The sequence below is a fragment of the Geotrypetes seraphini genome, chromosome 14 (genome assembly GCF_902459505.1).
Source record: "Geotrypetes seraphini chromosome 14, aGeoSer1.1, whole genome shotgun sequence".
Lineage (NCBI taxonomy): Eukaryota > Metazoa > Chordata > Amphibia > Gymnophiona > Dermophiidae > Geotrypetes > Geotrypetes seraphini.
Window position 1 is genome coordinate 72,918,019 of NC_047097.1, and position 243,793 is coordinate 73,161,811.

Genomic DNA, 243,793 nt, shown 5'->3' on the forward strand with positions numbered 1-243,793 from the left:
ATGGGCACCTGAGGAAAGAAGGAAGGCAATCAGCAGCTTAAGACTGTTCCTGTCCCCAGATTCTGATTTGAAATACTAGTATAGGAGCTCCCTCTTACGCCGTGTCAATGGCAAGTCACATAGTAAATGTCAGCAGATAAAGACCTGAACGGCCCATCCAGTATGCTCAATGTAGAAGTCTGTCTTTAAATTCCAACTACTGGAGTTGCTGTTGAAACTGACCCCAGCCCATCCTAAACTGAATCATCATATACGGGACACAGCCCATGCAAGTCTGCCTTAGTCCTTCAATTTATACCATTCATTTTCTAATTAGGAGAACCTCGGGGGCAAATTCTATAAACTGTGTCCTGATTGTAGGCAGCAGTCGACATCCTACCACTGTCTAACCAGCCAATCGGGATACACGTCTTCTAAAAAAAACCCCCCACAAAAACACCCCATGGCAGGCTGCCTACACTGTGGGCGTCTGTCATAGGTGCAGGGAGACGCATCAGGACACTTAAACTCATCCAAGGCTGAGTGTGGGTGTGGTTTCACCTTAGGTTGCCTTAGGCATCTCCCTAGGGCTGCAATAGAAGCCTGAAATGTAGGCCAGCAAAATTCTGGTCTATATTTCAAATAGACCCAGCCGCTGAGCTGATCGCAGCAAGGAAATCTCCCTGCCGTGAACCTCCCCCCCCCCGTGAAGTCGGTTGGCAGGAGGGATGCTCACACCCTCCTGCCGCCACCCCCGAACCCCATGACAAATCCCCCGGCAGGAGGGATGCCCACTCCCTCCTGCCACCCCTGCCTCAGAATTTCCCCCCACCTGGCAACACCCCCCTCCAGAGCCCCCCCCCACCTGTAGGCCCTGCCTTAAGAGGGGCCTTAGGCATCTGGGCTAATCAGAGTCTTAGGCCCTTTCCCAGTGCATCCCATAATGCACCAGGAAGGGGAAGACCCATCATTTTGGAGTGGTGGGCCTACCAGCTGGAAAGTGTTTGCATCCCTATGACCAGACATTTACCTTAAAAGGTATGGGGTGTGTGTGGGGTGGCTGATGGGGGCTGGGGGGTTGTACTGGTTAGGGGGGGTGTAAGTTTTGGGGGGGGGTGGAAGAAGGGAGTAGGCACTCCTCCTGCTGGTGGGTTTGTGAGGGGGGTCGGGGTGGCAGTAGGAGGGAGTGGGCATTCTTCCTGATGTGGACATTCATGTGGGGGGGTTCAGGGGTGTTTTCTCTGAATACCTACATGAACAGATATCACACCTCTCGGCCCTTACAGGTATCACACCTCTCAGCCCTTACTTTCAACTGAGTTTTAATGCCAAAAAGTGTAAGATTATGCATCTTGGTAGTGGAAACCCATGCAAAACTTACACCCTAAATGGTGAGACCTTAATAAGAACTGTGGCAGAACGGGACTTAGGAGTAATCATTAGTGAAGATATGAAGACTGCCAATCAGGTGGAGAAAGCTTCATCCAAGGCTAGACAAATGCTGGGTCACATTCGAAGAAGTTTTGTCAGCCGAAAGCCTGAAGTCGTGATGCTGTTGTACAGGTCCATGGTGAGACCTCATCTGGAATATTGTGTTCAATTTTGGAGGCCACATTATCAAAAGGATAAGCTGAGAATAGAGTCGGTTCAGCGAATGGCCACTAGGATGGTCTCAGGGCTCAAGGATCTCTCCTATGAAGAACGTCTAGGTAAGTTGCAGCTATACTCTCTCAAGGAACGCAGGGAGAGGGGAGACATGATAGAGACTTAAAATATGTTACTGGCCATATTGAGGTGGAAGAAGACAACTTTTTCCTTACAGGACCTACGGTAACAAGAGGGCATCTGTTAAAAATCAAGGGTGGGAGATTTCATGGTGATATTAGGAAGTATTTCTTCACTGAAAGGGTGGTTGATCATTGGAATGATCTTCCATTTCAGGTAGTTGAGGCCAGCAACGTGCTCGATTTTAAGAAAAGATGGGATAAACATGTGGGTTCACTTCGAGGAAGTGCTTAAGGGGGAGGGTTCTTGAGTGGGCAAACTTGTTGGGCCGATGGCCCTTTTCTGCCGTCATATTCTATGTTTCTATATTTTTATCTCTGGAGGAGTCCAAGGAAATAATTATCAGACACCAAAATTATAGTTTAATGGGAGTTCTTGGTATTCTACTAACTGGTAGGATACCAACGAAGAATCTCCCCAAATTACAAGTGACTGGCCATTTTATTGGATTTTTGACATCACTTAATTCATTATTAAACATATGTGGTTAAAAAACATCTTCCAATTAAATTACAATTACTTCATTAAGGGCCAATGGTAAATTGCATGATTTCTTCCCAATCTTATTTTATGAGTAATTTTCCCTAGCAACAATAATGGCTTAGTTATCACATGCTAGGGAGTGTTCTATTTCAGTGTATTGCACATCTTGTAACAACGTGTTCATTTCGGGCACATTGACCTTGTTCATATGCTTTAGGATTTAAACACTTCCTCTATTCTGTTAATGGTACAGGATGTAGCTGGGTCAAACATCTAACCAAGCAATATTCTTTTTACTGTAACTCTGAAGCATTTCAATATCCTTCAACTTCATCTTTTATTTATATATACTGTGTGTACACACGTGTCTTTTCAGATTTCCCAGACAAGGGGCGTTTCATACATACTGGGTCATGGGCCCCCCCCTTATAGTCTGCTTAATACAATTATTGCCATCAGCGGCGGGAGGGAGTAGGCATCCCTCCATCCAACCGACTTTGGTGGGGGGGGGGGGTCAGGGGTTCCCTACGCAGCTGCTCAGCTGATCGCAGCAGGGAGATTTCTTTGCCGCAGTCAGCTGATGGCAAACGATCAGGCGCAATTCTCTAACCAGCACCTGGGTACCTGTTAGAAAATCGGGGTGGTTAGGCATCCTGTCCGTTAGGGAAGACACGATTCTGTATAAGATGCCAGTCTACGATTCTCAGCCGCTTCTTAGGCATCCTGTACAGAATTTCCCCCTCTGTGTTCATCCCACGCTTTTTTGAATTCCAATACCATTTTCATCTCTACCACCTCCTTCGGGAGGTCACTCCAGGCATAAATACCAAGTGACGCACATAATGTATAATGTTCCTTAAACTAGGCTCATAATTGGGAGATGCTACTCTTCCTTGCAATTAGGCACTTCCTTATGGAAGCTGCCTTTCAATTAATAAGTGCAAGTTTATAACACCAAAATTCGCCCCGTCTTCTCTGAGCACGCTCTCGTAACCTCACGCTTACATTACTGCAATCTACTCCTAACTGGTCTCCCTCAGTGTCGCCTCTCCCCCTTGCAATCTGTGCAAAACTCATGTCTCCTCTCTCCTTAAGTCACTTCACTGGCTCCCTCTCCGCCTTCACATACAGTTCAAACTATTGCTCACCTCCAAGTGTGTTCATTCTGCTGCCCCTCAATATCTCTCCTCGCTTCTCTCTCCTTAGACACCTCCCAGAGAACTCCGTTCTTCGGTTAAGTCACTCTTAGCGCTACCCTTCTCCTCCACTGCAAATTCCAGACTCCGTTCCTTTCATCTAGCCGCCCCCTATGCCTGGAATAAATTACCCAAGTTTGTCCCTCAAGCCCCTTCCCTCACCCTTGTTTAAAAGCAGACTGAAAACCCACCTTTTTGATATACGAGCCTTCAATTTTATTTTTATATACCGCCAAAGCCATAGTAGTTCGAGGCGGTTTACAACAAGAAGAGCTGGACAGTCAGCGAAAAAGAATAACAATGAAGTCTTTGGTTACATAAAGTCGCAATGTAGGGATATCGAGTACATGTGATAAGAGTGCCCTGCAACCCAGATAGGGATAAAGAAGCAGATTAACCGTTCCCCTTAACTGTATCCATGCCAACCTGTTTGTCTTGTCTGTTTAGACTGTAAGCTCTTTGGAGCAGGGACTGTCTTCTTTGTGACTCTGTGCAGCGCTGCGTATGTCTGGTAGCGCTATAGAAATAATTCATAGTAGTAGTGTGACGAGTTTGAGTCTTTGGGAAGCAGAGCTGAGACTGTGATGTCATAATGCCTCATTCCACCAATAAGAGCCAACCTCATCAGTGATGTCACAATGGCTTATTGTCCTGTACTCCCCTCTGCCCTCCAACCCAGCCAGCAGATTAACCCTTCCCCTAAACTCTATCCATGACATCCTGTTTGTCTGTCTTGACTGTTTAGATTGTAAGCTCTTTGGAGCAGGGACTGTTTTCTTACTCTTTGTGACTCTGTGCAGCGCTGCGTATGTCTGGTAGCGCTATTGAAATAATTCCTAGTAGTAGTAGTTTATAGAATTATCCCATTGGTGATTTTGACACATATGTGATAGAATAAGGCCCAGCAGTGCCAATACATGATGCCGTTCACACGGGAGAATGTTATTATTCTATAACTCATGAGCCTAACTTGTAGAATTATCCTTTTAACTTCTGGCCATCATGTGAGTTGAATGGTCAGGACTGAAATTTACTGGGATGGGGACCTGATGGCTTGGCAGAAAATCTCCACCAACCTGTTTGATTCGGTGCATCGGCTCCATCTCTGGCAATATTCAAGTCCAGGCTGAAGGCCCTCTTTTTTGAAAGTGCATTTAAGTCTTAACCCCTACTGATTTGTAAAGCACCACATTTGTATTCCCTCTGTGGTCCTTTATCCTCTTATGCCTCTGACTTTTTTTTTTCATCTCAGAATAATACAACCAATTTATTGGATCTTTTTAAAGGCCATTAAAGAGTTCACAGTATATTCTGGGATCTGCAAGCTCTGCCACAATAATGGCTGAAGGATGATACAGCAAGGGATTTCTAAAGCTCTTTGCCTGAAATGCACAAAAAACCCTAAACTTTAGCCCTTATGCCTGCAGGCATCACCTACATGTGGGTTCAGTAGGTATTTTGTGGGTTTTGAGTAACTTGTCCAAACCTTTCTTAAACCCAGCTGTGCTAACTGCTATTACCACATCCTCTTGGAATGAGTTCCAGAGCTTATCTTTTCACCGAGCAAAAAACCATTTCCTCCTATTCATTCTACCTCCATCTCCTTTATGTGCTGGTTCATGATCAGTCACGAAACATTGTACATTTTCAACCTTGTGTGAACAATCTTTACAATGTGAATTATTTTCCATTTCAAATTAGATTTATGTTACAACATTCTAATCCTCAAGAGACCTTGAAGTCAGTCCCACATACTGTATAATGTTGGAAATGAACACTGAACTGGTAGAAAAACATATAAATATTTCTTACTATCAACTGGATTAATGAATTCTTTAATTTGTAAAGTATTATCACAAACACTACGTGCTTCATATTTAAAATGACCCACAGGTCAATGCCTTCTACACCCTAGACTTCACACATCCCAATGAAAGCAGAGCAGTGCTCAAAATAGCCTTCAAATTTTGTCACGTGAAAAGCAATTCTCAAATCAGTATCTTTGAACACAGGGTGAGGTTGCATATGCTGTTAATAAAACTGGAAGCTTTATGTTGAATTATACTTGCTGTTCACCGCATTGGGCGAATCATTTCATAAAGGCTGTTAATAAATCCAAATAAATAAATAATCCCCCTTTTACAAAGCTGTGTTAGGCTTTTTTATCACTGGCCCTGGTGGTATTAGCTCCAATGCTCATAGAATTCCTATGAACATCAAGAAATAGTCAAGGAAGATGACAATGGTTTTAGTAAAGATTTTCTAGATGACTTCATGGGTCTCCCAGTGATCTTTTGAGTATTTTATGAATTTATGACAAAATGAATGTATTGCAAGAGCTGCTTCTTCCTGGTCTAACCCTCCCTATCTTTTCCTAGCTAAACTGCGCCCTCTTGGCCAAGCTTCCTAGGCCTTGACCTGTTATTGTGATCCTGTGAGGGAGTGATCCTATGTCCTCTGTCACAGGTGGGGAATTATGGGAGGGGGGGGGGGATTTAGTGCACGCAATCACTAACCGCTAAAGACACCCTTTATGTTCTTATGGGTATCTTTAACAATATGCACACTAACGCTCTTAGGGGGAAATTCTATAAACATCGCCTTAACGTAGCATCAGTAGGTTCCCTACTGGCACCTAAGTGAAGAGAGAAAGGCAGTTTCAAATGGTACTTAAATAAAATTTCAAGGCGCTGGAATTGAGCCTCTGTAGGTACGACTAATGTTGGAAGTGGCATTAGGAGCCAATAGACTCTATTCATGTCAAAGGTAGCTGCTAGAAATGTAGGCCTTGAAAACCATGGCCTAGATTGTGGCGCCTACCTTTGCTGGAGGTGCAGTTCTCTAAATGGCGCCGTCACATGATTGACATGCAGTCAGCCGTTTAGAGAATCTGGGCCTTAATGCCCTTTCATGAATTCCCCCCTAAATCTCAAATCCAAATCCATGACTAGATTTGGATTGTGAATTCTTTGGGACAAGGGACAAAAGCAGAGTTTGAATCCCGACAACCTGTGATGTGTCTCAGGCCCAGAGTGCGCAGATGGAAAGTAGCTATCTGAGGTGATGTTTCGATGTGTTCACTCTCACCCAGGGCCCTACTCGGAAATGTCTGAACAATTATTGGCCTGATCAACAGAAACACTTAACTGTCCTCCCATCTTCTAATCTGACATCACATTTAATGAAACCCTGTGAAAGGGTTTTATAATGAGATAACTAAATAAAAAGTTAGCATCTGGACCGTAAGATTGAAGAGATTAATTTATTCCAGAGACCTGGAGCTGGATGGTCGCTGCTGTTCTTCTTCAGGACAGGAGTAATTTATTCAAGTAGTGGAAGCCGTGGGGCAAAAATAAACTCAATTATGTGCCAATGTTTTCAATCATGTATTTGTTTAATGTTTTTATATATTCTGACGGTTTTATAGTGTATTCCATTAATGATATTAGGTTTAAGCTCTGAGCATTTTTACGGCAGAGCAATTTATAAATCTAAAATAACAAATAAATATAAAAATGTCACCTTCGGTATCTGATGGAGGAATAGCGAATGTTATGGAAGAAAAATAATTGTGTTCAATTTGATTTTACCAAAGTCACGCATAATTTAAAGTGCTCAGTGAGTTTGAGAGAGTACGGATAGCCCTTAGGTAGTTTCAATGCTTTGGGGGCATCTACAAAGAAGAGAAATTGATCTACAGGGACTCATGTGTTGATGAGAGGAAGATGGAGTTTACAAAGGTATCTCACCGCCACTGGGAGGCATGGTGGACAGGGCTCCAGGTTGGAGCTGGAAGGGCAAATTGTGTCTCAGCGATGTCGTAGTGTAAGACAGTTTCAAAGTTAGGCTCCCAGTTATGGTTTTAGTCGCAGGGGGGCAATGTCTGTAGCATGGTAGAGTCAAGGTGAGACCATATTTTGTCTACTTTGTCAACGAAATAGTCTGAGAACATTTCACTGTCAAGTTCGGTGTTAAGGTACTGGTTGTCTCCTTGTGATGTTGTTTAAAAAGGTTTTTTGATCTATTGGGGGGTCCTTCATTTTAGCCTCTAAGGTGGCTATTTGATATTCTTCATGCAGTTCCTTCCTTTTGGACCTGTCATTATTAAGCCTGGATTTGTACCATTTCCTTTTGGCTCTTAGTTCTTAAGTCATCGGTAAACCAGGAGGAGGAATATTTGTGGGGGTAGCCCATCATATAGGGCTTTTATCTCAGTGTGCCAGCCCACGGCAGCTTTGTCAACAGATTGAGAATTTGGTTTTGATGTAGAGAATGACATGGGGACAAATTTTTCCTTGTCCTCGCAGGAACTCATTTTCCCATCCAGTCCCCGCAAGTTCTTTTCCTGTCTCTGCCCCGTTCCTGCAAGCTTCATCCTCATCTGCACAAGCCTCAAACACTTTAATATCATAAGTGTTTGAGGCTTGTGCAGTTAATGCTGAGCTTACAGGAATGGGGCAGGGGCAGGGGCAGGGACAGCAACAAAACTCGCAGGGAAAGAACAGGGAAATTGAGTTCCTGCGGGAACTATTTAGAAAGGCCTGTGGCGAGATTTTCTAGGTTGATTGCGTCGTTCTTGTATATGTTGGTGTTGCTTCCTGGTTGATGGTTGCTTTGTTGTGTAGCTGTGGTTGAATGTGATCAAATGGTGATCGGACCAGGGTATTGGTTTGGGGTTTGTGTGGTGAACGAAGTGTCTTTTTGAATAAAGATTAGGTCTAGGATGTGGCCCGCAAAGTGAGTCGGCGAGGGGACCATTTGTTAGAAGCCTTGATCAGATAGTGAAGTGTTGAAGTCTGCCAGGGCTCCAGTCTCATATGGGTAGTTGAAGTCTCCAAGTATGATGATTTGGTTGTATGTGATGACCAGTTTGCTAAGGATGGCTAGTAGGCCATCTAAGACGGTCATTGGAGAGTGCAGTGCTCTGTATATCAAGGCGAAGGTTAGGTCTCTGTTATGACCCACCAAGAAGGTGAGGCACTCTAGCATGTCTCAGTCTTGGTTTGAGGTGGACAATGATGGTTTCCTAAGGAGAAGGTGGCAGAGGTCACCATATCTAAGCTGGCCTGTGATTACTGGGATGGGAAAATACATGTTGGCAAGGAGAGCAAATGGTATTAAATAGGCAAACACAGCTTGTGGCATTGGTGTTATGAAGGTAACACAATTTTGAGTGGCTGTGGTGGCTAGGTTAGGAGTATAGAGCTTTCATAGGATTTTGGTGGGGTGTGTTGCGGTTGATTGGTGGATGGGTCTATGTATGTAATATGTGCCTAGGGCTGGGTGGGAGAGCATCTCGAAGGCCTCGTATGTCAAGGGTGCAGTTTTATGGAAGTAAAGAGTCTCCGTTACAGACAGTTAAGAGAGACTTGTAGAGCAGCTTCTAGTGTGAGTAAATGACTGCCTTCAAAGTTGAAGCAGCCTGTTTTAGGAAGAGGGGACAGAGAGGTAGCCATCTTGGGCTTGGTTGATTAGAGCAGAAGTCTCGGTTAAAGGCAGAGTTTGGAGACAACTGTAGTGCAGCTTATTTCTAGGATAGGCAGCATAAAATCAGTTTTACTCTTTTGGGATCTTGCCAGGTACTTCTGACCTTGGTTGGCCACTGTTAGAAACAGGTTACTGGGCTTTTGGTCTATCCCAGTATGGGGACTCTTAAGTTCTTAATTTTCATTAGGTACATTAGATAGTTTGTGAGCCCACCAGGATAGACAGGGAGAATTTGTACAATATACCAGAAGCCCCAATCCCTTTCCCTTTCTTTAGATCTGTCCTCTCTCGGCACACAATAGCACAGTTCCTTAGCTCCAGTGCTCCCTCTGCTGGCCTTCTCCTTACTGCTTCCATTCATTGCTAGAGGAGTATAAAGAAAGAAATTAAGGTGGACTAACTCAATGCATTTTATGATGAGCTTTCGAAGGTAACCCTTCTTCTTCAGATCAGAAATAAGCAAATATCAGTATATAGGAAGAGGGAGGGGGGTGGGGTGGGCAGGAGACAGCCAGGTGGCAGAGCAGTTTGACGAGTCTTTATAGTGGGAAAGAAAGTCCAGATCTCTGTTAAGACCTGTCTGGTAGGTGTCAATAGGGGCTAATGTGGTCTTTTTTTCTCAGTCCGAAGATTAAGCGAACCGCAGTGTTCTGTACTAATCTCAATTTTTTTACTGTTTTTTGTGGGATACCCAGGTAGACGATGTTGCAGCTTGGAAAAAAGACGGCTGAGGGGAGATATGATTGAAGTCTACAAAATCCTGAGTGGAGTAGAACCGGTACAAGTGGATCGATTTTTCACTCTGTCAAAAATTACACCCGAAGTTACAGGGAAATGCTTTTAAAACCAATAGGAGGAAATTTTTTTTCACTCGGAGAATAGTTAAGCTCTGGAATGTGTTGCAAGAGTTTGTAGTAGGAGCGAAGAACCTAGCTGGTTTTAAGAGAGGTTTGGACAAGTTCCTGGAAAAAAAGTCCATAGTCTGTTATTAAGACATGGAGGAAGCCTCTGTTTCCCCTGGATCGGCAGCATGGAATGTTGTTACTCCTTGGGTTTTGGCCAGGTACTAGTGACCTGGATTGGCTACCGTAAGAATGGGCTACTGGACTTGATGGACTTTTGGTCTGACCCAGTAAGGCTATCCTTATGTTCTTATGACAGACGGCGCCATTTTTGTGACTGCTGCCCGATGTAGGCACAGTTTACAGAATCTGGCCCTAACTGTATATTGTGTTAGGGGGCAGGAACTAGGCAGAGACTACATAATGCAGTAAGCACACAATAATTAAAGTGCATTAATTTCTATTGGTGTAGTTAGGGTGGTTTCACTTAGCCTCTCCTCCATAGGAAGCTGTTGTGCAGCTGTGCTAATGCACACGTCATTTCAGAGGAGATGCTGGACACTGCCCCATACATTAGTGCACAGCCTTTGCACCTAATGTGTGCCAATTTTTCTGTTAGGTGCACCCTGAAATTCCTCTTTTAAAGTCAGTTAAAAATTCATGTACTGTGTGGAACAACACACTGAGGAAAGGAAATCTGTAGTAATTCGAATTGCTGTTCATGCTTTGACAAATTGCCTCATTGGAGAACAGTTTTCATGGCCATTTACATGGATACAAAGTGATTTCCCAGGCTGAAAACAACTGTTTTGGGAACTTCTGAACAGAAGAGGGAGTTTTTCCTCCCCTCACCTGATAAGCTGTAAGAAAACCATCCAAACCTATTACAATGGAGCTTGTTTTGCTCTCTGTAACGACTTCTGTGGAGAGTTAGCACAAAATATTCCTCCTTAACAGACCTACATCATGTCTGTAAGCAATAATGTCTCTTGTTCCTCGATCTTTTCTGAAACCAGCCTAAACTTCAGGTAGTTCTTGCTCAACGTATGATTGTAGCCTTCCTTGTATTATTTTCAGCAACATTTTGTTGGCGTGTGGAATTAATGCAATCATTCTGTAATTGTTCCAGTCCTTGGCATCACCTTTCTTCGGTATAGGTGTGAAAGTGATCTTAATAGGTTTCTACTTTTCTTTTATTATGGAATGTTACCAATGGGCTGAGCTTTTCTGTACATGATGGTTTCTTAATTGTATTATATGAGATTTCTAGAAATAAATTAAAAAATTACCCCGCCCCCTTTTTGACAAAACCTTAGTGCACTTTTTAGGGCTCCTTTTACTAAGGTGTGCTAGCGGTTTTAGCTCACGCTTTGCACGCGCTACAATGCCGCAAAGCTAACACCTCCATAGAGCTTGTGTTAGTATTTTTCGTTTAGCTTGTAATTTACGCGTGCTAATCTTTAGCATATCCAAGCATTACCAGCTGTAAATACAAAACCTTTCTGGTTAGAACTTTTATGTTGTACAACTAGCAATTTTTCTGGAATACAATCGTAGTAATCAGTATATGTAAATTTATACGTATTGTTAAATATAGTTATTAGCAGGGGCTCATTCAAACTACATTCAACAGAAGCATTGACGTCATTAAGAACAAAAATAGAAAATCATAACAATAATAATGAAAATAACACGGAGAAAAATAAACCTCAATTGTGAGAGGTTGGGACTACACAAGTACCCAGCCCTCAACACATCATCACAGGTTTATAAAAAAACTCCGTCTACAATTATATAGATGAGATTTTCAATCATTCAAAATCACTTTTTTTCAAACACTTTTTTTTAAAAAATTCTATAAATAGAGCTACTGTAGATGTATCAATATTTCCTGATATGAACCCCTAGCTTAACTAAATTAATGATGAAGGCTACAGCTCGATTTCATTTGTGCAAGAATTATCAGAGGCACAGAATGCAAAAAAAACACCACAATTAAAGGGGGAAAAACCACTCATCTGAAGAGGTGAAAAATTCCAGAGAGACTTTCAGCTCCTAATCCCGACAGAAAAGACTTTCTGTTTCGCCTATGCTGGCTACTTCAGGGGATATCTGCCATCTTCAGGTGTCTCCTTGTTTCTTGCAATCCATTAAACAAACCGCTGGCTCTTCTCAAGCAAACAAACAACATTGGCTGGACAACTGCATTAAGGGAGCTAGACTGACCTACCTCGCCTTTAGAAAAGTCATAAAAACTGCCTTATTCGACAGATGTATCACCTAAACATTAACTACACCAAACACTAATTTCCATTTCTTTTTCCTAATGTGTTCCCCCTGAAATTCTAAACAAACTGTATATTGTAATTTGTTGCAATTTTAAGATTCTGTATACTGTAATTTCACTATCTGCATATTGTAACTCGCTGATTGTCCAGCTCTGTTCAGTTGTGAACCGCCTAGAAGTTGCACGATTATGGCAGTATAGAAGAATAAAGTTATTATTATTATTAGCGTGCGCTAAAAACACTAGCGCACTTTAGTAAAAGGAGCCCTTAGAATAAGATAAGGAACAGATTTTACTCAGTGACACCCTGCTACTGTGTGTGTTTAGGGAAAAGAGACAAGGAAGGACTATCTTACAAGGTCCCTTGGTTATAGCTTGGTTGGTGTGGGCAAAAGACCTTCCAATACTATCCTATCTGACCCAGTGATGCCACAAAGTGCCACCACTGCCATAACTTTCACAAGCAGAGACTGGCATGGCTGGCCCTCAAGTTGGGCTAATGTTCACACGATAGTGGTGCTGTATGTGCAAGTGGGGTGACTTGCTGACTGTGAGGCTGATTAAAGTGTCTCACTGCTGTTCAGCACCACACCCTGGACAGCTCCTGTGGCAGATAGGACAGACACCCACAAATGCACCCTCTAAAAACAGTTTGAAAAGACACAAAAATAGAGATCTTGGAATTGCCAGCAGAATAATTTATGGTTTTAATTTATGTATTGTTTATGGTCTGATATCTGTATGTTGTGGTTTTTTTTTTTTAAAATAATCTGCTTTGAAGTAAGGCAGAGTAGAAATGAGAATTTAGGGCCTCTTTTACGGTAACTGTCTCGAAGTCCAAAGGGATTTAAAGGGCTTTGGGGCCATCGCCACACAGCTTTGTAAAAAAATAAATAAATAAAATAGGAGGGGGGTAATGAGAATTTTTATTCTGCTTAAATACATTATGAATAGATCAGGGATTGGAATCATTGAAGGCTTGTGGTATATTGGGTTTTTTGAATCCTGTCCTCCCAGGAGAGCTCAGAACGGGTTACAAGTTTACAAACATATTCAAGTGTATTTCTCCAAGGTGATGGCAGGACATTGTCTGTAGAGATGGCAAAAACATAGTTAACAAAGCCATGGTAAAACAGAACATGACGCGCATTGAATGACAAGACATAGAAACATAGGGCTCCTTTGACGAAGGTGCGCTAAGCGTTTTAGTGCACGCACCGGATTAGCGCTAGCTAGCTGAAAATCTACCGCCTGCTCAAAAGGAGATGGTAGCAGCTAGCATGCACGGCAATTTAGCGTGCGCTATTCCGCGCGTTAGGCCCTAACGCAGATTTGCAAAAGGAGCCCAAAGTATTACAAGCGTGGCTAACATAGCTTGGCAACCTGACTATTATATATATAGCTGTTGGGATTTAATTTTATTGCACTCGTGTGTAATTTTTTTTTTAATTTATGAAAGATGTGGCTATTAGAATTGTAATACAACCTCTCAAGACTAGGCGTTCAAAATCGTTACAACCTATGTATAAACTTAATCACTCAAAATATCTAAAATTATATAGGTTACATTTCAAAAACATCTGTTAACTCAAATAAAGTACAAAAAACACACACATTACAAACAATGGGGTCCTTTTATTAAGATGTGCTAACCGATTTAGTGCACGATAATCATTAGCACGTGCTAAATTGGTTAGCGCGCCTTAGTAAAAAGACCTCACTATATATGTAAAGTGTTCAGAACCAGGGCAGGATTAACCAATAGGCCCAGGAGGCACGTGCCTAGGGCCCGAAATGGTCACGGGGGCCCGATGAAAGAGGGCATCAACATTGTTTTTTCCAAACTCCGATGGGCCCCTCCAGCAATGATCGGCAACGTGGCTCCCCCCTCCCCATCGACGGAAAGTAAGACAAGCAAGCAACGCGGTAAGAAAGGCAACAGGAACTGTAATTGTGCAAGCAGTGCTGCTTGCCCAAAGCTTCCCTCTGACGTAGCTTCCTGTTTCCGCCTGGGCGCATGGTGGGGTGAGGCGGGGCAGGGGGCCCAGTGTGCTTGTGTGCCTAGGGGCCCGCAACGAATTAATCCTGCCCTGTTCAGAACCAAAACCTCCTGCATTTGAGCCGCTACATAGATTTTAAGGGGACCTTTGTAACACTTCTATGTTCCCTTCCAAAAGCATACAATCGTAGATTGAAGCTGGAACACGGCACATCAGTTCAGATGTCGGCACTAAGGGCTCCTTTTATCAAGCTGCGCTAACGGCTTAACGCACTTAATAGCGCACACTAAACCACCGGCCGTGCTAGCCGCTACCGCCTCCTCTTGAGCAGGTGGTAGTTTTTGGCCAGCGCAGGGGTTAATGCGTGATGAAAAATCGCGCGTGTTAACCCCGCTAGCGTGGCTTGATAAAAGGAGCCCTAAAGGGCCCCAGCTGAAAACTAAAGATGTACTCTCATGGCGGCTCGCTAAGCACATCCAGTGTTCATAATATCAAAAGCATACTGATCTTCTACCCAGATCTGAGTTTCGCCAAAAAGGCGTCTTCAGGAGGGGCAGCATAAGCTGTGTGTGACTAAAACAAAAATCAACAACATAAATATGACATTCACAACAAAGTTGTTAAATTGCAAGAGGATTGTGAAAAATTGCAAGAAGACCTTGTGAGACTGGAAGACTGGGCAGCAAAATGGCAGATGACGTTTAATGTGAGGAAGTGCAAAGTGATGCATGTGGGAAAGAGGAACCCAAACTATAGCTATGTGAAGTTGGGTTCTGTGTTATGAGTCACTGCCCAGGAAAAGGATCTAGGTGTCATCATTGAGGATGCGTTGAAACCCTCAGCTCAATGGGCGGCTAAGAAAGCAAATAGAATGTTAGGAATTCTCAGGAAAGGAATGGAAAACAAAAATGAAAAAATGTTATAATGCCCTTGTATCGCTCTATGATACGGCCGCACTTTGAATACTGTGTGCAGTTCTGGTTGCTGTATCTCAAAAAAGATATAGCGGAATGAGAAAAGGTACAGAGAAGGGTGACAAAAATGATAAAAGGGATGTGATGACTTCCCTATGAGGAGAGGCTAAAGCAGCTAGGGCTCTTCAGCTTGGAGAAGAGATAGCTCAGGGGTGATATGATAGAGGTCTATAAAATACTGAGTGGAGAGGAAAGGGTAGATGCCTAGGGGGCATGCGATGAAGCTACTAAGTAGTAGATTTAAAACAAACCAGGGAAAATATTTCTTCACACAACGTGTAATTAAACTCTGGAATTTGTTGCCAGAGAACATGGTGAAATCAGTTAGCTTAGCGGGGTTTAAACAAGGCTTGGATAATTTCCTAAAAGAGAAGCCCATAGCCCATTAATGAGATGGCTTGGGGAAATCTTAAGAACATAAGCATCGCCTCTACTGAGTCAGACCACAGGTCCATCATGCCCAGCAGTCTACTCCCACTGCGGCCCCCCAGGTCAATGACCTGTAAGTTATCTATTACTCTAAAGCATTTTGTATTGCATAGTACCCCTCTATTTGTACCCCTCAATCCCTTTTCCTTCAGGAACTTGTCCAGTCCCATTTTGAAACCCACAATCGCACTTTGTTCTACCACTTCCTCTGGAAGCGCATTCCAGGTGTCCACCACCCTCTGAGTGAAGAACTTCCTGGCATTGCTTATTCCTAGGATAAGCAGTATAAAATCTGTCTACTACTTGGGATCTAGCTGGTATTTGACACCTGGGCTGGCCCCTGTTGGGACCAGGATACTGGGCTTGATGGACCTTTGATCTTCCCAGCATGGCAATTTTTATGTTCTTATGGCTTTTCACAAAAGCTAAAAAAAGAACCTGAGCTAATGAAAAAGTAGAATCCTATTGTGGGATAAAAAGATGAGTGTTTTGGGGTTGTTTTTTCAAGTCTCCAACATTTTGCTTTGGTTACTCGATTCCGATGCCCCAGGGACGCAGAATAGCAGAGTATGAGCTCCATGAAGGTCACATTTCCTGGGCCCCAACTATGCTACTAGCGTGACTCTTGTACGTCTGTCCAGATTTGAACTAATAACCTATTTTGTTTGCCTCAAGTGACGGATGAGGACATTTTTTTTATTTCCCGGCCTTTCCTTTTGCAATTCAGCGCCTGCAAACGTCTCGTCAGCCACTTCCCCCTCCCCCTCCCTTGCTTTCTCATTTCTCCCTCAACCGGTCCTTCCCGCTTCCCGCGCTCGCCTCAAGCGCAGGGCGCTCGCGCGCATCATCCGGAACACTGTGTGCCGAGGCCAGAGGCTTCGCGCAGGCGCAGCCGTCGCATCGCGAGCCGGTGGCGGTCGCGAGAGAACGCGCTTGCGCAGATCCTCCTTGCGAGCCGGGGCCGCGGGGGGACGGTGGCGCGCGGCGGAAGCGGGAGCAGCTGGGCTCGGCCTGTCAGGGAAGCCGCGAGCGCTTCGGAAACCGACTCCGCTCTCGAAATGCAGAACCAGAGCCTGACTCCGCAGGTCCACTGGGCGCAGCGACACCGCGAGATCTACCTGCGCGTGGGGCTGAGCGATGTGAAGGTAAAGGGGTCACTTTGGGGGGGGGGGGGGTTACGTGCAGGGAAAGGGAGTTCCGGGGGGGGGATTAAGGTGAAGGTAAAGGAGTCACTTGGGGGGAGGGGTTTACATGCAGGGAAAGGGGTCACTGGGGGGAGGATTTACCTGTGCATGGGGCTGAGCGATGTAAAGGGGTCACTTTGGGGGGTTACATGCAGGGAAAGGGGTCACTGGGGGGGATTTACCTGTGCATGGGGCTGAGCGATGTAAAGGGGTCACTTTGGGGGGTTACATGCAAGGAAAGGGGTCACTGTGGGGTGATTTACCTGTGTATGAGGCTGAGTGATGTAAAGGGGTCACTTTGGGGGGGGTTACATGCAAGGAAAGGGGTCACTGGGGGGGGGATTTACCTATGCATGAGGCTGAGCGATGTAAAGGGGTCACTTTGGGGGGTTACATGCAGGGAAAGGGGTCACTGGGGGGGATTTACCTGTGCATGGGGCTGAGCGATGTAAAGGGGTCACTTTGGGGGGTTACATGCAGGGAAAGAGGTCACTGGGGGGGATTTACCTGTGCATGGGGCTGAGCGATGTAAAGGGGTCACTTTGGGGGGTTACATGCAAGGAAAGGGGTCACTGGGGGGTGATTTACCTGTGTATGAGGCTGAGCGATGTAAAGGGGTCACTTTGGGGGGGTTACATGCAGGGAAAGGGGTCACTGGGGGGGGGGGATTTACCTTTGCATGGGGCTGAGCGATGTAAAGGGGTCACTTTGGGGGGGGGTTACATGCAGGGAAAGGGGTCACGGGGGAATTTACCTGTGTATGAGGCTGAGTGATGTAAAGGGGTCACTTTGGGGGGGTTACATGCAAGGAAAGGGGTCACTGGGGGGGGGGGGATTTACCTATGCATGAGGCTGAGTGATGTAAAGGGGTCACTTTGGGGGGTTACATGCAGGGAAAGGGGTCACTGGGGGGATTTACCTATGCATGAGGCTGAACGATGTAAAGGGGTCACTTTGGGGGGTTACATGCAAGGAAAGGGGTCACTGGGGGGTGATTTACCTGTGTATGAGGCTGAGCGATGTAAAGGGGTCACTTTGGGGGGGTTACATGCAGGGAAAGGGGTCACTGGGGGGGGGATTTACCTATGCATGGGGCTGAGCGATGTAAAGGGGTCACTTTGGGGGGGTTACATGCAGGGAAAGGGGTCACTGAGGGGAATTTACCTGTGTATGAGGCTGAGTGATGTAAAGGGGTCACTTTGGGGGGGTTACATGCAAGGAAAGGGGTTACTGGGGGGGGGATTTACCTATGCATGAGGCTGAGCGATGTAAAGGGGTCACTTTGGGGGGTTACATGCAAGGAAAGGGGTCACTGGGGGGTGATTTACCTGTGTATAAGGCTGAGCGATGTAAAGGGGTCACTTTGGGGGGGGTTACATGCAGGGAAAGGGGTCACTGGGGGGGGATTTACCTATGCATGAGGCTGAGTGATGTAAAGGGGTCACTTTGGGGGGTTACATGCAAGGAAAGGGGTCACTGGGGGGTGATTTACCTGTGTATGAGGCTGAGCGATGTAAAGGGGTCACTTTGGGGGGTTACATGCAAGGAAAGGGGTCACTGGGGTGGGGATTTATCTGTGCATGGGGATGAGCAATGTGCAAGTAAAGGGGTCATATGGGGGGGGGGGATTAATGTGCAGGGAATAGGGTCCTGAGGGTGATTTACGTGCAGGGAAAGGGATCCCAAAGGAGGAGGGGGCTTACCTGCAATTGGGGTTGATCAATACAAGTAAAAGGGTCACTGGGATAATTTTCCTGCAGTTGAGGTTGAGGGATGTACAGGTAAAGGGGTGACTGGGGGGAGGGTCCACAGACAGACATGGGGGAATGTACCGCTTGCCCTGGATCGGTAGCACATAGATTGTTGCTACTATTTGGTTTTTGCCAAGTACTTGTGACCTTGACTGGCCACCATACAGATGATGGGAAACTGGGCTAGATGAACCATTGGTCTGAGCCAGTAAGGCTAGTCTTATGTATAACAAAGAGCAGACCTACCATATGGAGCAAAAAGAAATTTCAGGTAACATGTGCTCGACATGGCCACGTTTCGCCTGAGGGCTGCGTCAGAGGCAAACTGCAAATTAATTCATATAAATCATTTAATAGTTTAAAAACATATGAATGTTTACATAAAACAGAATAGACAATATATAAAGATAAATAGTTCATGAATAAGGAAAGTGTGGCACAGTAGTTAGTGCTACAGTTTTGGCACCCTGAAGTTGTGGGTTCAAACCATGTGCTCTGGGCAAGTTACTTAATCCTCCAGTGCCCAAGCAATGGGCACATGCAAATGTAAGAAATCTTTGCTGCTGTCTGCCGATCTTATTTGCACGTGTGATTTTTAAAGAATGTCTCGGGTTTTTAGATTCAGTATCAAAACGGCTGCGGTAGCAGACCGTCGCTTTTTAACTCGGGTTTTTGAAAATCCTGGCCTTAGTCATCCTGCAGCGATAATCAAACGTTTGACAAGCTTGCTTGGACAGAACTTATTATTATACCTGTTTTGACATCGTCTGTGTCAAAATGTATAACAGTTTATCTACCGCAGGACCGTGAAGTTCTATGCGGTTTAGAATGATTAAAAGGTGTTACAAATTGATTAGAGATAACAAAGTTAAAAGCTAGTTTGACAAAGTATAAGTTCTGATCAGGTTGTCGCTGAGCTGATCGCGGCTGCTGCAATCAGTTTAGTGGCCCAGGCAACCCATTGTGTTGTCCCCCGTCCCCCCCCCCCCCCTGCGAAGACAGGCAGGAGAGATGCCCAGTCCCTACTGCCAGACCCCCCCACCCCCCAAAGGTAGTCCACCCAGACCCCCCCAGCCCACCCCCACCCACTTTAATTTACTTCTATTTTAAATACAAAGAATACATTTCTCACTACAGTAATACAAAAATCACAAGTTAAATGCCATTAGCACTCATCTGTCTTGTACGAGAAAAACAACAGCAGAATAAAAGTCTCAAAACCAGGGTAAATCGCATTTAAACAAAACTCACGTTTGACCTCAAATTGGAAGTACAATCAAGGGTTTAAGAGTTAAAAAATCTTTTTTATTATAACTTACCCCCTCCTTTACTATCGGGTAGCGCAGGTTTTAGTTCTGGCAGTGGCGGTAACTGCTCCGACGCTCATAGCAATTCTATGAGCGTCAGAGCCATTACTGTTGCTGCCGGCGCTAAAACCTGGTAAGATAGGGAAAAAGGCAACCGTTCCTAAAAATCTAAACAAAAATTTTTTCCATTTGGAAATACCCTAACTCCTTGCATTTTTTAGCAATTTCCTGACCACCTTAAAAGCATGAAACTAGAATAAAAATCAATACAACATATCTTACCCTTATAAAAATGCTAAAAATCGTTATTAAAATCATTCCATTTTGATCTTAAAAGTTTAATAATAGGGAAAAACCACTGTGCATACCAGCGGCCATCGTATGCATTCCAATGACATCAAAATGACGTAATCAGAATTATGATCTTTAACACAACAGTATAGAATAGTGGACGCTTACATATACTTAATCCTTTGATAAACCATAAGTATCTTTAAATGCTGGGATTTGACTAAAATAATTGGCTTAAAAGGAACCACATATTCTTACATGGAAACCATTCAAAACACATACTAAAAATATAAAATAACTTAAAATAAAAATGTCAATGCAAAAACAGTATGTACAAGGGACGTTCAATGATTTATTTACCTCGGTAGGAAAGAAAAGAGTTTTCAAAAAACTGTTTTATTTTTCAATAGAGTCCCCTGGTAGTTCCATACACTTCATCCACTTTTTCTACAATGATTTTAACCCCTTTGAAAAGAATTCTTCTTTTTGACCTTCAAACAGGGACGTCGCAGCTTCTTTGACGTCTTCATCACTTGATAACTGCTGTCCACAGAGAGATTTCTTCAAAACTCGGAACAGGAAATAATCCGAGGGAGACAGGTCAGGACTTTAGGGTGGATGGTTCAGCTGCTGAAACCCACATTCTCCGATGGCAGCCTGAGATTGTCATGATATGTGCACCAGCACATGGTCATGAAGAAGCAGCATGCCTGCTGTGAGTTTTCTTCATCTTTTCTCCTTAATTGACTCCCACAAAGCGATCATTGGGTTGTTGTAATTCTCCACAGTTATGGTTGTCTTGTGTGGCATGAACTCCAGTAGCAAAAGTCCTTCATCGTCCCAGAAGACAGTTGCCTTGACTTTGCAGATTTTTCTGTCTTGAACATTTTTTGGGGTAGGGGATGATGACTTGTGCTTCCACTGCATTGACTCTTCCATTGCATTTTAGACTCAAGAGCTCTGTGATAGATCCAAATCTCATCTCCAGTCACCAAATGATGAAAAAAATTCACTTCGTCTTCATGGAGCAACTCCAAGTTCTCCTGACAACACTGGAGCACTGTGGCCTTCTGACATGGCGTCAGCATTCTTAGAACCCATCTTGCACTAACCTTGGATATGCCCAACTTTTCATGAATTATTTTTCAACCTGTACCTGCTGAGATGCCCATTTCTTCAGCTATTCAGGAAATCTTAATTCATCTGTCTGACAAAATTAAATCCTCTACTTTCTTGCACATTTCTGTGAAAGTTGCTTCCAGTGTGAGAGTCATCTTCAATGGACTCTCCACCCCACTTAAACTGCTTGCTCCAAAATTTAACTTTGTAGGATTATGGGCCAGACTCACCATAAACTGCAATTATGCATTCAGGGATCTCCTTTGGCCTTTTCCCTTCTTTTGTGAGAAATTTTATCGCTGAACTGTGCTCCAAATCTAGCAGTTTCTAACTTGATTTGCAAGAGGACTCTCCTGACATCCTGTTTCTAGGAATGTTAGACTCACACTTGAGTTGCAACTATGCATGAGTAACCTTGAGAAATTCCACAACATGCACAGACTTGTTTCAACATTGAATCAGTCTCGGATGAGTCCAAAATATCAGATACATGTAGAACATGAGTCCTGAGTATCTGTCTCCTGCACTAGGCCTGTTTTGTTCTTTTTTTTTCCAAAACTGTTTATTGAATTGACAAAATACAAACCAGCAAAGCAGCTTATATAGCATTTGCAATATACAGAGCACGAAACAATGAACCACCAGAACAGGCGGGGACCTTCAGAGTGCAGGTTGGGTTCTTATACTCGGACTCGGCTACCCCCCACCTGTCCCATCCCTAACCCACTGGCAACATGGATACCACTGGCTTCAGGCCTCTTTTGTTCTTTTAAGGTTTCTTTTTTTTTCTAGTTGGCAAAATAGTAAATTCGAGACACAGGCGGAAAAGATTGATCAGGTACTAAGCACCTCCTTTAGATATCGATGAAACATTTCTGTGGGTGAAGTATACAGCAATTTAGGGAAATTAATTATGCAGAGATTTGAAAATCTCAGTTCATTTTCCAAATTTTTTACTTTTCACCACAAAATTGTATTATCCCAGGACAAGCAGGCAGCATATTCTTTACGCATGGGTGACGTCACCGACGGAGCCCACGGTACGGACCTTTTTACTAGAAAGTTCTAGTTGGCCGCACCGCGCGTGCGCGAGTGCCTTCCCGCCCGACGGAGGAGTGCGTGGTCCCCAGTTTCTTCGTTTCCGCGGAGCGAAGATTAACCAACATTGAATTCATCAACTGAGAGCTTTTAATTGATTGATTACATTCCTTTAAAGTCTGAGAAGTTTGTTCCATTTGCATGTGAATGAGAGATACTGTATATTATTTGCGTTTTGAACATTACTGTTCACTGACACAAACTGAAGCGACAGTGCTTTGCCCAGGTCAGGTCCAAATAGTTTCAAGAGAAAAAACAGAGGGTCTCTGGTCTCTATTTCAAATGGCTTTGCCATTGAAGAAACATTCCTTTTATCAAGTTGCAGTGTAGCTTCCCTGCCAAGGATAGCTGTGTCTTCTCCCAATGCCAACTTCCTAGATAGCTGCCCTGGATGGAGTACCAACACTTCCTCCTATGCCCCAGGGACTTTGCCTCGTGCTACAGAAAAGTCCAGCATCCTGTTTTGAACCTCCATAACAGAAACCTCAGGGCTTACCAGGAATGGTTGAAGCAGAGGCGTCCTCATGTCAGGGGTCAAAGATAAATCCAGGTTGAGGCTTAACACTGTTTCCCCTGGCAGCAGCCATCGTATTGTAAACTGTGTGCTATGGCATACTAGTATGCTGCAGTGAGATTCAGGGTGTGTCACAAAATGCCGGTGAGGTGGAGAGGCGTCAGCACTGGTTCACTACCTGCAGAACATGCCTCTTGCGGTGAGAGGCACGTCCTATAAGCAGCCGGTGCAGGCGCCTGTCCTCGCTGATGCCTCTCCTCACAGGGCTAGCAAGCTCAGGGCCCTCTCTGGAGGGCCTCTGCACATGTGTGGACGTCAACATGATATGCATATGATATCATATCAATGCCTGCACATGTCTGGATGGCCTCCAGCTGCAGCCCCGAGTTTAGGGCCGGATATAGGAATTCATTGGACTAGAAACGAGTAGAGAAGGCTGGGATTGAGGTTCTGAAGAAAAGGGTCTCACCTTTCCCTTCTTCCATATAGCAGCACTGTAGTGCTGCCGCTTTCTTGTCTCCTCCCCTCATCTAGAGGCATTTGTCACCCGTTTGCACTGCTACGAAGAAGCCTAGGTGGCTACACAAATCAGACGTGTTCTTGGTGAGGGGAAATGGTCTGGGCATGATCTAAGAGGGATTAAGGTGGGCCTAAAAATTAAACATGTATTCCTCATTTCAGGAGGGGACTGCTCTTCTGTGTCTAAAATGTTCAACACGGGGGTTGGGGTGTCTGTGTTTCAGAAAAGTGTTTGTATCGAGCAGAGCTCCACCGGAGGGATTAGGGAATATCGTCCCCCCTTAATCTCTCAATGTCTCTCCTTCCTTTCAGACTCCTGAGATCAGTATTACAAGAAATGCTCTTCATTTCAGAGGTGAGTCCAGGCACCTGAACACTGACCTGTTTCCCTGTTAGGGAGTCGCTAGAGCAGTGGCCAGGTTACTGTTAGGAATTTTGCAATGCAGGGCTACTACTATTTAATACTTCTGTAGCATTGAACGGTGTACACAGTGCTGTACATTTTGACATCAAATAGACAGTCCCTGCTTGGAAGAGCTTACAATCTAGTTTGGACAGACAGACATGACGTAGAGGGCTGGGGATGCAGAACCCAAGAAGGAGAGTTGAAAGCAGTCTCGAAGACTTGGACTTGAACTCTGCCAGAGACTGAGCCTGCTGTAGGGATTCGGTGCAGCAAGACAGAGATGTGTAAGACTAGATAGACTTATTTGTGGGCAGGAGCTGGGGAATAGTTTTCTTAGAAGGAAACAGAAGTAAGCACCTTGCAAACTGGAAACGGAACAATAAAATTCTGTGATTTGGTTTCATATCTGTGATCTTCTGCTAACTGTGGGAGAGTCACCAAAGAAGCCCCTTTTCTAATCCAGACGTGTCTTTAAGAACTAAACTCTCATAAGTGTGCATGAAGGGGCTGGTTTCACAATAGACATGTCGACATCGCTTACAGTCTTATTAGCATAATGCCCAATGATTTTCAATTTTCTGGTGATTTTAAATAACTCGGCCCTAGTATTGAGAGCATTATAAGGTGAGGCTGGGACAAAGGCTGATCCTTTCCTAAGTACTGAGATCTCATCTCGCTCGGAAATGTGGAAGACTTTCTCTGATCTCGGAAACCTCTTCTGGGCTCCGTTCTGTCCACACTTAATGAGAGTTTAGTTATTAAAGATGTGTGAATTAGAAAAGGGGCTTCTTTTGCTCGACTCTCCTACAGTTAAAACAATAACATTCTTTTAAGTTGTGATTCATTTTTGGATTTGCGATCTGGTGCTCTTTCCAGATTTCTAATTCATGTGGGGTGTCGCTAAAACACCAGGATAAACATGCATCAAATTCAGGAAAATCCCACCTGTTGCTCCTCTGTAAAAGTCGTCTTAAGCTTCTTATTCCAGTGACATCATCTTTTACTAGTACGAATATTCAACATCAAGATTCAAATATGTATTTTTGAACCCTCAGAAATGGCATATTTCAAGCAAGTAGTTATTTAATTTGCTGCTCACCCACATCGTCGTCGGACCCTGTTTTTTAATTTTTTTTATTTATAAGTTTATTCATTATTACAACAAATAAAAATGGGAATACACACCAATGTAAAACAAAATTATTATAAAAGAAAATAAATCTTTCAAATCCAAGTCCACATTATTGGGACTGTAACTGGACCCTGTATTTTTAAAGAGTATTATGCACTTTTTTGAAACCATCATTTATATTAAAATATAAAAAAGAACTTAGCTTGTTTAGCTGATTTGATCAGTCCAAAACCTTGGACCTGCTGCTTTTCCTTCATCCCTCTGAAGTGTGTCTTATTGAAAACTTATCATTTTGGTTTAGCTGTCTCTTAAATTGATTCTTGTTTCTTAGGGGATTCCAAATCTTTTGAACTGGAACCTAGGGAAGGATTCCCGAATGTAGCATTTATATTATTTTTAATTTTTATATTTATTTTCTTTTCTCCTATGACAATGGAGTTCTTTTCCTTCTGCTTTTAATTTTTGTAAACCGCTTTGTTGTTGTAGCAAAGGGCGGTCTCTAAATACAAATAAACATTTCCTATCATGTTTCTTGTCCGGTTCCACTGAGCAAGTGGTCAACTGCCTCCATTTGTCCAACTGCACAAGTACAAAAGTGGAGGTCAGGCCCTCTTTCAGTGTTCCTTTTCTGTTTTTTTATAGCCCAGGGTCATGGCGCCAAAGGCGACAACGTCTATGAGTTCCACCTGGAGTTCCTAGAGCAGGTGAAGTCACAGGTAAGGATTTCGCTGGTTGGTGCTTAACCCCTTTTTCACTTCCCTTCTCTGTGTCTTCCTTGTTATGCTCTTGTCACTCAGGCCTGGATTCTATAAACGGTGCCGGTATTAACAGCCACCTAAAGGCAGTCACGCGTATCAGTCATGCATCGTGCCATTTTATAGAATTGCAGCTGGTTTTAAAACAAGCGCCTTGAATGTAAGCCAGCATTGTACAGGCTTACATTTACGTCTTGCGCCTAGGGTTGCCTAAGGCCACTTCCGGCATAAACCATGCTCGCATCGGCCTCGGGCATCCTTAGGTGTGCCCAGGCGCTTCATTTGGCATGTGAACAATGCCTTCAACGTAGGAGCCGTTCGCCACATCAATTTTTTTTTTTTAAAGCGTGCGTCCTGATTGGTTAGACGGCGGTAGGACATGTACTGCCTCCTAACTTCAGGACACAGTTACTAGACTCCAGGCCTTGGTGTCCTCTCATGTTCACCCTGTGCCTTATTTGTTACATCACTGAATTTTCCTTTCTAAATCTAATTACCGTATTTTTTTGGTCTATAAGACACACCTGACCATAAGACGCACCTATGTGTAGAGGAGGAAAAACCAAGAAAAAAAAATTTGGTTCATAATTTTTTTTTTCTTGGTCTTTCCTCCTCTACATGTAGGTGCATCTGGTGCTGGGAAGCCCGAAGCAGCCGCCCCCAGTACCTTTTTTTAACTAGCGGTGGTCCAGCGTGTTCTCCTGCTGGACGGCTGCCTTTCTCGTGACAGAGCGGCACATAACAGTCCCGTGACGCTCCGTGATTGGCTGTAGTCAGTTCTGACTGCAGCCAATCACAGAGCGGCGCACGACCAGGCAGGAAGCGCAAAGGTCACGCTCCTGCTTAATGTACCGCTCTGCAACGAGAAAGGCAGCCATCCAGCAGGAGACCACGCTGGACCACCGCCAATTAAAAAAAAGGTTGCCGGGGTGGTGTATTTGCTCCATAAGATGCACCCACTTTTCCACCCCCTTTTTGGAGTTGTAAAAAGTGCGTCTTATCGAGCGAAAAATACAGTACATACAACTGGCCTGATACACAGAAGCACTTTTCCCATACAGTGGTAGCCCTATTGTGAAATAGCACCATCCGTTAATTTTCCACAGCATTATTTGGATAGTGCCACTGAAAGTCGTAGACTACCTTAGAGTGAATGTGTGCTGCCTAACTTCACAGATTAACGGAGAACAGCAAATTTAACCGCATAGGAATCCGGATAGCAGCTGTTTGTTGCTAGTGTCCACAAAACCAGTGGTGATTCGCTGTTCAAATAATGGTGCTGAGTCTATGAAATATATTTAAATACAATGGCTAGTATTTAAAGAATAAAACTGCTGAGTACTGGGTATGAACGCTGACACGAATGTTTCCACCTTCTTTAATATCCCTCGTGGAGATGGAGCATAAGGACAGCTGTTTTCGCAGATCATGGGACATTTGAAAAGATAGCTGGTCCCTGAGTAAACTCGCAGAAACCCGTGGTGTGATGGCTTTTCCATCCACATGCCACAGATTTGCAACCATTTTACCCAACAGAGCTGGGACTGGAACTTCTGTCTATCAGGAGGTGACAGAATCACCTACCTAACCAGAGCTAAAGCATCCATTTATTCCTTTGATTTCATAGACTGTCTGACATCAAAGCTTTGGAGCCTGTCAAAGGAATGCTGTTAAATAACTAAAAAAAAAAAAAAAACCCAAATTCTTCCCCTGATAAAAAGGAAATTCTCTGTGAAGCTCAAAGTATGCTGAGCTGTTTTTGTTTAATTCCTGGCTCCGCCACGGGGGGGGTGAGGGGGGGTGGAGAGGAGAGGGGAACAGGGCATGGCCTGGTTTTGTCTCCAGCATTGTCCCTGCAAGGTAACCTTGTAATAGAACTGTGTCTACCGATGTGGATGATGTCTGGAAATGGCGGAAGCCTTGTGTGTGTTTTTCAGCCGGTGTACAAAGTGACAGAAAGGCAGGTCTGCATTACAGTGCAGAAGGAGGTGAGCAGGTGGTGGGACAGACTGACCAAACAAGAGAAGCGACCTGTCTTTCTAGCGCCAGACTTTGATCGCTGGCTGGATGAATCTGATGCTGAAATGGAGCTCAATGCAAAGGTTAGTTAATGGGACAAAGGTTGGGGGCAGGCAAGCAGGCACAAGGATCCCGATCCTTTGCAGTAGAAAGAGAGATGGCTCCAGTAGTTTCCACTGTTCTGCATGGGTTTTCATCTGCAAATTTCACTGCAGTTTAGTAAAACAGCTCCATAGTTTGAGAAAGCGAAACTAGCAGGCTAACTAAACCACAATTTCATGACTCTAATATTCATACACACAAGGGGGGTGGGGTAGCAGGGTAATAACTCCCTCAGGCAAAGTACCGTCTCGCCTATTCAAATATCAGCCTCTCATGTGTAATATTAACCAAACATGTAAACAGGAGAGATAAATCTCATACATTATAAAATGTTTTAATATTAAGCACAGTCAGCTGTGATTGATAACTATCTAACCTTCAAGCTTTCCATTTCAGACCAAGGAAACAGTATTAAAGTTTTATAATTGAAAAAGTATTATTGTTTCATCCCAAATGAGGATTACCATGGCTTAATGTGGGATTTTACCATACCATAGCTGACCATTTAACTGTCGGGGCATTCCCTGCATTTGTCATTTTAGGTGGCGTCTTAAATTTGCAGCTACTGTGTGAAACCTTTGCTTGGAGTTAGCATGGAAGTATTTAGCCCTTCTAATCTAGGAGGCGTTAAGTCGTCCTCCACTAAGTGTAAAAGTGCCGGTTAGCGTGCAAACCACCAAGCACTTCCCACACTCATTCACCACCCACGACACTCCCTCTAACACAAAAAGCACTTGGTACATAAATGCATTAAGGGACCTTAGAGTAGTTTTGCAGTTCCATGTATTAACAGTTACCATGTGATAAGCCATATGCTAAATGCTTAGGCCTGGATTCTCTAACTGGCGCCAAATTTTATTTTATTTTTTTTTTAGACACCCAAGCTCAGTAAAAAAAAAAACCCCAAGGTTTAAACAACATTTTTAACTGAGTTTCAAGGTGCCTACTGGTGCCTAAAAAATCATCTCCAGAATCACGCCTACTTTAGGCTGCCTAACGTCTGTGGACGTGGCTAACACTAGACGTTTCACGACACTGTTAAAATGCACCAGTTCTGTAAACATTCAACTTATCAAAAAACTTTAGTCACTACTCGAGAATCTCCTACGTGGGTTATTAAGTCACCCTATCACCAAGTTCCTCAGTATGCCACACTAAATCGATTGATGTATATGATTTCTTGGTGTGGTAGCAATCCTCATAGGAACTTATAAACAGTGATATTTTTATGATTGAATTTTTTATAAATTATTAACTGTTTTTGTCACTGAATATCAACTCAGCTTTGGAGTGTATAGTATGGATTTAGTCAGATGCTAATGAACTGAACATTTCTGTAATTCTCATCCCTGACCCTGAGGAAGAATGAAACGCGTCGGAGGGGAATGAGGCAGATACGTTCTAAGCTAAGTAGCACTGATTTTGTGATTTAACACACTATCAATGAATTCAAGCTCCATATCATCATGAATTTATAATGAATTTATATTTAATTAACTTATAAATAAGCACTGGCACTTTACTATAAATTGAGTTGATATTCAATGACAAAAACAGTTAATAATTTATAAAAAAATTCAATCATAAAAAATATCACCGTTTATAAATTCCTATGAGGATTGCTACCACACCAAGAAATCATATACATCAATCGATTTAGTGTGGCATACTGAGGAACTTGGTGATAGGGTGACTTAATAACCCACGTAGGAGATTCTCGAGTGGTGACTAAAGTTTTTTGATAACACCAGACGTGGCATTAGGCGGCCTAAAGCACCTACAGGTAGGCGCATTCTCAATGTAGGCCTCAAAAACCCTGGCCCTGTCTTCCCGGCACCCATCTTTTCCCAGAGGCGTGATTCTCTAAATGGCGCCATCGCATGATTGAGAGAATCCGGGCTTTAGTGTGGTTTAGTAATAGGGCAGCTAAGATGGCTGAATATTTGAGACATAATCTGGGAAGTAGGTTTTGGCTACTGAAACTCCTTTTACTTAAATGCTGCCGAGAAGACCATGGCCTAAAATAGGTTTTGTGGCAGGTAACGTTTAGTAGCAGCATTATCACACACTAAGTGTTAGTAAATAGAGGCCTGAATATTCTAACACTGCCATTTTGACTTGAAGGGACCTTTTTCTGCCCTAGACCTGTCTGGCACTGCCTTGTATTTAACAAGCTGGCGTTTATGTCCACAGCAGTTACATAAGAACAAAAGAATTGCCGCTGCTGGGTCAGACCAGTGGTCCATCATGCCCAGCAGTCCACTCCCGCAGCGGCCCTTAGGTCAAAGACCAGCACCCTAACTGAGTCTAACCTTACCTGCATACATTCTGGTTTAGCAGGAAATTGTTTAACTTTGTCTTGAATCCCTGGAGGATGTTTTCCCCTATAACCATATATAGTATACTCGAATATAGGTCAAGATTTTTGAGCCAAAAAAATGGCCCAAAAATGGGGGTCTCATCCTATATTCAGGTCATCACCAAGTGACCACCCGACCCCCTCCTGGACTTGTTGTAGGCTTCTGCCTCCCTGCTGTATGACCTGGTAGGCCAAGACAGGAGGGATCCCAGCTGATTCTGTACTTTTTTTCGCCTTTTCGAATCCCTGGTGGTCCAGTGGAGTATGGGCAGGACTCTCAAGAACTGGCGGCAGCCATTCAGGGAGCTGTGCAGGGCTGGGCAGGGGCTCAAAAAGCTTGCTCCTGCGTGATGGGTGTGCCGCTGGCTGCAAGATCTAAGGCAGCCATCCAGGGAGGGGGAAGGGCTCAGCGCGGGGCAGGAGTGTGGAAAGCTCGTTCCTCCCCATACACCGCTGGACCACCAGGGATTCGAAAAAGCAATAAAAGGTATGTTGGGGGGGGGACAGGGTGCAGGGAGGGAGTGAGGGGGGCTGGGTACAGAGCCTGGCAGGGAGTGAGGGGGTCTGGGTTCATAGCCTGGTAGGGATGGGGCTGGCTGTAAAGCCTTGTAGGGTAGGAAGGGAAGGGGGCTGAGTGTAGAGCCTGGTAGGGAAGGGGGATGGGTTCAGAGCCTTCTTGCAGGGCAGAGAGGGAAGGGGGCTGGGTGCAGAACCTGGCAGGGAGGGTGCCTGAGTGCAGAGCCTGGCAGGGGAGGGCGTGAGAGAGGGGACACTGGGTACAGATCCTGGCAGGGAATGGCACTTGAATATTAAGCTCGTCTTATATTCGAGTCAACCATTTTTCCTCCTTTTGGAGGGGAATGGGGGTCTTGACTTATATTTGGATCGACTTATATTCAAGTATATACAATCATTTTGTTGAGTCCATTTTTACCAGATTACAGAATGAATATTTAAATGCTTGAAAAGTGTTCCATATTGCTTGATGACAAAGTGGAAAAGCACTGGATTTGATTCCAGGGCTGAGCGCTGCAGAGGTGGTACTCACGGCCTACTCTCTTTGGACCTTGTTGCTGGAGTGAAAGGAGGGAGTCCGAGCAGTGTCACGCAGAGGTACTTTCTGTCCCAGCTCAGGACGCAACGTGTGTGGAGTTTGTAGTATGTGCAAAGGCCGAAGCCAAGAGGGGAAGGAGTTCATAAAGTAACAGCATATTCAGTAAAATAACTTTTCAGATGCTGTTTACATTTAAGACATATTAAAGATCTCTCAGACTGCTGCATGTACGTTAAGAGATTAAGGGCTCAGTTCACTTAGAAACAATGGAAATTTGGAAATATTTGTGGTAAATTTTGATCTTCGAAACACTATTTGGTCCATACGATAGAAGGAAGCAGCATGGATGCTGCATTTCTGCTCTCCAGAAATACCCACAAACTCTGGCGTAGTGACTCAAGTGCATTAGGAAGGTCCGCAGTTTGATGCCCTTGGAGGAGTAGAGGGAGGGAGGGAGCTGAGGTCTAAACCTGTGGCTGAGCTTCAGAAGAAGCACTCCTTCATGGCCTCTGGTCCAGGAGCCTGTCGGCAATGGCATACTAGGGTATGTAAAAGAAGGGAAAGGAAACGCTCCCTTATGGTACCAGACCCAACCCTGACTGAGCTGAAAGTATAAAGGAGAAGGAGAAACTGTTGGCTTAAGCTGCTGACTCTCCTTTTCCAATCCCCTGTCCTTTCTGTACCAGGTTTTCCTGTGCACTCTGTTGTGAACTGGACTGGAGTGGAGCCTGAAGTTTTCTCTCTATGGGGGAGATTAGTCCTGGGAGGATTTTGAGCATATTATTTTCTCATAATGGGGTGTAAGGAAACTTGTGCGGAATGGTGATTTTTATTTCTTTCCTGCACAAAATCCAAGCTTGACATAATCATTGAACTTTGCCACCTTTTGAAGGGCAACAGTTAATTTGAAATTTAGTTGTGTAATCTTGATTAAACAGACAGACATTTGTTTTTTCATTTTCCAGATGTGCAAGTTTGGTGAAGCAAAAGACTGTGTGGGAAAGGGTTCAAATCTCCGATACTTCTATTTTTAGAGAACTCTTTTTTTTTGGGGGGGGGGGGAAATACGTGAAAATAGAATTGTTTTACAAAACATGACATACCTTTCTGGAGATATGGAATTTTGCCTTAAATATCTCATGGTGATTTATTGATCTATAGTTTACCCCATGGGTGGGCGTTACAGTGGAGGAAGCAGTTTGATTGCATGGCTTGGTTTTACATTTTAATGTTATTTTAAATAAGAAATTGACAGCTTCCATTCCAGAGTCTACCTGTATAGGCAAGGTACACAGGTACGATAGAAATACACCCATATATGAAACCGAAGAATACCAACTGTATATTTGCATGGAAAAATTATTAGTTGGAGGAGAGGCACAGACATAGCGATCTCAGAAAGTGGGATAAAAATTGGAATAGGGGTTTTTAAATCTTTGTGTGAGAGTTGAACAGAGTAAGAAATGCTGAAAATGTGAAACCGTAAGGTAGGCTTTCTCTTGTGGTTCTCTTACCCTTGAAGCTCATGGTTTACAACTGATTTCCTAAGCATTGCGTTGCTTGTCGGCGTGCAGGTTTAATGGCACTTCTGTGCTGTCTTAGCCACACCAGCATCTGTTAACACTGGTTTTCCCATGTTTCAGGAGGACAAGAGGATAAATTCTGTCAGGATGGAGTCCCGAATTGCAAAAGATCGTAAGTGTTTGAAACCACTTAAATATATATATATTTTTTTTACTCCCCTTTCCTTATGTGTTTACCTTACTTGTTTCTTCAATTTCTACACAAATTGTAACTTTTTCCCATCTCTTCCCTAGTCTTGTTAAATTTGTCAATAGTCTTGTTAGTCTTATTTACTGTATTACCCCCCCTTATATTGTAATTTTATCAGTATGTACATCGCTTAGAATTTAGATTAAGCGATTAATCAAATTATTATGAAACTTGAAACTTGACTGCAGGGGAATTGCAGAATTGTGCCACAAAATCATGCTCCTAAAAAGTGTATTACTAGCACCAGCCGGGCCGCTTGGCAGAAAGCACAGTGAAAAGTAACATCGGCGGGACGCTACTGGAAGTACACGGTGACCTTGGAGTTAAGGACTGGGGGAGGGAGTGTTATTATCAAGCGCTCACTTCAGTTTAGCGTTGTGATTTTGAAGTCCGAGTCCAACCAAACCCAGAATTTTTTTGTTTCTTCTGAAGCCGAATCTGTGACTGAAATTGGCCACTCAGTTTCAGCAGAAAGCAAAACCAGGAATGAAAATGCCCTGTCCCTGCTCAACACCGGTAGACCCTCCCCAGGCCTACCCTAGGAAGCCCTGGTGGTCTAGTAGTCTCTTTGGTGGCCTGTGGTTCCTACTCCAGTGGAAAATATATTACATTACATTAGTGACTTCTATTCCGCCTGTACCTTGCAGTTCTAGGCGGATAACTGGACATTTCCAGGAAAATTACACTCTAGGGGGCTGGTTACATAATAGAGTCTTAGAGGAAAAATTACAAGAAGAGTAGAAATCAGAAGAGAACTGGACATTTACAGGGAAATTACAGTTTAGGGGACTGGTTTCATAGTTGGGTCTTTGAGGAGAAAGTGCAAGAAGAGGAGCAATTTGAGGGGGAAGGACAAGGGGAGAGTTAAGATAACTGGATAAATTTTTTGAACAGCAGGGTTTTGATTTCTTTTCGAAAAGATTTGAAGTTGCTTGTTGCAAGTTAGAGATGGGGGGGTCTAGTTTCGCTGCCTGCGTCGCTAGCAGCTAGTCATACATCTTGCGCCACATACCTTTGAATGGGGGGTAGGAAAATGGGGTCAGAGTTCTCCTTTGTCTGGTTGTTAAGGTTCCGATTTAGGCGATTATTTAGGTAGGTGAGGGCAGTACCGTTTATTGCTTTGAATAATAGACAGTATAATTTGAATTGAACAGTGTGAATCTAGGTAGGCATTGGTGATGGGCTCAAATTTTCCAAGTGAATAGATCAATCTGAAGGGCATGGTAGGTAGAGGATATTACAGGATACATGTCTGCAGAGACTGCCATGGGGAGGTCCCAGCAACCCATTTGCACAGGCTGCCCTTGCTGCTTCCAACCACAAAATAGCTGCTGGTGGGGGGGGGGGGGCTAAGTTTCAGTCAAAAATCACAGGCATTTTCGGCCAAAACCCAGATTTCCTGTTGGCTTTGGTGCCAATTCTGAAACCGAAATTCAGTCGACCTCTCTTTGAAGTTTGTAATTGTTTTAAGTACATGTACCAGGGTTCTCACTTTTAGAAGGTGGTGCATCCATTTTAGGATATAATGCATGAGCAACCTTTACATTTTTGCAGTTTTTTTACCTGATTTTTTTAATTTGATTTGATTTTAACAATTTATATACCACATAAAACTATGCAGTTAACACATTGTTTACATACATATTATCCTGCTCACCCTTTAGTCGCACACATATGACACAAACAATACCAATGCAGACATTATCAAATCCGTATTTCAACAATAAAACTGGAGAAGCACATTGAATATTAAGTTCAAGACAAAATATTCTTTAACACTGTATCATAAAACTTAAGCAGCTGTGTTTTCAACATTTTCTTGAAGTTAATCTTCCCAGCACAAAATCGCAAAATACCAGGCAGGGCATTCCAAAGTTTTGGACCCGCCACCGACATCATTGATGCTCCAATCCTACCCTCTAGACTCAGTTTCATTGTATTTCCAGATCTTACATTTCAAACAACTCTTGTAATACCCTTGGAGAGACATGGTAAAATATCTGATGAATAATTGCAAGAATCTTAAACTGCACTCTTTGCTGAATGGGCAGCCAGTGCAACTGTTTCAAAACAGGAGATATATGTGAACTCCTAGGAACCTCAATTTCCCTTTAGCAACTCCCAGGTAAAGTGAATTACAATAGTCCACTCAGGATTTTTGGGGGGCCATCACCTTGTTTTCCTTTCCTTTCTATAACGGCACTACTCAATGTCCCTCCCCAGAGATTCCTTGTTTTTCTCGTACATCTGCCCTCCTGCTTTGTCATCCTGAGAAGGGGCTGAGTTTTCAGTCCCAGTATCTGGCTTCCTCGTGATTTGGTGGCTCTTCTCATTACAGTTCCCACTTGCGTTGAATGTGATCATGTCCGTTAGTCTGGTTAAACTTGTTTGCTTTTGCTAAAACATCTGACTGCTTAGTGCATGTGTAAATCCTTTTTCAAATCCTGCACTGTTCTCGCTTTGTTGGCACAAATTAAATAATCTTACCCTAGAATACACAGATGCTTTTTTTTTTTTTTTCCCGTTTTCTGTTTTAAATTCTTTATTCATTTTTGCATGTTACAACAAGTGTAGCAGTTAAACTCATATGAACTTAAAGATACACACTTGATTAACTCTCATATATGCTTTAAATATAACACACAGATGCTTTGCTATGTCATTCATAAGTCTGAGCCTATTTTTAAACTCCCTCTATGGTATTGTGTACGTTCTTATGTACCCCACCCAGGTGGGCCATAACTCTAGTAAATATTTTTTTAAATGTATATATTAACTTTCAGCTTTTGCAAACTTGAAGCGGGGCTACTTGTTCATGTACAACCTGGTTCAGTTTTTGGGCTTCTCCTGGATCTTTGTGAACATGACAATCAGACTGCTTGTCTTAGGAGAAGGTAAGTTACTGGTTCAGCACGACACTGGGGAGGATTGGAGGGGGCCATGCAATGCAGACTTGACCCGTGAAGTTACTGGGATGTCCTGGGCTGGCCTTTCCTCAGGTACAACTGCCAAAGAGACCACTTAGCAGAGAAGCTTTAGCCCTCCCTATTCTCAATAAAATAGGCAGTTGCATGGAGAAGGTAGCTTTGTGGGTCCTGGAGCAGGATTACTCCCTGTTTTACAGCAAAAAATCAGGGATCTTGAATAGGACTGTTATTTATGGCTTCAATTTTCAGCATATTTTTTGTGGATTCTGAGGCTTTTTTTTCCTTCCAAGAACTGTGTTTCCACTTCTTATGTTTTGTTCCCGTCTCTTATGAGCTGCCACTTAAGAGATCCCACATGCCTGACCCACTCTTTCTTGAACTCGGACACAGTCTCTGTCTCCACCACCTCTACCACCCTTTCTGTAAAAAAGTATATCCTTACATTACTCCTGAGCCTATCACCTCTTAAGTTCATCCTATGCCTTCTCATTCAGGAACTTTATTTCAATTGAAAGAGACTCACCTCATGCCCATTTATGCCATGTATTTGGATGTCTCTATCATATCTCCCCTCTCCCGCCTTTCCTTCATACAGATTGAGATCTTTGTCTGTCCCCATATGCCTTATGACGAAGACCAAGCACCATTTTAGTAGCCTTCCTCTGGACCGACTCCATCCTTTTTATATCTTTTTGACAATGCAGCCTCTAAATGTGGTCTCACCAGACTCTTATACAGGGACATCAATACCTCCATTTTCCTACTGGCCATACCTCTCCCTATGCAATCTGGCATCCTTTTAGCTTTCACCGTCACCTTTTCAACCTGTTTAGCCACCTTAACATCATCACATACAATCACACCCAAGTCCCGCTCCTCTTTCATGCACAAAAGTTCCTCACCCCCTAAACTCTACTGTTTCTTACATGGCATAAATGTGCATGAGGCGAGTCTCTTGTAATTGAAAAGAAGCTCTGATATGAGGGACATCAGATGGTGAATGGCAATAAGACTTGGAAGTAACCTCGGACAGTATTGTTTCTCAGGAAGGGTGGTGAATGCGTGGAAAGGAAATGAAAAATGTATCTGAATTCAAGAAAGCTTGGGACAAATACATTGGATCTTGAAGAGAGGAAAATGAAGGCAGATAAAGACTATCTGGCCTGTCTAGTCTGCCTAACTATGCCATCCACTCTGTGTATTTGCATAATACAATGAAACATCTTAATAAGCAGCAGTTGGGGACACAAGGATAGGACAGGTAAGACCAAGGCGCTGGAATAAAAAAAAAGGAGAATAATGTACAGTTGAATTAGTCTGTGCAGCAGTGTAGTTGACATGTGGTGTGAGTTTATTTATTAGACGCCATAGCCAATATGCATTGGGAGGGGGAAGCCCCATCATTTGCAGCACGCAGCCCTGTAGGCAGGAGAGAGGGAGCTTCTCCTGCTGTTTTCTCATCCGAAGGTACCGGGGGGGGGGGGATGTCAGGAGGGGGGTGTAGGGCTCAGCTGATCCTGCCTGGGGGAATCCCTGAAACTGGCCGCATTCAGACAAGGTAGTTGGTGGGTACGTCTGCAAAACTTGCTTTTGTACATTTTTCACGTGGATGTTTTTATTTCTGAAAATGGGCAAAAAAGGTAGATGTCCTAAGTTCCAAAACTTATACCTAGCTCATTTTCAAAAATAAAAGGTAAATATTTGGCAGCTTTGAAAATGGACTTTTTTCCTACTTGGTTTGTGGATGTCTTGCACAAAATGTCCAACCTCAGACTTAGGCACACTTTCAATTATGCCCCTCTATTTCTGTAGCACTTGCAGATGCATGCAGCGCTGTACATTAAACACACAAGATACAGTCCCTGCTCAAAAGAGCTTACAATCTAATTAAGTGTATCACAAACTGTGTTCCTCCTGAGATTTCAGGTGTGCTGCAGTACACTGGGGAAGAGGAGAAGTGCAGGCACCAGCTGACTGTCTACAGGACTTGCCTCTCACGTAGAGAGGCGCATCCTGTAAGCAATCTCCCGACGCTGGCCCTTCTTTCCAGTGCACAAGACCCTTTTGAAGGGCCTTTGCGCATGTGCTGACAGCATCACGCTGACGCCAGTGCACTTCTGGGTATCTCGAGCCGGGGACACTAGGTTTAGTGTGCCCTGGCTCAAAAAGGTTTGCGAGACACTGCACTAGACCAAAATGGTGAATCAATAATATCCTGGTCTTGTAGGGAAATACACAGGGATGAAGGAGTAGAGGGTAGAGGACTACAGGGGGAACGGCAAACAAATGTGGTCTTCTCAAATTGGTCAGATTAAGACTTAACCCAAAAAGAAACAAAGTTCTTGACTCTCCTTTATTTCTTCAAAATATGTTCAAGCAATGATAGGGCTTTGTCCACATCAAACGTGCTATGAAAATATATAGGGTGAAAGTGAGTGATGTGAAAATTAAGGTCTAAGGTGAGGCTCTTTGAAAGATTGTGAAACGAACCAGCTAAGAATGATGGAGAAATAAAAAAAATAACGGTGGAGAAATTTTGTATCTTATTTTGGTCTTTGTTTATTCTATACCTTAGGACCCTCGAGAAAGGCTTCTGAGCCGAAACACAGCCCGTGTCGGGTCCGCTACTTTCTATTACGTTTGACGTGGACATATCCCTATCATTGTTTGAAGAAATAAAGCAAAGTCAAGAACATTGTGTTTCCTCCATAGTTTGTTTCTTTTTGGGTCTTCTTGTTTTGCTTCTCACAGATTAAGACTTAAAGACAAAAGTGGGCCTTGGGTTTGATACAACAACCAAAGCAGTTTACAATTTATTATATATAGGTACTTTCTATCTCCCTAGTGGGCTCCCAATTTAACGGGTCTTTTTAAAGTTTCCAAGTTTATTAATGTCTTGATATACCATCCATCAAAACATATCTAGACGGTTTACAGTAAATAATACATTTAAAAACAGATATTATAAAGGGAATTAAAAAAAAGAAAACCCTAAGGGCAACTTGGCATTTAGTGTGTGCTTTGCCAAAGTCCACCTAAGTTTTTGTACCTGGAGAAGATCCAGGCTAGAGGCATCTATTCATTTTACACAATACTGATATGTCTTTTGATTTACTTCTGTATTGAATTTGTACATGTATAACATGCAAATTACATAACTAGGCAAAAAATAAGCGGGTATAATATGCGCTGTATTAGATTTACTTTTTTGAAAGGGTGCTTCTTTTTTGATTCTCGCAGGCATTAGTGCACGAATTCCCATCCCCCTCCAAAAAAAACCCAAAAAGTGCTGTAAATCCTCTTATTCTGTATTTTTTGCATATTGCTAACAACAAAGGGCTCCTCTTACAAAGCCATGGTAGCGGGCTGGCAAGGTGAAGTCTCTGATGCTATTAGGAATTCTCTGTCGGAGCATTTACCTCGCCAGCCCACGGTAGAAACCTCAACCGCAGCTTCGTAAAAGCCAGCGAAAGTTTTAAAAAATAAAACCACCACCACCTTCCACTTTATTAGCTGCAACATGTGCCGAGAGATCCAGAGAGTGAAAAAGAGTCTGGTCTAAAGAGACTTTGTTCTTCTCCCTTTCCCCCCCTAGATTCTTTTTATGATACTTTTCACACCATGGCTGACGTGATGTATTTTTGTCAGATGCTGGCTGTGCTGGAAATCATCCATCCATTAATAGGATTAGTCAAAACAGGAATTTTTGGATCAGTAATTCAGGTGAGTGTGTTTTGGGGATTCTCTAAGCTTCCCCAAGAGCCTATGTTGCCTTGTTTCGACCTGGCTTTGCCCCATCCTTTCCCAGTTAGCATGACCTGTGCTCCTAGGTGTCACCTGACTTCTAGGACAGTCCACTTACAGGCCTTTAGTGAAAAGCAATGCCATTCCAGACATGTGCATCAGGAGAGGAGGAAGTCAGCTAATCTAAGAGTACTTGGGGTTGGGTGGGGGAGCTTATTCTTGGCACATAATCATTCCTAGAAATAAATGATTGCATTTGCTGTGGGAGAGTGTGGTGCCGTTCTTGGAGCTAGAGCCCCAGCACCCTGGGGTTGTGGGTTCAAATCCTGTACTGCTCCTTGTGACCCTGGGCAAGTCACTTAATCCCCCAGTGCCCCAGGTACATTAGATAAGAGTGTGAGCCTGCCGGGACAGATAGGGAAAAATGCTTGAGTACCTGAATAATTTGTAATCTGCATAAATTTTGCAGCCCAAATGCATGACCTTGCATTTCTTAGCATTAAATCTTAGCTGTCAAATTTTAGACCATTTCTCAAGCTTCACTAAGTCCTTCCGCATGTTATCCACACCATCAGGTGTGTCTACTCTATTGAAGATTTTGGTATCATCCCACAAAGAGGCAAATCTTAGCAGTCAACCCTTCAGCAATATCACTTACAAAAATGTTTAAAAAGTATTGAGGCACACCACTGGTAACATCACTTTGCTCACAGTGATTTCCATTGACCACTACCCTCTGTCACCTTCCACTCAATCAGTTCCTGACCCAGTCTGTCACTCTCGGGCCCATCCCAAAGGCACTCAGTTTCTTTATTAGATGCCTGTGTGGAACAGTCAAAGGCTTTGCTAAAATCTAAATACACCACATCTAGCGTTCTCCCTCCATCCAATTCTTTGATCATGCAGTCAAAGAAAGTGATCAGATTTGTCTGACAAGGCCTGTCTCTAGTGAACCCATGTTGCTTCAGGTCTGGTAATCTACTGGATTCCAGAAACATCACTATTTTCTGTTTTACAAGCATTTTCAGACTGGCCCCAACCATACCCCTAGACCAGTGATTCCCAACCCTGTCCTGGAGGAACACCAGGCCAATCGGGTTTTCAGGCTAGCCCTAATGAATATGCATGAGAGAGATTTGCATATGATGGAAGTGATAGGCATGCAAATTTGCTTCATGCATATTCATTAGGGCTAGCCTGAAACCCCACTTGGCCTGGTGTTCCTCCAGGACAGGGTTGGGAACCACTGCCCTAGACCACCAGGGATTGAAAGATAAGACTTGGGAAGGCTTGAAGATGGGGGTGAGGGGGTTAAGGTGGAGGGGCAACTCAGGGTAGGGAGAAAAATGGGACAAAGCACAAATTTTCAGCCAAAAATTTAAAGTAACCTTTTGGCTGATATCAAAACTGAGCAGAAAAAGGATTTTAGTCTGAAATATGGTCGGCCTCTATTTTAGAGGAAAATCCCCTCCCATATCTGACTCTAAATCCTTCCTAGCCAGAGCTTTCTGCTGTTACACTGTTAAAATGTGTTGTTTCTTTCCTTCCGCCAGGTCTTTGGGAGGAATTTCATTTTGTTTGTTGTGCTTGGATGTTTGGAGGAAATGCAGAATAAAGCTGTGGTCTTCTTCATTTTTTACTCCTGGAGTATGATTGAAATTATCAGGTATGACAATGACTTTAACAAGACTCATGCTAGTTAATCTGGATAAAGTTCAAGTTACTGTTAAAAACAGGATCCTGGGCTTGACAGACCTTCAGTCTGTCCCGTGTTGGAATCGTTGCTAGGCCAAGGCCTTCCCATCTCTACATACTCATCACCCCACACACCAGACCCTGTAATGTCAAGACTACAACAATCAGATATGGCCAAAGGGGGAAAGAGAAAGGGACTTGTATATTGCCACACTCAAAGCGGTTTATGTACATCTTGGTTTGTGTCTGTCTGGGTATGTGGTTAGGGCTACAGCCTGAGCACCCTCATGTTGCTCCCTGTGACCCTGGGCAGGTCATTTAATCCTCCACTGCCCCAGATTGAGTCCACTGGGACAGATAGGGAAAATGAAGTACCAGTACATAAACCGCTTTGAGTGTGGCAATATACATCTTTGTCATGAACTCTAATGTAATAAAGTAAATCCTGGATATGGTCAGATCGCATTGAACTCCTTCTGGGGCAGATTAGCAATCCATAAATACTAATGTAATTTAATAGCAACAAAGAAAAAAGTCAGCTTTTGAAAGAAGACACAGGGAGCAGGGGCCTACTTCATGCCGTAAACCTTTGCTGATTGCAGTTCTTAGGGAGTTTCAGCCTATGGTATCTCTCTGGCACTTTTTAACTGGAAACTGTCACTTATGTTGAGGGCTTGCAAACAAGTTTTTCTTTAGGAGGCGAGGAATAGCTTTGAAAGGACTCGTGATAGAAACTAATGACATCTTTCTCATTCCCTCAGGTATCCTTTCTATATGCTTGCTTCCATGGACACAGAATGGAGATTACTAACATGGCTCAGATATACCATATGGATTCCCCTTTATCCTATTGGAACAGGTGCAGAAGGTACGGACTAGTTAAAGCCCTCTGGGCTGCTTTATCACTGCCACAGCTCATATGTGCCCAGTGCAGTACTTAAAATGACTTATTTCAGAATGACCTAACAGACTGCTAGGAATTATTAGGAATAGGGATGGTAAATAAGACCAAGAATATTATAATGCCTCACCTTGAGTACTGCATTCATTTCTGGTCATTATATCTAAAAAAATATATAGTGGGCTTGGAAGAGTTTCAAAGAAGAATGACCAAAACGATTAAGGGGATGGAACTCCTCTCATATGAGGAAAAGCTAAAGAGGTTAGAGCCGGCGGGGGAAGGGGTTATGATAGAGGTCTACAAAATACTGAGTGGAGTAGAATGTGTAAAAGTAAATTGATTTTTTTACTCTTTCAAAAATTACAAAGACCGGGAGACGTGGTAGTCATTTTTAAACAACTCGTTACCAAAGGCTGTGGTAACAGCAGTAAGAGTATCTGGGTTTGGACAAGTTCCAAGAGGAAATGTCCATAGTCTTGTTATTCTGATAGAAAAGGGACTGGTAGCTTGGAATTAGGATTCTTAGAAAAACAGCAAATGGGATTTCATGAAGAAAAACATTATAGAAACAGGATTGATGTGCACCTTAACTTTCAACATTAATGCAATGAAGTTGCAAGCTTAAGCGTTATTCCACCTCAAGATTATGTTATGTATAAATACTACACTAATGTTTTCAAAACATATTAAACTAGGCGGAGCGTGTATGTATCATAGAGCTGAATAGGCTCGGGTCATAAGACCTCTTACTGTATGTTATTCCAGGACCCTATCCTGACAATTTGGCTTTAATCATCTATACACACCTCCATCCTCCTCTTACAATATGAACAAATGGACCCACAGCTCAATCTTATAACGTGTGAAATGTTGCTGGGACCGCTTCTGTTCAATGTATTTATTGATGACCTGGAGGCGGGAACAAATTGTGAGGTTGTTAAATTTGCAGATGACACCAAACTCTACCGCAGGGTAGAAACCATGGAAGACTGCGAAGATCTGCAAAGGGACCTAACGACACTAGAAGAATGGGCCAAAAAGTGGCAAATGAGCTTTAACGTAGGGAAATGTAAGGTCATGCATGTAGGGAAAAAGAACCGATCTTCAGCTACAAAATGGGGGGATCACTGCTAGGGGTAAGTAACCTTGAAAGAGACCTGGGAGTGATGGTAGACACAACCTTGAAGGCGTCGGCGCAGTGCGCCACAGCCTCAAGAAAAGCAAACAAAATGTTGGGCATCATTAAGAAGGATATCACGGCCAGGACGAAGGAGGTCATCCTGCCACTGTATCGTGCAATGGTGCGCCCGCATCTGGAATACTGTGTCCAGTCCTGGTCGCCGTACCTCAAGAAGGAGGTACTTGAGGGAGTCCAGAGAAGAGCAACTAAACTGATAACGGGTATGGAAAACCTCCCATATACTGACAGACTGAAAAAGCTGGGACTGTTCTCCCTGGAAAAGCGGAGACTTAAGAGACATGATAGAAACCTTCAAGATCCTGAAGGGTATAGAAAAGGTAGACAGGGACAGATTTTTCAGATTATGGGGAACCACAAGTACAAGGGGGCACTCGGAGAAATTAAAAGGGGACAGGTTTAGAACAAATGCCAGAAAGTTCTTTTTCACCCAGAGGGTGGTGGACACATGGAACGCGCTTCCGGAGGCTGTGATAGGCCGGAGCACGTTACAAGGCTTCAAAGAAGGTTTGGATAGGTTCCTGGAGGATAAAGGAATTGAGGGGTACAGATAGGAGTAGAGGTAGGTTAAGGGATAGTCTGAGACCACTGCTCAGGCAATGGGCCTGATGGGCCGCCGCGGGAGCGGACTGCTGGGCGAGATGGACCTCTGGTCTGCCTCAGCGGAGGCAATTTCTTATGTTCTTATATGAGTTGGTTGTGCCCTCCCCTCCTTTAATATTAGCAAGAACATTTCACACCCCATTAACGTTAAGGAAAATTACTCGACGAAAGGGTCTAGAAATCTCAGATACATAGTTCATACCTGAGAACATTTCCATCCATTATGAGAAAATAGCAAACGTATGGGGGGGTTTTCCCATATGGACAGAGAAATTGCCTCTGAATGAATGCTGAGAGCTTGGGGTGTATAAGATGTGCTTGCCTAACCATCTTTTCTGCCTCCAGCTGTCGCTGTGATTCAGGCCATACCAGTTGTGAATGAAACGGGAAAGTTCAGCGTTACACTGCCGTATCTGGGCCTCTCTATTTCATTCTCACTCTTCCTTCAGATTTATCTCATTCTCTCCTTTATAGGTAAGTTTTTGGTTGATTTGCTTTTATTTTGATTCCTATTACATAAAAGTCAGATGAGTGAACAAGACAATCAAAATTAACAGCAGTTCTTTTTAGTCTTGTTTTCTGCAGGAAAATTGTCCTTGTAAATTCATCAGGCCTCTGTATCTATCTTTCAACTTCCCTCACAACCCCAACTTAGCAACCTTGGAACTACCAGCTGAGAAAGGGAAGTGGGTTTAGGGATTTAGAGCAGATTTACATAACGAAAATTCATGAAGGAAAAATTTGGTCTTACCTGTAAATTTTCTTTCCTTGAGTCCTCCAGATCAGCCCATAACCAGTGAGTTATGACTGCCAGCCAGCAGATGGAGACAAAAAGGCATGATGAATCTTGTTTGCACTAGTAAATTTTTATAGCAAGATATACAAACTTCCAACCTTCTGAAAAGAAAAAAATAGGGTAACCAATTGGACAAGCACAAGCTCATGAGAACCATAGAAAGGGGATGGGACTTGATCTACTGCCTTTCTGTAGTTTACAATCAAAGCAGTTATAGCTACTTATTTTGTACCTGGGGCGATGGAGGGTTAAGTGACTTGCCCAGAGTCACAAGGAGCTGCAGTGTAGATCAAATCGGGTTGCCCAAGTTCTCTGGCTGCTGCACTAAACATCAGGTGACTCCCTCCACTCTGAACTTTGACTAAGTGACCAGGCAGGCAGCACCCCTGGAAAGGTAAAGAGGGACCTAGACTTTTCCAACTGTTCCCTAAACTGGTGAAGAGCTCTGATAGGATCCTGGCTTTTTCTGCCCACCAGAACAAGCTGGAAAGCTAGTTGCATTGTATATCTGTCCTTCTAGAAACAGATGATCAGGTGCAAATAGACTCCATAGTGCACACAAGAAATTGTTCTGTCGCCATTTGCTGGTTGTTAACATCGTCCACTATGTCTGGACTGGTCTGCAGGGCAATAAGGAAGGAGAAATTAAGTTCTTACCTGCTAATTTTCTTTCTTTTAGTCCTTCCAGACCAGCAAAGAAACTGATGGGTTATAATGAACCTCGACCAGCAAGTGGAGACTGAAGGCACAAATGTTTGGCTGTGGTATAAGTGGGACTGCACAGCCCACAGTTTGTGTCTCAGTCTCCACCTGCTGGTCGAGGTGCATTATAACCCAGTCTGGAGGAACAATTAAATAATTTTGTGTTTGTTGAGCTTCCAAGACATTTAGATATTTGTGAAAGATATCCTGTAAGGATGAGTGACAGTTGCAGTACAGGCCTAATATTGTGGCTTTTAAGATTTCCCTAAAATGTCTATTTGTGTAGGGCCGAATGCTTTCATTTTTCTTACTGGTTCTCCCACTAGAATTTTGGATTGCCCATCTCTTCTCTATAAAGTAGTTCAGACCAGAATTAAAACGTGGCATCTGCTGTTTCTTTTCAGGGCTAGCGATAAATTTCCGGTATCTTTACAAACAAAGATTGCGCCACCTTGGAAAGAAGAAACAAAAAGTGCGCTGAGTAGTGCTGCATCTGGCCCGAGACCGTTTGCCTCATCCTGCTCTTTGCTTTACAAAAGGAAATGCATTCTTGTAAAGTCAAGATAGCAGTTCAGTATTTCTGGGTAATTACTGTATGATAACGATTCTCACTGCTGCTGCCTCCATTCCCTCTACACCAGACTTTTTCAAGCTGATTTTGCATTCCCCCCCCCCCTCTCCCACCTAAGTCAGTTTGTCAGGATAGCGAATAAATTGCGTGCATGTTCATTATGGCGATCCTGAAAACTAGCTGGGGGGGGGGGTTTACTCCAGGACCAGCTTGAGAAACTCAGCCCATATAGAAATAATATCCAGCTGCTTGCCCTGGCGTTAAGGATCCTCAATGCTTGTTCCAGGTTTTCTTGCTTTTGCCCCTCCCCTTGTTGAAGATTATTCAATGCATCCGATACCCTTTTCTGAAACCATTTCCCTAGCTTTGCTGACGCTGATCTTCTTAAACTAGATTTTATTTTTCCAGCTGGAAGAACACTTGCTGTGCATGGATGCTACCCAGACTCTGTACAGAATGGTTGTAAAGTATTTATTAAATACGTACTTTCAGTACATTCTCTCTGTTCAGCTGGAGTTGCCCTTTGCCCCCAGTAGGGCACTACCTCCTGCATCTTTCCAGTAATCTTGATTGGGTCCTGGTGTGATTAAATTTGATATGTATGACTGGATTTTATTAATACTAATATTTTCTATATTTCTGGCATATTATGTATTCATATTTACACTATAATAATTAAAACAACCTGGACAGGCTGCTGCTGTTATATAGATATGAGTTGTCCTGTGTGTATGTTAAAGACATATAGACCATCTGTTACCAATCTCTTATAGGATTAGAAGCAAACCACTAACCTTTCCTTCATCCTGGTCTAGAGAAGCCAGATCAAGATCTCGACTAGCTAAGGGGCAAAAGAGACTTCACCCAAGATAAGCATAGAAGAGAAAACACAACTGCAAAGTCTTTTGTAGTTGTGGTGTACAGTACTCCCCGGATATATTCACAGGGGTTCCATTCCAGGAACTCCCGCGAATGTTGAAAAACCACAAATACGTTTTTTAGCAGGGGAGGCAGGAGAAAGCAGCCGGAGCGCTGGTGAGTGAAGGAAATCACTCGTGATATGCTCAGACCACCTCTTCCTGCACTAAAATCAGGCCTCACCAATCAGGAGTTGCGTGTCAAAGCAGCTCCTCACGAGAATTGCTACCTTATCCCTGAAAGTGTTTAATCATTGCGATTATAGAGGTGACTGCTTTCAGCTACATCAAGGGGGCTTTTCTTCTTGCCCTGCTGGCGGGGAAAGAGCTCCATGTCTATCACAGCTCTGTCTGATGGTGCTTTAGAATGAGAATGAAGTCTGACCCCAATTTAGACAAACATCACCAGAAGGCAGTTTTATCACACAGAACCATGCAAAGTAATACAACCAGAAAGCATCTTCCATCTGTAACTAGAGAAACAAGCTTCTTTGTTTAATAAAAATTGTTATAATAATAATTACACCTGTCCACATAAAAAAGAGAGATAGTTACAGAAGGTCAGAGACTAACTGTGCATACAGTTCCATTCCCAGAAAAGAAGCTCACAGCTGGGACTCTAGCTTTCCAAACAGGTGCGCTCCATGGGACATTCAGAGGAAAAAAAGCTCCATGCAATGTCTCCTTTGCTGAACACCCACATTATATGAAAGCTGTGGTACCTTCTAGCAATCTTTCCCAACAGTCTGGAGGTATAATGACTTCCTGCTCCCCAAGATAATGTTCCAAACATTTTTTATGCTTTGGAGACCTGCAGATGGTACAACCTAAAACAAGGTTGAGATGCAGATATACTCATTTCAGGAGCTCCTCGGAGGAATTCTGGTACTAATATGGTTGGGAGATAAGGGGGTGAAATTCTGGAAATATCGATTAGCAGACACTGCAAGGGAAACCATGTAGGACTCCTTGGCTCTAGCCATGAAAACAATCATTTTTCTACACTGCCTTTATCTTTGCCAATGAGGTTTTGACCCATCAGTTTCCTCCTGCTCAATCAGATCTAGGATCTGCTGCTATGAGCTCCTAAATCCAATCAATAGGTGTCACTGTTTTACAACAAGTGGGATCCACAAACACTACCTGCTCCAGGCAGGCCCTTTTCATGGGGAGCTGGTGCTGTTGGGACCTACCTATAGGTCTCTTCAACCAAATGAGGTAGATGGAGGGGAGAAGTGCTTCAGTTAGGAATGAAAATTTAAAGCAGCCAGTGAAGTGTCAAATCCTCTCAGAACCACTGCCTGAAAAGTCTGTCTGCAGCGGGGTGATGTTGTGGTCATATGAAGCATATTCAGAGGAACCACTACTTGCCAGCTTCAGCTGCTGTGCAGCGTGGGTGAGCTGAAAGGCAGCATCCGGATGAGCTGTGTCTGGCAGAAGGGTGCACTCTCTCTCCAGCATGTTTGCCACACCCTTTAAGAGGTCCAGAAACCCAAAAGCCATTGCTGCCTTCCGTAAGCGGTTCAGCTCCTGAAAGGGAAGAAGATGAAGGGTTTTTTTTCCTTTGGGTGGCTGCTCATGACTAGCTAAGCAGAAACAGTTGTACCTTTACACAATCTAATAACTTACTATCATGGGTAAAAAATAAAGAAACCACACTAGCAGTGCGAACTAGGGTGGATGGTGGGGCTGAGTTTACCCAATCTAAGGTGGCATAAGGCAACACCCTCATACTGCATGCATCCGTAAGGAGTATTTGCATGAAGATAGAAATATGATTGCCCATCCGCAGCATCCACTATCTCCTATGCTTTCTTGAATTCAGACAAGTCTCTGTCTCCACCACCTCTACCGGGAGACTGTTCCACACTTCTACTACCCTTTTTGTAAAAAAGTATTTCCTTAGATTACTCCTCAGCCTATCACCTAACTTCATTCCAGAGCTTCCTTTCAAATGAAAGAGATTCGCCTCATGAGCATTTATGCCACGTAGGTATTGAAACATCTATCATATCTCCCCTCTTTCCTCCAAAAACATAAAGATGCGTAAATGGTTCTAGTGTTCTTGTAGAGTCCACTGGTTCTTCCATTTAGACATAATATGAATTTTGAACATGGGATTCAACATCAAAATACAGAATAATAATGGCTAAAGGCAATCTCTAAGTAAGGAGAGAGCAAAGTCACCCATTCCATGAGTAACAGAGTTCTTTAATCATTACATAGGTACAAGACACATGGCTTTAATACATTCACTGAACAAATGGACAAAAAGGAAACTGGTAAGGCAGCTATCAGCTCAGGAATGCAAATTACACTAATGCCCGCAGCTAAAAACAGACTTGGTAGATGGGAAATAGGGTTGAGAGAGAGAGAGCAAAATATCAAAATGCTGGCGGTGGTACAAGTCTGCCATGCTGATGCAATAGCCCAACTCAGGGTTAGGTTGCTAGGCAGGGTAACAATGCCCAAAAGGGTGAAAATGAAGAAAAGTTGACATTTCCTGGCAATGGATGAAACTGGTATTGTACTGTGAAAATGTTTGAATAACAAAAGATGTACCTTTAGCATGGCGTATTACTTTTCATTTTCCCACAAGTATAACAAAAACACTCCTTAAGCGCAGCACATTACACAGCATGAGAAAATCAAAAGTAACACACCGCGCTAACGGAGTACAAAGAAGTCCAAATGTATCTGCATTTCAAAGTGCTCAAGAAGTAGAAGGGGGCCCCAATGTTTCTTTTGAACATCCCTAGTTAAGCCAACACATTGTGGAGGAGTGGTCAGAGCAGCTGCGAGTTCAGTTCCCACTCTGGGCAAGACCTTAACACTTCAGTGCCCAAAATAAGGACCTGCCTAAAATATGTCAAGCACACAGAACAGTGCCATCCCCTTCACCGTCAGCATGCAAACTCACTGACTTGAGAATTGTTCTCTCTTGGTGTGGATGTTTACTTTCCCTTTAACACTGAATCTTTCTTCAGCGTGGGATGGAATTAAAGATCCTACACAGGAGCAGCATGGTACAGCACTTCACCTCAACGAACTCGTGGTCCAAGTGGCCTAGCAGCCACTCCTCCTCAGAGAATATCTGCTCCAGGACACCCCCCGGCTCAGGGGGATAATCCTTGGACCAATAATACCCATCAGTCCAGGGAGGGATCACCAGATTCCTTGGTCCCCAGTTCTAAGGGGCAAGGCCAAAACTCCTACCAGATTACGAGGAACATGAATTCGGCTGCACACCTCTAAACCACAACTTGGCTATAAAAATTAGATGAGAAAACAAGGTGGGAAATGTCCCTGTTACTCACTTTATAGAAAGTTTGAGTCTTTTCAGGCAGTTTTCTTGCATTCCTCAAAATCTTCTGTACGTCAGTCTACAGAGAAAGAAAATAAGAATAATATGCAGACCATCTTTCTGTCCCCACCCTGCAAAAGTCAAACATCACTGATTACACAAGAAAAAGTTCTAATGTGCCTCCGTTAACAAGCTGGTGTTTCAGAAGGACTACAGCTAATTCATCAGGAGTTACATTAAGCAACATAAATCCGATTTTCAGATTGACTACTTTGAGGACTATGAAACCCGATGGGCACTAACGGAAGGTACACAAGCAAATAGTTCACTTCCACCTGTAGATGGCTTTGAAAATGATCTTCCAAGTGACAGCTAATTCAGAAAGGGTAACTGTGACTAATGTCTGTCTGGATGTCCCAAGTGGGTTCATTCTGCAGCCCCTCAATCTCTCTCCTCTTTCCTAATACACCTCCCAGAGAACTCCACTCCTCCACTGCCAATTCTAGACTTTGTTCCTTTCATCTAGCTGACTCCTATGCCAGGAATAAAAGTTTGTCCACCAAGCCCCTTCCCTTGCTTAAAAGCAGACTGAAAACCCACCTTTTTGATATAGCCTTCAATCCATAACCCTACTCCCCTCTGCCCTCCAGCCCAGCCAGCTGATTAACCGTTTCCCTTAACTGTATCCATAACATAGCATAACATTGAACTTATAAACCGCTTAACCGTAAGTTCAACACAGTTAACAGAAGATTAATAATAAAATGACATAAGAAACATATATATTAATTCACCAGGTACTTTGAAAAAAGGTAAGTTTTCAATTGAGTTCTAAAATGTTTGTAAGAACAAGCGCTACTCAACAAAGGTCGAAATTCCTTATTGTAGGAAGCAGCCTGGAATGCTAATGTTTGATCCAAAGATTTCTTGCTTTCACAACCCTGAACAGATGGAAAAAGAAACAAAGCATGTGATCCTCTACTTACTAGGTCTATAAGGAATCTGTCAGTTATATAAATCGGAGCAATACCATACACGACTTTATAACAAAGACAACGCGAGCCTCCACCGGAAGCCAGTGCAACTCGCGATAGAAGGGTCATATTTCTTCAAACCATAAATCAATTTAACTGCCGTGTTCTGAATTAATCTACGTCTAGCCATTTCTTTCTTGGTGCATGTTAAGTAGACTATATTATAACAACAATAATTGAACTAGAAGTTTGAAAGCAGAAAACTCAAAATATGGTTTTATGGTTCGCAACTTCCATAATGTATAATAACCCTTTTGTAGCACAGCATCAATTTGCTTGATCAATAACAACTCCCAGTATTTTAATTGTCAGATTAATTGTATATGGTATTGAGTTTATAGTAATTGATGGTTCATGTAAAATCTTATGTGGAGACGTAACAAAGAACTTGGTCTTATCATGATTTAATTTAAGCTTAAATTCCTGCATCCATGAATCCATCACTTTCAATATAGACTCAATCGTTTGAGTGATATGGGACAAAGCTGTATTACAGGGAATAACGATCGTGATGTCATCGGCATAGCTAAACAGTCTTGAAAGAGGAGAGATACACATTAAATAATGTAGGTGAAAGTGGGGAGCTCTGAGGGACTCCACATGGGGTTTTCCAGACTGCAGAGAGCTGATTATTAAACCATGAGAGAACGTTACCTTGTAATCCTAAAGCATCTAAGCAGGCCAGAGAGTGGTAGAAAACTAGAACGCTCTTCCGGAGGTTGTTATAGGGGGAAACACCCTGCAGGGATTCAAGACAAAGTTAGACAAGTTCCTGCTGAACCAGAATGTACGCAGGTAAGGCTAGATTCAGTTAGGGCACTGGTCTTTGACCTAAGGGCCACCGCGGGAGCGGACTGCTGGGCACGATGGACCACTAGTCTGACCCAGCAGCGGTGATTCTTATGTCTGTTTAGATTCTAAGGTCTTTTGAGCAGGGACTGTCTTCTTTGTGACTCTGCACAGTGCTGCGTACGTCTGTAGTGCTATAGAAATAATTCTTAGTAGTAGAAGGTGAGACATAGATTGCCTGCGCAGAGCAGCTTACCAGTTCCAGACATCTTCCCGGGTGAGTGTGGCCCCGTGATTAAAGCATGCTGAGGTTGTGGGTTCAAACCCACGCTGCTCCTTGTGACCCTGGGCAAGCCACTTAATCGCCCCAGGGACATTAGATAGACTGAGAGCCCACCAGGACAGACAGGGAAAAATGCTACAGTTCTGAGCTCCCCTGGGAAAAGTGAATACATAAAAAAATATACATTTTGGGCTTTCCAACCTCCTCTTTTTCTGCTAATTTCATAAGCTTTTTGGAGGTCCTAATATGTACACACACTGCAACGTCAAGAACCTCCTCCCAGAAGGCCATTCTGCAACTCTCCACACAGGGACCAGAAAGAGGAGCCTTTAAATGCTTTAGCCACTAAAATTTCTCAAGAGAATAAAACGTAAATCAGAATGAAACTTTTGTACTTTTTCTTATCTGCCAAGTAAAACAACTTAAGCAGGATTTTGATGCCATGTGATGTCTAGTTCCTGGATAATAAAACACTAAAGTCCGTCATTCTTAGATATAATCAGATCCTTGCCAGAACCTTAATGGAACAACTTATAACCATTAAATCTCTTTAAAGACAGCACTTCAGAAAGCAAAATGTGCCATTTTCAGTCACAAGAATAATGATTATGTGACATAACAAGAAAAAAAAATCAGCAATCTCCACATTGCTCTCCCCATGTACACACCATTGCCAAGGTCCTGACTGAAGAGCTTACAATCAACTCACTAGACAACCTTAACATAAGGCTGTAATTTTAGCCTGGATGATTGAACTGAGGAGAAATCCCTTTATACATCTGATTCTTAACACTTCCAATTTCTTAACCAGGTTAACTAGGCTCCTCCTAGGCAAAGCACACAAAGATGCACACACTCACCTGAAGGCCACTGGGCTTGATCCATACAGTAACGTTCTGGGCATAACTGCGCTTTGTCTTGGGCTGCAGAGGGAAAGGGCTCTTGTTGTCATCCTCGCCGTACGGATTATCTTTTGCATCTTAAAAGAAAAGAAAGCTGATTTTTCAAAACATTGCTGCCGGAACAATTTGTGTCATGCTTCTCGATTTCCTCTATCCTCCTGGGTAAGTGGGTAATCCCTGACAAAAGGACTTGTATACTGTCAGGATGAAATCCAGAGAAAAATCCTCTCTAGGCTGCTCCCGGGATGGACCTGCACAAGATTCAGCTGTGGGGAGAGCAACCGGGATACAATCGGCAAAATGGTGCCGGTTGCCACCAAAATCGGGGCCACCATGAGTTCCTTGGCTGAGGAGCACAACACTGGCTCAGTAGGTGCCCGGGCTGACACAGGCCCTCATGCCACCAAGACATCCATAGCGGACCGTTCCCCGTCTGTGCAAAATGTACAAACCCTGGACAAAAACAGAGCAGCGCTTTAACCTGGTAGCGCAAATACTCCAACCACTAAGTAAGGAGGCAAAACAAAAAAGGCTTCTACAGAACCCTGGAGTCAACCCAAACACCCAAGAATAACTGTGAGGGAGGCTGCTGAAAAGATGGTAACCCACAAACAAAAACCAAGCAGAGCCCCCAAACACTACAAACTGACTGAGCAAAATACAGCAGGTCAGCTAAGGAATCCGGACAGCAAGAGGGGAAAGGAGGAGAGACCTGGCCACCCGAGTTTTTCCTCTCAAGGCAAGGAGACCCCCAAAGGCCTCTGCCTCTGTCTAGCAGAAGAAAAATGAAACCACCCTCACAAGGTCTAAAGCCAAAACCCCAGGACTGCAAAGACTTACCACCTCTACCATCTGCTAGAGACTGAGAACACTTTGACTCAAGGAGGACTGCACAGCTCACTTATAGGTTACATAGAAGCCAGTGGTTCTTAGTCTCCATCTGCTGATAGAGGAGAAATGGGAAAACAGGCTCCAAATCCCCCTGTTACTCCTTGGGGCCTTGGGCAAATCACTTAACCTTCAGGTACAAACTTAGATTGTAAGCCCTCCTGGGACAGGGAAATACCTAATATAATCTGAATGTAACTCAACTGAAAAAGGTGTGAGCTAAATCCAAATAAACAGCTGTGAAGAAGTGGCAGAGATTCCCTGGGGTGTTTAGCATGCCTCAAGACAGGAAACTGGGCAGGCTGGACAGGCCTCCTACCTGAGATAGGCCCCAGCTGTGCTGTTTTCCCTAACCAGGGGAGAGGCTCTATACCGGGCTCAAAGAGAGACATCATGAGATTAGACTTCTTCTTGCTGTCTGCCTGGGAGTAGAGCATTCCATGCCACTCCGAACTGAAAAAAAGAGAGAGAGGGAAGGCTATAAAACACCACACCATTCACTGGATCCTACAAAGGTCACTCGAAGTCGGGCACAGATCCCAGATGCGTGCACAAAATAGGCAACTGATTGCTATCAATTATTGGAGTTGTGCACACATCTGCCCTAGTTGCCACACCTAAATCTCATAGTATACAACTTAAAAGGGGGAGAGGCCCAGGTGTTAATTATAATCCACCCAATTATTACACTGAAAAAACTGTAAAAAAATATTAAATATAAAAGTTATTAATCATGAATAATCTTATAAATATGGAGATGATTCGGTATACAAACTTAAGGTTTAGTTTGGTTTACCTCAGAACCCCATCGAGAATTGTTACACTTTTCATAGACACCGTGGATTAACTCTCGTAGGCATAAAAAGCTCCCACATATAATATCGTATCTCAGAAAAATCTAATTTCTCAGTGCTCCAATCAAGTGGCCTTTAAACTTAAATGTTACAAAACCATTTATCTTTTAGTTATAAGGCAATATTCTTCAAAACTAGTTTAGCAGTGAAGTCTCTTCCAAAGACTGTTCTCAAAAGAAGGCCCCAGTGATGGTGGCCAGTATTTCGCAAAAAAAAAAAAAAAAAAAGGTGCTTCATGGCAGAGAATGACACGGTGACAGAATTTGTCCCTGGTCCCAGATAACCACGGGAAACCATCCTGTGTCATTCTTTAGCATCCATCTCAACCTCAGTCCTTCTACACCTACATTCTTCAAGGCAAGGCTTGAGGGTCAGTGGTTGTGCCCATTCATACTCTGATTATCAGCGGAAACGGAGACAAATTCTGTCACCAGGTCATTCTCTAGGGCATTGAAGGACCAAACAATCTACAAACAAAAAGTCTCTGAAAATCTTTACTATCACATTTATCTAAGAATATCACTTTAATCTGTAATTCTACTTGCTGTTATGGTGGCTTCATTACTCACCCTTTGGCACTACCGATTATGTAGTGTACATCATTTCATGTCTGTGTCCTAAATTGTACGTCAATTGAAGTTGAGAATGAGTGGTCTTAAACCAAGGAACCAATTGTGCAGCACTGTTGTGATGGACCGTATATTGTCCTCTTGGCCTGGCATCGGCATCAGCGAAGAAAAAGATGTTGCTTAAGTGTCAGCAGCAGAGGATTTATAAATTGCAATCAGAAGAGCCTTTGGGTCTTAATGTTACAATTGAGTGGCAGCATTTTTTGAAGAGCTATGATTGGCAGGTTGATGATTATGTTTTATTTATTTAAGTATTTATAGACCACTTATAGCATAAGTGGTTTACATTCAGGTACTCAAGCATCTGTCCCTGTCTGTCCCGGTGGGCTCACACTCTACCTAATGTACGGCTCACACTCTACCTAATGTACCTGGGGCAATGGGGGATTAAGTGACTTGCTGAGGGTCACAAGGAGCAGTGTGCGATTTGAACCCACAACCTCAGGTTGCCGAGGCTGTAGCTCTAACCACTGTGCCACACACTATGTTTAAAAATTAAAGTAATTGTGTGGCAGCCATGTTTGGGAGCCTGAGAAAGGGGTGAGAAGTGTAACAATTCTGAAGCTTTTCCTCCCACTTTTTGTATTTAATTTTTGAACTCTTTTTTAAGTGTAATAATTGGGTGGAAGTTGTTGAGTCGTTGATTCCAATGTTTCTTTGACAGAGAGCCACAAGTGTTTCCAGAAATTAGGGACAATGTAATGAAATACCTGGATTTGTGCACCCAACTGCCATCAGTTATTCCAGGTTTCAATAAGGAATCTGCTCTAAGCGCTATTCTTTAAAGGTCACTTAGCACTAAGCGACTTTCATAGAATTAAGCCTAACTTTGGACACTATTTACTGAATCTGGCCTTATGTGCATGCAACACGAAAGAGATAGCCCATTTTCACATTATCCTAAGAATCCAATATTTACCAAGCATACCCTCCAAGAACATCTACACTCCCCAACACTTAAGCTTACAGCAAGACACGTGACAACTCAAAGGCTGTACCCCAACTGCACAATGGCCACCATCCCTTCCACTTTCAGGCTGCCGTGTAATAGCACACAGAAGTTGGGGATCTTGCCAGCTATCTGACTAGCTGAGTTTTCATCCTCTGTGTCTTCAGTCACACCTGGGCCCAATTCATCACCATCTGTGCAAAAAAAGAAAGAAAAAAATGTAGTTATCACTTATAACTTTAGAACATAAATGCTAGCTGGATTAGACTAGTGGGTCTTTCTTGATTAGGATCTGTTTTCCATTTTTTTGAAAATAAATGCTCCTTTGACTTTCAGAACCTCTTCCACCTCACTATGAAATCACACTGGCTGCTGCTTGACTTTTTTGATGTGTGGAATATAGTTTTATCTGGACTTCTAAAATGGCCTTTTAAAATAATGTCCATGCCTCATGTAGACTTTTGACTCTGGCAATTTTATTTTTAGTTTTATATATATACAGTATATATACATTTCCTCATTCTGTTAGTCTTCCTTTTTAAAATGAAATGAGTCTGCAGAAGATTTTATTTTGCACCTTCGTTCCAGTGATGAAGAATTTGATCATACTGTGATCACTATTTTATTTATTTAAAAAGATTTAAACCCCACCTATCCCCAGGCAGCTTACATAGTAAAAACATACAAAAAGTTACAAATTAACCACCACACAATTTACCAAAAAAGAATCAAAACAATTACGGCCCAGCACCTCAACCACTATTAACTCCTGATCCATGTCCTGTAGGTTTAACAAGCCATCTAACTTGTGCAGCAGGACTGTTAAAAGTATGCATGTTTTCCATTTTTTTTTTTTAAATGACCCCACATCTTTAAACCCACTCTACAGCATAAGCACCTTTGGTATAGAGTGACCTCCTCTGTTGACTGATCATACTTCTGAAACACTGCTGGAAACTCACCATGAACTGGTAAGGGTATCGTATGAATTCTAAAGCGTTTCAGACCTTTAAAGACCCAGGAAATCCTGAGGAAATACCACCTGTGGACGTGGTCCTGGCTTACCTCTGTTGAGTGCAATGGGTAAAACTAAATGTCTAGACAGGACTGGAGGGCTAGATATATCAGCTATGTCAATAAATCCAACTATTTCCAAATCTGAAATAGGAAACGAAAACAAAAGAGAGAAGGAAAGAAATAGTAAATCTTCCAATCATCATTAAAAATAAATGCCTGTATAAATAACATCAGTTCTTTAGCACTCTCCAGACCAGTAGAGGTTAACTTTACGATTGGGTATATATCTAATCATGACCAGCAGGTGGAGACTGAAAACAAAACTTTGGGACAGTATATCCTAGCCCCTCCTCTCTATTTCCCTCAGTCTTCTTTCAGTCTCCAGCAGGTGTTGAGTGATCTGTACCCATCTCCCTTGGTAGGGCTGTTGGAATTTGTTTGGAGGTTTATTGTCCCTGTTTTTAGCCGGACGGAGCTTGGACGGACTCTGTTTGGGGGTTCGTCCGACCTCGGGGGTGTCAAACCCGGCGGGTCACGAGCGGGGTCCCTCCCCCCACTTCCTCCACCTCCCCATATTTTTTTAGAGGAGCCTCAGCAGTAAGCCTTGCCCCCTAAATCAAGCAAGGCATATTGCTTCGAGAGCCTGTGGAGTCTGTTCTGTGTAAAAAAAAAAAAAAAAAAAAATTCCTGAGGTAGTGCTGGTCTGGAGGGTTGTATCCCTTTAAGAAAACTGTATTTTACTGTATTTTTTCAACTAACCGGCACTTTTTTACAGCTAGGTCGCGTATGGAGCAATGAGCACTTCTAAAGGGAAAAAGTGCTCATTGTGCTCCAGACGCGAGGCACTCGCGGCCGGCCTGTGCAAGCGGTGTTCAGGCCGGTGCGGTGGAGGAGCTCCGTCGGCAGCGGCTGCAGGCGCCCAGAGCTCCCCGCCGATGGTGCCTCGCGAGTCGGCAGGGAACGGTGGAGAAGCCCGGTCTTCTCCGTCCGCCCACGGAGGGATTCCCCGAGCCGCCGACGGTCGGGTTTTAGAGGATTCCCTCTCAGCTGATATTTTGACAGCTGATGCCGGCTTGCCTGTTTTAGCGGCTGAGACTATTCAGGTCTCTCAGCCGCTGCAGGCTATGGAGGGAGCTGTTTTGGCGGGAAAGACGCCATCTTCTCTGTCTGGCCCCTCCATTTTGTCTTCCACCTCAGGTGACCTTCCCCCTGTTTTGGCTAAGCAGGGGCAGGTTTCTGCTGGGTCCCCTGCTGTGGCAGGGAGTCCCTTGGGACCCTCGGGGGGTTTTTCCCCTGATTTTTTCTTTTCCTTATGCAAAGCCTATTTTCAGGCGGCTGGGGGTCCCGGTTGCGCCCAGGGGGTCTCGGGGGGTGGGGTTTCCTCCGCGCTCCCTGCGGCTTTGCCTCTCTCGTCTGACGTGACGTCCCCTCCGCCGCCTCTCTTGTCCAAGCGTCCGCGGGTGTCGTGGGACGAGGATTTGTGGTCGGAGGAACGTGTCGGTCTGGAGGAGGACCTGGACCCTTCTGAGGAATTCCAGGACCCTCTGGAGGGGACGGAAGCTGGCGGCGGGTTGTCGGGTTTCCCGTTCTCCAGTGACGAGGCGTCCGTGGTGCGCCTTTTTCAGAGAGATGAGCTGCCTGACCTTATTCAACAGGTTTCTTCGGCTTTGCGTTTTGAGGACGCGCCGCCGGAGACTCCGCGTGTGGGGGACCCTCTGTTACGAGGGATCCGTTCCGTTTCCCGCTCTTTTCCTATGCATCAGGATATTCGGGATATTATTCTTGAGCAGTGGAAAACGCCGGAGACGCCGTTTCGGCTGGCGCGCAGCATGGCTCGCCTGTATCCCATTCCTGAAGGGGATCGGGCTACGTTAGCTTCGCCAGTCGTGGATGCGGTGGTCTCGGCTATTTCCAAGCGGCATACCGTGCCTGTTGAGGGCGGTTCTGCCTTGCGGGACTCTGAGGAGCGCAAATTGGAGACCATCCTTAAGCAAAATTTTCAAGTCTCTGCCTTTGGGGTCCAGGCGGCTATTTGTGGGGGACTGGTCGCTCGCGCCGTGTTTCGGTGGGCGGAGCGGGTCTTGGATCGAGAGTCTGACGACTGGTCTCTGGTGGATCAGGAGGTAGCGAAGATTGAGATGGCTGCCTCATTCCTCTCGGATGCTCTGTATGACTTGGTGCGGATCTCGGCTAAGTCCATGGCTTTTGGCGTGGCCGCAAGGCGTGTGTTGTGGCTGCGCGCTTGGGCGGCGGATGCTGCGTCCAAAGCTAAGCTTACTAAATTTCCCTTTCGGGGGTCGTTTTTATTTGGAGAGGACTTGGATAAGTTGATTCAGACTCTGTCGGACTCGAAAGTTCCCCGTTTGCCGGAGGACCGTGCCCGCCCGGCGTCTCGGGGTGGTGCGGCCCGGGGGCGTTTGCGGGAATTTCGCAAGTATCGCCCTGGGCGTGGGGCTGCTTCTTTCCAGTCTCCGGGGTTTTCCCGGGGTCGGTTCTTCCAGCGCATGCAGCCCTTTCGGGGGGCCCGTCGGGGGGCAGGGAACCCCTCCGCCGGTTCCCCCGCTTCCCGTCCTGCACAATGACGCCTTGCCGGCGCCCCCCTTGGTTCCGGTGGGGGCCCGGCTGCGCGACTTTTTTTCCCAGATGGGCCGAGATCACGTCCGATCAGTGGGTCCTGGAGGTGGTGCGGGACGGTTATGCCCTGGAGTTCGCCCGCTCTCTGCCGGATTTTTTCCTCGCTTCTCCGTGTCAGACTCCGGGGAAGACGCAGGCTTTTCGCCAGACCCTTCAGCGCTTGCTAGATCTCAGGGCAGTAGTTCCAGTGCCCCCCCCGGAGTGGGGCACGGGCAGGTACTCCATTTACTTTGTGGTGCCCAAGAAGGAGGGGACTTTTCGGCCCATCCTCGATTTGAAAGGGGTCAACAGGGCTCTCAAGGTTCCCTCTTTCCGTATGGAAACGCTGCGGTCGGTCATTCTGGCGGTTCAGCCGGGGGAGTTTCTCACTTCTCTCGATCTGACGGAGGCCTACTTGCATGTTCCTATTCGGACCTCTCATCAGCGTTTCCTGCGCTTTGCGATCTTGGGTCGGCACTATCAGTTCTGTGCGCTTCCCTTTGGGCTGGCCACGGCTCCCCGGACGTTCACCAAGGTGATGGTGGTCGTTGCGGCAGCCTTGCGGTCGGAGGGCATTCTGGTACACCCCTACCTGGACGACTGGTTAATTCGGGCCAAGTCGTTGCAGGAAAGCTCCCGGGTTACGGCTCGGGTGGTGGAGTTTCTCCGGTCGCTGGGCTGGGTGGTCAACCTTTCCAAGAGTCGGTTGGTTCCGGCTCAGCGTCTGGAGTACCTCGGGGTGCTGTTCGACACCTCCTTGGGGAAGGTCTTCCTCCCAGAGGCCCGGGTGAGCAAATTGCAGTCTCAGATTCGCCTGCTTTTGGCGTCCCGGTGTCCTCGGGCGCGAGATTTCCTCCAGGTCCTGGGGTCGATGGCGGCGTCCCTGGACGTGGTGAGGTGGGCGCGGGCCCACATGCGTCCTCTCCAGTATGCTCTGCTCCGGAGGTGGTCTCCCCAGAGGCACGGGATGGATGTTCCAGTTCCCCTGCGAGGCTTGGCGCGCTGCAGTCTGCGTTGGTGGCTCCGGACCCCTCACCTAGTTCAGGGGGTGGGTCTGGATCTTCCGCAGTGGACGGTGCTCCTTACGGATGCGAGTCTCCTGGGTTGGGGGGCCCAGTGTCTGGGTCACTCAGCTCAGGGAACCTGGTCCACGGAGGAGGCCTCCTGGTCGATCAACGTGTTGGAGACCAGGGCGGTCCGGCTGGCGCTGTTGGCTTTCCACTCCCTTTTGTTGGGCAAGTCGGTCAGAGTCCTGTCGGACAATGCCACGGCGGTGGCTTATGTCAATCGTCAGGGGGGCACCAAGAGCACTCTGGTGGCGCAGGAGGCGGCTCGGCTCATGGTTTGGGCGGAGTCGCATCTTCTGGACCTCTCGGCCTCTCACATTGCCGGGGTAGAAAACGTTCAGGCGGACTTCCTCAGTCGTCACTTCTTGGATCCGGGAGAGTGGTGTCTCGGCGCCGAGGCGTTTCAGTTGCTAGTGCGTGCTTGGGGGCAGCCCCTGATGGATCTGATGGCTACAAGTGGCAACGCCAAAGTACCCCGCTTCTTCAGTCGTCGCAGGGACGGTCTGGCCGAGGGTCTGGATGCTCTGGTCCAACCGTGGCCAACGGAGGGGCTGTTGTATGTGTTCCCTCCTTGGCCATTAGTGGGCAGAGTACTGCTTCGCATTGTTCGCCATCCGGGGCTGGTGGTCTTGGTGGCTCCGGATTGGCCTCGTCGTCCGTGGTATGCGGATCTGGTGAGGCATCTGGTGGCGGATCCTCTTCCTCTGCCTCTCGAGTGCGATCTTCTGACGCAGGGTCCCATTCCCATGTTCGACCCGTCTCCCTTTTGTCTTACGGCTTGGCTCTTGAAAGGGGCCGCCTGAGTAAGAAGGGATATTCCGACAAGGTGATCTCTACACTTTTGGGGTCCCGGAGGCTTTCTACCTCTCGGGCTTATGTACGGGTTTGGCGTCTTTTTGAGGAATGGTGCCGAGCGCGGGGAGTGGTCTCCTTTCGCGCTTCTCTGCCTAACATTCTAGAGTTTTTGCAGGATGGCCTGGATAGGGGCCTGGCCTGGTCTTCTCTTCGGGTTCATCTGGCGGCCCTGTCGGCTTTTCGGGGGCTGGTGACAGGTCAGCGTTTGTCAGCCATTCCTGATGTGATTCGCTTTCTTAGGGCGGCCAAGTTGATCAGGCCTCCCATAAGGCCCTCGATTCCCTCTTGGGATCTCAATCTGGTTCTCTCTGTTCTAGTGCGCCCTCCTTTCGAGCCGTTGGATGGCTGTTCGTTGAAGGACCTTACGCTGAAGTCGGTCTTTTTGGTGGCCATTACTTCCGCTAGACGGGTGTCTGAGCTACAGGCTTTCTCTTGTAGGGCTCCCTTCCTGGAGTTTTCGAAGGAGCGGGTTGTTTTGCGGCCTGTTCCTTCCTTTCTGCCGAAGGTAGTTTCTCCTTTTCATGTCAATCAATCGGTGGTCCTCCCGGTCTTGGGTAGTCGGGAGGGTTCTTCTGAGCAACGACAGCTGCGCAAGTTGGATGTCGGTCGGGTCCTCCATGCTTATGTGCAGCGGACCCGGGATTTTCGGAGCTCCGATCATCTCTTTGTGCTTCTGGCGGGTCCTCGTCGGGGGGCTGGCGCTTCTAAGGCTACTATTGCGCGTTGGATCAAGGAGATGATTGCTTCCGCTTATCTTCTGAGTCAGAAGCCGGTTCCGGAGTTTCTCAAGGCTCATTCCACTAGGGGTCAGGCGGCTTCTTGGGCTGAGTCGTCGCTCGTGCCTCCGGTGGATATTTGTAAGGCTGCGGTTTGGTCCTCCTTGCATTCATTTGTTCGGCATTATCGGGTAGATGTTCAGGCGCGTCGGGACGCGGTGTTCGGTGAGCGTGTTCTGGTATCGGCCCTTCGGGGGTCCCGCCCGTGAGAGGGACTGCTTTGGTACGTCCCAATCGTAAAGTTAACCTCTACTGGTCTGGAGAGTGCTAAAGAAGGAGAAATTAGGTTCTTACCTGCTAATTTACTTTCTTTTAGCTTCTCCAGACCAGTAGAGGTCCCCACCCTGTCTGTTGTTGTTGTTGTTGGGGCTGTTGCGCGGGCAGTTTTTGGTTTTTGCTGCGGGTTCTAGTATTTTTCTAGGGCCGGGGAGAATTGAAGAACAGCGGCTGTGGCTCGGCTGGCTTAGCTGGCGAGCTGTGGGGACCTTATTCCTTCGGGAATTTCTCCTCTGCATTTTCCAACAGCATTTTTGGGTATGTTATTTGTTACTCCTTTCGGAGTATTGTTTTTTCTCTCTGTTGTTTTCCAGTTCTTGGTTCTGCTTGGCTATTCGGCAGACTGAGGGAAATAGAGAGGAGGGGCTAGGATATACTGTCCCAAAGTTTTGTTTTCAGTCTCCACCTGCTGGTCATGATTAGATATATACCCAATCGTAAAGTTAACCTCTACTGGTCTGGAGAAGCTAAAAGAAAGTAAATTAGCAGGTAAGAACCTAATTTCTCCTTTCTATCCAACAGGAATCTCTCAAATTGATCAGGTTCAAAAAAACAAAACCATAAGATACCTTTAAATGAATAATCATTCATTTGGCTGGAAATTTCAGGAAAAAAGTAGCACTTAACGCCAATAGCCAAGATTTATACTAAAGAAACGGTTTTCTCCTGGCCTGGGTCGCTCTAGAAACATCAGGAAACATTTGCAATTTCTGGCCACAAAACATGAAATCTTTTTTTTAGGAAATATTTCTTCAAAACTAAACTCATCATTCTCAGAGGAGAAAGTGACCAGGAGTTGTTTCCAGGAAAACAGTTAAATTGGTTCAGAGTCAGTGGCGCGCAAGACACCAGCGCGCTGACAATCCAGCACTGACAATTCAGCGCAAGAAAAAAGCGAGCTGCCGAAAAACTTATTTTTAAAGAGCTCCAACGGTGGGTGTGGGGGGGAACTTTAATGCACAGTGTTCGCACAGCCGTTGGGGGTAGGGGTGCTGTTGGGGGTAGAGAAAATGGAACTTTTTCAGGAAAAGTTCCGTTTTTTCTACAATGTGGGGGATTGCACCCCCCACCCCCCAACGGCAGTGCGAACACTATGCATTAAAGTGGGGGGGGTTAAAGAGTCGGAGCTTTTTAAAAATAAGTTTTTCGGCGGCGCGCTTTTTTCTTGCGCTGAATTGTCAGCGTGCTGGTGTCTGGGGCACAATTATCCCGTCACCGTCAAATTAGCCAAAGGATCCTTCATGTCTATCTGACGCCCCACCCTCCTGGTCTCTCTTCCTACCTGGAAGATAGAAGCACCTAGTAAATACAATAGTTTCAGCATTGTTCAAAATTAGAACCTCTAAAATATTTTCTACGCAATATCTCTGCTGACAATAATGGGCACATGGGAAAATTCAAAGATTAAATGATTTTCCATTATCTCAAACTGTCTACGCAACCAAAGACCATCCTTTTTTTAAAAAAAAATTCTTTATTCATTTTAAATCTTACAAGTGCACAAAATTACATCATTGAAAACTTTTACAAAACATTTGAAATTCTTTCTATTATCATCATAAATGCATAAAATTTAATCCCTTCCCTCCCAACGATCGTGGGGGGGGGAGGGTGCCGGATCACGGAGGGAGGCGCTCGTAAATTGAGCCATGCTCGATTTCCGAGGCGCCGATTTTGCGAATGTTTTGCTCGTCTTGCAAAACACTCGCAAACCGGTGCACTCGTAAACCGAGGTACCACTGTATATGGTTTGGTAAACTCATAGTTGAAGCTGCCTCTTATGCTGATTTCAGAAAACAATTAAAGACACATCTGTTCGATAAGTTTCAATCCTAAATCATGTCTATGGCCATAACTTACTTGAATCTCATGATTTTATCAATGGCCCTTCCTTAATTACCACTGTTTCATTTAAACTATGTTATTATCTTAACTTTTGATTTTAAAAGATGTATTTTTATAGACTTTATTACACTTAAGATTGTAAACGTCTTTATTCATTTTAAATCATAAACAAGTGTACAATAATATATCCATTAAATTTCAATGTAATACTTGAAAATCTTAATCATATCATCAAGAACAAAAGAATATATCCCCAACCCCCACCCTACTGAAATTAAAATTCATGAATCATTTTCAAACAGACAATAAGTGTACAGAAATACAATCATTATACTTTCAATACAACACTTGAACATCTTTCCAAATCATCTAAATCAAAATATTAATCCCCTCCCTCCCGCCCTACCTAAAGAAATAAAAACAAACTCTCAATGGAAAATATACCACCCCCCACCCCCCAATGTGTAAAATATAATCTCCCATAAAAAGTGATGTCTACTCATTACAATATTTTAGTTTGTATTTTAAATTGTTGGAAACCGCTTCGAACTTCTGGTATAGCGGAATAAAAGAAATAAAGGATTATTATTACTTAAGAGTATATACTCAAATATAAATATCAGAATATAAACCAAGGTAACTCCTCCCCCTCCCAAAAAAGGTCGACTGGAATATAAATGGAACTCAAGGTTACTGTGGGAGCGAGTGGCCTAGTGGTTAGGGCTGTTGCCTCAGGACTACCTCAAAAAGAACTACGCCGTTTGCAGATCATACAAAACACCGCCATTAAACTCATCTACAAAATAGGTAAATTCGAACACGTTACTCCGCTTCTTAAGGAGGCTCATTGGCTCCCAGTCACACACCGTATAATCTATAAAATCCTACTACTCGTCTTCAAAATCAAATTTTCTCGCCTGCCACTATTCTTAGACAAACTGTTAATCCCTCAAAGCTCTCCCCGTACTCTACGATCTACAGACCAAAAACTCCTTTTTATCCCCTCCCTAAAAGAATCATACTATACAAGAAAGACTAACTTTGCCGTAACAGCACCTACGCTATGGAATTCTCTCCCCCAACTCTTACGGGATGAAACCCATTTAGCTAAATTCAAAACTAATCTTAAAACTTTTCTATTCCAAGATGCCTTTAATAAATCCTAATCTCTTCTAACCATCTACTTATCTACCTTTATACCAAAAGTCCTACTTCTTGCTTTTCACATTTCAGTTATTCCTGAGCATACCACTCATACCAAGCACCCCTGTCCTTATGTTCATCCCTCCCCTCTTCCCCATTTCTTTTTATCTTATGTAACTTTTCCCTCCCTTTTCTTTTAACCCCACAGTCATGTCTGTCTGTATATGTCTAATATGTTTCACCAATATATTTCAACACACCTATAACTAGTTTTTACTTTATTTTAAAAAAATTACTTTTTATTGTTAACCGGTCAGATATTTGTTTTATGATCGGGATATCAAAAACCAATAAACTTGAAACTTGAACTTGAAACATTGTGCGTTTAATCCCAGCCTGCCCGTTGTGACTCTGGGCAAGTTACTTAATCCCTCCATAAGTTAGACTGTGAGCCTGCAGACAGAAAGGGAATACACTTACTTAAAGAGTACCTTTGGGTGAATCTTCATTTTGAGAAGTGAGATTACACGGGGCAGGAGTATAGGAGGATTGGTCTAGCCCTGGCTCACTCCTGGACCAGCAGGGCTTAAGGTAGGCAAAGGGAGAGGCCCACGATGGATCGGAGAGGGGGAAAGACTTGAATATTAACCGAGACCCCCATTTTTGGGCCCCAAATCTAGGTTTATATTCGAGCATATACGTAAAATGAACTGAAAGGTTCCTTAAAACAAACAAGACAACCTCTTACCTGTATTAATATGCTTGGGGACGGGTTCAATTTCCTCATCTATGATGACCGGTTCTGGCCGAGGAAAGACTTGCACATCTGAGTTTAAGTGACCGCATTTCAGAACAGCATGGAAGGGGGTATATGCCAGATCAATTAATTTTCTAGGACCAATAACAAAGAGGAACTCATTCACACTGCATTTCTTCCCTCTTTTCAAGAGCTTTTTTCCTAACAAACTTCTCTTTCTGCAAGTATAATGCATGAAAATGTAACTGGCTGTGCATTAAAGACTGAACTAAGACTGCACCACACAGAATTATAACAATCTCAGTTAGTGCAATAAAAAAATATTACTTTATTGCCAGAGAAGATGGTAAAATCCATTAGCTTAGGAGGATTTTTTTAAAGTTTGGCTAATTTTCTTTTTTTTTTGCAATTCTTTATTCTCTTTTAAAAACGTACAGTAAGTGTAACAGTAAATACAACATTTTGTACTCCATATCACACTTAATACTCTAATAATGCCCATGTCAGAATTAAACCCCCCTCCCCCCTAATCATTCACATTTTCCAATACTTAACATATTTATCACGGACCCCATATCTACACACTAAAATTCATTATCATCATCCTCTCCCTCCCGGATGTGCATTTTTAAAGGGAAAAAACAATAATTAAACATTCACATATTTTGTTAATGGTTCCCAAATCTCCTGAAATTTCTTGAAATTCCCTTTCTGTGCGGCTAACGTTCTTTCCATTTTAAACATATGACATAAGGAATTCTACCAAAAACTATAGTTAAGCCTCTTCCAATTTTTCCAATTGCTTGTAATTTGTTGGATAGCAACACCTGTCATAATAAGTAATAGCCTATTGTTCTTAGATGAAGTTTGGCCTTTAGCCCTCATTGACATGCCAAATAAAACAGTATCATAGGATAATGCCAAGGGATTTTCCAACAAACAATTTATTTGGCCCTATATTGATTTCCAAAAAGCCAAAATTAATGGACAAGCCTATAAACCATTATTAAAATAGACTTAGGAAATCCACTGCCTATTTCTAGGATAAGCTTCATAAAATCTGTTTTACTTCTTGGAATCTAGCTAGGTGCTTGGGACCCAGTAAGGCAACTCTTATCTACTTTTCTTGGAAGAAAAATGTAATAAAAATCCTCCACTGATTCACATGGCAAGTGGCATCTGCCAGAATTTCCACCTCTGTTCCCTCTGCTTTCTAAGTCAGTGATTATGGCAGGATTTCAGTCCTGTGGTCCTAGCGGTGATAAGGTATGAGCTTAGAGGTTACTGTCTCAGTACTCCTGTGTCCATACCCCAAGCTCTCTGCACCCTGTCAGTCCCATGCTATGAAAGGCTCTGTTTAATGAGGTCATTCAGTTTTCATTTTTTAGACTTCAATCCTATCTCCCCTCAGCCGTCTCTTTTCCAAACTGAAGAGCCCTGACCGTTTTAGTCTTTCCTCATACGAGAGGAGTTCCATCCCCTTTACCATCTTGGTTGCTCTTCTTTGAACCTTTCCTAGTGCCGCTATATCTTTTTCGAGATAAGGAGACCAGAACTGAATGCAATACTCCAGATGAGGTCGCACCATGGAGCGATACAGGGGCATTATGACATTCTTAACCATCCCTTTTTTAATAATTCCTAGCATATTGTTTGCTTTTTTAGACACCGCTGCACATTGGGCGGAAGGTTTCAGCGTATTGTCTACAATGATATCCAGATCTTTTGGGGGGCACTAACCCCAAGATGGACCCTAGCATCCGGTAACTGTAGTGTGTACACTTTGCATTTGTCCACATTAAATTTCATCTGCCACTTGGATGCCCACTCTTCCAATTTCCTAAGGTCCGTCTGCAATTTTTCACAATCTGCATGCGTTTTAACAGTTTAGTGGCATCTGCAATTTAATCACCTCACTCGTCATTCCAATTTCCAGATTATTTATAAATAAGTTAAATAGCACCAGTCCCAGTACAGACCCCTGCGGCACTCCACTGTTTACTCTCCTCCATTGAGAAAAATGACCATTTAACCCTACCCTCTGTTTTCTATCTGATATCTTAATTCCTAATCCACAACTGAACTTTGTCACCTAACCCATAACTCTTTAATTTTCTCAGGAGCTTCTCGTGAGGAACTTTATCAAAAGCTTTCTGAAAATCTAGATACACTATATCAACCGGCTCACCTTTATCCACATGTTTATTCACACCTTCAAAGAAGTCAAGCAAATTGGTGAGGCAAGATCTCCCTCGGCTGACAAAGAGAGCAACCTGCAATCAGATGGCTGGACACGTTGAAAACAACTATGGGAATGACCTTTTCAGACTAACACAAAACCGATTTCTTTTTAGATCTGCAATTCATCAAGTCACTAGCACTCGAACACGAGTCAATGGCACCTACCAACAACAACCACCTGTACCGTGACGGGGAATTATAATAATTATGAAAAAGAGGGCAAATTGCTTTGAGCTTCAGTATAAAAGGTAGCAGTATAGAAACACAGTAAGTTAACAAAATTTGTTTGCACACTAGCGAAAGGAAGTGAGTGAACTTACCCAAACATGGACTGCACGTTTTTGAGGCAGAGGGGTCCATCAATAGTGAAGATCTGGCCTTCCCCGTTGTTTAAATCAATCAGACGTTCCAGGTAGTCTAAGGATTCAGAGTTCTGCAGCTGTACACAGAGCAAACACACCAAGACCCCATTATAAACACAAAGGGACAATTATGGTATTCATATTCTCTCTCTCTCTCTCTGTGTGTGTATATATATATATATATATATATACATACATACATACACACACAGACTGTACTTTTATAAACACAATTTGCAAATAAAAAACCAAAAACTATTTCTTTTTGCACACTTTTTCCTCTCATTGCTAGTTCCCCCAAAGACCTATTTTTCTAAATTTTAATCTTTATTTTTAAATAGCTGAAATCATGCTGTCTTGCCAGCTGCAGCTCGAATCCTGTAATTGACAGGATTTATGGCTCCTTTTACAAAGGTGCATTAGCATTTTTAGCGCACGCTGAAAAACTACCGCCTTCTCAAGAGGAGGCGGTACCAGCTAGCGCGCGTGCTATTCCGTGCATTAAGGCCCTAACGCACCTTTGTAAAAGATCCCTTAGTGTTGATACTTCATTTAGGCTTCATCTGCAAAGAATCAGATCACACCACCTGTTGCTATAACAGACACCAGCCTCCTCCGTGGACCAGGTGCCCTGAGCTGAGTGACCTAGACACTGAGCTCTCCAACCGAGAAGGCTGGCATCCGTGAGCAGCACCGTCCACTGCGGCTGATCCAGACTCCCCCCTTGTACAAGGTGGGGGGTCTGGAGCCACCATCGAAGACTGCCCTGAGCTAAGCCCAGAAGCAGAACAGAGTGGTCCAAACCGTGCCTGAGGTGACTATCTCTGAAGAAGCGCATACTGAAGAGGACGCATGTGGGCCCACAACCGCCATCGTCCCCAAGACTTAGAGGGGGCAAATCCGCCGCTGTGGGGGGCCACACAGGGGAAGATGTCGAGGGTAAAGCCCCCCCCCAAGACCCCCAGAGTGGACACAGAACCTCCTGCGGTCAGCACATAAGCTTTACAAAGTGCTAACATAAATTCAGGGGAAAAGACCCCTGGCGGCCCAAGGGACTCCTTGCCCCAGTAGGGGACCCTGACATACCTTGCCCCTGTATTTCCAGAACAGGGGGAAGGTCACCTGAGGTAACTGAAATGAATGAGGAGGTTCCCACCGAAATTGGACCTGAAACTGCCACAATAGGAGCTCCTGCGGCCTGTCGTGTCTGAAAAGCCTGGGACTTTCCTGATGCTGACGCCAAGGAACCGGCCGACACGAAAAGGGAATCCTCAGCCGAATCGGTAGTAAGTGAATCCTGTGCTCCCTGACCGTCGGCAGCTGGGTAACCCCCTGTGTGGGCGCCAGAGGAAACTCAGGCTTCACCACGATCCAAAGCCGAACCGCAAGGCACATGCGGCGGGGTACCTTGGCCACCGGCATCCACTGCCGACGAGGCTTCCCCACCACTCCGGCTTGCACTGGCCGGCCACGAGTACCTCGCGCCTGGAGCACAAGGAGCACTTTTTCCCTTTAAAAGATCTCATTGTGCTGAAAACCACCCTAGCTGTAAAGAAAGTGCCGGTTAGTTGAGAAAAAACACAGAAAAAAAGAAAGTTATAAAGGGAAATGAGCCCTTTAGACTGGCACACCTCAGGATTTTTTTTGTTATATCTTTTTACTTGGTCAGAACAGACTCCACAGCTCACAAAGCTGGAGGGATGACCAACCAGGGGGCCAGGTTGCCTGCTGAGGCCCACTACAAAAATATGTGGGGGTGAAGGAAGGTAGGGGGAGGGACCCAGCACAAGACCCGCCGGGTTTAATATCCCCAAACAGAACCCGCCCAAGTTCTATCTGGCACAAAAAGGGGAACCAGGAGTCCACAAACAAAGTTCCAACAGTGCTTCGAGGGGAGCTGAAAAGCCTTACCACTGGAGTAGCAAGAGGGGATGCTCTACTGATATACAAGTTATCTCACTGGTAGCAGTGAGGCATATTACCCATTCGTAAGAACTAGACCAGTCTATCAAGCCACCGAGTGTATGCAGCTTAAACCTCCAGTGTAGAAAAATATCAATGGATTCAAAGCCAGAACATAACTGGTTATCTTTGCAATCGTAACACTTAGCTACAGGATGTTTCTGCCCCAGTTTCCCCTGCCAGTCTGGGAGATTAAGGGGGGGTGCGACCCCTTCTCTAATCCCTCCAGTGGAGTACTGCTCAGTAGAAGCTATTTTCCACATCCTCATGTGGTAACTCCCGACAGCAATTTTTTAGGACACAGACGTTTTGACCCCTTCTGAAACAGGGAACAGACATCTTTAAACTTGTCATTGACATGGGCATATCTTGGCTTAATGGCACCGAGATGTTTGTGTGAACAGGGCTTATGAGGGCACAGTAGATTATATACACAGGCCCAAATTCAATAAACAGAGCTTCTAACTAGCCGCCAGTAGGCGTCCTAATCGTGCAAGCTTTAATTGCCTTTAACTGATGCAATAAATGATTGAATCATTTATAAGCAATTAAAATGTCATAAAAAAATTTAAACGGTGCCTCCACACACTGCGCCGGAACCACAATTACAGAGGCACCGAAGGGTAACGCCAGAAGTACCTTTCAACGTCAGTAGGCACCTCTGTAGTGGCGATTCTCTTCACAGGTATGTAGGCCTTGAAAACCCTGGACTACATTTCCAGCCGAATTCTGTAAATGGCGCCATTGCGTGACTGACATACAAATCGGTGCAGATCATGATGCCATTTATAGAATCCGGACCATTGTGCTGCACATGGAAAGCCTCAGACATATTTATATTTCATTTTCTGCAGCCCAGCAGGGTTCAGAGCAGTTGAGGTAATCACCTCCTCCAGATTAGCCATACACATGATGTAGAGCTTGGAAGGGAAGGCGAAAGGCAGTGGAAACCGGTTACTGTCATTTCGTTGACTAAGCGTTGCTAAGGAATGGCGCAGGGATCCTCGACCAATACCCAAACATCCATCTGTTACCAGCACAACCTGGAAAAAAGCAAACTGTTTTAGAAACCAACCCAGGAAATGCAAACTCTGTATTGTAACACCATTATAAAGCTCATAAACCTCTCTGAATTGACTCCCCCAGCCATTAGCAGCATTATAGAAGCTCTCATTAAACAATATATCAGATTGCCAGGAAATTGCACTAGGATACTATTATGAAAAGAGTTCCACTGCGGATAAGGTCTGGATACCTCTCTTCAATCTAAATTTCAAGGGATCGCCATTAAGGACTTAGGAAAAGCTCTCATGAGATTCAATGAACATTATTACATCTCAGATCTGCTCCAGTTTTCTGTACTCATCATACTTCCGACACTAGCTTCCTGTAAGAATCAAGAGCGCTGAGTCATCCCGTTTCTTTTAAACTCATCACAGAAATCCAGACCTAACTCCCAGGGATGGCGACTGGTTACACAAGTAAGGAATGACGATTGCCATTTACAGTTTCTGGCTGCCAATTGATAGGGTCTTGAATGAATGGATTGCTCATTGCTCCATTCTTACCAACTGACATAGTCACAAAGTTCTGCTGATAAACGATTACTTTTCATTAGGTTGGTCTGCAGACGCCGAGAGCGCTCTTTCTACAGTGGCTGATGTAATACTGTGAAATTCTTTTATCATTGGAGTTTAAAAAAAAAAAAAAAAAGATGATTTCATATTTACAGCTTATCTATTTGCAAAAGCCTCTGAGCATGGATTCTATCCTTAGGGTTTCGTATCCTTGAGATTATATGATGAAAAGCTTCTGTTTAATGAGAATATTACAAGTATTTCCTGTTTGCATTTTATTAGGACTGTAACTTGGAAACCACTCAGAATGGTAGATAATGCAGGATATAAATCTTTTCAATAAAAGAAAAGGTTTCAAAGAAGGTTTGGATAGATTCCTAGAAGAAAAAGGGATTGGGGGTATAGATAGGTATAGACCATTGCTCAGACAATGGGCCTGATGGGCCGCCGCGGGAGCGGACCGCTGAGCAGGATGGACCTATGGTCTGCCTCAGCGGAGGCAACTTCTTATGTTCTTATGTTCCCATTTCACATCGGAGGTTAAAAAAAAAAGAAAAAATAGCAACCCTTAGGACCTGTTTTACAAAGCTGTGCTAGCATCTGCCGTACGGCAACAGTCCTGAAGCCCCCAAACCCTTTAAATCTCTATGGGCTTCGGGGCCACTAGCGCGGCTTTGCAAAACAGGCCCAAAATGTTTTGGATTTTTTTTTTCTTTACTGTTTTCTCAGCAACTGCTTGGAATTTCAAAATGACATTTTACAGCTTTATTTCTTGTTACTATCTATGTTTATGTGGTGAATGGATTGAGATTATCTTTAAAAGGTAAAATTATAGACTTTTTTGTGTGACTGCTCAGTGATTTTCGCATGTTTAAAAATATTCTTATCATCCTAGTATAAATCTTGCTTATCGCAGGGGGAGGAGGGAAAGATCTTATAGAGGAACTTAGGAAGTAACATGACATGTGTGAGACTTTACGGCAGACTGGATGGACTCTGCATTGTAAGACTGCTATTATTTGAAAAAAACAACTGTTAATGATGTCACAGTAAGGTAGACTTTTTTTGTCTGTGGAGTAATACTGAAGAGCTATCAGAAGCTCCACCCAAAGTCACAAACAAGGAAATGCTGCCGATGATCTGGGACCAATTGACAAGGTCGCAGAATACCAGGACTTGAATAGCGACTGAAGGCCTGTGGTTAAAGCTGGGGGTAGACAGGGAGCATTCCTAGAGACTTTGTTCATTGTATCACACGAATGATGATATTTTACTGTGTTTCAGCTTGAACATTTTTAATAAGCAAAATCGCTAACTAGTAACATCAACATACTGTAGTTTAAGGAAATTAGGCTAGGTTTAATAGTAATCTGCAAATATGACTAAATAGGCACATCAAATTTCTCGTTGAGAGTCAAAGTGGTTGCTGAGAAAATGGCAAAACTCTCTAAGGGGTTTCTCTTTTTGCCTCACCTATAGTTACTGTCAGTTTTTACCACCGATTATCACTGCTTTCAAACATTTCTGAGTAAATACCTCCCACTCTGTACTAAGTCACGTGATAACTAGAAGCTGAACTAGAATGTACATAAGAACACAATTGCTGCCATACTGGGACAAACCAAAGAACCATCAAGTCCAGTATCCTGTTTCTAACAGTGGCCAATAAGTACCTGACAGATATGTAAGAGAGATTTTATGCTGCTTATCCTAGAAATATGCTTGGATTTTCTCAAGACCATCTTAAAGATGGCTTATGAACTTTTATACTAGGAAATTATGCAAACCTTTTTTAAACTCTGCTAAGCTAACTACTTTTACTAGCAATGAATTCCAGAGCTTAATTACACATTGATTTTCTCAGGTTTACTATTTAGTAGCTTGATTGCATGCCCCCTTGTCCTTATATTTTTGGAAAGAATAAACAGTGATTCACGTCTACCTGTTCACTCCATTCAATAATTTATAGACCTCAATCATATCTCCCCTCAGTCATCGCCAAGCTGAAGATCTCTAGCCTCTTTAGCCTTTTCTCACAGAAAAAGCTGTGCTTTTTACCTTTAAGAACACAAGAACTACTCTTTGGCATTTGCCAGATTCTTCTAGGGACTTTTATTGGCTGTTGTCTGAGACAAAATGCTGGATTTGGTTGACTTGTGACCTTAACTAGCATGGCATGTCTTAAGGGCTGGATCAATTTCTTACTGCTTACTGTGTAATAATGATTTATGGACTTTTCCTCCAGGAATCTGTACAAACTTCTTTTAAATCTACCTCACTAGATGCTCTGGGAGCAACTTTCACAGTTTGTGTTGCTGAGTGTTGGAAAAAAAGCACACACAACACTTTCTCCAATTTGTTTTATATCTTTCACCCAGTAGATTCACAGATTATTCCCTAGTCCTAATACTATAGTATCTGAAAGAATAAATAACCGCTCCTCCCCATTTCTATCACAGCCTCTCTGTGTCGTCTGTTCTCCAAGCTGAAGAGCCCTAACCTTAAGGGAAGTGCTCTGTCTCCCTTTATCTTTTTTGCTGCCCTTCTCCGACCTTTTTTCTAGTTGCACTTTATCCTTTCTGAGATGGGATCACCAGAACCGCACAGAGGCATCATGAGAGGCTCAGGAATTATTTTGACTGCCACATATTCTCCAAGCCAACTTTGGTTATCAAGGAAAGCTAAATGACAGAAAATCTTTCTGGGCACAGGGAAGGGCAGATATTCACCCAAGGCACCCAAGGATTTCATACTGTATGTGTTTTACTGGTGCAGCCAATCTACTTTTGCTCACTGCTTTCTAGGAAAGCATATGCAAAAGTGTGCCATAAATAAACCGATGGAGACTTTACCTGGCAAGGAATAGCACAGCCCCACTCCTGCTGCACAATATTGCAAACTCCCTGCAGAGCCGACTCCAGACTAGTTTTATCATAATCATCCATATTGCTTAATGCCTCCTGGACAAAGACAAAGATGGCAAGACAGAAGAGAGTTACCGAGGATTCATTCAACTCCAGTGTTGCAGAGCGCTTTATAAAGGAGTGCTGTCAGGGTTACAGAAAAGGTAAAGCCAAAATAGGGGAAACAATATTTGAAAATGATCAAACCGAAAATTACAGTGGGATCCAAAAATAGTATCTTGAAACACAATACTGAACAGCTTCATTATATTTAAATATAAAGAGAAATAAAGGGGCTCAGGGTCAACTATTATTGGTCATATGACCTACTGAAATATGCACGTCACACGGTCAGAACACATATACTGTATACTGGACATATCCAGTCGTATGCCCTTCAATATATTATTATTGCAAATGTGAACAAATGGTACTTTAAAACAAATGCTTTTAAGGTTCTAAAAAATTCACAGATACCAAACATAGTTGCAATATCCAAATGTTGAAAAATAAATGAACTCTCACATTATCTTGTAGCAGGACTGCTCAGCACTCACAAGTTATTTAGCCCAACACCAACACTATACAGAGTGTAACATTCTTCAGCTTCTCACTCAGCCCTGTTTCTGGGGCTCATTTATTGATGCCAAAATGACTCTCCCCCCACTCTTCAGAGGCATTCCACCACATTTCCAAAATGCTGGCCAGTTCTGCTACAAGAAAGTGGGGGTGATCTGGTTTCTTTGAGCTCCTTTCCTTCCTCACATAAGAGCATAATAGCCTTACTGGGTCAGACCGATGGTCCATCAAGCCCATGGTCTTCACAGAGGCCAATTCAAGTCACAAGTACTGGGCAAAAACCCAAAGAGTAGCAGCATTCCATGCCACCGATTCAGGGCAAGCAGTGGCTTCTCTCATGAAATAGGAATATGTGCTGGGGTACCTGACCATCTCTCAGTTTCCTGTGGATTTGAACCCGCCACCTTGGGAAGATGAAAGAAGTGCCTTTAACCACTGAGCCACATCATTTTCTACTCATTTCACCTCCCTCCCAGATACATCTAGACTGCAGTAGGGGATTCTTGCTTCAAGGTGTTAACCCCTACCCTCTGAACATCTGTCTAGAGGCCTCACGAAAACCTACTGTTTTGGCCTGGCTTCATTTAATTTTTGATTGTCTTCATTCTGGTTATAATCTGCTCTATGACTTCTAGCAAGATGGCTCATCTTATACTACCTATACTTAAATTTACTTTTATATTACATTAAATTAATATTTATAAATTGCTACTATACTCCAACAGGAGTTCAGAAAAATGTCCATTAATAAGAAGCTAGCCATCACCAGCAATTACAATCTAACACATAGAAGATCTGCTCATCTGTTAGTGAATGAGATATCTTGCAAACAAATAGGTTTTTAAACTTTTAAAGATAGTTATTTGTGAGTGTGGAGTTGGACAGCAGCGCAAGTGTTAAGACTTGGTTTTTTATTGTATGTGTTTTGGAATGTTTTTAATCATGTTGAATGTTTGTAAACCGCTTAGGTTTTTAGGCGGTGTATACATTTTGAAATAAATAAATAAATAAACCTTTACAAACCCATGCTAGCATTTTTAGCACTGGCCGCTGCGTCTAAGCTGTTACCGCCATGGCTGGCGCTAAAAATGCTAACACGGCGTTGTAAAGGAGGAGGAAAATGAGATATCCTGCAAACAAATAGGTTGTCAGGCCTTTAAGGAAACTCTCCTAAGAGGGGATATTTCTCAATTGCACTGGAAGAAGGTTCCACTATTTTGCCACCCTATTTTTTCTTATTATTATTATAGGCCAACCAAATCTGGTTCCAAAACTGGGCTGAAAGGTTTCTGGCATTCTTTTTGTTTCAATTGAAAATATACCTGTGTTTTCAGTGGAAACTGAAACGTTGAGCACCATCCTGTAGCTCAACTCTCTGTCCCTCCTCCCCTCCCCCCCCCTCGCCTATCTTACAAACACTGGTTGTCTAGTGGCGTAAATGGGGCAAAAACAATTCACAGTTTGGCCTGCCCAAGCTGGCTCCGCTCTCAAAATGGCTGCCACAATTAAATCTACTTTTGATTCCACTTGGGGAAATGAGGCTGATGGCTTCTGCTAATTCTATGCACATATGCACTAAGATTTCTTTTACCAGAGTCTTAGCAAACTAGGCCCCAACAGCAGACCTCAGATAAAATGCCTCTCCCTTTCCCGCTCAAGCTCTGTTTGAGACAATGGGGGTTGGAGGAAGAAGTGAGAGGTCTCAGCCACTGGCTTCTAAATCTTTTGGGCTTACTCCTAGAATGAAAGAAAATTTGTCAAGGCATGACCTTAAAGCAGGGCTTCCCCAACCTGTCCAAAACGTTGATCATTTTGTCATGGCTCACTTCCAGGGATGATCAATGGTTCTCCTAATAATTTGATGGACTAATTAAAAAAAATAAGGCCATGTCACCCCACTTTTAAAGAAAGCCCATTGGCTACTGATCCCATAGTGAATATTATACAAAATTGTCATCTTAGTATTCAAAACCCAGGATCCGGCCTTTATAGATAAACTTCTCATACCGCATGACCTGCCAAGAGTGTTAAGATATGCTACTCACTAAAGATCATCAGCACCCACCTTTTCAGTCACTGCCCCTATGATTTGGAACTCACTGCCAATTCATATTAGAGTTAAATTTAAAGGAGCGTTAAAAGGTTTCCTTTTTAAAGACGCCTTCGAACACTGACTTTATCTCTGTGAGCCCGCCGGGACAGACAGGGAAAAATGCTTGATACCTGAATAAATTAATGTAAAACCGTTCTGAGCTCACTTGGGAGAACGGTATAGAAAATTGAATAAATAAAAAAGCAGAAAAAGAAAAGAAGGTTCTCCTACCCTTTCCTATTGTTTTTTTCCTTGAATGTCTCTTTCCTTTGCTTTATTGTAGTTCTCCCCTCTTCCCTTTTGTTTAACTATATGTCGAGTCTGTGTATTTTGTTTGTACATGTCTATTATCATTGTAAATCGCCTAGAATCTAAGATAGGCATTTAATTTTAAATAAACTTGAACTTGACACTTTTCCTCCAGAAACATATTCATACCTGAAGTGTGTTATAATCTCGTGTAAAAGGGACCATCAGTTCCCACAGAGATGAAAACACTACCAGTGCTGTAAACTCAAGTTTGTAATTAGTGGCCATGTGCTCAAAAAGCATGGTGAGTCCATGAGCTGCTAGATGCTTCCGCTGATACTCCTCAGAGCCCTCCACAGACACAGGCCGAGTCATAGACAAGGACACGTCCATCACAATCACCGTAGGCATGGTGGTGGTGGGGAGGCCAAATCTTGCCTTCTTGCAATAAAGAGAAAACTAAACAACTGCAAAATAAAAAGGAAAAAGAGCCCATTAACATCATCTTCCTGTAGCTTCTGCAGCTAGAACCCTGATTGTTACATCACATCCGAGTAGGTGGAACTGACACGTCAGCCACTGTGCTATGGATTTCTTTAGGATGTGCACACCCTAAAGAAAGCCGCTACACAATGGCCAAAACTTTGGTTCCACTTACTTGGATATGGCATGAATAAAACAGCTGTAACAATCCCCATCTTCCTGGTTCAGACGAGTGGCTAAAAGCAGGAGAATTGCAAAGTGCTGTTAAGGCTCACTACGGCATAATTCCCAAATCCGGGTCTTCTCTCAAGTCACCAAATGAGCAACTTTTGACGACAGGCTTCAAAATTGAATTTACACATGCCGAGTACAGATATTACATATATGCAAGATATTGTGCAAGCCCTTGTTGAAAAGGGCAAAAAACATTGCAACCGAGCGATGTTAACGGTAGCCGAAGCTCGAGCACAATGAGCAAGGTTTTCAGGATTTCCCCAATGAATATGCATGAGCTCTATTTGCATACAATGGAAGGGAACTCCTAACATCAGGCTCTCCCACTTAGCTTTGCAGGTAGGGTTACCAGAAGGCTGATCCGGATTTTACTCCCATTACTTTCCATGGAAGTAAAACCCGGATCCGTCCTCTTTTGTCTCGAGCCATTTTGGAGGGGGGGGGGGAAGCATCCTGACCGTGCCGGTGCCCCTCCATCACAACCCAACCCAACCCAACCCGTCGCCCCCTCAGCCAGGCGCTAACCGAGCAACCGCCGAAACGCCTCGCTAGCAAGCGGGGCTTCCGCCGGAAGTGCGCCGCCGAACTCCTTCCCCCGCCGCACGCAGAGCGTCAGGCCCCGGCCTTTTCCGTTCCGAAGGGCTGGAGCGCGCGGGCGCTTCCTCTGTCGCGTGAAGGTCACACAAACAGACCGTGCCCATATTTGTGGCTCCGCCCACGCCCCGCCCCTTCCCAGCCTCTGGACCCTTTTAGTGCTTCTCTCCCTGCCTCCAGCCCTCCTGTGGATGCTTCTCTCTCATAGTGGTGCAGAAAGGGGGGGCAATGTCTTTGTAAGGGGCACAGGCACCCGTCCTCTTCGCCCCCACCCCGGGATACCTCTTTAATTTTCCCTGCGCAAGCAGCATTACAAACCGTTGCCTCTCTTTGACGTCACTTCTGGGTCCCCCACGCCTAGGAAGTGACGTCAGAGGGAGAGCCGACACGACGCGGGCAGCAAGCTGGTGCTGTTGCTCTCACCTGGAAAATTAAAAAGGGAAGGGGGAATCGGGAAGGAACTGGGGTGGAGAAGAGGGCGGGGAGAGGCACCACACGCCCTCGCTACACCACTGCTCTCCCCAACCCTCCTCTCCCCCAGCAGGGTCCAGGGCACTAAGTCAACAGAACTCCAGGACTTTCTGCCTTCATATGTGGGGTTGTTTGGCATAGAAACAGCCTTACACCTTGCTCTTAACCTGAGGGCTAGAGTTGTGATTTTGAGCCTCTCCCCTGTTCCCCGCCTACCTCCTCTGGCAGCATCAGCGAGGTGAGCCCGCTGCCGTTGGCCTGCCCAGAAGCCTTCATTCTGCAGCCTATATACGCCGTTTCCTCTGACAGATTTCCAAAGCAGCAGAGCCAGCAGCAGCCTGACCTGTAGCTCCTCTTTTTCCTTCCTTCTTTTATTTTTTAGTGCTCCCAGAAAGAAGCATCAACAAGGGTGCTGAGAAAAGATATGAACCAATTGGGGGGTTTTTTTGGGGGGGAGTGTTTCAAAAAACACAAATATTAGGGGACGCTCCATGAAGTTACATGGAAACACTTTTTAAAACAAATAGGAGAAATCGGATTCAGATATCATATGGAAGATGCCACTTCCTGCAGCAAGGAGCAGTGGCTTTCCTCCAGGTCTAACTTTTCCTACAGTTAACTTATTAAAGAAACAAAATAAAACCTTTTTTAAATATAGTTGCACTACCTGCTTTTACCACATGCTCTGGCAGTGCTTGATTGTGTAGGTGGAGCAGTGTTCCAGCTGAGATGGTGGGCTAAAACAGTAGGAAAATTCAAGAAGATAAAGCCATTCCTTAGCGTTCCTACCAGACCAGTCCAGACACCTGAGTTATGCCAGAGCTTCCCAAACCTGTATCCACAATCACTATGCATGAGATAGATTTGCATACCAAGGAGGCACTATATGTAGTGTTACCGTAATTGTGAAGACAAAAAAAGAGGACACATGGCCCTGCCCTCACCCCACCCCCTTGTCCAACATAAGTTGAGCCATAGATCAAGGGACCACAATAGCATACCTAGTATATTTGACACCCAAGGCTGATCATTTTTTAACACCCCCACTCCTCTAGATGAAAAAACACTCAAGCATTCAGGGCCAGATTCTATAAACAGTGCTTAAATCAGCAAGTGCATTGAAAAAAGGTGCTGGCCCCTTGTCAGTCATGTGTAGGCGCCATTTACAGAATTATGCTTTACGGCACCTATCACAAAATGTAGGCCAGGATTTTATTGGCCTACATTGCAGACACCTAAGCAGTGGCGTGGTAAGGGGGGGTGGAGGGAGGGTGGTCTGCCCCAGGCATGGTGTTCCTTGGGGTGCTGGCACTCATCGTGCTCTCCGCCCCCTTCTCAGTCCTCCCTGCTGCGTGCACGCCCCTCCCTTTCCCCTGTACCATTTTAATTTCAGCATGAGCAGCCACAAACTTGCTGTTTGCGTAGGCTTTGGCGCGCTCTCTGACGTCACTTCCGGGACCCGCATCAATGCAAACAGCAAGTTCATGGCTATTTGTATTTATATTCAAAATCTTCAATAAAATGTTTTGAAAAAAAAAAAAAGAAAAGGTTCATCTAATGCTTCAAGGTTATTGAGTTAAGCTGGAAGATGCCAATAGGCACCGGATTCTGAGGTTTCTTGATTTTTTCCCCCTTAACAAACTAAACTGATATGGCCAGGGGTGATGTTCAGGATCGGGTTTCTTTTTTAGCCTAGATCCTGTGCCTTCCATTTATAAGGCTTATTAGATCAGTGGTCCAATTTGGCATGATGACTTGAGTGGTAGGGCTATGGATGTCGCAGGCTGTGTTCTTTCGGCCTTAGTAGGTAACAGAATTCTATAATTACAAATAAAAGAAAAAAAAAAGAAGTAAAACATTCTTTCCCTGATGTTTGGAGCATCTGTTTCAGATACAATTTGTTCTTAGATACAGTAAGGAAAGTAGAAAATGCGCTTTAATCTTCTTATAGGTTGCAGGTATTAAGCTGGATTGGATATCGCTCCAGAAATGTGTCCTTCACACCTGACCCTACCACTTGCTACAGTTTAGCTGGGAGAGATTTGATTGTGATGGAAATAGCAGGATGTTTTCTGCCATCTCTGACCAGGACTGTCTCTTCTCACTGAGTTCCAGGTGTCAGGCTTTCCAAACTAAACAAACACAGGACCCCGACTACGCTCTTGAAAAGGTAAGACTTGCAGATGGGTAGATATTGTATAGATGATGAATAGAGAGAGGTGACCAAAGAGACTAGCTAGTCATAGATGATAAAATGCATGTATGGATAGCTCAATTAAATAATTCAGATTATAGTAAACAAGATGGTCCAAAGGCAGCAAGGAGAGGATGTGCTAAGATGAAGACTGGAAAATGAATAAAGTTTACTTGATTGCAGGCAGGAGGCCAAAACGTTGAATTTGCCTGTTGAGATAGCTCTACAAGATGAACGGACACTGTGACAATAATTCTGAAATAAAATTACAGTTGCTCAATTCCATTTTAATTAACAGTGTCAGCATCTGCTGCTTTTGCATGTTTATTCTACCCCTTCCAGAAGCACTGAATAAATTACTGAACTCCCCCTTTTCTGAAGCCGCACTGGGCTTTTTTTATCACTGGATGCTGAGGTATTGGCTCCGATGCTCATGGGAATTCTATGAGTGTCAGAGCTAATACAAAAAAACTAACACGGCTTCGTAAAAGAGGGGGTTAATCTGTATAAGTATTTTTCTGTTTAGAGCTATAGAAAAGACAATGCAATCTCCACTTGACTTTTCTGCAAAGGTGCTAAAAGAAAAAATCACAGATAAAATTCTTACCTTTGGTTCAGTCTAGATTGTTTTGGTTTAAATTGCGAGGCTAGAGATATAATGAATTTTCCTGAGAATTGGATTTTTTAAATTTAAGAATACAGTTGTAGGCCATTTCATTCAACCACATTGAAAGCAGATAAGAGTAAATTAGGGCCCCTTTTACAAAGCCACGGTAGCAAGTCCCGGGTGGCAAATGCAACACAGCCCATTGAATTCCTATGGGCTGCGTCACATTTGTCGCACCAGAATGCACCTCTGCGGCTTTGTCCAGCAAAGATAGTACAACAAGCAAGCATAGATCTTAGTGAATGGGCCCCTAAATTTGTTAACTCCTCGCTTGTGGAAGAGCAACTGCCAAGAACGCTAAAACGAGCTGTGGTGCGGCCCCTACGGAAAAACAGCTCCCTTGATGAAGACAAGCTTGAAAACTACAAGCTCTAACATTCCTTTCCTGGCCAAATGTATAGAACGGAAAGTCCAATGATAGGATGGGGGGAGGGGGAGCCGTTGAGAATCATTTGCTCTCCTTCATAGCTCCAGTGCAACGATTTGCCCCTTGGCTTCTGAGGCCTTTCCCCTACTCATAAAGTGCTAAAGTTCATTAGGATAAAGTTGTGTATTGGCAAATATACCCAGTGAATTAACTGGAGTTATACTATTTGGTTGCTTATTTTACTCCAACACCTCTATTATTTGGGGTTTTTTGTTATACCTAGAACAGAAAGTCTGCATTCAATTTAATGACTGGATAACTGAAAATAATTGCCTAGACCCATGACAACCTAGGCTTCAGACTAGAGAATGACACGGGTACAAATGTTTCCCTGTCCCCAAGGGAACTCATTTTCCCATCCCGTCCCCATGAGTTCTTGTCCTGTCCCTGCCCCATTCCTGCAAGCTCTGTTCTCATCTACACAAGCCTCCAACACTTTAAAATCATAAGTTAAGGCAGAGTTTACATGAATGGGACAGGGACAGAGACAGTGACAAAACTCACAGGGACGGGGAAAAATTTGTCCCCGTGTCATTCTCTAATTTAGGCCAGAGTTCATATGTCCCTTTGTGATAATCTGCAAAGAAACCATGACAAGGGATGTCCCTCTATATTAGTGTTGCTGGATTTCTCAGCAGCCTTCAACATTGTAGATCTTAATATCAGGCTTACAAGACTGGCAGAAACAGGTGTCTGTGGCACAGTATTTACATGGCTCAAATCCTATTTGTCAGACAGACCATAAGGTCTGCTCAACAACAGCACATAATTTCCTTGGCCACTGAACCGTGGGGTGCCACAAGGCTCCATGCTGTCTTCCATTTTAAGCCTCTGGCTGAGCTACTTCGGTCAATGGACACAAAATTCTCTATCATGCCAATGATATGCAACGATGTATACTCACTGAACCAGATCTACCCACAGCTTTGAGTAAACTGCCTGCCTGTCTAATCACAACTCAAGAATAGGCAAATAAAAACAAACTCTGCCTGAACACAAGCAAAACAGAGATTTTGCAGGTATAGTCCGTTCTTGTTATTCGTGGTAGTAAGGTTCCTGGGAAAGTCTGCAACCTGTGAAATCATGCTGTGTCTATGGGAAAATATAGGTTAGGTTCCGGCAGCACACCTTGTGCCTCAAAACCGAGTAATGTGAACTACTGGGAGAATAGGGTTAGGTTGTGCTCCCCCACCTCCCTCTTGCACCTGTTGCAGATCTCTCCTGGAAAGTAGCATCCAGTTCAGACATTCAATGCACATTCTCAAGGACTGCCTTTGGCAAGAGACGAGTTAGTGGCCCTGATTTCTCAGGAAAACTCTGGAATGAAGTGTCAGCAGTACCTAATGAGTTCAAAAAAGGCTTCCACCTGCTTCTTGGACTGCGGTGCTGGTACTTGTTGATTGCTTCCACCTTCCCTAGGTTAGATTCTTCCTCTCAGGTTTCTCGGAATATGTCCAGGATTCCTCAAGGTCTTCAATTCTGCCCAGCTCTGAGGTACCTCCCAGACAGCAAACAAGATGTATGAGAGTAGAGTATCCCAGTTCTTCCTATCTTCAGCTATAAATTTCCTCAGCATTTGCTAAAGACTCTTGTTGAAACACTCCACCAAACCATCTGTCTGTGGATGATACATTGATGTCTGCAAAGTCTTTACTTTTATCAGGGCACACATCTGCTTCTTGACTAAAGACAGAATTTGTCCAAACCTTTCTTAAAACCAGCTACGCTCTTACCACAACCTCTGGCAATGCATTCCAGAGCTTAACTATTCGCTGAGTGGAAAAAAATTTCCTCCAATTGGTTTTAAAAGTATTTCCCTGTAACTTCGAGTGTCCCCTTGTCTTTGTAATTTTTGACGGAGCGAAAAATCAATCCACTTGTACGCGTTCTACTCCACTCAGGATTTTATAGACTTCAATTATATCTCCCCTCAGCCATCTCTTTTCCAAGCTGAAGAGCCTTAACCATTTTAGTCTTTCCTCATAGGAGAGGAGTTCCATGCCCTTTATCATCTTGGTTGCTCTTCTTTGAACCTTTTCCAATGCCGCTATATCTTTTTTGAGATAAGGAGACCAGAGCTGAACGCAATACTCCAGGTGAGGTCACACCGTGGAGTGATACAGGGGCATTATAACATTCTTAGTCTTGTTAACCATCCCTTTTTTAATAATTCCTAGCATCCTGTTTGCTTTTTTGGCTGCTGCCGCACATTGGGTGGAAGGTTTCATCGTATTGTCTACAATGACATCTCTACCCCGTTACTACACCATTGATTCCAATAAAACTTTATATATTTGTGTTTTGTTTCCACATCATGCAGTGACTCAGTCATTCCTCTGTCCATAGTTTGGAGGAATGAAAACCCTCTTGAAATAAACTAATCTGGGTCAAATACATGATGGAAGAGTAAGATTGGGTAGGTTACAATAATAACAAACGGTTGAGGATGGAGAGAAATGAAACAATATATGGGAAACAAAGAGAGTTAATTTCAGCCCAAATAAATAAAAATAAATCTTGAGGATAGAGAGAAAAAAAGATGATTTACGGTTGGACTAGGGGCTAGGAGTAGAAAGCCAAAGAAAAGTGGTATGATTTGTATAGTCCCTGAACCATTCCCTCCTGGCTCTACCCCTCCAGTGTTACTGTCGTGAGCCTGTGAGGGAGTGTCCTTAAGGGGAATTGGCAGTGTTCTATAGATTTCCTAGCAGGCTACTTCAATGAGGCCTTTGCTTGCCAGCTGTGGCTATCTTTGCTGGGCAGATGTCAGCTGGCTCTAAGCCTTTCAAGAATATTTGAATGAATCTCAGATTAGTGTGCATGAGGTAGGGAAATGTTCTTTGGATTAGCTGGTGGGAGGCATGATAGGATTGTCAGTAGGTCTTGATGGAGACCTTTAATTTTAAAGTAAGTGGCAAAGTCATTGCTGGTTCGATGTGGGTGTTGCAGGAGATTGTTTACTGTTTTGAATTTATTTATTTATATTCCACATATCCTACAATTCTATATGGATTACAAATTGTTCAGGTACTCAAGCATTTTTCCCTCTGTCCCGGTGGGCTCACACTCTGTCTAATGTACCTGGGGCACTGGGGGATTAAGTGACTTGCCCAGGGTCACAAGGAGTACTGTGGGATTTGAACCCACAACCCCAGGGTGCTGAGGCTGTAGCTCTAACCACTGCACCACACACTCCCACTCCCTTGTTAAATTTGCAGTTTGTTCAAAGTGTTGAGAGAAATATTGTGGGGTTATTGGGTTGTTGTTTTTTAAATAATGGACTGTTTATTGTAGAATATTCCACTGAATAAATATAAAATGCTTAGCTTCATGAAATAAGGAATAATGGCAGAAAGGAATGGGATGTAGGTAGACTGAATATCCATTTCATGATGAAGCTCATTTGTTTTGATAGATCACTAGGATTTCTGCCATGGATTGCCTCTCCTAAACTGGAATGATGAAGTCTGAGCATCTGGGAGTAATGCATGCAAGCAGCTTTTCACGCTCTTTCTATCCTTTGCAAACAGCAAGATTCTTTTGGGAACTAGATTAATCTGCAAATGGAAATAATGCAGTTATTCCAGAGAAAAAGACTCCAGTGGAACCGAGTTCTCTTTGTGGCCAGTGCGCTGTTTGTTTGCTTCAAGTATCAGCATCTGTCTAGCCATGCTTCCAGTTCAGCACCATGGACAGGGGGCTCTAGGGTGCCCAACACAGAGGACGTGCAGACACTGGCCCCAGCCTGGGAATTTGCCAATCTGACTCAGACTTTCACTGAGGCTCCTGCAGAGAACCTGACCAAAAGAATAAAGATCAGACAGTGCATCTTTGTAGATCCCGATCCTTTATTAACAACCTCCAAACCTACTGCCATCACCACAGGAGCAGCCCCCTCGCAAGACATCAAAGGGGAATATCCAGCTGACGTCTTTAGTGTAGAGCAGCGCCAGCAAGGATGGGTGTTGCTTCACATCTTTGGCATGATATATGTCTTTGTGGCCTTGGCCATAGTGTGTGATGAATTTTTTGTTCCTGCCTTGAGTGTGATCACAGATACATTGCAAATATCAGAGGACGTCGCTGGTGCCACCTTCATGGCCGCCGGTGGATCAGCACCAGAACTTTTTACCTCTCTCATTGGGGTTTTCATCTCACACAGCAACGTGGGCATTGGCACCATCGTGGGGTCGGCAGTGTTCAACATTTTATTTGTCATCGGCACCTGTGCCCTCTTTTCAAGGCAGGTCCTGAAGTTGACTTGGTGGCCATTGTTCAGAGATGTCTCCTTCTATATGCTAGACTTAATCATGTTGATCCTGTTCTTCTTGGACAATGTCATTGTTTGGTGGGAGAGCGTTCTTCTGCTGAGTGCTTATGCTCTCTACGTTCTTTTCATGAAGTGGAATGTACAGGTGGAAGTGTGGGTGAAGAGACGCATCTGCAAGAAAAGGGGCAAGGTGGTGACTGCAGAAGATTCCATTCAGGTTTGTGCTGTCGCCATTTTGTTTATTAGTGCTATGTATAATTATCTCTTGTTATATAGTTCCATTCCAATCAATGGCATAGCAAGGATTTATATCCAAGTACAATAATGTTCTATCTTCTTTCTCCCCCCCTCCCCCCAATAATTGTACTTTTTCTGAAGTGTCCTGTCCCGTTCCAGCCTGGCAGTCTGAGCCCCAGCCTCAGCCCAACAGCCCCAGCTGCAGCCTGGCAGCCACAGCCATTTAGGGCCTCTCTAGGCCTCTCAGGTGCTCTAGCGGTGAGCTGGGACAGAAGGGTTCCTCCCGCATCCTGTCCCAGCTGGCTCTGCTCCACCCTGCCTCCCTCCCACAGCCTCCCTTTTACATCCTGGTAGTCCAGGGATGAACTAGGACAGGAGCGATGCTCCCACGCTCCTGCCCCATGCAGACTCATTGTTCAAAATGGCTGCCGCAAGTTCCCGTGGCAACCTTGCATCTACCCTTTCCACTCCACTCACTATTTTATAAACCTCTATCAGAAAATTGGGGTTTTTACAGCTACTGTAAAAGTGGCCTTGGTGTGTGGGAATGACCTGCATAGCTTTGCACTAAACACCTATTTTTACTGTAGCTTAGTGAAATTAGCCACAAAGATCATAAGCTCTTCTGAGCAGGGATTGTCTTGGATGTTTTAATGTACAGTGTTGCATATATCTAGCACCACTAGAGAAATGATAAGAAGTAAGTCATGAATACATTAATAATAAAATAAAAAAGTGGAGCTAAAGACCTTTGCTAAAAACAAACCCAACATATACATATAAATGACTCAGTATAATTATGTCATGGAGGGGGCATTTCTGCACTGATTCTTTACTTGCAAGCTTGTTTGTTGACTCTTATTTCCACATATTCAAGTGAACTAACACAGCAGTCGCAATTCTCTGCTCCAGTATCGCCAGGAATACCTTCTCCCACCCCCACCCGGCCCTGTTACCCCTTTAGACCTGCTGAACTTACATGGATCAGAAAGGTCTGGGTCTACGGCAGGGGTGTCAAAGTCTCTCCTTGAGGGCCGCAAACCAGTCGGGTTTTCAGGATTTCCCCATGAGATCTATGTGCATGCACTGCTTTCAATGCATATTTATTGGGGAAATCCTGAAAACCCGACTGGATTTGGCCCTCAAGGAGGGCCATCCATTCTCAACTGTCCCTGAGTCAGTATTAATGATGTTTGTTTCCTCTGTACCCTGTGCTGCTCCCTGTGACCCTGGGCAAGTCACTTAATCCTCCACTGCCCCAGGTACATTAGACCAGTGGTTCCCAACCCTGTCCTGGAGGAACACCAGGCCAATTGGGTTTTCAGGCTAGCCCTAATGAATATGCATGAAGCAAATTTGCATGCCTATCACTTCCATCATATGCAAATCTCTCTCATGCATATTCATTAGGGCTAGCCTGAAAACCCGATTGGCCTGGTGTTCCTCCAGGACAGGGTTGGGAATCACTGCATTAGACAGATCGTGAGCCCACCAGGACAGACAGGGAAAATGCTTGAAGTACCTGTATGGAAACCACTTTGAATGTGGTTGTATATCTACAAAAGGGCAGAAATCAAGTCCCCATCCCTTCCCTTTCCCTTACCATGTGACTCCGTGCATCTGCTAATTCTGTCACGTAACTGCTTCATCCTCTGAACCAGCATGAGTTTGAGATACTCGTCTATTAGGACATTTCATAACTGATTTCAAAATATTAATTTATGAGAACACATGAATTTGTATCATTAAGCTGCAGAAGATAATATGAAAAAGTTTCTGTCCTGCTAATAAAAGGTTTACTGTTATTTAAAGGGCCACCATTTAATTACAGATCAAAGCAACTGGGGAGGATGTGACTTATCCAGCTAAAAACCATACGTGCATTCACCCAACTACTGTACGCTTTTGTACTATCTCGCTTAGACTATTGCAACACACTACTAGTGGGCCTGCCTACCAAAACTCTCTCCCGCCTCCAAAGGGTGCAAAATGCTACAATCCCGCCTCCTGAAAAACCTTGGCATTCGCGACCACGTTACTCCTGCATTAGCTTCCATGCACTGGCTGCCCATTCAAAAATGCTGCGCCTTCAAGGCCCTGATTCTCGCTTTCAAAACCTTCCACGAAACGATTCCACATTACATGACAACTGAACTACAAATCTACTTCCCAAAGCGACCACTGAGGTCCCAAGGAGAAAAACGACTGACCATACCCACTGGCCGCTCCCTCAAAACTTAAACAGCCCGCAAATGCTCCTACTCACATTTCATACCCAGACTATGGCACACTATCCCCCCATCTGCTAGAACACTAGATGGACTCTGGAGCTTCAGGAAGGCCGTGAAAACCTTCCTCTTCACAAACCCAGTGCCTTAAGGACAGGCACCCAGAAATGCCATCAGAGTCAACGCACCTACATCACCTTCTTTCACCAGAGCTGCTTAGTGGATATGTTTTATTGTCATGTCTATATTGTAAATTATGTCATCTCTGTCCTGTCTCAATTATATTGTGGATGTACTTTGTAACCCCTTCTGGGCTTCTTTGGGAGCTAAATAATTGAGCAAATAAAAATAATATGTTCTGTAATGTCATTCTATTCCTCTGGTTCAAATGTGCATTATACAGTTTGTCTCTGGCTTTCTACAGCATAGCACTTTATAATGTATATATTGCAATGGAGAGGAGTCCAGGACATTTCTTCCTTGCGAAGGCGGGCCTTCCAACGTATTTGGGAGCCCTTTTGGACAACGTTGTCCCCGGTGGCTCGTAGCCGCCTTCTGAACTGCTAGGCCCCTGGTGTTTGCCCCTTTCTCTTTTGTTTCTTTTCATTTCGTTTGACCTCAGTGAGAATGGGTGGGAGAAGAGGGGGGGGGGGTTGTGGGTTGGGTTGGTGGGGTGGGTTTGCTGGATTTTTTTGTGTAAAATGTGGAGCTACCTTATCGTTCTTTGTTCTTGTTTCTGCTGTTGTTTTATTGGTGCCCAATAAAATATATTTGACGATTTGATTGCAACATCACTCTGACCCAGGTGTCTCTGCTTTATCTCGGATTGTATCTTTGCACTATGCTAAGCATTTTCTCTTCTCTCTAGCCCAAGCCAGTTTTCCAGCGGGAGAGCAGCTCCGCCTCTCTTCACAACAGCTCAATGCGTACTACCATCTTCCAGCTCATGATCCACACCCTAGACGCCCTGGGTGAAGGTAAGAAGCACCCAGTCGGGGCCCCTTCCTCACCTGTGCATCTCTGTAGAAGCGTGGCATTGTTTCTCACAGGTCAGCTCAGCTCTCTGTCCCTCCCCACACACTTGCCTGACTAAAGCTTATGAGATCGGGGGCCAGATTTATCAGATGCATTCTAATCTCAACCAGTCATTGCCTAGCCACTCAGGTTCTCAAGATTTCACAATGAATATGAACGAGAGAGATTTGTAGATAGTGGAAGAAGTGCGTGCAAATTTATCTTGTGGATATCCTCAAAACCTGACTGGCCAGGTGTGTCCCAAAGACTGAGTTGAGAACCCCCGAAGCAGCAGTCTAACAGCACCATTATTTTACTGGAGACTTCATTATATTAAAAGGAATTAAGGAAAAGGTCCTCCTATGTAAGTGGTGCGATTACTCACTGAGAAACTACTGATCACTCTGATACACTCAAAAGAAAGGCTTGCTCTTTTCCCCAGCAGGTCTATCCCATGCTGGATTTCCTTCACTAAAATCCAGTTATCAAAAGGGGGAAAAAATCCTAGCAGGCAGTCAGTATTTTCATTTCAAGGACATTTGGATCAGCCCCACATTATTTTACATATCAGTTCTGAGAGCCAGGCCCACCCACCCATCAGTTTTTCTGTTGCATTCTCAACTCATTTCTGCATTTCTGATGGAGAATCCTGTTCCTAGTTCATTAGAAGGAGGAGTCCTTTGTTTTATACATTTGAATTTGCAGATCAAAGACCTCATATCAAAAATGATATAGTGGAATTAGAAAAGGTTCAAAGAAGAATGACCACTGGTCTGAGCCATCCCAGGATGCCGATAGAATTAAAAAATGAACTTGCAGAGCTAGGGTTAGTAATTTGTCATTTTTCTTTAAAATCCAGCTTAGTTCCAGAAGGCTGGAGGGTGGCCAACATGATGCCAATTTTTAAAAAGGGTTTCAGAGGTGGTCCAGGAAATTTATAGACCAGCGAGTCTGATGTCGGTTCTGGGCAAACTGGTAGAGACTATTATAAAGAACAAAATGACAGAACATATACATAAGCATGGATTAATGAGAGAAAGCCAACATGGATTTAGTCAAGGGAAATCTTGCCTCACCAATCTACTGCATTTCTTTGAAGGGGTGAATGAATATGTGGATAAACGTAAACTGGTTGATAGTGTATATGGATTTTCAAAAGGCATTTGACAAAGTACCTCATGAAAGACTTCTGAGGAAATTAGAAAGTCATGTGATAGGAGGTAATGTCCTTCTATGGATTAAGAACTGGTTGAAAGACAGAAAACAGTAGGTTTAAATGGTCAATATGCTCAGTGGAGAAGGGTAAATAGTGGGATTTCCCAGGGGTTTGTGCTGGGACCACTGATTTGGAATGGGAATAACTGGTGAGATAATTAAATTTGTTGATGACACAAAGTTGTTAATCACCTGCTAGGGTTACCATATGGCTCCAGAAAAAGGAGGCCGGATTGAGACATCCAGGTTTTACTTTCATTGCTTTCAATAGAAGTAAAGCCCAGATGCCCCTTTCTGTCCTACTTACTTCCATTGCTTTCAGTAGAAGTAAAACCCGGATGTCTCAATTCGTCCTCTTTTTTCTGGAGCCATATGGTAACCCTAAACATAACCTCAATATGTCCCCCCTGTGCTTTGCCACTGCAATCGGCTGCTATTATTTGAGGCTGATGTATAAGGATCTTTTCTCATTTACAGCACAGTTTAAAAACCAGCCTGAATTAATGAATCACATCCAGTCTGAGAGCGGAAAAGAAGGAAGAATACAAGGTGAGCCAAAGAGAAGCTACAACCGCTATTTACCCTTGGAGGTCCTTCTAACTTGCGGTGCTAATGCCACTAGAATAGATGGTCACTAAATCAGCAAGAAATAATTATGATTTCAAGTGTTGCCTTTACTAGTTAAGGCCTTGGTACCCATTCTTAGTCTTTTGAAGGCTGCCAATGGAATTAATAGATACCCAGATCTCTCTTCTGAACGTCCTTGAGGACTAAGTAAATACCAAGGAACTAAGGTAACTCGAAGTCCCCATACAATTCAGAGCTTTTCTTTCCTGAGTTCTCTCAGACTTGATACCAGTTCCAAATGTTTGAGCAACAACAAAACAAGCCCAGAAAGACAATGAGGTAAAACCAGGACTAACTCAAACTCTGATTGGGCACCATCTGGTCACCTATAGGATGTTTTTTCATCTCTCCTTCTGACCACCTCTGTTTCTGTGCTTCACTTGTGGTTTTCCCTGTGTTTCTCTCACCATCAACTTTAAAACAATATTTGCCATGTACCACCAAAGTCCAAGGTAAGGAGGAAAAAAGAGCTGTCTGGATTGCAGGTGAGCATGAGGGGTAAGGGGGTGGGAGGGCTGCGAGCTCTCCATGTGCTGCTTTTCCTCAGTCACAACAGCAGAGGCTGAGAACTGGCAACTTCCTTCTTTCTTCCCTACTGACCTGTGAGATGTTTCCTGGACATGGGCAGTCTGTCTCTGGAGACACCTAGGAAAGCTACAGGTGCTGATCATTCTCTTCCCAGTGGTTCTCAGGTCAGCCAAGAATATCCCAACCATATCCTCTGATTGTTCAGTATGTAATATCAGCACCCATGAGGCAGTAGCTTCTTTTCAGCAGCTGGCTTGCACCCAAAAGTTATACCTTGTAGGCCTCAGGATCATGCCTTGGAAAGTTTTCAGTTAGTCACCATGAGATTTTGTGTTGCGTGGTAACCCACATACTCACACACATTTTATTTCCCTGTTTCCCTTCCAAGGATGATCTCAACACTCTCTTGACCTTAAGGCTTTCCCCCTTGCTTCCTGCTCTAGGCAAAAGAGATGATGTTGAGGCCTAGAGTAATAACCACACCTCTTCCAGGGTTCTGGTTCACTCAGTCTGCTGGCAACTAAGTCAGTAAACAATTACTATGGTCCAGTAGCAGCTACATTATAGAGTGTTATCTTCTCAAAACTAATACATTTTTTCTTATATAGGCCAAGACCAAAGTACCAATGTCTGACCCATGCTTTCCAATAATAATAACTTTATTTTGTATACCACAATACCAGAAGCAGTTCAGAGCGGTTTACAGAGGAAGAGACTGTACACAGACAGTGATGTTACAGAGAATATTGTCAATTACATTGGTAGAGTAGTCGGATATGCAATAAGTAGATCAGAGATACAATAATCTCCCCCCAAAGATTCCTAACTATCCTCAATGCTAGAAGAATTATAACAACCTTACAACCTTTGGTGACAGACAAAATCTGATTGCTTCTTTCATATTGTTTTCTGGATTTTTTTTTTCTAAACTATATATATATACAGTATATATATTTTTTTTTAATAAGAATATAAATCACCTTTACTTGCATTGCAAAAAAAAGGCAGTATTGCAAAACAAAAATTAAACAAAAATGATAATCCAACTCTGAGTCTGGTCAAAGAAAATAGCAGCTGCTCCGCAGTAGTATTTATTGTTCCAATCACAGCTCAGCTCTCTTAGACACCTGTAAGCCAAATTGACAAGTTAAAGAATAATAAATCACCTGGACTGGATGGTATACATCCCAGGATACTGAAAAAAACTCAAACATGAAATTGCTGATCTGCTGTTAGTGATATATAACCTATCACTAAAATCATCTGTAGTACCTGAAAATTGGAGGGTAGCCAATGTTAATGTCAATTTTTTAAAAAGGGTTCCAAGGGTGATCCTAGAAATTATAGATCATAAGCCTGACTTCAGTGCCAGGAAAATAGTAGAAATAGTGGTTTTAAGAAAGGTTTGGACAAATTCCTGGAGGAAAAGTCTATAGTCCATTATTGAGAAAGACATGGGGGAAGCCACTATTTGCCCTGGATCGATAGCATGGAATGTTGCTTCTCTTTGGATTTTTGCCAGGTACTAGTGACCAGGATTGGCCACCATAAGGATGGGCTACTGGGCTTGTTGGACCCAAAAAGGCTATTCTTATGTTCTTATAAAAAATAAAATGATGGAACACTTAGACAAACATGGTTTAATAGGACTGGGTCAGCATGGGTTCCGCCAATGGAGGTCTTGCCTCACCAATTTGCTTCCATTTCTTTGAAGGTATGAATAAGTATGTGGATAAAGGTCAGGTGGCTAATATAATGTATCTAGATTTTCAGAAAGCTTTCGACAAAGTTCCTTATGAGAAACTCCTAAGAAAGTTAAAGAGTCATGGGATAGGTAGCAAAATTCTGTTGTGGATTAGGAATTGGTTATTGGACTGAAAGCAGAGGGTAGAGTTAAATGGCCATTTTTTTCAACAGAGGAGGGTAAATAGTGGAGTGCTACAGGGATCTGTATTGGGACTGGTGCTATTTAACATACTTATAAATAATCTGGAAATTGGAATGACAAGTGAGGTGATTACATTTGCAGAGGACACAAAGCTATTCAAAAGTTGTCAAAACACATGAGCACTGTGAAAAATTGCAGGAAGACCTTAAGGAAATGGAAGTCTGGGTTTCCAAATGCCAGGGATTCAAGACAAAGTTAGACAAGTTCCTGCTGAACTTACGCAGGTAAGGCTAATCTCAGTTAGGGCACTGGTCTTTGACCCAAGGGCCGCCGTGGGAGTGGACCGCTAGGCACGATGGACCACTGGTCTGACCCAGCAGCGGCAATTCTTATGTTGTTAGATGAAATTTAATGTGGGTAAATGCAAAATGATGCACATCAGGAAGAATAATCCAAATCATAGTTACTTAATGATAGGGTCCACCTTAGGAGTCAGCACCAAAGAAAAAGTTTCAATTAATCGCTTACTCAAATATCTAAGCGATGAACAAATCATTCAATTTACAGATAATACAGGGCTGATAAAAGACAGATAGACACTAAATAAAACATATTAAATTAACGACTAACAGAATAAACAGAAAAGGAAAACAAAGGGAAAGGCAGGGTAATGAAATACAATAATAATGATAGAAAGAAGGACGATTATGGTAAAAAACAATAGGAGGGAAATAAAAGAAGTAGCCTTAGGAAAATAAGCAAAAATAGGCCGGGACTCCTAAATATCAGAAGCGTCTTTGAAAAGAAAGCTCTTAAGATCTGGGTGTCATTGTAGACACTACCCTGAAATCCTCTGCCCAGTGTGTGGCTGCGGCAAAAAAAAGCAAACAGGATGCTAGGAATTATTAGGAAATATAGAATGAGACGGGGCTGGACTGCGCTGCCTGGACAGAACATATACAGTGCAGAGTGATACCATCTAGTGTTAATTTATAGCACTAGGCCACAACCCAGGATGCAAATTTGGATTTCATGTTTGCTGCTGACTTCCTGTGTCTCCTGGGAAAGGCTCAGATCTATTTCCACTTTGTCACAATACCTGGAAGGTCCACAGATATGAGGAATGAGGGAGTGGGCAGCATATAGCCCTTGGATGGTGTTGTGTCATTCACCGTTAAAACCAAAAATTCTTTGCCTCCTTCTCTTGCATGGGTGTGATAGAAAACAAAATTTGTGTGCTTTGTGAATGGTAGTGATTTTTGCAGCATGGAAGCTATTTACCAAATCCACCTGTTCTCCCCCCCTCCATTTAGAAGAAAAGGATGAATCTAACGAGTCCAGCTCTGTGAGCGTCCAAGTGACATCTCCAGCTAACTCCGAGACATTGAGGAATGAGGAAGAAACAACCGTAGATGATGCATCAAGCATTCAGGTATGATGATGCCGATAGAGCCTTGGGTTCTTGGGTTTAATACTGCTCCTTCAGATCTTGATCGCAGAGTACTTGTCAAATTTTTAAGTCACATTGGTAGTCATGGCTAGGAACAGGGTTCGTGCAGGTAGAGGATGCCTGGTTTGCCAGAAATGGAACTTGGAGGTGAAGCTGGAGCTGCAGTTGGAGCCACAAGGAGAAGAACTTTGCTGCCGAGAAGAGCATTTGCCTCTCTTAAGAGCTCACATAGCCTTCTGGCATCGGTGAAAACTTGCACTTGAACTGAATCGTGGCTTATCCAAAAAAAACAGGTAATAGATGTTTGACTGTAAGAGAGGAAAAAAGGTCTCAGAAACCTGCTCAGATACAGATAGAAATCCAAAATGATTTAAGTCTGAGACTTATCAGTTGCAGCTTTCACTCACGGACCCTCAAAAAAAAAAACCAACCCAACCTAATAAGTTAATATGTGAACCTTAAATAAATAATCAGATAGAGTTGGGTTTCTTATAGATACTCTTTCATTCTTTTCTAATATTCATTTTAATATAGTATTTTACTTTTTTATTTTTATTTTTCTTTCAATCTTTTCCTCACTAAAAGTGCCAATAATGATGTGTGTTTATCACAATATGCAACACTTCAACAACATCTGAATGCATATAGCAGTAAAAAGCAATTCCCCCCCCCCCCCCGCAGTGGGAGAGATGCTCACTCTCTTCTGCCACAAACATCTCCCCTGCAGCAGCAACCCCCACCCCCACCCCCTAGCAGCGGAAGAGATGCCCATTCTCTCCTGCTGCAACATAACAACCCCCCAGCCTCCGACCCCTCTCCCCCTTACCTTGAATTAGTTGGCTGACTAGAGGGATTCTTACGCACTATGGTCAGCTAGCCTGTTTCTTCAAATGGGCCTTCCCTTCCCCAGTGTATCCTGGAATGCACCGGGGAGGGGCCTGGGGCTTTGATTGGCCCAGGTTGTTTAAGGCCCTTCTTATGAATTGGTGCAGCAGGTAATACTTCTGGGTCCACTTGATACCAGTGATCATAACATGAACAGATTCAATATAATCCCTGGAATAAGTTCACATAGAAAATACAATAAACAGCACTTAACTTCAAAAAAAGGAGACTATGATAACATGAAGAAAATGGTAAAAAATAAACTTAGAGAAGCAATAAAGGTCACAAATTTACATTAGGCATGGATGCTGTTCAAAAATACCATGCAAAATGGAGAAAGGAAGACCAAACGACAGCTGGCGTGGTTGACAAGTGAGACAAAGGAAGCTATTAGAGCTAAAAGATAATCTTTCAGAAAGTGGAAGAAGGATCCCACCGAAAGTAATTATAAACAGCACAAGGAATGGCAAGTCCAATGTGAGGTGCTAATAAGGAAGGCAAAGAGAGACCTTGAAAAGAAGATTGCACTGGAAGCAAAAACAAAGTAAAATCTTTTTAGGTATATAAGAAGAAGCCAGGAAGAAAATCAGTTGAGCACTAGATGGCCGAGGGGTGAAAAGGGTGCTCAGGGAAGACAAGGCTATAGCAGAAAACTTAAATGAATTATTTGTTTTGGTCTTCAGCGAGGAAGACGTGGGGGAGATACCAGTGCCAGAAGTGGAATTCAATGCTGATGAGCAAGTGAAACGGAAACAAATCTCTGTACGACTAGAAGATATAACGGAGCAGTTTGACATTGAACAGTAATAAATTGCTTGGACCTACAAATACGAATGAAGATTGAAGTGAATCTTACCACAAAAAAACTTTTGCCCTGTCGCAATGTTTGATAAAACATGTGTATCAATTTGAGATAAGTTTTCATAATGTTTTTTTTTTTAACTACAAAAGTTTGATATTAGACTTTGAAAAAATGTTTTTATGTGCAAGTTGAATATTGAGCTTTTGAGGAAGCTAGCGGTTGAGATCAGGTCTTAGTGGTTAAAAATCTAAACTGCCAAGTTGCTGCTTCTGAAGGCTCTTTATTTAATTGATAAATGGTTAAGAGTTGGTTGTGTGATATAGTATTGGGTATATCCTTCCACAGCACCTTGACAGAGCATGAGTAGGGACTGGAGTTGCTTTGTCGAGAAGGGCAGCCATGCAATAACATGTAATTGGCTTCACAGAGTTCTGTGGCAGGCGAGGACTCTGAAGGGGACAGCTCAAGTGGTGAAGATGACAACAGTGAGGAGGAGGAGGAAGGAGAAACTGACAAACCGTTAAACCTGAAGTGGCCTGAAACAAGGAGAGAGCAAGCCACTTATCTGTTTCTGCTCCCCATTGTTGCTCCTCTGTGGTTTACCATACCTGATGTTAGGAATCGGGTAAGATTTCGTCAGCCTATACGAGGGCCAGTCCCAGGTTCCAGTTATGTGCTGGTACACTCTCCTGCCTCCATGCAAGTGCTATTCCAAAAACAACTTTCTTGTGAACCAGCTCTCAGTCCCAACTGTTCAGCCATTCTTTACACCCATCTAAACCCTCTTCCCCCCCCCCACCATTTCAGTAGACATGCGCGCAAATTAATTAGCTAATGAGCTGTTAACAATAAATTGTGTGGGGTTGGCAATCATATCTGTCTGTATGCTCTAACTCTGCCCCCCCCCCCCAAATTGACTCACTTGGAACACAAAGGAGGTGTGGCCATGGGAGGGGGCCCATGGGAGAGATATAGGCAGGTCAGAGTATTCTAAAAATTTAAGTATGCTGCTCATAAAATTCATGAGTTGCATGTCCAACTTCCATGGCAGGATTTACACCAGGTTTGAGCAGCCCACAGTCGGATGTCAGCAGTGGTGCTTAGGGGCACTTGGCACAGTGTGCCCTTTATAACATACTAGTCTAGTGCATATCTTTCTGGCATCTAATCAATAAATGGTTGCATGAAAGCCCTTGAGATCAAGAAAGCAACGTCTATACGCTGGGTACCCCAATCCATCACTAGTAAAACGGGAGAAGACGGCACCTCACCGCTGTAGTATCACATCCTTAGACCTCAAATCACTGCTATTTACCAAATTTGTTGTATATGTTATATACATATATATTATAACAGTTTTATCAAACTATCACGAATTGCTTAAAACAGAACTGACCTGGTAGCTATCCACATGGCAATCCTCCAGTGCTTCTGACAAAGAAAACAGAGCACTTTTAGGTTGGGCAAATAAAATAATCTGGCATCCCCAGAGACAATTCCAGTTTCCAGTGTATTTCATATATTGATATACAACCATCTGACCAGTTCACAATCTAATCAGGTACTCTTAAGCATTTGTATATGGAAAAGTGGAATCATGGGAATAGCTGCTCATGAAGAAGCGATATGTGAAACGGGCAGTCCTGTCAAGCCAAGTTTAGCTACAGCGCTTCTCCACTAGAGGGCGGCTCTAATCACTTAGTGGGGTCGGAGTGTCATCACCATCAATTGTACTTGATTGTCTATGGAGAAAAAATAATTATTTATTGATGCAAACTGAAAGCAAAAAGACCCTAGTTTAATAAACAGTCTTTGTCTTTGTTATCTACAGAAATCTAGAAAATACTTTGTTCTCACATTCCTGAATGCCATCACATGGATTGCAATACTCTCCTACCTTATGGTATGGTGGGCACATCAGGTAAGAGGGAATTTTGGCATGGGATAGAGCAATTGTTATTATGAGATGTTCCTCTTATGTCCCATAGTATTATTATCATCCAGAAAAGACTAAAAATCAGGAGATGGCATGAAGAACAGAACTGCTGGATGGAGTCTTCCAAAGGCTTGAAGGACATGCATTAGAGACACAACATGTAAATGTGTGGCATGCTCCAATCTGTCTGACCCTTCCAGTTCCCTCTAGTCATGCTTCATGTTCTTACATGGGGTAGTAATGTTCCTAGGAAACTGGTCGCTTTGACCCGTCATTAATCAGTCTCTCCCAGATCCACTGCTGATATTCCTTCAACGACTGCTCCTGGCTCTAAAGTCCTTTCCTTTTCACCAACTCTCTTGCTGGTTTTATCATTTTCTCCCAGTAAGAGTCTTTCATATACTCAGCTATCCATAAGTCCCTGTAAAGTCCAGCAGAAACCACAAATGCTTAAGCCTGCTTGCCGTGGTCCCAATCACTTTTCCAGTGCCTGTACCATAATCACAGAATGTCTCGTTTCTTTTCTTTTACATCTTTCCTTCAGGTTGGTGAAACAATAGGAATCTCAGAGGAGATTATGGGCTTGACCATTTTGGCAGCTGGCACATCCATTCCTGACCTCATTACCAGTGTCATTGTGGCACGCAAAGGCCTTGGTGATATGGCTGTTTCAAGCTCTGTTGGCAGCAATATTTTTGATATCACAATGGGGTAGGTTTTGTATTTCTAAATAGGATTAAAAATGCTAAGGGAAAATGATATTACAACAGTCAGCGTGGTACAGGTGTACAAGAAGGAATTTGTACTCCAGGCAAATATGGAAGAGCAGGTAGGAAGTCATTTGGAAACCACTGGAGCCACAGCATTAATTCAGGGACAAAAGGTATGTGCAATTGAGAGCAATGGGAAAATAAAGGCCTACAGGCAAGGCATGAGAATGACCAAGTGAAGCCTGGAGAGCTGGATGGACTGAGCTCCAACTCTAGTTCCGAATGACCTAGAGACTAAAAAGGGATGGGGGAGTAGAAAACCAACTCCAGAGATTCTCAGGATCCACTTGGTGAATTTACAATTATCAAGGGTTTCTTAATTAACTTTTTGGATATTTCTGTAATTTTCACAGATCTACACAACATACTCTACACTTTCAATATAAAAAAGTGAAAAAATACAATGATGTGAAGACTTTTATGATATACCATAAACCTTTGCAAGTGATGGCAGATAAAGACCATTCGGCCTTTCTGGTCTTCTCTACGCCATGGGTGGGTCAGAGTGGGAAGCACACCTATGACGTGATCCCACCAGCTAAAATCTCCTGAAACCTCTTTCTTCCTTTAAAGAGCAGATCTTTGCAAGCGACAGGCAGTGCAGCAGATACTCACTGCTCACACCAGCTGCACATCCTTCTTTTTGATGCAGCTTCCTGTTTCTGCATAGGCAGAGTGTGTTAGAAGGAAGGCTGTGGGGCCAGTGTGAGTGGTGTGTATCAGATTTGCTCTTTTAAAGGTATGCAGCAGTAGTGTTGGTGGGGCGGAGGGGGTGAGCTTGAGAAACCAAATTACCCAGGCAGGAGAGGAAGAGATGGGATCACTTTTGGTGCAAGGTTCTTCCCACCCAACTTAGGTCCAGGCCTACCCAAAATAGGGTATTTTGACTACACCCCTGATCCACACAAACTACTAATCTGTACAATTCCTTCCTTTCCCCTTAGAAATCCTCTGGGTTTGTCCCAGGCTTTCCTGAATGCAGATGTTGTCCACTTCACTAGCATTTCCGCCGAGAGCCTGTGCCATGCATCCACTACTCTTTCCATAGATTACTCCTGAGTCTGATCTCTTTCATCAAATGTTTGGTTACATTTCTGCGAGTCAAAGTGCGCCACTATTGGCCCTACACAGAAGAGGAAGCAAAACCAAGATCTGGTACTAATACACTCTCTCTTTGATCACCAAGCTTAGTTGTTATGCAATAAGGAATGAAGAGGTGGGGAGGAGGCAGTTGTGTGTTTGATAATATGTGATGATCTTAAGGTGGCCAAACAAGTTGAAAAAGTGACAGCAAAACCGAGAAAGATGCTAGGGAGAGGAATGGCCAGTACGAGAAAGGAGGTATTGATGCCCCTGTATAAGACTCAGGTGAGGCCTCATTTAGAATATTGTGTACAATTCTGGAGCATCTTCAAAAAGATATAAAAAGGATGGAGTCGGTCCAGAGGAAAGCTACTAAAATGGTGTGTGGTCTTTGTGATAAGGCTTATGGGACAGTCTTAAAGATCTCAATCTGTATACTTTGGAGGAAAGGCGGGAGAGGAGAGATATGATAGAGACGTTTAGCTACCTATGTAATGTAAATGTGCATGAGTCGAGTCTCTTTAATTTGAAAGGAAGCTCTGGAATGAGAGGGCATAGGATGAAGTTAAGTGCTGATAGGCTCAGGCATAATTTAAGGAAATACTTTTTTACAGAAAGGGTGATGGGTGCATGGAACAGTCTCCTGATGGAGGTGGTGGAAACGAAGACTGTATCTGAATTCAAGAAAGCATGGCACAGGTCAAATGCATGACCCTGCATTCTTAGCTTGAAATCTTAGTTGCCAAATTCTGGACCATTTTCCAAGCTTTGCCAGGTCCTTCCTCGTGTTCTTCACACCATCTAAAGTGTGTGTACCCTATTGCAGATTTTGCTATCATTCACAAAGAGGCAAACCTTACAGACAACCATTCAGTAATATCACTTGCAAAGATGTAGTCTTGATTAGACAACATTTTCTACCCCTTACGACAGGTCAGCTACCGCTCATTACCAGAGCACTGAGCTTCAGGGAGGTGATGGAGATCAGGAGGTTGTCCGGTAGGGTTACTGTTACAAACAAAAAAGTCTGGCTTGCTTTTATTAAAGCAAACCAAAAATTGACCCTGGGTACTTCACAGTTCCAAGGAACAGACAAAAACAAAAACAATTGTGGAGAAGATGTCCAAGATGCAGGCTTTATCAAAGATTAAATCTTTTAATTTGAGTGACATTCCTTTACACAGCCCCCTCAAGCAGGACTGTATTTAGCCTTTGATCTACGGTTCTTTGCCGTAGGACTTTTCAGGGACCCCTGAGGAAGACAGGGTAGTCGAAACACAGACCGTGTTGGGTCCTAGACATTGTGTCTTCAATAAAGCCTGCATCTTGGACATCTTCTCCACAGTTGTTTTCGTTTGCTTTTATTAAATGCAGAACAAGATTGAAATGTGATTTCTTTTGTCACCTACAGGTTGCCATTTCCTTGGTTTCTATACTCCCTTTTCCATGGGTTCTCTGCGGTGTCCGTCAGCAGTAACGGGCTCTTCTGTGCCATTGTTCTTCTCTTCCTTATGCTTCTGTTTCTCATCTTCTCCATTGCTGTTTTTAAGTGGAAGATGAATAAGTTCCTGGGCTTTACCATGTTTGCTCTCTACTTCATATTTCTGATTGTGAGTGTACTGCTGGAAGACCGAATCCTTGTCTGTCCCATATCTATCTGAGCATCTGTGAAACAGTATAAGCACCTCTCCGAGAATTTCTTCAAAAAATGTAGACGGCGATATTGGATGAGGTCACATAAAAAACATCCAAGCAAGGATAATGTTCATATTGGATTCACTCTAGCTTCTCTGTGGCTGTAGAGTCTGAAGGCAATTTGTGGATCGGAAAATCTTGAGAGTAGAAACAAAAATAAAGATGAGAAAAATATCACTTCCAGAGGAAAACTTGTATCTGTGAAGTGACAGACTGTGCAGCAAAATCAACAGGAAATTCACAAAAGCTGCAACTACTAATTATTTCTAGACGTACACAGCGCTATTCAGTCACAAAGGAGACAGTCCCTGCTCAAGTGAGCTTATGAGGAAGGCAGACAGATAGGATGCCAGAGTAGGGGTTACAGTTAAAGGGGATGGCTAACCTGCTGGCTAGGGTGGTAAGCAGAGGATAGTGTTCTGAGTTGAAGGATGCATCATAAAGGTGAGTTTTTAGCCGACTTTAGAACAAGGGATGTGGTGAATGGACTCAGGTAGTTTATTCCAGGCATATGGGGCAGCAAGCTGAAAGGAACGAAGTCTGGAACTGGAAATGGAGGAGAACGGTACAGATAAAAAGCTACCAGTCTGTAGCAATAAACCAAAATCTATGAAGAAAAATTTTTAATTTGAATTCAGCGCACATCTTCTCATTGGTAGCTGAAAAAAAGTGACATATAGGTATAGCAAGTATCTTCCTCTCTTTGGAGGGCTCATAACCTAAGGGCCAAATTTATCATCCCTTGAAAGTGGGATTGTGTGCGTTTCTTTTCTTAATTTTAACTTAACAAGATAAGGCAGTATATGAAATTGCTAATCAACAAACATCAGGGTACCTTAATGGGGTTCTGCATTTAGGGGTCCTTTTCCATAGCAACATTTGCCACTAATATGGGCCTAAAGCAGCAAAAAAAATGAAGTTCTGCAGGGTGCACTCAGGTGCCCTAGGTATTACTGAAATCTGCACGTTGTCCTCTGGCTTCTGAAAATTGCATGCAGAAATTTGGGCACACACCCAATTTAATAACGAACCAATTAGCACCTAGTACTGGGTGCCAATAATCAATTATCAACTCTTCCCCACTCTCTATGAACTCTGCCTCTCTTAATCTACTTACTGACTCCTTTTTCTGCTGTGGCTCTACTTCAGTTTCATCCATGTACTTATAATGATCTCGAAATGTCCTTGTAATGTAGCGTTATATATTGTGAATGTCCTTTTGTACCCTGTTCTGAGCTCCTGGGAGGATGAGTTAGAAATTGAAGCAAATAAATAAATAAATAAACTAATTGGCAACAATTTGAATTTACATGTGGGTCTGAAAAGGGGGTGTAGCCATGGGTGTTCCAAGAATCCCCTCCACCTAAGACAGACACAAGAATTTAGATCAGGCTTCAGCCCCAACTTGAAGTACCTTTTACAGAATAGCGCAGCGTCTCGCAAATCTTTTCCGCCATGGCACACTAAACTCAGGGGCACATCTACGAGGTCTCCGAGGATGCGTGGACATTGACCTGTGATGTCACAGTGACATCAACGTCTACGCATGTTGAGGCCCTGTATTTCAGGTTGGGAGGTGGGGTTCACAGCTCAGGACTGTCGCTGGTTGTAGTGCTTTGGAGCCTAAGGGGGGTGGGGGTGGGGGTGGGGGTTGCGGCTCAGGACTGCTGTTGTTGCTACTTCGGGGAAATTTTTTTCCCGGCAATTTTTTTGCCAGTTGGATGAGAGTGCCAGTTAACCAAGAGCAGAGTAACTTAGATTCTACTGTACATGTATTTCATATAAAGCTTGACACTTGCCAGGAGAAGACACAGAAGAGATTTTAAAAAAAACAACAGTGTGACAGTTTTAAGACATTTAATAAAACAAACTATAAGCATTTTAAGAACTGATTTAGCTAAATCTCTGTATTTCTACTTTGAGTAAAGACTCAGATACGTTTGACTATTAAGACTTTTCTTCAATAAAGTATAAATTTTTCTTCCCAATAAGTCTGAACATCCATGCCAACAAAAAAATACAAAAATTAAAACAAGACATTAGAACTGTTGTGGGAGGGAGAGAAACAGGAAGTGAATAAAAATTGAAATGTTACATATTTACAAATCTGTAACTTGTTAGAAAGTGATGTATTTTCAGGAATTCACAAAGTACAACAGTATCCAGGAAATCCCATTTGCTTAGAAAAGTCTGTACCAAGATTCTGCATGCAAAACTTATCTTTGGGTCCTTGGCATATTCTCTTTACTATATACAGTACCACTTATTTTTAGGGGGAAGCAATCATCTTATTCAAATGATATTTATTGCAGAGGAAATATATTTTTTTTTTTAATCCAAGTTACTAAGTCACCAAGTAACTGGAGCACTACAATGATTGAAAAAACTAAGAGGAGTTAATGCAGAGCCCACTGCAAAGGCAGAGCCTCTTTCTAAGGAAGTTGAACTATTATTCCAAAATCTATTTTTGATTCACTCAGAAGGGAAAGCCATTTTCAAAACAGGGACATGATCGAAACATTCAAGATAATGAAGGGAACAGACTTAGTAGATAAGGACAGGTTGTTCACCCTCTCCAAGGTAGGGCGAACGAGAGGGCACTCTCTAAAGTTAAAAGGGGATAGATTCTGTACGAACGTAAGGAAGTTCTGCTTCACCCAGAGAGTGTTAGAAATATGGAACAATCTTCCAGAGTCTGTCATAGGGGGAAACACCCTCCAGGGATTCAAGACAAAGTTAGACAAGTTCCTGCTGAACCGGAACGTACGCAGGTAGGGCTAGTCTCAGTTAGGCCGCTGGTCTTTGACCTGAGGGCCACTGTGGGAGTGGACTGCTGGGCACGATGGACCACTGGTCTGACCCAGCAGTAGCAATTCTTATGACCATTGTAAAGCTGGTGCAAAACAAACAAACAAACAAACAAACAACCAAAAAACAAAACCCCAAACAGTTCAACATCTCAGTTAATATTTCTACTGCTTATCCCTTATTCAGTTCCAGTGCAAGTTTTCACCGATGCCAGAAGCAACATAGGAGTTTTGCTGTTGTACAATCCCACCAGGGATTTATGACCTGGATTGGTCATAAGAACATAAGAACAGCCCAGTATCCGTTTCCAACAGTGGTCAATCCTGATCACAAGTACCTACAGAATCCCAAATAGTAGCAACAGTGGCTTGTCCCATGTCTGTCTCAATAGCAGACTACAGACTTTTCCTCCATGAACTTATCTATAAAACATAGGTGCCCATTATAGATTCATACTTAGGTGGCACTCAGCATTCTAACCTTTAGGCCAGGGTTTTCTTTGCCTAAAGTTAGGTGTCAATATGGCACCTAATTTAACCAGGCCCAATTTTAATCTAGGCACCTACTTTATATAGAATTAGGTGGCTAACATTCAATTAAAGCCAATTGTGAAGTGTTGAGGGCCAATATCAACACTGATTAGGCCTATCAATTAAGTTGGGTGCTGATATTGGTGCCTAACTTTAGGTGACCTTTGCCCGGCACTGGTCAGGCTTACCAGTCTGTAATTTTCCTTAGCACCACAGAATCCTTAAAAAAAAAAAAATCGGCAATACATTGTCCACTCTCCAATCTTCGGCTACTATGGACGATTTTAGCAACAGGTTACAGATCACCAACAGCAGATCAGCCATTTTATGTTTAGAAACAGGATGGATATTTGGTCTGAGCCAAAATGGCAATTCTTGTGTTCCTTTTTTGTCTCTCAAGTAGGCCATTCCAGTAACCAAAAACGTCCCGATACCAAACTCTTTGTTTAAAAAATAATATCCTGGTGCCATTAACTGCTGTCCTTTATTACTTAGAAGAGATATCACTGAAATGATTTCTTTTTTGGGCTTCCCTTCTATTTGGGAGTAAGTGCCACAGAATCTCCTCTTCCTCAAAGCAGTGCCTTCTCATGTCAAAGTGCCATTTTTATCATCAGAACCAAATTATGAATTCAGATGAGGAGATCACACAGGGAGGAGACAGTCTGCACCATAGGAAGTGCATCTATAAGTGGTAGATCCATTTTTTCCCAGGAACTTAACAGCTTACATAAACCATCATTGAAAAAAGGAGCCCCAGGCATTTGATCAAAACAAGAAATGGCAAATCTTCCTAAATAAAAAAGTGGCATTTCTGCTTGATGTGTGAAGTATATAATGAAAACATGAGAATTCATAGCCTCTTCCTAGCATCATACCTGGAGTAAGACATCAAAAATACAAGGGCTATATAAAAATGAGATGGATAGATGATAATGATAATAAAAATCTTCAATTTCCCTCTTACATACACTCAGAAATAGTGCGAACATGACCAGTTAATTTGTTGAAAATCTCAAGCTGTCAATTCATGTTCTCTGCAATGTAGAAGGTACACTTTGATGAGATAATCAATCATCAAAAAATATTTACTGTACCCCAACAAGAAAATTCCACAAGATATTTGATGCTCTATGGTTTGACACATACTCTACCATCAAAGAGAAGATTAGATTCTTACCTCGATAATATTCTTTCTAATATAAAGATATGTGAGTCTTGACAAATGGGCTTCTTTATTTCACCAGTGAGAATTGCAGAAGGCATCATCTACATTTTTCAACTCCATCTCCTTGTGTCACTGGACAGTGCCTCAGCTCCTCAGTTCATACCAAAGTAATGGATAACCCCTAAAAAGGAGAAACAACAAGGAGGGCATGGGGAACTCCCTGAAGTCTTTTCTGCTCTGCACAATAACATTTAATCACACCAATAGACATATAAACTAAACATGGTGGAACCAAACAAGCCAGCTACCCGAGTGCAAACAGCACTAACATTTATGCAACTCCTATAGTCCCCCTATAGAGCTGCTAGTTCTTCATACTTTTTGAACCAAAAAACACATCTTCATATTCTCTTGGTATCTCACATACCAGCATCTGAAGACACACATATGTGTCTGAGACAGAAAGCAGGCTAAGTAACAATCTGACAGGCCAGACTGTCAAAACTCATATGCAAAAGAGACACAAGTCTTGACAAGTGGGATGTACCAAAGCAGACCCTTGAGTCTAGGGCAAGCCAGATGAGCCTGCTGCTAGCACTCAGGACCCAATTGTGGTGTCCCTTTGTGCTGACATGTCCATGTTGTAAAACTTTGTGGAAGTATGGGAAGTGGGCCATGTAGCTGCCCTACAAACCTCAGGCAGGACAGCCCAGGATTCTGCCCATCAGGAAGCCACACTTCTTGTGGAATGTGCTTTCCGAGAGACTGGCAGCTGTTTACCACAGCCAATGTATGCTAACAAAATAGTCAGGTGGATCCATCTGGAAATAGGAACCTTGGAGGCTGGCTTTCCCAGTCTGCCAGGACTGGTAAGCACAAAAAATGATCTGAAAAACAAACATTCATCACCTCTAGATAACGGAGAACAACTCTCCTCACTTCCAATAACGCAAAAGCTTTGTCCTTTTTCTTTACGCTTATAGCCTGGAAGACAGGCAGTCAGACCTCCTGATTGACACTGACCACCAAAACCACCTTTGGTAGAAAGGAAGGCACTTGCCTTCATAAATCTGAGGAATGGCTCTCAAGTTGGTCCTGGAGTACCCCCTTGCCAGTGAGTTTTTCAGGATATCCACAATGAATAGGCAAGAGATTGGTTTGCACACATTGCCTCCATTGTATGTAAATATTTTCTATGAATATTCATTGTGGATATCCTGAAAACCTGACTGGCAAGGGGATACTCCAGGACCGACTTGAGAAACACTGCTCTACATGACAAAGCCTAAAGCTCCAAGTCCCTTCTTGCTGAGGCTATGGCTACCAGGAAATCTGGTCCATCAGTGATGCTTCTGGAAGGTCTTGTATGGGGCTTTACTGAGGGCCTGCAGCCCAATGTTGAAACTCCACAGTGGAAATGATTGTCACACAGGAGGATGCAAATGCAATGCTCCCTTCAGAAACCTGGACACATCTGGATGGCCAAAAAGCCCATCTCCAGTCAGGCCCTAAACATGAGAGGCTTGCTACCTGTAGCATGAGGAAGCCAACTGCTAGGCCCTGTTTGAGACTGTCGTGAAGAAGTGACAGGACCGCAGAAACTGGAGCCCTAAAAAGCTCTACCTTCTGTTCCACACCCCAGCGCTGAAAAGTCTTCCAAGCCTTAGCATAGGCTGCGACCATAGTTGGCTTCTTGAATTGTAGGAGATTAGCTATGATCCCCTCCAAGTAACCTTTCTTCCTTAGAACTGAATACTCTAGAGCCATGCCGTAAGCGCAAAGCGTTCCAACCATCTGAGAGCAGCGCTGGGTGAAGTGGCAGTCTGAGACACTCGTCCTGCTGTAACCGAACTAGATCCATGTACCATTGGTGGTGCAGCCAATCCAGGGCCACAAGAATCACCATCCCTTGATGGGTCACTATTATTCCAGACTATCACTGGCCACAGGGGGAAAATGTACAACCATTCCTTTGTTGGTCATGGCTGCAACAAGTTCACAAAATCAGAGTCAAATCCCTGAATTCATCTCCTTTGGTCCTCTGTAGTGGCACTTCCTGTCTCTTCATGGGCTCCAAGGCATCTGTGTTTCGCTGATAATGCAAAGTCACTATTTAAAGGCTCTAAGGCAGAATTTTAGCCTAACACTCAAGCATCAAGCGACTCCATGAGCCTGAGACCAGATAGGGCTAAGCCCAGTGCTCTTGTCCCCTCCTCCCTCATGTGCCCCATGGCATGTAGCACATGGTTGCTTCTCAGCCGGTTATCCAACACAAAACTGGCATGATACAGGGATAGAAAGGCCTGAGGAGTCTACAGAAATAATTTAATATAAAAAATGAGGTGTTTTGAGTCAGATAGAGGCTTTTAAAATAAAATTGAGAAATCCAAGATGGCTACCGCAGCAGCATTTTGATGCCTGAAGTCGGCCCAGGAGCTATATAAAATTTCAAAAATTTAGAAAAGAGGTTTTTGGAGGCCTGGAGACCCTATATGAAGTCCCAGAGAACCTTAAAAGATCTTGAACCATCTTGTCTCCCATTGACAGTAATAGACTATACTTACAGAACTGCTAGGTGCTATGCCTGCATCAACTCACACTGCAGATGGACAATGGAGACAATTTCTGCCTCAGACAAGCATATAGGATCCTTCAGTCACTAGTTTCTTTGGGCTGCCTTTAAGACAGGCTCTGAGAGCCTGAAACCCTTGAGCCCTACTAGCTCTTCATGCATCTTTGGGAGGGAGATGCAGCCAGCACCAGCTATAGTCCCTCTGGACCAATCATTCAAGTGCCTGATAATCAGGGGCGAGCTGAGCTCCCAGGGGAATGCACCCTAAGCTATCCTAAGAATTAGGGCAGGCTGGCTAGCTAGGTGCCCTGTGAAAGGGTTGCTGCTGCCTCCCCCCCCCCCCCCCAACTACAGCCCTCTAATCCAGAAACTGTATTTTTTCCCAGGCAGAGCAGTCCCATAAATCCTGGGAACCTCTGTAGCACTAGGAAGCTTCAAAAGTCAGATAAAAAAACCCAAAAATAATAAATCAGATGCAGAGTAGATGGAGATACCTTCTCAACTTGCTTGCAAAAAGAAAAACCGAGAAGCTGAGGCACTGCTCAGTAACACAGAGGCAGAATTGAAAAATGTAGATAATGCCTTCTAAAATCCTCACAAGGGAAGAAACCCTCTTGTCAAGACTCGCATCTCTTTTGCACTAGAAAGTTACATTATGTAAAACATGTGTCCTTCCAGTGCACCGCATAAAAGGGAGGGTCCCAGAAGCAAAAAGTGGGCATGGTTCTTAGTCTATCAAGTACTAGAAAATGGATTAAGGGATTTAGAATTCATCTTCTTTCTCCTTTTCTAGCACTCAATTATACTTTATCACTCTAGTTCAGTTGAATTATTTATTTTAATTTTGCCCCCACACAATACCCAGCATTATGGATTCTTTTTCTACTAAATGAAAGAAGGAAATTAAATATTTACCCTCAAGGGTATTATCTCTGTCATACACTTTGGGTCCCATTCACAGAACTGGCTAAATTAAAAATTACCATTTAGTTTAATGAATTCTGGTCCTTGCTAGGCACATGTTTGGAAGGCTAATAAACAGAATAGAATGGCAATACCATGATTAACCTTAAGTGGGAAGCACTCCTGGAAATTTTGATGCTTACAAGTCAATCCCACCAGTAATGTCTGCTCCAGAGATCTCGGAAGGTGCCATCGTTTTGCAATTGTACCGTAGATACCATATAATTCACAAGTTAGCAACCTTGTAGGATCCTGAATGTTTATATCTGTATACAGTATATGCATGCAGTACAAGCATACAGTTTGTGCACGTTTAACAAATAATGGAACAGGGTAGCATATGTACACTATATAAATATATATCCGAGGAATTTCATGGGCTTCAAAGCTGGATCTTCAAGTCAAGTCACAAACCTAACCCTTTAGCTGCGCTAAGTCAAACATATCCTGAAAATGTTCAGACACACCTGAAATTAGCAGCCAATTATTATAAATATCAGAATACTAAAACAAACATCTAAGTACTGTGTACTTGATTTGCTTTTGCTAGTCAACCACTAAAAATCTATTAATTTAAAAAAATGTAAAAAAATATCAACTTATTGACCCAATTAAAAATTGGTGCTATATAAACCGTTTCAAATTTTCCATATTACAAATAAATATATTTAATGTAAACAATTGTTACTCTTGATTTTAGTGCTCCTCTTATCCCCTCCTCCCAACTGATTTGCAAAATGCATCTCCATTTAGACGTCTGTCGAATAGTGACTTTTGTTCAGATGACAAGAATGTCTTGGGTAAAACCTATTTTACTGCTGAGAAGCAGCTGAACATAGATGAGCTCCTTCTTCAAGACTCTTTTTGTTATGAAGCAGGCAAAGGGTGTTAGGCCAAGCTCCTCACAAGACTGGCTGAACGATGCCTGGTGAAAAGCATCAGCTGACCACGAAAGAGTAAGTTAATCTTTGTACAATTTAAAATTATTTAAAGACAAGATGTTCTTTCCAGACTGAGCAGTCTAAACAATGCCAAATATCCCAAGGCAAAGAATTATTATAGTACTGAAAAGAACAATGCAAGCATCTTCTGAGAAACTGCTGTGGAAGGTCTCACACCAAAGTCTCAAAGGTCCTTTAGGATGTAGGGCTTGGCGAGACGCTTGTACATCATACAGTGCTGTACAAATTGCTTCACAGGTATGGTTGCCCAAAGGTCCTCCTGCATTCCATGACTCCTGCGCTTGGAGGACGGTCGCAGTTCTGGGTGAACTTGACTTGTGTGGAAGTGAGACGATCATATGCCGTTTTGTATTCTCTGTCAAATACATCTGTAGAAAAAGAACACACAAACTGTTATGCTGTCGGACCCAGATCACATAGAACTAAAAATCTCTTTAAGGGCATAACTACTTTCTGTATCAATGTCTCTTGTATAGTTTTAGCTCTTAATGACAATCAAAAACACAGGTTCCACATGCAACTGTATAGAGCTAAACAAGAGGAAAAGACCTCAGAAGCCTGCACCACATAGAATATATAATTCACTCCGTGGTTTATCAGCAGGACAGGTTCTTTATCATTTTTGATATGCAAGCAAGTCTGTACTGAATGCATTTTTCAAAAAAGTCCCCCGATGAAGCCAATACCCTGGCGAAACAGGTCCCGTCGGGCTCTTATCAAATATTAAGATAAGTGCACTTTATAACTTATTATTGATTGTTGCAATGATATGATTATTGGAGTGTTTAATACACGAGTTTAAATTTTGCCAATCAACAGCAAGAGGTTTTTTAGACCTATGATAGAGAACCTGTTCTGCTGATAAACCACGGAGTGAATTATATATTCTATGTGGTGCAGGCTTCTGAGGTCTTTTCCTCTTGTTTAGCTCTATACAGTTGCATGTGGAACCTGTGTTTTTGATTGTTATCTACATTTTGGAGGTTTCTTTCCATTTTTTGCTTTGCAGTAGTTGTATACTAAGTCACATTAGCTCTTAATGAGAAATAAAACACCTAGTCTTGCAGCACTAAGCGTATGATTTGTTGCCTTTTTCAATGGTTTAATATTTTGAGACATCCTACATGGGACAGGATTAACCCTGTGGCAAGTAGTAGAAAAGCCAGAACACAAGAACTCCCCCACTCCACCATCATAATATAAATATACTCGTATGTTAGGGTCCCATGGGGCCGTTTGTGAATGTTTTCATAGCAGAGGAGAAAACACCAGCTATGTGTGTCATACTTAAAATGGCCCTGCTGCACCAAGTGCACCTCTTGAAGTCACCAGGCGCCTTGGACATCAAGAAGGCCTCAATGGTCTAGGGAATTTGAGTAAAACTCAACCCAAAAATGACTTGATGCTCCTGGAATGAATTAGGGCTTCAAAGGTCCTGAAGGCCCAAAAACGAAAATTAAAAGTAAAAAAAAACCAACAAAAAAAAATCAACATTCCAAACTCGACTAGACAGAAAGAAACACACAAAAACAACAATGACAAAAACCAAAGGAAGGAATAAAGGTAAGGCACTAAAAATAGGCAAAGTTTGACATGCTCAGAACTCTCGAGATGCAGCTTCTCAGCTCCCACGAGCCGACATCGGGTGGGAAGGCACCAGCACGTGTGTGGTATAGGTGGTCTTTAAATTTTAAAGTGACAATATACTTTTTGATTGTCCATGCCGGGTTCTGTGGATGATGTCACTCGTATATGAAAATATATACATGCTTGCTCTCAGAAAATGAATTTACTCCATCATGCACAATATCGTGTGCGATTTCACATACAAACTTCCACAAAACACATATTACTCACTTCACACAAGGAATTACTGCAATCTACCCACAGAGTTTAACTCACCTATATCAATGTTGTCTCTTCCAAGTGCAACAAGTGAAAGAAACAGTATCTGTCTGTAAAGGCTCCTGAAAAAGAGTGGAACAATAATTATTTTTAATTTTTCCTAAAGAATCCTAGATAAGGGTCACAAAGTTTTGAGCTCTAGTGGACAGAGTAAGTTATTAAAATTTAATAAAATCACTTATCAGGATTTCTAAGCGAGTTACAATAAAAAGATTTTGGGGTTTAAAATAAAAAAAAATTACAATATGAATAACAGAATTAAAATTAGACATTTGACTAACAGGAAACGCAAGGATGGAGGGGTGAAGTACAATTGCGAAAGGAAAGGAAGACATGTTTCATGCATGGGGTCCTACTCTCATTTGGCTAGCTAAGATTTACAGTTGGCATTCTTATACTTTGTTGTTTTTGTTTTTTTTATAATTTCTTTATTCATTTTTAAACTTACATCAAGTGTACAGTAAATATCAACCAAATATAATGCAACATCACTTGAAAAATTTTCAATATCATACACCAAGAAGATTTAACCTCCACCCCCTCCCAAATTCATATACAACTAATATATACCACATAAAAATAATATCTTACGACAATCATCTATATATTCTTAATGGAAAAACAAGAAATCCCCCCCCTCAAATCCACATGTGTATTAAGATTGGGAAAAGTGTAACTTATTCATTACTATAATTTAATAAAGGTCCCCACACATCCTTAAATTTATTATAATAACCTTTTTGAACAGCCATTTGGCTAGCTAAGATTTACAGTTGGCATTCTTATACTTTGTTTTGATTTAATTCATGATGTCTCAGTTCACATCTGAAGATTTCTCTCAGCATGCTTGAGCTACTAGGAAGAAAAGCTTAAGTTGTCACACCAACTTACCAGGCCTCAACACCCTCTATAAGACATTCAAATCTATGTGAGTGAGGGATATCAACTAACTAACTAGTGTATGTGTGTTTGGTAACAGAGTCTTGTTACAAGAGGGGGATGCTGAAGAATTCCTGGAGTTTACAGGTGTGATAGGTGTCACAGATGATATGAAAACTGAGTTGATTGATTAAACCAATGCCAGACTTTATATATTAAAGTTTGGGAACTCAGATGAGAGACTGAGAAAAAGCTTGAGACTTTGTAATTAAAGATTTAAACTATTTTAACTGCATGCACACAGGCTATGCTAAGGAAGTTGAAAAGGTTGCTGTGACTTTTAAGACAAGGGTGAATTTAGAACTATTGTTCATATACACGAGGATGTATTGTATGGAATTAAAGATAAGGTTCTCAGAGGAAACAGGAAAATCTGTTCTTTTACATGAAATTACTACACGGATGCCTGTTTTTATGGATTAGGATGTAGGCTTTTATTGACATGATTATTGGTGTCTGAAAAGGTTAAATAGGTCAAAATTCATTTAGAAGTCTCATGAAGAAAAAGTGAAACACTGCCACTTACTGGGCTTAGCACTGGCAAATTTAGGATTTGACGTAAGGTATTCCTGGAAAGGAAGTCAGAGGCATTGCATATGTTCATATGTTCTTATGATCAACTGTACCATTGTATTCTAAAGTATGATAATTATTACAAATGATGTCACATATGGTATAAATCTTTTTGTCTTTGATTTCTCCCTTTGGAGAGCACTGAAATTTTGATGGCAAGGAAAGCATTAATAAACCTATTTGATTATTACATGGCTTTTTCTCTTGTCTGTTATTTGTATTCACAGAACAGAGTCTCTAGCCCAGTTATGTGGGAGAGAGAATCCATTCTGGCACTTCTTTTGGCTCCGCTGTTCAAGTCTCCCAGTCTGTCTTGAACATGACAAAAGGACGGTGGCAATACTGGGTTTCCTTGATAGAGTAGATAGAGGGAAGGGAATGTTCAAAACATTTGAGTTTATCCTAGACCTATGGACAACAGAAATTCACTGTGAGCAGACACCATTTTGATTACAAAGCCAAAAGACAGTTCTCTTGAGAGATACTTTACCATACTATATAGTTTCTTATACCCCGCAAATGTCAACAGGAAATCATTGCGGCTTACATAAGATTGATAAGGTTAGCAACATAGACATTATGAATCATAGCAGGAGGTTCTTCTTTACACAGGGTTGTGGATACATGGAACGCGCTCCCGGAGGAAGTGGACAGGCAGAGTACGCTACGGGGATTCGAAGAGGCATTGGATGGATTCCTGAAGGATAGGGGGATTGAGGGATACAGATAAGGTTAGATAAGAGTATGGAAAGAGTATAGATAAAAACAAAGGGGGCTATAGGGTTAAATCAAGATAACATGACAGGTCATGGACCTGAAGGGCCGCTGCGGGTGCGGACTGCTGGGCACGATGGACCTCTGGTCTGACCCAGCGGAGGCAAATTCTTATGTTCTTATCATGAAATCAGATGCGTTTTAGCATCTTCCTAAACTGAAGATAGGAGGAGATCTGACGTAAGCAAGTCAGGAGGAAGTTCCAAATTTTGGGGGCTTGAAATTCGAAGGTGGATTCAAAGAGTGATTTCCTCCAAACTTGACATGGAGAGGGAAGAGGTAATTTATAGCGTTGAGCCATTCTTGAGTTATCGAAGGAGTATGAAACTTGGATGGCTGAAGTTAGCCCAGTCGAGCTTTCTCCATCTATAGCCCTGTGAACCACACATGCAATTTTAAACTGAATTGGAATAGTTATTATGTCTAGATGGACCTTACCTCTGACGTTTATACTTGGGCATTCTGCTTTGTCTTTCTAGGATATGTGTCATTGGTCCATAAACATCATTCATTTTAATGCTCCTCACCATGTCCAGCAGGAATTTCTGGTTAAATTCTTCAGCAACCGCTTGGTCTCCCCATTGCCGAGTGTGCACAAGAGGGGAATTCTGAGCTGCAATGAACAATACATTTAAAGAGTTAGACAAAGCATGGGGCAGTGAGGTAATTGCTCTGGCTGAGTATTCTGTCAGGGAATAAATCAAGATCATTCCTCTCAGCTTAGGAGCAATATCATCTTTCTAAAACAGATTTAATTTTAAATATTATACATTCAATATGATATCTGCATTCTGATGATCTCCTTTCAAGTAAGTATCAACTAACATGTAGAGATTATAAGGTCACAGCACATTACTAAAATTGTTTATTGAAAATTTCTATACCACTACTAATGACTGGGGAGTCAATTCAGAGGGTTTACATGAGCTTCCATAATGCTGTTACTTTACATGAGTAAATGATGTTATAATACTTGAGCTTCAGTAATGGAGTTACTATCTATGTTTCCCTGAAAATAAGCCCTAGTTAAGATCCCTCCCTCCCGTCCCTTTGTGCACCGGAACACCAACGACCGCCTTACATACCTCTGAAACCTCAAAAACGGTGACAGCACTCTGAATGGGCTATTTCGCAGCCTTCTCCACCAGGGCCTTCCCTCTGCCGCGTCACTGATGATGCAAGTCGTTTGGTGGTCGGAAGTATTCAGGTGCACAAAGGAATGGGAGGGAGGGATAGGTATAACATGGATGGGAGGGAGGGATAGGTATAACCGTGTTTCCCCGAAAATAAGCCCTAGTGCGTTTTTTTGGAGCACAAATTAATATAAGACCTTGCCTTATTTTCGGGGATATATGGTATATATGAGCTAAAATTTATGAGTTTCTATAATGATGTTACAATACATGAGCTTCTGAGATTAGCCCAGGATCAACTCAAAATACTGATGTGCTCTGAGTCAATTTTTTGTATAAGCATCTCCCACCCACAATCCAGTATCTCTCCCTTCCACTCTCTTCCCATTGCCAATATCTCCTCCTCTCAAGTCCCCTTCTTCCTAACCTTGCTCCACTGATGATAAAGGGCATCAACATCCCAGTTCAGCATCTCTCCTTCGCTCTTCTTCTAATCCTGTGGACACTGAACTGCAGGTGAGAGACGGAGAAGGAGAGATGCTAGACCAGGATTGTGGCACCCTTCATCAGCCTGGGCCAATGCCTCACCTGGTCCACAGATTAATCCAGGGCTGGCTCACCCATTAGATACTGAGAAATGGTTTGAAACAAAATCTAGTTGACAACTTGCAGGAAAAGAAGGAGAACATATATAAATTATGAGCTCACTAGGAATACAATATTTATTTATTTACCTATTCCTAGGTGGCTTTACAGAAAAACAAAATTTATACAAACAAACATGCAGATCATTCATTAAGAACAATTAATTTACAGCACAGAAAGGTGATATATGAATAATCAAATACAACTCATTTTAGAGGTAAATACTGTATCTGAATATAACTCACCTTGGAATTACTACTGAAAAGTGAGAACTAAACCTCTTCTTTACTAACTATAGGAATTCTATGAGCGTCGGAGCAGTTACCGCCGCTGCCAGCGCTAAAACCCACGCCAATCGTTAGTCTGTCGTGTTTGCCATTCCATATCTTCCATGCTATGTTTCGTCATGCACGCTTGCCTTACCATTTTTGTCAAGTCATGTCACACTAGGCTTGCTATGTTACGTCTCAACAGGCCATGTTTTGTCATTTGATGTTTTACTATGCATTGTCAGACAAGGTTTGCCATGCTATCTTTTACCTTACTATGTCTGACAGTGTGGTGCAGTGTTTGTGGCCTCAGCACCCTTGAGGTTGTAGGTTCAAGCCCAAGCTGCTCCTCGTGACCATGGGCAAGTCACTAGTCCCCCCTCCCCCACTGCCCCAGGTATATTAGATAGATTGTGAGCCAGCTAGGACAGATAGGGAAAAAATGCTTCTGTACCTGAGTTTATCTATGTAAACTGTTGTGAATTTCCCTGGGAGAATGAGGGTTTGCGGCAGGAGGGAGTAGGCATTCCTCCTACCGATGGTGCTTCACAAAGGGGTGGAGGGGTGTCGGTGGATCACAGGCCAGCGGCAGAAGGGAGTGGGCATTCCTCCTGTCAATTTCATAGCAGGGGTATTTTCCCCCTGATCAGCTGGTGACAAGGGATTCCCTTGCTGTGATCAGCTGATGACAAGGGATCCCTCGATCAGGCAGGCGCAATTCTGTAACCAATGCAGGTGACATGGACACTGGTTAGAGAATCGGTGGAGAGGGTTAGGCATTTATCCCATTAGGGCAGACAAATTCAGCATAGGACGCTGGTGTGCAATTCTCGGCTGCTTCTTAGGCATCCACTGAGACCAGCATCCTATACAGAATCAGCCCATTACTGTCTATATGAGTAAAAGTATGCTCATTATTGAAAACATGCATATCTATCCATATTGGTGGTGGGCAATTTCAGGGGAAAATTGCTCATAACATTCTAGTATCAGATACAAATAAAAAAAGAGAATGTATTTTATGTTGTGTAATTTTATGGATGCTTTTACTCTGTTATTTGCTCACAAATGGACAGGGTATAACATGTTAATGGAAAAAAAGGCAAAATGACTTACTTTGTGTATTCCAAAGGATATAGAGAGGATGCCCTGGATCCTGATGTAATTTAAGATTGTCCCATAACATCTGAATCAGTACTTGTTTACTGTCTTGCGACACACAGCTGCGGGGAATCTACAGCAAAGAGTGAATTCAATAGCCCATGAATACAAGAGTACTTCACAATGTTTTCTAATGTGGTTCACGCTATAGAGTCTGGGAAAAAATTGCTGGCCAAGAGTACAGATGTGATGAATATAAAACCAACCTTTTTCAGGGAATCTAGGTAAAGGCCTGATACCTCAAAAATAGAGTGCAGGAAAAAATGGGGGAAAGCAGGTCAAGAGGAGGAAAAATGGGGGAAGCAGACAGGAGAAAAAGGACTTAAGGTGCTGCTGTTAGGAACTGCCCAGCCCCGGGTGTAAATACTGCAAAGCATTCAGAACTGTAGTTATCTGTATCATGACACATGCAATTTGTTGTCCGTATTCAAGACCTGCTCCCTACCTTGAAGTTCTTATTAATGCACTCAGAGGAAAGGATCAATCCTGGTAAATTGCTAGGCAGATCTAGCCTTCGGAAATACCAGATTAAGTTCCAGAAGATGATGGGATGATGGTCCACAAATCCCGTAGCAGTCAGCACACTATCGCCCTCATTCTCCAGTAAGCTTTCCACCTCTTTCCAGACTACCAGAGGGCTCAGATAAGGGACAGTAATGGGCTCTGTATTGGACAAATGCCATTCTAAACTTGACGAATCCTGGCAGAAAAAAGAAAGAAAAAGGCAAGACATTAGCCCTCCCATATGAATCAAAGGGTCTCTTTAATAGACAGTGGGTAAAACTGAATAGAACAAGAGCAAAGATGAAAACTCCTGACTTTCTTGCAGGAAGAAGCATTCATACACTGGTGTAGTAAGGGGTCGGACCGCGGGGGTGACTGGCGTGAGCAGCATTTTCCACCTGCTGCTAATGCTCCCTTCTGGATTATCGAGTCGCAGTCCTTTTCAAAAATGTAATTTTACTAAAAGCAAAGTGAACTGAACTGCAGAGCAAGAAAGGTGTTGGGTGAATGCAGAGAACGGCCTCCTGGCTGAGGTGTGGAGACAAAAACTGTATTTGAATTGTATACTGGATCTCTAAGGGAGAGGAAGGGACATGGATGGACAGACTAGATAGGCTATATGGTCTCCAAGTGCCTTCATTTTTCTAGGTAAATAGGCATCAACTCAGTCTCCACACATAGGTAGCTTGTTATAAAACTAACTTCCGTATGAACAGAGTGTGGTGCAGTGGTTAGAGCTACAGCCTTAGCACCCTGAGGTTCGGGGTTCAAATCCTGCACTGCTCCCTGTGACCCTGGGCAAGTCACTTAATCCTTTACTGCCCCAGGTACATTAGATAGACTGCGAGTCCGTAGGGACAGATAGGGAAAATGCTTTGACCACTTTGAGTATGGTTGCCTAACTACAAAAAGGCAGTATACAAGTTGCAATACATAAAGCTAATTTGAAAGCCTGACCTGTCTGTGGTCTTCACCGAGAATTCCTGCTCCAAATCCCTGACTTTCCATACACATTGAGCAGGTTTATAATGACTGCTGCATTACTAAAAACTGCCAGCTTGGTTGAGGAACCAGCTTGCCCCGGATCTCAAACTTTAACGGACCGGGACCTGGCACACCTAAATCTGTCAGCCATTTGCTGTGCTCTTATCTACTACAGCCATATAGATACCATTCTGAGACTCTCTATAGCAGGTCCTCGGGTTTTCAGGATTTCCCCAATGAATATGCACGAGATCTACTTGCATGCACTGCTTTCATTGTATGTTAATAGATCTCATGCATATTCATTGGGGAAATCCCGAAAACCCAACTGGATTGCGACCCTCAAGGATCGACTTTGACACTTGTGCATACGCGTCGATTCACTAAAGAATGTGTGTTATCGAACCCCATCTCAATTTTCTGCAACACGTGTACTGATGCTGTAGTTTGTTCTTGATCCCGAAACTTCTGGCTATGTATCCTTGTAAGCTGTTCTGGGCTCCTGGGCTATGAAACTAAAGAAATAAAAGAACCAGTTTTGTATGGGTTAGAAAGAACGGCACGTACTGTGCTTTCTTGTAGGTTTGTGGGAAGGCTGCCGGTAGGGACAATAGCACTGACTTTTTTACTGCCCAGCACATTCCCTTCCAATGGACCAAGTGTACTGACACTTCTTGCCACCAAATGGCCTGGGCTGTTTGGCATATTGGCATTTCTTCTCCTCTTCCCAGAAGGAATCTCAATACTCCTGGCACATGAATCCACCTGCGGTTCAGTTTGGCTGAAAAACAATTGAGGCTTAGTGTTAAGTGAATCTAAGGAAACGAGAGCCCCAGGAGAGGCTGTAGCCTACCAGTTCCTGCACCATCGTATTTATAAGACTTAGTGCTATCCAAGTTAATATATACTTAAGAGACAGATTCTGTAATTGGGAACTTAAAAAGATAGGAACCTATTTCATGTCAATCACACTTAGGCACCCGTTACAGAATCAAATGTAGACCATTCAAATTAACACAAAATTAGCAAAAATGGATATAAACCAAAACAAATCCGATACTCAAAAAAAGGTTTATAATAGGACAAAACAGCACAAATGAAGGAAAAAGGATCTCAGAAATCCATGCCAAAGGGCGTGACCAGCTGAGCCTTGCCAAGAGTGGAGGTGCCTCAGAGCTACCATGTTTGTTTCACGAGTGACAGCCATGGACTTTGTGAGTTGTAGGGGACAGACAAGAGGTGGCCAGGGTTGAGGTGAGAAGGAGGGCAGATGCTGATCCAGGGAGGGGATTAGAGTGAGATGGAAGGAAGATAGAAATTGGACATGAAGGCAACAAAGGGAGATAGATGGAGGGGAAATTCTGGACTTGGGGAGGGAGGGAGGGAGAGAGGAGCCATGGGGATATAGGGCTCAAACAAAAAAGCTGTTCAATATATACCAAATGAAAAAATATATATATATTATTCTATCATTAGGTCCTCAGCAATGCAACCCAGGTTCAAGTGTATCACTGGGCATAGGTACACTTTACCATCTTCATCTTTAAAATGTTCTATTGTAATATTATAAATATCTCTCACCACTTTTTAAGTCCAATATTTTTATTAAGTTTTTGTTTTTGAAGAAAGAAAAACAGTACAAAAAATACATATTCGTAGTTTCCAACCAAGCAACAAAAATTGTGTGACAGGCAATGTAATGTACATGCTATATAGCTTGTATGAAGGAACAAAACAATCGAAATAGTTAGAGAAAATACAACATCAAATAGGATATCACACAGCAAATGAGAGAAACAGTATCAAATGGGTCTGATATTCAGAAATGCATTTCTCACCACTTTTTAAATATTATAGGAACTTTTCCAAAGACTTAGCTTATTTTATGTCAATGGGGACTCCCTCCAACATGTTTCACCATCAGGCTTTTTCAAGGAAACGTCCCCTTATCTAAACCATCCGTCATTTAGACTTCATGTCCTCTAAAGTCATAAAATCTCAAAGACAGTCATAGTTAGGCACAAGGCATATGTTGGATTGGAGTGGAGTGGGGTGGGAAGGGAGGGTTGTACAGCGAGATGGAAGGGAGATGTTGGACACAAGGAGAGAGAGGGAAGATATCGGTCACAGGTGTTAGCCTTACAAGGTTAGGTGTCAGCATTTTCTATTGGCCTAACCAATGTCAGCAAAGGCCTATGGGACATTATATTAAACAGATCTGATCTTGGGCATGTCAGTGAAGACAGACTTTAAAAGCTCTTGCACAGAATCCACATATATTAAGTATCCAGTCAGACTGGATTGTTTACTACTTGAATAGGCCAAAGTAGCCAGACAGACTAATTCCATCTACCATTCCTACAAGTGTCACACCTTCCTTATCAATTAAGCTTACCATTGTTTCAAACAGTTTCCAAATTATGAACAGAAAGATACTGGAAAATACATACTTAACAGCAACAATAGATGCTATTTTTAGAAAAAGATTCCACCCTATAAAAGCCTCCTCTCTGGACCCTTGTTTACCCCCCTCTCTGTCTCCTCCCTATGCCCACAAAGCACCTATTTAGAAACCTGTCTTCTTTTTTTCACAAGAGTATAGAAGAAGCTACATAATAAAATCTCTCTCTGTACATCAGTAACCAAGCTTATTTTCTATGTATCTTTCTACTAAGCATTGCATCTTTATTATATTAAGCCTATTTCTACACAATATATTCTTTATGCAACCACTGATGGCTATCGGTGCCATTAATTTCATTTCCTGCTGAACCTCTCTGTGCATTGTAGGGTCACATCTTTACATTTTGAGGGCTCATCTGCTGCACCCCCTTGCAAATCCTTACAACAGGGAAGTAGAAAATTATTTGCAAAGTATGAGACATAAAAGATCCCTGCAGCAACAGTAGGCCTACTAATTTTTGGAGGGAGTAGATGTTTGGAAGTAACAGACCCTTAGGTTTGTACTATTTAAAATTAATTAAAATGATTTATACCATAAAACTCTGTTTGTAGGCTACCAAGCTGAAAATTACTTTCCCTATCAATTTCTAGTTTTTTCTAAGTTTCAATTAGAAATCAATATTTTCATGTATATTTTTCTTTACTATCTTTTCCAGTGGCTTAACCTTAATGAGCAATCCATATACAATAGAATTACCTGGAAGAGGCACAGACTGTGGATGTAGTGAGATCAGAAGCAGGCAAATAAACAGAATGCCTTGCTTGATGTGATGTTGCTATTGGAAGCTGCATGCTCTCTGCAGAAGGACTGGACTTCAAAAAATACCTAGATGAAAAGTCAAATTTTTGATATGATAAAATCTTCCAGAGACAAAAAAAAAAATCATCATTTTAGGTTCAATGGACTAACGACAGTATTTTACAATGCATTATAAAAGACCAACTAGTATCATAGAAGGGAGAAAGCTATGACAAAATCTGCTACCAAGCTAAAGTCAAAGTAAGGCAGCCACAGAAACAGTTGTCAGCTGCCATTTGGTTTCAGGAGGTTGCTGTGGTCAAAAAACAATCTGATTTAATGTTATGTGGGCAGCAACAATATGCCCAAACAATTCCCCTGGAATGATGGTCATAAAAGGCCCAGAAAAGAAGTCACTTGGTCCCAAATCCCCAAAGGCAGCAAAGTTATCCATTCTTAGACTGCACTCCATTTGTGTGTGGAAGAAATTCTAATCCTTTGTGAGGGGAGTGTGGCCCAGAATGGGCTACTTGACTAGCAATATTTAAAACATTGGGCCTCAGTACCCTGGAGTTGTGGGTTCAAACCCACGCTGTTCCTTGTGACCCTGGGCAAGTCACTTAATTCCCCCAGAAATTAGATTTAGAAATATTGTGAGCCCACCAGGACAGGCAGGGAAAAATGCTTGAGTACCTGAATAAATTCATGAAAACCATTCTGAGCTCCCCTGGGAGAATGGTATAGAAAATTTAATAAATAAATGTGCTTCCTAGTTCCCTAAGATAAAGGTGGGATTTTTGAGTAATCCTTTTTTGAGACATTTATTAGAAGTATGGGGAGAATCTACAAAGGAGGTGAGGTCCAGTAGATAGCATCCCTTAGAAATGAACAACAATTTGAGGGCATTTGCTGATGGAAACAGCTGGGTTTAGTGACATTTAGGAATCTACTGCTGGGGGAGGAAGATGAAATCTTTTGCAGAGGACAGGTAGGTTTGACTTGCCATCAGGAATTTCTTGACACATATGCAATTGAGACATTTTATGATGTCCAATGGATAAGGAAGAAGAGAATCTCTGGCTACTTTTGGGAAGAGTGCCCAAGCCCATTCTGTGCTATATTCTTATTTTGAGGAGTATAGCAATGGTTAAGCACAAATATATGTTTATTAATTTATTTTAGTATTTATATACCACTTATAAGCTAAGTAGTTTACATTCAGGTCCTCATGCATTTTCCCCTATCTGTCCTAGTAGGCTCACACTCTATCTCACAGGTGTCAAAGTCGGTCCTCGAGGGCCAGAATCCAGTCGGGTTTTCAGGATTTCCCCAATGAATCTGCATGAGATCTATTTGCATGCACTGCTTTCAATGCATATTCATTGGGGAAATCCAGAAAACCTGACTGGATTCCGGCCCTCGAGGAGGGACTTTGACACCCCTGCTCTATCTAATGTACCTGGGGCAATGGGGGATTAAGTAACTTGCTCAGGGATCAGCATGGAATTTGAACCCACAACCTCAGGGTGCGGAGGCTGTAGTTCTGACCACTGTGCCACACGGGTGTGAATTTACTATGGGAGAATGGAAGACAATGTGTTTTGAAGTTACTCGATCTTCTTCCTATGTTTTAGGAAAGTGTTAACCAGCTCGACTGAAAGCTATGCTTTTTTATGTTTCTGATCAATGCAAGATTCAATTTTTTGGGGAAGCAGTTGCGAACAATCTGTCAACAGCCATGCAAGAGACTGTTAGTATTACACCTCAGAATTGCCTTTTGAGCATGATGAATGAGACATCTCATAGATGGCTGAGTGTTGCGCATGGGGTTTGCAGCAGCTAAATGCCTTATTGCCCTTCACTGGAAAAGCGCTATACTACCCACAGTAAGGGAAAAAAACAAATTCACGTTAGCTTAGATGGAATGCATTGCAGAGAAAAGGAAGTGATACTATGGTTTTGCATCACAAAGACTGGGTTAAATACAAGAATGGCTATCGAAATAAATGTTTTTATTTTACTTAGGTGAAGTGGAAGGGGAGGGAATGGGTAGAGTGACATGAAGGAACTACTGGGTAATCTATATCTTGGTCTGGAGTACCCCTTTGCCAGTCAGGTTTTCAGGATATGCACAATGAATATGCATGAATGAAATTTGCATAGAGTATGCAAATCAAGTTTATGAATATTCATTGTGGATACCCTGAAAACCTGACTGGCAAGGGGATACTCCAGGACCAAGTTGAGAAACACTGATCTATATGATTAGTATAGTGTGGGATTTTTTTAAGGGGAGATGTTGGTGAGAGGAAATGTTATGATTTTGAAAGGGAGGGTTATGTTCTGTTTCTAAGATGTAAGTTGGAAAGCTGCCATTAAGTTTAATGAGAAAAAAAATTAAGCTGAAGGAAGCATTGTACTGGTTGAAAGTTATCTGTATAAAACTGTGTCCCCAAACCAGAGAGAAAATAAATGAAATTACCTTCCAGTCCGTTGCAGGTCTCGAACTTCTATGCTCAGGAGAGGAAGAAAAAGATTCCCACAGTAAGGACAGGTGGTATTGAGGTTGGAATCATCTGCAGTCCACCCTGCCATGATCTCTTCATCATAAACCAGGCAATCACACGTCAGACAACGTGAACAGCTAGAAATCAAGACCTAGAAAGTGCAAGGATCCATCAATTTGTTGATGTCATCTCTCTTTACACCGCACTGAGTAAAAGGCACATACCACAAGCACTGCACATGAGAACATTTTGCCTTCCTGACTGTCCAAGCAGCTGGGCTCTGTTGAGGCCCAGCCAGTGACCATGTTGAGGGCCCAGGTGGTTCTCTGATTTCTAGAAATCTCTTGAGCTCACCATGCTAGCAGCTATAGTATGTGGGACCAACATCTAACAAAGATCAAAGACCTGCCTTAAGTGGTCTCCATGGCAGCCCAATGAATTATGTCCAATGAATTATGTGGGGTAGTTAGGGTAGTGGAGAAACAAGTCACCCCCAAGGATGGAACTGAGGATAAGGCTTTTGGGAAGTGGTGAAGGTAACCTTCATGGTTGAGCAGTCTCAGAAGACTAGAAGGGCCATTTTGGTCTATTGGAATGGATAGTAATAGTGGTGTTCAGGAAACCTGGAACTGTGACAGAGCTGAGACCCATCATGGAAAAGTATTTGAGTGCATCTTACCCTCCCTGAAACCCCTCTTTCTGTGTCTGAGTCAACAACAAAGCTATACAGTTCCAAATGTGCACAGATACATACACCAGTAGGTACTTCTATAAACTATCTGGAATACCAATTACTTAGATAAATCAAGCAACATTAATAGATTGAAATGTAAGGGATATGGGACAGGGACTTGTATACTGCCTTTCTGTAGTTACACAACCAGTTTGCATACAGTACTTCAAGCATTTTCCCTATCTGACCGTGAGCTCACAATCTATCTAATGTACCTGGGGAAGTGGAGGATTAAGTGACTTGCCCAGGTAACAGGGAGCAGCGCAGGGTTTGAACCCACCACCTCAGGGTGCTGAGGTTGCAGCTCTAACCACTGCACCACACTCTCCTCCACTCGTACTGCTTACTAGTAGAAGTGATACAGCTTCTATTGGCACAAGATAAACAAAAGATTTTAAGCAGCCAGTTTTTCAAAGACACAGAAAAATATTTTTTTTTCTCCATTGACAAATGAAATAAATACAGTCACACAAGTGGTGGAAATATCGGATGGAAGCAGGGAATCAATCTGATATTCTAGAAGGCTTTTTGTGGGCATGTATTGGAGTACTCGTACTGCATGTCAATCTTTTCAATTCCGACATCTTTTTCCTGCTCTCTTCCTCATGGCCTATCTGGAATCATCAGGCTTAAATCTCTCAGGCTTACTCAATGGCCCCCCTCCCACAGCACCAACAGCAGCAGCAGCTAAAAAGAGTGCCAGAACACAACCCTTCTTTAAAGCACTGGTATGGGCAAATCTTCCCATGGTAGCAACCCAAAGAGCTACACACTATCAAGAGACATTCTTGCATATGAAAAGTGAGGCATCTGCATTGTCAGGTCTGGAATGCTCACTGCCATCAACCTTACAACAAAGAAAGTAGTACCGTCTTCATCTGACATACCTCAGAGAACAGCAACTATCCAAAGTTCATGCTAAAATAAGAACATCTTAGATTGTTAGGCAATTTTATCTTTGCCCATAATCACCTTTCAACAGCCATGCCTAAGGGCTAGAATACAGACCTCTAGGTTCAGTAACTTACCATTCATCTGGGTGATAAAGGTTGGTGTGCATTTGGTGGGGGCTTATTGGAGGTTTTTGTACAAGAAAACCAAATCTGCTTTGGCCAGTATGGAGCTTGTATGAGAATGAATCCTGAATCTTGCTGTATCTTCTAAATGAGTTTGTTCTTGATATTCAGCCTCCTACCTCAAACCCTATCATCCAGATCTCTTAGATTGGCCAAGTAAAACTGACTGGTAGTACCTAGTCTAGGAAACAAATACAAACCGTATTCTGCCCTGTGATGTCACCCCTTGTCCACAGATAACAGCATCATCTTTAAGATGCAAAAGGAAAATGCACCAATCAGGATCCGTGTACACATCCTTGTTCAGGGAACATTCCCCCAAACCCTTCAGAGCACAGCTAAACCTGATAACAGATGATGTCTTTTATCTAAAACATTTTAATTTAACATTAGCTTTAAAGTAAGTGCACATTTTATAGTCTGGCACTGAAATTTTAAATCACAGAGATGATCAGATATTCTGCTGGAGTTTCTCAAAACTCTTTTACAGTTTCCATTTTCTGGGGCACCACCAGAGGATGTGGTAAAAATTTAGACAAGCTTTTGGAGGAAAAATTCTGAAATTTATTAATATAAGTTAGATTCCATGTTGCTTAATCTATCTACTTTTTTTTTTTCAAATCCTACCAGGTATGTGTGACATAGATTGGCCACTGATGGAAATCAGATACTGGGCTCAAAGGACCTGTACAGATGATTTCAAGTCATCATTGCTGCAATTCGGTCACCTATTTACACTTTTACTTGATACTAATGTCTTGACCACTGTTCAAGAATTGATGGTGCCTTCAGACTAGAGAATGACTCAGGGACACATTTTTCCCCCTCCCTGCAGTAACTCAATTTTCCCATCCTCGTGAGTTCAACTTTCAAGTGTATTATAGTTTTATTATCCCGCACTGTGGTCTTGCCTTCTAGGTGGCTTACAATCTAGATATAGGGGATAAAACACTGACATGAAAGTGAAAGTAGAACTACAAATCTGATAGGATAGGGAGTTTTGTCTCTGTCTCTGTCCCATTCCTTTAAGTTCTATCTTAACCACACAAAGCCTCGAACACTTATGATTTGAAAGTGTTTGAGACTTGTGCAGATGAGGACGGAGCTTGCAGGAATGGGGCAGGGCCAAGAAAAGAACTGGCTGGAACAGGACAACGAGTTCCTGCATTTTTCCCTTTGTCATTCTCTACTTCAGATATGCTTCCACTCTATTCATGGACAACTTCCTTTTTCTCTAACCTGGGTTACTGAACACAAACAACCCTCAGCTTGAGGAGTCATCACTTTGCATCTGCCATTTATCCTGCCTGACAATAAGGTAAGCAGAACTGTTTATCCGTAATGTGATTTCTCCATAAACAGCTGGATAATGTAGCCACAAATGCATGTCAATCATGCGATGGAACTGAAAAGAGAACTGCACCTCTGGGAAAGATAGGCGCCAAAAATGTAGGCCAGGGTTTTCCAGGCCTACATTTCCAGGACCTATCCTTGTTATGAATCGCCACTACCACCACTTCTAGCATTAGCCACGCCCACAGTGGAGTTAGGCGCGATTCTGGCGCTTTAAAGTTATTTGCTGTATCAAAAGGTATTTCCCTATTAACTTAGGTGCCGGTAGAGAGTAGTTTGTAGAATTTCCCCCCCAAATGACTCCAATCATCCTCCTCCTCAGCAGAAGCACAGACTAATTGACATGGAGAGGGAGATTCACCAATATGAGAACTTTTTTTGAACTTGCACAAAATACTTTCCAGGTTTTTCTGAGTTCTAGGACAGCAGATTTGCACTCTGGTTCCATCTGATGCCATCACCACACATTTGGCTGTAATTACTTTGCCCTTAAGCAACTCTGTTTTTCCAACAGTGCAATTTACAACGCAATGCTCATGGACCAACGCTCATGGACCCATAAAGCATATTCACAAAAGCATCATTTCTCCTGGAAGTGTCAGTATCAGTACCAAATGCCTATTCTGTATAACGTATGGAGAAAGAGAAAACCCTCAGGCATCCACAAATGTAATCACAGGCCAAGAAAATGGGGCAGAAAGTAAACAAATTGTCCCAGCTACATCGGATGTCACTGGCTTGATTAAAAAGAACTTCCGCGTGAACCTTTAAGTGTAAACCACTTTGAACAACTTGCTTAAGATTGGAGAATGCAGTTTATAATGTTGATAAATTTAAAAAATGTATTTGTGAAAATGTATTTAGAAAGTGGGCCTTTTTGGCATAATGCAGTTGCAAATCTGAGAGACTAAAATTGTATCAAACCAATTCAGGTTTATCACAAATTGTTATTCCTCTCATGCTATGTGCAACACATTTGGGACATAACCCCATGTGAAATACATGCCTGAAAACAGGTGACGTAACCAATAAAACAGATAACTTTTCTTCCCTCTGTACAAAGAGACATGAGACAGAAGCAAGTTGTAAGTAATCAAGGTTGTTAAAAAAATTATATTACCCCTTAAAACTGCTCTCTGCTTTTGCTTTGACACAACAAAGTTTCAAAATCATGGTCTGGAATACTTGCGATTGGTTTTTACAATACTGTTGCTCGAGATCATAATTCTCTTATAGTCAAGCAGAAGGAAGAAAGCTTACCTCCATGGCATAATTCTGGAAGACACTACTGCCTGAACTGCGAGAAGATACAAGCTCAGATTTAAAGGGTAAGGGGAACTTTGAAGGTGAACCTATACATGGAGCAAAAAAAAAAAAGGTTCAGTCAGCAATGCATGTGCTTGATAGTTTATCAAACAATAACTAACCTCCAGTGTTATATACTGAGTATATTGCCTTTAACTTCTTTGCCACTTATGAAACATTTCTAAAAGGAAGAAAAAGGCCTCAGGAGCTATGGAGAACAAATGCTATATCACAGCTGTAAAACCTTTACTTGCTCCCCTCCAACACTATCATAGGCCATAAAAACCTCCTTATATATATGCAAATTAGAAACGTAGATTAGAAGTGCAAATTTCAGGTGTGGTTTAGAAATGCAAATTTCAAGCGTAGTATCTAAATGTAAATTTTAAATATTTCTGCTTCAAATAGGTAAGCAAGTAAGAATAATAGATGCTTATCTCCATTGATTTTTTTTTGTGCTTGCTAGTTTGCATTTAAAAATAGATACAGCCAAGTTGCTTACCTGTAATAGAGATTCACCATAGAGAGCAGAGAAATGCAGCCACACTTGCTAGTAACATTGCTTGACAAAGCCAAAGTGCCAGGAGTCTCCTCCAGCTAAAAGCTTTTTTGATTTCTTTTAGTCTGAGTCAGTGATATAGCCACAAATAGGCCTGGGCCCACCCAGCAGCAGTGCACCCTTGCTAGAGTCAGCGATGGGGAGAGTGGCAAACTGGGCCTACAGTTAAGGGAGGCTCCTGCAGACTGGCTTCTCCCACCCAATATACTTAACATGGGGTTGCTAGCAGTGGCAGCAATTTATTTATACTATCTGTGGCTGACCAGGAAGCCTTTCCTCTGCCACAATTTCCTGTTTCCACCTGGGTGGAATGTGGCAGAGGGAAGGCTTTGGAGTCAGCTGCAGGTAGTACAATTGAGTTGCTGTTGCTGCCAGCAACCTCTATGAAGAAAATATACCTCTTAAAGTACACCAGGCAAGCAGAAAAGAGAAACTGGGACTATCATGATGGAAAAATTAATTTTCCAGATAATCAAGGTAGAAGAGAACATTTTATTTTAAATTTATTAATGTTTAGCTTAGGAAGATGTGCAAAGATGATGTCATCATATTATGTTCAGTAGAAAAGGAAACATGTTTCTGGTTTTATTTCTCAAGTGTTGTAATACATGGAATTCCCAATTCAGATTTTGACTACATATTTTATTTCTGTGGTCCTTGTTCTATATTTGATGACGGTTTGCCAGTATGTGGTAGTAAAGGCAAAAAATGATGATAGCCTCAGAATAACCAGCAAGACTCTAGTTCATGGACACCAGACACGAAATGGTGAAGGTTCATGACTCAATGAGGAGTCATGCTAAACTCCATCTCTAAAAGAGGAGTGGAGTGGGGAAGGGTCCCTGGCACCACCATGTGTCACCCTAGCTTAATGAGAAAGTTCAAATTATAATCTGAGCAGAGTTGACCAGCCTAACGACCTGTTCAACTATCATTCAGAATTAATTGGGTCAGGAGCTACCAGACAAACATCAAGAAGGAATTGCATAATCCACCCACTATTGCTTAGAGACAGAAAAATACTGAACATTCTAGGCTGCTTTGATGTCCCTACGTATCTCCCTAGACCTGCGAAAACACCTACAGTGTAGGCCACCTGCTTCTGGTAGGTTTTTTCAAAAATTGTGCGTACTGATTGGCTGGCTAGATAGCAGTAGGTAATCTATCGCTGCCTAAAATCAGGATGCCATTTATAGAATCTGCCCCTGACTATTTATTTCAAAAATAGAAGCTAACTTACCACAATGACAAAACTGTTCAGATGATCCATCTTGAGAGTTGGTGCTATCCAGACCAGTTCTACTTAACCCTATGCCCCTAGTGACAAAACCGCCATGGTTCTCTTGAGCAGAGGCAGTGCTGTCGTAAGTATTTGACCCATCTTCATCAGTTAACGAGTTGGACTCTGAATCCAGAGCACCACCAGCTTTGTTAGAGTTCTGATCCTATAAAACAGCAAAATATGTCAGTACTACAAATTGTGCTCAAAGACTTTTACTAAACATGTTTCAGAATCTGACATTTGGCATATGAAGGTAGGACACCTGAAAACATCCCTTTTTATTGAGGCTTTTTCAATTGATACTAAACAGTGACTTAAAAAATTATTTTATTATAAGGATTGTTTTATGTTATGATTTTTATGTTATAAATTTGTATGTATTTTTGTAACCTGCTTAGGTTTAAGCGGGACATAAGCTTTTTAAATAAATGAAGTAAAGAAATTAGAGGAGGATCATTAATTAGGGAGGATCATTAATGCTTTCTTAGATATTTCTGGATCAGGATGGATTTGATTTAATCTTGATTAAATCATGCCCATGACAAGAAAAAATTTAAACATTGCATGAATATACAGCCTCATGCTACAAAATTAAAAAACAATCCATATTTCATGATGAATACATTTTGACTATAGTGTATTTTAGACAGAAAACTATCTTTAGATAGATTTTTCCTTAAAAAGCATTTTATTTTTTTGCACAAATAGTATGTTATAAGAATGGAAAGGGGGGGTATATTGTTATTGTACTGGCTTTTTAGCATCTTTGAATATAATATATGTATAATATGCTTGAATTATATTATTGGTGGAAGGGGAGGGTGGGGGAGGGACTTAAGGAGAAATTAGGTTCTTACCTGCTAATTTACTTTCTTTTAGCTTCTCCAGACCAGTAGAGGTTAACTTTACGAATGGGTATATATCTAATCATGACCAGCAGGTGGAGACTGAAAACAAAACTTTGGGACAGTATATCCTAGCCCCTCCTCTCTATTTCCCTCAGTCTGCCGAATAGCCAAGCAGAACCAAGAACTGGAAAACAACAGAGAGAAAAAACAATACTCCAAAAGGAGTAACAAATAACATACCCAAAATGCTGTTGGAAAATGCAGAGGAGAAATTCCCGAAGGAAGAATGTCCCCACAGCTCGCCAGCTAAGCCAGCCGAGCCACAGCCGCTGTTCTTCAATTCTCCCCGGCCCTAGAAAAATACTAGAACCCGCAGCAAAAACCAAAAACTGCCCGCGCAACAGCCCCAACAACAACAACAACAGACAGGGTGGGGACCTCTACTGGTCTGGAGAAGCTAAAAGAAAGTAAATTAGCAGGTAAGAACCTAATTTCTCCTTCTTTAGCACTCTCCAGACCAGTAGAGGTTAACTTTACGAATGGGACGTACCAAAGCAGTCCCTCTCACGGGCGGGACCCCCGAAGGGCCGATACCAGTACACGCTCACCAAACACCGCGTCCCGACGCGCCTGCACATCAACCCGATAATGACGAACAAAGGAATGCAAGGAGGACCAAACCGCAGCCTTACAAATATCCACTGGAGGCACGAGCGACGACTCAGCCCAAGAAGCCGCCTGACCCCGAGTGGAATGAGCCTTGAGAAACTCCGGAACAGGCTGCTGTTTCAGAAGATAAGCGGAAGCAATCGTCTCCTTGATCCAGCGCGCAATAGTAGCCTTAGAAGCGCCCGCTCCCCGACGAGGACCCGCCAGGAGGACAAAGAGATGATCGGACTTCCGGAATTCCTGGGTCCGCTGCACATAAGAGCGAAGGACCCGACCGACATCCAACTTGCGCAGCTGCCGTTGCTCAGAAGAGCCCTCCCGACCACCCAAGACTGGGAGAACCACCGATTGATTGACATGAAAAGGAGAAACAACCTTCGGCAGAAAGGAAGGAACAGGCCGCAAGACGACCCGCTCCCTAGAAAACTCCAAGAAGGGAGCCCTACAAGAGAAAGCCTGCAGCTCAGAAACACGCCTAGCAGAAGTAATGGCCACCAAAAAGACCGCCTTCAAAGTAAGGTCCTTCAAAGAACAGTCGTCCAAGGGCTCGAAAGGCGGACGCACCAAAACAGAGAGAACCAGATTAAGATCCCAAGAGGGAACCGAGGGCCGTAGGGGAGGCCTAAGCAACTTGGCCGCCCGCAAAAACCGAATCACATCAGGAAGAGCCGATAAACGCTGACCTGACACCAACCCTCGAAAGGCCGACAGGGCCGCAATATGAACCCGGAGAGAAGACCAAGCCAGGCCTCTATCCAGGCCATCCTGCAAGAACTCCAGAATGTTAGGCAGATAAGCGCGAAAAGAGGTCACTCCCCGCGCCCGACACCATTCCTCAAAGAGACGTCAAACCCGCACATAAGCCCGAGAGGTAGAAAGCCTCCGGGACCCCAACAGTGTAGAGATCACCTTGTCTGAATATCCCTTCTTGCTAAGGCGACCCCTTTCAAGAGCCACGCCGTAAGACAGAAGGGAGACGGGTCGAACATGGGAATGGGACCCTGCATCAGAAGGTCGTCCGAGAGAGGCAGAGGAAGAGGATCCGCTACCAGGTGCCTCACCAGATCCGCATACCACGGACGGCGAGGCCAATCCGGCGCCACCAGCACCACCAAACCCGGATGGTGAACAATGCGAAGAAGCACTCTGCCCACCAGCGGCCAAGGAGGGAACACATACAACAGCCCCTCCGTTGGCCACTGCTGGACCAGAGCATCCAGACCCTCGGCCAGACCGTCCCTGCGACGACTGAAGAAGCGGGGCACTTTGGCGTTGCCACCCGTGGCCATCAGGTCCATCAGGGGCTGCCCCCAAGCCTGCACTATCAACTGAAACGCCTCGGCGCCGAGACACCACTCTCCTGGATCTAGAAAGTGACGACTGAGGAAGTCTGCCTGAACATTTTCTACTCCGGCTATATGAGAGGCCGAGAGGTCCAGCAGATGGGATTCCGCCCAAACCATGAGCAGAGCCGCCTCCTGCGCCACCTGAGTGCTCTTGGTGCCCCCCTGACGATTGACCTAAGCCACCGCCGTGGCATTGTCCGACAGCACTCTGACCGACTTGCCCAGCAACAGGGAGTGGAAAACCAAAAGCGCCAGACGGACCGCTCTGGTCTCCAACACGTTGATCGACCAGGCGGCCTCCTCCGCGGACCAGGTGCCCTGAGCTGAGTGACCCAAACACTGAGCCCCCCAACCCAGGAGACTCGCATCCGTCAGGAGCACCGTCCACTGCGGGAGATCCAGACCCACCCCCTGAACTAGGTGAGGGGTCTGGAGCCACCAACGCAGACTGCAGCGCGCCAAGCCTCGCAGGGGGACCGGAACATCCATCCCGTGGTTCTGGGGAGACCACCTCCGGAGCAGAGCATACTGGAGAGGACGCATGTGGGCCCGCGCCCACCTCACCACGTCCAGGGACGCCGCCATCGACCCCAAGACCTGGAGGAAATCTCGCGCCCGAGGACACCGGGACGCCAAAAGCAGGCGAATCTGAGATTGCAATTTGCTCACCCGGCCCTCTGGGAGGAAGACCCTCCCCAAAGAGGTGTCGAACAGCACCCCTAGGTACTCCAGACGCTGAGCCGGGACCAACCGACTCTTGGAAAGGTTGACCACCCAGCCCAACGACCGGAGAAACTCCACCACCCGAGCAGTAAACCGGGAGCTTTCCTGCAACGACTTTGCCCGAATTAACCAGTCGTCCAGGTAGGGGTGTACCAGGATGCCCTCCGACCGCAAGGCTGCCGCGACGACCACCATCACCTTGGTGAACGTCCGAGGAGCCGTGGCCAGCCCAAAGGGAAGCGCACAGAACTGAAAGTGCCGACCCAAGATCGCAAAGCGCAGGAAACGCTGATGAGAGGCCCGAATGGGAACATGCAAGTAGGCCTCCGTCAGATCGAGAGAAGTGAGAAACTCCCCCGGCTGAACCGCCAGAATGACCGACCGCAGAGTTTCCATACGGAAAGAGGGAATCTTGAGAGCCCTGTTGACCCCTTTCAAATCGAGGATGGGCCGAAAGGTCCCCTCCTTCTTGGGCACCACAAAGTAAATGGAGTACCTGCCCGTGCCCCACTCCGGAGGGGGCACCGGAACAACTGCCCTGAGATCTAGCAAGCGCTGAAGGGTCTGGCGAAAAGCCTGCGTCTTCCCCGGAGTCTGACATGGAGAAGCGAGGAAAAAATCCGGCAGAGAGCGGGCGAACTCCAGGGCATAACCGTCCCGCACCACCTCCAGGACCCACTGATCGGACGTGATCTCGGCCCATTTGGGGAAAAATTCGCGCAGCCGGGCCCCCACCGGAACCAAAGGGGGCGCCGGCAAGGCGTCATTGTGCAGGACGGGAAGCGGGGGAACCGGCGGAGGGATTCCCTGCCCCCCGACGGGCCCCCCGAAAGGGCTGCATGCGCTGGAAGAACCGACCCCGGGAAAATCCCGGAGACTGGAAAGAAGCAGCCCCACGCCCAGGGCGATACTTGCGAAAATCCCGCAAACGCCCCCGGGCCGCACCCCCCCGAGACGCCGGACGGGCACGGTCCTCCGGCAGACGGGGAACTTTCGAGTCCGACAAAGTCTGAATCAACTTATCCAAGTCCTCTCCAAACAAAAACGACCCCCGAAAGGGAAATTTAGTAAGCTTAGCTTTGGACGCAGCATCCGCCGCCCAAGCGCGCAGCCACAACACACGCCTTGCGGCCACGCCAAAAGCCATAGACTTAGCCGAGATCCGCACCAAGTCATATAGAGCATCTGAGAGGAATGAGGCCGCCATCTCAATCTTCGCTACCTCCTGATCCACCAGAGACCAGTCGTCAGACTCTCGATCCAAGACCCGCTCCGCCCACCGAAACACGGCGCGAGCGACCAGTCCCCCACAAATAGCCGCCTGGACCCCAAAGGCAGAGACCTGAAAATTTTGCTTAAGGATGCTCTCCAATTTGCGCTCCTCAGAGTCCCGCAAGGCAGAACCGCCCTCAACAGGCACGGTATGCCGCTTGGAAATTGCCGAGACCACCGCATCCACGACTGGCGAAGCTAACGTAGCCCGATCCCCTTCCGGAATGGGATACAGGCGAGCCATGCTGCGCGCCAGCCGAAACGGCGTCTCCGGCGTTTTCCACTGCTCCAGAATAATATCCCGAATATCCTGATGCATAGGAAAAGAGCGGGAAACGGAACGGATCCCCCGTAACAGGGGGTCCCCCACACGCGGAGTCTCCGGCGGCGCGTCCTCAAAACGCAAAACCGAAGAAACCTGCTGAATAAGGTCAGGCAGCTCATCTTTCTGAAAAAGGCGCACCACGGACGCCTCGTCACTGGAGAACGGGAAATCCGACAACCCGCCGCCAGCTTCCGTCCCCTCCAGAGAGTCCTGGAACTCCTCAGAAGGGTCCAGGTCCTCCTCCAGACCGACCCGTTCCTCCGACCACAAATTCTCGTCCCACGACACCCGCGGACGCTTGGACAAGGGAGGCGGCGGAGGGGATGTCACGCCAGACGAAAGAGGCAAAGCCGCAGGGAGCGCGGAGGAAAACCCACCCCCCGAAACCCCCTGGGCGCAACCGGGACCCCCAGCCGTCTGAAAATAGGCTCTGCATAAAGAAAAGAAAAATTCAGGAGAAAAACCCCCCGAGGGTCCCAAGGGACTCCCTGCCACAGCAGGGGACCCAGCAGAACCTTGCCCCTGCATAGTCAAAACAGGGGGAAGGTCACCTGAGGTGGAAGACAAAATGGAGGGGCCAGACAGAGAAGATGGCGGTTTTCCCGCCAAAAAAGCTCCCTCCATAGCCTGAAGCGGCTGAGAAACCTGAATAGTCTCAGCCGCTAAAGCAGGCAAGCCGGCATCAGCTGTCAAAAAATCAGCTGAGAGGGAATCCTTCGGGGAATCCCTCCGTGGGCGGTTGTGGAAGACCGGGCTTCCCCACTGCTCCAAGCCGACTCGCGAGGCACCATCGGCGGGGAGCTCTGGGCGCCTGCAGCCGCTGCCGACGGAGCTCCACCACCTCACCGACCCAAACCGCCGAGTTCAGGCCGGCCGCGAGTGCCTCGCGGCTGGACTAAAATTGTGTCCTACTCCCCCGGAGAAGGGCACAATTGCTCCATACGCGACCTAGCTATAAAAAAGTGCCGGTTACATGAAAAAATACAGTAAAATACAGTTTTCTTAAAGGGAAACAACCCTTCAGACCAGCACTACCTCAGGATTTTTTTTTTTTTTTTTTTTACAGAACAGACTCCACAGGCTCTCGAAGCAATATGCCTTGCTTGACTTAGGGGGCAAGGCTTACTGCTGAGGCTCCTCTAAAAAAATATGGGGAGGTGGAGGAAGTGGGGGGAGGGACCCCGCTCGTGACCCGCCGGGTTTAACACCCCCGAGGTCGGACGAACCCCCAAACAGAGTCCGCCCAAGCTCCGTCCGGCTAAAAACAGGGACAATAAACCCCCTAAACAAATTCCAACAGCCCTACCAAGGGAGATGGGTACAGATCACTCAACACCTGCTGGAGACTGAAAGAAGACTGAGGGAAATAGAGAGGAGGGGCTAGGATATACTGTCCCAAAGTTTTGTTTTCAGTCTCCACCTGCTGGTCATGATTAGATATATACCCATTCGTAAAGTTAACCTCTACTGGTCTGGAGAGTGCTAAAGAAATTTATGTATTTACAATGATAATAGAAAAGATTTTCAAGTGATTTGTATGAACCAATTGTTGTATTATTGTTCACTTGTTGTGAGATATAAAAATGAATAAAGATTTGGAAAAAAAAAAATCAAATTTTTAAATTAAAAATCATTGATTTTTATCCACCTTGCTTTAGATTATACTATCTTGATATCAAGATTGCAGCAGATCAGTCTGGGATAATCAGTTTTAAGATGGTTTCTTCTTTGACTGAGGAAAAATGTTCTGATTGTATTAACCCAGGACAGAACTTACTCATTGCCTTTATGTGTAGTAGTTTTTTAAAAGCTATAATTTAACCATTTTATCTACCTATACATATATGCTATTTATTACAGATAAAGTTTCTTTAAACACTCATGAGGAGAGAGTGGTGCAGTGATTAAAGCTACAGCCTCAGCACTCTGAGGTTGTGGGTTCAAACCCTGGCCAAGTCATTCTGAGCTCCCCAGTATAAAAAACTGAAAAAGTTAAATAAAAGGCGGTATTACAAATCCCTAGCCCTCCATCCTTTCTCCCCCCTCCTCAAATTCAAATTTTGGAATATGTTCATTAGCTGCTTTTGACTGGTTGACTGCTATCAATTATTTGGCTTAAATTGTGAACACTGAGGCTTTATTACTTTTGCATCATTCAACTGATTTCACATCTTATTCCATTAGGGTGACAAGTGATTTTTCTTTTACCACTTAAATCTGAAGTTTGTTATTTAGGTGGGTTACTTGACTTAACACCTAAATCATAATCAATGGGCCGGCTGTCAATATCCAGCAACGCTTAACCAGGCAATACTGCTGAATATTGGTCTAAACTAAGGCTGGGGAATGAGGGCCACAATCCAATTGGGTTTTCAGGATTTCCCCAATGAATATGCATGAGCTTTATTTGCATACAATGGAGGCAGTGCATGCAAATAGATCTCATGCATGGTTGTTGGGGAAATCCCCACCCCTGGTCTAAACAGTAATCTTGAATATGGGCAGAGGAGGGACATTCCAGGGTGGCATTGGAGGAGGAGCAGTCAGTCATTTGGGTGCTAGCAATGTTCAATGCTGGTGCCCGCACAGTTAAGCGGGCAAACTTTGCCTCCTTGGCTACGCGGGTGCCAGCATTGAATGTTGACTGGCCCTCACATAACTTCCTGGTACTGTCCTGTAGATTTTGATATACCCCTCCCTCAGCAACAGAAGTGCCCTCCACCTGGGTTTCATAAAAAAATCTGAGCTCATTTACTGAAACTTTCTAGACAGGGTGAAGGCAGTTATTAGGACCATTTGCTGGGTGAATTTCACTTAATATCCACACAATAATATTATTCAGCAATTTTATGTACAATTTATGCTGCACTGTGGTATAACTATGTACTATAGTAATTTTAGTGGCATGTTAAGCATCGATCTTTGCGGACTCCATTAAAATCCTATTATGTTAATTCTTCTCTTTCTAAAAATTGCTGGTCTTGTTCTATGCAAGTTAAAACTCTTAAGCATATGTTATTTGATTGCGTTTGTATAAATAGCTTTTGGCAGCAAATACCTATTTGTTTTAAATTTCTGCTTTTAAAATCCTTGTGTTTTCAATCTCAACTTTTGAAAAATGATTTTTATTTACTTAAAACTGTTCTATCCTCTTGGAAGAATTTGCTTTTAGTTACATAAACGAAACGGTGGAATATTGTTTGTCTTACTTATAGATCTGAGTTGTATTTAGTAAAGAGATAAAGATTATCTATTTCTTATGCTGCAAAACAATCATCTCTTATACAGTATCTTAATATTTGATGGTATTTACAATGTTTGATAGATCACAGAAAATGTCGTGCACGGTTATGCTTTTGGTTTTTTAAAAATTTGATGTATTGTTGCTCTTATTCCTTTACTGATTGTTTTGTATAGTTTTAAAAAAATGTCCAATAAAATTTCATTGACTTAAAAAAATATTGCTAATATCCATCAGTAATCCTAGTGGTCAGGAACAAGACATGAGAAATTAATCACACTCTCCCTCCTCTACAAAGCTTTTCAGCACCGGCCACAGTGGCAACAGCTCAGACGCTCATAGAAATTCTAAGCGCATCGGAGCTGTTGCCATTCTGGCCATATTACTCAAACAGCATTTCAACATAGCTGAGCTAACAGCTGCTTTTCTTTATTATTACTGATGAAATGCTTTAGATTCTTAGTATATTAAGCAACACAATAGCATACTGCATATCTGTTTTCTAAATGATACCACAAAGTTTAGGAGAATAATGTTTAAAATGCTGAACCGGTTGCTTGGATTAAGCTTCCATTTAATCTTCAACCAGGTGTAAGTGTAAACAAACAATCAGCCCTTTCTGATCTAGCAGATCTTTCTTTTCATTTCAACTCTTTTTTCTCTTATTTGGGCAACGTTCTCCTTATTGTTATTATTATTATTTCATATAATTTAGAATGTAAACCGATGAGGTATAAGGAGAAATTAGGTTCTTACCTGCTAATTTACTTTCTTTTAGCTTCTCCAGACCAGTAGAGGTTAACTTTACGAATGGGTATATATCTAATCATGACCAGCAGGTGGAGACTGAAAACAAAACTTTGGGACAGTATATACTATCCTCCCTTCTCTATTTCCCTCAGTCTGCCGAATAGCCAAGCAGAACCAAGAACTGGAAAACAGGAAGAAAACAATACTCCGAACAGGAGTAACAAATAACATACCCAAATGCTGTTGGAAAATGCAGAGGAGAAATACCCGAAGGAAAATGTCCCCACAGCTCGCCAGCTAAGCCAGCCGAGCCACAGCCGCTGTTCTTTAATTCTCCCCGGCCCTAGAAAAATACTAGAACCCGCAGCAAAAAACAAAAACTGCCCGCGAAAACAGCCCCAACAACAACAACAACAACAGACAGGGTGGGGACCTCTACTGGTCTGGAGAAGCTAAAAGAAAGTAAATTAGCAGGTAAGAACCTAATTTCTCCTTCTTTAGCACTCTCCAGACCAGTAGAGGTTAACTTTACGAATGGGACGTACCAAAGCAGTCCCTCTCACGGGCGGGACCCCCGAAGGGCCGATACCAGAACACGCTCACCGAACACCGCGTCCCGACGCGCCTGAACATCTACCCGATAATGTCTAACAAAAGAATACAAGGAGGACCAAACCGCAGCCTTACAAATATCCACCGGAGGCACGAACGACGACTCAGCCCAAGAAGCCGCCTGACCCCGAGTGGAATGAGCCTTGAGAAACTCCGGAACAGGCTGCTGTTTCAGAAGATAAGCGGAAGCAATCGTCTCCTTGATCCAGCGCGCAATAGTAGCCTTAGAAGCGCCAGCTCCCCGACGAGGACCAGCCAGGAGGACAAAGAGATGATCGGACTTCCGGAATTCCTGGGTCCGCTGCACATCAGAGCGAAGGACCCGACCGACATCCAACTTGCGCAGCTGCCGTTGCTCAGAAGAGCCCTCCCGACCACCCAAGACCGGGAGAACCACCGATTGATTGACATGAAAAGAGAAACAACCTTCGGCAGAAAGGAAGGAACAGGCCGCAAGACGACCCGCTCCCTAGACAACTCCAAGAAGGGAGCCCTACAAGAGAAAGCCTGCAGCTCAGAAATACTCCTAGCAGAAGTAATGGCCACCAAAAAGACCGCCTTCAAAGTAAGGTCCTTCAAAGAACAGTCGTCCAAGGGCTCGAAAGGCGGGCGCACCAAAACAGAGAGAACCAGATTAAGATCCCAAGAGGGAACCGAGGGCCGTAGGGGAGGCCTAAGCAACTTGGCCGCCCGCAGAAACCGAATCACATCAGGAAGAGCCGATAAACGCTGACCTGACACCAACCCTCGAAAGGTCGACAGGGCCGCAAGATGAACCCGGAGAGAAGACCAAGCCAGGCCTCTATCCAGGCCATCCTGCAAGAACTCTAGAATGTTAGGCAGAGAAGCGCGAAAAGAGGTCACTCCCCGCGCCCGACACCATTCCTCAAAGAGACGCCAAACCCGCACATAAGCCCGAGAGGTAGAAAGCCTCCGGGACCCCAACAGTGTAGCGATCACCTTGTCTGAATATCCCTTCTTGCTAAGGCGACCCCTTTCAAGAGCCACGCCGTAAGACAGAAGAGAGACGGGTCGAACAAGGGAATGGGACCCTGCATCAGAAGGTCGTCCGAGAGAGGCAGAGGAAGAGGAACCGCCACCAGGTGTCTCACCAGATCCGCATACCACGGACGTCGAGGCCAATCCGGAGCCACCAGCACCACCAAACCAGGATGGTGAACAATGCGAAGAAGCACTCTGCCCACCAGCGGCTAAGGAGGGAACACATACAACAGCCCCTCCGTTGGCCACGGCTGGACCAGAGCATCCAGACCCTCGGCCAGCCCTTCCCTGCGACGACTGAAGAAGCGGGGCACTTTGGCGTTGCCACTCGTGGCCATCAGGTCCATCAGGGGCTGCCCCCAATCTTGCACTATCAACCGAAACGCTCCGGCGCCGAGAAACCACTCTCCTGGATCCAGGAAGTGACGACTGAGGAAGTCTGCCTGAACATTTTCTACCCCGGCTATATGAGAAGCCGAGAGGTCCAGAAGATGGGACTCCGCCCAAACCATGAGCCGAGCCGCCTCCTGCGCCACAGGAGTGCTCTTGGTGCCCCCCTGACGATTGACATAAGCCACCGCCGTGGCATTGTCCGACAGGACTCTGACCGACTTGCCCAGCAAAAGGGAGTGGAAAGCTAACAGCGCCAGCCTGACCGCTCTGGTCTCCAACTCGTTGATCGACCAGGAGGCCTCCTCCGCGGACCAGGTGCCCCGAGCTGAGTGGCCCATAAACTGAGCCCCCCAACCGAGGAGACTCGCATCCGTAAGGAGCACCGTCCACTGCGGGAGATCCAGACCCACCCCCTGAACCAGGTGAGGGGTCCGGAGCCACCAGCGCAGACTGCAGCGCGCCAAGCCTCGCAGGGGAACCGGAACATCCAAATCTTGCCTCCGGGGAGACCACCTCCGGAGCAGAGCATACTGAAGAGGACGCATGTGGGCCCGCGCCCACCTCACCACGTCCAGGGACGCCGCCATTGACCCCAGGACTTGGAGGAAATCTCGCGCCCGAGGACCCCGGGACGCCAAAAGCAGGCGAATCTGAGATTGCAATTTGCTCACCCGGGCCTCTGGAAGGAAGACCTTCCCCAAGGAGATGTCGAACATAACCCCAAGGCACTCCAGACGCTGAGCCGGGACCAACCGACTCTTGGAAAGGTTGACCACCCAGCCCAGCGACCGGAGAAACTCCACCACCCGAGCCGTAACCCGGGAGCTCTCCTGCAACGACTTTGCCCGAATCAACCAGTCGTCCAGGTAGGGGAGAACCAGGATGCCCACCGACCGCAAGGCTGCCGCGACGACCACCATTACCGTGGTGAACGTCCGAGGAGCCGTGGCCAGACCAAAGGGAAGCGCACAGAACTGAAAGTGCCGCCCCAAGATCGCAAAGCGAAGGAAGTGCTGATGAGAGGCCCGAATTGGAACCTGCAAGTAGGCCTCCGTCAGATCGAGAGACATCCAGGATGGGCCGAAAGGTCCCCTCCTTTATGGCCACCACAAAGTAAATGGAGTACCTGCCGGTGCCCCACTCCGTAGGGGACACCGGCACCACTGCCTCGAGATCTAGCAAACGCTGAAGGGTCTGACGAAAAGCCTGCGTCTTCCATGGAGTCTGACATGGAGAAGCGAGGAAAAGGTCCGGCAGAGAGCGGGTAAACTCCAGAGCGTAACCGTCCCGCACCACCTCAAGGACCCACTGATCGGACGCGATCTCGGCCCATTTGGGGAAAAATTTGCGCAGCCGGGCCCCCACCGGAACCAAAGGGGGCGCCGGCAAGGAGTCATTGCGCAGGACGGGAAGCGGGGGAACCGGCGGAGGGATTCCCTGCCCCCCGACGGGCCCCCCGAAAGGGCTGCATGCGCTGGAAGAACCGACCCCGGGAAAAACCCTGAGCCGGGAAAGAAGCAGCCCCACGCCCCGGGCGATACTTGCGAAATTCCCGCAAACGCCCCCGGGCAGCCCCACACCTAGACGCAGGGCGGGCACGGTCCTCAGGCAGACGGGGCACCTTCGAGTCCGTCAGAGTCTGAATCAACTCATCTAATTCCTCTCCAAACAAAAAGACCCCCTAAAGGGAACTTTAGTAAACTTAGCTTTGGACGCAGAATCCGCCGCCCAAGCGCGCAGCCACAAAATACGCCGCGCGGCCATGCCATAGACTTAGCCGAAATCCGCACCAAGTCATAAAGAGCATCTGAGAGGAACGAGGCAGCCATCGCAATCTTCGCTACCTCCTGATCCACTAGAGACCAGTCATCAGACTCCCGATCCAGGACACGCTCAGCCCACCGAAACACGGCGCGAGCGACTAGCTCCCCACAAACAGCCGCCTGGACCCCAAAGGCAGAGACATCAAAATCATACTTAAGAAGAGTCTCTAACGCACGCGCCTCCGAGACCCTAAGAGCAGAACCGTCCATAACAGGCACGGTATGCCGCTTAGGAAGTGCCGAGACCACCGCGTTCCCCATTGGCGAAATTAAGGTAGCCCTACCTCCCTCCGGGACGGGATACCCAAGAGCCAAGGCGCACACCAAACGAAACTGCGCCCATAGGCCACTGCGCCAACACAAAATCCCGCAAATCCTGACGCACAGGAAAAGAGCGGGAACCAGGACAGACCCCCTGAAGCAGAGGGGCCCCCATACGCGGGGTCTCCGGCGGCGCCACTGCAAAAATGCAGCACCAAGGAGACCTGCTACACAGGTCTAAAAGCTCATCCCTCTGAATAAAAAAGCGCACCACGGACGCATCTGCTCTGGAAGACGGGAAACCCGCCGCCCCGCTGCCAACAGGCGTCCCCTCTAGAGGATCCTGGAAGCCCGCCAAAGCAGCCAGGTCCTCAACCAGGCCAACACGCTCCTCCGCCCACCAATTCGCAATCCAAGCCCCCCCGCGGGCGCTTGGATGAGGGAGGAGGAAGAGGGGACGCCAAACGAAAAGAGGGAGGCAAAGCCATAGGGGGCGCGGAGGGAAACCCCCCCCCGAAACCCCCCAGGCGCACGTGGGACCCCCAAAAGTCCGCACAAAGAAAGAAAATAAATTGGGGGCAAAAAACCCCTGGGGGTCCCCAGGGACTCCCTGCCCCAGCAGGGGTCCAAGCTGAAACCTGCCCCTGTGTTCGCCATACAGGGGGAAGGTCACCTGAGGTTGCAGACAAAATGGAGGGGCCAGACAAAGAAAATGGCGAAGTTCCCGCCAAAAATGCTCCCTCCATGGCCTGTAGCGGCTGAGAAGACTGAACAGTCCCAGCCGCTAAGACAGGCAAGTCGGCATCAGCTGTCAAAAAATCAGCTGAGAGGGAATCCTTCGGGGAATCCCTCCGTGGGCGGTTGTGGAAGACCGGGCTTCCCCACTGCTCCAAGCCGACTCGCGAGGCACCATCGGCGGGGAGCTCTGGGCGCCTGCAGCCGCTGCCGACGGAGCTCCACCACCTCACCGACCCAAACCGCCGAGTTCAGGCCGGCCGCGAGTGCCTCGCGGCTGGACTAAAATTGTGGCCTACTCCCCCGGAGAAGGGCACAATTGCTCCAGACGCGACCTAGCTATAAAAAAGTGCTGGTTACATGAAAAAATACAGTAAAATACAGTTTTCTTAAAGGGAAACAACCCTTCAGACCAGCACTACCTCAGGATTTTTTTTTTTTTTTTTTTTTTTTTACAGAACAGACTCCACAGGCTCTCGAAGCAATATGCCTTGCTTGACTTAGGGGGCAAGGCTTACTGCTGAGGCTCCTCTAAAAAAATGTGGGGAGGTGGAGGAAGTGGGGGGAGGGACCCCGCTCGTGACCCGCCGGGTTTGACACCCCCGAGGTCGGACGAACCCCCAAACAGAGTCCGTCCAAGCTCCGTCCGGCTAAAAACAGGGACAATAAACCCCTAAACAAATTCCAACAGCCCTACCAAGGGAGATGGGTACAGATCACTCAACACCTGCTGGAGACTGAAAGAAGACAGACTGAGGGAAATAGAGAAGGGAGGATAGTATATACTGTCCCAAAGTTTTGTTTTCAGTCTCCACCTGCTGGTCATGATTAGATATATACCCATTCGTAAAGTTAACCTCTACTGGTCTGGAGAGTGCTAAAGAACAGATGATAATAAACTAAACCGAACATAATAGCACCTTACAATGCATTAACAATTGACAGGGAAAAATCTACAGTAGCCAAGGAAGAGGAAGCCCTTCTCCAACCGGCTCTCCAACTATACTCAGGAGTAAGAAGAAAATGATTTACTTTTAAAAATATCACAAATGTTTTTAAGAAACTGATGAAGCAAAGTTTATAGTGTCCACAGGGACAAATTTTTCCACGTCCCCACGGGAACTCATTTTCCCATCCTGTCCAGTTCTTTCCCTGTCCCTGGCACATCCCTGCAAGCTCCGTCCTCATCTGCACAAGCCTCAAACACTTGAAAATCCTACGTGTTTGAGGATTGTGCAGTTAAGGCAGAGCTTATAGGAATGGAGCAGGGACAGGGACAGCGACAAAACTTGTGGGGACAGGATGGGGAAATTGAGTTCCTGCAGGAACAGGGAAAAATTTGTTCCCGTGTTATTCTCTAGTGCCCAGAAGTGGAAAGACTAAAAAATTAATGCACTATTAGTTTGTTTTTTGTTTTAAATAATCTATAAGAAAGTCATCCATAATGGGCAACAGCTCACCTTTATCGCATACATGCTGGTGAACTTTGAATACCAACTGCTGGCCTTTTTGGCAACGCCTTTACCAGCAGAAAACATACTACTCTTGAGGACATCAAACGTGGGTGTCAACATATCTAAATTAAATGAAGAGGGAGACACAGGAGACAAAGATCCATCTGGGTTCTGCGGCACTTCTCTTTGTGGGCTGTTTGGAGAACAGGATGCTGAGGACCACAGTCGATCCCTAGCCTTCTCAACATGCTTCGCGTGGCAAGTCTTAGATTTGGGAAATGCTACTGGTTTGGGGGAACTTGGGGGGAGGCTGGATCTCCGACAGGAGTGAACTATAGGTGAACTCTTGCTAAGAGCTTTCTCATCACATGCTCTTTGAAAGTCAATGCTGGGGGTCCTGCTAATTAAGGGGCTGCTCATATTGTTCATGTAGGTCTCAATTTCCTCTGCCAAGTCCCGTCGCACAGATGGCATCAGAACATCCTCCTCTTCCTCCTCCTCCTCCCCCTCTTCATCTTCTTGCTGCTCTCTCTCAGCAGCCAGCAATGATAACGGGTCAAATCCAGTCTCAACATCTGTTTTCTGCACCAGCGTAACAGCAAAACTGTTGCTGCTGCTCTGCTGTAGCCTGTGAGCTGCTGAATAAACTGGCGTCATAGGCTCATCCAGGTCTTCCAGGTCAAATATGACAGGTGACTCTGCCTTGTTCCCATCCTCATCACTTGACTCCTTCTCAAGACTCTCGCTCTTTCTTCTTGGGGAACTCTTTCTGATATTTAGAGTGGTCGGTCTTATGCTTTTCTGGAACAAGCTGGAGAGAATTTTTGCATCATCTCCCAACTTTTTAACCATTTCCGAGCTGGTTTCCTGATGAATTCCATTTATCAAAAGTCCCATCACGGCATTTCCACTATGATGCCGACTCCTGCAGTTCAAGACTATCTGCTGCTTCTGGCTGGGCTCCACTGCGCTTTTTTGTCGCTTTCGTAAACTTTGGCTTTGAAGAGTGCCTGCTTCACTGGTACCATTATGAAATGATGATGCAAACATCAGTCCCACCGAACTTCCTGAGAAACGAGCAAAAAAGACCAGCCAATTAGGATATGTAATTAAATAAAACACTGATAGTGGCATTTTCCAAAGAACCTCCAAAATCAGGATGTCTGAAGTAAGAACATAAGCATCGCCGTACTGGGACAGACCAAAGGTCCATCAAACCCAATATCCTGTTTCCAACAATGGCCAATCCAGGTCACAAGTACCTGCAAAAATCTGCTGCTACCTTAGAAAAAGATCTTGTTCTACAATACATGGTGAAATGGATGCTTTATGTGTCGGTGATGTGCAGCACAAATATACATTTTAGAAAAACAGATATCTAAAATATGAAATAAAGGTGGGCCTATACTATCGTCCACCCGAGCAAACCGGAGATATCGATAAAGAAATGGAAGCTGAGATGAAGCGAGAATGCAAAAACGGTAACACTTCAACTACCCTGGGATAGACTGGAGTCTTGGAAGCTCAAGATGCGCTAGGGAGACAGAATTCCTGGAGGCTACACAAGATTGCTTCATGGAACAGCTTGTTAGAGAACCAACGAGAGGAAATGCCAATCTGGATCTAATCCTAAATGGGTTAAGGAGACCTGCAAAAGAAGTGGAAGTAGTGGGACCGTTGGGAAACAGCGATCATAATATGATCAAGTTCAAGGTTGAGGTAGGAAAACCGAAAGGAAAGAGAACCATAGCGACAACTTTTAACTTCAGGAAAGGCAACTACGAAGCAATGAGGGAAATGGTAAGGAAGAAACTTAGGAAAATGTCCAGAAAATGGCAAACGGTAGAACATGCCTGGTCTTTTTTCAAGGACACGGTGAGCGAGGTGCTAAATCTGTATATCCCCAAATTCAGAAAGGGGTGCAAAAGGAGTCGAACAAAAGACCCGTCGTGGATTACTAAAAAAGTGAAGGAAGCGATAGGCAATAAGAAAAATTCATTCAGGAAATGGAAAAAGGACAAAACTGAGGGGAACTGGAAAGAGCACAGGAAGTATCAAAAAGAATGTCACCATGTGGTTCGAAAAGCCAAAAGAGAGTATGAAAAGAGGCTAGCCAGGGAAGCACAAAATTTCAAACCGTTCTTCAGATATGTTAAAGGGAAGCAGCCGGCTAGGGAGGAGGTGGAAACACGAGAATGGTGAAGCTCGGGAACTCATGGCCAAAATATGTGGTAATACTGATTAGCATATGGACAAGTTCTTGGAGGAAAAGTCCATAGTCTTGGGGAAACCACTGCTTGCCCTGGTATTTGTAACATGAAATCCTACTACTATTTGAGTTTCTACCAGAAACCAAGAAAAAAGGTAAGTGATGAGTGATTGCCACTTGCTTCATTGATTGGAGTTAAACATTAAATAAAATAATGAGCTTGTGGATACACAGATGTGTTTGGACCAGGAGGGTTAGGACAAGTGATTATAAGCTATAAATACTAAGTCAGGATCTGAAATAGCTGAGTGTTATAAGAGATCCAATGTAGCTAGTCTGATGCCCTTCCCTTCAAAAGACTTCTACAGAGTGTGTTATATTTTACTGCATATTTTTAAGAATTAATTTGGAGTGCTTTTTGCTCCCCCTCTTTCTTGGTCTGTGATGGTTTCAACTTTGTGAGACAGCGATTGTATGTTTTAGTGTGACCCTATGATCTATTGATTTCAACTACAGTATTTGAGTTTCTGCTAGGAACTTCATTGGTTTGACCCAGGATGGCTATTCTTATGATCAAGGAGAAGCAGAGGGGTCAGATATTATGAATCTGTTTATCTGATTTTTTTATCAGACAGTATCACAATAGCAAAATAATTCTGGGTAAACATCAACTTACCAGTACGATCATCATCTGAGATTGTCACTGAATTTCCAGCAGCACCACTGAGTGGCAGGAAATCTGAAGAGGAGTTCACACTATTTGAACTCTTATAAACCAGCTGGGGAAGACAGTCCTCACTTCCTTTAGTGCTCTCTATCTCTGATACTGTATGTAAACATAAGAAAAAAGGGAAAGCACAGTTACTTACCGTAACAGGTGTTATCCAGGGACAGCAGGCAGATATTCTTGACTGATGGGTGACGGCACCGACGGAGCCCCGGTACGGACACTTTTAGAGTGATTGCACTCTAAGAACTTGGAAAGTTCTAGAGACCGCACCGCGCATGCGCGAGTGCCTTCCCGCCCGACCCCGACGCGCGGTCCCTCAGTTAAGATAAGCCAGCTAAGAAGCCAACCCGGGGAGGTGGGTGGGACGCAAGAATATCTGCCTGCTGTCCCTGGATAACACCTGTTACGGTAAGTAACTGTGCTTTATCCCAGGACAAGCAGGCAGCATATTCTTGACTGATGGGTGACCTCTAAGCTAACAAAGAGAGGGATGGAGGGAAGGTTGGCCATTAGGAAAACAAATTTTGCAAAACAGATTGGCCGAAATGTCCATCCCGTCTGGAGAAAGTATCCAGACAATAATGAGATGTAAAAGTATGGACTGAGGACCACGTAGCAGCTTTGCAGATTTCCTCAATGGGTGTGGAACGGAGGAAAGCTACAGATGCTGCCATAGCTCTAATTCTATGTGCCGTGACAGAACCTTCCAGTGTCAGTCCGGACTGAGCATAGCAGAATGAAATGCACGCAGCAAGCCAATTAGATAGCGTACGCTTAGAAACAGGACGTCCCAATTTATTAGGATCAAAGGACAGAAAAAGTTGGGGGGATGATCTGTGGGGCTTAGTACGGTCTAAATAGTAAGCTAAAGCCCGCTTACAGTCCAAGGTATGAAGAGCCTGTTCCCCGGAATGAGAGTGAGGTTTAGGGAAAAAAACAGGTAGTACAATAGATTGGTTGAGATGGAACTCAGAAACAACCTTAGGGAGAAACTTTGGATGTGTACGTAGAACCACCTTGTCGTGATGAAAGACAGTGAAAGGTGGATCAGAAACTAGTGCATGGAGCTCACTGACCCTCCTGGCAGAGGTGAGAGCAATAAGAAAAAGTACCTTCCAAGTGAGAAACTTGAAAGAGGCAGTAGCCAAGGGTTCAAATGGAGGCTTCATCAAGACGGAAAGAACCACGTTCAGATCCCAGATCACCGGAGGTGCTTTGAGAGGTGGTTTCAGATTGAAAAGACCTCGCATGAATCTGGAGACCAGGGGATGAGCTGAAAGGAGTTTCCCCTGGACCGGCTCATGAAAGGCCGTAATGGCACTGAGATGAACTCTGATGGAAGTAGACTTGAGACCAGAAGTAGACAGAGAAAGTAGATAATCCAATAGAGGTTCTACTGTAAGAGACTTGGGGTCATGATGATGTAGGAGGCACCAAGAAGAAAATCTCGTCCACTTTTGATGGTAACATTGTAGAGTGGCTGGCTTCCTGGAGGCGTCTAGGATGGAGCGAACAGGCTGAGATAACAAAAGATCAGCTGAAGTCAGCCCGAGAGATACCAAGCTGTCAGGTGTAGAGACTGCAGGTTGGGATGGAGGAGGGTTTCCTGATCCTGTGTAAGCAGAGATGGAAACAGAGGAAGTAGAAATGGATCCCTGGAACTGAGTTGAAGTAGAAGGGAGAACCAATGCTGTCTGGGCCACCGTGGAGCAATCAGGATCATGGTGGCTCGTTCCCTCTTCAGTTTGAACAAGGTCCGAAGCATGAGAGGCAGAGGAGGGAAAGCATAAAGGAATAGATTGGACCAATCCAGAAGAAACGCATCCGCTGCCAGACGGTGAGGAGAGTAAAGTCTGGAGCAGAATAGGGGCAACTGATGATTGTGAGGAGCTGCAAAAAGGTCCACCTGAGGAGTGCCCCATTGTGCAAAGATGGACTGTAGAGTCGATGGGTCGAGAGTCCATTCGTGGGGTTGAAGAACTCTGCTGAGCTTGTCCGCTAAGAAGTTCTGTTCTCCCTGAATATAAATCGCTTTCAGGAATAAGTGGTGCGAGGACGCCCAAGACCAGATTCTCTGGGCTTCCTGGCATAAGAGGCGAGAGCCCGTTCCCCCTTGCTTGTTGATGTAGTACATAGCCACCTGGTTGTCTGTGCAAATTAGAAGGACTTGAGGAAATAGAAGGTGTTGGAAGGCCTTGAGGGCATAGAACATTGCCCTGAGTTCCAGGAAATTGATGTGATGCTTCTTTTCCTGAGGAGTCCAAAGGCCCTGAGTCTGGAACTCGTTCAGATGAGCTCCCCATGCATAAGGGGAGGCGTCGGTGGTGATGACCAGATGATGAGGAGGCAGATGGAACAGAAGGCCCCTGGAGAGATTTGAGGATATCAACCACCATTGCAGAGACTGACGAAGAGACGATGTCACAGATATGTGTCGTGAGCAAGAGTCTGTCGCTTGAGACCACTGGAGAGCCAGGGTCCATTGAGGAGTGCGCAGGTGAAGCCGTGCCAGGGGTGTGACATGAACTGTGGAGGCCATGTGACCCAAGACAATCATCATCTGCTTTGCAGAAATGGAGTGCTGGGACAGCACTTGCTGACAGAGCGATTGGAGGTTGTGAAGACGGTTGTCCGGCAAGAAGGCTCTCATCTGGACCGTGTCCAGTACCGCTCCAATGAATTGAAGTCTCTGTGTAGGCAGAAGGTGAGACTTGGGTATATTGATTTCGAACCCCAGTAGTTGTAGAAAAAAGATGGTCTGGTTGGTGGCCAGAAGAACAGTCTGAGATGAAATGGCCTTGATTAACCAATCGTCCAGGTAGGGAAAAACCTGAAGGTGGTGGGAGCGTAGAAACGCTGCTACCACTACCAGACATTTTGTGAACACTCTTGGAGAGGAGGCGAGACCGAAGGGGAGCACTCTGTATTGGTAATGACAGTGATTGATCATGAAACGAAGGTACTGTCTGGAGGCCGGATGAATTGGAATGTGAGTGTAGGCCTCTTTGAGATCGAGAGAGCATAGCCAGTCGTTGTGATCGAGGAGAGGATAAAGCGTAGCTAGAGATAGCATCTTGAATTTTTCTTTGACCAAACATTTGTTGAGATCTCGCAGATCTAGAATAGGTCTGAGGTCTCCTGTTTTCTTGGGTACTAGAAAATACCGGGAGTAGAATCCTTGCCCTCTTTGGTCCAGAGGAACTTCCTCTATGGCGTTCAGAAGCAGGAGGGACTGAACCTCCTGACAAAGGAGGGCAGATTGAGGAGTGTGCAAAGCAGACTCTTTTGGTAGACTTTGGCCCGGAAGGGTGTGAAAGTTGAGAGAGTAGCCGTGGCGGATGATGTTGAGGACCCACTGGTCCGAAGTGATAACTTCCCACCGGCTGAGAAAGAAAGACAGTCGTCCTCCTATCGGTTGAGGGAGGAGAGGAGATGGTTGAACGCTGGCTATGCCCTCGAGTATCAAGTCAAAAGGGCTGAGTCGACTTTTGTGGAGGAGGCTGCTTAGCTGGTTGTTGCTGCTGAGGCCTAGGTGTTTGCCGCTGCTGTTGCCGCTGCCTCCTAGGTTGCTGAGTGGAAGGCTGCAAGGGGCGAGCCACAAAACGCCGCTGATAGGCCGTTTGCTGTCTGAATGGCCGTGAAGGTGGAGGTTTCTTCTTAGTCTTAAGAAGGGTATCCCAGCGGGTTTCATGAGCCGAGAGCTTCTGGGTTGTTGAGTCCATAGAATCTCCGAACAGCTCATCCCCTAAACATGGGGCATTAGCCAACCGGTCTTGATGATTAACATCAAGCTCAGAGACTCTGAGCCAAGCCAAACGGCGCATGGCTACAGATATGGCTGTTGCTCTCGAGGTAAGCTCAAAAGTGTCATATATAGACCTTACCATGAATTTTCTGAGCTGGAAAAGAGCTGAAGAGCACTGATGGAAAGCCTCACGATTCCCTACAGGAAGGTACTGCTCAAAGGAAGCCATGGTGGTAAGGAGATGCTTTAAATAAAACGAAAAATGAAAAGCATAGTTACCAGAACGATTAGCAAGCATTGCATTCTGGTAAAGTCGCTTACCGAATTTGTCCATGGCTTTACCCTCTCTGCCAGGAGGGACAGAGGCATAGACACTAGCTCCTAAGGACTTCTTGAGGGTGGATTCTACAAGAAGAGACTCATGAGAGAGTTGCGGTTTATCGAAACCAGGAATAGGGATTACTTTATAAAGGGAATCCAATTTGCGGGGAGCTCCCGGGATAGTAAGAGGAGTCTCCAGATTCTTGTAAAAGGTCTCCCTAAGGATGTCATGTAAAGGGAGTTTCAAGAATTCCTTTGGAGGCTGGTCAAAATCAAGAGCGTCCAAAAAAGCTTTGGACTTTTTAGACTCAGCCTCCAAAGGAATGGAAAGAGATTCACACATATCTCTTAAAAAAGAAGAGAAAGAGGTGGAATCAGGTTTGGTGGAAATATCCTGCAGAACAGGCTCGTCTTCCTCTGATGAACACTCACCTTCTGACTGAAGAGGTTCTTCAGAGTCGCCCCACAGATCTGGGTCTCGAACATGGGGACCACGGTCCCGAGACTCAGGAGTGGATGGTTCTCGGTGTCGGGACTTCTGTACCGACTTACCCGACCTCACCGACGCGGTACCGGGCGATGTTATCGGTCGCACCGGAGCCGATGTCTGTACCGATTGATGATGAGACCTGGGCTCCGGTGCGAGGACAGGCATCGATGCCGATGAGGCCAAGTGTACCGGTACCGAAGGAGTGGATGGTGACAATACGGACTGTTCCACGATCGGTACCGGTTGCTCAGTGGGGACCGATACCGGAGGGCTCGGTGTCAGGAGAGCTGGAAGATGTTGTTTGAGCTGTTCCTTCAGCTGCACCTGCAAGATGGCCGCAATGCGGTCATCAAGGGAGGGCACCGGTACCGCTTTTTTCTTCTGCGGTACCTGCGGTGCCGCTCGACGCCCTGGAGATGAGGAGCCCGATGTCGAGGGATTCACCTCAATAGGGGCGGAGCGCTTCCGCTGGCGCCTCACGGTCGGCAGGATTGGACTCTCTGCAATGGAGACCGGAGGACGTTCCAGCGGGGAAGGCTTCTTAGCCGGCTTACCTGCATGCTGCGATGCCGACGCGGTATCGCGTGGCGTCGATGAGGTGGGTGCCGACGAAACAGGTACCGAGACCGGCGCCGAAGACGCGGGATCGGACATGTCGGTGCCGAAAAGCAGTCTCTGCTGTATCTCTCGATTCTTGAGAGTCCGTTTTTTCAAAGTGGCACAGCGGGTGCAGGTAGAGGCCTGATGTTCTGGACCCAGACACTGAAGGCACCAGTTGTGCGGGTCTGTTAGGGATATAGGCCGTGCACACCGCTGGCACTTCTTGAACCCGGGCTGAGGGGGCATGAACGGAAAAACGGCTTCTGCCAAATCGAAGGCCGAGGCCTCGATAATGGCAGTAGGCCCCGCCGGGTCAAATAAAGAAAACTCGACAAAACAAGAGAAATTATTATTATTTTTTTTTTTTTTTAAAGAAAAAGGGAAGGGTAAAAAGAACCCGAAAAAGTTTACGCGAGCGGGACGGCGAATGAAAAAAAATTTTTCAACAGCCGTTGAAAATGCGACTTCTTAGCTCCGCGGAAACTAAGAAACTGAGGGACCGCGCGTCGGGGTCGGGCGGGAAGGCACTCGCGCATGCGCGGTGCGGTCTCTAGAACTTTCCAAGTTCTTAGAGTGCAATCACTCTAAAAGTGTCCGTACCGGGGCTCCGTCGGTGCCGTCACCCATCAGTCAAGAATATCTGCCTGCTTGTCCTGGGATAAAGGCAGTTATGCATCAGGACCATAAATCTATGTAACTAAGATGTCTGATGGTGCACCTGCTGATCCTGGCAGAATTATGTTTCTGATCCAGGGCTCCCCTACTTGGCCTAGGTATAAGTAGGTCAACATTAGGGAACCCAGAGACTCCCCAAAATGGTTACAGCCCACCCTGAGCTTAACAGCTGCTTAACAGACTTTCACAATCTGGGTCCTATGATCAGAAAAGAGGAAGTGAACAGCAACTGTAAATGATAATTATTGGAATCTTAATATCTCCCCTTAGTATGCCATGGCTGGAATGGGTTCCAATTGGGCTTCATACCTTCATTTGTCACCGCCCCCCTCCACCCCAAAAAAAGTAAAAGTACATTTATAAAAGTGTATTAAATCAAATCTAAGAATCTGCAAATCATATTTGACAAGATGTATTTCAATGTATATTTTATTTCTATGTAGAAGTACTCTACTATTAAAATGGTTTACTTGACAAATGAGAAAAGCAAATTTATATTTATTTTAAATGTATTTCAGCAGCAGTGGAATGTCCTAGCTCAATAATTTCAAGCAGTGTGGTACATATTTGTATTTATCTCTTTTTTAAGTTTCTGAATCGTCTTTCCTTTTTTTATGCATACAACCAGGTGTAAAGGGAGAGCCATGTACAACAGCTTTGCCTAACGGTCTACCGAGAATGTTTGCATTAAATATGAATGTGATCGGGGAAGACAATATCAAAGGCACCCTGCTTAGTCTGCCAAGAAACTGCTGCACAAGTAGCAACCCCCCCCATAAGTCATTCGCAACCTGGTGCTTGTGTAAAGGTAATGGCACAGAAGCAGGGGAGAGATCGTCCAGGGGATGCTGCCTCTTTGCCTCGTCTCCGCCCCCCCCCCCCACCCCCGGCATACTTCTTGAAACATTCGTCAGAACAAGCAGCATCTTCCACCTGACTTATCGTGCTGGCCTTGGCTCCCTTTCGACATCACAGTCACAGGATGTGACATCAGAAGGGAGCTGAGACTGACGCATGCAGCAGGTGAAAGATGCTGCCCAGGGCAGTGAACATTTCAAGAGCAATGCAAGGGGTGGCGCTCAAGCAGTGGGGAAGAGCAGGGGTGTATGCAGCTCGGTGATGCCAGCTGCTACTGCCCCAGGCACCATCCTCCCCAGCTAATGCCACTGTGTAGAGGGGACTAACGTTTCTTTGTAATGTTAAGTAAAAAGAAAAATCTGAGACTGAGTTTGTAAAACACATACATTCTGTAGAATGGGTGCCTCACATATAGTGGAAGAGCAAAAAAAAAAGTAATTAACTGAATAGGTATCTATAATAGATTTGACACTTAATGAAAACAGCAGAGACAGAACAAAAAACCAACAAAAAAGAAATTTAAAAGAAAAATCAACAAAGGCAAAATAAAACAAAAACAAAAGCAGGACAAGGGAGACAGCACAGAAGATGACCTAACTGGCTGCCATCTTGTTGGAATATTCATTTCTACCTCTATCTCTACCTCTGTCTTTATACTTTTATCTTTACTTTTCATAAATTGTTTCTTCAGGTACTTTAGTTAGATTGTGAGCCTTTGGGACAGTTAGGGAATTTCCAAGTACTTATTTTATTTATTGTATCTTTTAATGCATCATTTTTGTAAACCGCCTTAGAAACCTCACGGTTATTAGCAGTATATAAGAATTAAATTAAATTAAAAATTAAATTAAACTTAAAAGCTAGATTTGTCTAACAGACACAGAAAGATAGAACCTGACCTTTGCTCCCAGCATTAAAAATTATGAGAGCAATTTAAAAGATACATACAGGAGCTGGTATCACTTTCTTTCCTGTCATCTTTCTCTTCTTGTGTGTCTTGCACACTTGATTCTCCACGTTGGACCTCTTCTTTAGATAAAGAGTTGTAGCCAAGATCTGACTGACCACCTGAGAAAGAGCATAATGAAAAAAAAGTAACGGTGACAGAAAACATCGCCGATGCTAGGCAGAACTCTCAGCCAAATTGCTTTTATAGCTGTCTGAACAGGAGCTGCCTTCATGATTATAACCAGGTTTCATCAATGCTGCTCCAAAACATGGGAGAGGAAAAGAACACAATCTGGGAATAGCTCAAGAATATTAAACACACACTTGGCACCCAAAGCCATATTTTCTAAGGGAAGAAAGGTGGATTGCATAAAGTGGCACATTTTGACAAGCATCTTTTGAGTCTGCAAAGTTGACATGCTGCTTTAAATTACTACTAGCAACTCGGAATGGTCACAGTAGAAGAGCATTTGATTACTGAGTCATGTACATGCGAAGACAATTAACTTATCTGGAGAACCAGTTTCTAGACTTACTGTAAAGATCATCTAGGCACGCAAGTATTTTTTATTACAGTGGAGGTGGTAAGTGAATTCAGTGATTACTTCCTAATTTTCTATGTTGTAGCTACATATGTGAATGTTATTAGATTGGATTCAGATATCCTGCATTAACCACTAATAGAAGAACTGTACCATAGGGTGGTCCACACAAGAGACTTCTGAAATATTTTACCCCTGTAACATTGATGGGGGGGGGGGAGGGGGGAAGAGACTGAAAATTGTACTGCCTCTTTTATACCCATGTGGCAATGGGCTACACTCGTTCTTTTATGAAAAGCATTCCTTTGGCATTATAAAGGACTAGAAACGTGCAGGAACTCCCCCTTAGAAGGGATACCATTTTATTTGGAACATCTATGAGGGCAAAAAGTCAAATTTCGGCAAAAAAATAACAAACTTTTGTTTATAATGACGGGAGTTGCCATGCAGCTTATTTTAAACAATTGGAAAAATTGGGATAGATTAAATTATTCATTCTGGTGGGAATCCCTATGTTATGTCTTTAAAATGAAAAAGTTTATGGCCATTCAGAAGGGATATTATAAAAAATTTATGGAAGTTTGAGAACCATTAACTAAATATTGTAAAGACTGATTTATTTATATAAATGAGGAAAACATACACATCCTGGGGAGAGGGGCATGTTTTGGCACTGTTTAAGAGGTATGGATTAGGTTGTTTACAGGTAATTTTATGAGTTGTTGGTGAATTGGAAAATGGGTGGGAGAAAAGTCTTGTCATTATTTCTATTAAATTTATTGTGCTATAATGTTTATATTTTATGTGCACAATTGTAGTTTTAAAAATGAATAAAGAATTTTAAAAAAAGAAGGGATACAGTTGAGATTTTTCCTATCTGCTTTTGGCTGGAAGATTACTGCGCACTGATCCTATAAACTGCTATAGACACCTTCAGGATTAAATTGAGATCATATTATAGTGGAAAAATTTGTATGGCCCTTGAATTAAACCAAACTACCTGAAGATGTCTGAAGAGGCTGTTTCTAACACATTTCAGTGACATATGCTCCGTGGTCCAAATAAGTTAGGCAAGTGGTAGGTGCCCTACTGTTATCTAACAATCATTTTAATTGGTATTAATCGGCACGGTAATTGACCGAGTCGTTCAAAATCAATAAAAATGTAGGCACCCATAGGGTCCTTTAAAAAAGGACGCCATAATCACGTCTACAGAGCCACCTAAAGTCAAAGTAGGCGTGGTTCATGCTGACAATGACTTTAGGCGCTGCAAGACACCTCTGTAGTCACGACTCTTCTCAAACACAGGCACCAGGAAAGTAAACCCTGGCCTACATTACTGGTCCCTATGTTTAACAATAGATCTGATTCTGCAAATGACACCATCAGTGGTGTTTTCGTAGGCCGCCGTTGATATAGGCACTGTTTACAGAATCCAGTCCTATTTGTCTCGTAATTCGATATAATGAAGTTCTATTGTAGCCATAACTATGGTAACACATGCAAACAAACCTGTACTTGATCCATCATCAGCAGAATCCCCTTTGATTATACGTCTGCTGAAGTGCGTCTGCTCCACAGTGTTGATGTCATTAGAGCTATCCATGCTTCCATGACTAACCGCATCCAAGTCACTGCCATCTGCTTAAGAACAAAGCAGGAAGCAAAGTTCATCAGTCTATAATATACGGCTTCTTTCTGGCTTTCAACAGACCTCTGCTCTTACATAGTTAAAGTTGTGAAAATAAAACCTCAAATTGATTCTGGCTTCTAACTACTGGTACATGGTATCAAGTGAGATTTAAAATGTTACTTCCGGATGTTCCAGTTGCTCTGAAAATGAAACTGATGAGATAGGAACCTATACAGATGATCCAGTTTTCTGCTGCAAATATTAAAAGATATCAGATATAAGTATTCCGATGTTCAGAGGAGAGCTTTTTCTAATTATGCCTCTGAATTATGGAATGTGATTTCTAAAGGCCTCTGCTTTGGACTTTGTGATCTCAGTTTCCATAGGGCATGTAAGGCCTGGTTATTCTGGGAAACATTTGAATAATATATGTTTTCTGGATATGATTTTATGCTTTACTGTTTATTTATTATGTTATTGTGATACAATTTGAATATGTATAATAAGTCACCTGGAGCATCCTTTGTGCAGATGCCTCAAATTTTAGTAAGACAAACTAATCTTAATAGAGTAGCAGGTGTTCTCCATTTGAAATAAGATGGACAAGATAAGCATCCTCGATAAATGGGTTAAATCATCTGATAGAACTCATGCAAGAAAACATTTCCATCAACTTTGATGCTCTACTATTATACCTGTGCTACATAAATGTATCCAATTTTGATTAGACCCTCAGGCATCTCCTATGGCCCTGATCACGATTCAAGTGACCCTATGAAAGGGAAGGGATCTAGGCGGCTTCCTGATCCCATCAAGCAAAGGGTCCTCCACTGCTTCTTCATAGATGGTGGGGTAGATAGCTGGTGAGCCTTCATCCTCCTTCAGGTCCAAGTCTGAGCCCCCGAGTAGCTCCTTAACTCAGCAGCCCCTCTCCTGCTAACTGTTACCCACAGTTTCTGCAGCACCAGGGACATTTTAAATGGAACAAGCAGAGGTGAGAATATTATAGAAAGACTTCAGCTGTCCTCCAAGAATACCTGCTACAGGTATCCGAGGATATGATGGATGAAATGTTCTCAGAAATGACACTCTAAATAGATTGTTTTCACTTTTTTATGTTAAAGGCAAACAAAAAAATAAAGAAACCGCTAAATAAACTTTTTACCTTAGCAATAGGTCTTTTTCAGTGCATATATTTTATAATGAAGGCTAACTAAACATTCTAAAAAATGGGCTCCTAGAGGAATAGATTTTAAATGTTGAAGAACAGACTGGCTAAGTGTACTGTCTTCTAAATAAGACTGGCCACTGTGAATGCAAGATACTGGGCTAGATGGACCAATGATCTGATGCTATTCTTAGGTTCATTCTGTGTAAGTATTCTTGGAAGCAACTGGGTTCCCACATAGCTGTAGGAAGAGAGGAATCAAGGTTGATGTGACCAATGAGGCACGATGAGAATCATGTTGGCTCGATTTGGCAAAGGTTGAGTAGAGTTTTCCTGACAAGAGGTACTGGAGAGAATGCATAGTGGAACTTCTCTTGCCATGCTTAACTGCCATGCATATCTACAAGGATCTACGTTCCTTCTAAGCTGAGCACATGAGCATCATTCATATATTCTAGGAGCATCGCTCACAAAAATACTTGCAAATCTGGAAAATTGTTGGATTTTTAGAACTTTTGCTTACACAAAAAAAATTTCAGAACTTGTTGTTCACATGAGAAAAAAAATTTACATGCACCCAGAAAATCCTTAGAGGGAGCATTGCATGGACCACTGAGGATTTTTCTAGAAACATGTCAACACTGTTAAATGCGACTCACCTTGTTTTCAGAGAATAACAATTATTGCACAGGAAAATGGAAATACCTGAATGGGTTGCATGTAATAGGTTTGCTTGTGGCTTTTTCAAAGCTCTTTTAAACTGTGCTGTTCCCTGAACAACATTTCTGATCTTTGTCCATAAGAAATAGCCACCTCTGTTGCTGGAGGGCCAGATGCTTTCTAAGACAGCCTGGTGATTGGAGAGAATAAAAGATTTTTTTTATAAATCTTTATTCATTTTTAAAACTTACAATAAGTGTCTCAGCAAATAAAAACATTTTAACTTAGATACAACACTTATCTAATGCAATAATCCCTTTTAAAAAGTTTATCACCCTTCCTTCCCTATCAAAAAAATATAACATATATATCATATAATAAAATATTTCCTAACATTCCTTACAATTATATAAAGACCAAACTCTATCCCCCCCCATCTTGGACATGTACTATTAAGTGAAAAATGGAATCTATTCATTACAATAATTTGTTAAAGGCTCCCAAACATCCTGAAATTTTCTTAAACACCCCTACTGTGTAGCTATTACTCTTTCCATTTTATATATATGACATAAAGAATTCCACCAGAAATTGTAGTTCAATCTATTCCAATTCTTCCAATTACTTGTGATTTGTTGTATGGCAACCCCTGTCATAATAAGCGAAAGCTTATTATTTTTTTGAAGATATTTGGCTCTTAGCTCTCATTGACATGCCAAATAATACAATATCATCATCACCGGGTTTTCTAATAGACAATTTATTTGGCCCCATATTGATTTCCAAAAAGCCAAAATAAGGAGAAATTAGGTTCTTACCTGCTAATTTACTTTCTTTTAGCTTCTCCAGACCAGTAGAGGTTAACTTTACGAATGGGTATATATCTAATCATGACCAGCAGGTGGAGACTGAAAACAAAACTTTGGGACAGTATATCCTAGCCCCTCCTCTCTATTTCCCTCAGTCTGCCGAATAGCCAAGCAGAACCAAGAACTGGAAAACAACAGAGAGAAAAAACAATACTCCAAAAGGAGTAACAAATAACATACCCAAAATGCTGTTGGAAAATGCAGAGGAGAAATTCCCGAAGGAAGAATGTCCCCACAGCTCGCCAGCTAAGCCAGCCGAGCCACAGCCGCTGTTCTTCAATTCTCCCCGGCCCTAGAAAAATACTAGAACCCGCAGCAAAAACCAAAAACTGCCCGCGCAACAGCCCCAACAACAACAACAACAGACAGGGTGGGGACCTCTACTGGTCTGGAGAAGCTAAAAGAAAGTAAATTAGCAGGTAAGAACCTAATTTCTCCTTCTTTAGCACTCTCCAGACCAGTAGAGGTTAACTTTACGAATGGGACGTACCAAAGCAGTCCCTCTCACGGGCGGGACCCCCGAAGGGCCGATACCAGTACACGCTCACCGAACACTGCGTCCCGACGCGCCTGCACATCAACCCGATAATGACGAACAAAGGAATGCAAGGAGGACCAAACCGCAGCCTTACAAATATCCACTGGAGGCACGAGCGACGACTCAGCCCAAGAAGCCGCCTGACCCCGAGTGGAATGAGCCTTGAGAAACTCCGGAACAGGCTGCTGTTTCAGAAGATAAGCGGAAGCAATCGTCTCCTTGATCCAGCGCGCAATAGTAGCCTTAGAAGCGCCCGCTCCCCGACGAGGACCCGCCAGGAGGACAAAGAGATGATCGGACTTCCGGAATTCCTGGGTCCGCTGCACATAAGAGCGAAGGACCCGACCGACATCCAACTTGCGCAGCTGCCGTTGCTCATTAGAGCCCTCCCGACCACCCAAGACCGGGAGAACATTACATTACATTACATTACATAAGTGATTTCTATTCCGCTTGTGCCTTGCGGTTCTAAGCGGATTACAAGTTAGAAGACTGGACATTTCCAGTAGCATTGCAGTACATATAAACAAGAATGCGTTAAGTTACAATTGTTGTTCTGGACTTTTCCAGGATAAATTGGTAGTAGATAGTAGATAGTGATAGGTTGTTTAGACGAATAGAGATAATATTGTCCGGTTGATTGACATGAAAAGGAGAAACAACCTTCGGCAGAAAGGAAGGAACAGGCCGCAAGACGACCCGCTCCCTAGAAAACTCCAAGAAGGGAGCCCTACAAGAGAAAGCCTGCAGCTCAGAAACACGCCTAGCAGAAGTAATGGCCACCAAAAAGACCGCCTTCAAAGTAAGGTCCTTCAAAGAACAGTCGTCCAAGGGCTCGAAAGGCGGACGCACCAAAACAGAGAGAACCAGATTAAGATCCCAAGAGGGAACCGAGGGCCGTAGGGGAGGCCTAAGCAACTTGGCCGCCCGCAAAAACCGAATCACATCAGGAAGAGCCGATAAACGCTGACCTGACACCAACCCTCGAAAGGCCGACAGGGCCGCAATATGAACCCGGAGAGAAGACCAAGCCAGGCCTCTATCCAGGCCATCCTGCAAGAACTCCAGAATGTTAGGCAGATAAGCGCGAAAAGAGGTCACTCCCCGCCCCTGACACCATTCCTCAAAGAGACGTCAAACCCGCACATAAGCCCGAGAGGTAGAAAGCCTCCAGGACCCCAACAGTGTAGAGATCACCTTGTCTGAATATCCCTTCTTGCTAAGGCGACCCCTTTCAAGAGTCACGCCGTAAGACAGAAGGGAGACGGGTCGAACATGGGAATGGGACCCTGCATCAGAAGGTCGTCCGAGAGAGGCAGAGGAAGAGGATCCGCTACCAGGTGCCTCACCAGATCCGCATACCACGGACGGCGAGGCCAATCCGGCGCCACCAGCACCACCAAACCCGGATGGTGAACAATGCGAAGAAGCACTCTGCCCACCAGCGGCCAAGGAGGGAACACATACAACAGCCCCTCCGTTGGCCACTGCTGGACCAGAGCATCCAGACCCTCGGCCAGACCGTCCCTGCGACGACTGAAGAAGCGGGGCACTTTGGCGTTGCCACCCGTGGCCATCAGGTCCATCAGGGGCTGCCCCCAAGCCTGCACTATCAACTGAAACGCCTCGGCGCCGAGACACCACTCTCCTGGATCTAGAAAGTGACGACTGAGGAAGTCTGCCTGAACATTTTCTACTCCGGCTATATGAGAGGCCGAGAGGTCCAGCAGATGGGATTCCGCCCAAACCATGAGCAGAGCCGCCTCCTGCGCCACCTGAGTGCTCTTGGTGCCCCCCTGACGATTGACCTAAGCCACCGCCGTGGCATTGTCCGACAGCACTCTGACCGACTTGCCCAGCAACAGGGAGTGGAAAACCAAAAGCGCCAGACGGACCGCTCTGGTCTCCAACACGTTGATCGACCAGGCGGCCTCCTCCGCGGACCAGGTGCCCTGAGCTGAGTGACCCAAACACTGAGCCCCCCAACCCAGGAGACTCGCATCCGTCAGGAGCACCGTCCACTGCGGGAGATCCAGACCCACCCCCTGAACTAGGTGAGGGGTCTGGAGCCACCAACGCAGACTGCAGCGCGCCAAGCCTCGCAGGGGGACCGGAACATCCATCCCGTGCCTCTGGGGAGACCACCTCCGGAGCAGAGCATACTGGAGAGGACGCATGTGGGCCCGCGCCCACCTCACCACGTCCAGGGACGCCGCCATCGACCCCAAGACCTGGAGGAAATCTCGCGCCCGAGGACACCGGGACGCCAAAAGCAGGCGAATCTGAGATTGCAATTTGCTCACCCGGCCCTCTGGGAGGAAGACCCTCCCCAAAGAGGTGTTGAACAGCACCCCTAGGTACTCCAGACGCTGAGCCGGGACCAACCGACTCTTGGAAAGGTTGACCACCCAGCCCAGCGACCGGAGAAACTCCACCACCCGAGCAGTAAACCGGGAGCTTTCCTGCAACGACTTTGCCCGAATTAACCAGTCGTCCAGGTAGGGGTGTACCAGGATGCCCTCCGACCGCAAGGCTGCCGCGACGACCACCATCACCTTGGTGAACGTCCGAGGAGCCGTGGCCAGCCCAAAGGGAAGCGCACAGAACTGAAAGTGCCGACCCAAGATCGCAAAGCGCAGGAAACGCTGATGAGAGGCCCGAATGGGAACATGCAAGTAGGCCTCCGTCAGATCGAGAGAAGTGAGAAACTCCCCCGGCTGAACCGCCAGAATGACCGACCGCAGAGTTTCCATATGGAAAGAGGGAATCTTGAGAGCCCTGTTGACCCCTTTCAAATCGAGGATGGGCCGAAAGGTCCCCTCCTTCTTGGGCACCACAAAGTAAATGGAGTACCTGCCCGTGCCCCACTCCGGAGGGGGCACCGGAACAACTGCCCTGAGATCTAGCAAGCGCTGAAGGGTCTGGCGAAAAGCCTGCGTCTTCCCCGGAGTCTGACATGGAGAAGGGAAGGAAAAAATCCGGCAGAGAGCGGGCGAACTCCAGGGCATAACCGTCCCGCACCACCTCCAGGACCCACTGATCGGACGTGATCTCGGCCCATTTGGGGAAAAATTCGCGCAGCCGGGCCCCCACCGGAACCAAAGGGGGCGCCGGCAAGGCGTCATTGTGCAGGACGGGAAGCGGGGGAACCGGCGGAGGGATTCCCTGCCCCCCGACGGGCCCCCCGAAAGGGCTGCATGCGCTGGAAGAACCGACCCCGGGAAAATCCCGGAGACTGGAAAGAAGCAGCCCCACGCCCAGGGCGATACTTGCGAAAATCCCGCAAACGCCCCCGGGCCGCACCCCCCCGAGACGCCGGACGGGCACGGTCCTCCGGCAGACGGGGAACTTTCGAGTCCGATAAAGTCTGAATCAACTTATCCAAGTCCTCTCCAAACAAAAACGACCCCCGAAAGGGAAATTTAGTAAGCTTAGCTTTGGACGCAGCATCCGCCGCCCAAGCGCGCAGCCACAACACACGCCTTGCGGCCACGCCAAAAGCCATAGACTTAGCCGAGATCCGCACCAAGTCATATAGAGCATCTGAGAGGAATGAGGCCGCCATCTCAATCTTCGCTACCTCCTGATCCACCAGAGACCAGTCGTCAGACTCTCGATCCAAGACCCGCTCCGCCCACCGAAACACGGCGCGAGCGACCAGTCCCCCACAAATAGCCGCCTGGACCCCAAAGGCAGAGACCTGAAAATTTTGCTTAAGGATGCTCTCCAATTTGCGCTCCTCAGAGTCCCGCAAGGCAGAACCGCCCTCAACAGGCACGGTATGCCGCTTGGAAATTGCCGAGACCACCGCATCCACGACTGGCGAAGCTAACGTAGCCCGATCCCCTTCCGGAATGGGATACAGGCGAGCCATGCTGCGCGCCAGCCGAAACGGCGTCTCCGGCGTTTTCCACTGCTCCAGAATAATATCCCGAATATCCTGATGCATAGGAAAAGAGCGGGAAACGGAACGGATCCCCCGTAACAGGGGGTCCCCCACACGCGGAGTCTCCGGCGGCGCGTCCTCAAAACGCAAAACCGAAGAAACCTGCTGAATAAGGTCAGGCAGCTCATCTTTCTGAAAAAGGCGCACCACGGACGCCTCGTCACTGGAGAACGGGAAATCCGACAACCCGCCGCCAGCTTCCGTCCCCTCCAGAGAGTCCTGGAACTCCTCAGAAGGGTCCAGGTCCTCCTCCAGACCGACCCGTTCCTCCGACCACAAATTCTCGTCCCACGACACCCGCGGACGCTTGGACAAGGGAGGCGGCGGAGGGGATGTCACGCCAGACGAAAGAGGCAAAGCCGCAGGGAGCGCGGAGGAAAACCCACCCCCCGAAACCCCCTGGGCGCAACCGGGACCCCCAGCCGTCTGAAAATAGGCTCTGCATAAAGAAAAGAAAAATTCAGGAGAAAAACCCCCCGAGGGTCCCAAGGGACTCCCTGCCACAGCAGGGGACCCAGCAGAACCTTGCCCCTGCATAGTCAAAACAGGGGGAAGGTCACCTGAGGTGGAAGACAAAATGGAGGGGCCAGACAGAGAAGATGGCGGTTTTCCCGCCAAAAAAGCTCCCTCCATAGCCTGAAGCGGCTGAGAAACCTGAATAGTCTCAGCCGCTAAAGCAGGCAAGCCGGCATCAGCTGTCAAAAAATCAGCTGAGAGGGAATCCTTCGGGGAATCCCTCCGTGGGCGGTTGTGGAAGACCGGGCTTCCCCACTGCTCCAAGCCGACTCGCGAGGCACCATCGGCGGGGAGCTCTGGGCGCCTGCAGCCGCTGCCGACGGAGCTCCACCACCTCACCGACCCAAACCGCCGAGTTCAGGCCGGCCGCGAGTGCCTCGCGGCTGGACTAAAATTGTGGCCTACTCCCCCGGAGAAGGGCACAATTGCTCCATACGCGACCTAGCTATAAAAAAGTGCTGGTTACATGAAAAAATACAGTAAAATACAGTTTTCTTAAAGGGAAACAACCCTTCAGACCAGCACTACCTCAGGATTTTTTTTTTTTTTTTTTTTACAGAACAGACTCCACAGGCTCTCGAAGCAATATGCCTTGCTTGACTTAGGGGGCAAGGCTTACTGCTGAGGCTCCTCTACAAAAATGTGGGGAGGTGGAGGAAGTGGGGGGAGGGACCCCGCTCGTGACCCGCCGGGTTTGACACCCCCGAGATCGGACGAACCCCCAAACAGAGTCCGTCCAAGCTCCGTCCGGCTAAAAACAGGGACAATAAACCCCCTAAACAAATTCCAACAGCCCTACCAAGGGAGATGGGTACAGATCACTCAACACCTGCTGGAGACTGAAAGAAGACTGAGGGAAATAGAGAGGAGGGGCTAGGATATACTGTCCCAAAGTTTTGTTTTCAGTCTCCACCTGCTGGTCATGATTAGATATATACCCATTCGTAAAGTTAACCTCTACTGGTCTGGAGAGTGCTAAAGAAGTGGACAATAGAATAATAAATGATCTAGAGTCCCTGCTTCGAGATGACAATGGCAACATCTATTAGACTTAGAGCGATCTAACTTTTGTAACCGAACTGGGGTCCATAACGCTCTATGTAACAGAATAAGCCAAGTTTGTCTCATAGATGCAGACACTGGTTGATGTCCCAGGAAGGGAACGTCAGATTAATCAGTGGTCCAATGCGAAGAGCCCCTTTCAGAACTCTGGCAATGTCAGGGCGAGACACGAAAGATGAAGAATGGCCCCGGGCTCGAAACAAAAGAAAGCCTAGTCACTTAGACCCAAAGGGATGCCACAGAGAGGCCTTATGCACACTGGGACAGGTGGAGGCGTAAGAATGCAGCTAGCACCCTGCAAGACACCACCAAGCCTCCAAGGGCACCTCACAGCCTGTGCTCGACCTCTGCTTAACAGTAGGTGACACTATTTCAGGGACAGCCCTGAGCTCCAAAGAAAACTAAGCAGGCTTGCTAACAGGTGCCTGGGGATTGGCCTATCAGCTACAGACAGATGTCTGTGTGTTCTCAATGCAGGTAAAGCTTAAGAAATGCTCTGAGCACAAGAATCCTGAAAAAAGGAACTAAACACCAAATAAAATAATAAAATGTGATGAGCGGAACGAACCCACTCCTGCAGGCATATGTGCAGAAGGGAAAAACTGTAGGTGGAGTTAAGGAGCTCAGTGAAATACAGAAGAGGCACACGGCCATGGGGATACCACCACTTGTCTAGACAGTCTCACTTATTGCACTGGAAATAATTATATTATGCTATCTTTTCTGAATTCAAGTCAAGTTTTATTCCTGGAGCAGTGGCATAGTAAGGAGGAGAAGAGGTGGACTGCCCTAGGTGCCCTGGTGCCGGCACCTCTTGTCCTCTCCGCTCACCCACCTCTTGAAATCTTTTCCAGCGTGAGCAGTACCTCCTCCCTGCTGCTCACACTGGCCTCTGCTCTCCTGAAAGTAACTTCCTAAAAAAAGGGCAGTGAATAAAAAAAAACTGGGAAATTTGAAAATAGAATAGTCAAGAAAACTCACAAATTCGTACATAAACCCCCCCCCTAAAACCTCACAACAAAAGCCCACCATTTTATCTCATGGTTCAGTCCTCCAGGTTGCCTAGTCCTAAGTCAATGTTGTTTCTTACAACACAGTTTGGTATCTCTATTTATGAATTTGCACGTTTGCATTATTAGTGTGCTATGATTAGAATAAAATACAGACTGCAAGTCCTTTAGACTTCATGGTCGTTCCCTCTATAAGCCCCTGAATATTATTTGTAGTGATTTAATTTTGTAAAATACCATTGTTAGAGTTTATTATTGTCTGCAGGATTCTTTTTTGGACAGTATTTTTCTTCCATATTGTGCATTAGCTACTTTTTCTAAATTTTCCCTGTACGCTCTTTTGCGTCTGAATAAATGGAACTGACATTTCAGCAATCATGCTGTGGCTTTCTTCAGGGTATCAAAAATATAGCAGTTTTTATCAATAAATTGCAGTAGAGAGCAAAGACAAGACGAGAGCCGTTTCCTGTTGAAAACGCAAGGAAGAAGTCTTGTTTTTGTTATTTCATCGATATTGTTCTGCTCTCTTGATTAGTAAATCAGTCTCCTTTTCCTTTTACATCGATTAAGTAAAGTAAAACTTAGAACTTGCACAAAGAAAAAAAACCTACTACCATCACAAAATCACAATTATAAGATTTTATGTCATTATAATCACAATTCCCAAAGAGATTCTTACATAAGCTTGGTATTTGCACATTTCTGGAACCTACCACTCTTCCTAAGTAAATGATTTGGGTAAAGAGTATACAATCTACTACTTTACACTGCATGCACTCACCTTATTATAGTAACCATAAGTAATGGCATTTGGTTGTACACCAGCTTTTTTCATTTCAAAGAGGACACGTACAGCCAGCACAGGTAGCCCATACTGCCCACAAAGCTGCATCAAGACACGATAGCAGACCTGAACAATTAGACAGATTCAGTATTACGCTCTTTGGAAAAAAAGATACAATATACTTAGGCAGATTTTAAATTTACAAAATGGAATCTTATGGGAGGAGGGCAACAAGGCAATTTCATAGGTTTCTGGAGACACTTAATATAGTGGATACTTGGAGAGAAACCCATGGGTACATGACACTCTCTCTAGAACTGATTTCCTGTTCCTTCACCTGGTAAGAGAGCCAATCACCTGGTCAGATCATGCACCAGTATAGTTGGAGATAAATGAGGCAAATCTCTTTACTGGCTAGTGATTTGGGCATCTCAATAATAGACTCCTGGAGGACCCAAAGATTGCTAGATATGTGGTGCAGACATCTTCAGAGGCAGTCTGGAAGGGACTCCACACTGCCAGCCTTCATTGCTGAAAATGGTTATACAGTACTCTTGGTTTGGTATTACATACCATTGAAACTCTGGAAATTATATGGATGGGTACTGGTGTAGGGTGGGGTGCTGGTGTAGCTCTGGTGAGCAAGGGACTTCTTGTTGCAGTAGTGGGAGTGTAATATTGTCAAGTTGTTTTGACATCAGGTGTTTGATGATTTCCCAAATGTTCAATCGAGAAATAGCCCCCACTTTGGAGATTGCACTGTTAAATTTACGTGTGTTGAGGCTTAATGAAGGGGAAGATGGGTAGGTATTGCTTCCCACTGGAAGAAGAGCATTGCCCCTGATTGGAGAAGAGCAGTGATGAAGCTGGAGCAATGGCATTCTATGAATAGACTGACTGCACTGTGTAAATATAAACTGGGACTTTTTTTTAACAAAGATAGAGGCGTTTCCAACAATGACTAGCATTCCTGCCTCACGGGATGTAATATGGCCTATCTGCTTGAGGTAGAAAGGTTGCAAACTTTGAGAGACCGAAGGGTTGGGATGGAGATGGGCATCTGGGGGGTGTTACTTGTTTCAGGATTATGGATATATTGAAGTACCAAATGTTCTGTTTATCATAGAAACTGTGACAGGGGATCTGGATCAATACTAGTGCTGTTGGATTCCAGCCTTTGAAACTGTGGATCTTAATATCATGCTTACAAGACTGGCAGAGATTGGTATCAGTGGCACAGTATTTACATGGTTCAAATCCTATTTGTCAGACAGACAACAGTCAGTTCTGTGCAACAGCAGCACATCATTACCTTGGGCAATGAACTGTGGGGTGCTACAAGGATCTGGATCCCAATTTATTTAATATCTACCTTAAGCCTCTGGCTGAGCTGCTTCAGTTGATGGACACATGACAGCAGATAAGGTCAAACAGTCCATCCAGTCTGACCATCCACAGTATCCACTATCTCCTTCTCTCCCTAAAAGATCCCACATGCCTGTCCCATGCTTTCTTCTACCACTTCTACTGGGAGACTATTTCACGTATCTACCACCCTTTCTGTAAAAATGTATTTCCTTAAATTACTCCTATCACCTTTTAACCTCATTCCATGCCCTCTCACTCTGGAGTTCACTTTCAACTGAGTCACACCTCATGCATATTTATGCCACATAGGTATTTAAACATCTCTATCATATCTCCCCTCTCCCAAATTTCCTCCAAAGAATACATATTGAGGTCTTTAAGTCTCTCCACGTACACTTTATGATGTAGCCTTCCTCTGGACCATCCTGTTTATATCTTTTTGAAAGTGCGATTTCCAGAATTGTACACAATATTCTAAATAAGGTCTCACCAGAGTCTTAAACAGGGGCATCAAAATCACTTTTTTCCTACTGGACATTCCTCTCCCTATGCACCCAAGCATCCTTCTAGCTTTCACCATTTTTGCAATCTGTTTGGCCACCTTAGGATCATCCTATATTATCACACCCAAGATCCACCCCTATGAGGAAAGGATAAAGCGACTAGGGCTCTTCAGCTTGGAGAAGAGTCGGCTCAGGGGTGATATTATAGAGGTCTATGGAAAGGGTAGATGTGAATCGCTTTTTCACTCTTTCCATAAATACTAGAACTAGGGGATATGTGATGAAGCTACTAAGTAGTAGATTTAAAACAAACTGGAGAAAATATTTCTTCACAAAACATATAAATAAACTCTGGAATTCGTTGCCGGAGAATGTGGTGAAATCAGTTAACTTAGCAGGGTTAAACAAAAGCTTTGGATAATTTTCTAAAAGAGAAATCCATAGGCCATTATTGAGATGGCTTGGGGAAATTCACTGCTTATTCCTAGGATAAGCAGTATAAAACCTGTTTTACTACTTGGGACCTGAGTTGGCCATTGTTGGAAACTGGATACTGGACTTGATGGACCTTTGGTCTGTCCCATTATGGCAATTCTTGTGTTCTTAACTGTTCTATTCCCTCAAGATTTTGCAGCCCAAATGCATGACCTTGCATTTCTTAGCTGTCAAATTTTAGACCATTCCTCAAGCTTCACTAGGTCCTTCCTCATGTTGGCAAAGCAGTCCCTAACAGTAACCACAAAACTAAAGCTAAGTATTTAAGAGTAAATTAAGAAATAATTATTTATTAAGGTATAGTATTTAAAATTAAAATTCATTCAATTATTGAAAATGAACTGATCCAGGGAAGATTTTGTACATCAAGCTTAACGTGATGAAATGGTTTGAACGTGGAGTTTTTTCATCTGAGGATCAAAGTTAGCATTCAAATGGCTTGTTTCTAAGGAGGATCAAGTCTGTTGGAGGCCATTAATGAATGCTTACAAAGAAATAATACTTTTTGAATAGTGCGGTTTTATTGTATCATAAAAAATTTTGAGGCACACTGCTGGTAACATCCCTTTCCTCGGAGAGATGTCCATTGACCACTACCTTCTGTCGCCTTCCACTCAACCAATTCCTGACCCAGTCCATCACTTTGGGGTCCCAGTTTATTTATTAGATGCCTGTCAAAGGCTATGCTAAAATCTAAATACACCACATCTAGCACACTCCCTCTATTCAATTCTCTGGTTACCCAGTCAAAGAAATTGACCAGATCTGTCTTACAAGGCCTTCCTCTAGTGAATCCATGTTGCCTCTGGTCCTGTAATCCACTGGATTCCAGAAAAGTCACTATTCTCTGTTTTAAAAGCATTTCCACTCATTTACTTACCACTTCCCTATTTCTTCCTAACTTCCACTTTTGTGGAGAGGGACCACTTCTGCCCTTCTCTAGTCCTCCAGTACCACTCCCAACTCTAGAGAAGCATTGAAAAGGTCACTCAGTGGGGCTGACAGAACTTCCAGCACAAGCTATGCTCGCCTTAAACATCCTTACGCACCCCCTAAGCACTTCTGTAAGTGCAACACTGCCACTGTAAACAAAGGCACAGTTCACGCCTCCATTTTATTTTTTTAACAAAACATGGTTCCAGATTGGTTGGTTAGCTGGAGGTAAGGTGCCCTACCACTAGTTAACCTTAGGCATGTCTTCAAGAATTCCCCCAGACTGTATAGGCTAAAACTGGAAAAAGTTAACCTCACAAACTTTAAATTGCGACTGGAAATTCTCAGAATTCCGATGTACCTCCTTTTTATTGTCGAGGGGCTTCAATTAATGACATTAGCCAATATGTTTATCTGAAAATATTTCTAATGTTGTTTACTGGGACATTACTGGAAAAATTAATTAAAAAAAAAAAAAAAATCCCAAATAAAACAGAGACTTGCAAAATAATTCCAAAAGAAAACTCATGATGCCACATCCCAGCCATGTTGAGAACAGGATATAGCTGGCCCAACCTCTCCATACAAAAATCAGATGCATTTTGAGACAACTAAATCTGAGATAAAATGATGCAATTCTACAAAGTTTTTGTAATACCTCATCAGGTGAATCTATTTTCTTGATGTGCATTTTTCTCAGCACTTCATAGGCTGTTTGCAGGGCCCTGACCTTTGAGTGGCACACTTTTACATAGGCAGGAAGGCAGATAAACCACAGGCCGTAACAATGACGCAGAAGACATCTGGACCACATCTGGGGAATGGAGGAATACCTTTTTGCTATTTTGTGTGCAGATTTGATCTCCTATAAAACCAAAATGCACACACACAAAGCATTAATGACATTATACAGACATGGCATTTACAACGACCCAATGATGCAAAAAGCAAGACAATAAATCTCAGATTCCTAGCAGTGATGCAGACCATTGAAGAATTATCAACTGGTCAATTTTGGGGCGTTTCTGGTTCATTCCATACATTTATTTTAATGGAATCTTCTTATGGATTAATATTTTGCTTTTCTAGATTGTTTAACAATATAATTTAGGTTCTTATATAGTATTATGGGTTTTATCAATGGCACACAGTCTTTTTTTGCAGTCCCACTGTAGTTAGCACTTTTCTTTACTTGTGTCTCACCTACCTCTTTTCATACAAGATTTATGTCTTGTCAGTGCTGCACAGGTTTTTATTTTCATTGTTATTTTAATATTTTCATTGCTTTGTCATTGCTTTCTCTTCATTTATTGGTGGCTGATGTATATATTTTTTTAGGTTCTCCTTAAGGATATAGTTATAGCATTTGTCAACACAGCAGCGACTGTTACAATAGGTCTGCACAGGCCTTGATTTTCTGATTCATTTATCTATCACTTCCTCTTGGCTGGTTTGCTGGTGGCTTAGTTACCCCTTTTCCTCTTTATTTCAAACCATACACTTTGAATCATCAATTTTTGTTTTTATAATTTTCTTTATATAACGTAACTTAAGTTTTTGATTTTTTTTTTTCCTCTCTCATTCATTCCTTCTAAGGTCATAATTTCTTTATTTAGGTTGTTTTTGGTTTTTTTTAGATTTTGTTGTTCTTTGTTTAATACATCATAGTTGTGCTTAATCTGTACTAATACTGTTGTTTTGTTACTTTTGTTTATTGTATGAGAACTCTTGAGGAAGGCTTTAAGGCCAAACAAAACAAAGCCTGTGATGGGTCCATAGTTCTGATCTTCTGCTTTACATTTTCAATAAAGGATTTGCTGGCATCATCCTGGTCCATCCATGTGGTCATTACCATCTTTTTTGACTGGTTTGTTTTTTATGGGAGTGTTTTGGGTGACTCCTATTTTATTTATTTTTTGGCTCATCTCCAGGGTACAACAGGCTGGTTCCATAAAATTGGGCTGGGCTCACATGATTATGGTGCCCTAAGTCAACTTCAGTGGTATGGCATGGTGTTCCTCCCCGCCCCCTCCCTTGCTCATTCCAGTCTCTCTCCAGTCTCAATCCGGTCTCTCTTAAACTGCCTCCCTACCCATGAATCTGGCATCATTTCTCTCTACCTTCCCCATCCCCCACGGTCCCGTAAAGGTCACTTTGTTTGCCGGTAGTAAGCCCTGATCGTCCCTTTGACAGGAAACTTCATCAGAGGAGAGAATGTATGTCTTTTATAATTGTATGAGTATTTTGATTTATTATATTCTGATTTTGTAAGTCACATGAAAGGAGAAATTAGGTTCTTACCTGCTAATTTACTTTCTTTTAGCTTCTCCAGACCAGTAGAGGTTAACTTTACAAATGGGTATATATCTAATCATGACCAGCAGGTGGAGACTGAAAACAAAACTTTGGGACAGTATATCCTAGCCCCTCCTCTCTATTTCCCTCAGTCTGCCGAATAGCCAAGCAGAACCAAGAACTGGAAAACAACAGAGAGAAAAAACAATACTCCGAAAGGAGTAACAAATAACATACCCAAAATGCTGTTGGAAAATGCAGAGGAGAAATTCCCGAAGGAAGAATGTCCCCACAGCTCGCCAGCTAAGCCAGCCGAGCCACAGCCGCTGTTCTTCAATTCTCCCCGGCCCTAGAAAAATACTAGAACTCGCAGCAAAAACCAAAAACTGCCCGCGCAACAGCCCCAACAACAACAACAACAGACAGGGTGGGGACCTCTACTGGTCTGGAGAAGCTAAAAGAAAGTAAATTAGCAGGTAAGAACCTAATTTCTCCTTCTTTAGCACTCTCCAGACCAGTAGAGGTTAACTTTACGAATGGGACGTACCAAAGCAGTCCCTCTCACGGGCGGGACCCCCGAAGGGCCGATACCAATACACGCTCACCGAACACCGCGTCCCGACGCGCCTGCACATCAACCCGATAATGACGAACAAAGGAATGCAAGGAAGACCAAACCGCAGCCTTACAAATATCCACTGGAGGCACGAGCGACGACTCAGCCCAAGAAGCCGCCTGACCCCGAGTGGAATGAGCCTTGAGAAACTCCGGAACAGGCTGCTGTTTCAGAAGATAAGCGGAAGCAATCGTCTCCTTGATCCAGCGCGCAATAGTAGCCTTAGAAGCGCCAGCTCCCCGACGAGGACCCGCCAGGAGGACAAAGAGATGATCGGACTTCCGGAATTCCTGGGTCCGCTGCACATAAGAGCGAAGGACCCGACCGACATCCAACTTGCGCAGCTGCCGTTGCTCAGAAGAGCCCTCCCGACCACCCAAGACCGGGAGAACCACCGATTGATTGACATGAAAAGGAGAAACAACCTTCGGCAGAAAGGAAGGAACAGGCCGCAAGACGACCCGCTCCCTAGAAAACTCCAAGAAGGGAGCCCTACAAGAGAAACCCTGCAGCTCAGAAACACGCCTAGCAGAAGTAATGGCCACCAAAAAGACCGCCTTCAAAGTAAGGTCCTTCAAAGAACAGACGTCCAAGGGCTCGAAAGGCGGACGCACCAAAACAGAGAGAACCAGATTAAGATCCCAAGAGGGAACCGAGGGCCGTAGGGGAGGCCTAAGCAACTTGGCCGCCCGCAAAAACCGAATCACATCAGGAAGAGCCGATAAACGCTGACCTGACACCAACCCTCGAAAAGCCGACAGGGCCGCAAGATGAACCCGGAGAGAAGACCAAGCCAGGCCTCTATCCAGGCCATCCTGCAAGAACTCTAGAATGTTAGGCAGAGAAGCGCGAAAAGAGGTCACTCCCCGCGCCCGACACCATTCCTCAAAGAGACGCCAAACCCGCACATAAGCCCGAGAGGTAGAAAGCCTCCGGGACCCCAACAGTGTAGAGATCACCTTGTCTGAATATCCCTTCTTGCTAAGGCGACCCCTTTCAAGAGCCACGCCGTAAGACAGAAGGGAGACGGGTCGAACATGGGAATGGGACCCTGCATCAGAAGGTCGTCCGAGAGAGGCAGAGGAAGAGGATCCGCTACCAGGTGCCTCACCAGATCCGCATACCACGGACGGCGAGGCCAATCCGGCGCCACCAGCACCACCAAACCCGGATGGTGAACAATGCGAAGAAGCACTCTGCCCACCAGCGGCCAAGGAGGGAACACATACAACAGCCCCTCCGTTGGCCACTGCTGGACCAGAGCATCCAGACCCTCGGCCAGACCGTCCCTGCGACGACTGAAGAAGCGGGGCACTTTGGCGTTGCCACCCGTGGCCATCAGGTCCATCAGGGGCTGCCCCCAAGCCTGCACTATCAACTGAAACGCCTCGGCGCCGAGACACCACTCTCCTGGATCTAGGAAGTGACGACTGAGGAAGTCTGCCTGAACATTTTCTACTCCGGCTATATGAGAGGCCGAGAGGTCCAGCAGATGGGATTCCGCCCAAACCATGAGCAGAGCCGCCTCCTGCGCCACCTGAGTGCTCTTGGTGCCCCCCTGACGATTGACATAAGCCACCGCCGTGGCATTGTCCGACAGCACTCTGACCGACTTGCCCATCAACAGGGAGTGGAAAGCCAACAGCGCCAGACGGACCGCTCTGGTCTCCAACACGTTGATCGACCAGGCGGCCTCCTCCACGGACCAGGTGCCCTGAGCCGAGTGACCCAAACACTGAGCCCCCCAACCCAAGAGACTCGCATCCGTCAGGAGCACTGTCCACTGCGGGAGATCCAGACCCACCCCCTGAACAAGGTGAGGGGTCTGGAGCCACCAACGCAGACTGCAGCGCGCCAAGCCTCGCAGGGGAACCGGAACATCCATCCCGTGCCTCTGGGGAGACCACCTCCGGAGCAGAGCATACTGGAGAGGACGCATGTGGGCCCGCGCCCACCTCACCACGTCCAGGGACGCCGCCATCGACCCCAAGACCTGGAGGAAATCTCGCGCCCGAGGACACCGGGACGCCAAAAGCAGGCGAATCTGAGATTGCAATTTGCTCACCCGGCCCTCTGGGAGGAAGACCCTCCCCAAGGAGGTGTCGAACAGCACCCCTAGGTACTCCAGACGCTGAGCCGGGACCAACCGACTCTTGGAAAGGTTGACCACCCAGCCCAGCGACCGGAGAAACTCCACCACCCGAGCAGTAACCCGGGAGCTTTCCTGCAACGACTTTGCCCGAATTAACCAGTCGTCCAGGTAGGGGTGTACCAGGATGCCCTCCGACCGCAAGGCTGCCGCGACGACCACCATCACCTTGGTGAACGTCCGAGGAGCCGTGGCCAGCCCAAAGGGAAGCGCACAGAACTGAAAGTGCCGACCCAAGATCGCAAAGCGCAGGAAACGCTGATGAGAAGACCGAATGGGAACATGCAAGTAGGCCTCCGTCAGATCGAGAGAAGTGAGAAACTCCCCCGGCTGAACCGCCAGAATGACCGACCGCAGAGTTTCCATACGGAAAGAGGGAATCTTGAGAGCCCTGTTGACCCCTTTTAAATCGAGGATGGGCCGAAAGGTCCCCTCCTTTTTGGGCACCACAAAGTAAATGGAGTACCTGCCCGTGCCCCACTCCGGAGGGGGCACCGGAACAACTGCCCTGAGATCTAGCAAGCGCTGAAGGGTCTGGCGAAAAGCCTGCGTCTTCCCCGGAGTCTGACACGGAGAAGCGAGGAAAAAATCCGGCAGAGAGCGGGCGAACTCCAGGGCATAACCGTCCCGCACCACCTCCAGGACCCACCGATCGGACGTGATCTCGGCCCATTTGGGGAAAAATTCGCGCAGCTGAGCCCCCACCGGAACCAAAGGGGGCGCCGGCAAGGCGTCATTGTGCAGGACGGGAAGCGGGGGAACCGGCGGAGGGATTCCCTGCCCCCCGACGGGCCCCCCGAAAGGGCTGCATGCGCTGGAAGAACCGACCCCGGGAAAAACCCGGAGACTGGAAAGAAGCAGCCCCACGCCCAGGGCGATACTTGCGAAAATCCCGCAAACGCCCCCTGGCCGCACCCCCCCGAGACGCCGGGCGGGCACGGTCCTCCGGCAGACGGGGAACTTTCGAGTCCGACAGAGTCTGAATCAACTTATCCAAGTCCTCTCCAAACAAAAACGACCCCCGAAAGGGAAATTTAGTAAGCTTAGCTTTGGACGCAGCATCCGCCGCCCAAGCGCGCAGCCACAACACACGCCTTGCGGCCACGCCAAAAGCCATAGACTTAGCCGAGATCCGCACCAAGTCATATAGAGCATATGAGAGGAATGAGGCCGCCATCTCAATCTTCGCAACCTCCTGATCCACCAGAGACCAGTCGTCAGACTTTCGATCCAAGACCCGCTCCGCCCACCGAAAAACGGCGCGAGCGACCAGTCCCCCACAAATAGCCGCCTGGACCCCAAAGGCAGAGACCTGAAAATTTTGCTTAAGGATGCTCTCCAATTTGCGCTCCTCAGGGTCCCGCAAGGCAGAACCGCCCTCAACAGGCACGGTATGCCGCTTGGAAATTGCCGAGACCACCGCATCCACGACTGGCGAAGCTAACGTAGCCCGATCCCCTTCAGGAATGGGATACAGGCGAGCCATGCTGCGCGCCAGCCGAAACGGCGTCTCCGGCGTTTTCCACTGCTCCAGAATAATATCCCGAATATCCTGATGCATAGGAAAAGAGCGGGAAACGGAACGGATCCCCCGTAACAGGGGGTCCCCCACACGCGGAGTCTCCGGCGGCGCGTCCTCAAAACGCAAAACCGAAGAAACCTGTTGAATAAGGTCAGGCAGCTCATCTTTCTGAAAAAGGCGCACCACGGACGCCTCGTCACTGGAGAACGGGAAATCCGACAACCCGCCGCCAGCTTCCGTCCCCTCCAGAGAGTCCTGGAACTCCTCAGAAGGGTCCAGGTCCTCCTCCAGACCGACCCGTTCCTCCGACCACAAATTCTCGTCCCACGACACCCGCGGACGCTTGGACAAGGGAGGCGGCGGAGGGGACGTCACGCCAGACGAAAGAGGCAAAGCCGCAGGGAGCGCGGAGGAAAACCCACCTCCCGAAACCCCCTGGGCGCAACCGGGACCCCCAGCCGCCTGAAAATAGGCTCTGCATAAAGAAAAGAAAAATTCAGGAGAAAAACCCCCCGAGGGTCCCAAGGGACTCCCTGCCACAGCAGGGGACCCAGCAGAACCTTGCCCCTGCATAGTCAAAACAGGGGGAAGGTCACCTGAGGTGGAAGACAAAATGGAGGGGCCAGACAGAGAAGATGGCGGTTTTCCCGCCAAAAAAGCTCCCTCCATAGCCTGAAGCGGCTGAGAAACCTGAATAGTCTCAGCCGCTAAAGCAGGCAAGCCGGCATCAGCTGTCAAAAAATCAGCTGAGAGGGAATCCTTCGGGGAATCCCTCCGTGGGCGGTTGTGGAAGACCGGGCTTCCCCACTGCTCCAAGCCGACTCGCGAGGCACCATCGGCGGGGAGCTCTGGGCGCCTGCAGCCGCTGCCGACGGAGCTCCACCACCTCACCGACCCAAACCGCCGAGTTCAGGCCGGCCGCGAGTGCCTCGCGGCTGGACTAAAATTGTGTCCTACTCCCCCGGAGAAGGGCACAATTGCTCCATACGCGACCTAGCTATAAAAAAGTGCTGGTTACATGAAAAAATACAGTAAAATACAGTTTTCTTAAAGGGAAACAACCCTTCAGACCAGCACTACCTCAGGATTTTTTTTTTTTTTTTTTTTTTACAGAACAGACTCCACAGGCTCTCGAAGCAATATGCCTTGCTTGACTTAGGGGGCAAGGGATACTGCTGAGGCTCCTCTAAAAAAATGTGGGGAGGTGGAGGAAGTGGGGGGAGGGACCCCGCTCGTGACCCGCCGGGTTTGACACCCCCGAGGTCGGACGAACCCCCAAACAGAGTCCGCCCAAGCTCCGTCCGGCTAAAAACAGGGACAATAAACCCCCTAAACAAATTCCAACAGCCCTACCAAGGGAGATGGGTACAGATCACTCAACACCTGCTGGAGACTGAAAGAAGACTGAGGGAAATAGAGAGGAGGGGCTAGGATATACTGTCCCAAAGTTTTGTTTTCAGTCTCCACCTGCTGGTCATGATTAGATATATACCCATTCGTAAAGTTAACCTCTACTGGTCTGGAGAGTGCTAAAGAATATTCAGTTATTTGGCATGAAATAAATGTTAAGAAAACAAAATAAGCCACTGGGGAACAGCAAAAGCACATGTCAATGGAAGACAATTGCAGTCACCAGAATACCCTTTATCCTTGCTTGCCTGCATTTTTACTGTGTATTAGAAAGACGGAGAACTTTGGAAATACCTGTTTAGTCCTTCTGAATACTGGTGATGGGCTACTGGGATTACTGACTTTCAAGGACAAATTGTCACACTTGATTTTAAGTAAGCCTTCTGGAGTATCAAACAGATCTTGAACCAGAACAGGAAATCCACTGTAGCTGTAAAACAAAAACTATGTCACCAACTTTGACTAAAACAGGACTACTAGGAACAGTCATTTACTTGCCTTTATGTTATTTGGGTCTCAATAATCAATTCCTTTTTCAGAGAACATTTTCTAGGTTGTAGCAGTTCTCAGGGCCAGGAAGGGGCATCAGAGGGAAGGCTGCTGCTGGCACAAACAGCAGGGAGGAGATACTGCTCGCTGTCGGAAAAGATTTGAAGAGGGTTTGGGGGTTTTTTTTGGGGGGGGACATGGTAATGCCAAGGGGGTGGGGAAGACTACATGGAGAGGTGCAAGGAACAGCAATGACAAGTGCCTCCACCCCTGGTGCAAACTTCCCTCACTATACCACTGGTGAGACCTCATTTAGAATATTGTATACAATTCTGGAGACCGCACCTTCAAAAAGATTATAAAAAGGATGGAGTTGGTCCAGAGGAAGGCTACTAAAATGATCAGTGGTCTTCATCATAAAGAGAATGGAGACAAAGTCCTCAATATATAGACATTGGAAGAAAGGTGGGACAGGGGAGATATGAGACAAAATGCACAGGCCTTCCCACCCGTCAGCTTGCGGTACCATCAGTTCTCTGTTTTTTTGCCGAGCTAAGAAGCTCTAAGTTTTTACTTCAGGGGAAAGGGATTGGGACTTGAATACTATATTTTTGTAGTTTTACCACCACATTCAAAGCGGTTTGCAAAGCATTTTCCCTGTCTGTCCTGGTGGGCTCATAATCTATCTATTGTACCTGGGGCAAAGAGAGGATTAAGTGACTTGCCCAGGGTTTGAACCCACAACCTCAGGGTGCAGAGGCTGTAGCTTTAACCACTGCGCCACACTGTCCTCTAACTCTGGGCTGTGGCATATGTTACTATGAATTTTTATGTACTAAGAACCATGTAGAATTCATGAGCAAAAAGGCTCCACTATCATTTGATAACTGTGGGACAACACCCCTCTCAATCATACATTTCACACTTCACTTACTTTCACCTAAAGAGCTATTCTCTAAGCAGATTTCTTTTGTTAGCAGGGCTCCAGTTTACTGGTTACAGTCAGGAGTCTTAATCAAGGTAGACAGTCAGTCACTTCTGCTTTGTTCATCCATGCCAATGAATACCTGTATTTCAATGGATATTCCTCTCCATTCGGGAGATGTGGGATCTCAGGTGGTGTGATGAAAACTGTGTGTTCACTTTTGTAAGACTCATCCAGCTCTATCAGATGCATTTCACCTGATTTGTCCATCTCTACCTATACACAATCGATTATAAAAATAAAACTATCAACACAATCCCATTTTTTTAACTAAATCACTAAAGCAGCAGTGGAATAGCTACCATAAAACCTCAACTCATACATTTTAATTCATTGTGTTAAATGGCAAAAAAGAAACTTGAAAACATAGAAAACGATTTGCTTGTACATTTTGCCAGTATGTGATTTTCCATGCCACTAATGTGCCATATCCTTCATTTGGCTGTGGTTTAGTCACAGAAACATCTCTGTTCTCTATTTTCAATGACTGCAGCCTTACATTACATTACAGTACATTTATGGACCGCAAAACCTTCCAGATCGATGTGGTTTACAAGCAAGAGACTGTACAAATCAGCGAATTACAAAATTTGTGACTTAATCATTAATTTCCCCCAAATCTTACAAAACAAAGATGTTTTCAATGGTTTTCAGAAGTGCAGATAGGAGCCTGAGGTAGCAAACAAAATATGTAACTCGGAATCCTGACTGGCTGCCTGGAACGCAATCGTTCGATGTAAAAATTTCTTGTATAGGCAGCCACACACTGAAGGAAATACAAACATCGAAGTAATCCACAGCGGACGTTCTATTTTAAAGAGCACAAATTGATCCAGCAAATAACTGGGAGCTTGACCGTGTCGCAGGGGTGTCAAAGTCCCTCCTCGAGGGCCGTAATCCAGTCGGGTTTTCAGGATTTCCCCAATGAATATGCATTGAAAGCAGTGCATGCACATAGATCTCATGCATATTCATTGGGGAAATCCTGAAAACCCGACTGGATTCCGGCCCTCGAGGACCGACTTTGACACCTGTGGTGTAAGGCTTTATAACATAAAGTCCCAAATTTAAATAATACCCTGGCCCAGTTGGATTTTCAGGATTAATATGCATGAGATTGTTTGCATAAGACAGAGACATTGGGCAGTGCATTCAGATTTCAAAGTACATTTGTTGTGAAATTTCTGAAAACCTGATGGATTTGTTGCCATCAAGGATTGAGTTTACCCACCTCTATTCAATCCATTATTTCTTCACCCAACTATATATCCACCATAACAAGTGAAATATCCACTTGAAGATTTATTGTAAATTATGTTTCGACACAACAAAAATGTCAAACAGGTCAAACAACTCAGATCTCACCTTCCGTTCAAAGTAGACAAAATGCTGTGATCAAATATTTTTTATTAATTTGACACACAAGCAAGCATCACAAATTGACAGAGTAACAAATATGTCCCAAAGTTATAACTGTGCTAACACAGAGCTCCATCCAATAAAAGGGTTATAAAGGTGCTATCAACCATTATTGACAGGTAAGATAAATCCTTTTGATTGATATGCTGCATTATCAAAGAAATATGTTGATGTCCTGCAAATTTAACCTTTTCCTATCGTAATAAATTTTACGTTAAGCTGGTTCCAATCGTAATTATTTTAGCAAAGTTTTGTATTATTCACCGTTATCATTTACGGCTATTGTAAACACAATGGCCCAATAGATGGGACAAATGATAGGTAGAAGGTGTACTGTATGTCATGGGACATACGATGGCAATGACATTTTTTTTGGAATGTCCCTTCATCCGGGACACACGATAGGAAAAGGTTAATCATCTCACTCAGCGTTCCAATTTCCAGATCATTTATAAATAAGTTAAATAGCACCAGTCCCATTACAGACCCCTGCGGCACTCCACCGTTTACTCTCCTCCATTGAGAAAAATGACCATTTAACCCTACCCTCTGTTTTCTATCTGATAACCAATTCCTAATCCACAACTGAACTTTGCCACCTATCCCATGACTCTCTAACTCAGTGCAAGGTGTGCTGCAAAGAACTAATATTTAACATTCACTTTCATATGAGACAAAGTCATGCGCTACGCCTAGTCTATTGACCTGTACAGGACACAAATCCAGCACTTTAGAAGAAAACTACCACTCTCCCCCACACTACTACCCCTGCAATCAATTTGTCCTCTACCAGCTAACAGCAGCCTCTAACGTGGACTTGGAAAGGGTAGAAGGGGCCTATTACCTTTTTTGGCTCAGAGTTGTTAAGCATTAAATATTAGGTAACCCATAGTCTCAAATATAACAAAATTCAGAGTTTTTAAACAGGAGCTTTTAAAAGCAACACAATCTACATGTGAGATATAAAAAAGAAACAAATACAAAGGCTGGAAAGGGCTTCTTGCAATCCTCTCATGTGCAGAATAGACAGCACTGGTATAAGTAAGTAGAGTAAAGCACAGACTCACCTTCTCAACACAATCATCAAAAAAGGCCAAGCTTGCATCTTTATCACTGACAAAGGAGCATTCTTCAATAAAGCGGATGAACATTTGTGTTTTGGTCATCAGTGAATAGAATTTGTGATGCGAACGATCACGGCTTTTTAAGAAACCTGAAAATAGATGATATAGAAAATATATAAAGAGATAGCACAGTTACTTACCGTAACAGGTGTTATCCAGGGACAGCAGGCAGATATTCTCACATGTGGGTGACGTCATCCACGGAGCCCCAGCGCGGACAGCTTTTCAAGCAAACTTGATTGAAGTTTCAAGTTTGCACACTGCACCACGCATGTGTGTGCCTTCCTGATCCACTAGAGGGCGCATACCCTCCTCATGGTCCTCAGTTCAGATAGCTAGCAAAGAAGCCAACCTCGGGGAGGCGGGCGGGTTGTGAGAATATCTGCCTGCTGTCCCTGGATAACACCTGTTACGGTAAGTAACTGTGCTTTATCCCAGGACAAGCAGGCAGCATATTCTCACATGTGGGTGACCTCCAAGCTAACCAAAAAGGGACGGAGGGAAGTTGGCAATACAAGAAAACAGATTACGCAAAACCGACTGGCCAAACCGGCCGTCGCTCCTGGACAGAGTATCCAGGCAGTAGTGGGAGGTGAAAGTATGAACCGAAGACCAAGTGGCAGCCTTGCAAATCTCCTCGATAGGCGTCGACCTGAGGAAAGCTACAGAAGCCGCCATCGCTCGGACTTTATGTCCCGTGACTCGACATTGCAGCGCGAGACCAGCCTGAGCGTAGCAAAAGGAAAAACAAGCAGCCAACCAGTTGGACAAGGTGCGCTTGGAAACTGGGCGTCCCAACCAATTAGGGTCGAAGGACAAAAAGAATTGAGGAACCGTCCAAGGAGACTGAGTGCGTTGAAGACAAAAAGCCAACGCCCTCTGACAGTCAATTGTGTGAAGCGCCACCTCGCTAGGAGGCGAGTGGGGCTTCGGAAAAAAGACCGGAAGAACAATGGAAAGATCGAAAGGAAAGTCCGAAACCACCCTGGACAAGAACTGGGGTTGAGTACGCAGGACCACCGTGTCATGATGAAATACAGGAAAAGACGGGTCCGCAACCAGAGCTTGCAGCTCACTGACTCTGCGAGCAGACGTGAGAGCAACCAGGAAACCCACCTGCCAGGTGAAGTAATTCAAAAGAGCTTCATCAATGGAATCAAATGGAGGTATCACCAATTGAGCCAGGAACACACAAAGATCCCAAACCACCGGAGGGATGTACAATGAAGAAATCCCTCATAAAACGGGAAACCATCTGGTGGACGGAGAGCAGCGTCCCATTTAGCGGCCGAAGAAAGGCAGCAAAAGCACAGAGGTGGACTCGAATAGATGTAGATTTGAGACCAGACCGAGACAAGTGCAACAGAAAATCCAGCACTGAAGGCAAGGAGGCAGAGAGCGAATCCATGCGGTGCTCAGCACACCACTCAGCAAATCAGGACCATATCTGGGAAAAGCATTGCCGAGTGGAGATCTTTCGAGAGGCCTCGAGAACACCCCCACCGACTGAGAGAAACAGAAGGAGGGAGGCACGTTGCGAGGAACCAAGCTGATAAGTGTAGAGACTGCAGATTGGAATGCAACAGAAACCGCAACACTGAGACAGCGGAGACGGGAACATAGGTAGAAGCTGAGTCTCCCTGACACGCTGGAGGAGCAGGGAGAACCATGGCCGCCAGGGCCACAGAGGAGCCATCAAGATCCTGGTGGCGCAGACCGACAGGAGGTGTATCAAAGACCCGAGAATCAGAGTAAAGGGAGGGAACGCATAGAGGAACCTGCCCATTCCATCGAGAAGGCAAGCATCCTCCTCGATGCGAACCCAGGAGAACATCCTCGAGCAATATCGAGGCAACCAGTGAGTGAGGGGCGAAGCGAACAGAACTACCTGTTGGGTTCCCCACCGAACAACCACATGCCGCAGAGTCCGAGAATGGAGCAACCATTCATGCGGTCGAAAAGGGCGACTCAACGTGTCCAACAGACAATGCTGCACGCCCTGGAAAAACACCGCCCGAAGAAAGAAGCAGTGGTGTAACGTCCCCTGCCAATGACGAAGGGCTTCCCTGCAAAGTAACAGGGAACCTGTACACCCTGGCTTGGTCACAGAAATAACGCCACCGAGATGTCGGGACGCACCAGGACCCCGCAATCTTGCAACCCATAACGAAAATCCACCACGGCATTGTAAATGGCCCGGAGCTCCATCAGATTGAAGCGGCTGCGACAGTCTGCACCCGACCAAGGACCCTGAGTCCGAAGGCCGTCGAGGTGCACCCCTAAGCCCATGCCGAGGAGTCCATCGGCAGAACCTTCTGATGCGGGGATACGAAGTGGTGGCCCACCAACGAAACGAGCGTGTCCAGGAGGGAGGCACCACAATGTGCTGGGAAGCGGGATCCCGATCCTGCCATCACTGAGATGCTCGGGTCCAGCGGGGAACACGAAGATGAAACCAGACGAACAGCGGGACATCACCGTGGAGACCCCTGATCCAAAAAGGATCAGCAACAGCTCAGCCGAGGCCGAAGACCGCTGAGACACCAGCTGACTCAAGCGCCGACAGGCAGCCTGCTGAGGCAGAGGCAGAAAAGACCGGAGGCGGACCGAGGACAGAGGGGCCACCTTCCGGCATAAACAAACAAGGGCCTCCCCCTGAGGCCGAGACAAGAAGGAGCGCAGACAAACTGGGTCCAGGTCCGCCCCGACGGACTCCCGAGACCGGGGTGGGCAGAGTCTGACCCACTCCCGTACTAGAAACTAGTGCAGGTCACGAAGGGCCAGGACTAGACGCAGAAGGGAGGATGGGAATGCCCAACCGACAGAAGAGAGGCAATACTCCCGGTGCGTAGACACAGAGACACCCCTCCCGAAGGGAGGGGAGGAATCCCCAGAAGGGGAGCAACCCAGAGGCTATGCGAGAATCGTCAAAAGGACGGCCAGGAGTCGCCGAAGCCGGCGGCTGAACCCTAACCCGGCGCTGCTGCAGCTATTGCGGCTGCTGCGAAGGAGGCCGAGATAACACAAGAAAGGTATCCAGAGGGCCCCTCCGGAGAAGGAGACCAACCCACCAAGGCAGACGGGATTTAGCTGGAGGCGTCCCGAGGGGCGAAGGACCGGTCGCGGTCTGAGAGGCGGTTAGTGGCCACCGCAAGAGAGGCCTGAAGAAGCGCAGAACTCACGCAAGTAAAAGCGGCGAGACGACCCTGGAGGTTCGGATTCTCAGCCACACTCTGCGCCAAGCGAGATGACGCATGGCGGGAGCAATAGAGCCGGAGCAGGGAGAGAGTCTCCTCCAGGAAACCAAACTCCGCACTACAAGATTCCGTCACGGCTGCCCGGAATGAACCAAAGAGAAAGCGGGGAAGCCTCTCAAACCGGAGCTGGAGACGCCGAGGCGCAAACCCGCAGTCGACGCCGAGGCCCAATACCTCAGCCGCTGCCGAGGTAAAACGGCCCAAGTGACGTCAAGGCACAAAGCTTCCGTCGACGGCACGAAGCCTCGGCAACGACGAGGCACCGAGCTCCAGCCGACGATGAGGCCCTCAGCCTCAGTCGACGTCGAGGCACAAGCCTCAGGCGACGTCAAAGCACCAGCGTCAAATGACGCGGAGCACACGGCCGCAGCCGACGTTGAAGGTACAAAGACACACAGCCTCAGTCGACATCGAGACCCCAAGCCCCAGTCGACATTGAGTCAGAAAATCAAAGCACAAAGCCTTAGACGACGTCGAGGCACCCAGCCGCATACTACGTCGAGGCACAAGGCCTCAGGCGGTGGTGAGGCACCAAGCCGCAGTCGACGTCGAGGCACAAAGCCTCAGTCGAGGCACCAGGCCCCAGTCGACGTCGAGGCACCAAGCCCCCAGTCGACGTCGAGGCACGAAACCTTCGTCGACGTCGAGGTACGAAGCCTCCGTTGAGGCACGAAGCCTCAGTCGACGTCGAGGCACGAAACCTCCGTCGACGTCGAGGCACGAAACCTCCGTCGACGTCGAGGCACGAAACCTCCGTCGACGTCGAGGCACGAAACCTCCGTCGACGTACGAAGCCTCCGTCGAGGTCGAGGCACGAAGCCTCCGTCGAGGCACGAAGCCTCCGTCGAGGCACGAAGCCTCCGTCGAGGCACGAAACCTTCGTCGACGTCGAGGTACGAAGCCTCCGTTGAGGCACGAAGCCTCCGTCGACGTCGAGGCACGAAACCTCCGTCGACGTCGAGGCACGAAACCTCCGTCGACGTCGAGGCACGAAGCCTCCGTCGACGTCGAGGCACGAAGCCTCCGTCGACGTCGAGGCACGAAGCCTCCGTCGGGCCACCACGCCTCCGTCGGGGCACCAAGCCTCCGTCGGGGCACCAAGCCTCCGTCGGGGCACCAAGCCTCCGTCGGGGCACCAAGCCTCCGTCGAGGCACGCAGCCTCCGTCGAGGCACGCAGCCTCCGTCGAGGCACGCAGCCTCAGTCGACGCCGAGGCACGAAGCCTCAGTCGACGTCGAGGCACGAAACCCCCGTCGACGTCAAGGCACACAGCCTCCGTCGAGGCACGAAGCCTCCGTCGAGGCACCAAACCTCCGTCGAGGCACCAAGCCTCCGTCGAGGCACCAAGCCTCAGTCGACGTCGAGGCACACAGCCTCCGTCGAGGCACGAAGCCTCCGTCGAGGCACCAAACCTCCGTCGAGGCACCAAGCCTCCGTCGAGGCACCAAGCCTCAGTCGACGGCGAGGCACGAAGCCTCCGTCGAGGCACGAAGCCTCCGTCGAGGCACGAAGCCTCCGTCGAGGCACGAAACCCCCGTCGACGTCGAGGCACACAGCCCCCGTCGAGGCACGAAGCCTCCGTCGAGGCACCAAACCTCCGTCGAGGCACCAAGCCTCCGTCGAGGCACCAAGCCTCAGTCGACGTCGAGGCACGAAGCCTCCGTCGAGGCACGAAGCCTCCGTCGAGGCACGAAGCCTCCGTCGAGGCACGAAGCCTCAGTCGACGTCGAGGGACGAAGCTCCAGTCGACGTCGAGGCACGAAGCTCCAGTCGACGTCGAGGCACATCGAGTTTCAGAAGTCGGCACCGTACCAATGAAACTGGTAATAAAGGTGCAGCAGTGCACTCCATAAGGGCAACCTCGATATGAGTATTCCCATGAAAGGAGGCACGCTTTGAAGGTCTCGTAGAGGCGGGCACGATCGCACTCGATGCCTGGAATGCCTGAGACTCAGCCGGTGGCGTTACCGAGGTAACGCACCTAGAAGAAAGAAAGAAAGAAAAACTTACCGGGGATCGAAGCTGCACAGTCCGATTCCAACGAAGGAAAGAGGGTCCCGGCCATTCTGCTCACACGAGGTGAGCCCAGAGAGAGGCCAGGGAAGAAGAAAATACAGCTGCAGGCAAATGAGGCCTAGCCGCATGGCTGAGGCCCAAGAAGGGCCTGCCGGAGGAAAAACACAATAAAAAGTCCTCTTTTTTTTTTTTTTTGAACAAAGAAATACACGATCAATTAACAAACGCACAGCGACTCCCTAACAAAATAAAGAAGCCGCGGTGCCAGAAAGGCACTTAGAAGAACGCAGAGAAGAGAGACAAGGTCTTTCTGGCTCAGCGGAAAACTAAGAACTGAGGACCATGAGGAGGGTATGCGCCCTCTAGTGGATCAGGAAGGCACACACATGCGTGGTGCAGTGTGCAAACTTGAAACTTCAATCAAGTTTGCTTGAAAAGCTGTCCGCGCTGGGGCTCCGTGGATGACGTCACCCACATGTGAGAATATGCTGCCTGCTTGTCCTGGGATAATATATACTTACCTTGGTAAGCTCTTTTCCAGTAGATAAGTAAGACATTCTAGACCTTTGGTCTCAAACTCAAACCCTTTGCAGGGCCACATTTTGGTTTTGTAGGTACTTGGAGGGCCACAGAAAAAAGAGTTTATGTCTTTGCGTGAGGTAAAACTTGTTATAGTTTATAAATCTTTCCTTAATTGCTATACACAGTTGAAAGCAGTGCAACATGCAGAAAGTGAAGTTTAGATAGTTTTTCACTTTCTGCATGTTGCACTGCTTTCAGCTTTGTATAGCTGAAATGATCAGAAGCAATTAAGGAAAGAATTATAAACTATAAAGAGTTTTACCTCAAGCAAAACTGTGATCAACTGTAAGAGACAAGATTCTGGGGTAGTCCTCTAGGGGAGAATCAATATCCGACTTGTGCCTGGAAAATTTGTGCCTTAAGTGTACGGGACAAGGACAAGGACAAGGACCCAGCCTTGCTGGGTCAGACCAATGGTCCATCAAGTCCAGTAGTCCGTTCTCACGGTGGCCAATCTAAGTCACTAGTACCTAGCCAAAACCCAAAGAGTAGCAACATTCCATGCTACCGATCCAGGGCACACAATGGCTTCCCCCATGTCTTTCTCAATAACAGACTAGGTAAATTGTCCAAACTCCTCTTAAAACCATCTGGGCCAGTCTGGAAGGAATCTAAAGAACGTCTGTTACCGATAGCAAAAAGAACCTGAATATACATTTTGCAACTGAAGGAACTACATGACATCCTACTGCTTACCAGCAGGTAGCAGAATTGAGAATGAATATATTTACAAAACATACTTCAGTAGCCCCTTATTCTGGGTTTAAACTGGAGGTGATGCTCTTTCTTAACTTATTCTAGAATTATTTGCAAGCTACTTATGTGTGTCCCCCAAAAGAATATCTAAACATGTTACTGCACTGGAACTTTCATTCATTCATTAAATTTTTTAGCCCGACCTCCCAAAGGAGTTCAAACGGGCTACAAATCAGGTTAAAAAGCATTTTCCCTACCTGTCCTGGTGGGCTCACAGTCTATCTAATGTACCCGGGACAATAGAGGTTTAAGTGATTTGTCCAGGGTCATAAGGAGAAGTGCGGCGTTTGAACTCATAACCTCAGGGTGCTGAGGCTGAAGTTCTAACCACTAAGCCACATTCTCAAGACCACATCTGTAGTATACATAAATAGGTTTACACAAGAACCCCCCCCACACACACACAGAAAAGCACCATTTCATTTTATTTTTTCTAATAAGTCAACTTTAAATATCTTTAGAGGCAGTATTGTCCAAATCTTTCCACTATCAATTAGGCTTTAGGATTTGCAGTGAGAAAATTTGCATATAGTAGAGAAGCCCAGATAGTAATGCCAGTTTGCCGATTCTTTCACTGTGAATATTCTGGAAAATCAGAGTAGATGTGTGTGAGGGGGGTTGTCAACAGAACCGATTTATGAATCCAAAACCCACACTTCTTATACCACCTTAGACACCTACGATTTGATTACTGTTGTAACATGACACTGCTTACCTTGTAGCTCGAAGAGAGAACTGGCATCTGTGGCTGTCTCAGAAGGTGCCTGTGTTATTGGCCTTAGGAACAACCTATAGCCCTTCAATATAGAGGCCATGAAGCTAAGAAATGCCTCCTGGATCTCCAAATCTAATAGATGTAACTGCTTTCCTGAGTCTAAGTCATAGTTATTCATTGCTAACTCCATCAGCGTGTCTTCCCTTGGTCTCTGCTGCACTGTAAAGAAGAGGAGATACCATCGAATAAAAGTTCATGTATTATTTCTTTATCAAAGTGCATTAATTCTGTTTATAGTATTCAAAGCAAAATCAAATTGTCAGAGAAGGCAGTCTAACTTCAGGTTTGTTTGGGGTTGGGTTTTTGTGGGAGGGGGGAGTTGGGGGGATGCCACTGTGCTGCTGCTCTCTGTCTTGTCTTATTGGTCTTGCTGATGCTAAGTGGTCCCCTCACTCCCTTCTGAATGCTGTTGCCTAGGAGGATGCTTATCCATCCAATGGCAGGACCATCCCTACCAGTTTTCTTCCCACCATTATACCCCGACTACCAACCAAATACAAAGGTAATGGCAAAAGCAGCTTGCTAGTCATATTTTTAGTTCCTGGTTAAGACTAACTTTTTCAGCATATTGTCATTTTCTCCTTTCACTTTAACTCTCTTTTGATGGCAGCATAGAGATTGCCGGTGAGAGATCGACTCCTATATGTCATTGCATGTTTCCTCTATAAACCTCTCAGTCTGCCTCACCTAATCTAAACTCTGGAGATCAGACTCCTTCTCTGAAAACCAGAAGTTTTTTTCCAAGTGCACACGTATGATCTCTCATCAACTGGGAGATCATCACACATATGACAAAGACTGGATAGCACCCATCTTGCTGCTGGACTGCCATTTGCACCTTAGGATTGCCAAGTTGTTTAAATAATTAAAATTGCTAAGGGGGGGACAGAGGAGAGAGGTGACGCATTACTAAGATGGCTGTCTGATCTGCCCGTGACCCTTTTTTTCAAAGAATTGATGGTAAAAAGGAAATCAAAAACCCTTTTTCCTTTGGAACCAGGGTCAAAGCTGCAGTTACATGGGCCAATGGACGCCTTTGTCAACCATGGGCCTAGAGAAGCTCTAGAGGAAAAGTCCTTGGCTGGAGAACCTCCTTTGAGGCAGTCAGCTTCTTCCTGGAGGAATGAAGAATTCCAGCACAACCACTTCCCAGATCTGTGTCCAATGACATAGTTAGTGAGGGGAGTGACGCAGTTAACATAACACCAACTTTCTAGACCGCATAACCCGTAGACCGTGAGAAGAGAGATGATCCTGCGGTACGAAGACTACAGGTTGATTTATCATTACAGCTGCCATTGTGTGGTGCTCTGCAGTCAGCGGAACGCAGGATCCACTTTCTACAGATTTGCTCCCAGGTACTGTGAAAACTAGTGATTTTGGATCTGTGCTTTTGGTTCCCCCTTTGAAAAAAACCTTTTGTTATTGATTTGGGAAGCTATTTCCTTAGTACGAACTTCTCTGGGTACTCGGATACAAACTTTAACTTCGCAATGTAATGGAATGCTTTCGGAAATGTCGAAGATGAAAGGTAGAGTGGAAAAGTTGGAAGGTAAATTTCAAGAACAAGAAACTAAAATTGAGACTTTATGAATGCAAACCCAACTCTTGCTGAAAGATAGTAGAAATGTTAACTTTAATTGGAGGCATTAGAGAATGTTACTAGCCGACAAAATCTCAGATTAATAAATTATCCTAAAGTGTATACTGTTACGGCTCTTGATATATTTAAGAGATATTTGTCAGAGATTTTAAAAGTACCAGAAGCCTCCTACCCACCAATTTCTAAAGTTTATTACCTTCCTTCTGGAAAGAAGAAATCAGTGGATGATCAACAAGGCCTTTCAATGGATAGCTTGGACTTGACAAATTTTGGGGAGAAATCAGATGCGGATGTGGTAGCTTCAGCTACATTTTGTTCAATTAGCATTGCATTCTGATAGAGATTGGTTGCTAAAAATATTTTTAAAACATCAAGATAAACTATTTATGAATCATAAAATTAGAATGTATCCAAATGTATCAAGTATTACTCAGAAGAGGAGGAAACTATTTTTACTTTTGCGACCTCAGGTGTTAAAATTGAGGGCTACATTTGTGCTTCAGGGAATTAAATATGCTTTCTTTGAAGCTTCACAGTTAACTAAATTTATTTCTGGTAAAGTGGTTTCCTCCTCTAGTATCCTATTAGATCTGCAAGCACAACCTTCGAAAGTGGATAATTAGACCCCAAAGCAGGTTCAACCATCTTTTTTTTTCCCCTCAAAATATATATGAAGCATCCTCTTAGTTTTCCATAGTCATCTCTCCATTAATAGTGATTCTATTTCCTTATTTAAAATTTTTATTTCCTACTTTTTTGCTATTGTGCTGTTAATATTGAGCAATTTATTTCATCATGGAAAAACTGAAATCTTAATAAAGAAATATTTAAAAAAAAAAAAAAAAAGATTGCTAAGGGGATAAATATACCTAAATTAATATCGAGGGTCTTAAGTTTAATAGTTTACAAGATTTAACATACCACTCTTCCTATAAAATACACAATTTATCCAAACAATAAAATACAATAACAAAAGTTATTTTTGTATTATTTTAGCAAACTGTAACCTTGTGCATTTTATGCTTTTTACTTTGTGTTTGCATATCCCTGAACAGCAAAGATGCTAACCTGTAGCAGATGTTCTCTAAAGACAGCTGACATATGTTCTCACATGTGGGCGACATCATCCACGGAACCTTGCTCAGACATTACCAAGTGTACTGTCACTTCAAATTTTTTAAGGCTACAGGTAAATATCTTTGCTTTCTCCAAGGACAAGCAAGCATGGGATGTCCAAGCTGCCAGGATTATGACTCTGAAGAAGTATAATGAATATATAAAACATGATTCTGGCAAAACCCAAGAAGGTTGAAAGAACAGTGGGCACTCAAGAAGTAAACAGATTTTTCAGAACTGCTTGCAAGACAAAGATGCCACTTTGCAGATGTCTTCAATAGATGTAGAATGAAAAAGATCTACAGACGCAACCATAGCTCTTATACTGTGGGCTGTCACACAGCCTTGTACCATCAGCCCAGCCTGAGTATATTCAAAGGAGATACAGACCGCCAGCCAAGTAGAAATGGTTCTCTTGGTAACAGGAGCTCCAAGGCTGTTAGGGTTAAAAGCCAAAAGGAGCTGGAAGGAGCTTTGATGAGGCTGAGACCTGTCCAGGTGGCATGCAGAGCACTTTAGTCACCTAAACGTGAAGAGCTGTTTCACCTGAAATGGGAATGTGGATTTGGGAAAACAAGCAAAACTATGCATTGATTGAGATGGAATTCCAAGACAACTTTAGGAAGGAATTTTGGATGAGTTCAAAGAGCTGCTCTATCATAGTAGAATCTTGTATATGTTGGATCCGATTTAAGTGCCTGAAGTTCACTCACCCAGCGTGCAGTCATGAGGGCTATGAGGAATGCAACCTTGCAAGCAAGAAGTATGAGAGAGCAAGTTGTGAGCGGCCAAAATGAAGATTTCATAAGAGCATACAGTACCATGTTAAGATACCAGGCAACAGATGGAGGCTTGATAGGTAGTTTAGTGATCTTTAAGTCTGTCCCCATATGCCTTATGACGAGGACCACGCATCATATTCGTAGCCTTCCTCTGGACCATCAAGAAGGAAGGTATAATATGAATGGATATATAAATGTATATATGTATGTATAAGCAGGTAGACTGATTATAGTTTAAAAGGTGAAGGTCGAATGGTTTAACACAGGGGTCTCAAAGTCCCTCCTTGAGGGCCACAATCCATTCGGGTTTTCAGGATTTCCCCATGAGATCTATGTGCATGCACGGCTTTCAATGCATATTCATTGGGGAAATCCTGAAAACCCGACTGGATTGCGGCCCTCAAGGATGGGATTTTGAGACCCTTGGTTTAACAGGTCTGTATTGAGATCCAACTCAGAAAACTCTTAACTCTGTGGTTTAATAATGTCCAGATTACGGTTTAATAATGTATTGATTATAGTTTAATATTGCCAGTATTGAAAACCATCCCAGGAAACACAAACTCTGTATTGTAAAACCTTTACAGGAGCTCATGTATTGTGACATCATTACAAAGCTCATACAAACTGCTCTGAATTGACTCCCAAGTCATTAGCAGCGGTTATAGAAGCTTAAATAAACAATGAACAATATATTTCATACTTACATTCTCCAAGCTGTTGGTAGAGGTTATTTAAAGTATTCATAAGATTCCTGCAAGGTTTCTTTGGTAGTATCTTCCATGTAATGTTTTTCTTATCTTCCATGCTGAAATATATGACCATCATTTTTAGAGGCATGTTTTCTTCCACATATTTTGACTAAACTCTATGAGCTGTGTGTTCAACACACATCAAGACAAACTATGTATTTTATATCTAGGGTTTTTGGTTCCCCTCTTTCCCCAAGTTAAGGGATTTTAAACCACCATGATATTGTTACTAATTTCAAATGACAATATATTAAATACTCAATACATAAATTAGAATTTCTTTTCCTATTTTACAGTGAGTAATTCTCTTTTTTAAAAATTTAAGCTTGTCTGATAGGAATTGAATGAGCATTGGAGCATTTACCTTACCGGCCTGTAGTAAAAAAAAAAAAAATCTACTGTGGTTTGATAAAAGGAACCCTTATGTAGGTAGAATAAAAACCAGCTGGCTAGTAGTAAGAAAGGCAGTGTTTTCTTTTATGTACAATTATAGCTAAACATGTTTGGTAAAGAGATTTTATATCACAATAATTCTTGAAGGCATCATAGACATATAGAAGGAAAACTCATTTAAGGCCTTGATCCAGTAAGTGGTACATTAGAATTATGGTACACTAAATCAGTACACAGCATTCTAATGCAATAAACTAATGCTATATAAAGCTGGAGTAAATAGAGAAGCCCTCAGATTAAAACTTCAGCCATACCACAGCTAAACTGAACTGTGCAGCATCTGAAAGCTGTGCGACACCAAACTTACTCCATTGCTTGCTTCACAACTTTGTTCCCCTTCTGACACCCGATGACGTCTTACTAACTGCCTCATCTTCAAAAAATTATAATTTCTTAACTACTCCAGCATGTTGGTCCAGACTCAAACTTTAGCGTGACGGTGTTTGGGCTCCGAAGCAGATAAAGCATGTCCTATATCTTAAGCGGTTGCATATTCCTTGGTTATTTATACTATTGGATACTGGGGGAAGGGGGTGTTGTAGATTATAATGCTGCTATAATTCCTATCCACAGTATGCACTGCCAGAAACAAAATAGTGCATGAGTAAAATGTCTCCTTTTCTAACAATGTACAATGCAAACAGTTCATACAGAGAGGAAATGAGATATTTAAAGAAAAAAAAATTAAGAACCAGTAGGCCAAACTCCCTGACCCTATCCAGATCTATCTGCACCCTCCAAACTCTATCCTCCCAAACCAATGATACTTTCCTGGTCTTGCCAGTCAATCTGGGCCACAGTCTTCACTTCAGGCAACCCTTTTCCTATCACACGACTTATTGTATTTTTTTTTGTTTTATATAACAAGAGCAATTTAAAAATATGTCTTTTACATGAAATTTTCCATGCTAGTTGTACTACCTCTAGCACAATGGTTTTTTTCATATGCCAGATGTTCTTATACTGCATTTGAAATAAGATTAACATGGAATATCAGGACTAAATCATTGCACTAGCACGGCTTGCTCCATCAGCATCTATGTCTGTCCAATTTTCATCTAATTGCATATTTAACATACCTACTTTTTTGGCGCTTCTTTTATGATCAGAGACGCCGACACGCTACCGCACAATACTAACAGAGCAACACAAGTCCCTTGTTGTCCCCTGAGGAAGGCGATACAGTCAATGAAACTTGAATCCGAGTTCGGACTGCATTTTATTTTGTATATTATGGACTTGTTTTTGGACTTTGAAAAAATCACCAATAATGTATACAAAACTGAAGGCGGACCTCCTGTACCTCTTCTTTCGTTTGTTAGTTCATCATTAAAACATTTTAAGATGCAAAGTACCCTTCACAATACATCACATTGCATGTATGTTTGTTCATGTTTGAAAACAAAAGCTTCAAAAAATAATTTATGCACACCTGGAAAGAATGCAATAGAGAGCACAAACAGCAGCATAGCAAATTCAGAATGAATACTTACTGAGAAATGGTGTTGGTATCTAGGTCAACACAGTTAACATCTGTTGGTGGATCATAGAGATCAAAGTATCTTGAATCAATCCCCACGATGAATGGACATGGAGCACTCAACACGTCAGCCAATGCCAAGGGGCAGAGAGGTATATATGGGCAGGGCCAATGAAAAGGAAAGATCATCTTTCAAAAAAGAAAGAAAAGTATGTTTATGTTGACTAGACAAAAGCATTGATTTTAAATGGGTTATGGGTCATAGTGGGGTTTGTAATAAACAAAAACAAAAATACTTACCTATAGCAGTTGTTCTCCGAGGACAGCAGCATAAATTCTCACATGCGGGTGACATCATCCACAGATCCCGGTACGGTCACTACCAAGCACACTATCACTTTAAATCTTTAGGCAGTGCTGCACTGTGTGTGTGCAAGTGCCTTTATGCCATGTGGGACTGACGGTTCAGGTTTAAAAAATAAATAAATAAGGAGCTAGGGGAGCTGGGCGGGTTGTGAGAATTTATGTCTGCTGTCCTCATAGGTACAGGTAGAGGTAAGTATCTTTGCTTTCTCTGAGGAAAACAGGCATAATATTCTCACATGTGGGACTCCCAAACTGCCAGGATCATGGCCCTAGAAGACGTTAAACGGATGGAGGGAAAGTTGGCTTTAGGTAGAGAATAGTTCTGCAGAACTGCTTGCCCAAATCAACAGTTTCTTCTGGAGCTGTGTTCTATGTATTGAGGATCAGTAGCCACTTTTCAGATGTCCTCAGTAGATGCAGAGTGGAAATGAGCTACTGAGCCAGTCCTAGCCTACACTATGGCCTTGCAGCCTATGTAAAGGAGATATAGTCCATTGACCAAGTGGAGATGGCTCTCTTGGACACAGAAACTCCTAGTCTATTACGGCCAAAAGCTATAAAGAGCTGGGAGGATTTTTTCTAAGGTTTAGTCTTGTCCAGGCAGTATGCTACAGCACACTTGCAGTCCAAGTTATTCACTGCTTCTCCAGCATTGGAATGTGGTTTAGGAAAGAAAAATGGTAGAACTATAGATTGATTACGATGTAATTCCAAAACAACGTAGGAAGGAATTTTGGATGTGTTTGGAGAACTACTCTGACATGATAGAAACTTTTGTAGGGAGGACTGAAACAACAAGAGCTTGAAGTTCACACAGCATGCCGATGTGAGGGCAATAAGCAAAACGACCTTCCAGTGAGAAGTTTCAAAAAACAAGATGCAAGTGGTTCAAAGGGAGGCTTCATGAGAATAAAAAGAACCACAATGAGATCCCAAACAACAGGTGGAAGCTTGAGAGGTGGTTCTGTGTAAGATAGGCCTTTCATGAATCACAATATCAAGGTATGAAGAGATAAAGGCTTCTTATCGAGGAGTGGAATGTGCCGATAAAACTCAGAGTTGGTCTTTAATCCAGAATTTGATAGATACAGAAGGTAGTCCAGTATTGAAGGAAGTGGGCAGGTGATAGGTTCTAGAGGATGCAGTGCACACCAGGAAGAGAACTGTGTCCACTTAAAAGCAGTAAGTGCCGAGTGGAAGGTTTTCTGGAGGCTTCAGTGACAGCAGACACTCTAGTCAAAAGGCAGTAAAAGTTTGTGTGTTCAGATAAAGCACACTTACCGTAACGGGCGTTATCCAGGGACAGCAGGCAGATATTCTCACACATAGGTGACGTCACCTACATGTGAGAATATGCTGCCTGCTTGTCCTGGGATAAAGAAACCACGCTGTTTGTGCTAATGAGGGTGGAGGTCAAGGTGAAGGAGATCCCTCGTTTTGAGGAGTAGTGTTGGAAATGGTTGCACTTTCCACAGTTTCATGGCTATGAGCTCTAAGAGGATCTATAGCAAAGGAAAGTGATCCATTGTGCATCAATGCTTAATATGCATTGAAGAGGTGGATGCCTGCAAATACGTCATACCATACCTAGAAGGAATGTTTATGCTTCGTAGCTTTCTAATGTGGAGCATCCCCTGATGCTTGGCGCTTGGACAAAGACAATGTCAAGTCCTGTCTCTGCAGAGAGCCTGATATTTGACACTCTTGATGTGGCGTTGATGAATGCTGTGTCAATACCAAAGCTGTTGTCAATGCTGAATCAGGCTTTGAGCGACCTCTTTTGCATACGCAGACTGAGTTCACAATAAATGTCTCAATATTCAGGACCTAGACAATGAGCACACTAATTGTGGGGGTCAGAGCTTGAAATACTCCGATTGCATCGAGTACATTTCTTGAAGCCATTTGGCACTCTCTTTGACATGGAGGGAAAAATGGCTGACGAGGAACTCAAGTGAAAAAGTATACTGAAAATCGTTGATGTTCCCTGGGTCAAAAAGGGATTTGGAGTGAATGGAAAAATTGACAGAATTTACCCAAACTTGATGAAAACGCTGGAAAGTGATAAAAAATAAAGAATTATGAAGAAAAGAACAATAAAATAGAAAGGCACAAAAAAAAAAACTTCAAAATCTGATGCGCTGAGAAAATTCCAAAGACATAGTTTCTTGGCTCCACAGAAAACTTATAACTGTTAGTCCCGCGTGCAGTCGTTGGGCGGGAAGACACCTGCACGGTGCAGGCACTGCCTGAAGATTTAAAGTGACAGTGCACTTGGCACTGTCCATTCCAGGTTCCGTGGATGATGTCACCCACATGTTTGTCCCTGGAGACCAACAGAACATACATCACAATAATTACACAACAGCTAATCAAAGCATTCAGAAATGTATCTAGTTTCCATCTAGAGTAGATTTAAAACTATTAGTTGAACATTTAATAGGCAATACAGCTTTCCCTCCAGTTCGCGGATTCCCTACTCGCGAAGGAGAAATTAGGTTCTTACCTGCTAATTTACTTTCTTTTAGCTTCTCCAGACCAGTAGAGGTTAACTTTACGATTGGGTATATATCTAATCATGACCAGCAGGTGGAGACTGAAAACAAAACTTTGGGACAGTATATCCTAGCCCCTCCTCTCTATTTCCCTCAGTCTGCCGAATAGCCAAGCAGAACCAAGAACTGGAAAACAACAGAGAGAAAAAACAATACTCCGAAAGGAGTAACAAATAACATACCCAAAAATGCTGTTGGAAAATGCAGAGGAGAAATTCCCGAAGGAAGAAGGTCCCCACAGCTCGCTAGCTAAGCCAGCCGAGCCACAGCCGCTGTTCTTCAATTCTCCCCGGCCCTAGAAAAATACTAGAACCCGCAGCAAAAACCAAAAACTGCCCGCGCAACAGCCCCAACAACAACAACAACAGACAGGGTGGGGACCTCTACTGGTCTGGAGAAGCTAAAAGAAAGTAAATTAGCAGGTAAGAACCTAATTTCTCCTTCTTTAGCACTCTCCAGACCAGTAGAGGTTAACTTTACGATTGGGACGTACCAAAGCAGTCCCTCTCACGGGCGGGACCCCCGAAGGGCCGATACCAGAACACGCTCACCGAACACCGCGTCCCGACGCGCCTGAACATCTACCCGATAATGCCGAACAAATGAATGCAAGGAGGACCAAACCGCAGCCTTACAAATATCCACCGGAGGCACGAGCGACGACTCAGCCCAAGAAGCCGCCTGACCCCTAGTGGAATGAGCCTTGAGAAACTCCGGAACCGGCTTCTGACTCAGAAGATAAGCGGAAGCAATCATCTCCTTGATCCAGCGCGCAATAGTAGCCTTAGAAGCGCCAGCCCCCCGACGAGGACCCGCCAGAAGCACAAAGAGATGATCGGAGCTCCGAAAATCCCGGGTCCGCTGCACATAAGCATGGAGGACCCGACCGACATCCAACTTGCGCAGCTGTCGTTGCTCAGAAGAACCCTCCCGACTACCCAAGACCGGGAGGACCACCGATTGATTGACATGAAAAGGAGAAACTACCTTCGGCAGAAAGGAAGGAACAGGCCGCAAAACAACCCGCTCCTTCGAAAACTCCAGGAAGGGAGCCCTACAAGAGAAAGCCTGTAGCTCAGACACCCGTCTAGCGGAAGTAATGGCCACCAAAAAGACCGACTTCAGCGTAAGGTCCTTCAACGAACAGCCATCCAACGGCTCGAAAGGAGGGCGCACTAGAACAGAGAGAACCAGATTGAGATCCCAAGAGGGAATCGAGGGCCTTATGGGAGGCCTGATCAACTTGGCCGCCCTAAGAAAGCGAATCACATCAGGAATGGCTGACAAACGCTGACCTGTCACCAGCCCCCGAAAAGCCGACAGGGCCGCCAGATGAACCCGAAGAGAAGACCAGGCCAGGCCCCTATCCAGGCCATCCTGCAAAAACTCTAGAATGTTAGGCAGAGAAGCGCGAAAGGAGACCACTCCCCGCGCTCGGCACCATTCCTCAAAAAGACGCCAAACCCGTACATAAGCCCGAGAGGTAGAAAGCCTCCGGGACCCCAAAAGTGTAGAGATCACCTTGTCGGAATATCCCTTCTTACTCAGGCGGCCCCTTTCAAGAGCCAAGCCGTAAGACAAAAGGGAGACGGGTCGAACATGGGAATGGGACCCTGCGTCAGAAGATCGCACCCGAGAGGCAGAGGAAGAGGATCCGCCACCAGATGCCTCACCAGATCCGCATACCACGGACGACGAGGCCAATCCGGAGCCACCAAGACCACCAGCCCCGGATGGCGAACAATGCGAAGCAGTACTCTGCCCACTAACGGCCAAGGAGGGAACACATACAACAGCCCCTCCGTTGGCCACGGTTGGACCAGAACATCCAGACCCTCGGCCAGACCGTCCCTGCGACGACTGAAGAAGCGGGGTACTTTGGCGTTGCCACTTGTAGCCATCAGATCCATCAGGGGCTGCCCCCAAGCACGCACTAGCAACTGAAACGCCTCGGCGCCGAGACACCACTCTCCCGGATCCAAGAAGTGACGACTGAGGAAGTCCGCCTGAACGTTTTCTACCCCGGCAATGTGAGAGGCCGAGAGGTCCAGAAGATGCGACTCCGCCCAAACCATGAGCCGAGCCGCCTCCTGCGCCACCAGAGTGCTCTTGGTGCCCCCCTGACGATTGACATAAGCCACCGCCGTGGCATTGTCCGACAGGACTCTGACCGACTTGCCCAACAAAAGGGAGTGGAAAGCCAACAGCGCCAGCCGGACCGCCCTGGTCTCCAACACGTTGATCGACCAGGAGGCCTCCTCCGTGGACCAGGTTCCCTGAGCTGAGTGACCCAGGCACTGGGCCCCCCAACCCAGGAGACTCGCATCCGTAAGGAGCACCGTCCACTGCGGAAGATCCAGACCCACCCCCTGAACTAGGTGAGGGGTCCGGAGCCACCAACGCAGACTGCAGCGCGCCAAGCCTCGCAGGGGAACCGGAACATCCATCCCGTGCCTCTGGGGAGACCACCTCCGGAGCAGAGCATACTGGAGAGGACGCATGTGGGCCCGCGCCCACCTCACCACGTCCAGGGACGCCGCCATCGACCCCAGGACCTGGAGGAAATCTCGCGCCCGAGGACACCGGGACGCCAAAAGCAGGCGAATCTGAGACTGCAATTTGCTCACCCGGGCCTCTGGGAGGAAGACCTTCCCCAAGGAGGTGTCGAACAGCACCCCGAGGTACTCCAGACGCTGAGCCGGAACCAACCGACTCTTGGAAAGGTTGACCACCCAGCCCAGCGACCGGAGAAACTCCACCACCCGAGCCGTAACCCGGGAGCTTTCCTGCAACGACTTGGCCCGAATTAACCAGTCGTCCAGGTAGGGGTGTACCAGGATGCCCTCCGACCGCAAGGCTGCCGCGACGACCACCATCACCTTGGTGAACGTCCGGGGAGCCGTGGCCAGCCCAAAGGGAAGCGCACAGAACTGATAGTGCCGACCCAAGATCGCAAAGCGCAGGAAACGCTGATGAGAGGCCCGAATGGGAACATGCAAGTAGGCCTCCGTCAGATCGAGAGAAGTGAGAAACTCCCCCGGCTGAACCGCCAGAATGACCGACCGCAGAGTTTCCATACGGAAAGAGGGAATCTTGAGAGCCCTGTTGACCCCTTTCAAATCGAGGATGGGCCGAAAGGTCCCCTCCTTCTTGGGCACCACAAAGTAAATGGAGTACCTGCCCGTGCCCCACTCCGGGGGGGGCACTGGAACTACTGCCCTGAGATCTAGCAAGCGCTGAAGGGTCTGGCGAAACGCCAGCGTCTTCCCGGGAGTCTGACATGGAGAAGCGAGGAAAAAATCCGGCAGAGAGCGGGCGAACTCCAGGGCATAACCGTCCCGCACCACCTCCAGGACCCACTGATCGGACGTGATCTCGGCCCATTTGGGAAAAAAGTCGCGCAGCCGGGCCCCCACCGGAACCAAGGGGGGCGCCGGCAAGGCGTCATTGTGCAGGACGGGAAGCGGGGGAACCGGCGGAGGGATTCCCTGCCCCCCGACGGGCCCCCCGAAAGGGCTGCATGCGCTGGAAGAACCGACCCCGGGAAAACCCCGGAGACTGGAAAGAAGCAGCCCCACGCCCAGGGCGATACTTGCGAAATTCCCGCAAACGCCCCCGGGCCGCACCACCCCGAGACGCCGGGCGGGCACGGTCCTCCGGCAAACGGGGAACTTTCGAGTCCGACAGAGTCTGAATCAACTTATCTAAGTCCTCTCCAAATAAAAACGACCCCCGAAAGGGAAATTTAGTAAGCTTAGCTTTGGACGCAGCATCCGCCGCCCAAGCGCGCAGCCACAACACACGCCTTGCGGCCACGCCAAAAGCCATGGACTTAGCCGAGATCCGCACCAAGTCATACAGAGCATCCGAGAGGAATGAGGCAGCCATCTCAATCTTCGCTACCTCCTGATCCACCAGAGACCAGTCGTCAGACTCTCGATCCAAGACCCGCTCCGCCCACCGAAACACGGCGCGAGCGACCAGTCCCCCACAAATAGCCGCCTGGACCCCAAAGGCAGAGACTTGAAAATTTTGCTTAAGGATGGTCTCCAATTTGCGCTCCTCAGAGTCCCGCAAGGCAGAACCGCCCTCAACAGGCACGGTATGCCGCTTGGAAATAGCCGAGACCACCGCATCCACGACTGGCGAAGCTAACGTAGCCCGATCCCCTTCAGGAATGGGATACAGGCGAGCCATGCTGCGCGCCAGCCGAAACGGCGTCTCCGGCGTTTTCCACTGCTCAAGAATAATATCCCGAATATCCTGATGCATAGGAAAAGAGCGGGAAACGGAACGGATCCCTCGTAACAGAGGGTCCCCCACACGCGGAGTCTCCGGCGGCGCGTCCTCAAAACGCAAAGCCGAAGAAACCTGTTGAATAAGGTCAGGCAGCTCATCTCTCTGAAAAAGGCGCACCACGGACGCCTCGTCACTGGAGAACGGGAAACCCGACAACCCGCCGCCAGCTTCCGTCCCCTCCAGAGGGTCCTGGAATTCCTCAGAAGGGTCCAGGTCCTCCTCCAGACCGACACGTTCCTCCGACCACAAATCCTCGTCCCACGACACCCGCGGACGCTTGGACAAGAGAGGCGGCGGAGGGGACGTCACGTCAGACGAGAGAGGCAAAGCCGCAGGGAGCGCGGAGGAAACCCCACCCCCCGAGACCCCCTGGGCGCAACCGGGACCCCCAGCCGCCTGAAAATAGGCTTTGCATAATGAAAAGAAAAAATCAGGGGAAAAACCCCCCGAGGGTCCCAAGGGACTCCCTGCCACAGCAGGGGACCCAGCAGAAACCTGCCCCTGCTTAGCCAAAACAGGGGGAAGGTCACCTGAGGTGGAAGACAAAATGGAGGGGCCAGACAGAGAAGATGGCGTCTTTCCCGCCAAAACAGCTCCCTCCATAGCCTGCAGCGGCTGAGAGACCTGAATAGTCTCAGCCGCTAAAACAGGCAAGCCGGCATCAGCTGTCAAAATATCAGCTGAGAGGGAATCCTCTAAAACCCGACCGTCGGCGGCTCGGGGAATCCCTCCGTGGGCGGACGGAGAAGACCGGGCTTCTCCACCGTTCCCTGCCGACTCGCGAGGCACCATCGGCGGGGAGCTCTGGGCGCCTGCAGCCGCTGCCGACGGAGCTCCTCCACCGCACCGGCCTGAACACCGCTTGCACAGGCCGGCCGCGAGTGCCTCGCGTCTGGAGCACAATGAGCACTTTTTCCCTTTAGAAGTGCTCATTGCTCCATACGCGACCTAGCTGTAAAAAAGTGCCGGTTAGTTGAAAAAATACAGTAAAATACAGTTTTCTTAAAGGGATACAACCCTCCAGACCAGCACTACCTCAGGATTTTTTTTTTTTTTTTTTTTTTTTTTTTACAGAACAGACTCCACAGGCTCTCGAAGCAATATGCCTTGCTTGATTTAGGGGGCAAGGCTTACTGCTGAGGCTCCTCTAAAAAAATATGGGGAGGTGGAGGAAGTGGGGGGAGGGACCCCGCTCGTGACCCGCCGGGTTTGACACCCCCGAGGTCGGACGAACCCCCAAACAGAGTCCGTCCAAGCTCCGTCCGGCTAAAAACAGGGACAATAAACCCCTAAACAAATTCCAACAGCCCTACCAAGGGAGATGGGTACAGATCACTCAACACCTGCTGGAGACTGAAAGAAGACTGAGGGAAATAGAGAGGAGGGGCTAGGATATACTGTCCCAAAGTTTTGTTTTCAGTCTCCACCTGCTGGTCATGATTAGATATATACCCAATCGTAAAGTTAACCTCTACTGGTCTGGAGAGTGCTAAAGAATTTGATTATTCGCAATTTTTTTTCTTATTTTTTTCTTCTTTTTGCAGGCTGCCCGAACCTCCTCAGACCTTACCTGGTCTAGCAGCGACACGAGACAGGAGCGATCGTCCTATGTTCCTGCACCGTGCAAAGCCGTCATCAAAATGGATGACAGCTTTGCACAGGGCAGGAGCATAGGAAAATTGCTCCTGCCCTGCGTCACTGCTAGACCACCAGGTAAGGTCCGAGGACGCAGGAGGGAGGCAGGAGTGGGTCAGAGACGGACCAAAGCTTATTTGCGATTTTAGCCTATTCGCAGGCCAGCACAAAACTCCTCACAAGTGGATGATGTCACCAATTGAGCCCAGTATTTCCCAATTTTAAAAACTGGTCTAAGTTACAGTGTGTGCAGCAAGCTAGCTCAGGTGCAAAATGGACTCTGTGCATTAAAGGCTTGGGAGAACAGCCAGGCTTTCACCTGCTTCATAAAATTCCAGAGCATGGGGGCTATTTCTTTTGATGAGGGTACAGGTGGTGATGCTCCTTGAACTCTTAAAGGTCTCAAAGGCATGTAAAAGGCTAACATTAAATATTCTGGCACAATTGTCTGAGGAGTTTTTAATTTAGCCCTGTAACCAGTATCGCTTTTGCAGGAAGGATGTGATGTGGTCACACTGCTTGCAGCCTGCTATCAGCTGTGCTGCAGCATTCTGAATTAGAGGAAGCTGATGCAAACTCTTTTTGGTTTGACCTGTGTACAGGGCATTATAGTAAACTAGCTGGGTTGTTATGGCATGGACCATTTGTGGTGGTGGTGGGGAGGCTCTGGGGCCCCACTCAGAAGTAGAGGTCTGCACGGGAACGAGGATCACGGGGATTTCCCCTCCCCCCCCCCCGAGGTCAGCATGACACCCACGGGGACCCCTCCCAAAGCCGACAGGGGATGGATGTGGGGTTCCCATTCTGAGGCCTACCTAATGTCGATCTAGTTGAAATTTTCAACTAGACTGGTTTGGGTCCGGCGCCGCGTCGGGAACAGCCATACTGAGCAGTGAGCTCAGCACATTAAGCACTTAGTGTGCCTATGTGCTGAACTCACTGTGTTGCTGCAGATTGGTTGGGCGGTATCACGTGCAAGGCTAGAGCAAGAAGTCAGCCTGTATTTGGTGAGCCGCTCGAGTCCCCCAAAGACCCCGATACCGGTGACTGAGAGGAGGAGGAGACCAGATTCAGAAGTGGTAGCGCGACCGAGGAAAATGCTTCACGTTGAATGAAGTGTAATCAGGTAAATCCCTTTTATTTTGCCCTACTCTGGTTCACGCTTCTCTTTCCGTTTGCTACCAGCATTTCTCTATTTTGGTTGTATTCATCGCTTCAGTTGTTTTGGTTTGTCCCAGTGTCTAGTTTTGCTTTTGTTCTGGCATCGTCATCTATTCTGTCTTCCTCACTGCTGTATCTGGTTTCATTGCTTTTCCTTCTGTTTAGCGCGTATTTCAAACTTTCATTTTAATTATGTTACCCTGTGGCTATACCTTGGTTTCTCATTACATTTTAGTCTGGTTTATATACAATTGCACATGTTTTTATCTTCTCAATTGGCTTTTATAAGCTTCCTCGTTATTTTATCAGGCTTATTTAATTTTACATTATTATTTTAGAACAATTGTATATACATTATTTTATCTGTTCTTTAGCTGAAAACATACATTTATTGGTTTTACACCTGATGATGGCTTTTATATGGGATTTTGCTTTGCTTTGTTTTTTACCTATAGAATCCAGTCTCTTTTACATTACTTATTCTCCTTGATCCATATATTATACAGTTTTGTCTCTATGCTATCATTGCTAGATTCTCTCATTTATCATGTGGCCAGATTTTAGAAATGCTTTTGGCTTTACTATGTTTAATTGAGTTTGGTCCTCATCACACTATTTATGCATACATTTGGCATTTTATTCATTGTGATTTTCTGCTTATTTATACTATGTAATGTGTTTCATTTATATATTGCTTCATGCAGTTCTATCTGTGCCTTTTGTACATTTTTGATCCTTATTTGTTTTACATATGTTCTTATTTATGCATTTTATCTTCTTTGGATTATATCTTCTAGTGCCATGTTATGTTTTTCTTTCCTTCTTCACTTTCTGCCCTACATCTGTCTTTAACTAACTTTTAACATTCAACTTTCTTCCTTTTTTCTGCTTTCTTCTCAAAACCTATCCATTTTTCCATGTATACCATCTCTTCCCTCTTTCTTCTCCCCTATTCTATCCATAAACAGCATTTCTTCCATCTCTTTTCCTCCCTCTCTCTCCCCTTCCATTCCATTGCGGTGCACAATCTCTTCTCTCTCTCTCTCCCCTGCTTCCCTTCCATCCCTGTGCACCATCTTTTCCCTCTCTCTCCCCCTTCCCATGGTCTTCCCCCCTTACCCCTCCCTGTGGTTAGGCTTCTTTCTCCTATCTTTCCCTCCCCCTCCCCTTCCCCTTTCCTTGGTCTGGTATCTCTCTCTCCCTCCTTTCATCACCCTTCTCTAGACTTGTTCTCGAGCATGTTGGAACAAGCCCACTAACAGAACACACATAGCCTTGTTTCCTGCACAGATTAATATTGGATTATAAACTGATGCTCTCATTCTTCTTTACAGTACATTGGTACAGCTGTCCTTGTATCTCTTCAAATTATCCTCCCCCAATAACTAATGTTCCTTTAAGTAGGGTGGAGTAGGTTTTTGTACCAAGTGCAGCCTAGTATGGTGTGTGTGTGTGGGGTGGGGGTAACTGTGTATACAGGCAGTTCCTGAGTTATAGTGTCTGATGCTTTTTATGGGGCAGGTAACTTTTATGGGGGGCAGGCAGGGACAGAGGGGGAATCCTCGCAGGGATGAAGGGGATTTTGATAAGGACAGGTGGGATTTCTGTCCCCACGCAACTCTCTACTCAGAAGGTCCAGCGAATAGTCACAATATATTACTTTTTAGTGCAGCAAGAAAGAGCTGTCTGTACAGTTCAGCAGTAAATTTAAACTGGAGGGAGCATGGGAAAATCCAGTTGTGTGGACACAGGTCCACCCAGCACTGGTGAATCACTGATGTAGCTGGTGGGACTCACCAAGCTGCGCCAGCTAAATACTTCCAGCATCTCCAACCCCCCTCACCCAGGTGCTCCAGCATCTTAACTCCACCCCCCACCCCACTATCTTATAAATGTTTCAGTTCTTCGCCAGCATCAAGCCACAACTCCTACTTGCTGCTCACAGTGGCCCAGAGTTTTCCCCCTCTTGAGGCAACTTCCTGTTTTCCACAGTGGCAAGACCAAGTCAGAAACTGAAAGAACAGGCCAAAATATTCATGCAGCCCAGACACACAGATTTCTGAGCATGCAATCCAGAAAAAAAAAATATGGATCCCCCTACTATACTAGTGAAGATTTTTATTTAATTTACTTCACTTCTTATACATCACCTAAGTCAGGGGTAGGGAACTCCGGTCCTCGAGAGCCGTATTCCAGTTGGGTTTTCAGGATTTTCCCAATGAATATGCACTGAAAGCAGTGCATGCAAATAGATCTCATGCATATTCATTGGGGAAATCCTGAAAACCCGACTGGAATACGGCTCTCGAGGACCGGAGTTCCCTACTCCTGACCTAAGTTATCAAAGCAGAATGCAATCAAGTACAGTAGATATTTTTCTGTCCCCAGAATGCTCACAATCTGAGTTTATACCAATTTTATTTATCACTACTACAGGATACTACAGGAGACTAGCTATAGAATGGTTAAGAATCAACTCTTGCCCAGCACATTTCACTTATTATTACTATTCTATCAAGGTCATATCAATTAAATAAGTCATTTACATTCCTTGTGCCCCATACTGAATCCCAAGTATAAAATCATTCTAAATCTTTCAGTAGTATGTACTCCAAGGTTTTATCTAACCATTACATGAACTCAGTTAAATGACAAATGCATATCAATGTTCTTTCATTTGGCAAACTTCAAAAGGTGCAAGAGAAGTCACTTACAGATACTAATGCCTCTGTCACACTGGTGAGGACAGAGGGACGTAAGGAATGGATCAGAATTTTGTGCTCAGTAACTGCAAACACCAGAAGTGTCAGAGCATTCTCAGGGCCCAGGTTCTGAAGTAATGTAGAAAACTTTCCTCCACTGTGTAAAAATAAAAAGGCCAAGAGTCAAAACAGCTGAATCAACATCTGTCTTAACATATTATCATTTTGAATTGAATACCTATCTGCAGCAAGAGGGGGTTAAATCAAAGATGACAAATTTGGATGCAGAAACAGGGAGCAGTCTGGTTGAAATGCAGTTTTATTTAAGTTTATTAGGATTTTATATACCGCCTATCAAGGTTATCTAAGCGGTTTTACAATCAGGTACTGAAGCATTTTCCCTCTCTGTCCCGGTGAGCTCACAATCTATCTAACGTACCTGGGGCTATGGAGGATTAAGTGACTTGCCCAGGGTGACAAGGCGCAGCACGGGGTTTGAACCCACAACCCCAGGGTGCCGAGGCTGTAGCTTCAACCACTGCGCCACACACAGGTTTAACTTTTCCAATAAATAGAGCTACCTCCTGATATAAACAGTCGTTAAGGCTATAATATCATGTGGTCATTTGAAATCTTTGGTGAACAAATCTTTGGAATGATCTTCCAACTACATTAAGAAAAGTTGCTTCTTATTGTATCTTTAGAAAATTGTTAAAAACTTTTATTTTTAATGATTGTTAAATGAATAATTTTGTTTGCACACAATATTTTTTTAATTGTTATCTATCTAGAATCTATTATGAGAATAGTGCAGAATATAAATAAATAAGAATATAATAATTCACAAGGTGCTCTATCCATCCTAAGATTTCAAGTGGACTATTTCCCTAAAGAAAAGGGATGTAAAACTTCAGGACCGGTAAAAGCACCAGGCTCATTGGGTATTCTACGTGTGGCACACATTTGAATTAAAGTGAGAAATCCAAAATTAGTAAATATAGCAGCAATTTAACTTACCTCAGTGGGAGAGGAGATGACACAGGCTGGCTAAGAATCACTTTATCATGAGGTGAGAGCTGCCAAAAAAAGAACATAAGCTACTATTATGTATAGCAACAATATCTTACAAAATGCAAGTAAATAATTGATAAAATCTTTTTTTAAAAACATCTTAATGGGCTAGAGGAAGAGACATTACCACATCTCTACTCATAAGTTGAAAGACTAAAGAGGTTGCTGGAAAAGAGATGGTTGAGGGGAGATATGACTGAAGTCTATAAAATCCTGAGTGGAGTAGAACGGGTTCAAGGGGATCAATTTTTCACTCAATCAAAAATTACAAAGACTAGGGGACACTCAATGAAGTTGCAGGGAAATACTTTTAAAACCAATAGGAGGAAGTTTTTTTTTTTTTCACTCGGAGAATAGTTCCACTCGGGAATGCACTGGCAGAGGATGTGATAAGAGTAGTTAACATAGCTGGGTTTAAAAAAAGGTTTGGACAAGTTCCTGGAGGAAAAATCCATTGCTGCTACTATGATAGACATGGGGATCAGTAGCGTGGAAGGTTTTTGCCAGGTGCTTTTGACCTAGATTGGCCACCAATGGGATACTGTGCTAAATGGACCATTGGTCTGACCCAGTGAGGCTATTCCTATGTTCTCATTGTTACAAAACAGAATTCTTAAGAGACCATATTACCAATTCTCTTTTCCTTAAAGTATAAGGAATGGGTTCAATTCATTTTTCTTTAATTACAAAATTGGATAGTGTATTAAATCATTTTTATAGTGTTCTGTCAGGGTCTCGCTGCGTCTTTCCCCTTACTAGTAATGTCTGCCTAGGCTGCTCAGGATCCCTCATCTACCCAAAGGTTTGAAGATGGGGGCAGCAGAGGCCTCCTTCAAGGACATTCAGCGCTGCTCCTCAACAAGTAAAAGCTGTCAGACTAGCAGCACATACACCTCAAAAAGATAGCAGAATTAGAAAAAGAATAAAGTGGATGGGACATCTTCCCTATGAGGAAAGGTTAAAGAGGCTCTTCATCTTGGAGAAGTCTATAAAACACTGAATGGGGTGGAAATGCTAGACATGAAGCACTTGTATACTCCTTCCAAAAATACAAGGACTAGAGCAGGGGTCTCAAAGTCCCTCCTTGAGGGCCGCAATTCAGTCGGGTTTTCAGGATTTCCCCATGAGATCTATGTGCATGCACTGCTTTCAATGCATATTCATTGGGGAAATCCTGAAAACCCGACTGGATTGTGGCCCTCAAGGAGGGACTTTGAGATCCCTGGACTAGAGGGTCAGACACAATGAGGCTACTAAGGGCTCCTTTTACAAAGGTGCGCTAGCGTTTTTAGCGCGCGCTACCCAAAAAACTACCGCCTGCTCAAGAGGAGGCAGTAGCGGCTAGCATGCATTATTCCGCGCGTTAAGCCCTAACGCACCTTTGTAAAAGGAGCATAAAGAAAATATTTCTTCACTCATCTTGTAGTTAAACTCGAGAATGTGGTAAAAGCAGGTAGTTTAGAAGGGTTTCAAAAAGGTTGGGATAATTTCCTAAAAGAAAAGTCCACAAGCCCTTATTAAGATGGACTTAGAAAAAAAAGCTGTGGATTTTCCCAGGATAAACTGCGTAAAATCTCTTGTGACCTGGATCAGCCACTGTTGGAAACAAGATACTAGGCTTGTTGGACTTTTTGTCTTCCTTCTCTTTTCAAGCACGAATTCACTAACTCTATTACATCCCCAGGCATAATAGACCAATGAGGGGATCCAAGTCATGGGACTTGGCCTATTTTACCTGCTAATTTCCTTTCCTTTAGCCCCTCCAGACTGGCACATTTATTCCAACCAGCAGGTGGAGACTGAGAACAACTAACCTCTACTACTAATCACCTATATAGCGTTGAAAGGCATACGCAGTGCTGTACATTTTGACATTTATAGGCAGTCCCTACTCAGAAGAGCTTACAATCTAACTTGGACAAAGAGTAGGGGATGTAGAACCCAAGGTGAGAGGAGTTAGGAAGAGGTGGACTTTTAACTGGGCCTTGAACACTCCCAGAAACGGAGCCCACCGTAGGGATTGGGATAGCTTGTTCCAAGCAGACCTCTGAGTTTTGACCATAAGCCCATGGTGCAGTCCCTCAGCAAGCCAGAACAAACACTACCTCCTGACCAAGAATGGAGTGCCATGTTAAGCCATGCAATGCAATGCCCTGGTATCTGTTGTAACCATAATCCACTGTGGTGGATCCATTCTCTATCCCTGGGCTGTAAACATCATGTAAGACTGTGCCATGGCTGACCTCCCACCAGAATTTGCACTTCCAGGAACTGTGACTGGGGACTACTGGGAGACAAGGGTTTCCCTGGCCCACTGCACCACCTCCAAAGATCAGTGCCATGAACGCAGCACCTGAAGATAATCTCTGGCCCGAGAACACCTGAACTGGAGCAAAGCCTACACCTGCATCTGCAGTTTCTGAATCCATACCTCAGGAAAAAAGGTTCCCCCTAGTATTCCAACTGTTGTGACAAATGTAACTGATTCTTCATTAGTTTGACAACCCAAAGGACTGTAACATGTGAACCACGCCTCATAAGAATATAAGAATTGCCATACTTGGACAGACCAAAGATCCATCAAGCCCAGTATCCTGTTTCCAACAGTGGCCAACCCAGGTCCCAAGTAGTAAAAGATTTTATGCTGCTTATCCTAGGAATAAGCCATCTCAATAATGGCCTATGGACTTCTCTTTTAGGAAATGATCCAAACCTTTTTTTAAACCCTGCTAAGCTAACTGCTTTCACCACATTCTCCGGCAACAAAATCCAGAATTTAATTACATGTTGAGGGAAAGGACTGGAGAAAGTAGCACTGCACTTTGAAGTACTGCATATTTTCCCAGAAAGACATCAAGTTCTTTTAGAAGTAGGATAAACATTAAACCAAAAAGCCAAACTCACCTGAACTAAAATTCGTGGCCTCTGAGGAGATGGAAAGGGAACATTGTGCATGAAATGAGAAATATGTCTGCCATAAAAAAAACAAAGCAAAAATAACAATATGAAAAAAACAGCATCTCGCTGAAGAACAAAAACATTCTGAAAAATGTTAATATATAGACTGATCATATACATGTAGGAAGAGAACTATAACCTAACACAACCCTTTAATCTAAGTATGTCAGTATCACTGAAACAAAACATCACATTACATCAGGCCCTTCTTCAAATTACAGAGATCTAGGCGTCAATTTGTTGCTACTTCTCTGTAGATTGTTAACTTAAATAAAGAGCTTTATTTTATCTTTAACAATGGCTGCTCCAAAATTATTTTTCAAGTTAGATGCTTGATTGATGCTACTGCTATGCTATAATTCCAGCTGTGCACTCAAGAACCTGCCCCGAACTTGCCTAATGAAGCTCTAATATTCCAAACAATACTTTGGCAACAAGATGCTGTTACAGAACTGGTGCTAACTGCGCAGCATCAAGGTGCAAAACTTCAGGCAGTAAGTCACAGAATTGACCCGCTAGAAATTAATGCAAAAGATATAGGAAAAACTGGACAGACTGTGTGGCTCTACTTGCATGCACAAATGAAGGGCAGTGTGTGAGAAGACACAATGTTGACTGATCAATTCCAGCTTTGAAGAAAGGAAGTAATTGTTGGCCTTCTTGAATTTGTTTTTTCAAAGATTCAATATAAAATTTGTTGAAAACAAATAAAAATGCTGTAAAAACCACCTTCTATAGGAATACTCAGCAATTGGAACTGTTTATTGTCTACCCCTTTCCCAACCCATTTGCCGTCTTCTCCCTTGAAAAGAGGAGACTGAGAGGAGACATGATCGAGACTTTCAGGGGACTGAACAGCTAACTTATAGGATTACTTGAAACTCAGCATGTTCTTGGTCTCCATCTGCTGGCAGAACAAAACCAATCTATGCTGGTTTAGAGGGACGCCATGGAATGGGGGATTGTCAAAAGAACCAATATCGGGGGAGGAAGTCATCATTTGATAACAGCCCAATATCAACTAAAAAGCAGATGGAGAGGGAACTGGGAATTTCGGTCTAATCAGGAACTCCTTTAGGTATTTTGGCATTGCTTACACAAGGTAACCAGATAATGCACACCTTGGCTTATCTAGATTTGCACGTGTAATCTAGCTCAAAGGTTCTATGCTTTAAAAAATAATAATGGAAATAATAAAAGATCAATATAGGTCTTAAGAATGCATTTGACTTGTTTCCAGTTTGTAGAATGAACACAATGCTCTTGTTTATTTTATTTATGCTTACTTTTGATTGTTTTCTATTTTTATGGTAACATTTCTTAACTTTTTACCTCTCAACATTCACACAAGGATTATGATTGTGGGATCCTTCTGAACACTTAAATTCACTTGTAGTTGCTGTTTTTTCAGCTGACCAATGGTGCTCCAACGAATATTTCTTAAAAATTAATATTTTTTTTTTTAACTGGATTAACGTGCTCTTCTCAGTTTTGCTGAATCTAGAAGTAGGCTTCCATAATGCATGTCATTTTTAGTTGGACTGCAAGCAGGTATTCCATGAAGAACATTTAGATTGGATGGGAGGGGGCAGGGGAGCAGTACATTCCTAACACTTTTTTTGTTGTTTACTGCATGCATGCTTCTTTTACTCTCTTATCCATTGCACAAAAGAGAAGCCATAAAGCAGGTGAGAAGTTTTTTAACACAGGTAAGTTATGAAGATTTTTAGAGGGAAACTAATCGTCTCTAAAAATCCCCTTTTACTAATATGTGCTAAGTCGGCATATCCCCCTCCTCCTGTGCTGACCTTTTTTGTTTCTCTCCTATTACAAATTGTACTTCTCCCCCAATCCTTTTGTCTCTATATGTCACCTACGTCTTATTGTCCTAATGTCTTCCCCTTTGATTTTAATAGTTATGACCTTGTACACTGCTTAGACAATTTTTTAAGCGGTATATCAAATTTTAAAGAAAACTTGGAAACTTGTAATTACTATACAGGTTACAGTAACCCCCCAGATTCTGTAACTGGCACCCATGTCAGTGGCTGTCAAATGTGTGTCAATCATGCGACAGCGCACAGTTACAGCATCACACCTGATTCAGCTAAGATAGGGGGCTGAAATGTAGGCCTGGAAAACCCTGGCCTACATTTCAGCCACAGGATCCTAAAGCCAGCTCACAGCTGCCACAAATTGATCGTGGCAGGGGAATTTATCCCCGATCAGCTGAGCAGGCAGGACTCCCCAAAGGTCAGCTAATCAAGAGAAAAATTCCCCTGCCGCGATCAGTTGAGACGGCTGTGGTTGACTGAGGACTCCTCAATTGGCAGGAGGGATGCCCGCTCTCTCAGCCCGACACCCCTAACACCCCTTCACCACCTGAAATTGGCAGGGGGGATGCCAACGTTCCACGGCCTAAAACAGCTACCTAGTCACAATTCCGACACCTTTTATTTAGCCATTTGTAGGTGCTTAAACTTTGACTTTTTTTGCCATTTTTAATGGAATTTTTCAATTAACTTAGCCGGCAGCATGGCGCTTATCAACACCTAAGTTTAGACGCTGGTTTTAGAATTTCCCCCAAAGTGTAAAATTGACACTAGTAAAAAAAAAAATCAAAAATTCTATATTAATATTGTCCATGTAGTATACAACATTACAAAAAAATGTTTAAAATTGCCGCCTTTATTTTAAGTGGACCTCATTAAAAATCTATTCTCCCCCTTTTACAAAACCACGGTAGCGGTTGCTGTATGGTAAACACACTAACGTCCATTAAATCCCTATTGGCATCTGAGCGATTTCTGCAGCTCTGTAAAAGGAGCCCTATGTGAACTAAACAGATTGACAATTAACCCTCTCTTTTACAAAACCGTAGTGTGGTTTTAGCACTGGCCATGGTGGTAACAGCTCAGAATTCTAAATTAGACCGTAAGCTCTTCTGAGCAGGGAAAGTCTATTGTATGTTAAAATTTACAGCGCTGCATACGCCTTTCAGCGCTTTAGAAATAATAAATAGTAGTAGTATGAGCGTCTACAGCAGCTGGCGCAAAAAACCGCACTACAGTTTTGTAAAAGGGGGTGTAAAAGATATAAATTCAGTTATCATAATAGCAACTTACTTTTCAATAGGTAGAACATGAGGGCCAGAGATGGAATATCGATAAAGGAAAGTAAGAAATTTCTTAAATGCATCAAAAAAAGGCCAATGAGAAAGGAGACATATACATTTGTTGACGTGAATAGCTTTGGACTGCTTTGTCTTCCCATCATCAGACGGCCCCAAATACAACAGAGACCGCTGTTTTTCTGTAAGGTTTTCTTCAGGATATGGCTCATAAAACTGAACAGCAGCACCATACACCTGCGAGAAACAAAAGCCGTCAATGAATCTAAACAAATACAGTAAAACCTTGGATTGCAAGACAAGCAAAACATCTGATTCCATTTTAACTTGATAGTCAAGCAATGTCTTGCAATACTGATGGTTCTTCTCTCTCTGATGCTGCAGCAGTGTAGAGACTTCTAAATGAGTGAGGTCTTGCAATACAAGTACGTATAGTATTTTGTATTAAATTTTTGGGTTATGGAACGAATCGTCTGAGTTTCCATTATTTCCTATGGGGAAATTGGCTTTGATCTACGAGTGCTTTGGATTACAAGCATGCTTCTGGAACAAATTATGCTCGCAAATCAAAGTTTTACTTTATATCACCTGCATTAGTTTAGCTTATTTGATGGCTTTATACACCCATATTACATTTTTATTAGAGGAAAAACAATGCAGTTTACAATCTAACATTATAAGAAAATAAGAAAAAAAAGTTACAATTTTAAAAAGTAAAAAAATAAAAACACAAATTGGGAGTTAGGCAGAGCAGAATCCATTTTCTAGTTAACATCTACTACTACGTTTGTTTCCCAAAAGCTTGGAAAAATTATTGAGTTTTCAGCTTTAAACTTAGGCAATTTGTCTTCATATAAAAATTAAGCAAGCGGTGCTCATCTATAGGGTTAAATCCTCTTTTTCAATACCTTTTCAGCTGAAGCTCCAGTTAATACAAATGTAGAAAAAACGGGAAGTGGATATTTGCTATTTGAGGGCCAACATTCTACTGTTGCCCCCATGGGAAGGCAGAACAGAGGCACTGATTGTGGTAGGGGGAATGATTCATAATCTTCTTCAGGATATCTACATATTAGACCTACAAAGGCAAAAAAAAAAAAAAAAACCCACTTATGTCATTATTTTGTAGATTCCATTTTACTGAAAACATTTATTCAACACAATATAAATAAGAAAATTAATATAACACAAAGAAGTAAGATTAAAATAATTTTAAAATATATTAATAACCATCAATTTATTTATTTAAAACACTTAAAGACCGCATATCAACCATCTATGCACATAACAATACATACATAATTAAAAGAAAACATTACATGCATAATATAACAGATTATTAAAATAACAGCATACAATAAACAACTTACACATGTGCCTTAAAATAAAAAGGCAAGCAATTACAAGATTACAAAGTAACCAAATTTGAAAAGGCAAGTAAAAATAATAGCCAGCAGCTCCCAAGGGGTGCGCAGGAAGTTACCAGGGGGTATGTATGGGTATGTAGCACCTCTGTAACACATAGCAAGCTGGCCCAGTACAGCAATGAGTGGGGAAAGACATTGCACTCAGGGATATATGAGACAGAGATATTCTAGCCCTAGGGTAGGGGGTGTGAGCAAAAGAGAAGGGGGGCAGGACAGAGAAGAGATACTGGGTATGGAGAGAGGAGATGGACAGAGAGGAGAGGAAATGTTGGATAAGGCAGAGAGGGAACACAGAGAAAATGGATGGTACACAGGAAAAGAGAAGAAATATCTAATGGGCAGGAGACCCTGTAAGGAGACGAATACAATATAAAAGTAGAAGAGACACTGGGACTAAAGCAGATAAGTGTGGGGGGGGGGGAGAACAGTGCCAGGAGGTGAAAGGAAACCGTTTATAAAATGTCAGACGATCCCCAAACTAATCATTCCTTTCACTTTGGTTTTAATGCCCAATATACCAAACTGATCCAAACATTAATTGTGGTTGTGTTAAATGTGACACTGATAAAGCAGGGACTGTCTTTTGAACGTTTTAATGTACAGTGCTGAGTCCAATATAGAAATAATTATTATTAATTGTATTTTAACCTGCTTTCATCAGGATAGACAGGCTGTCAGGACCCTATTTGAGCAAAAGTGACTGAAATCCATAGTACTTTTCAAGTCTTCCAAAAACCCTGCAAGGTGCTTCTTACAGCTCAAGCTTACTGACATTCTTTAGTACTTAAAATAACTAAAAAAAAAGTAGGGAATGACTGCATTATCAGTCCCTCCTGAGTCAGAACATCTTGTCAATTTTAGACAATGAAGCTGGCTATCTGGATCTTTGATATTACACTTGAATAAATAATTAAACCTGAAATATCTTAAAAGAAAAAATGTATGAGTAAACATAGTTTTTATAGAATGTGTACACTATAGTTATGCGGTAGCACTAGAAATTTTGAATCCTAGTTTTCAAATGTGATCATGCATTTTTGATTTGGCAAATTGTTCCACGACTGCTGTGTAAAGTTTAATCAGAAAAAAAAGGATCTCAAATGCAATAAATAAAATCAGTGTTTGCAGTAACATTGCAAAACATAGTAGAAAACAGTTGAAGCAGTGATTTAGCATGCATATTTGCTTATAGGCTAGAGGCAAGACAAGGTAACATCAGCAATCCTGTACAGAGAAAGCAAGCAGTAAATGGGAAGGATATAACATAAAGAACTAAGAAAAAGGTAAAATGGATATATGAATATGAGACTGGAAGATGCACTAAAGTCAGTGATAGTCGGTAAACCTGTTTTCACAACTTTAGCGATGATCGCTTTTTCCAACCCAATGCACAAAACGGCTCACCGCATGTTTTTCCCCTTGATCGCCCATGTTCCAATCCAACCATGCAAATTAGCTAAAATCCCATGCAAAGTAGCCAAGCTAGTGATGCACCAACATCGCTTGGCTATGCAAAAAAAAAAAAAAAAAAACCAACCAGGGGTTTTAGCTATAGGAAAAAACCGACTAGTCTGGATGTTACACACAAAAAATATCTGTCCCATTAAAAAAATGAAAAAGAAGTCCCCCCAGCCAATGACTGCCCCCCCCAAAGACCCCCCCCATGAACCATCACCGTGACCCCCTCCAAGGCAGCAAAAATGGCAGGAGGGATGCCTACTCCTTCCTGCCTGGCCAAATACCCCCACACCATGCCCCCACCCAGTCCTGGACTCCTCAGTGATGCACTGGGAGGAGCCGAAGGCCCTGATTGGCTCAGACACCTTAGACTCCTCCCCATGCATCACATGGTGCACAGGGGAGGGGAAGGCCCATCATTTTCCACATGAGGACCATGGAGCTGGAGGGATCGTGCTTCTCTCCAACTCCCAAAGTCTAGCAAAGGTACCGGAGGGAGGGTTCAGGGAAGCATCTGATGGCAGGAGGGAGTGGGCATCCCTCCTGCTTTTTTTTCGGGAGGAAGGGGGAAGGGTAGAGGATGGTTGGGGGGGACGGTGGCACAGGAGGTCCAAAACCAGGTGGGGGCATGGCGCAGGCGTATTTGGCCAGGCAGGATGAAATAAGTATCCCTCCTGCCATTTTTGTTGCTGGGGGGGTCACAGTGCCAGTTCATGGGGGGGGGGGGGTTGTTGGGGAGGGCCATCAGAGCAGTGGGGGGGACTTTTTTCTTTTTTTAATGGGGCAGATTGTGCATGTATAACATCTGTGCCATTAAAAAAAAAAAGAAGCCCTAAAAGCAGTGACAGGCGGCCGCTTCCCCTATTAGGGCTCTGCACATGTGTCAGTCCTCACTGAGCAATTGATCTCTCGGGTTTGCATGCAAACGATATGCACCTCTGTGCAAATCATTTGCATGCAAACTTGGTGTTGCATCGATCACTCGGCCAGAATCGGTCAGAGAATCCTTTAGTACATCTAGCCCCATGTCTGTTGCTATGACAAAACAAAGAAAAAAGTACACTCACCAGCCTTGTAAGATATTGCATTAGTCTTTGCCACAGATTTCTTGTAACACAAGTACACAGCTGATCCCCACTGTGAAAAGAAACCCAGGTCCTGTGACTCTACTAGATCAGATCAAATCATTACAGGACACTTATGTACAATATAATAGAAAGGAGAAGGTGAGTGAGAAGCTACTCACAAAACAAAATTAGACTAGAACATACAGCCAGACAGCACTGACTAATTACACTTAGGAATAACTTCTACCAAGTTGAATCGAAACTTCTGTTATAAATTTTTTTGAACCTGCTATACTAGTTGCTTTTATCATGTCCTCCAGCAACTGATTCCACAACTTCATTTATGTACTATGTGAAAAGCCATGCTACTTATTTGTAATAGATGTTTTTTGTACTGATAAGGCTTCCAAGTAGAGGACATCTGACTGTGCCAGGAAGGATTTTCTCTCCCAGGGTTTAAAACTTTCATGTAAATTTTGAGTACATGTGGCCTAAGTTTCAAAGCTTAAAACAATGAGACAACTTTTGGGAAAGTGAGTAAGACTTTCCCCCTCTTTTACTAAGGCGTGCTAGCTGATTCAGCACGCTAAATATCGGTGCGTGCTAAACGCTAACGTGTCCGTAGAATATAATGGATGTGTTAGCGTTTAGCATGCGCTAAATCGGTTGTCACGCCTTAGTTAAAGGACCCCTTTGTTCCTTATCAATCCTACTGTCTACAGAAAACACCCGTTAACAAGTAAGATCCAAAGGTCCATCAAGCCCAGTATCTTGTTCCAAAAGTGGCCCATCCAGGTCCCAAAGAGTGAAATAGATTTTATGCTACTTATCCTAGAAATAAACTTTTCCCATTGATAAGGAGAATCGAGGCAGGCATCCAAATGAGGGACTGCCAAGCTTAGTGCCACTTGGTCTTTGAAAATGATAGCTGACGGGATAGATAGAGCCTTTAGTTAACTGCTGTTGATCCTTTCTTTAACGAGGCTTGAAGCAAATAATATCTAGCAAACAGTGGCGTAGTGAGGGCGAGAGGCGCCTTTCCCATGCTCTCCTCTATAGTACCAAAATCTGACCATCCCACTGAGCACACTACCATGCTTAGACTACTGCAACTTCCGCTTAGACATCTCGCTCCATGACTCGTATTCCGTGAGAGCCTCTATATTCACTTTAGCCCTCTCTTAAAGTCACTTTATTAGCTTCCCATCCGCTTCCAAATACAATTCAAATGCACTCATTCGGCTGCCCCTCACGTTCTCTCTCGTCACTTATCTCCCCTATGTTCCCCCGTGAGCTCTGCTCAGTCAGTAAGACCCTCCTGTCTGTGCCCTTCTCTTCCTCCGCCAACCCGACTCCATCGCTTCTACTTTGCTGCGCCATTTGCTTGGCTTCCCTATGGAAGGATCCATCTCTAGCAGTGTTCAAGGCCCAGTTAAAAGCCCACCTCTTCAAGACTGCTTTCAACTACTAACTCCTATCACCTTGGGTTCTGCATCCTAGACCCTATATGTCATGCCTGTCTGTTCAAGTTAGATTGTAAGCTCTTCTGAGCATGGACCATCAAAATGCACAGTGCTGTGTACGCCTTTCAGCACTATAAAAGTGATTAGTAGTAGTACCAACATGCATATACACGAGTCACATAAAAGTACACCCCTTACCACTGTGCATACTTCAACACATGTAACCACCTGGCCTTTATGCATGAAAAGTCCTGTAAAAAAAATTACACCCCACCCCCAAGCATACATACTTGGAGGGCCATTTTTGATAGAGCGTCTAAGTCTGATTTGGACGTTTCCCACTAAATGTGCAAAGTCGGAAGCACAGAAACATCCATTTTCAAAAGCCAAACCATTAGATGTCCAAAAATATATATTTGAAAATCATCTACTTGGACGTCTAGGTCAACAGGACACATAACCTTAGGATGCCTAACTTTATACCTCATTTTGGATGTGGGAGTGGCCATCATTGTGATGGACTGGCCACACAGACATGCCTACAGAGCAGTGGGACACCTTAAAGGGCACTGCTTTTAGGAATCTTCAAGGCCATCGAGCCCCAGCACTCTCTTCATTGCTGTTTCACCCCTCCTCTCTGCCACTATGATACACAAGTCTGTAAATGAGGCTGTCTCTTCCTATAACACCACTATCTCCTCTGTTCTAAATATCCTCGCTCCCCCTACCCCACGCTCTGTAAGGCACCTCAAACCCCAGCCCTGGGTAAGCTCTAAAATCCACTACTTATGCTCCTGTACCAGGTCTACTCAATGGCTCTGGTTGAAATCCCTTACTCATGCTTCACTTCATTCATTTATAATTCCTCCTGACCTCCTTCCAGTCCGCTCTCACTTGACAAACAAGATTACTACACCTGCTTGATTCTCTTGGCTCCAACCCTTGCTGCCTCTTTGCCACACTGAACTCCTTACTCGAGATCCTCCCACCTCTAACCCCCCCCCCATCACTCTCCTCCCCCAAGACTATGACCGAGGACTTCTAAGATAAGGTTTCCAAAATTAATCTTAAGTTCTCAACCAAACCACCTCACCCCCAGCCCGCTCTACCAATCCTCCCACCCCTGTCCCTTGCCACCTTATCTTCCTTTCCTGAAATTACTGAGGAGGAAACTGCACATCCTCTTTCCTCCTCCAAACTCACCGCTTGTTCCTCTGATCCCATCCCCACTTACCACTTTCTCTCCTATTGTCAACCCTTTTATATGCTATATCTTCAACCTGTCCCTCTCCACTGCCCGACACCTTCAAACATGCCATTGTTACACCCCAAAAAACCCTTGCTGGACCCTACCTGCCTTTCCAACTATCATCCCGTCTCCCTCCTTCTCTTCACATCCAAGCTACTTCAACGTGCTGTTCATCACTACTGCCTCAACTTCATTCTACAGAAACTGCCCTTACAAACGTCTCCAATGACCTGTTCCTGGCCAAATCCAAAGGCCTTAACTCTATCTTCCTCCTTTTTGATCTATCTGCAGCTCTTGACACTGTAAATCACTACCTACTCAACAATACACCTTGCTTTGATTTCAGGGCTCTGTTATTGCATGTTTTTCTTCCTATCTTTCCCATCGCACCTTTAGCATACACTGTGGTGGATCCTCCTCTATCGCCATCCCGCTGTCAGTTGGTGTATCTCAAGGCTCTGGCCTGGGACTGCTTCTTTTTTCCATCTACACTTCTTCTCTTGGTGCTCTAATCTCTTCCCATGGCTTTCAGTATCACCTCTATGCCGAATCTCTCTCTACACCTGAAATCTCAACAGACATTCAGTCCTGAGTTTCAACCTACTTGTCTTGACATTGCTACCTGGATGTCTCACCATCATCTAAAATTAAACATGGCCAAGACTGAACTCCTTATCTTTCCACCTAAAACTATCTCTCCTCTTCCCCCGTTCTCTATTTCTATGATCACCACCCTCATCCTTCCTGTCTCTTTGGCTCACAACCTTGGGGTAATCTTTAACTCATCTCTCTCCTTCTCTTCACAAATCCACTAAAATATCACTAAAATCAGACCTTCCTTTCCGAGTGCACTGCCAAGATCCTCAATACCTAAGGTGACCATTTATTTTTTTCATCAAAAGAGGACATCTATTGTCAGTCCCGCCCCCAATCCTCCTCCCCACGTCCTTAGTGCCCCCAGTGCCTCCTTCCCATGTCCTTAGTGCCCCCAGTGCCTCCTTCCTTAGTGCCCCAGTACCTCCTTCCCATGTCCCCCTCACTGCCTTCCAGACTTTATCCCACCCCCACCCCCGAAGCTAGCCAGCCTGCCTGCCTGCCTACCTCCTTCCCTCTCTGCCGCGCAAAATAAAAAAGCCTTCCTCCAGTACCCGATTTACACACACCCCCCCGCTGCTGCTTTCCTTCTTACCTCCCTGCTGCTGCTGTTGGCAATCGCCGCCCAGAAGCCTTCTTCCCGACATCAATTCTGCCTGGCTGGCCCGGAACGTCTTCTCTGACGTCGGAACTGACATCGGGAAGAAGGCTTCTGGGCGGTGATTACCAGCAGCAGCAGCAGCAGCAAGGAGGTAAGAAGGAGAACAGCGGCGGCCGACGGCGGGGGGGGGGAGGGAGTAAAACGGGCGCCCATCTTCCCAGTTGCATGTCCAAGCCCTGGCTCCTCCTCCCGCCCTAGCTATGAGTAGCAGAAGGAACTGTGAGTGACACCTTCTTTTCTCTTCTCCCCTCCCCCAATCAGAGCTAGAGGGCGGACCCTTCTATGACTCTCCCCGCCCCAGGAACCATTCTGACCAATCAGCACTGAAAGGAATTGAAGACCGTTCGTCACTCAGCTCTCATCTCTGCCCTTCTCTCCCTCCCTCCAGCACTGCAAGAGGCCAGAAAAAGAGGCTTTTCTTTTGCGTGCAGGGAGGGACAGGAAGTGATCGCCTGTCCCGTTATCTCCTCGCACACCTTCGGGATGCTGTCCCTGAAAACAGGACATTTCGGCGTCTCGAAGCTGTGTGTGGGGACAATGGGACAGGGGATCTAAAAACAGGACGATCCCGTTCAAAACGGGACGTATGGTCACCTTATCAATATCTCTCACTTAGACTACTGCAATCTGGTTCTCATTGGCCTGCAGCTAAACCATCTTTCTCCCCTTCAATCTGTTCAGAACTCTGCTGCATGCCTCATATTCCATCAGACTAACACGAATGTTGCATTCCGCTTTCTCTAATCAACTCACACTTCCTTCAGTTCATATCACTAGGCTTGAATCTACCACCACTCAGCTTTTTTTTTTTTTTTTACCATTATTATGGGATACACTTCCTGCTAACATCCGATCTGAACCATCTTATTTGAAGTTCTGAAAGCTCACCTTTTAGCTCAAGCGTTTGGCGGGGGGAGAGGGATTAGGATAGCTGGTTGGTGCACAGATGCTAGGTGTACATGAGATTGTGGTTTTGGGCTTTTTTGTTTGTTTCTTTGTTTTTGGGTGTTTGTCTATCTTTCCTATTTCAATTGTAGTTTTTTTCCTCGTATTTTACTATACACAGCCTTGATGTTTTAAGAGAGGGCGGTATATAACCTTTTTAATAAATAAACAAACATACAGCCTCCTACAAATCCAGCCAGTACAGCTCCCAAAGCCCCAGACACCACAGATTTGGAAAAGGGGAAAAAAACCTCCAATCCCCAGATTCTCCCCGTTGTGTTCTCTGTGATTTAAAACAGTCAAGAATGCTGCCCTCTCCTCCTCTCTCTGAAGTGAAACACCCTGTTCTATCCCACCACACACAGAATACTATATCCCTGCCCGTGTCTTAACATTTTCCAGTTTTCCCCTCTCAAACCAACACTTGCAATGACCGATGGCACCAGTTGTACGCTCCAAAGGGGAGGAGGCCACAACCCATCCAGTTGCAAAGGCGGATCTGAGAGCAAAGTGTCAGAACATGATTTTTAGCTCGCTGACAATCTTGTTGCATGCATAACGCCCTGTGCTTCAAGCTACTGCACGTTAGACTGACTGACTGACTTTATTTAAATATTATTGTATAGCAAACTTGAAATTTTTTCGTAATGCTTCTGTAATTCACAGAAATTTGCAGCAACACCACGGAACATAAAATTACTTTGGTTATCTGTGTTCCATACCACACACAACTATTTTCTATTCTAACAGAGAACATATTATATTATTAACACCCTGTAATAAGGCATGGCATATAGTACACAAATATACAATTTTTTCCTAAGGAGGACATTTAATGCTGTAGATAATGAAAATCATCCAAAATGTCCCAAGCATCACACAGTCACCAAATGGACTGATCTACCTGGTGACAGATGAGATGGCCTGGCCAGAAACAGCATGCTTGTAGCATAGAGAGATTTTCAGAAGCCAGGAGAGGGCTAAAGACTGTAGCTTTTTCTGAAGCACTACTTGCTATGAGTTGTATTTCAAATTTAGGTCCTGTGCATGATGGTAAAGAATGACACAGGGACAAATTTGTCTTTCCCATGGGATCTATCTCCATCCCTGTCCTGTCCCCATCCGTGCAAGCCTCGGACACTTTAAAATCACAAGTGTTCAAGGCTTGTGCAGATGAGGATAGGGCAGGGACAGGAACAGAACTCAGGATGGAGATAGATCCTGCAAGGATGGGACAAATTTGTCCCTGTGCCATTCTGTAGTGCACAGTACTTGCCAGTAAGCCACCTGGGCCAATCCCAGAGCATATCCCCTTTCTTTAAGAACATAAGAAATGCCTCCGCTGGGTCAGACCTGAGGTCCATCACGCCCAGCAGTCCGCTCACGCGGCGGCCCAACAGGTCCAGGACCTGTGCAGTAAACCTCTATCTATATCCCTCTATCCCCTTTTCCAGCAGGAATTTGTCCAATCCTTTCTTAAACCCCAGTACCGTACTCTGCCCTATAACGTCCTCAAATTTAATTTAAATATTTAATGTAGAAACAAACACCTAATTACTCAGAACCTAATCATTAAAAGGAAATTTTATAAAGGACGTTTCATTTGTAAAGCCTGTTTTATACACAAAAAAAGCCTTCAATACTAAAAATATTCAGTAATATACATCTGTTTAAAACACTTGCACAAGGAGATGGCAATGACTTAGAAATGGCTTTGTGTAGGCATTTGTAAATATGCACATTGGCATGTATGCACTTCTATGGCTGGATACAGGAGCCCAGTTTATAAAAGACATATTATAAAACCATGCACTAACATTATTTCGCAGTAATTGAAATCTATTGTGCTACTTCATGCCTACACATTTGAAAAAGCAGCAACAAAGCTTATGGAACAAAAAAAAACAAAACTATGAATTATCATCAAGTAAATAGGTTCTACAATACAAATAAATCTCTCACCATACTATTGTTCAGATTTTTGTCGACTTTGCAGAAAGTGTGCGGTGGAGTTTCTCCTTTGCTTGGAATAATTATGCATATATCTGTGACAGCTAAAGAATTCTGGGTCATGTTTTCGGAAGCTCTTCGGTATGTGATGAACACTCTTTGTGATGAGGAATTGCCACTGATACTTCCAGGGTGGCCATTTGGGGTAGTCTGAACAATTTCACAACCCAGCTTTAATCTTTCTTTCCACTCATATAAAACCCTAGATAAAAGATTTAATTTTAGAATTGTATATTGCAGCACACGAAGAAATTTGAAATATGTATACTAGTTCTGTTTACTTATAAAGATATGTTTAACACACTGAAGGAACCAGCGTCTTCAAATCTCATTTTCTCCCCCCACCAAATTTGGTCCACTTAAAAACAGAAATAATAATAAAAGAAACCTAAACAAACTGAGTGAAACCTTTTACTGAACAAACTCAATACACTGGTGAATAATATTTTAGTCATACTCCTTTTATCAGAATATGGGTTCTTTTATCTAGGAAACCCCATGCTCATGGCACACCCAGCTGGTCAGGTATTCAGGATATCCACAACAAACATGCATGAGAGAAATTTGCATTCACTGCCTCCTTGATATGAAAATCTCTCTCGTGCATATTGATTATGGGTATCCTGAAAACTCGATTGGTTGACTGTACCCAAGACTGAACTGAGAAACACATTTCTAAGTTATTCACCTTTCATATAACATGGACTCTCAATTGTTCCTTAATAAAAAGAGATTAAGTTCTTACCTTGCTAATATCTTTTCTACTAGATAGGTATGTCATTCTGGACATGCCACCGAGCTATGCAGAAGGAATCCATTCCAGGTTTTCAACTTCACCTCTTTCTCCAGAGGGCTCTGCTGCCCCTTTCAGTTTGTACCAAAGCAGGTGAAAGCCCTATATGGGAACACATAAGAAGGAGGGTATGGGGGAGATTCCCTGAACTACAAATCTGTTCTCCTCTGAAAGTATAAACATACAGACCCCGAACTCTACAATAGTTTCTGCAGGCTTGCCAAATAGGTCACCAAGGGATTTACCTGCTGGCTGCAGACTCAAGTCTGCTTCTTCTCCAAGTAGGCAGAGTTGTCCCAAGTTGTACCAAAAGCCACAAAAAAATGGTTAAACCCCCCCCCCCAAAAAAAAAAAATAATAATAAACAAATATACAGAACAGATCAGAAAGACACTTTCCAGCTTGCATGCACAAGGAAAAACTAAAAGGGGGGCAGCAGCAGAGTCCTCTGGTGAAGGAGTAGTTAAAAAACTGGAATGGATTCCTTCTGCACAGCTCGCAAGCATGGGAAGAATACCCTACTGTCCAGAATGACGCACTTATTACACTAGAATAGCTCTTATGTAATATATATATGAATAAAAGGGATAGACAAAATAACTCTCAAGTGAATGGCTAGAGCAGCAGGCTGAGAACCATTGAAGCCAGGTGCAACAGACTGTAACCCCTGTAAGGATAAGGAAACACCTGACATACTCAACTGTGGGGAAGATTCACAAAACTTTAACATGGTCCTAAACCAGTTCCAGCCAGTTTAGTGTTCATGTATTTTAGTGGCGGATTATCAAAACGGCTTACCGTGGTCTTTTCTGAGCTTCTTAGCAGTCTCTGTCATGCAAATGTATTACAATGAGGTCATTAATATTTAAATGAGCACTCTGGACGATTCTCATTATCGCCGGGTGATTCCCTAACCTCGCTATCCTACATTTGAGAGCAAACTTTTCCAGCAGGTCTGAGTTGTCCTAGCCTTACTTTCTGGTCAGTGCCTGAACACTGATTGGATCAGGCATTGACAGGAAAATAAGGCTTGACAGCCCAGACCTGCCAAATGTCCACTCCCTCCCACCGCTACCGTTAAGCCAACCTCTGAAGCCTCCACCAGCAGGAGGAATGCCCACTCCCTCTCGCTGATGCCATTAAGCAACGCCCCCCCCCACCAACATCCCCTCGGCAGCGGGAGGGATGCCCACTCCCTCCTGCCACTGTCATCATGCCCCCGACAACGCCTCCCCTTACCATGTTTACAAAGGCTGGCTGGAGGGATGCCTACTGCCTGCAGATCTGACTTTTCAAAAGGGTAGGCCTTCTCCTCCCAAATAGATCCTGGGATACACTAGGGAGGGGCCCAAGGCTCTGAATAGCCAGGGGAGGGGGTTGTTTGCTTAATGGCAGTATTACAGTAACAGCTGCGACAGCAGCCTGTCAGATTTTACCACAAATATTTGAGTCTTCCCCTGTATGTCTTGAGCTACTACTGAAAAGTCATGAGCTATCCCTAGTTTGTGTCAAGTTAGGGTAAAAACTTGTATTGAAAAACCTTGCAGTATAACTATGGCAATTTGTTAACTGTATATTGTGTATGTTAGCCTGTAACCCGTTCTCAGCTCTTTGGGGAGGATGGGATAGAAGACAAAATAAATCAATCAATCCCAAAAGGTAAATATATAAAATCCTATTCAGGTCCCAAATGGACCAAAATTTACGAGTAGTCACAAAGACCACCAGGAAGTCAGAAATAACTCAGCACACATCTCTCTTGGCTAAAGAGATTAGGTGTTTTGATTGAGGAAGTACTGAATGATGATACAGGAAGGAGAGAAGGAAGCAGATGCACAACTGGGTAAGCACATAAACATTACCACATTTGGACAGACTGAAAGTACTTCAAGCCCAGAATCCTGATTTCAACAGTGGTCAATCCAGGTCACTAGTTCCTGACAGGATCCCAAAACACCTCTTGGTGTTAAACTTGCATGTGGGCACATCATTGCCAGCCTCAAGGCCAATATCACATTCTGATTTTCTAAAGAACGGAATAATCGTGCTTTTAAAAACCACCCCCAACTCACCCTAAATCTGTAAGTGGAGGTTTATCTCTTCCTCTTCTGTAGCAAAGATATATCTGTGGTCCCATAAGACTACCATTATTGAGGTCTGCTGAAAGTCCAGTTGCAGTGGTGTCTATGCACATGTATCCCCGAGGCAGTTCCTCTCCCAAGGACTTAATAATGACAGTCACATCTGTGATGGGTTCTTTTGGTTTTGCTATTTTATGGCAAGCATCATTGAACTGAATTTCTTCTTCAAGTGGTTTAGATGCATCAGTCAGTCCCGCTACCACAAAGTAGTCAGCAACACGAGGGCCTTTGTCTTCCATCATCTTCCATCACAGGAGATAGCTGAAAAGAAAATCAGATCAAACTCGTACCACAAAACTGCATTCAAGGTGATTTGCTATTACAATAATTAATCCTGTTGACAGTGATACCTGGCACAGGCTAAGCGTCAGAGAATCAATGTATAAGTAAATTCAGAATTATGATGTCCAGTTGAAAATCTTTAAGTTACTCAAAAAGATCCTTACGAATCAAAAAACCTAGAGTAAACTTGTACAAAATTAACTTTACTACAGGACCTCAAACACCCGAGGCATTACTCGATTTTCTTTTATACCCTTACTGGGGTGGTATATTAATCATCGGCCCTATATTTGTGTCATTTTCCTTTTTCTGGCTAAACCACCAACATGATATGTGTTCCAAAAAAGATATAGAAGAAGCACTTAACTTACTCTTAAGTTTACTCTTAAGTTTGTTTGTTTTTGAGTTCCAATCGTTTTATTGAATGAGAACATAAACAAAATTACATTCAAGAATCATCAGAGTTCACAAAAGCCTCAGAACATAACTCTGCAAAGTATAACATATTTAAATAAATAATTATCATATATACCAGTGTTTTTCAAGCCATATTGCTGGGCAGAATTAGTTCCGACATATGCATTTCCCATACCAAAACTTATCCATATATACAATAGTGGTAGGAGGCGCGAGCTGTGTTTCTGGTGGGTGGTGCACACATGCTTCAATGCCCAGAGAACTGGCTTAGAAAAATGAAGGCAGATGCCAGAATCAAACACTTATGTTCTCAGCCATGCCGGAGCTGCAGAGAAAGTCTGTCTGCACCAGGCTCAAAGTGAGCAATGGCTGGCAGAGCTGAGAAGTGACTTGGGGGTCCTTTTACTAAGCTGTGTTAAGCACTAGCATACATTTACCAGAACTTAAAAGGGCTTACTTACCTTGGGAGGTATCTCGGGTACGTTTTCCTACTGGTTCAAATCTTATTCAGTAATTGCACTTACCGCTTACTAGTCCAGGAATCTTATTGATACATAGAAACACGATGGCAGATAAAGGCCAAATGACCCATCCAGAGTAACCATTATCTCTTCCTCTCTCAAGAGATCCCACGTGACTATCCCAGGCTTTCTTGAATTCAGACACAGTCTCTGTCTCCACCACCTTTATCCACGTATCTACCATCCTGAGCCGATCACCTCTTAACTTCATCCTTTGCCCTCTCATTCCAGAGCTTCCTTTTAAATGAGAGACTCGCCTCATGCCCATTTATACCATGTATTTAAACAGCTTCATCATATTTCCCCTCTCCTGCCTTTCATCCAAAGTATGTAGATTGAGATGATGAAGACCATGCACCATTTTAGTAGCTTTCCTCTGGACCGACTCCATCCTTTTTTATATCTTTTTGACAATGCTGCCTCCAGAATTGTACACAATATTCTAAATGAGGTCTTATACAGGGGCATCAATACCTCCTTTTTCCTACTAGCTATACCTCTCCCTATGCACCCTAACATCCTTCTAGCTTTCGTTGTCACCTTTTCAACCTGTTTGGCCACGTTAAGATCATCACATACAATCACACCCAAGTCCCGCTCTTCTATCGTGCACATAAGTTCTTCACCCTCTAACCTGTACCATTCCCTCGGGTGTTTGCAGCCCAAATGCATAACCTTGCATTTCTTAGCATTAAATTTTAGCTACCAAATTTCTTTCCTTTTCCTTGAGGAGTACCTCAAGACTCCATCCTTGCACCATTACTCTTCAACATCTTCCTTGCACCCCTATTGACTCTTGCTCAATCATTAGGATCTACCCCTTTCGTGTATGCAGATGACATACAATTAGCTTTACCCTCGACCCCACTAATACTATAGAAATCCAAAACATTAATCAATCCCTTTCCGGTATAATATCATGGTTCAAAGACAACAAACTATTTACTAATCCTTCTATGTCAAAAGTAGTTCTGTTCATAAATACTGATGACCAACAACTTACCTCACTCATTCTTCTCAATAATACTATTGTCCCCAGAATACAAAAGTCCTTGGAATTGTACTCAACGATAAACAATTTTCACTCACAAATTTCCATAGTATTACAAACCATGCTTTTACAAACTCAAAATGATCTTTTCTTTCTATCAAGGCATTACTAGAACCTAATGCATTCAACATATAGATTAATTCCTTGATAATAACTTACTTGGACTACTATAATTTCTTATATTACAGGCCTCACTCAAAAAGAACTGTACAGCAATACTCCCTCTAAGGAAAGAGTTCATGTGAGCTAAAACTTTTTTTTCACAAGTAAAGGACTGAGTTGCCGTGAGCAAAAATTTTCTATTGCATTACCCTGATTGTATTATACACACTGTACATTATAAATTAAGAATTAGAAATAAAAGTTTTATAAATGGAAAATATGATGTTTTATTGAAAGGACTTAAAAACATTTTTCAGCTAGCTCTCAGAGGCCAACACTTCCTTCCCCAGGTCAAGGCTGTAAGCTGTCCTGATCCGACGGTTGGTCAAAAATGTATTAAAATGAGTTCAATGAAAAGGTATCATCTTAATTCTATTTTCTATCTATAAACTAGAAATAAAATTATTTTTTCTATCTTTGTTTTTTGGCCATTTACTTCTCTAGTCCAAACACATACTTGTGCTTTATTGTCTACTTCTTCTCTCTCAAGATTGTAAGCTACTAAGAGTCCCACCTGTGACCCATTTTCAAACAGAAGAAAAAGGAGAACAAAGTCTCACAGATACACAACTAAAAGAACAAGAAAGTAGGCTTTGTGAAGAACCAAGTTTCTCACAAAATCTTTATTCACAATTGAACATAGAAGGTACCATTGAATACTCAAATATAAGCCGAGATTTTTGTGCCAGAAAAGTGGCCCAAAATTAGGTGTTTTGGCTTATATTGAGGTCAACGCCCACCCACCTCCACTCCCGGACCTGTTCCAGGCCTCCGCCAGCCCTGCCGTAAGACCTAGTGGTCCAGCGGTGTCCGGAACAGGAGGGATCCTTCCTGCCTCTGGTCCCTACCAACTTGAAAAACTTTTACATTCCTCATACCTCACCCACATAACTTTAAAATCCAGGTGGTACAGCGGTGAACCAGAGGAGTAACCTTCCCATGCTTCTGCCACATGGAGAGCCGCTAGCGATTAACTTCCGCGAGCTCTCCAAGCATCCTGCCCTCCTGTTCCCTCTCATTTTCAGACAGGCATAAGATATGACAGAACACAGTGGCCATATGGGTTAATACCTCCAAATAGGCCCTGACTTTGATGGTCATGGCCTATTGAATATTCTGGACATAAATTATTAGTTTTTATAATCTGTCTTGTGACAGAAAAGCTTTGACTTGACCAGTGTCCAGAATAGCTCCTATGAAGAAAAACATTGCTCATAGGGTGAAATGTTAACTTGAAGTTGATGATAAATGACACACACTGAAATAGTATGGTTTTGTCTGAAGGATATCAAGAGAAGTAGCTGCCAAAAGCCAGTCATCAAGATACGGAGAGACTAGATTCCCCCCACCCGAGAGACTAGATAACTCCCTCCCCCTCACAAGTTTCCGTAAATGCCTGCATCAGGGTTACGCTGTATAAGATGAGCTAAGAAGTTGTCTTTGTGTATTTTAACAAGTGACTTCCTAGCATGTCCCTAAAGTAGAGCTCTCCTATTTTTATAAATCCCGTGCTAATTTTTCCAAGACCTTCAAAAAACTATTAGTGCAGGACAGCATTTACCACCAGCTATTCAGGGGGTGCTAAATGCTCCTGTATTGTCATTGGTATTCATTTAGCATGCACTAATATAAACATGCTAGCTGAATAACGCTTCCATGCCCATCCCCCAGCCATGGCAACTGCCCTCTAAAAAATATATTATAAATAAATAAATAGCATGCAATTAGCACCTGCCAACAGACAAATTACTGCACTTTGCAGCTAGTCTTGTTTCCCTCATGTTAAGTACACATTAGCACTTAGGCCTTACTTTACAAAGCTATGCTAGCATTTTTTGCGCCAGCCACGGTGGTAAGCACTCTGACGCTCATAGGAATTCTATGAGCATCAGAGTTCTTACCGCTGTGACCAGCGCTAAAAACGCTAGCACAGCTTCGTAAAGGAGGGGAGGGGGGTTAATTCAGTTTAGTAAAATCCGCCCCCCCCCAAGATATCAATAATTTTTTCTTGATAAAATAATTTAAAACACATGAAATAAATTAAGTCTGCCTGGTGACAAGAATTATATCCAATGCATCACTATGAAAGAAAACATATTTCTATTGAAGTATTGTAGCATACCTTGGGTTAAAATCATAATATATATGTCATAAAGGAGTAGTAACATGGAGGAGGAAATCTGAAAAATAAAAATAAATTCATAATTTAAAAATGATCACGTGCTGTGTGTTTGTGTCTGTCTCTCTCTCTCTCTCTCTCTAGTGGGGACAATTCCACAGAGTAGTGTCTCGCAAACTTCCAGAAGCTGCGGCACACTAAACCCTGTGCCGTGGCTGGAGAACATCCAGATATGTGCAGACGTCAACACCATGACGTCGGAACATGCACGAAAGCCCACCAGATGGCGCCCTGAGCCGCCAGTGGCGGGTGGTAGGAAAAGAGAGGAACATAGAGCAGAAGAGGCACCAGCACCAGCTGACTGCCTACAGAACATGCATAGGCAGCCATCCAGCGCTGGCGTCTCCTCCTCCTCCTCGCTGGCATCTCACAGCACACCTGGAATCTGCTACAGCACAGTTTGCGATACGCTGCCATAGAGCGTCCTTTTGAAAAGTTTCTGCTGAATTGGAGAAGACCACCAGTACAAATGCACCTCATACATATTAAGGGCCCCTTTATCAAGCTGCGCTAGGGGTTTTTAGAATGAGCTGGTGCAATAAAGGCTCCGATGCTGATAGAATTCCTATGAGCAGTGGAGCACTTACCTCGCTGGCCCATGCTAAAAATCTCTAGTGCAGCTTGATAAAAGGAGTGGGGGGGGGGGGGGAGATAAGTGAAGAATTTTCAACCAGCTCACTATTCAGTTACTCTGGGCAAATTCCTTTGAACACGGCCTTTACTCTGTTTATATCATTTTAGAAGCACCAAGTAAAAATTAAACACATTATTTCTGAAGCTTTTTCACATATAAAACTATACAAAGTTTATACTTCTGTAGAGCAGTCTACTCTTGGCATCTGTTCCATACCAGAGGCAAGAAAGGAAAAAAAAGACTTCCCCAACTATTCTGGTTCTCAGACCCATTACTACAGAAGAGCAACTCCGAACATACATCCAAATTCAGTGTGTTATTTGTAGCCCCCGATTGTAACCCCTAAAATCAGCCTATCAGCTCCCATAATGCACTAGGATAGAGCGCCAACCATTAAGCCACTCCTTCTGAAGCATGTTTTTTGCCTAGTCCCCTCAATCAAAAACTATTACTGCCTCCAAATCCACTGGTCCATCATTAGCTATGTTTGTAAGTCATCTTGTATGTCTCTAAATATTGCTATACACTACAGAAAAAAACCTGTTACATTTATGAAATACATTATGAGCTATAGTCGTAGGTCGAATTACTAGGGAATATTGTTGTAAACCTGGAGATCCTTGCTCAGTTGCTTTCTAAACCCCGTACAATTACGAGCAAGCCACTTCACCCGCTCAAGTACTTAACTCAGACTTAACTGTTTTACAACAGGAAACTCTATTATCTTGTATATAGTGTTATCTAAACAATACCAAATGTTTATAAATACAGCAGCCACTACAGTTGTATACTTTATATACTGCCTTTCATAACAGATACAACAATGAAATTTAGTCATACCTGTTCATTTTCTCTCCATCCTTAACAAGCAGGATATGCCCACGCAGACTCAAGGCATGGGAAAACAATACCCCGTGGAAGACAGCTCTGCCAAAGTCTGAACAGGCTCTGCCTAGCACATCCTCTCTTTCTAATGTTTTCCAAAGAAGTAGAGCGATGACCAAGTCCTCCAGAAAAACCTTCCAGCCCTCTACCCGAGTCAAGTGAGCTCTCAATCCAGGAGAGACTTTTGTTCCTGCAAATGTAGGCTGCCTTAATGGCCACCTTGATCCAACAGGTTAATTTGACAGGAGGGTATGTGAATAAGTGGCTTGTTTGAGTAATTGAAGGAGAAATGGGAAACAAGGTAACCTGGAGACGTACCGTGAATACAGAGGGAGAACTGGCCTATTTTGATGCCAGTTTGTGAAGAAGATGAAGAGAAAATGGATGGCACTGTTCCAGCCCAAATCCTCAATGGGCTTAAGAGAAGCCTGCGGTGGAGGTTTCTATCATGTCCGCATTGCTGAATGCATTTAGGCTCCGGGTCAAGGGGTTGCTGAAGTTTGGAAGGAGCAGAAAGAGCAATTAGGTTATAACATTTTACTGAAGGAATCAAATAAATATACAATAATATGATACAAAGAAATAATAAAACATTTGCATACATTTTATCATTCCTTCAAAATATATTTCTAGATCCCCCTTCATTCTGTTTCTTTCATTTATACTTCAGATTAAAAGCAGAATGGCACAGGCATTTTTTTAAACACCTGGTCCCAGGTGCTGAGGCGGAGGACTTAGCTTGCCATGGGCACCTCATTGATTGGCTGCCCCAGAAGACGGCCGTTCACGCGCGCCGCTTCTCTTCATTGTGGCCTCATCAAGCAAATAGCAGGACGCCTCGAGGCAGCCGGACGTGCAACAAGTGCCAGCGCGAGCCACGGCGCCTCGTCTCGAGGCCAGCGAGGAAACTGCCCCGAAACCCTCGGCGGCCACGCGCACACGCACAGAGCGAGGCGGTAGAGATGATGTCACAGAGCCCTTCAACCCCCCCCCCCCCCCCCCACGCCAGCTCACCTTCGCTCGCTCCCTCAGACCGGACACCGGCTCGCGCCGCCTCCCGCCATCTTGCTTCGGGTTGGGGGTTGGTTTTTTTTCTCTCTCTCTCGAGCGCGCGGGGGAGAGGGAGAGAAGCGAAGCGCGAGCCCGTCTCGTGACAAGACGGTTGGGCGCCGCGCGCGCGGTCCTAGTGCCGCTCAGAGGCCAGAAGCGCCCCACCCACCCACCAAGGCTGGGAGAAGATCCTAAGGGTCGGGGGTCGGGCGTCTCTGCATCTTCTTTGATTAGTTCAAAGCATTCTTTTTTTAATTTATAGCATTTTATTGAAGGAATCAAATAAATAGACAATAATAAGATACAAAGAGATATTCACTGCAATTAAATTCACAATAATAATATTTCCATACATATTTTTATCATTCCTCCAAAATATATTTCTATATACCTAATCCGTTCTTTTTATACCCCCCATGATCCCTTCCCTTTCCCCCTTCATTCTTTTTATTTCATTTATAACATTTTTAAATAATTCAAAGCATTCTTAAATGTTAAGTAGTACACTTCTCCCTCCGAATTCGCTGCGATAGGGGATTAACAGAACCACAAAAATAACTTTTTCATATATTATTTGCTGTTTTCTATTAAAAACCATTGTGAATATGGTCCTGGCCTGTTTCTGAAGAAAGTGCTGGGAATTGGCAATTTTTTTTCCGTAAATGCTTGGAATCAGCTATTTCTCTGTGCAAGCTGATGTAATTTTGGGGAAAGAGACAGCAAGCTAAAAACTGAATAATCGAAACCGTGCATATGGAGGGAGAAGTGTAGATTCATAAACAAAGAGCATATTCACGATGACATATAATAAAGTACAAAATATAGTATCAAGAAAATTG

At 44.5% G+C, this 243,793-nt stretch overlaps 4 protein-coding genes across 12 annotated transcripts; 2 read left to right on the forward strand and 2 right to left on the reverse strand.

Annotated features, from left to right (window-relative positions):
• Positions 1-16,317: 16,317 nt before the first annotated feature.
• On the forward strand, positions 16,318-46,694 carry HACD3 (3-hydroxyacyl-CoA dehydratase 3). Its single transcript, XM_033920059.1, has 11 exons — positions 16,318-16,607; positions 23,558-23,600; positions 25,426-25,499; positions 27,476-27,640; positions 32,716-32,767; positions 35,629-35,739; positions 39,368-39,495; positions 41,070-41,182; positions 41,973-42,079; positions 44,259-44,387; positions 45,816-46,694. The coding sequence occupies exons 1-11, from the start codon at positions 16,521-16,523 to the stop codon at positions 45,890-45,892; spliced, it is 1,086 nt and encodes a 361-aa protein (XP_033775950.1). The 5' UTR covers positions 16,318-16,520; the 3' UTR covers positions 45,893-46,694.
• A 675-nt stretch (positions 46,695-47,369) lies between these two features.
• On the reverse strand, positions 47,370-80,224 carry INTS14 (integrator complex subunit 14). 3 transcript variants are annotated; one of them, XM_033920056.1, is made up of 12 exons: positions 80,088-80,224; positions 79,035-79,312; positions 75,875-75,982; positions 72,333-72,488; positions 69,442-69,560; positions 66,872-67,014; positions 57,597-57,689; positions 56,581-56,725; positions 54,419-54,552; positions 53,170-53,288; positions 50,217-50,282; positions 47,370-48,429 (listed from the first exon to the last, which is right to left on the reverse strand). In XM_033920056.1, exons 2-12 carry the CDS (start codon positions 79,254-79,256, stop codon positions 48,178-48,180), a joined length of 1,557 nt encoding a protein of 518 aa, XP_033775947.1. In that variant the 5' UTR covers positions 79,257-79,312; positions 80,088-80,224; the 3' UTR covers positions 47,370-48,177. The 3 variants fall into 3 exon arrangements, with proteins under 3 accessions (XP_033775947.1, XP_033775948.1, XP_033775949.1); XM_033920057.1 differs by lacking the exon at positions 80,088-80,224 and adding an exon at positions 79,504-79,938; XM_033920058.1 differs by lacking the exon at positions 75,875-75,982.
• Positions 80,225-87,487: 7,263 nt separating this feature from the next.
• Positions 87,488-104,560, forward strand: SLC24A1 (solute carrier family 24 member 1). Its single transcript, XM_033919861.1, has 10 exons — positions 87,488-88,402; positions 91,360-91,369; positions 91,529-91,627; positions 93,357-93,469; positions 95,912-95,921; positions 97,236-97,354; positions 99,487-99,684; positions 100,891-100,980; positions 101,540-101,706; positions 104,260-104,560. The coding sequence occupies exons 1-10, from the start codon at positions 87,488-87,490 to the stop codon at positions 104,507-104,509; spliced, it is 1,971 nt and encodes a 656-aa protein (XP_033775752.1). The 3' UTR covers positions 104,510-104,560.
• A 2,806-nt stretch (positions 104,561-107,366) lies between these two features.
• On the reverse strand, positions 107,367-243,063 carry DENND4A (DENN domain containing 4A). Of its 7 annotated transcripts, XM_033919960.1 has the most exons (34): positions 242,919-243,063; positions 242,223-242,397; positions 240,329-240,386; positions 235,705-236,034; positions 232,792-233,041; positions 225,918-225,987; positions 222,874-223,043; positions 221,961-222,202; positions 218,782-218,848; positions 215,824-215,882; positions 214,819-214,963; positions 202,102-202,277; positions 200,111-200,211; positions 195,843-196,061; positions 188,460-188,605; positions 186,056-186,189; positions 184,794-184,929; positions 177,166-177,372; positions 173,206-173,334; positions 164,529-164,673; positions 162,535-162,666; positions 160,481-160,600; positions 152,790-152,939; positions 149,911-150,971; positions 134,409-134,613; positions 132,565-132,656; positions 128,118-128,293; positions 125,594-125,722; positions 123,001-123,214; positions 121,391-121,645; positions 120,901-121,018; positions 118,176-118,350; positions 115,449-115,513; positions 113,778-113,914 (listed from the first exon to the last, which is right to left on the reverse strand). In XM_033919960.1, the coding sequence occupies exons 4-34, from the start codon at positions 236,013-236,015 to the stop codon at positions 113,778-113,780; spliced, it is 5,736 nt and encodes a 1,911-aa protein (XP_033775851.1). In that variant the 5' UTR covers positions 236,016-236,034; positions 240,329-240,386; positions 242,223-242,397; positions 242,919-243,063. The 7 variants fall into 7 exon arrangements, with proteins under 7 accessions (XP_033775857.1, XP_033775851.1, XP_033775858.1 ...); XM_033919966.1 differs by lacking the exon at positions 240,329-240,386 and having other exon boundaries at positions 107,367-113,914; XM_033919967.1 differs by lacking the exon at positions 240,329-240,386 and having other exon boundaries at positions 162,535-162,663.
• Between the last annotated feature and the right edge of the window lie 730 nt (positions 243,064-243,793).

Excerpts from the sequence above, each read along its gene's own strand:
- SLC24A1 (XM_033919861.1), top strand. The coding sequence starts at position 87,488 with ATGCAGTTATTCCAGAGAAAAAGACTCCAGTGGAACCGAGTTCTCTTT. Across the intron at positions 99,685-100,890 it reads TACCTGATGTTAGGAATCGG|AAATCTAGAAAATACTTTGT; the intron begins GTAAGATTTCGT and ends TGTTATCTACAG. Across the intron at positions 100,981-101,539 it reads TGGTATGGTGGGCACATCAG|GTTGGTGAAACAATAGGAAT; the intron begins GTAAGAGGGAAT and ends TCTTTCCTTCAG.
- INTS14 (XM_033920056.1), bottom strand. The coding sequence starts at position 79,256 with ATGCCTACGGTGATTGTGATGGACGTGTCCTTGTCTATGACTCGGCCT. Across the intron at positions 67,015-69,441 it reads AACGTGCAGTCCATGTTTGG|AAAATTAATTGATCTGGCAT; the intron begins GTAAGTTCACTC and ends TATTGGTCCTAG. Across the intron at positions 56,726-57,596 it reads ACCCATTGCACTCAACAGAG|ATGGTGATGAATTGGGCCCA; the intron begins GTAAGCCAGGAC and ends TTTTTTGCACAG.
- HACD3 (XM_033920059.1), top strand. The coding sequence starts at position 16,521 with ATGCAGAACCAGAGCCTGACTCCGCAGGTCCACTGGGCGCAGCGACAC. Across the intron at positions 27,641-32,715 it reads AAATGGAGCTCAATGCAAAG|GAGGACAAGAGGATAAATTC; the intron begins GTTAGTTAATGG and ends CCCATGTTTCAG. Across the intron at positions 42,080-44,258 it reads TATTGGAACAGGTGCAGAAG|CTGTCGCTGTGATTCAGGCC; the intron begins GTACGGACTAGT and ends TTCTGCCTCCAG.
- DENND4A (XM_033919966.1), bottom strand. The coding sequence starts at position 236,015 with ATGATGGAAGACAAAGGCCCTCGTGTTGCTGACTACTTTGTGGTAGCG. Across the intron at positions 214,964-215,823 it reads TCATCTCCTCTCCCACTGAG|TGGAGGAAAGTTTTCTACAT; the intron begins GTAAGTTAAATT and ends ATTTTTACACAG. Across the intron at positions 121,646-123,000 it reads CAAACCTACAAGAAAGCACA|GATTCGTCAAGTTTAGAATG; the intron begins GTACGTGCCGTT and ends TTTTTCTGCCAG.